Source organism: Aythya ferina (assembly GCF_964211825.1).
Source record: "Aythya ferina genome assembly, chromosome: Z".
NCBI lineage: Eukaryota > Metazoa > Chordata > Aves > Anseriformes > Anatidae > Aythya > Aythya ferina.
Genome location: NC_140299.1, coordinates 15062886 through 15351243, shown reverse-complemented (window position 1 = coordinate 15351243; position 288358 = coordinate 15062886). Strand labels below are relative to the sequence as shown.

At 40.0% G+C, this 288358-nt stretch overlaps 3 protein-coding genes across 7 annotated transcripts; 1 reads left to right on the top strand and 2 right to left on the bottom strand.

Annotated features, from left to right (window-relative positions):
* The first annotated feature begins 7907 nt into the window (after positions 1–7907).
* On the top strand, positions 7908–17907 carry SELENOP (selenoprotein P). The gene is made up of 5 exons (XM_084505406.1): positions 7908–8064; positions 10199–10402; positions 12293–12505; positions 14276–14393; positions 16128–17907. The coding sequence occupies exons 2-5, from the start codon at positions 10212–10214 to the stop codon at positions 16722–16724; spliced, it is 1119 nt and encodes a 372-aa protein (XP_084361532.1). The 5' UTR covers positions 7908–8064; positions 10199–10211; the 3' UTR covers positions 16725–17907.
* Positions 17129–36647, bottom strand: CCDC152 (coiled-coil domain containing 152). Its single transcript, XM_084505407.1, has 10 exons — positions 36627–36647; positions 36390–36420; positions 35520–35645; positions 33154–33259; positions 23261–23329; positions 21968–22032; positions 20706–20808; positions 19473–19600; positions 18647–18733; positions 17129–18124 (listed from the first exon to the last, which is right to left on the bottom strand). Exons 3-10 carry the CDS (start codon positions 35580–35582, stop codon positions 18002–18004), a joined length of 744 nt encoding a protein of 247 aa, XP_084361533.1. The 5' UTR covers positions 35583–35645; positions 36390–36420; positions 36627–36647; the 3' UTR covers positions 17129–18001.
* Positions 36648–54567: 17920 nt separating this feature from the next.
* Positions 54568–192433, bottom strand: GHR (growth hormone receptor). 5 transcript variants are annotated; one of them, XM_084505394.1, is made up of 10 exons: positions 192414–192433; positions 141696–141780; positions 125759–125838; positions 71125–71254; positions 68544–68704; positions 67301–67479; positions 62600–62771; positions 60350–60440; positions 57657–57726; positions 54568–57386 (listed from the first exon to the last, which is right to left on the bottom strand). In XM_084505394.1, exons 3-10 carry the CDS (start codon positions 125826–125828, stop codon positions 56424–56426), a joined length of 1836 nt encoding a protein of 611 aa, XP_084361520.1. In that variant the 5' UTR covers positions 125829–125838; positions 141696–141780; positions 192414–192433; the 3' UTR covers positions 54568–56423. The 5 variants fall into 5 exon arrangements, with proteins under 5 accessions (XP_084361520.1, XP_084361518.1, XP_084361521.1 ...); XM_084505392.1 differs by lacking the exon at positions 192414–192433 and adding an exon at positions 192126–192376; XM_084505395.1 differs by lacking the exon at positions 192414–192433 and adding an exon at positions 186222–186517.
* Between the last annotated feature and the right edge of the window lie 95925 nt (positions 192434–288358).

The following is a 288358-nucleotide window of genomic DNA, read 5'->3' as shown; positions in this document are numbered from 1 at the left end:
ATTAAGATGGATAATACTCAGTGCAATAAAAAATGAGAAAGCAGACAACCTAGAAATAATTCTTCCTGGTATCTAGGGGAGAATCTTCAATAACGTTTTTCTTTCCAGCACAGCATTCCACCCATCCATGCGAGACCAGGTGTGCTACGTGTCACGTTGACTGTAACTGTGCCATCTACAACAGCAGCTTAAGTACTCCATTTGCAGGCGCACAGATGGAGCAGACATCAAACTACATGTGCTGCTGAAAAAGCACCCGTTCTGTCATTTTAGTTCCTAATATCAGCTTCATGTACAATCCACACTGCAAGCCTCGAGCAGTGCCACAATGATTTGCCTGAATGGTGGAGACTGAAGCCCTATATTCAGTTTCAGGAGAACTAGATGTCTGAAATCCTGCCTGATCCCTTAAACAGGTATTTCGTAACTTACCTCAAGCACAGATCTGTGTTAAACAATCAACAGAAATTTCATCATTAACCTAAAGCATTTGCAAGCATCACGAACTCGTTGCAATGAAAAAGGGAATGCAACTAAAAATCATTTATTGTTAATTATTACTATTATTGCAGTCATAGGATCACTTATGCATTTAGCTTTCTGGTCTGCCTCTCCTTCTGAATGCCTTCTAGCTGTGTTGGAGAGAATGGTCTACAGTAAAAATCTACATGATTTTTAAAGTGCAGCAAGTGTTTTTCACTTCACATTCTTATTTTGTTTCCTCTTCATGAGTTCTTACAGGAAGTCTGGCAAAGACTGTGATGCAGGATCAGCACAAAACCCTGCTTTGTTTTTCTGCTTTTTGTTGTTGTTGCTGACAAGCAAATGTTCAGAGAAATGCAGTTTACAGTCTAGAAGGCTGGATTAAACCATTGGTCAAAGATGGGTGTGGGAGCTGCTAAACTGTTACACCAAGAAACACTGATTCTGGGCTCTACTGGGAATACAATCACCTCTTTAACTTTAATCCCTGTAAAACTACCTTTGAGACTGTTATGTGCCTCATATTTAAATAATAGTTAGTAAATAATATCAGGGCTATGAGATTAGTATTTCTGAACAAGTCTTGCTGCCAAGAGACAGCCAGAAAAAAGAGAAAGCAATCCAAAAACCTGAACATCAGCTAAGGGCAGCTAGAGATGAGGACTTAACAAAATAAAATTGGGACACATCTCTCCTTGTAGTGCTGCAAGAGTCCTTACAGATCTGGGGCCACAAACGAACAGCCATGCAAACCTCTACTGACTGGAGAGATGTTGAGGCATGCTGTGATGACTACTTCTAGTCAGATCAAGGACTCGGTTACTTTTCAAGTTCCACAAGTTGAGCCAATGATTTTGGAACTGGATAGTGAGGAGACTCAAAAGTGAGTAATGTTGTTGCTGCCTGTAGTTAGATGTACGATATGAAGCCTGTTCAGTGTGAATTCTTAGACAAGTCAAAAAACTCATCCAAGCATGTGTGAACATTTGAAATAGAGACAATTCCACTGAAGCAACCCAGAGGGGCTGCTAGTGAATTTTGCAGGGCAGATTTTTTTTTTATGTCTTTTTGATTCTGAGTGATGTGGCATAGTCTGATTGCTTGTGCAGGTACTTCCAAAGGTGGTGTCCTCGGGCAAGATGTCATTGTATCTTCTTTGGTACTCTCCCTTCTGTTCCTTTCAAACACTGTTATTTCCTCTGTGCTGTGCTGCATACTGTGGCCTTTATGCTGGAATGCCATTGCAGTTCTCTTTTTCTAACTCTTCCCACAACAGCCCAAAACATAGGAAACCAAAGCCATAGGAAAAATAGTAAGACTGCCAATGTAGGGATAAAATGTTTGTAAGGTGTAATAGCCCCCAATGTTTGCAGGAGGCCCATTGCCAATATACTACAGAAATAGCATTCTGTAGGCAGAATTTTACTTTGCCTTCATGGTTAGATTCAAGAACTGTACCTGTGAGAAGTAAATTATAGGACTGTAATGTCACAAGTTTGGGGACTTCAGGTATATACGAGTTTCATCCAAAATATGCACAAGATAAGTGTATGGTACTTAATTATAATTTTCAGAACAAATGTGAAATCTTCAAGAGAATAGTTGTGGATGCTGCATCCCTGGAGGTGTTCAAGGCCAGGCTGAATGGGGCCTTGGGCAACCTGGTCTGGTGGGAGGTGTCCCTGCCCATGGCAGGGGGTTGGAACTGGGTGGTCCTTAAGGTCCCTTCCAACCAAACCATTCTGTGATTCTGTGATAATAGGAAATACATGCAAATCTAAAGCTGGTGGTAGTATTACTATCTGATTTATTTATTTATTTATTTTTTCCTCACCATTTTATATGAATTTATGAAGCTATTCCAGTCTATTAAATAGAATGGCATTTAACACTTCTATGCAGCATTCTCATTACATTCTGAGTGTGGGATGCAAATACCAAATAACTATATATCAGTAAATGGTAATGTAGCTGCTGAAATACTATTTGCTGAATGCAAAACTTGTAAAGCCAGTATAATTTTCTTATCAGAAATTAAATCTAGGCAGGGACTGAGTTTTAGTCACTATGGCTTTCTCTCAATAATAGCACTGGAAAGGTGTTACCTTAAGAGAGTTGATACAAGTCCTCTCATATTCACTGGTGTTTACTGATCTAAATTGAAGATTTGGCTCTTCCAGATTTCCATCAGCTTTCAGAAACAGAGGCAGGTGTTTAGTCTGTTCAGAATTTGATTGCTGCAAGCAGATGCAGCTCTCCCTCTACTTCCATATAACATTTGTTCAATAAAACAGTTCAGACCTTCCACCAGGCTTTAGAAGGTCAGCATTGCTTTACAGTATTTATTTATGTACAGAGACCAATAGAACTATTACATTTGGAGCTTATTGTGGTTCTAGGAAACCCTCTTTTTGTGAAAATAGTTTTTACTCATGGTGGGAGTAGAATAGTAGATGGCTATCAATTTCAGCTCCTTGAATGCTGTAGCTGTAAAGTGTACTCTGTTAAGTGAAGACTCACTTAGATGTATCCATTTTTATATTTCATCTTCAAATTGCTTCAGCAGTTCACAGACAACAAGCTACTGAGAGTGCTTTGATGCTGAAATTGCAGCTGCTTTTGAATTTCCAAGATGGACAGGATAGGAATAAGTGGTTGGTTCAGTCAGTTATGCCTTCAGTACTGGTGCTACTGGCACACTCGCATACTCTTGCCCTAGGAAGGGCACACAAGATTTTTTCACAGTTCAGCATATAATATCTGAGAAGAATTATCATCAGCAATCAATCTGCTATATCATGTATTTGAAGCCATAATTATTTCTTTTAGTTTGTCAAACTCCATTTTATGTATAATGATCTCCATCTTACACTCAGCTATCTGAACCTACCCCTAGGCTCTCTTAACATCTGTTGCAGATCATGATGTTGGCAGCCACTGCTATATATCAGGAAAATAAGGCAACACAGAGCCACAAAAAGGAATTTGACTGAAAATACGTCATCATTTTTTTCATCACAATTCAACAGATCTTGAAAAAAAACTTTTGCATACAAAATCCCCCTCATTCATTGGCTGGACTCAGTTTTCACTTCAGTTTTCATGTATTTTACAACAGGTTAGCAAAAAGCAGCTTTGAATTTCCTGTAAGGTTCACAGTATGTTGTCACTGAAGCCTATGCACTGTGCTGTTATAGTTTCCATTCTGCAGCTAAGGTTCAGTGCAGTGAGCTATGCTTGGGTGACCTGTTATAAATCATTAACAAGAACTTGTTTTTATGGGTATTTCTGGTGAGAGACCTTTACGGTCACCTGGAATGAACTGCTGTGAATTTAGCAGATGAATCATTTTCTTCCACATCTCCTGAGGAGAGTTATTGGGTATAAAGACATTAATAGGAGTTGTCTGTATTGCTGATCTTCTAAAGTTATAATTACAGCTACACCCTCTTTAAGGCCTGCTCTGTTAATGTGAAAAGAACTGTCTGAATACAGCAAAATCAGAAGGGTTGTTTAATGTGTTGAACTCGTGAACTCATATTCATTAGTCTAGATCTTTAATCGCTTTAGTTCTGCACAGACTCAGTGCCCAGTACTGGAAAGCCTAAAGCTGCCTGCTGAATCCCAGGTGCAAGTGCGTCATCCCTGTGGAAATCACTGTGGGATCACAGGGATCACTCTGTGGGATATGAGATCCATGTAGGAGATCTGTACAGCCAGCTTCGGGCACTGTGTGATTATGTTTGTTTTTTGTGGTTTACTGTCTACCACACCAGGAGCCTAAGCAGAACCAAACCAGTTTTCTTCTGTAGATCACAAGACTGCTAAGAATTACTAAATATGCTAAAGCACTCAACAGTGTAGAAGATTTCCTATACCTATGATCTCAACCACTTCTTCTTAATGACTTCTTAGGTACGTACTGTTAGGTAATTTTTTCATCCTCAGACAATATGATGACCACTGGTCTTAGGCCCACTGAGGTGGTGTGGAACTTGTAGGCTGACACAGTTATTGCAGGATAAATGCAGAAAGGAAACAGAGCCAACAAGGAATTGAGAATATACGTAGGTTTCAGCCATAGGGTCAGTTTGCACTTGTAATGTGTGCAATGATTATAACTGAGGACATGTCTGATGGAAAAAATGATTTTCCTTGTTAATTGCAGTGTGAGATGGGTTAAAGTAGAGAAAGAGACTGCATTATTAAAATGGAATTTCCAAGAAGGAAAACAAAAACATCTATTTAAAAAATTGGAGCTTCTTTTAGACCCATTGTGTTTTTAAACAGACAGCTGCATTTATCAGCTGTTCCTTAGTTCACTGAAGCAAACTCCAGGACTATGTGTCTGAAGCAACATCTTTTGTTGCTTCCTTTGAATTCTGTCAAGTATGCATTTGGCTATCTTGCACTGCTCTGGCAGAAGACCAATATTGCACTGCCATCCCTCTTTCCGGAGTTACTTTAACTAATGAGCTTGTGGTTCCAATTATTTTGCTGAATCTATTTTATTGTAACATATATTCTTAATTTTCACTTATATTAACCTTTATTTACATAATTTAAACAAAGTTTAAGGTTAAGCATTAAGTCAATGGCTTGTCTTTGTTGTAATTTATTCCTCTATAAAGTATGAGTAAGTTCACTGACTTGACGTATTTACAATGTTATAAAATGAGACTACATACAAGAATAATCAGTGGAGACTTAACAATCTGCCAATGGACTTTGAATTCCCTGTTTGTGACATCCTTCAGTCCCAAGAGCAAAGACACTGAAGTCTTGAGGTCTTGTGACAGAATTTGTGCTGGATCCACGTTCTGCCTCTGTTCTCTCGTTATTTGCACACGTTGCAAATCACTGCAGCAGACTTTACCAGAGTGTCGTTGCCAACAGCCTCATAATTACATGTCCATCTGAGATTTTTTTTTTTCAGAAATATGTACGATACCAATTACCAGTCTAGATGACAGAAATCATAAATATCAGTTAATTTCCAAATTTCCTTCACATTGGCATTTTGGTGCTGTGATGCTTTGAGAAGTTTGATACATGTCAAAAAGTGTACTGTTTGTGCTCAACATGAAGGGAAGAGGGCTGTTATTTCCACCAGAACCATTTTTCCCCCCTGCTAGGAAAGAAAGTGAGTAGTAAAAGGATGATAATTATAAAAATTATTTTTGAAACTGAAGACTTGTCCAAATTAGAGCTGATAGACTCTCACTGCCTCCTGCAGTGATACTGGAACATTCTCAACAACTAAGAAAATACTTGTAGAGGAAATGAAAATTAAGATTTAGGACAATTATTTCATTAGAAGCTATGTGTAAAGGGCTACAGGAGCCTTCCAATTCAAGGGGGCAGGCTGTAAGAAACTGAATGTTTAGAATTTTATACTGTAAATTTTACAATTATTTATTTAAAAAATGTGGAAGTGGAATTTTTTTTTCCCCACTCAGAAAGGGTAATGCTTCAGACAGATGTTTAAACATATTTAGGAAGTCATTTATTTCTAAAACAACTGAATTAGAACCACCTATACCCACAGCCAACATAATGTTAGTTACCACTTGCTTTAAGATGGACAAGCTTTCTTGCTCAGGAAATCTTGAAGCAGAGCACCAGTCTTAGGTAGGGTGAATGCTGTAGGGCAAGATGCTTTATGGCTTATGACTATGAATGTGGTTAAGGCCTTCTTCTCAATATTACAAGGGTTGTAATAGCTATCACATAATGTAATACTAAATAATGTAATAAACAGTAATCATCAGCACAGTAATAGTTGGTATCAGAACTGCTGCTTCTCATCTCTCTGTAAGGGAACTGAGGGTCTGCAGGTGTCTCTGCATACTATTTGGGAGCAAATACTAACTTTTCAGCAGTGACCACTGTGGATTTCCATCCTCAGCAGGAAGTCGGCTGATTTATAAGCCAGCTGTTTCAGTTCACTGTGTCTGGACCTTTTATTCCTCAGCAGTCCTGAGCTGTGAGTCTCAGCAGTGCTCAGTGGTATAACATATAGCTTGTAGGCTCAGCACTGGTTAATTAAGCATTGTGCACGTCCCTCTGCATAGCTGCAGAAGAAACGGGAATGGAATACTGCTCTTTATTTCTGCCTGTGTTGCAGTAACTGGTAAGACACCAATTATCAGTTACTACTGAGCTGTATCTTACTCCCCTTCCAGTCAGTAGAGCCTTTCTTTTTAGCTGCTTCAGTGCTCATTTAGGAATTGACAGACCTGATGCATACCAAATAACTTCCAGCAAACCCTGTAGGGCTTTATTAGCACTGAAAATCGACAACTTATCTTGAGGCAGCAGGCCCAGCAAATAAACTGTTGCTTGCAACAGCACAGGACATCGTCACAGCTCTGGGGGCTTGATTCCAGCTATGAGGCCTGGCAGAGTACACAGAGATTCACTTCACCAACAACATAAGCAACATGAGCACGTCCCATTTCAAACAAGCAAACAAACCAGTCCCTGTCAGACATCTGTTTCTGCTTTCTTCACTGTGTCCTCAGAGACTATGGAATAAAACTTCACATCTTTGTCCTTCTTTCCACTGGCTTGAGTGCAGCACATCTTGGTGATAAACCCCAAGGTCAGCAGTTCTGTTCCTTGTACCCAACGAGACTTTCGACCAGAAGCACGAAGCTTGTCTGTGCAAGGGACAGAGTCCCAGCCACAGAGCTAAGCAGTGTGAATCTCACCACCTTAAACTCTGCAGGCACACTACTTTTAAACACCAATTTATCCATAAACATCCATAAACATGTACTTTGAAGGAAATCCATCCCAAGCAAATTGCTGTCAAAGTAAAACACCTCATGCATAAACAGTTCCCTCCCTGGGGAAGGGAAAACATCTTCACACAAATGTCCTCAGGCACCTCAGTGATGACAATGCGGAAAGCAAACCTAGCAGAGATGTGGCTGCCACCACATAGAGCTTCATGGCTTTCGTGCATCTACATTGCTTTAAATGTCTGGAGATCTGGACTTTAACCTCTGGCATAAGCTGACGAACGGGCAGATTCTCCCCAAGTTTTAGTGCCAGCTGACGTAACCCAGAGCAGCTGTGCCAGAGGAGCTCTGCAGCGCACAGGCGCTCAGCCTTGGCACACCACCCTCTAAGCAACCACGAGATAAAGCATAAGTGCAAAAACCTGCTAGCTCAGCATTTTTGTGAATGGAGAAGTACCTTCCCCCTCTGGCTGTGTTCACAAAATAAGGACTCGTTGGCCCACCCCTCCCTTCTGGCTGTACCACTGCCTCCAGCTCTGGGGTGACCGGTGCTTGGCACGACCCGAAATTCAGCCCTCGCGCCTGGCACTCCTTGCCATTCTGCCTGACAAAACGCTTCTGTTCGCAACTAGTTAACCCAGAAATATTTTGGCCACTTTTGCTGGAGGGGTTTGCTTCGCTTGCAAGGTCGCTCAGAGTGAGCTCCCTGAACTTTGAACTGTGTCTGCACAGCGAGATAAACAAGAGCAGTATAAATACTGCAGCCCTGCTCCCCACCACGCTTTCCTCCGCGGCGCAGCGGAGCGGCGCTGCCAAGGCGAGTGGGGAGGAAGGGGTAAGTCTGTTTTCGCTTCGACTAGAGTGCCGGGACTTCAGATTTGGCAGGGTGTCCGCTTGTTTCCCCGGCTGAAAAGGCCGGCTGTGGAAATTTCCATTGGAAAAAGAAAAGTGAAGGAAAGTGTTAAGTGGGAGCGCAGCTCCTGTCTGGAGGCTGCAGAGGCAGAGCAGCATCGCCAGATGCCCCAGGAGCTTCGCGCTCTCCTAGCAGAGCCCTGTCAAGGTGGACAGTGTCCCAGATGTGTGGGAAGATGAAACAGCTGGCTCTGCTGATGCTTCTTGGGCCAGTATCTCATCCTCAAAGTGCTGTACCCCAAAACGATTTTGGTACAACTGCAGGCAGGGAATGTGGGGACAGCGGGATTTCTCAACATGATGCTGGCACTGCAGCAGCTGGCTCTTGTTTGAAAAGATCAGTAATTAAAAGTTTGGTGTTATTTATTTATTTCTGAATATGACAAGATTGGTGAAAAGCCTACCCTTTATCAGAATTTACTGTGTCCAAAACATCCTGTATTTACTATCAAACTCTGATGTGAGTGCTGGAATCACAATATTCCACAGCCTCGGATGTGTTTGGGAGCAGTTTTAAAACTTTATTTGGGACTTTTCTGCACACATTAACCCCAAATTATTATGTTATTGGAATAGAAGGATAACTACAGAATTTCTTGTATGTTTTGATTCTCATAAACATTAAATGGACGTAGTGTGGGCAGGAGTTTTTGTAAGATAGGGCAAATCTGAAACTTGAGTTTTCATTTCCTGCTTTTGCAAAATTGTTTCTATTCCTGTATCCTTTAGAGATTTTTCAACGGGATCCAAATGCTACAAGCTGACTTTTAAAAAACTTTGTCTTTTTTCTTTTCTTTTCTTTTCTTTTCTTTTCTTTTCTTTTCTTTTCTTTTCTTTTCTTTTCTTTTCTTTTCTTTTCTTTTCTTTTCTTTTCTTTTCTTTTCTTTTCTTTTCTTCTCTTCTCTTCTCTTCTCTTCTCTTCTCTTCTCTTCTCTTCTCTTCTCTTCTCTTCTCTTCTCTTCTCTTCTCTTCTCTTCTCTTCTCTTCTCTTCTCTTCTCTTCTCTTTTCTTTTCCTCTTCTCTTCTCTTTTCTTTGCTTTTCTTTGCTCTTCTTTGCTTTTCTTTGCTTTTCTTCTTTGCTTTTCTTTTTTCTTTTCTTTTCTTTTCTTTTCTTTTCTTTTCTTTTCTTTTCTTTTCTTTTCTTTTCTTTTCTTTTCTTTTCTTTTCTTTGCTTTGCTTTGCTTTGCTTTGCTTTGCTTTGCTTTGCTTTGCTTTGCTTTGCTTTGCTTTGCTTTGCTTTGCTTTTCTTCTTTGCTTTTCTTTGCTTTCCCTTTCCTTTTCCTTTTCCTTTTCCTTTTCCTTTTCCTTTTCCTTTTCCTTTTCCTTTTCCTTTTCCTTTTCCTTTTCCTTTTCCTTTTCCTTTTCCTTTTCCTTTTCCTTTTCCTTTTCCTTTTCCTTTTTTCCTTTTCCTTTTCCTTTTTTCCTTTTCCTTTTCCTTTTCCTTTTCCTTTTCCTTTTCCTTTTCCTTTTCCTTTTCCTTTTCCTTTTCCTTTTCCTTTTCCTTTTCCTTTTCCTTTTCCTTTTCCTTTTCCTTTTCCTTTTCCTTTTCCTTTTTTTCCTTTTCCTTTTCCTTTTTTCCTGCCAGGAACTGTAATGCTTGCTATGTATCAAAATACTCTGGTGGTGCAATTTCTTTTAAGTCAGTGGACTTGCTGTTGAGTAGGTTGGATTCACACCCAAATCTGGAGTAAACTGGTCTGGATTTTTACTGGTGTAAACTGGCTCAGCACCACTGATTTCAAAAAACAGGAAATGAGGCTGTTCAGTAGCATTAAAATAAATTGCAGTTATTCTGAACAATTTTTCAACAACAACAAAAAATTACTTACTTAATTACTTAAAAAAATACTTAATATAGGAGAACTCAATTGCAAAACAAAAGAAATATGATTAAGGAGTCAACAGTAGTTCAATTTTATGCCCTTTTACTTTATTTATTTATTTATTTTAACTAAACTGAATGCAATGAGTATCCTGCTGTGTTCTGTTGTGGGAATTTCAGTGTCTGAACTTCGTTTAGGCATTGATCTCATTTTGTTTATTTTCTCTCTTTTCAGATAAAGCCCAGCCATGTGGGCAGGGCTGGGGCTAGTTCTGGTTCTCTGTCTCCTCCCAGGAGGAGGGACAGAGACCCAGAACTGCCAGGAGCCCCCTGAATGGCGGGTCGGGGGGGAGAACCCGATGCTGAACTCTAGGGGCTCGGTGACGGTGGTGGCTCTCCTCCAGGCTAGCTGATACCTGTGCCTGCTGCAGGCTTCCAGGTGAGCGTAAATCTCTTTCCCATCTTTTGTTAAAACATGAGTGGTAGATTTTTTAAAGCCATCTGAGGATAATGCATGTGCCCAACTACAGATGCACTCAGTGAACACTAGCTTCCTCAGAAGCCCCGGCAATCCCAGCTGGTGTGTGTGCCCTGGTGTAGGAGCGCTCTGCACCGGTGGCAAAGATTCTTCAGCTCTTAGCGTCATCCTGACTAACAGATCGTGTTCTCCAGATGGTATTTACAGCATCAGATCAGATCAATTTGACATCAGTGAAACCCAAAACACACAGAAAGCCAATAGAAACAGTTCCTCAAGAGAGATGCTTCAGCTAGGAGCAGATAATTAATATAGTAGGATGCTGAAGCCAAGAAACATAATTCTCTGACTTGGCTAGAACATCTGAAACAGTCCAGTTATCACTCATTTTTTATGTAAAATCTGTAGGGGGAATGGCAAATCAAAATGCACGTTTTTAATGTTCTTTCACAGCCTCTGTTCAGAGGTTCTAGATACAAAAAATAAAACATAAAAAAGAAAAATCCAGAAGATACAGTAAGAACTGGCCTTGCAAAAAATGATGAAGCATTTAAGGGAATCTGTTATATTTTCATACAAGTCCTGAGATGTTGGTGTGTGCTGGTTTCTTGAACCTACCTCAGTAGAAATAACTAGGTAGCATGACAGTAACAGGAGCAAGGAAATAACTTTAAGTTGACCCAAACAGGAATTACATAGAACCCTTGTCTTGGATTCATTTAGTGGTTGTGAAATCAGTTTGGCTTAAAAATTCATACTTCTGGTTTCACGGCTTGATTTTGATCACTGTAATAACATATGCGTTTTCCCCTATAGGCTGCTTAAGTTCATATTATGATAGTCTTTGCAAATTTTTCAAGAGCTGGATTTTTAAACTGAGAAATTTCTACCTCCATCGAAGTCAAAAATGAGCTTTGTGGTTGGCTTTCAAGGTAGCTGGACTTGATTCCATGCATTTTAGAAAAGCTGTATTCTTTCAAGTTCTAGAGTACCTCCTGGAAATGAAAAAATTAAAATGTTTTATATATATATATGGAGTGATCCTGATCGAATGAACAAAAACACTGTACAGCAAGAAAGCAGCTTTCTGTACTAGGTAGCAAGGCAGAAGGGGTTTGTGATGGAACAGAAAAAGAGGAAGACTGATTCCTGCCAGACAGGCTTTAAACACACTCTATAGAGCCATTTTTTCAATCCTGTTATTGTAACATCCCTTTTCTGACTATCACATCTGGCTGCTGTACAAACCTATTTTATTATAAAGGTTTGCTTTCTTGATTTTTCATCTTCCTGATATATTCACTTTGTGCATTCTTTAACCACCTATGTGACCCAAAGCTCAGCGTTTGAATACAGACATCTCGTAAGCTATCTTTGTTAGACCATGAAGAGTGTGAAAGAGCTGCAATAAAAATATCACTGAATTCATCTGAAAACAGATGTCGCCTTTCTTAGCTTTCTAAGCTCTTATAGAGTCTGGCTTGGTGATAGCATAGAGTCATACTGTCATTTAGATTGGAAAAGACCTTCAGGATCATTAAGTCCAAAGACATAGTGGATAGCTGTGGCAAATAGCAGGGATGTTTTAATGATGTTCGATTGTTGCCATTAAAGCTCAGAGGAAAAAACATTTGCTGTAATGCAAGGAACATGGAGGACATTAACTTTTGTTGATGTGGCAAATAACTTATGTCTGGAAGCATGCATACATTTGAGAATAATCTTTTTGCATTGCAAAGCAAAATAAAACAAAACAAAACAAACAAACAAATAAATAAATAAAACAACCAACCAAACAGAAAAACCCAATACAATTGATTTATGGTCTTGCTTCTTCACATTCTCCTCTAGACTGGAGGACCTGCGAGTGAAGCTAGAGAATGAAGGACTTGTCAATATCTCGTATGTGGTTGTCAACCATCAAGGAGCTTATTCCCAGAAGAAATTTCACCTACTGAAAGAAAGTGTTTCAGAGTATATTGCTGTCTACCAACAAGATGAACATCAAGCTGATGTGTGGACCACCTTAAATGGAAACAAAGATGATTTTCTCATCTATGACAGGTCTGTGTTTAAAAGGAAAAACAGGAAAATATTTGCACATATTTAGATTAATGCTTTGTAAATCTCTATATTAATTCATTAAAATAATCTCCTAACAAAAATGTTATAATCTAAGTTGCACTGAGTAAAGCACTTGAACTTTTGCTGGGAAAAGGAAGCTATGAAAGAAAAGTCTGCTTTTGCCTAAGTGAGTTTGGGATAAGTACATTCTTCTTCATAATTATTCTTCATAATTAATTGCATAAAATTAATCACTATTAATTTTAGATTAATATAGTTGAGTGCAGAATTTGATGATTCTGATGTTAAGCTGTTTTTATTCTCTGACAACTTCATTACATCCATATATTTGAAACTAGAATCAAGCCAGAAAAGCTACTTGAGCTACCTGACTTCTCACAAAAACATTGTGACTGAAGTTGCTGAAGGCGTCACAGGGACATGTATCTTTTGGCAGAACTAGTAATAATTATTTAATTGAAGTCCTGATTTTCCAGTTTTGAAGTGATGGAAATTATTTGAAAAGTCCTGCAGTTAAGATGTCCATCTCAGTTACTATTATGCTAGTGTAAAGAACATTCTCAGTTCATACTGAAGCATAATGAAGTTTGTTAGGGAAATAGAAAGTTATTTCACCTTTTTTTTGGTCCTTCTTGTTCTTGGGTAACATGATGAAATTAGGCATCAAATGCAAATTAGGGAGCAAATAAACCCCAGTATGGAAGGTTGATGTTGTATGACAGACAAACAGAATGTCATCCGTGGAGGGTCCCCAAAGCTGATACCTGGCCCACGTTTAAAGGTTGAACAATTCTGTACTGTCAACATGTAGGATACACCTACACTGGCACTTCTAATTGATTTGGCAATAGTTTGTCTGTGATCCATTTTGGTTCTAGGAATTTTTGTCCTGCCAATCTGTCGTCCTAGATGTGTACTGCAAACATGTAGGGAGCTCAGGCTGGAGGAACTGCTGTTGACATTGCAGGTGGGGCGCATAAGAAGGTGCCCTTGTGTACAGCTTGCACATTTATTCCAGCTGGTCAAGGACATACCAGAACATTACAGTACAGACATGGGGCAAACACGCACTGTAAAAATTCCCTCATGCACACCAGATCACTAATGGAGATAGATCACAATGCTCATTCCCATAAAAAACAAACAAACAAACAAACAAAACGTTAAGTTGCATTAGGGAAAGGTTCTGCACCCAGAGGGTGGTCGGGCACTGGGACAGGCTCCCCAGGACAGTGATCAGAGCACTGAGCTGCTGGAGTTCAAGGAGTGTTTGGACAACACTCTCAGACATTTGGTTTGTTTTTTGGGTGGTCCTGTATGGAGCCAGGAGTGGGACTTGATGAGATGTGTGGGTCCCTGCCAACTCTGATATTCTGTGGTTCTTTGTACACAATAACCTTGTGGTGATCTGTACCAGTATGCAAACAGGCCTCCTCGTTAGTAAAACAGGTCTTGCTAACGTGTACCTTTGGTAACCTGGGTGCAGCTGAAGCCGAGTTTTCTGCCCGTGGAGTTGTTATGTCAGTCAGAAATCAGGCTTCACACTACAACTGATGCGGCTGAGCAGACAGGTATTTGTAAGGCAGATGCTGGTTTTTACTGTAAGTTTCTTGGAGGAAATTGCTCTCTGTTGGTCTGTACATTGTGGGTGGACTGACATGAATAAAATAAGGTATGTTAAAAAAAAATATTTAATTTTATTTGTGTATGTTTCTGCATACGTAACCATGAAGTTCTTTCTCTTCTTAGATGCGGCCGCCTAGTGTACCACCTGGGTCTTCCCTATTCCTTCCTGTCTTTCAACTACGTAGAAGAAGCTATTAAGATTGCGTACTGTGAAAACAAGTGTGGAAACTGCTCTTACACGGTATTTTCTAGTTTAATTCTTCATATACTAAGAAAGGAAACTGGATTTGAGCAGTACTTACATTTTTTTTTTCAGTGTGATTAATCCCAAAAGACATCATTTTGAATCTAGATATTTCGTGGGTCTAACAGAGAACATTTACATATTTTTGAAAATGAATTAGATGTAATTTAGAATAGACTGATTATTTAAATTCCTGCCCTTGACCTAAATGCAAATCATTTTCAGAAATCTAAATACAACTTTGTGTGGTAATCCTGTTTCTGGAGCTAGTGAGCATTTAGATACTATTTTTGGGGACAGGTAGGTAATTAAATAGTATTTTGGGGGGAAACATGACAGCCAAATCTGAGCTGGTGTAAGTTACTATTCCTTTTAGTTTATATTTGAATGTATACAACATACAATAATATATTGTATAGAAGTAAATGTATGCAGTATACAATAGTTAATTTTAAAAACTGGTAATACAATGTGACAATTATTACTATTATGAAAGAAAAAGGGTAGCTTTGTTTTACATGTAACTAGGGATCAGAAATACTTCAAGGATTACCAAGAAACGTGCATACATAGTCATGAACGTTGGACAAGAATCATTGTTTTGGTTTCTATCATACAGCTTTCCAGCTGAATGTAGGCCTCAGGCAGGTTGGATGTGGGAATATTTTTATTAGCAATTATGTAAACCATATTTTCTAAAATTTAATGTTAAGAGGCCTGTCCAGCTTTCAGTGTTGTAAAACAAGGTTTTTTTTGATACATTCACATATTTTTTTTTTCTTTTTTTTTTTTTATCCCTCTTGGTTAGCCTTAGGGGGGACAATTGAAAGTTTTAAAATGCTAAACACCACATATGGTGTTCAGAAGGCACACAGCACCTTTGTGCCTGGCTCACGTTCAGCCCCTAGTGCTTACACAAATAATCACAGTTGGAATCATGCAGTCTGATAAACACAACAATTTGGGAATTGAAATAGGACACAAAAAGTATGTGACAGAAAATCTTCCCTGCCCTATTACACTGAGTTACAGCCAACCAGGCAGCAGTGACACATGAATGTGCTTTAATCTTCAGATGGAGAAACCATTTTGAACAACTTTGCCAGCTGCAATGTTCTTATTTAAAGAAAGCTTTCATGTTCAGCAACTGGACATATATTGCTGACTGGTTTATCTATTTTTATGGAAACATCTTTCACAACCCCACTCTCAGTGGTATGAGATTGGTTTTCATAGCTGCTCCACTGGCGTGCTTACCTGTGCCTGAGGTGTCCAACCACAGAACCACAGTGGCAGTTAAGCTAGGGATGTGGGTGATACGGGGGATTTTTGTGCCTCCAACAAATCTTGGAGGCAGATGTTTCTTTCCAGTTTTTCTTTTGTAATTGCATCACGGAGGGTGTGGTAGACTCTGCTCTTGAAGCCAACATGTTTGGATTTCCCCTCCCCACCCACCTCCAGAGGTTACAGAGAGAACTTTTTTGGATAGTCTTTGTATTTTCTTGATTTTGTTGGAAGCTGGAATGTTAAATGCATTGTTCTTTTCTGCAAGGAAATATAGATGGTAGCTCACCCCTTACATTACTCCATGAGTTTTTCAAAACTACTTATAAACAGCAGTTTAAAATATCTCATTGGTTGGGTTCTAAGTACTGCAAAAATACTTATATGATTAATATTTACAAGTAGTTTAATTAAATACAATGCTTTGTTTAAACTTATGTTTTGCAGGAACCTGATACTGATGCAACATGCGAAAACATCACGAAAAAAGCAGATGAAAAGCTAGCAGAGGTAGAGCCCAAACCAAGTGGTCAACACTCAAATCACAACCACCAACTGCACAGGCACAGACACCACCACCACCGCCATTCCAAAAATCAGAACCATCAGGCTCCTTCTGAAACTCAAAGACATCACCCTCACAGCGGTCGGCGTCACAGAGTTTTTGACCATAACATACATGATCAGACAGGTAGCCATGAACAGGTAGAAATTGTTCCTCCAGGAGAAGGTGTGGAAATTCTTAGACAAGATACAAAACTATGAAAAAAAGGGAAAACCAGCTGTAAAAACCAGTTAACCTGAAATTGGCAGACAGCATCGTCAGACTCAACATCTAGTAGCTGATGTTGTCATTGTCGACACCTTTTGTTTGAAGAGCTAGGAAATTCTGTCACTTGACAGTGTCGCGGAGCACTTCCAAATTCTTGCAGGTGACACGGCCAGCTGTTAGCAGAGGACATCACTGAATCCTGACAGTGACGTCTGCTCACTGCTGCCTGAGAGTCACCAGCAGCAGGAGCAAGTGAAACTAGCGACACCTGACAGTGACAGGAAAGGGCAGGAAACTGAGCATGAAAAACAAACTAAGCACCTTAAAAATGCAAGGAAGTCCTATTGCCTAAATTTATTTAATTGCAGCAGTGGAAAAAAATAATAGATTAATAGAGAAGTATTTCCATTACTCCCAAATGAAAATTAGACCACGACAGGTGACAGGAGTGTAGAGTTAAGGTTTTGCAAAGAGCAGTGCTCTTGGAATTACATAATACCTGTCAAACTCCATCAACAAAAAATTCATTAATATAAAGGAATTTAATTAACCCAGAGTTTGTTTTTCAGTTGCATGTGGGAGGTGTCGGCATTCTCGATTAATTTGTCTTCCTTGTTTCTCTTCTAACATTCTGCTTGCATTTGTGAGGACAGGAACATAAACTATGACCTAGGGGTTCCTGTCTGATGTTTTGCAATCAAGAATAGAAGAAAAGCAAAACAGACACTTTAATCTTTTTTTTTTCCTTTTTTTTTTTTTTTTTAATTAAGATAGAATATACTCAAAAGCTTTTTCTGACCTGGGGATACAAATTATGTACAAGAAAAGCTTATTTCTAAACAGTGTGCCAAAATAACTTTTTATCTCAAGTGTAAGATACGAGCAACAACTGAATTATTTTAAAATCACAAAATCACATGTATGCTTTACGTTTGTGGGTTAGGTGCAGTATCAGGATCCACCGATGCATTCTACTACAGTTTGTAAAATCCCACTGAATGATTAATAAGGTCATGTCTGAAGTGAGAAGTGTTAACAATTCTTTGTGTGGAATCAATATTTTTAACAGAAAGGGACAGAACAAACTCAGTCTTGGTTTAATGTTTATCTTTGTTTATGACAGTACTGAATTTGTTAAATCTGTATTGATTAGCAAGGTAATATACCACTGACATTTGTGTAATTTCTCTGTTTGTAGCTTAGCTTTCTCTAATTTTGATTAACCAAGTTGAATTACAGATACAGTTGTGTAAAGGATTCCTGGATGAAGAAAGGAAAGCTGCTTTGAAAGCATACACCATAACTAATGATGATTTAATAGGAAAACTCTTACTCCTACGAAACCTGAATCTTTTTATGGTGAATGCTAATTAGCAAGAAAGTAGTATGGATATAAACTGAATGCCTACTTTTGGAATATATGGAAAGAGAATTTTCAATAAAAAGTATTCAGTATTTCTTCATGTGTTGTTTTTACTTTCACTTTACTTTTTTGGTTTGAAATCATTTTCTCATCATTTGTACTACTGAAGTGCCTCATGCTATTTATTCAAAACCGCCTCCGTTTGAAGTGCAAGTCCTGGCCTTTATTAAGACGTTGCTCTAAGTCTCTTATGGTGTTTCGGAGAATTTCAATTTCCTTGTTTTTCTCCTCCTGGAGATGCTGCAACTTCTGCAAAAATGCAAGAAAAGTCTTTGTTCATAAACATCAGGTGGGATTATTACCTGCAATATGCTATTGCTAATACAAAATACTAGAATATCTTTCTCAGTATTTCTTATCACAACATTACAAAGATGACTTCCCCAAAATCCTGTTTCTGTGACATCACAAAATTCCCAGCCTACAAAGACAATAATGCATATATAATTTGTATCAGTTATTGATGTCATTACTACCTTAAGTTCCAAAGTTAAAAATTCTGTATTAAAACCACTTCACGTGTAGGCTTTTGTTGTTGTTCATGTCAAAGGTATTAAGGTAAACTCTATCTATACCAACATCAGCGCAAAAGACATGAAATTAGTTGTCTAGAGGTGGGAGAGATGTGTTGGAGAGAGTGAAGATGGGCCCTGTAAGACATGGAACTCTTTTTTTCCCAAATAAAGATGTATTGTGGAACAAACAGAACACAGTAACACCCCAGAGAACGACTGTTTGAATATGCAGATTAGAGGCTATTAAAGCACATACCCTTCGATAGATACTTTGTGGCAAGACAGAAGCATCTGAAAATGACTTTGTTGTTTTATTCTGGACTCTTGCCAATTTAGCATTGAACTGAAAGAATCAGGACATTATAAACATTAACAACCCAGCAAAAGGGGAAAAAAAAGCATGTTAATACAAGGATATATATATATATATGTATATATATGCAGGAGGAGAAAATGAACGGATGCTAAAAAATTCTGAAACCATCCCCCTTCCCTCATGTTCCAAGGATAACTCAGCCCAAACACTTTCACACCTTGCTTTTTTTTTTTTTTTTTTTTTTTTTTTTTAAATATGTGAAAGGTTTAAAGTATTTACATAATTTTTCTGCAGTGAGGACAGTGTCTTAAAACTTGAGCCATGAAATACATGTTGAATTCCATTACTCAAACCTCTGCAGGATTAGAAGTTTTAAAACTCTTGGACATTTATTTTAAAAATAAAATTAAAATAATTAATAAAATAATAAACCACCTTCCAAGCATTTAGAAATATAAAAGATTAAGAATAAATATAAAGTATTAATTTTTATAGCTCAAAAAAATAGCAAAATTTTCAAGTAATTTAAACCAAGAACACCTCGAACTTCACTCTCCATGTGTATCAGGCAGGACTAGGTTTCAGAGCAGAAATCACTCAGATACCATTACAGAAGAGAACATGTGCCACTGATCTTTGTAAAGATGATCACAAGTTTCATAGGTTCCGTCACGTTAGTTTATGTACTAACTATGAGATTTTTCACTACACAGTCTTCTAAGTTTACCCAATGCATAACTGATCTTTAACTCAGAATAAAACATACCTCTATCTGCAGTTTAATTATTTCATTCTGCTTCTCTTCATCTTGGGTTTTCAGCTGCCTAGTTAGCTCTAGTATTTCCAGTTCTTTTTTCTCTATTTGTTCTCTAAACTCCACCTCTTGTGCTTCAGCTAATAACACAGTAACACCAAATATGATGACTAAATTATAGAATATGATTAGATGTAAAAAATAAAAACAGCATTTCCAAATATTAGAACTTCGTATTTCACAGGAAAACAATTTCAGTCAAACAAAATACACATCAAAGCTATGTGGAAGCCATCGTGTCCCATGAAAGTGAGACGAAGTCTCCTTAAAGAAGCATTCTGTAGATCACATTCTACAAAGACTTTACTTACCTTTTTTTAAGCTAAGTGGATAACCAAAAAATCCTACTTTTTCAAGGCTATGTCAGTAATGAAAAGAATATTAATACTGCAATCAGGTGTTTCTTTTTGCAGAATTATTTATCTGCAAAAAAAGGTATGATGTCATGCTCTTATTGAGCTGGAACACCCCCTCACAACAGTCTAGCTCACACTTCAGTAATTTTCCACATAGCACTTAACCCAAAATTTCATGCCTTCAGATATTCAGTCAAAGTTCACAGTGTCTGTTCTACTTTTTTTGGAATTTCTGTTCATCTTACATTGCTGTAGTATTACCGTACTGCCATTCTCTAAGGGGAGACCTTGTACCCTGATTACCTTAAAGGAGGTTGTAACAAGGTGGGGATCAGGCTCTTCTCCCAGGCACAAAGTGATAAGATGAGGTGAAATGGCCTGAAGTTGCACCAGGGGAGGTTTAGGTTGTGTATTAGGGGAAATTTCTGAAAGGGTTGTGCAGCACTGGAACAGGCTGCCCAGGGAAATGGTTGAGTAATAGAGGTAGAACTTAGTAGCGTGGTTTAGAGGTGGACTTGCCAGTACTAGAATAAAGGTCGGACTAGGTGATTTTAGAGGTCTTTTCCAGCCTGAATGATTCTATGATTCTATGATTCTGTTCTCCTGAGCCAAGATCAAATTCAGTTCAACACTATCCTTTTCTAGCTTTCAGGTGTCATTGTTTTGTCAGTATGACATCTGTACTCTAAGTAGAAACTGTTTTCCAGTGTTTTCCATGAAGAAGTTGAATTCTTGCATTTGTGCTAGAAGGAGTATAGCTCTTTATGGTTCTTACAGGTTACAACATGGTTTACCCAACTATATAGCATTTAGTCTTGAGAGAACTTACATTTTTTTCTTATGTTGCAGTTCAACTGTGTTATTTCTAATTTGTGGGCTTCTTCTTTGTTTTGAATTTCTACCATAAGTTTCTCAATCTGATCTTTATATTCCTGTGAATGTAAAAAGCTTCATAAAAATCTTCAGGTTTCTGTGCTTGCTTAGAAAGCCTTCTGCAAAGCACAACATTCACATCAAAATGCACAGTACTCTATAATTCAGTACTTGTTTTATGTTGCACCTGTTCAATTCTAAAATTCCATTTACTTCTTAAAGAACCTGGTGGAAGTCTACAGATGAAAGATGCAGCAATTTTCATTTTATTACAGCTACCAGTTAAAATAAAATTATAAATTTCACTTATGAGGAGAAAAGGCAAATGCAGAGGTGGTATTCCTTTCCCCAGTCTAGGATATGAGGTGGTGCTGCAGTTAGTTAAGTGACTACATTTTTACCTTACTGGATTTTTGAATGTAGGACTATATAACAGAAATGGTATTTAAAGTATGCAAGGTTGTTAATATTGCTTATTCCAAGGATTTTAGGATTGTAGGACTTTACACTGGTAGCAGTGGAAACATCAGTGGTATGAGTGGTCGTGATGTTGGTAGCACTGATACTCAAGTAAACAGTTTGAGCACGCCTGTTTTAAGTTTGCTCTAATGAGAAATACTCTGTAACTGGAAAGGAATTGATTGTATTTGTAGAGGCGCTTACTCCAAAGCTCTTGTCAAAGCCTTCAGCACGGTAGGTAGACACTGACCAAAGCAATTCTTTAAGTCACTTACAAAGGCAGTTACTATTTGGTGGTAACAGCATATACAGGGTGGTCAAGTAAGTGACTTCAGAACATCACTAGGTGTGCATTTATACATAAAAGACATGTATAATCATAGTTTGCTTGTGTCTTTTTGAAAGCATTATTTATTCTCAAATTGTCACGATAACAGCTCTATTGGTGTAAAAGTTTAATATACATTTATGACTAGTGTAAACACAGGCAAAGAAAACTGGCAATAAGATCATTAATCCTATACAGATAAGAGATACACAATCATAGCATAGAGATAGCACACAGCATGTGGTTAGCCCTGCTTATGTTACCTCCTTTCTAAACCAGAGAGGGAAAGATAAAAGTACTTGTATTTATTATGAGGTAACTTGTATTTATTATGAGGGACCTATTCTTTTTACAGCATTTACTCCCAAAGAAACAGAGAAAGAGAGATTACTATTCCTCTGACTGAATTCCTCTGATCATTTGTAACAAACCTGTTCACAAGCTTTTAATTTCTCTTCCAAAATGTGAATGTTTTCCTTCAGTCTATCATTTTCATCTAAACAATAAATAAACAAATAAGAATAATATACTAAAAGGTACATTTTGACAGTTATTAGCATGAAAGCAGAATAAATAAATTAATTGAATTTTTTTTTAGTTGCCTGAACTTTACAAAAATTTACATATTCTAGACTTGATAATTTTAATTTACAGAGCTACATAATCTCAGCCTCCACTTTTTTTTTGAATAAGAAAATTCATAATTTAACCATAATATTTGTTTGGTATTTGAACTGTAATTTCTCTTCTGATTCTGCAGTCAAGAAAACCTACATGTATATGCAAAGTTAACTGGCTCACAAAACAAATTACTATAAGGTCCACAGCACTTTCAAGTTAGGAGATGTAACTTTTTAAGGACTTGTTTCTCAAAGCAACAACTCAGTTAATGTGTGTAAGCTCTTATAAAGACTGTCTGCAATGACAATAATTATGCACACTGGAAAGCAGCATCTCAAAAACAGAATTCAGAAAAAGCAGTTACTGCTTTCTGGATACGTACAATCCATTTTGAGTATTAAAAACAGCCATATACTTCTAAATCTTAGAAGTTTACTAATACTTACGCTAAATTTCCTTGAACACACAATGGGTATAAAATAGAGTATAGGCTGTAGAATTAAACTGTGATATAAAGATACTTTAATATATGATGTGTATAAAAATATAACAAATATTTCTCTATTTACCTTTAAAACAACAGTGAGTAATTGTTGAGTATTTCTGGATAACAGCCTGATTTTAATGACATTAAGTTGAGGATTAAGACTGGTTTTACAAAGCACATTGGTAGAAAAAACAAAAAACACATAAATGCTTAAAGGAACTATAGTTTAGTGATCAAATAATACTTTCTCAAATTTTCTAAAATTTTCTGTGCTGTGCTGAAAAAAAAAATTAAATCCTAATAAAATTAATTAAATTAATTAAAGATCTCACTGAAACAGAACTTCTTTTATGGGTGGATTCTAAGTAGAATAATAGCAGTAGACATGTATTAAGTACATAGACCACCAAAATCTGCACAGGATTGATTTTAGATACACTTTGTTTCATCCCTGAAATGAAACACAGCCAGTGAATTTCTCTCTCTGAAAAAGAGAAAAGATGCCTCTGAACTTCTCTCTCTGAAAAAAAAACCACCACGTGAATATAAAAAAACTGTAAATGTTTACTTATTTTAATTTACTGCACAGAATATATAAGAACATTTTTGCTTTTACCTTTCACGTTACAGTGGTTTTCAAGAGTTTGTGTTAGACCCTTGATCACATTCTGTAAGGTAGTACATTCTAGAAGAAATGAGAAATCCAGTAGTTTTAAATAACTTCCTCACCACTTTAATTTTGGAATTCATTATAGCAATTGTAAAAGAATAATAAACAGCAGGTTTAGGTAACATTTTAAAAACACTATAAAAATGTAAGAGAAAAACATACATTTTTAGTAACAGACTTTTTAAGCATAAATCCTTCTGTTTGGTCTTCTGAGAATATTCAATTCACTTTTTTTTTTTTTTTTGAATAGTAGGAAAAATATACTGCTTTACCCACTGTAATGGTGATTTAAACTCTTCTTAAATAATCAGTGTTGTCTTTCTGTTTGTGAGTTAACCTTGTTTAATTCATACGACTTTTAAGAAGGACATTTTTGCACAAGTAACTTACAGGATGTAATATTTCAAAGCTTACTTGCACTATATAAATCAGTTTAGAAATTCATAGCCTTCTGTTAACAGACCACAAGAATTCAGAAAAAGTAAAGAAGCTATACACAGATTGGGCATTTAAAATAATAATTTAAATGCAAATTACTTCATAGTTGAGATTTTGCTTATTTAGCAATCTTGTCATCCCATGTATCTGCTGTCTTAGGTGAACTTCAGCCAAAACAATGGTATGCTAAAGGAAAGCCTGTTGAGCATTTTGTAGGCAGCTGCTTAAACAGCAAACATTGGGAATGTATAGGAATTACTGTACATTTGGGGAAAAAAATACAGTGAACACAGTGTATAGGATAGGGGTTTGAGAAATTATAATAAGCCAGTTATTATTGGATAGATGTGTGAATTTCCAAATACTGTATCAAGCACTCTGATAATCTCCATTAAATTCCACAATCTATAAAGGGGGAAAGAGAACACTGGAGAACTCTGATACACAACATTATCTGCAAATAAATGTTTTAATAAAGGAAGTTTAAAAGCAAAATAAATTGCTTTTCTACATTGAATTAGTTTTGTCTGCTGCAGTGTTTTAGTTCTTAAATGTTGCTGAAGATACAGTTCCAGGGTGTCTAATGTTTAATTGCTTAACAGTTAATGACATTTATTAAACATTTTCCTATCTTAATACGACAAGGAAGACACCATTTAGCTTATAGAAGCTGGCTAAATAGTAATTTTAAGGCTGTTAATTATGTTTTACATACAATGAGCATTACAAATTGATAAAAAGTACATAAAGGTATGAAAACTAACAGCAAGCTTACAAAAAATGAGTTGCATACTTAACAGCAGTAAAAATGAACATGAAAAAATCCATTGTGGGCTCTGAGAGATGGTGCTTTCCTAAAATGTCCTTTGTAATTATTTTTCTTGCATTTGTCCTCCTATCACATGAATAGTCATTATTGCTAAAATATATATTCTTCAGAACAGGAACATTTAACTGTCAATGGAGGAGACCTAGCCTCTATCAAACATTTTTCTGACCTCCACTCTGAAAATGTGGCCATTTCAAATTCAGTCAAGCTGTTGACTTCAGAAAATCTCTTTGTATGTGCTCCCTATGAGACCATTTACAACTTGGTACTAAATTTTCAAGACTCAAATCGACACCCCCAAAAGTGAACAAGATGTCTCCTATTATACCTCCTAAGAGGTAACTGCTGCTCTGTAATAAAAGCTGATGTCAGCCTCTCCGTTCTGTAACCATGTTGTTTCCTTCTGTTGGTAATTAAAGATGCTTTACTGTAATGAAGAAGGCAGAGACTGGGTAAGACATTGTGAAAGAAACAGATGCAGATGGGAGGAGCAGGACACAGCAGTGCTAGGTGTGCCTTGGAAGACAGATAACAGAACTGTGAGTCAAGAAGCAACTAATGGTGAAGAGGAGTGGCAGCTGCCAAGAGAAGAAGGGCAGTAGTGGTAAGATGACAAACACACAATGAAACACACAGTAAAGTGAGGTGGATAAACAGGAAACTCAGCACAGGATAAAGGCAGGACAAAAGAAATCAGGCTTAAAGGATAATGTGAGTCCAACCACTCACATCAACCTTTCTTAGTTCTATCATATCTGAACTATGAATGCTCGTAATCACAATTGGTCTTGAATGCATGTGTAGGCATACAGTTGCTTCCCAGAAAGAGGAGGTGGAGAGAATAGGGAGTGATATAGTGATCTGGGGATAAAACACTACCATCATCTTTTTAGCTATAGAAAATCAAAATCTTATCATGAATGAAACAGGATGCTGTAGGAAAAGGAAGGACCATATGCACTACCTGTAACATAACATTAATTTTCATTAAATACAATTTTTATCTCTTCTGTTCCTCGTAACCTTATCAGTAAAACGCCAAAACTTTCAAAGACTGGGAACACAAAAACTGAGGTTGCTTAGTCGTGAAACTTTGCTTCCCGTTTTCAGAGTACCACTGCATTTCTGAAGTTGCTTTTAATTCCCGCAGCTGATAATGTGTGCTAAGTAACAGTTCCTTGTCTCACCAAGCCAAAGGTCTGTTGACAATTGTACATCCTATAGTTAAAGAATATGTCACAAATAATGGACTAAAGATGATGAATTATGATTCCAGCTCCAAGATTCAATTTTCCACTCAGACCTTTTGACCTTCTAACCTACTCCCCCATCGCGTGCTTTTCGCTCAGCCGAGTGACAGCCGCCGCCATTCTCCTGTTCAATTCCTCCAGCAAGGCAGTAGAGGGAGCAGGAGCAGCACAGAAACATTGCCTGCTCTCAGTTCCTGCGCTAGGTAACACCGTACCAACAGCATTTGCAGAAAAATCCTATTCAAAATCTGAAGCTCTAGGTCATCATGCCCATTTGTACCGACACACTCTATCACAAATTTTCTCCCCTTTGAAAATGCAGGAGATAAACTCAAATGCTTGTAATTCTTACACAAATTGTAAACATCTATGCATTTGTGTAAACAAGGGTACAGCAGGTAGTCTTACAATGAAGCACAGGCATTCACGTGCAAGCCACTCTTTTGTCTAGTCCCAAGAATATTTCCTTATCTTTATTATTTTTAAAAGATAAATATTGACAAATTCCTTCTGTCATTATAGTTGTGACTGGACAGAATTAGTGGGCACCTGGTTTTGCTTGCCTGCATTAAGGAAGGAAAAACAAAATTTGGCTAAATGGTTGCAGCTTTGTCGATCACTGGTATTAGCATCTGTTATGGATTCTGCGTGGCTCCTTCACTGTAAAGAACACTCCCTACATTCAGAAAGACTACAGACCAAAGGTTAAAGAAACCTAACAGATCTTTTTCCAAGTTTAATTTATAATTCATTGCACTGGCTTCCATCTGAACTTAGAACTGAATAGAATATTTGCTTTTTTTCTTATAGAGCAAATGCATCAATTACTTTTTTTTTTTTTTTTTTTTTTTTTTTCCCCCCTTTAACACCTTCAAAACACTAGTCAACGAATATTTAATCCCACAGATGCTAAGAAAATATGTCATCCCTGTTACTTGGAAGCAATATCTACAGCTACTGAGCAAGTCCTGCAAGAAATATTTGAAAAAAGTGAAGTAATCAGTGGCCAAACTAAACAAAAACAAACTCAAAACACTGTTTCAGTCAAAATAGAACCACCTTAAGTTTTCTGTGGAAACAATGTGATTGCTTTCTTTTAAAAACTATGATATATTTTTGTTCAGAACTGTAGTCTGCACCACAGGACTCCATTTAGTCAGCACTGAAAACACTTTGGAGGAGAAAACAAAGATGTCTTTAGTGTATCTGGAAGGATTTACACTACACAAAAACTGTAGTCCTGAATCTCACTTATGCTGAATCTAGCAAAGAGCACATTAAGACAAAGCAAAGCCTATTTATTATCTTTCAGACAATGTATATACTTGCCAAGTTGCTCATCTTTTTGTACCTTATATTTCGTTAGTGTCCCCCTTGCCTTCAGTAGCACTCGTCTCCCCCTTGAGTTTTGTACATTTTCTTTCTTCCTTTGCATATCCCACTCTTCTTGTACCTTAAGGATTTCCAAAGAGACTTCTGGTAATCAAGTATTTCATGGAGCCCTCAGGCTCTCACTGATACTTGTTGGAGATTTCTTGGGGCATGAAATGTGATTCTCATTTCTGTTTCTCATACTAACAAAGGGTTCTTCAGCAAGAATAAAATTCCACTTCCTGCACCCCACCAGCACTAGCAGCCACAACTCCTTGAGGGTAGGCAGAACAAGAGCCTTCCCTTCCACGCTGCTCTTGCTCTCTGCTCCTTTGCTGAAAGCAGCATGTTTATTTGGAATCATATGTGAACCATTCACCAGCATGTGGTCTCTCATGTTTTTCCTTAGCTGTTCTGTGAATTGCTTTGTGGTCTACTGTTAAGCCTTATAGTCTAAGGCTGAGTTGTTTATCTGTCCTACAAGTTCATTTGCTCTTGCGTTACATTTGTAGTAAGATGAACGTAAGAATGTTATTCAACTTGAGAATGTACATGCATTAAGAATGCATGTTGACGTTGTTCATTAAAAAATTGATGCAGCTGTCCAGACCCAGCTATTTCAGCTTTTGGACCAACTCTTCCACAGATACTCTTGGGAGATGTGGCTAAGCTGGGTTCTGGGAAGTGGCTTAGGACATGAGGCTAGAAGAAATCTTTTTTTCCATGCCACAGCTGGCCCTATCATTATATAAAAGCCATTCTCACAGCGAGGCTTTGTTAGGATAACTCTTGCCAGAGTAAGAATGGAAGTATCAATGCTGCTTTTGGTCTCATGCATCTTCTTCAGTGCTGCACAGGACTCCTTTATATCTCCATGAATAATAACAAATGGTTTTTAATGCCACAGTGCTTTGACTTTCAAAAAGGTTCTGCAAAGAATCAAACTATTTGACACAGCACTTTCAGTGTTCTGATTCTGATTATACAGTATGATACTAATTTAATCATAAATCTGTCTTCTGAAGGTTGAATGTTGCAGGTGAATTTGATAAAGGTACAAAGCTTATTACAATCATTTTCTTTTTTTTTTAAAAAAAAAAAAAGCAAAATGCCTTGGAAATATTTTATAATTATTCTAATTTTTAATTACTAAAAAAGCTGTAATGACCTTTTGAAATACTTTTAACATTACAATCACTGCTGATCTCCATTAACACGGCAGCTGTTGTTTGTCTGTGAAACTGTTTCCTGATCACCTTTAACGAATGCAGTTCGAAAATGTTACTTATATAAATTCTTCAAGTATTGTGGTGTGCTAGAGTTCTATCGGAATACCTTATTAACCTAAAAAATTGGCTATATTAATTACATTAATTTCTATATATATATTTGCCCTTGGCATCTTTCATTTATCTTATCACCAAGTAACTTTCAGAAATACTTCTTGGATGTCCCATTTTGTTCCAAGTTCCCCCTTTTGATTTTTCCTTTACTGCTGCTAGTAGTTTTGTAATCTTTTACTTTTAGACAAGAATTCTCGGCTTCCAGAAATTCTGTTCCTTCAGAATTCAATATCCTACAACTTGTTGTAGTACAACTACTACAACATGAGTATCATTGAGATGTGTTGTTGTTGCCTTTTTTTTGCTCTTCCATCTGCTGCTAAACAGCTCGAGGTCACACTCCTCAGTTTTTTTGGGCATAACTATCTCCTCAAATCATTTAACTCAGTGAAATATCTCAGTGATGTGAGGCACCACTATTTAAGAAGCCCAAATCTCTCTTCTGAATTCCGTCTGTTTTCAGTCAACTCTGCTTACAGTGTCCTTGCTGCAGTCTTCACAGCTGCTCTGACTTCATGCATTGTCTCTTGTGCATTCTCTGCTATCTTTCATACCACAGGTTTATGGAAAGACTAAATTGTTTTTATCAACATTTTCCTTCCCCTCTTTAAAATCTCTTTTGTGTAAAAAAATCTTTTGTGTAAAAACTCAGCTCTTTGTTTTCATCAATAATGAAGCTTCTTGGTCTGTTTCTGAATGATTATCCTTCGTTGTCTTTTGTGATTAACAGAAAAACAAATGAGTCTAATGAGTCAGACCAAAGTTCCACTATCCTCTTTCTTAGTACCCAGTAGAAGACACTTCAGGTAAGAATAAAAAGCTGGACAGACACTACCAAAATGTATCCTCTCATCTTCCAAGAAACATAAATAAGGAAGACCAGAGTGAGAGGTACTGTCTTTGTGTTAAATACTTTGGGAGTCTTGGGGAGGTTCTTGCTGGCTGGAAGCTAGCTAATGTTATACCCATCTACAAAAAGAGGTGATTCTCCTGCTATATTTAGTGCTGGTGCAACTTCACCTTGAATATGGGGTGCAGTTCTGGTCTCTGCAATATATAAATGATGTTAAGGTCCTTGAAAGGCATCCAGAGGAGGGCAACAAAGCTGCTAACAGGGCTGAGGAGAGGCTGAGGACACTTGGGTTGTCTAGTTTAGTGAAAAGGAGGCTCAGAGGTGACCTTGTTGCTTTCAGCAGAGGAGATGAAAAGAGAGTGTTGGTCTCTTCTCTGATTATAGGATGAGTGGGAATGGCATGAAGCTGCACCAGGGAGGTTCAGACTGGACATGAGAAACAAATACTTTACCCTGAGGGTGGTCAGGCACTGAACAGCTTTCCTAGAAAGGTGGTTGGTGCCCCACACCTGTCAGTGTTCAACTGACATTTCAATAATACCCTCACCAATATGTTTTAACTTCAGTTAGCCCTGAAGTGGTTAGGCAGTTTGATCTTTGAAGGTCCCTTCCAACTGAACTATTCTATTCTGTTCTATTATATACTAATAAACATGATAAAGTTTTTTTTTACATTATTTTTTGTAATCTTTTTGGACTAACATATGCTTCTGATATCCACAAGCTTCTATGGGAATTCAACAACATAATTTTGTAATGTGTGGATTTTTTGTAATTCTGTTTGCTTTAAATCAATCAACCAGTTTGATTTCCATCAAGTTCTTATCACAATCATTACCTAGTCTTTTTCTCTACGTCATGATTTTACAGCTATCAGTCATACCAGATGTATTTTTTTTCACTTCAGGGTGGGAAGATATCAATGAACTTGCGTTTTTCTTCAGATGTTCCCTAAGTGTGGCCATGCGTGTGTGGGCCCCAAAAACATCCTTCCCCAACTCTCTCCTTGGTGTTTGGTTGGGCTCAGGGCCAGCTCACTGACCCTGATAAAAGCTGTTTCAAGAAAGTTAGAAGATAACTTGGAAATAGCCACCCCTCCTTCACTTGGAGCTGCTTTTAAGCTATGGCTCTTGCCCTTTGTTAAACTTGAGCTAAGTCACAGCTGTGTTGCAGATGTGCCTGTGCCTGTACCACATACCCCATTGACCTCTGCGCTGGGCGCAGTCTGCTTTGATTTCAGACCTGCCTCATCACCATGAATCCACTGGGGATGATAAGAACGTATTTGGCCCCTTTTATGGGTTTTGGATCTGATCCTGACTTGCCCTCTTACCTTGACCTTGGACCTGTACCATCACTATGTACTTTTTTCGGTACTGTGGAATTTTGTCTGACCTTGGCAGCCAGCATCATGCCAGCTGGCCTGCCCTGCATGGGTATGATGGGACTGCGTCCCTGCTGTTGAGAATCCTGTCTCTGTGAGTCTTGATACATGATTGGTTCCCAGCTCCCTGTCCCTTGCTCCTCCCTGACAATAAAAAACCTTTCTGACTTCTCTGTTATTTTTTCTAGTTCTGATATATCCATTTTAACACGTGGGGATGTGAACATTATATGAAAATCGCGGACTTTAAAGGGACACAGTGTTACTTCCATAATCATGCCTACCACTACTTTTGCTTATGTGACTGCGGATATTTTCAGAGAACTGTCCACAAGTACACCAAGATCTTTTTCCTGAGAAGCAGTCAGCTAGAGCCAGCTGCTGTTTATATATGAAGCCTCCCATATGCACTGCTACTGATTTTCACCTCCTCATTTTATCACCTTGTCATTCTTTATCACGAGAGTCTCATTGTAAATGAACAGATTAGTATCACCATCAAACTTCACTTACTCACTCAAAAGTTTTTCCAATTCATTTGTGAATACGCTGAATTACTTGCGTCCCAGCAAAAGTCTGAGTGAACCTACTGGCAACCTCACTTCGGTGCTCAACTAAGTTTACTTCTACCCTGTTTCCTAAGTTTTATCAAGTTAATCTGTCAGATACCAAAGCTCTACAAAAAAATGCACCTTTCAGCAACTCTATGAACTACAGAAGAAACCACAAAGCCTTCACAGCATAAAATCAGTGCTGAATACTAAATATTATTTCTCTTTTTGTCAAATACCCATCTAAAAAGATATACTTCTAGAAAAGAAGTATTCAAAAAATCTTAATTTAATAGTTTTCACTTTAATTACTCCTTTATTTGACAGCTGTTTTATTGTGACATAGATGCTCAAAATTTCCACATGTAAAACAGTAAAAAGCCATTTCATTAATTAGCTTCAATGGAACAGTTTGAATCTTTTTAATATTGATATAAAATTTTATTATCATTCTTAACTTTTAGCACCATAATGATATCTGCTATATAAAGTAAAAGAAATACAACCAAAACTCTGATCACAATAAAGGTGAAACACAAGTGAAGCCTATAAAATAAACTTACAACAGCAGTACTGGCTTAATTGAACTCAAGCTTGAAGAATTACATGGTATTCTTAACACCTGGTAACTGAGTTGGAAATGCCATTGTGATAGAAACTTCACAGTGACATTATAAACTGAAAATGGGCTGTCACATTGTTTAATTCTGACCTCTTCAGAGATTAAATTTCACACAAAGTCTAATCACTTTGGACAGATCTTCAGTCTTTGGGAAGTCAAATAAATGTCTAGGTAAAACAAACACTCATATACCACCGATGCTGAAGGTCCTTAAAACAGCCCAGAATTAATTTAAGTGAGCAATAGTCAAAGAGGAATACTAAACTTTAATAACCATGTCAGGATGGTAGAAAATGTATTCCAGCCCCCAAACTGGGTTATCCTAAACAAACCAAATCACAGAAACAACCAAGAAAAATAATTCCTCATGTTATCTCAGAGGCCCACCAGTCTGACATCCCATCTCTAATTACAAGCAAACTGACATTTCAGAAGACAGTGGAACAAGCTTTCAAGAACACATCTGGCTCATTTTTCAGTTGGCAGAACACTTCTGTCAACCAGGTGAAACAAGACATTTGCCATATTGAAAACAATGGAACAGCTCAGACAGACACATGGTAATGTCAATGATGATCTTACTTTTCCCAAATGTTGACCCTATTGTTCTACACAGATATTCGAGCTGCTCGTGGATTAACACAAGTCGCAGTTCTAACACTTTAAGTAGGACTGCTGGTGTTAGTTTGCTTAGGAATGCTGGCAATTGTAAACTGCAGCTGTTCATAAGAAGCTCTAAAGACCTGTATGGAAGTAAAAGGTAAGCATTTGGGATCAATAACATCATCAGGTGTCTCAAGTTCAGGTGACCCTTTTCCTCCTTCCCTGTTTCTTTGGAAAAAGGAGTAACACAATCAACAGAAAAAAATATCATACCTATTTCATAGGTATTGCATTTGCTTAAAAATCCAATAAAGTGGGTGGATACTAAAATCAAGCAGAAAACAGTTACTTTAATGCAGTTCTCAAAAGATATTTGTGAATTAAATTTATCTGTTTTGAGAAAATGAGGTGGATTCCATTATGTTACACAAGATTAAGCATTACTATTTTTCATGCAGTATCTTAGATCCGTGCAACTATATTTTTGTATTTCATATACCTGAAAATAACAGAAATATTTATCAGAACTTCCTGAATACAAGCAAAAACAGACTTCTTAAAAAACAAACAAACAAAAATCAACCCAGAAACTTACCTTCTTTTACCGATTCCTCCTTTGATTGGCTTAATGATAGCAACCTGTTAGATTTTTCCAGCTGAAGAACCAGTAGATTGTTTGCTTCATTAATTTCTGATATTTTCTAGAAAATTGGAAAAAGACTAATGTTACATTAATATCTTTTGATATAAGTTTTTAATTTTGAGTTTTAAGCAGATATAAAAATTAACATTGACACAGTACTGCAGTCAAAAGCCTGTGTTATTTGACTTTCTGGAAATTTCATCATGGAATGTAATGGCTTGGGTTGAACTGGGCCTTTGAAGATCAGCCAGTCCAACTCTCTTGCAATGGGCAGGGACATCTTTTACTAAATTAGGTTGCTTTGAGACTTGCAATGATGGAGCATACACAACCTCTTTGGGCAACTTGTTCCAATGTCTTATGCTTCTCATTGTAAAAAAAATTGTCCTTAAATCCAACCTAACTTTACCCTCTTTCAGTTTAAAACTGTTGCCCCTTGTATTGTCACTACAGGCTCAGGTACATGTAAAAAGTCTTTCTCCATCTTTCTGATAAGCTTCCTTTATATACTGAAAGGCCACTGTAAGGTCTCCCTGGCACTTTCTCTTTTCCAGGCTGAACAATCCCAACTCCCTCAGCCTGTCCTCATTGGAGAGGTGCTGCAGCCTTCTGATTGTCCTTGTGGACCTCCTCTGGAATTGGTCCAACAGGTCCGTGTCCTTCTTCTGCTAGGAACCCCAGAGCTGAACACAAGACTCCAGATGGGGTCTCATGAGAGCAGAGCAGAGGGCAACAATCACCACTCTTGCCCTCGTGGTCATGCTGCTTTTGATGCAGCCCAGGATACAGCTGGCTTTCCGGGCTGCAAGTGCACATTGCTGGCTCAGTTTTTTATCCACCAGTATCCCCAGTTCCTTCTCGATGGGACTGCTCACAATCAATTAATCACACAGTCACCCAGGTGCAGGACCTTGCTCCTGGCATTGTTGAACTTCATGGCATTCACGTTTTAGACTTGAAAGACCATGCAGTTGATTCTGCTGAACTAAGAACACTACCTACTTCACTACTTATAAGCTAGTTCTTTCTTCTGAATTCTGTAGTCCATATTCTACATTATTCATCAGTAAGTTTCTGTCTACTGTTTTGCATAAGAGACTGCTGATGCCTTCACTGAGCACCAAAGTGAGTAATGTGTGTGAATGGGAATTGGTATAATATATTTTTTCTATGAGAAAAATATTTCAGGTGCCCAATCTATATTATCTCTAGTATGGACTTGCTGAACAGGATCAATTACTGGAGAGCTGGTCAATGTGGGTCTAACAAGAATTACAGTACCAATTTTTCTCAGTGGATCAATCTCCTAAAAACTGACAAATAGAGAGCTCAATGCATACGGAATACAAGAACAGATGTTCCTGTTATAGTAATGATATTTTTCTAGAAAAAAAAAGAACAATTTCTGAAAGGAAAGTCCAGCAAAGCTCTGTAATACTGGTATCACCAATAGATGTTTTTGTTACAAAAAGATATTCTGCATTTCTCCTGAGAAGCCAAAGTTGGCCTCGGCACCATTAGAAAAGGAGGCTTCTCAGATTTGGCAGACTTTGCAGAGAGATCTCTCAAACCAGAGAGCTGAGCAATGACCAGCTGCATGAATCTGAACGAGACCAACTGCTGAATTCTGCACCTAGGATGGGGCAACCCTGGCTGTATGTACAGACTGGAGAAAAAGTTTGGAGAGCAGCGCCACTGAAACAGATCTGGGGATTGTGGTTGAGGATGAGTTGGTTTGTTCCTCCTAGAGAAGAGGAGACTAAGGGGAGGCCTCATGGCAGCCTGCAGCTCCCTCACGAGGGGAGCGGAGGGGCAGGCGCTGAGCTCTGCTCTCTGGGGACAGCGAAAGGACCCAAGGGAACGGCATGGAGCTGGGACAGGGGAGGGTCAGGCTGGGGGTTAGGGAAAGGCTCTGCACGCAGAGGGTGGTCAGGCACTGGGACAGGCTCCCCAGGGCAGTGGGCACAGCAGTGAGCTGCTGGAGGTCAAGAAACATCTGGATAATACTCTCAGACACATGGTCTGATTTCTAGTTTGTGCTGTGTGGAGCAAGAAGTGGGACTCCATGATTCTTGTGGGTCCCTTCCAACTCAGGATATTCTGTCATTCTATGATTCTATTAAATCACTCATATCACTCTGGGATACTGTCCATCCAAACACCTTCCAAACAGAAGTATTGGTATTAGTTATTAGGCATATTAGTTAGCTGAAACCACTTTAAGGAAACTTTCAAATGATAAGCTTATTAAAACATCACAAAATATTTGTAAATAGGGATTTCATTTTCTAAAATTATTTTTTAATTTTCTCACTTACCTTTTCTATCTCTGAGAAGTTGTCTACAAGTTTATCAAGATTCACCACACTGATTTTCTTCATGGCTGTGATTCATTTATATCTGGAAGACTTCATCCAGTGATCAATGTACATATAAAAATAGATCTATGAATGTATATATTTCCTATTTACACTATATCAAATGATTTCATATGCACAAAGGTAAGGAGAAGAGAGAATACCTTTTTAAAATTAAAACTATTTTTCCGTATTAATCAAAACTTCAACTAACCTGAGCTGAGGCATTTCTAAGAAATTAAATGAATACCAGAAAACCCAAGGCAAATCTATCAAACTGTTAGATGACATCATAGAATTTGGATTTTTTTTTGCTGTGATTCAGAAATAAATCTGAATCTGCTCCAGAGACATGATGACACTGTTTTACCTAAAAATATCAGCAATCTGCACATAGGATGCTTTTAAAACATATGACCTACTTTTTTTTTATATATACTGCTAAAACAGATTGGTTATCCTATTCTCACTTTAAAGAGCAGGAAACTGAATCAATTGAAACAATTACTCATTCTCCACTATGGGTAATTTAGAGGCAACAGCTGAATTTCTGTTAATGTTGTTTAACTTAAAAAATGTTTCTTAAGTAAATGAGCTTTTATGAGGCTCACATTGATGCAAGATACAGACCTTTTAACTGTGTACATGTTCTAACTATTGAGGCTTCAAGTTACATACATCTTTTCTTATAAAAAATTGCATGAATACCAGTGATGAGACACTGCTGCAAATACACCTTACTGTATGAATAAAAATACAATCTTTTGAGGCACATCCATGTAATCCCAGATTCTTAACACAATTCCTATTTTTGCTAGCAACTCTACTTACAGAATCTTCAGCATGCATTTGCAAGATGAATCTGAAAGAGAAAATATGAGCATTTCAAAAAATATTTAAAATATCTTTGAACATCAGGCTTCATCAGATAATGATTCCAATACCAGATACAGCATGTATTCTGGACAAAACAATCAATTCTGTGTGGAAGGGTAAAAAATGTCTTTTTACAAATAGTAAAAAAATCAAATGAGGGAGCTGAACTAGAAGACAGAATGTGTGCATTACCCAGAAACTGAAGAGATTTCCAGACAGATGTACTTACAATGAAGTTATGCTGAAATATACATGTAAACGAACAAGTGCTGACCAAGAACCAAATGGAATTTTCTCATTCATTCAATATTTACAGTTCTTTATCTAAATGCAGCTTTAGCAAACAGTACAATAAAGACATGAGCTTTGTATGTTTAATAATTTTGTCTTGTATCCATCATTTCCTTTACTTAGCATTAGAAGGACCAATGCTAATTTGTCAGGTGAAGATAATGAGCTTTTCAAAAAATCAATGTTTTTTAAGAATATGCCTAATATTAAAGAACTAAGTTAAATAAATAATTTTCTTCAAAGTTAGCAATCTTAATGACCTGTAGCTGTTATTATAATGCAATGAATTGTTAAAATGGAGCTTGAAATATTTATTTAAGATATTCAATTCTGTAAAGCAATTAAGTATGTAAATAATTTATTAGTTGATAATCTAAATGTAGACTATGAAAACCCCGATCTTTCGAGTCCTTATCATGGACAGTATCTTAAATGATTTTCTGTTTCACTGTCCCATCTCATCATGTTCTTAAAGCTCTATTTTGCCCTCTAAATTTTGACTGAGGATGGAAGCTCAGGGAGCTGCCACATTGCATGCTGTTTTGTTTGTGTGTTTCCCTATTCCATGGCATCATTTGTTTATGTAGAAGGCAGGATGTGCTCAGCACTCAGCAATGTTAGGCAACAGTGCCACTGGGAATACAACTCCTGCTGAACAAAAACAATAAATTAAAAATAATATGATGTATTATTAATGTTTTATTTTTCCAGCAGGAAAATTCATCACTTTTTGCATAATTATTGCTACATATGTTATGTTCTCTAAAATAACTTTTGTGAATTCCCTATTTTTATTTTACTATATGGAGAACTAAAGCATTAACATGTATTTTCAGCAGTCATAAAAACGATGCCTATTTTTAATCTCCACCCCCTCATCTCTCACTGTCGTTTTTTAAGTATTGCTTCTGACAGTTTTGGAGGTTTCATTTTTGTTTTGTGTAACAGTGAAACCTGTATTTGTAACTGAAAAACCCCGAGAAACTTTGATTTTTTCACAGCACACCTCAGCTGAATGTGATAGTTACCCAGTAGATCGCCTCACCATTTTCCTGACCGCCACCCAACCCTTCTTTAGGGTAGGCACCTGACATTCCCATGCTTTATTACTCACTCTTTGGGGACCCTCTGGGGATGTACAACACAGTAGGCAGACCAAAGTGACTGGTACCCAGGTAGCCCCCAGAAGCAGGGCAAATCCCACCGTCCCAAATGATTTCACAGAGCCCTTACCATGAGTTGGAGGTAAGGGCCCCTGTGCCCCACCGGCCCTGCCTGTCCCCCCCAGCAACCCCACAGCCTGTGGGCAGCCTGTGCCCCGAGTCTGAGTGAGGTCCTTTGAGGGGGCTCAGGTCCTAATCAAAAGACACCAGTAGCTTCTTCCAGCGTGCCCTGCCACCACACCTCACCCCATGTCCCCTCACGGCTGCCTGCAGCTTTTCCCTCAGCAGGCTGAGGTGAGGAGCATGGCGGCCTGTGGCCCTGTGGGCGTGAGGCTGGCTCTGGGAGCAGGGCTGCTTCCACCCCCCTCAGCCGTGTGGTGGCTGGGGGAGCGGGGCAAGGGGGGTGCCTTTGTCATGACAGCACCCCAGGGGCAGTGACTCTACCCCTCTGTTTCCCCCCCAAAATAAACGTAACCCGAACACCTCAGCAGAGCACCTGTCAAGGCCCTGATTTTGCTGCCTGGGCAGTGCATGAGTTATCTCATCAAATGGCTCCTGACATCAACATTAACGGTAGGTGAGGGGGGATTCCACGTCTGAATATTCCTATGAACAGAGGTGAATAGACTTTCGATGGAAGCAGGTCTGTGAGTGACAGAGAGATCGATTGATTCCCGTTATCTCCAGTTTCCAAGTATTTACACTGTGCCTGTAGCTATGGTTACCAAGCAGTGATATTCTCCTTGCAGATCACTCCTTTTTCTGAGGTAAAGGGCTTCTGAGTAAAGTTTCCATGATAGCCATGTTAGTGGAGAACCATGCCACAGGGCCCATGGAGGTCGAGCTGGAGCTCACTGCAGCAGTCAGGACATTATCTGCTCTGTAGGAAGGCTGCTATTTGGGGCCATGGTGTGTAGGTGCTGCTGCCATGCTCGTAGTGATGGAAGGTTGTGCTGCTGCTTTGGGTAGGCCGGGAAACTGCAGGATCTGCTTACAACTGAGACAGAGCAAGTTACTCTTTTATTTATTTATTTGTTCGTTTGTTTCTGTGATGGATATTGATAACAAATCCAGTTAGGATTACCCTGTCCTAGCATGATTTCTATTCTGACAAGATGTTTTTGTTTGTTTTTTTTTTTTTTGTTTGAAAGTAGACACATAGGAATGAAAGAGACCCACCGGGTTACTGAAGACCATCCCTGTGAAATCAAGAGGCAACCAAGCCCTGTAGTTACACAGGAAAACCGAACAACTCCCCCTCCAGCTTCTTCTCACCTTATTAGGTATAAAATGCTTATTTTCCAGGCTAATGTTCAGTTGATGACTGAGACATACCAACATCTCTATAATTCCTGTAGGAGCATCTGTATATTCTTCTTTGTATCTTGCCTTACCATGGAAACAAACTGTGCTGAGGCAGTGGGGACTCTTCAGCAGGGGGGCTCATAGCAGTAAATGTTGTAACTGTAGAACAGGCTCATTAGCTAGAGACCTTTACTGAAAGCATCACAGGAAAGCATTAACTATCTTGTCATTAAAATGATCACAACTAGGTTTCAGGGTTAGTAGTGCTGGGTGACTATTTGTCTTCACAGAATAATTTAGTTTGGAAGGGACTTCTAGATCTTGCCTGGTTCGAAATCCTTCTCTGAGCAGGGCCAGCTTCAAAGCCAGACGGAATTGCTGATGACTTATCAAGTTCAGTTTGGAATATCTTCAAGGAGGAGATTATTTTATGATTTAAGCTTCTTGAAGATAAATTGTTTTAGAAGCTTGGACTTAGAAGTAATTGTTAATTTACTTAACTGGCTTTGATTTTTTCAGCATCATGCTGTAAAATTAAGTACCTATATACATTTGCATACCAGAATAAGTGGACTTGCTCTCAGAAATGCTAAATAAGTCTCAGGTGGTATGGTTTTATTTGTATCAGAGAAGAAAGACATTACATCTTCGGTGCCTGTTGATGCTGTCCTCAAGACCAGAACTGCTTGTCTGTGTAACTCAGATAGCTCTGGGAGCGTGCAGAATCCTTTATGTCTGAAAACATCCAGAGAGGTAACAGCCTACCAGTCATGGTCACAAGTACTATCTGTAGGCAACAACATGATCAGAGTGCGTGAGGGTTGCTGTCCACTGGCGTATACACACAGTCAAAATGATGAAAATCATTTTTGTGCATAGAAGATCTGTGGCTGAGGTAGATACAAGACGGTAAAGCGCAGTGCCCTCAAAGTCATAGACTAGACTTGGAACTCTAGGTGCGTCATGATGACAAGTATTGATACTGAAAGGGGAACTCCTGTCATTTCCCGGTAAATTTCTGTGATGTTTGTGCTTTCTAGCTCACCTTTCCTGCTTCACCGACCAATTTCCACGAAATCTGTTATACGCCTCCCATTGTACTTGAAAACTGCAGCACCCTCAAAAGCCTGTTCTAAAGGGTAGGCACTTAAAGAAAAAAAAACAAAACAAGTTTAATAAAGTTATATGTTTGAGAAGACTAGATCAATGCTTTAATCAAAGTGAAATGTCACAAGCCATAAGTGCTCTTCTCAGACCTGCAAAAAGGTGCAGAATCACTGTTGATTGCTCTAAAGATTTTTAAAAAAACAACCCACAGTCCTAAGTGTTGAGGATTTTAAAGCACAGTAAACCACGAAGTATTGCACAGTCTGTTTTTAGAGTTAATTATTTAGTGGTGGTTTTATTTTATTGATCACATTCAAAGGAAGACAGGAAATGAAGACTGAAATCCAACTCTCATTAGAAGGCAAAAATGTTACACTGTGGTCATTTCCAATAACGTGACTCTGTATGTCCATACATGAAAACATCATAGAATCATAGATTAGGACATTCCAAGTTGGAAGAGACCCACAAGGATCATTGTGTCCCACTCCTAGCTCCACACAACACAAACTAGAAATCAGAAATCAAACTAGAAACCGCTGCCTGACCTCCAGCAGCTCAGTGCTGTGCCCACTGCCCTGGGGAGCCTGTCCCAGTGCCTGACCACCCTCTGCGTGCAGAGCCTTTCCCTAAGCCCCAGCCTGACCCTCCCCTGTCCCAGCTCCATGCCGTTCCCTCGGGTCCTGTTGCTGTCCCCAGAGAGCAGAGCTCAGCGCCTGCCCCTCCGCTCCCCTCGTGAGGGAGCTGCAGGCCGCCATGAGGCCTCCCCTCAGCCTGCTCTGCTCTGGGCTGAGCAAACCAAGGGACCTCAGCTGCTCCTCAAGCATCTTGTCCTTCAGATCCTTCACCTTCTCCATAGCCCTTGTTTGGATGCTTTCTAATAGTTTTCTGTCCTTCTTATATTGTGGTGTCCCAAACCACACGCAGTTCTGGAGGCAGCACAGAGCAGGACAATCCCTTCCCTTGACCAGCTAGCAGTGCTGTGTTTGATGCATCCCAGGGTACAGCTGGCCCTTTTGTCTGCCAGGGCATCCTGTTGAGTCTTATTTAATTTGCCATCAAACAGAATCCCTGGGAAGATGATTACTGGATAGAAAAGCAGAAAACAGACTCAGGGAAAAAAGATGACGAAGTCTGACACAGAAATACACAAAACAACAACAAAAAAATAAGTTGGAGGGGAAACATGTAAGTTTTAATAAGTTTAGAAGACAGCAAATATTCTTTTGTTTTAGCTTTTAAAATAGTGCTGTTAAACTAGTAAGTAGTTTAATATTGCAAACATCCAAAATATGAGTTTGTCTAGAATTCATTCTGCTTTTTGCCTTTTCATAGGGTAGTAACTTTGCTAGCAAGAAAGTTCAAGAGTCTGGTGGTCACTGAAAAATGTGTAACATCTACTGCCTATTAGGCAGGTAGGGAGATTTTTTTTTTTTTTTTTTTTTTTTTTTTTTTTTTTTGTGACAGAAATTATCATGTAGCTGGGCCATGCTATATTAATACAGTGCAGTCTACAAACAGTTTCTAATAGTGGTAAACACAAATGCATTTTGCTGCAATCATGAGCATCCCCATAGGAGAAACTTTTCTGTGTCAAAGACCCAAGACATGTCAGTCCCATCCATGTTTCCTATTCAGTTTCTCAGCAACAGCAGCATCTGTATACATTTAAAATGCCATTAGCAGGTTTAGGCCTACATGATTTTTTTTACTGTTCTTTATGCTATTATTACATGTTTTTTTAACACCCAACCCTATTACCTCAGCCATACCAGAGGAATGTGCCACCTGCAGTTAAAATAACAACAGTGACAGCACTTACCAGAATTAAGCTTTGCAATATTCCCCTTATGCTGAAGAAAGAGCACGTGGAAGAGCAGGTTCTACAACATCAAGCTGCAGAGTAGCTTAATAAGACAGAAGAGGAAATTTTACTACCATGTATCTTGGCCAGCAGGATACTGTTTGCTATGTTGTTTTACTCTTGAAATAAGGATTTATTTTTCCAGTTTAGGTGAAAGCTGTCTGTCAAGCTTCATTTTTAGTACAGAATCACCCAATTCTGTTTTGTCCTCCCAAATATTCTATGTTTCTCCAAAGGATGAAAACATGCAAATATGGACAAATATATATTTATTTAGTGCATTAAGGTACTAGAACTCATTTAAATATGGATAACTCAATGTACAGGAATGCCAGTGAATAAGTCCATTTCAGTAGGGGACCAAACTAAATGCCTCTACACCAATGCACCTACCATGGGAAATAAGCAAGAGGAACAGGAGTCTTTAGCCCAGTCTCAGGGCTACTGTATCATGAGCCTCAGATGTGGTGGGGTGGCTTTCATGATCAGAGTGAAATGGATGGCTACAGGCTCATCAGAAGACATAGGCAGGGAAGGAGAGGAGGTGGGGTAGCCTTCTACAGTAGGAAATATCTTGATTGCTTGGAACTTAGTTATGGTGATGAAAAGGTTGAGTGTTCCTGGGTAAGGCTCAAGGGAAAGGCCAACAAAGAGATATAGTTGTAAGATTATGCTATAGACCACCCATGATGAAGAAGCAGATGAAATATTTTGTAAGCAGCCAGGAGAAGTGTCACGATCCCTAGCCCTTCTTTTAATCAGAGACTTCAATTTCCCAGACATCTGCTGGAAATACAATACAGTGGAGAAAAAGCAGACTAGGAGATTTCTGGAATGTGTGGATGATAACTTCTTGATGCAGGTGGTGAGGGAACCAACTAGGCAAGGTACACCACTTGGCCTACTTGACCTATATTTTGTTAACAGGGTATGTATTGTGGGAGATGATGTGATGGTTGGAAGCTGTTGTGGGCACAGCAATCACAATATGGTGGAGTTCTTTATCCTTGGAGAAGCAAGGAGGGCAGTCAGCAGACCTGCTACTTTGGATTTTTGGAGGACAGATTCTGTCTTGTTGACAAAGTCCTTTGGGAGACGGTTCTAAAGAGCAAAATAGTGCAGGAAAGCTGAAAGTTTTGCAAGAATGAAATCTTGAGGGTGCAGGAGCAGGCCATCCCTATGTGCCAAAAAACATGCTCGTGGGGAAGAAGACCAGGCTGGCTGAACAGAGAGCTTCTTCTGAAACTCAGGAAGAAAAGGAGAGGTTAAGACCTTTGGAAGAAGGGGCAGACAACTCAGGAGGACTGCAGAGATGTTGTGAAGTTATGCAGGGAGAAAATTAGAAGGGCCAAAGCCCAGCTAGATCTTAATTTGGCTACTACAGAAAAAGACAGTGAAAAATGTTTTTATAAATACATAAAGAACAAAAGGAGGACCAAGATGAATCTCCATTCTTTATTGGAAATGGAGAAACTTGGTGATTAGAGATGAGGAAAAGGCTGAGGTACTTAATGCCTTCTTTGCCTCAGTCTTTATTAGGGAGGCCCAGTCAGTGTGGGTTTATTAAAGTCGAGTCCTGCTCAGCTGACCTGATCCCCTTCTGTGGTAAGACAACATGTTTAGAGGATGAGGGAAAGTCTGTGGCTGTTACTGGTACTTTAGCAAGGTATTTGATGATGTTTCTCACAGCACTCTCTTGGAGAACCTGACTGCTCATGGCTTGGATGAATGTATTGTTTGCTGGGTAAAAACCTGGCTGGGTGGTGGGCCAAAAAGGTTGTTGTAAATGAAGTTAAATCTGTTTGACAGCAAAACTGGTGTTCCCCAGGCTCAGTATCAGGGGCAGTTCTGTTTGATGTTTTTATCAGTGATCTTGATGAGGCAATTGAGTGCACTCTCATTAAGTTTGTAGACAACATCAAGTTAGGCAGGAGTGTTGACTTGCTTGAAGGTAGGAAGGCTCTGCAAGGGGACCTGTATGGGCTGGATTGATGGGCTATATCCAGTTGTATGACATTCAACAAGGCTAAGTGCCCAGTGCTGCAGTATGCTGGGGAAGAGTGGCTGGAAAGCTGCCCAGCAGAAAAGGATCTGGGGGTGTTGGCTGATATCCAGCTGAACATGAGCCAGCAGTGTGCTCAGGTGGCCAAGAAAGCAAAAGGCATCCTGTCCTGCATCAGAAACAGTGTGGCCAGCAGGGCTAGGGAAGTGATTGTCCCCCTGTACGTGGCACTGGTGAGACCACACCTCCAGTTTTGAGCCTCTAACCACAGGAAGGACACTGAATTGCTGGAATGCATTCTGAGAAGAACAATGACGCTGGTGAAAGGACTAGAAAACAAGACGTGAGGAGTGGCTGGGGGAACTGAAACTGTTTAGCCTGGAGAAAAGGATGCTGAGGAGAGACCTCATGGCTCTCTACTGATACCTGAAAGGGGGCTGTAGCAAGGTGGGTGTCAGTCTTTTTTCTCAGGTGACAAGTGATAGGATGTGATGAAACAATCTCAAGTTGTGTTAGGCTTATATTAGATGTCAGTAAGGATTTCTTCATGGCAAGGGTGGTTAGGCATTGGAATAGGCTGCCTGAGGCGGTGGTTGAGTCACCATCCCTGGAGATATTTCAGAGATGTGTGGATGTGGCGCTATGGGACAAGGTTAGGACTTGGTAGGTCAGAATGGTAGTTGGACTAGATGATCTTGAAGGTCTTTTCCAACCTAAATGATTCTCTGTTTCTATGATTCTATGTTACCATCACTCATGCATGTTTGCTACTTAAGTCCTGAATGGGACTTATTAGGAAAGAGAAAAAAGATTATGTATGCGACCTTATCTTTCCTCATAATTGGAGACATCAAATAACATAAAAGGCCACTTAGTTTCAGCATGTTCTGGAGCTATTATTTTGTTCAGAAGCAGATAAAATAAGGTACTATGTTCTTCCACAAAGTGTTTTTTTTTTTCCTCCGTACTTGTGTCTTTTCACTTGGCAACAGATGACCTAATCCTTCCTTTATAACTTCATTGAAAAAATAATGGTAATGCATGAAAAAAAAAGAGAGACAGAGAAAAAGGTAAACACTAGGTGAACTGGAAATGAAATCTCCTAAGATGTATGTCATTCTGTGCCTCTGTAAAAACCTTTGTTTTTGTAGCCTCCAGAAGGAGTCATTAGGGTCAGATATAAAATCATGCAATCTTTTTTATTAGCGGTATCGCATGCTTGACTTTAAAAGGTTTTAGTCTGCCTTCTGAAATAACTTTCTAAGCAATTGTGACTGTGGATGGAAATCCAGCTCACTGTATCATGCTGTCTGCAAATCTTAGTCTGGAATAGCCAGTGTTTGTCTGCAGCATAACTTTTAATAAAATATTTAGCCATATGGTATTGAAGATAGACAACATGTTCCAGCACTTTGCTGCACAGACAGACTGGTACGTGCTGTTTCCAAGGGGAAAAAGCCCCTCACATGTCATTAGAGCCTAAGAGACTACAGTCATTTAGCTTGTCAGAACAATATTTTTGTTTTAAAAGTCTCAACCATCACCCAAGCAGGACTGAAAACATTACTGTGTAGCACAGCGTATTTGGTCTTTGTCTGACACAGATGCTCATTTATGCTGATTCCGTTTAAATTCTCTCAAATACATAAGTACATACCAAAACCCAAAGAGAAAGGACATACCGAGACTGAATGACTGAATATACTAATACAAAATTTTAATTGCTGTTACAGGGAAGAAAATGTCTATCTGTACACAGGTTCAAATTCTTTTGAACTGAGCTTAAAAGTTGCTCTTCAGTAATCAAATGTTCTTCATTATTGTGTCAATACCATCAGCTTTGAGCCAATTTCTGATAGAACATAATCAGCAGAAACACATTTTTTACTGAATATTTTTTTAAATAAAACTTGAAGTCACTAAAACAATTGCTTTACTTTTTATTTATTTATCTATCTGTTTATTCATTTATGTATTTATTTATTTATTTTTGGGTCTAGAGATCTTTACTTTTGATAGAGCAGCCATGTCAGCATTCCAACCACGCCAAAGCTCTCTCCTGCAAGCTGCTGTGCAAGCTTAGAAAAAGACAGTTTTTGCTTGGAAGCATTTAACAGATAGATATTCTATCCAGTTTGAATAGGATATGACAAAGAAGACTGATGAACTTTAGGGTTGAACAGCAACAGAGAACAGCAAGAGAGAAAGAAGGATGAATTCAAGAAAAATATTTTTTTTTTCCACTGAAACCCTAACCTAGTCTGCATTTCTTTGCTTTCTCATTTACATAAGATTGATCTTTCTGTTGACGTACCAATGAGCCAAACTGTTACAATTTTAAACACATTCATAGCAATTATTTTATAATTTATTTGTGATTCTAGGTCTCTTTTAAAGTAATACTGAACTTCTCCTGGCCTAATTTTCGTATACTCCTAAAAAATAAAGGTGGTAGTGAGTGTTCGAACCACATGGATGTGTTTGTATAGGTCAGATTGGCAAGGAGAATAATTTCTTAAATACATGTAAAACACCATTTTCCAAGATGATTAAATCTGGTCTAATTAATCCTATCCAAAGGAGTCCAATTAGAGAGTATTCTTGTTCAAGCCTGCTTTGTTTCTTCCCAACAACCCTCCTCCTCCCCCCACTATTAGCCTTTCTTCTGTTGAAATTAAACACTGGGGGAAGTCCTGTGAGAAAAAAATGCATGTGCATGAAGCATCATTTACTACACCGTGGAAGTAGGAAGACAACTTGTATTGACACCTATGCATCTGTTTTGTTGTATTTGTGTTTGTGACAGTGCTCGGCTATCAATACCAGGCTAAAAGCATTCATTGTGCATCTGAGCAGTAATTTAATACTCACTGAGGAAATTCAGAACATTGTTGTAATTGATTGATTGGTGGAGATCAACTAATTAATTGTAATCATACTCCAGAAATAAATCGCGAAGTTGTTATTTACACTATAGAAGCAACAGACTTTGTGTCCCTGGAACTTTTCATAAAATACATCACTCTTTGGCTGGCCTGATGTTGGAATCTGACTACTATGACAAACTCTATGAACTACACTTAAGCAAAATTTTGCATTTTTAAATTCTCTGTGTTTACAAATCTAATTGCAGTTCACACAGATTCTTCTCCAGAGTTGCACATTCTTCCATTAAAATCCCTTGTCTGTGGCTCAGGAAATTTCACTTAGAAGTTTTCATGGCATTTTCAAGGCACTAGCAAATCTTTCTGATAAAAAAGTAAAAAAAAAAAAAAAAAAGTAAAAAAAAAAAAAGTGTGGGGAGCCATGAAAGAATTCCAAAACATAAGCAAAAATTTAACTTAAGGAATTCCACACTGCTAGGCTACAGAGCGAGGGCAGAGTGATGATAATGATCTTAACTCTGGGTATCAAACTTACGGTCCATTGTTGGGTTGGACCCACTTATTTAGTAGCACACTTTTGCTAGGAATCATGTTGGTAGCTTTCCAGGCTTGTGCCTTACTCTTCCAAGTAAAGTACATTTAGCTGGCTCACAGAATTAGTTCCTGAAGAAGTTTTCCATTCAGAAGGGCAAGGTTGCTATTTCCTTTGTTTGTAATTCAAGATTGTAGCAGTGTATGTGCTACAGGGATAGCTGCTGTGAAATAGATCAGGAGATTTAATTTCTTTCTTAGTATGAGAAAGTGACCCAACACTGTATGATTCTGCACTTAATATCTTTCTGGTATAATACCATAAGGGTTCATACGCAATACAAGTGAAAAAATATGCAAAATATATATTCTCTTAATTTTAGTACTGAAAAAAAAAAAGAGTATGAGGAAGCAGTTGCCTGGCATGTGTAGGCCTCAGGTGTCTCTTAGTGAACAGATTTTATTTTCTTGAGCTCAAAAGCAGAACAAAGATGGTAGTGGAAGTGTCGTTTATAGCATCTGTGACTGGAGGCTAAAGAAAGTTGTCAGCTCTTCAACTTCACTTTTACTCCCACTCCCTAAGGATGAGCCTCTGCAGACTTCTTTCCTTCCAGTTGGAAGGAGGGGAGTTCATCTATGTTCTCTCACAATTTGAAACATGCTGTGGAAGGATTCTCTGAATTCCCTATTTCAGGAAGCTGATATATAATCAATCTGCTAAATTTCATGTATTAGGATTAAGAAGCTTTTATTATGAAAAAGAAATACTGAAGCCTGTAGGAAAAAAATTAAACCTGTAAAAAATTGTGTCAATTTACCAGATGCATTGATTTTTATAGTTGCATCTGCTTTTCATTTCAACTACTGACTACAGTTGTCATCCACACCACTCCTACAGCTCCACCTACAACTAATTACCCTTGCATTGCTGACTCCTTTTGGCTGCTGCTCTGTTGGATGTGATTCTTAAACACCACTGTTATTGTGTTTCCTCCCTTCTATCTGCTTCTGAACTTTCTCTAGTACATTTTCTAGTAGTCCTGATTAGAGAAGGTGAGGAAATATTTACTCAACACAGTTATTCCAGAGTTCTTGAGCAACATACAAATCATAGAAATTGATTTGGGCTACTTTTTGGGTGGGGAGTGAATGCTGAGCACAAGGAACAGGGAATGAACAGAGAGGAGTGGCGGAGTAAGATCAGAGTTCAGCAGGCAGAACTGCAGCACTTAGGTGCATCAGAAAGCATGACTGGGAGCCTGTTGGTGGAGGAAACACTCAGAGCTTAGATATGAGTCCAGAGAGGTGCGGGATGAGGTCACGAGGTGAGGAGGAAACAAACTAGGTGAGGTATAATAAATAAGCACCTAGGAACAAGGATGGTGAAATTGTTAGCATGAGACAAAACAGGTAAGGTGAGTCTTGAATAGTTGCCACTAAGTAGTAAATTGTGTGTAGTCGTGGCCGAGTGGTTAAGGCGATGGACTAGAAATCCATTGGGGTCTCCCCGCGCAGGTTCGAATCCTGCCGACTACGGCTGGAGCTGAAGAGCTCTGTGCAATTTTATGGATCACTGGAAGTAAGGCACCAATATTAGAAAGAACTTAACTTCTTCACGGTGAGGGTGACGGAGCAGTGGGACAGGCTGCCCAGGGGAGGTTGTGGAGTCTCCTTCTCTGGACATATTCAAGGCCCATCTGGACGCCTACCTGGGCAACCTGCTCTGAGGAACCTGCTTTGGCAGGGGGGTTGGACCCGATGATCTCTCAAGGTCCCTTCCAACCCCTACAATTCTGTGATACTTGGATCTTGCTTCTGTTTGACCTAAGGGCATGGTTTCTATACTAGTTCAAGCACTGGCTATGCATCCAATTAATGATTAGCCGGAAATCAGAATTTGTACAAGGAAATTAGATTTTAACAGAGGGAACTCTAGCATAAAAATACATCCAGTGTTCTCTCCTAAACCTCAATTGCATATAAAAGCTGGTTATTACCAATTCCTCCATTTTGGTGAACTAGGATGTTCTGAATTACAACTGGAAAATGTGTAATATGATAGGAATCTTCTGTAGCACTGACCTCTCCAACAAAATCTACATTGTTTCTTTAATTAAACAAACAAACAAAAACAACATGCTTTATTTTTTATTCTCTCTTTTCCTCTCAAAATAGTTAATCTGGCACCCTGTGTCAGACACTCCTTGTTGCAGACTGTGTGGTAATAAGCCCTGGTGATAACACCTCAGTGCAGGGAAATAAAGGTTGCCTCTGGCTACATTTCAGATGGATTTACAACTTGCAACTGCGCTGATACATACATTGTTGTATCAGCTAATCACAGAACCACAGAATATCCTGAGTTGGAAGGGACCCACAAGGATCGTTGAGTCCTACTCCTAGATCCACACAGCACAAACCAGAAACCAGACCCTATGTCTGAGAGCATTGTCCAAAGGCTTCTTGAACTCCAGCAGTCTCAGTGCCATGACCACTGACTGCCCTGGGGAGCCCGTCCCAGTGCCCGACCACCCTCTGGGTGCAGAGCCTTTCCCTAACCCCCAGCCTGACCCTCCCCTGTCCCAGCTCCATGCCGTTCCCTCGGGTCCTGTCGCTGTCCCCAGAGAGCAGAGCTCAGCACCTGCCCCTCCGCTCCCCTCGTGAGGGAGCTGCAGGCTGCCATGAGGCCTCCCCTCAGCCTGCTCTGCTCTGGGCTGAACAAACCAAGGGACCTCAGCTGCTCCTCATATGTCTTCTCCTCTAGACCCTTTGCCATCTTCACAGACCTCCTTTGGACACCTTCTAATAGTTTTCATTTTGAAGTATCCAAACCTGCACATAGTACTGGAGGTGAGGCCACACCAGCGCAGAGCAGAGCAGGACATTGACCTTGACAAAGGACTTCCCTTGACCAGCTAGCGGTGCTGTGCCTGATGCACGCCAGCATATGGTCGGCTCTTTTGGCTGCCAGGGCACACTGCTGGCTTGTGTTCAACTTGCTGTCAACCAAAGCCCCCAGATCCATTTCCATGTGGCTGCTCTCCAGCATTTTGTCCCCCAGCCTGTCCCAAGTGATGAATCCGTCATTTGCTTTTGTAAAACTTCATATTGTTGGTGATTGCCCAGCACTCTCGTTTTTCACGATCTCTCTACAAGGCCTCTCTACCCCCAAGGGAGTCAATAGCTCCTACCAGTTTAGTGTTGTCCTTAAACTTGGTCAGTATACCTTCAAGTCCTACATCCAAGTCATTTATGAAAACATTATACAGAACTGGCCCTAAAATGGAGCCCTGTGGAACCCCATAGATGACCAGATGCGAGCCTGACGTAACCCCATTTACCACAATCCTTTGAGCTTGACCCATCAGCCAACTGTTCTCCCATCACATTATGTATTTGTCCTGTTATATGCTAGACATTTTGTCCAGAAGGATTTTGTGAGAAACAGTATTGAAAGCTTTGCTGAAATCCAGAAAGATTACATCAACTGGTTTCCCTTGGTCAACAGGATGGGTAACCTTGTCATAAAATTAAATTAAGTTCATTAAAGAGGATTCCACCTCATGATCCCATGTTGGGTGTGACCAAAAACTGCATTGTCCTTCAGGTTTTCAATAACTCCCAGAATAATATTCTCCATAAATTCACCAGGCACTGAACTGAGACTGACAGGTCTGTAATTACCAGGGTCTTCTTTCTTGCCCTTCTTGAAAACTGGAACAAGCTTCCAATTGACTGGGACCTCTCCGGATTCCCAAGACCATTGAAAAATAATTAACAGAAGTCACAATGACATCAGCCAGCTATTTGAGTACCCTGGGATGAATCCTTTTGGGCCCCATACACTTATATGCATCCAGCTGGAGCAGCAATTTCCACTTAAGTTTGGGGTCAGCTGGGAGTTTATCATTACTGCAGTCATAGTCCTTCAACTCAGGTCTCCAGGAGACCCAGAGCTCATCACTGGTGTTGAAGACAGGCAAAAAAGGCATTAAATGTCTCTGCTTTGTCTACATCTCTGTTTGTGAGGTGACCACCCTCACCAAGTAACAGACCAATGCTATCTCTGGTTCTCCTTTTGCTGTTAACATACTAAAAAGCAAATGAACAAACAAATGTTTAAACAACTTTTTATTATCCCCACAGTTCTGGCCAGCTTCAACTCTAATTGAGCTTTGTCTGCTCAAATTTTCTCCCTACAATGGCAAAACAGCGTTGCTGCAGTCCTCCTACCTTGCCCAGCCTCACTTCCAGTACCCATACACTTGCTTTGTCCACCTAAGCTCTAGAAGATCACCACTCAGCCCAGCTGGCCTTCTTTCTCACCCACTAGACCTTTGACATTTTGGAATTTTCTGTTCCTCTGGTCTTCTTAAGTGGTGGTACTAAGCCGTGAAGGACAGTAGAGTGCTCCCAGCATTGACTGCCATCATAAACTTGAAGCATTAACAAAAACAGAAGTCTATAGAACACCTTCCTCTTCTTCTTTAGTATGCTTACTATTTTGAAAAAACAGAATATACCTTTGATAATGTTAAATTTCATTCAGAAAGACTGAACAACTGTCATAACCTGCTGATCTCATCTACTGTATAACAAGTCAGGAAAACAATATTTCAACTCAAGTAGTAAAGAACAGAAATGTAAGTTATTTTGTTTCACAAAATGATTTATCTCTGCGGAAACTGGTACAGATGGTGATGTCTCTTTTTTCAGTAATTTGGAAACCTGGGAAATGCACATTGTCCTTGATGGAGAAAAATGGCTAAAAATCAGACTAAGGTGTGCTTCTCGATGATGACAAAAGGCAGTCAGCAAAGAAAATTAAGTCCTTTTTGCTTTTTGAGAACCAACATGGTTACCGAATATAGATATCCATACAGACCAGCCTCTGCCCGACAATATACAACCACAAAAAGTCACTCCAAGAATGGGAAAAATTAAGGCCCATTTACATGCCAAAAGCTTTAGATGCAGTAAAAATTACTGTATTTACGATCAAAATACACCTTGTTTACAGTGTCCCTATGAAATGTGCTTCTTTTCACCCTGAACTTTTAGCCATTGATTAAACTTATTAAGTATAAATTTAGTCAGCATTTCTAAGAGTGAATGCTGTCACTTTTACATTCACTTATACATCCAGCATTTGTACAATATGTATCATTACTTCTCAGTATAAGAGAGACAATAACAAATTACTGGCCCAGAGGCTCTTTCTGTACAGCACAGGTGTATTTTTTCCTCCATTTCAAAGAAAAGGTGAAAGTAAATAAATAAGCTGCTTTGCAGCAGTGTAATAAAAGCTTTTCTGTATCTGAAAAGTGCATCATACCTTGAAATAATAGGTTGCTCTGTTCCACAAGAAAACAGCGAATTGCCAGTATAAAATGCAAAGTTCAGATAGCTGGAAGCTTGACACTTGGATTTGTCTTCTGAACAAGTGAATTGTACGCACAGTGTACCAACACTAGGCATGTAAATACTTGAGCTACACTACAGATGGAGACAGGCAGGAACTCAAGTGGGCTTTCCTCAGTCCTTTTAAATTGGTTGGAGATAGTTACCACCAAACAAGGCTACACTACCTCCCTGCAAACATACACCTATGTTGAGCCATTCACTCCTTCTGTCTCTTACTTATATGAGTGAGCTGCACACAGAAGATGTTTTGGCCAAAAAGGATATTCCTGTAGGAAGATCACTGTAGCTCCTACCTCCTTTGCTCTTGGCCATGTAGTCCTGCCTTTCTTCCTTGGTGCTCATCAAGGATTTTGCTCAATGAGTTTATCTCATTAATTAACAGAAGATAACTTCTGGTATTTTGCTTCCATGAAACCCCCACTGGAGCTCAAGTAGGCCTGCAGCCTTAAAAGAGGCACAAGCCTTCTGAAGCTTACCTCTTCAAGCAGGAGCTATAAGCAGCCACATTTACTCAGCATGATAGTTCATTTGCATTGGGTTTTGTAGCTGAAGCTTTTACTCAGAGCATAAAACATAAGAGAACAGCAATAGCCCTCCTTTGCTTATCTTTCAGCAAATCATTAAGACATCTTAATTAACAAATATATTTTTGTGTCTGGGTGCGAACAAAATGTCAATGGTACCCTTGAGGTATGAAGACTGGAGAGCTCTCACCAGCTCACCTAAAGCAGACAGCTGTATCTGGTCAGCTAGGTAGCTTGTTAGGCTCTTATCTAAAATGGTAATTTAGGCCCACCTGACACAAATATGTTTACTTTCCTTGAGCCGTTTCTGTCCACTGAGGATCAATTCAGCTGGTAAGTCTACCATCTTTTTGGCTTTTAGATGAGACAGAATCTACATCAGACCTGTGCTGTTCGGATCAGCACCTGGAAGCCTGATTATATACCTCACATGCCACTGGACTTCTGTGTAGAAGGAACTGAATCATACAGTGATTCCCTGGGGTTTACCCGTGTCCAGTTGGATTCCAACAGCTCCCTCTCTACTCCTGGATAGAGAAGACCGGCAGTAGTAAATTACTACATTACACACTGGGAAGCATTCAAAATATGGCATTTTTCATAGAGACAGACTATCTGGCATTTCTGACTTTTCAGAGTTCAAGTACTGGTAGGTTTTGGGTATAACTGTAAATAACTATCGAGGTCTGTCAGAATATCTGATTTGTAGATTGAACTGTAGGTGTAAATCTTGAGCTAATGCAGTTTATTTATTTGCAACCACAGGCTGTTCCAGCTAAAGGTAAACTGGCCTGCTAAATTAGTAACACGTCTGGGCCAATTCTGGGTACAGCATGTCCAATCTCTATCTATAAATTTAGGTCTGTACTTCTATTTTTAACTAAATACATATCAGCCAGTGAAAACACTGAATCCAGCAGGTATTGCCTCTCTTCTAAGGAAAGATGCCTTCTACTTTACTCAGTAAGAAATACGTGATCCTGACAGAACCTCTCTTCTCCATAAGCATTGAATTATCTGAAATAAAACACAGTGTGTCAGGACAGATCAAAGACAATACATTTATTAAACTTTGAGGAAAACAAACAAAACACTGACATAAGGAAAGTTAAATAGAAACTGAAAGACACATCTTCTGACCGGCTTATAATGGCTTGTGTGACCAGTAAAGTACCAAAATGACATTCTGAGTTTGATTGAGGTATTTAACTATTTTTGGCAATAGAAACAGAGTAAGAAACTTCTTCCAAACACACACATAGGCATTACTTGCATTAGTGTCTATCATCTATGAAATTTTATATGAAACTAAATAATGTAGCTGTTAGAAAAATATAGCAGCAAATTAGCAGAATATCTAATGCACATTTACCATAAAGTACGTGCTAAACGTAAAAATCCCACTGAATAGTTGGGCCCAGTCCTGTAGCCCTTGGTCACAAAGAGAGCATCAGTGAGTTCAGTGGGAGACATCATGAGCAAGACCTGCATTCACTGCACTTCACACGCTGTTCAGGTCAGACCATGGCAATGAACATCCCCATTTGCTTTCTCAGAAGAACCCTGTCATGACGGAACTACAGCCTAGCAAGGTAACTTCTGAAGCAATAACATTTCATTGCAAAGCCCTATCAAGCTCTTAGTATACTTAATAACAAAGAGAGCATTCCCACTGAGTTTTGGTTTTCTTGCCTTTCCTAAGAAAGTCTGCCTAACGCAGTCACAGGAGATGCTGTTAGGCTGCAAAGAAGATAAACTCATTTGAACAATACTGTATTCAATTTGCTTGTTCCATTGAAGCCTTTCAAACCAGTTTTAGCTTTAAAAATCAACTGCTGGCCAAATCCTGAAGTCCTTGTTTTATTTTCTTAATCAATACTTCATGTGGCACAAACAATAACTGTAGCGGTAGCTTTGGCTGTTGGAGGGCTTCAGAAGTTGGTCAAAAGCAAAAAGATTATGCTGTTAAGTCACCAGAGCTTATTCATGTGTTTTCAAAATCTTTCAATTAAAGTGTAGTTTCATGCTATTTAATATTGTGGTCAACAAAATCTTGCTTATAAAAAAGCGTATTATTATCATTAACCAGAACTCGACGAAGAACAGAATCTTTTGTTGAAATAATTTGTATAGTTTAAAGTTTTCTATAAAACTTTAAATTTTCTATATATTTCTATATTAGTCACCATAAGAAAGTAATAGGATCAGTTGCTCTAAGTTCCTACAATATTTCAAAATTTCTCTACAGATTCCTCTGGAGGTATAAAATGGCTCTGTAAAAAACTATTTTTAATTTTTGCTGCAAACAAAAATTTTATAAAACAGAAAACTCCTTTTTAAGATTGCAGCAATTACGCTCCTTGGATGGGTCATCATAATTAAACTACAGTGTGTAGTATAATATAAAACATCTATGCTTTTTTGACTAAAATATTAAAATACATTTTATTAATTTATATAGATCAAAATAAATGTTTTATTCAAATTACTTTTTTTTTTTTAACCTATGCTCAGTTCCCAATTATTGATATAAAGATCTCTGTCAACAGCATTTGATTTTTACTAAATTCTTAGACTTTAGACCACCTGATTTTTAGCTTTATCAAAAAGCATGATTTACTGTACATTAAACATAGTCATTTCAATGTTTAGTATCACAAAAATCAACACCCACGAGAACAAGACAGTCACGGCTAGTAAAACAGTCTCAAGACAAATTCATAGATAATATTTACAGAACAATAGGAATATTTTGATGAATATTTTATGCTTCAACACTTGAGATAAAATTATAAGAACCACGAGAAACGTTTAGACTTCATTTTGGTTTCACCATACAAGCCCAAGCTGACTCTCTGCTGTGAAATACTGCACACACCTAGTCAAAGGAGAGCTACGGCATGATTTTGTTCAGCTGATCTGTGCTCACATAGCCACAAGACATGTTGAATTCTTTCTCTGGCACAGGCAGTGCAGTTGCATTGAGCACAAGGCCTTGTGGAGAGTGAACTATATGGATAGAAGTATAGTCTGGGACAGGCATCTCCAGACTTGGGGTTTCTGCCATCGAAGCCCCAAGACTGATACCAGTAGTGGTAAGGCTCTCTGTGGTGAAGTAAGCGTCCTCATTACAGCTTTGCTCCTGCACACGCGGCTCATCCTCTTCCTGGGAAGTCACAGCAATACATTTTTTCACATCTGCCTCGCAGAAATAGGCACTGTCCATGGCGAAGCTTTGTTCTGTGCAGCCTTCACACTGTGCTCTCCCCACCTTGGATTTCTGCCCTGGTGAAAGCACAACACTGCCTGCTGGAGTAATATCACTCACTTGCGCATAGAAGTCAGTGTTTGTCAAGGAATTCTGGTTACTGAGCTGGGTATGGACTGATGGACTAGCTGAGCCGCTGCTGTCTGCAAAAGGTGGCCACGACTCGCTGCGTTCAGACTGCGTATTGGTATGCGGCTGCTGGGCGTCTGCGTCAGCAAGAGTTGGAAGGGAATCGTCATCATCTTTCCTGTCAAGGCACAAGAGATCTTCTTCTTTATCAGTTACCTTTTTGAACTGATCGATATCAGAGATGGCATCACACGTGTCGCTTGCACTGAAGTCTGTCTCCGGAATATCTGGTTCGCAGCAACTGGCCCGTCCAGAATCATCATCTTTTGCTCCCAAGCAGCTGTGTGATTTCAGACGATCATCACTCAGGAGCCTGTCGGTGTCTGAGACTCTGTTCTTTTCATCGGAGTCGTCTATGTCCAGCTCAATAAACTCGACCCACAAGTCATCATTGTATAGCTGTGTCTTGTAGCTGTCATGGCTGGCTAAGATGGAGTTCACTTCATCTAGCTTTCCTTTCTATAAAACAAGAAAAAAGGGATGTTGCAAAGAAAAGAATAACGATGTTTGTGCTTTTTATGATGTCAATTTAAGCAAAAGTAACTGCAGCTGATCTAATAACTGCAAGGTACCATTTTTTTTTTCTGTATTTTTGAAAACTAATTTGTCGAAACTCCCCCATGTTGCCATAAAATGTAGCAGTTTTTTCATACAGATTTGTTCTGCTAGGGACAACAATCGTTACCTGTTACTGGGATTCCCATTGTAGATTTTAAAGCACAACATTACCTTCAGGAGATCTGGGTCAATCCCTTTAATCTTTGGAACTGGCACAGGAGGAAAAATCAGCATTTTTAACCTGGAAAAAATAAATGTTAGTTTTTAATTTACAGCAGTCCTTTCTGAGGAAGGTTGAAAGAAAAGAGCTTTACATTGTGTTTAGACTTACTTAAAAATTGAAATGCTTGAAAATTCAATTTAAAGTAGTGCTTAGGAAAAGAATGATTGTTATTTTTCTCTCATTCCAAATAATAAAAAAGCTTTCTGCAGCCTGCCTTGCTGAAATCATATACACTTATGCTGGACTCCATTCTGACAACATTCTGTTATTTTAACACTCATAGAAGGAGAGTAAATTCCTAGAGCATTGTCAATACTTTCCCTTTTTATGTAATTTCCCAAAGTTTTTTTTGAGGGATAAAGTAGTCTTGCATAAGCCCAATAAATTTAAAGAGGGGAACAGAAAAAGGGAGTTGGTGAAAAGAATGAATTACTTTAGAACTAATAAATAAAACAGAAACACAACAGCATAAATGCAGGCCAGTATTTTATCTCTATGACTGTTTTGTTTTCTGAATTATTAATGCAAAAAGTAATATATAATAACAGCAGAGTTTTATCCTTGTAGACAAAGACTGAGTAAGTTGCTTATGCATGTACACACTGTGAAAACAGCTATTTTTCTAACCCTTCATAAAAAGAATTTCAAATTATTTGGGAAATAACATTGATAAAAATCCAGCATCAGTGGGTGATGCCTATCCTCCATTATACCTCCCTGCTTCTTTTGCAAACAGATTTCCTGTACTCCCCAAAAGAGAAATTCAGTGTTGTCTTTATACTGGACTACTTGCCTATTTTAGAAGGTAGATGGTGAGAATGGCAGAAACAAATCCAATTATTAATTTTGCTGTAATGTTAGTGACCTCAGCAAGGTCCAGGGATTATCAGAGGAGTCTGAAGAAGTGCTAGAGAGAAATTTAGGCACCTTCTGCTTAACTACAGAAGGCCCACATTCCCCAGCTGTTTTTGTTTTTTGGCAGACCCTCAAATGTTCTGCCCAGTAAAGCCTCAATGAGAGCCAGAAATCCTGTAATTTTCCACTTAATCCCTGGAGGGGTTGTGCTAGCTGTGCTGTCAGTGTACTAGTTTAAGATCTGCATTTCCAGTTGAATCCACAAATCAGATATTCTGGCAGGATTGGGCACTGCATCTAACAAAACAGCTGACAGAGTTTACCACTCTCTGCCTCGAGAAATAATCAAGGAGAGAAAACTACACTCAGTGCCTTTCTCAGCCTTAAAGTAGTTTAAGCCTGCATCTCTCAACTCTCAAAGAAAATGGCCTAAACCTGGGGCATCTGTCCTAGAGAGCCTAGTTCAGAACTTGTCAGATCAGACTGAAGAAGTAGGAATTTGGATCTTTTCAGATACAGGAAGAAACAACCTGGATATTTTGCATTGCTGGAAATCTGTGCAGCCTCTGTCTCCTCTGCAGGAGGTATTGCCACTCCCAGCACAACATTCATATGCACAAGATTGAAGGAATGGGAGGCGTATAGGTCCAGAAGTACATCCTGGATAAAGGGTACTCAGTGGAGAAAAGCTTTCTCCAGTAATCATGATTAGCACTGAAGAAAATGAGCTGTAATCAGAGACGTGCTTCAGCCCTTGGGATTTTTGTGACCAAGCCTCTCCTTGCTCAGTGTGTTGAGTGGTAAACTTCTGGTCCTGTGTGTGAGATCTCCTTGCACCAATCTGACATGTCTAGCTCTTGCCATTCGTTGTGTTGGGAACCTTGACCTTAACTCCAGGATCAGGATGCTATTGTAGGGAGTGGCTTACTGGAAGTTGAACACTGCTAAAGCATAGAGCTGCTTGCCTAAATTATTTTTTTAGAGGTAGCTCCAACTGCACCATCTTGTTTTCATTTCAGTGACTTGTCCTTACACTGGTACAATGCAAAACACTTCAGTGTTCATTTTTCACGTGTATATATAACACCACTAACAACATGCCTGCATGCACTGGGGCTGGACCATGGTGCTGCTCCATAGTCTAGGACAGTACTGTAATGACATCTAAGGTGAATTAGTTCTGCCAAAACCCATCCCTGAACACACGTTTTAGGGGATGAGTTCACTGTGAGACCATTCTGTCATTCTTATAAATGTGCCATCGTGTCATTTTTATAAATGACACAATCCTGAGTTTTGTCTTATTTTGTTCCTGTTATTTATAGGAGCGGCAGTCTATCCACAGATACCAAATACTGCCCTATGACTCAAGTTCTTTTCCTTGGCTCAGTAAAGAACTAGTCAGATTACTGGAATAGTCCAAGAACAAAAACAAATATAAAGCCATATGTTTGAGTGAAACTTTTGAACAGGAAGTGTGTAAAGACAGCATTTACAAAATTTGAATGGACAAAAAAAAAATCCCCTTCAAAGCCTAAGTAAATTAACTAAGTAAATACTGTATTATAAAATGTTCTGCAATCTAAAATGAATGGAAGCCGTCAAAATAATCAGATTACTCCTGCTCAAGGACCAGTATGTACATGTACATATACCAGCATCCATGTAACTTAAGAGGATGGACAGCAACAGTCAAAATAGTTTCTACTCCCCCAAATTTGAAAAAGTTGAAGCATCCTTTTTTTAAACTACAAGTAAATAAAATCTGATGGACAAAGATCCCTACCTTGGTTGTTTTGACAACAGGATTAAGATCACTGTTACAGCCAGCCCACATGCTCCGAAGATAACAACTAGGAACCATGGAAACTCAATTTCTGAAAACACAGAGCAAAAACATATTAGCAGGAATCTGCATCTCTGTTGCATCTTTAACTTCCACCTTCTCTGCCACAAGAATTCCAAAGTCCTACAAACTTATAGAAGAATTTTTGGTTATATAAATGTTAAAGTTCTGTAGCAAGAAGAAATAAAAATACCCTTTGGTATCAACAGATTCCATATTGCATTCATGACTCTACCAAGACTCCTTGCAAAGACAGAGTGAGCTTTTTGATATGAATGGGATCTTGGCACTGACAATGTATGTAACGAAAGAAGACAAGAAAATTCTGCCTGCTTGGGACACACTACCAGTAGTTGCAGAGCATGCGATGGGTTCTGTTTGCCTAAGCTGAGAGAACATCATTAATAGCATGTAACTCCATTAAATCATAGACAAAGTATTCCTCTCTCTTAGAAACTAAAATATGGTGGCATCAAAAGCCATAATATTACTCTTTTCAAAGGCAGAACATCACTCTTTCTAAAGGCAGAACATTAATTATGTCATGGGCTGTATCAATCAGTGCAAAAAAAAAAAAAAAAGAAGAAAAGGTCATTAATTGAAGTGATGTGATAGGAACAAAGAAAATGTTGGTAAATGTAATGCTTTAGCTTTTAAATACTGTCAATTCCATCATACTTACACCAACACTGCAGAATACAAAGTATAGAAAACTTTATTCTGGCTGTAGCCTTAGTTACTTTTAATTTATTCCCAAATTTAAGTTTACCAACTTCACTCATTTTTTGGGCCAAGAAATACTGGACAGGGAGCTTTAGAATTCTATATGTGAACATAAATATATGGCCTTTTGGGGAAAAAAAATATGTTTTTAGGCACCAGTTTTAGGTATCTGCTCCCAGCTTAAAGTTTTGACTGCATGTTTTCAAATCTGAGTATTTAAGGTTCTATCTAGAAGTGTCTGTGTTAGACAGGTCCCTGTTTTAATGGAGAACCAGTAACTTCTTCTCATGTCAGTAAGACCAGAGTCTACCTTCTTCAAAAAATTAGCATACTATATTTCAGTTTAGATACATAACTTTTAACACAGAAAATTTCAAGTCTGTGTTCCTAAAGGTGAAATACAAAACATGGAAGAATACATTTTGCCAGACCCATCTTATGCTTTCTCAGTTTTCCCTTGTCTACTTCCAACTTGTGTCCTGATTCAGCAGTGCTGTACATGTAAGAGAACTGATCCAGCAAATAAGATCACTTCTGCTATGTGAGATGTACAGAAATGAATCAATTTGATGAATTTGGATTGTAGTGACTGAGGAAAACTGTGCTAGTATGATGGGCTTCGATTTTCACAGTATTTTAATTTTGTTCATATGAAAACCTTGGTAATGCAGATTGATTTGGGGTAACAAAACAATGTGGATGGAACATGAGCTATTCATATAAATGAGGAATGAAAATTAGTAATGCAAAGTGTTAAAAAGGGGGCTATGTCAAGACTTAGAAAGATAAGAGTTATGAGTGGTTTGATTTAACTCCTAAACTAATACTTTGGAAAAAGAGGCAAAGCAGTTTGTTAAAACAATTTGCTGATGACTTCATATTTTTAAGAGTTAATTTAGTAGCTCAGACCTGAGAATGCTTTATGAAAAAGCACTGTCTCATTCCTTTCACAGAAAAAATGTGGTGCTCAATGGTTGCTTCTTCTTCTGTTTTTAACAGCACTTTAAAAAACAACTACAAGCACAAAAGAAAGAATATGAAAAACACTGTCCTTGATTGAACTAGGCAGATCAGGAAAGCACATCATTCTGATAACAAAGTCAGCAAATATTAAAACACCTTATTAGTAAAAATTCTCCTCTTCATTGCTGGAGTGCTCAGCTTAAACAATGAAGGATGAGATTTAACTGTCTTTATTTTGGGCTCTATAGCATTTGCAAAAGCTGTTATTATTTCTTAAAACTATCTGTACTTTTGTTCTCTGATGAGCTGGGAAACAGTCTTGCTGAATGTAATTCTGAATCTGTGTATGGAACTTGCACATACTCAATCTCACCAAATGATTTTCATGTGGTAGGCTGAATCATCAATCCGTTTAAGTATACCACATCAAAGGGAAGGAGAAAAAAAAAAGGCATGAAGACAGCAATGGTTATAAAAACACTTCATTGCACCTCACTTATTTACCTTCAGCGCAATGAACAAATTCAACGCCTGCTTGAGAAAAAGATACATAGAGGATTTCACTGAACTCCCCAAATTTTTCGGAGGTACGTTGTCTTGATCGGACTCGTATCTCATAATCTCGTCCCATCTTCAGAGAGTACAGTGGAACCATTGTTGAGAGCCTGGGTTCTAACTGTAAAGACAGAATGACTGTGATTTATTTGTTTGAGTTTAACCTGCAGTTTAACACTACTTCTTGATTTCAGAAATAACCATTTAAAGGCATTTTTGCTACCTGGAACTTCAAGAATACATTGAAGAGTTCAGAGAAAATTCACATCATTCACTTCAGACTTACTAGCTACTGGGCCTTGTTGTGATTCAGAGGACCAAACAGAAGAGAATCCAAAGTCTCTAAATCAACAGTGAAAAAAGGCAGCTGCCCCCACTTATATGCTCTAAGTGGGTAGTGTGAGTATCTCCCACTGATTTTACCAAGTTGAAAATCCTTCTTACTGTTGACACAATATTACTGACTTCATAGTGCCAAAAACCTTGCTAAAGTAAAATGGATATCTTAAAACTATGGAATTAATTGTAAAACGAAAAAATATTTAAAGATCATCTAACCAAATTTATTATATCTTACAAATATAAGTATTTAGGCAAGGCTGCATAACTCTCCAAATCTTCAACTACATATAAAATGGGATAATGTATGGAGACTTTGGTAGAACTGTTATGACATTGTATGTCTTGAGACTTCTATATTAAGTATTAATTACAACATTCTTACTTACTGCTGCATATCAAACTATGCTGGAAGTCACACTGTAAGTCTTAATATGTGAAATCTCTCTTCTACTGCTTCTCTCAGAGTATGTATTTGAGCTCCAACAGCCCAACACAAGTAAAAACAAAAAAACAAAAAACAAAACAAAACAAAAAAAAACACAAGGAAAATATGCACAAAATATAAATCAATGTGGCAGATGTTTTATACTCTACTTTTACTTCAGAAGGATGATACTGGCAAAATTCACAGTGGGCTAAGAATTAAAACACCTGAAAAATAATACCTATTGGGGATTTCAAAAAAGAACGAACAATCCAACCCAATAATCACTATGGCTGCATAATCTAAATTTGAAACAAATTCTATTGTTAGCTGTGATCTGTGGAGTACTTGTGATCCTTGATGCCTCTACACCAAGTGTTCTGACAGGTAAGTGGTCAGATTTTGGACAAGGCAGTGATCAGGTAGACTGCTTTTCTCTGTTAGTGGATGAGCACAAGATCCTGAAGAACCATTGCTCTATGCATCACAGAGGTTTATAATATGGTAAACCCGTCCAGTTTCAAAGTGTTGGGAAGGGAATCTGATCTATGTTAATCTAGTTTACTAATTTTGTGTGATGAAGCCACAAAACAGAGCACACTGCAATTTTACAGCATGTAACAATGCGTGTTTTTTTTTTTTTTTTTTTTTTCTAGAGCAACTAATAGAGATACTTAGGAGATGGGTGCTGGCCACACAAAATTTTATGCATCACAGATAACAGCAGCACTTGGAAAAGGCAGTATGCAGGCCAAAATGGAGTGCTGAAGGATGTGAAGTAGAGTTGCTGCAGCTGTATAACTGCAATGACCTGAAATTGGAAAGGGTTGCTACAGAACAGGTAACTGGTTAATGTGCAGGATGCCCCCAGACCATCTGTGGACTAACAAAACTGCACATGAGAACAGAGAAGTTAGCGTATGAACTGGAGAGATGAATAGCATTTCTCATCTGGATGAAATTAATTAAAAGCCATATGGGAGAGATGAGATAACAAACAAAAATGCACGCAGCATACAACAAGCATTTAGTGTCTGAAGGGGAGCTTCAGATGCAGACTGCTGGGTTGCTGGGGCTACGATCTGACTGCCATACTCTGCTGAGTGAAAATCAATGGCCATGCTGGGCTGTGACGGTGCTGCCTGTCTGCAAGGTGGCGTTAAAACAGGCCACGGAGCAGCCCTGTCCCTGGTGGCTGGGAGGCACTGGTAGCAGAGGCTGGCCCAGGCCTGACAGGCCCTGTGGTGGTGGCTGCTGCTGACCCTGCGGTGAGGCCTGGGAGATGCATGGCCAGGGAGAGGTTTGGGGCTACCCTTAGGGCAGGCACAGTGTGAAGTGGGACACCCACACCACACGCAGGTAGTAGGTTGCACACCTAAGGCAGTGTAGGGGGATGAGTTTAGTTAGCACCCTGCAGACTAGCAAGCCCAGCTCTCAGGAGGGTTAGTTAACCAGCTCAGACACAGTGCTGTGGGGATGCAGCAATGGAGGTAGCATGCCATGCTTCCAGGCCCTAAGCACACTGCACTGCACTAAGAAATTGACTTTCCGATCTGAAATCCAACAACTTAGCAGAGCCAGCAGAGCCCTCGCTGGTCTAGCCCTCTTCAGTTTTAGTCTAGTGACTGTAGCGGACAACACTTCATCATAAAAGAGTAGAATTTTAAAACGATACCCAGGACCTAGTACCAACAATGAATGTTTTTCAAATTGTGAACCAGATGAAATTTGGCTTTGTCTCAAAACCAGCCACTCTGTAAGGGTGGGGATTGTATTGTTGTTAGCAAGGTTCTCAAAATATTTTTGATCCTCTTATCACTGCAATTTACTGTTATAATAGTTTACCAATTAATGTCTTAGTCCTCTTTCAATACATACATTATCTATTTTCATTTAGAAAATTGATTGAAAAAATGTATGATGTATGAAGTATCAAACAAGTTCATCCCCAAACCTCTAAAAAAATTAGATGTAAATCTCAGCAAGGGTGTGACTTAGAATTTAAGCACTATGAATTCATTTCTATATCGTTTTTTGGATCAGTTATATGTGCAAACCATTATTATATATTTATGCAGTGTGAGATTATCCTTTGTGCATAAAACTAGTAATTTAGTAACAGTTTAACACATATCCCTCTCTTTACTGCTTCAACACTTACTTTAGAAGGTGTTTGCGAATGCAATGAATGCAGAATGAAACTGCTGCTACACTACTAACAAATCTGCCACTGTCTTTGTCCAGACCAAGTTGTTGTTCAAAAATTTCTTTTTTGTGTTCTAACTGATAGGTTCTCAATGTCATGTTTGTGCTTTTAAAATGAAAGATACAATAACAATACAATATGTACAGCTCCATTACAATATAATCTACAGTACTGTTTTTCTTGAGGTAAGTACAGTATTCAGCAGTATCTGTTTTCTGCAAGAAGAAATACCGAACTTCAAGGTTTGCTCTCCTGAGGAGAACCATTCTTAAGGCATACTGGAATTATTGATGATACTGGAGCAAGAACAATGGTTTAGTTGAGGATTTATATCATTGATATCTAATGGCTTATAAAAAAATCAAAATGTGCATTTTTAAAGAAGTACCTGTATTGCCACCTGCTTTTGTAAATCTCATAAACACTCTGCAGATTTTCAGGTTCTTAAGGAGTACTGATTTACTCCCTAAAGTTAAGTCAATTCACTTAAAATATAGAGGCAATACAGTAGATACAGAATCATGGAATCACAGAATGTTTTGGGTTGGAAGGGACCTTAAAGGTCATCTAATTTCAACCCCATATATAGCTTAAACATGTATATAGAGAAATTCAGAAAATTATTAGGAAAAAGATATAGACAATATAAGTCCTGTTTGGCTTTAGACTTACTAACAAGGATGAGGATAAACAGAAAAAAATAACATTGAAAAGGATCAGAGGTGAGAAGGGCTCCAAGGTCTTTCATGGATGAAGGCCAACAAACCAACTTGACCATGTTTCAGCTGCTAAACTTGCTTTTTGTAGATTTAGACAAGTTCTTAAAAGTACTATCTGCTTTCCTTCTGCCATTTAACTCAGTTCATATTAATAAGAAAACAAAGGAAGGGTTCTGCTCTGAAAAGATGTTCTGACTTCATTGAGCATGTATTCAGAGAGAAGTCTCCATATGCAAATATTCTGTGACATACTGGCAGTTAGCCTATACATTTAGGTAAGCTGGGAACAACTTTTACCTGTAACAGGAAAACTAACTACATGATAAATCCATGATTTTCAAATGAAAACTTAAAAAATTTGAGGCATAAACACTTCATAGTGTACATTTTCATTTATTACCCCTACAGTCACAAATTTCACTTTGCTGTCTTGCATTAAATCTATATGTCTTACCTGTGCTGCATTGATTTTGTTTATTGTATCAAATTTTAAATTATAATTCAATCTTTTACTTATTTTTTAATCCACTGAAACAATATTTATAAACACCAGAACTTTGTAAGTACCCTGAAGAATTTGGACCAACATGGTGACGTTTTCCAAGGAAAAAATTCCTGTTATAACTACTAAAATACCATGCACTTTTTCAAATAAATGAGGTTTACGAAAACAATAGAGAAATATTCTATTCTCGTGTATATATTTGACTACTGCTATACTTTCTTATCTAACTCCGGGATTTCATGGTCTTACTGTCATCCTGTGTGCCAGCTATCTTGACATATAATGTTACAACGTTTGTGAGAAAACTTGAAAAGAATATGGGTATATTGTTTAAGACTTAAGATATTGTCTAATTAGCATTTACAAACCTGTTGCTTTTCAAAAGAGCATAAAAGAGGATAGAACAAGCCTGCACTGTACTATGACTATTGTATAATAAATATTTGCTCCATACCTCCTTCCATTTTGTCTCATTAACTTCTTTGTACTGCAACTCATACTCCAGAGTAATCCATCCCTTCTGAACATCTGCTGTTGGTGGTGGATCCCATCTTACTTGGATATCCCCATGGATCCCAGTTTGACTAGTATTTAGCAGAGTCCAGTTAAGGTGGACAGGGGGATCAGGTAGTACTGTTTAAACAGAGTATTTGGAATGAAACAGCCAGTTTTCAATGCAAAATGACCATTCTTACTACACACTTGTAAATGATTCCAGGATTAAAAAAACATATTAATCACATATCTGCTGATTAAAGTCAAAACCTATGAGTCAATGACAAAGTCACTGGAAGCCTGATAACAAGAAGGCACCCTGCTACCAACATGCTTTCCATAAATTTTACCTGAACAGTTAATAACTAAGAACAGACTAAGACTAAGAACAAGCTACCTATTAAAATATATTTTCCAATAGCAGCTTATGAAACACTGAGGCATAAGTAACTCTCCATAAAAATTTATATTTAGAGTTCTCTCGGTAAATAAAAACTATAATTGAAGTAACACAGAACTATAAATATTCAGTAACGACTTCCAAAGTAATGCAGAAATACACTGAAAAATGATCGTATCTGAAAAGTGATTTGTATTTTACTGCACTGAAGAAAAGGGTACAGTGAATATTCTAGTCACTTGCAGGAATAAAGTGTTAACTGCATGTCCATATATCACTGATCTGGACAAGCAATAATGTCTGGAAAGTCCAGACAGTCACAGTTCATATTGCAATAAATATAAAGTGTAGCTTGGAAATGCTAAATGTCCTGATTCTGCACATTTGTTGACTGAGGAACAAAAACCTACTCGGTTCCAGAATTTTGCAGAAACAAGATATTAACACCATCCTTGCTCAAACTGACCAAGGCTACACAGCATCCATTTGAAAGGGCTCAGAGTGACAGCAAAAGCAAAAACATCTCCACATGTTTGAGAGAGCACTGGTCTTCATAAAGAAAAAAAAACACACACTTGCTTTTATCCTTTTAGCTTGCTTTCAACAGTGGCACTATTTTCTAAGTGTAGATCACATTACATATTTTTCAAACCCAAATCCCCTCCCATGTATTGTATTTTTTTTACAAAGTAAATTTTCTGAGGGGGGGAATTTAAATACAGTATGAATTATGTGAAAGCTTATAGAATCACATCTATTGCAGTATAAAAATACAGAGGTAAAATGCATAATAGAAGCATACCTATTTCATCAACACTGAAACATTTTTCATCAAATACTTCATCTTTATTGGCAAGCTTAACACAGTATGGTATCCATATAGAGGTGTAGGATGTGTTGAAATAACAGCTATTTTCTCCTGCAGTGATATAATCAGGACATTCTTTCCAGTCTTCATCATTCCTAGAATGACAACAAAAGTATAAGATACGTGTGAGAGAGATTTATGGATTTTACAAAGTAGAAATTATAGATGTTACAAGACACAATGTTGATAAGTCACATCTTCTATGGAAATGAGAAATACATGCCAATATTTTCTGTGATTTACAGTACTGTGATAATACTGTGATTAGAAGACAAATAACCACCCAAACAAGCTACATAGATGTATTTAGGTTCTCAGAGGTACTGTTAGTGACATTTCTATGCTTTGCATGGCATTTCTGTAAGACCAGTCAGAGGCCACATGTTGTTACGTTAATGACTGCCAGCAAGCATGAACTTTAGTCAATTTAATATGTATTTAAGCAACTTTTCTTCAGGCAAAATTAAATTGCAGTAAGAAGCCCATCTAAATGATGAGATCTGAAACACTGAAAGCCAGTCCTTAAGGCAGTCTGTGCTGTAACACTTGCAAGGCTAAGGAGAGGGAACCTCTGCAGGGGAACCGAAAGGGAATGTAGGCACTGGGGGACTGACTACTCCCACGGAGGGGACCTGGCACAAAATAATCCAGAACTGCGGGATGTGAAAGAAGGGAAGAGAAATACAGTGCTGGGAGTGAGGAAGGACTAAATTTCTTGGGATACGGAACTTCTAAAACACAGGGTTGGAAGTACTAGCATTGAAAGCACTTGTTTTTCCATTCTGACTTCAAACATTTAAAAATGTTTTCTGCAGAAAATGTAACATTTGCATATTTCATTTAATCTCTTAAACAAAGAGGAAACAGCAGAGCTATATAGAGTGGGATGAATTCTCAGACTGCAAAACACAGATCCTTGTGTAGGGTCATACAACCAAACTGAAAGAAACCAGCAGGTCCAAACTCCCAAAATTATTTATTTAAAGAAAAACGGGAACAACCATACTATTAGAAATATTCTACACAAAAAGCATCAGATATTCAGCATTTCTGAAGTATTCAGATAGTCAGTATTTCTGAAGTCATTTTAGGAAAACAAATCTCATAGTGAACATATCTTCTGTTCTGAGTAGGGATCTTTTCAGAAATTACAGTCTTGGTTTGCTAAAAATATCATGTAAATGCCTTTTCTTACTAAGAGCTGTTCAAACTACAGAGAAGAGGGATTAGGCTAAAACAATTATTCCAAGTGCATCCTTCAATGCTGGAGTGGGTGCTTAAGAAGTAAAAACGGCAGATGCTACATAAGTGGAACGAGGAGCATTTCTGCCAATAGGCAAGGGTCTTGTATTTAGCTGATGAGACCAGACACGTTTCTAAAGGAAATGCTCCTGGCAAAGTCAGGACTTAATAAAGGTGTATGAGGTCAGATACTATGACTTGTGTTAAGCAGGAGACTGTGTTAGCTGATGTAGTTCAATCTTGAGCCTTAAATATTGCTTGCACATTGAAACAGAACTAATTTTTATGTGGTTGTTCAGTTCACATCTGTTATTACAGTATACTGATTTTTCCTAGACCAAGATGAAATATATGATCTGTTCAATGTATGTGGTACTTTGTTGTACGTTTAATTTTTGAAGTTTGTACTCTTGGTGCATGCCACTAACAACTGTCAGCTCAACAGTCGCTTTAACTTGGATCCCTGTATTTCTGAGCACTCTGGGAAAAGTGGTTGGAAAACACGCCTAGCCATTAAGCTTGTTTCCTAAGCAAATGTATCATCACCTGTAGGAAGTGTCTGTAGATCAAAAAGGTTGAAAACCAGTACATTAGATGTAACAGGCACGCACATTCTCCTCCTATTCCTGTGAACAAAAGGCTTTTGTTTCCTAAATAGCCATTACTGGGTAACATGGTAATGTGCATGTTCTCTTTTCATCTAATCATTCTAACAACCTGAAAATTACAAAAGCTTAAGTGAAATATGAAACTGAATTCAGCAGGTCTCAATGAAACATAATCCCCAGCCTCTGAGCAGGCTTTTTATCTGGACCTGCACATTCAGCCTTCAACCTAGCAATTGATCAATTACTGTTTCACGTAACTTTAATAACAATTCAAAGGGGCTTGTATTCAAACTCTTCTTCTGTACACACACATAATGAATCTCACAGCTGCTATTAAATTGATAAGGAATAAACCGAAGTTCTCCATTAAAAACCCCTTTCCAAAGCCCTACAGTGTTCAACTTCAGAGTCTGAAATCTGGACCTATATTTGGCAGGAATGTGTTATAAATTTTGTCTCCCAAGTAATGCTTGTGACTGCGTAATGCTTGATAATTAGCAAACAAATGTGACATTGAAAAATATGCACTTACAACACAGTTTTATGCCCTTAAAAATATTCTGGTTCATATCACATATCACATCTCAGCAATGAGGTAACAGGAATACAAGAGTATATGACTTCTCTATCTTTTCCTCTTTCTTCCATTGTTTCCACAGTATTACCTTTTCATGTACAACAGTTGTATTGTTCCTGGAGCAGTGAGGTTATACAAATTTCCATCAGTCCAATAACACGAAAATGTCTCCAGTTCAGGTGATCTGCACTTGCTGATTTGTGGCCACCGTAGAAGATCTGTCAAGAAAAATCGCAGGAGACAGAATGAGACAAAATAAAGAAATCCACAAGCCAGACTAACATACTGTTAAAATGAAATTCAGCATTTTTTCATATGTAATTAACTTTTCTTTCAATTGCCAACGTACAATGAGGCAAGATTTAAATTCCTCTTCCATGCATATATCCAGGTGACTACACCTGTAAAAAGCCAAATTTGAAAGATGGGTCAAGTTCACTTTTCTATGTGTGAAGATGTTATTTCCACAGCCTGACACCCGGAGTGGGGACATGCCAATGCTGGAGCTGTAGTTCAGTGCAGATACACCTGAATTAGCCCTGCGCTTTTTTAAGGAAACTGTGGTACTGCAGACCTCAGTATTAGACTAACCGCAGCTCTGTATTTACCCAGCTGAGCAGTTTTGCAATGTGTCAGGGCCCGTAGCGCTAACATTAGAATTGCTACCTTGAACTGAGTTAAGGTTTGTGTATGTTACGTTGTGTTTATACAACCTTGGCCTGACAGAGATAAGGGCAGCTCTAAGCATGTGCCTGTTCTGCCACATGCTGTTTTGATACTCATCATTTCTATTCTTTGTCAAAACTGAAGTGATGAAGATCCATGAAATGACCAGTGCAATTAGTCAGCCTTGTCAGCCCCATGAAAAAAATAAAAACAGAAGTTGTGGGTATGATTCGCTGCTTTAACTTCTTTCCTGATTTTTCAGGGTCTAATCAAGCTGTCACTCTAAAATGCCAGCATTTCCTACTTGGCCTGCAGAGCTTTCCAGAGGGAGATGCATATGGAGATGTCTACCTCTCTTCACTTACTATCTGGGAAATATGATAATCTATTTGAGAAAATTTCTCCACTGTGCACCTAAAATTTGGGTGTTTATGGTATTTATTATATGGTATATATTCAGGTATTTATGACCGGTGAAATGACCCCTGGCCAGGGAACAACGTGATGCTGCTGGAGCCTGCATGGGAAGCTCTGCAGAAATATTTTTGCAGCATCACAGCTGTAAATATTTGGTACAAAAGATTTATACTCAAAGTTGAGAAAGCACTAAGGTACAGATATCCAGCAGATGCATCCTCCTACGCACGGGGATTTTGTAGCCTTCTTGAACGTTAGCTCCTTTATTTACAGCTCAGATAGATGCAGACACTGAATGCCAAAGTAATTTGTATTTCTTTGGCTTATTGGTTTAAATCATGTCCTCTACATTCTGCACTGATGAGCATCCATATCAGGCAGTAACTAATACATGAATATTACGCATTTCTGTTTTCCTCACCCCATATCATTGCCTCATTTCACACTTTGGACATTGAACAAGGCCTGAACTCATGAATGTAAATAAGAGGTTTCATAAGTCTATATTGACCTATCCTCCCCCTTTCCCCCCCAATTTGAAATTCTTCTTGCCAACCTAAAATAACTGCTGTTTGATTCAAGAGATTTAAATAGAAATGTTTTTTCCTTAGTCAGCATGTTCCATTTTAGTGAATTTCAAAGAAATTTAATTTTTTAAGTTGAAAGACATTTTCAAATGAAACGTTGCAGCAAAAGGAAAAAAATCAAACACTTTTCAGAAAATATTGAAATTAAACATTCAGGCATGGCACCTGGTTTTTCATGGTATGGCATTCTGTACTTGATGGCTTTGGCATATATCCCAAAATGCTTTTGTCTAACCTTGATCTGAATTTTTAGACAGTTTCACATCATTCACCAAACAATCTTCACCTGGCGGAAATCCTCGTTAACCCATGACCATGACATTGCAAACTATTATAACATAGATCTAAAATAAAATAGAATTAGAGATTCAAGAAAACTACTGTATTTATATTTTCTTTAACTCATCATAGTTTCAACTTTTGAACTTTAACTTAACTTACATTAAATTTGGTATTTTTTCTGTAACTTAGTGAAAACTCAAGTCACTGTTTAAAAAAAAAAACAAAGAAAAATAAATGAAATTTTGTGCGTCTGCTTCAGAGACACGAGTAAAATTGCCTCAGTTGCATAATGCCTATAATCAACAAGACACGTCTCTCCCTCTTTCTATAAACAGTGTGCAAGGAAGTACATGCTATGGCTTTTCCTGTTTCTATCCTCAGCTATGTGAATTAAGAACAAATATAGCTAGTTTCACTGAAACAGGTGAAAGAATTTAAGAAAATGATATACTGGAAAACCCTCCTAAGTTAGAATATTTCTGTTGATGCCTGCACATATTTATAACTAGAACTTAACCATATTTAAAGCTCATGCAGACCATGTTCTCATCTCCAGGACAGGGGTAAAAAAAGTCACACAGTAACTTCCTAACATGACCAAATAATTTAACGGAGTCAAAACATTTTGAGATGTCCACCAGGATCTTACATATAGGTGCTAGTATATCTTAATACTGAATTCTGTTCTATTTACCACCTTTACAGAGAAGCTAAATCAAAGACTACAAGGCATACAAACTCTTCTAGGAAAATGGGTAATAATGCAGCTAGAAGTGCTGTTGGTTATGATGGACAGGAGTAGCAATGCACACAGAATTCAGATTAAGACTTGGTCTCTTATACCCTAAATTCAGAGGAATGAATTCTTAAGGCCCCACTTTCTATTCCACTCCCTTGTGACAGGATTTGATACTTTATCTTGCAAGTGTTCCTTCAACATGCACAAGAATTTGTGAGCGCTGAACAGGTTTGTCTAGGATTCATATACTACTGGTTTACTGGACTGTAATTCCTATTTTTGTTCCCTTATGGCCAGTTTCATTTGTAACAAAAATGATCTTCTGATTGATCATTTCCAATTTCTGTGTCGAGTTTCCATCCTTCAAAGCCACATTTTTTCATCAGCCTGACTGATGAAAACCTTTTAATACTTTCTTGTGTAATGCTTGGCACTCTTGGGGTACATCTCCTGAATTTCTTGTTTTTATGATCAACATTGTACAGGACCCTGTGTGAGCTCCATCTCCTGAACAAACTGTACCAGACTGTGATAAATGAACACAATAGCTCAGCTGAATGCATTTAGGCATAAAGGCAGCAGGCTACTGAAAGTAAAGGATGTCAAACTGAGACTTAAAATAGACTAGGAAAGCAAAATGTAACATGGGAACATACTTGCTCTTTTCATACCTGCTCCAAAAAGTTATGGTCAAATTGTCATGAAAAAAAACACTCACCTCATTCAAGATAATGACTTGACTAAATACATATGCTCAGCAGCAGAAAACATGGAAAAAAGCTAGTAAATCTGTGGCTTCCACTGTGACTACAAAGGAAGTTTGGTACAAAAGTTCCTAGTCCCGCCCCAGGGTTTAGCTGAAATGTTCAGCTACCAGAGCTGAGCTGTGGAAGAGTAAAATCTCTTTGCATTCTGCTTGCACTGTTATGACCACAGATTAGCCATGGTATAAACTCTGGCTCAGCTAGAAGAAACTGTGCCAAAACAGAAGCTGAAACAGTAGTGTGGTTTATGGAAAGAATCAGGAATGCAGATGTGCCATCTCTTCTACTTACATTTCTTTATAGGTCACCAGATGGCATTTTTACGTTTAGTGTAGTTCCAATGCTATGTACACTTTAATGATTTAAAAGGGAGTGTGATACAGGAACAGCTTACTGAGAGTTACATATGGAAAGGCCTCAAAACAAAAGAAGCCTTAAAGACAATCTAGAGCTGTCAGAAGGCTAATTCCTGTAGAAATTAAATTTCCTTGTGTGTTTTCTTTCTTTCTTTCTTTTTTTTTTTTAATTTCCTTTTTTTTTTTTTTTTTGTCTAGAAGTCCTTCTAATAAAATTTAATTTTAAAGGGAGCTGGCCTTGAGTGCAGAACAGTTGTCACTGAATACCAATAGGAGCTGAAGTTTACAACTGAGGTCTAGCAAAGCAACTTATCCTCACCTGAGGGACAGTCCTGCTGCCACCAGAGCTCTAGCAGCTGTGCAGGTGGAGCATTGTGTGAGCTGTACAGAAACAACATGTCTTACTAGCACGTGCTTAGGCAGGTGAAATAACCACGAGGATGTGACCGTCACATGAAAATCAAGCTAACTAAGCAGTAAATGGAAAAGGAGGGCATATTTTTGCTGAACAAGCTGAAGTACTTCTTGTGGTAATTTTAAAAGGTTCATGCAGAATTATCAGTTATCAGAACATCTGATACCTATCAAACCTAGAGCAAATGCACTCCTACCTGTAAACTGACGACAGAACGAACCTTATGAAACAGTACCTATCTTCATATAACCCAGTCTTGAAGCATACACACTGTGTTATTGCTAAAGCATAGAAGAAAACGATGGAGACAAACAGGGGAATTAAATATATTCAAAATTGGAAACAGTTATGAAGACCTGGAGTTTTATTTACTGTAGCTCAACTTTGAACATTGAAAGTGAATGCTCTATCAATTAGGCTCTGTTCCTGAATCCACCGAGCTCAACAAATGTTGGGCAATTTACTTTAACAGAGGTAGGGTGATTTCTCTGGTACCAGGAAATTCTGATTCTTTCAAATTGCACAGCAAAATGATCAACATTTGCAGACAGTGGATGATATTTTAAATAGTACTGTCTAGTACTAATAAATTAACAGACACCACATATATGGAAAGTGGGATGCAGAAAGCAGAGACAACAACAAGGTCACTTCCTAATAATCAGGTTGCTTGCCAGTCTGACTCAGCCTTTGCTCTAGGTACAACTTATCCATGAAGGGCCAGGAACAAAGTTCTGGAACAACATCTTGGGGAAAAGAAGGTAATTTCTTTCATATCAGCATTGAATGAGATCCTTTCCATGAAGTACTCAGCAGAAAGAAAGCCAAGTTTAACAACACTAGAATGGATAAAACATTGCAGTGAAGAATGAAGGGAAATGCTGCACGAGAGAGATTTTTGCCCATGGAGTAAGTGTAAATATTGTAACAGTAAATAACAAAGTTTTGCTGAGGATCAGGGGATGGAAATATATTTTCAGCCTTACATTGAAGACTAATTTGGTGACCACTGCTTTGAGCAATTATATGCAGGCATTCCTGCTAACAGATGGGAGACATGCACAGTGTCTTGGGGAATGCCAGAAGGAATTTTTAGCAAGTTTGCAACATAGTCAACGAGCAAAAAAAATCAAAGACCAGTTCCGAAGTTTTAAAACACAGAATGAAGAGGTATTGGATGCCTCTTCGGGACAGACTTCTGCCTCTTTTTGTCAAGTGAGATAGATATGGTTAAAAGAAGCAGAGCTTTTCCATAGCATCACAGCCCAATGAGTGTATCTTCCCACGCTCTCTGTGCTGCTCAACCTCCACAGCACAGGAGCTGACGTGGCTCACAGATGTGTTGTCCACGCTGTGCTACTTGGGTACAGCAGAAAATTAAGTAAATAAAGCCCAGCACTGTGGGCAGAACAATCACGCAGCATTACTCAGTACTATGGGCCATGAGACACTACAGAGATGAGCGAGGATGTGGATGTGTGCCATGTTCCATGTGTTTTGGCATGCGCTTTCCACATCACACCCTCCTACGTGCAGTGGTGGAACCACAATTTCTGCTACAGGCAAGCCACATAAACTTGCATGCCTACGTGTGTAAAATATAAAGGGAAGTAGAGACAGAGGGCACAGTATTTGTAAATGAAAGGCAGTTAATGTAACAAAACCAATTTCCAATTATCTCATAATTGCTCATATAGTTGTAACTCAAATTGAAATTACATTTTCAAGTAAGCATCCATAAGAATAATGATGAACAATGGTTTCATCTGTTCCTGCCATTGCTGTAGATGTTCAGCAATGACTAACGTGACGTGGTAGGGCATATGAGACAAGGTGCATTCTCCCTGGAAGCACAGATGAGCTGGCACCAGCAAACATCAGTGCAGCAAACAAATATCCTGAGAGGTTTCCATGCCCTTCTTAAAGCAAGCAACCTCTACGCTGCCGACAGCCACCTCCAACATCCTTCCTTCTCCTGCTGCTGCACTAGCTGCCACCCTCCTGCCACAAATGAGTGCTCAGAGCCAGGACCATTATTTTCCCAGGAAGACCAGCTGAAGTATAATCTGACATTCACAGACTGGGTTCCAGGCTGACCAAAACTCTTTTGTCTCCCCAAACCCTACGAGGAAAATACTCGCAGGGTCTGGGGAGTGAAGCTGTTAGATTGTGATCCCAAGTCAAGAGCTGCAACTTCACAATTACCTCCACGTAAAAGTCATGCAAGGGTACATCATGACGAATCTGACAACTTATTTTCCTTGTTTCAACACCTGCTCGTTTCCAACGAACAGGATGTGCTGTGTGGAAGGGAGAACTTCAGCAGGCGTGCAGCGAGTACTCACACACACATGCTAAGGACGTCCTGGTCTGACCTCAGGACGCGGGGTGGGTGACAGCACCACGAGCAGCAGCAGAGGGTCAGGCAGGAGCACCCAGTGCGTGAGCAGAGCCCCGCAGCCAGGCACGGCGGATGCAGTGCTCGCATGGCTGCGTGAGGTGGCAGCAAACGGTTGCACAGTTGCGTTAGAAAAGCAAACAACACATGTGCCAATGCGAGAACAACACGGGGAGTGTTTTCATGAAGCAGAAGTCACGGCATAGCTCACATCTGTGGTGGGAGTGGATTACGGGAGCAAACGCTGGGGATATGAGATAAAGACGGACAAAGACACAGGAGGCAGAAAGGATGAGAGAAGAAGATATATTTGGAAAGAAAAGCACGAGAGAACACGAATGAGATGTGTGTTTTAATAGTAAAGATGAGAATTTCTTGGTCTGGCATGCATGTATCCTGACAGTGCAGAGAAGAACTTATTGGAGATCACCCAGAAAAGATACTAGGAGAGAGGAGAAGAAAGCAGGCAGCTCTAAGGACAGTGTGGGTGGTAAGGCTGAGGAACGAAGAAATGTCACAGTGCAGCTCTGTTTAAGAACATCCGGTAAGGACAACTCGGCAAACAACTGAAGTCTTCCTCTCAGATCAAATAAGTTTTCAGTCTTTAGGCTCACCACAATCAGTGCTCCATAAAAGCAGGGGCACGGATTTGCCAGGTTTCATTAGACACACAGCTGTGTATTATCAATTACAAATGACACTATGTCCTAAACTTGGTGTTTCATCACTGCAGCAGTACTTGTTATATACAAGTTCATCCTGATGTTTCTTGTTATTTATTCCCTCTCCCCACCCTCGTTACTTTTGAATGAAGTAGCTCAGGAAGATACCATCCCTCAGCCTGTCCTTGCTCTTGACGTTTGCTCCTTTTAATTCACATTGCTTTTGGAAGACTGGATTCAAGTTGTAAATTCTTGAACCTGCCATTGTTGAACTTCCAAGCTACTTCTGGCTTCTGCAGATTTTAGCCAGTCTTCAAGATAATTACTGATATGATTTATGTGTGATAACGCTTGTACATATTAGACAGAAAAATCCTTCATTGTACTCCACAGAGATTTTCATGTGGTACAAAAGAACAACCACATACATTTGAAATAGCAGAATTTGGTGTGTTTTTTAAGTGAAGTAAATGAAGGAAAAATGACACTTTTTATCCACAGAACAACTATCTGAATGTATTTGAAGGAAAGCCCCGTAAGTGTTGTTTTTCAGTACAGAGATAAGCTCCGTGTTACAGTCCACATATATCAATACAAAAATTAAGGAGTTGGTACTAAGAGAATTATTTGTTACCTTCCACACCTGGAGTGAAACTCCAAGAGAGATCACTGAGCTGTCATTTAGCAGTTCCCCTGAGAAGTCCTACAAGATCCACATCACACAACAGGGACACATGCCCCAAACAACGGACAAGGTCTCCAAGCAACCCGAGGAACTACTTTTTGCACTCTGATCACTGACAACTGAAAATTACATATTGCTTTGAGTATCTTAAGACTGAAAGTCATGCTGATTCTTCACAATTCTTCGTGATGAAAACTACCCAATTTAATCTTTACAGAGACTGAGAAGAATACAAGGGCTTAATATGATAGTCTTACTCTTTTTGCACATGTGGACCATGACATCTTTTCTTGGGCAATAAAGATGACTGAATCAATGTATTTTAAAACTTTCTGGCATGCAGTATTACTCCTGTGCTTTTTGGAGTGTCTGTTTTATTACTGTAGCCAGGATGTTTACTTGTTCAGTAATTCAGAGCTTTATTATTGCAATGAATCACGAACTATGAGTTACTAACGTCAAAGAAGATCCAATGAAATTTTAAAAACAAATTAGAGAAGAATAAAAGCATTTTCTGCTTAGTTTATTTTCAAACTTAGTAAGAACCTGAATCTTTGAAGTTTTGCAGTTTTCTTGTAAGAACATCCATTTTAGTAGACTTCAAAAGGAAAATTACTGTGATGAGAGTTTTGTCCCTCATTTATGTGGAGTTCTTGTTGACCTACGAGCACTGTCCTTTTAAAGGCATTTATAAAACAACAATCTGCACTCTTAGTGGACAGTAATGAAGCCAATGTGTCATGTACAAATACCAATAAATTAACAAACAAGTTTTCTTTAAAAAAGAATAACAAAACAACCAGACTATCAAGTAGTTCTCAAGGCCATGCCCAGATACATGGGCTTTGGATCCCAGCTGAACCCTTGCACATGAAAGGAAATCCATGTGACACATTTAAATTTATAAGCATGGAGTATCTGAAGTTCTTCCCAAAATGGAAAAGTTGCTGAGCTGGATACATTTTAACTTATTCTGAAATTCAGGATGATGTAAACACCAGAAGAGAGAAAAAAACATGCCAATAATATTAGACTGATGGAATTAAATTAACAGTGGAAAAACAACAACTCCCCAACCTCCCAAGGTATTTGAGATTCAACATTAGGCTGAACAATGCACTAGAGAAAACACAAGTGGGTAATATTCATGACTCGGATGAGAACTGAATGTTAACAGAATAATACATATTTTCCTTCAGCTTTTACTTCTGTGATATGGCTATGAGCCTAAAAGAATCTGATCATCTGTGTAGTGTTGAGTGGCCTGAAGTAAGCCTCCAGATTCACCCTGATTTTACTATTGCATTTAGTGATTCATGTGCAGAACAGATTTGGACAAAACAATCACATTCAAAAGCACAGTGGACATATTTATAAAGGAAATCTCTCTCTCTCTCTCTTTTTTTTTTTTTTTTTTTTCCTTTCTTTCTGATAGACTGCCAAAAATGATTGAAGTTTTATGTATCCTCTGTTAAACTTTCTCTACCATTCACACCCTCTTTGTAAGGACCCATTGCTGTCAGTCCTGTGCTTCAGAGCTTAGCTGGGTAAAAATCACAGGGAGAGGTGTTGGGGCTTTCTCTTATTAGTATTTGAAATACAGGTTCCACAGATCTACTTGTCATAGAACCAAAGTCATGGAACTAAAGACCACTGGGCTTACAAGAGGTGAAGACTGACCACTATTGAAAAACAGGCCATTTGTGCTTGGCTTGTTTCCCATCTTCCTCCAACATCTTTTCATAAACTAGTCTTTTCAGATAAACACAGGAGGACATTAAAGGGAAGCCATGATTTTTTATTTATTTATTTTTATTATTTTTTAATTTGAAAACAGAGCCTTTTCCTGACTGGACAAAACACACAGCAAGCATTAAAGTTAACTGAAGACCAAACTAAATCTCTAGAATTGCTGCTGTATTAGCCTTTAGCTTGCCTAAGAAGACTTCACTTCTGACAAAATCATGGACTTTTAGTATACTATGCCAAGGAGTTATTAATTCCCCTGAATGACATTAATATATAAGCAATACAGTTTTCACGATTGGCTTAGATTAATGAAAAATTAATAGGCAATATCAATAAGTGAATACCGAGTGAATCTTTAAAACAATCAAAGAACATGTGAAGTCAGTCAAAAAATGCTCTTACGATTCATCTACAGTGGTACTCACTATTCCTATAGTGGCTTTCCAACAGGCACTTAAAGTCAGCAGGCTCTGGACATTAAACACACGACACATTAAGTGCTTTGGACATCAGCTCATTCAAGTTGTCATCCAAGCAAAGGCACATAATCCCCCTAAATGACTGTGACATATGCATTTCTCTGCTGTTTGCTTTAAGAAAATGGGATGAAGAAAGGTTCAGTACATGAACCCCAAATGATCCTGAGAAGTGGGAAGGGGGAACAGCTGTCAAATTAAAATGATTGCTCAGAAAACCCTGGCATCAAGAACTTGCTTTAATGTGTCCGATGCTGTATTGCCAGTTAAGAAGTTCCACTGACACTTATGTTTCTAAATGCATGTATTAATCACTGATGTACATGCTAGGTATTACCGTGAGACACACCTTCCCTGTTCTGAAGACCCTCTAACTGTAGAACTCATCTCCAACAGCGATCATTTGTCTCCTTGCTTCTGGCCCAGCTTTTCTCGTTCTCTCCATTTTTATCCCATTATCATTCGGCTATTTTGTACGAATCAACAAATACAAAATTTAAGCCAGCAATCATTCTGTTGATTTTGCCCTATTGTTTTAGCAATGGAAAACAGCATAGAAGAGCCCAAAGATCAATTGATTGCATTTAGCTAAACTTATATATCTTGACCACAGCCTCAGCAACTGTGATTCCATCTATACCCCTGCACAAAGAGAGAGTCTTCTACTCACACAGGTCTCAAGAATAATGTTATAATTACACCATTTTCTGAGGAACAACCGTAAAATGCAATTATACAGAATGACCAAAACTACATTTATGGAACACTAAAGCTCATGGAATTAAGTGATTCATTCATTGCCTCTACAGGTGAGCAGAAAAACAGGATGAATGCAGGAAGCTTAATCTTTGGAGGTACTTTCTTAATAATAAATAGAAATAGCAACAAGAATAGAAATTAACATGAGGACATCCCTGAGTCACAGGTTGATTGTAAGTTTTACTTCAGGAAATCATTCCACTTCAGTGAAAAACTAATCTCTAACTGATGCTGTTTTTACTATGAATCAACATCACCAGGAAAAGTGGATTTAAACAAGTTTAAGAGAGAACTAAGATGCAGTTTAGCTTTGGGAAGAGTATTATTCCCTTATTTCCTGTATGCATATAATTTTGGCAGCTTTGTATCACATCCTATGCGGTTTTAAGAATTTGGCTCAGAATATTTAAATCTATCTAAGAAATTGACCCAAGAATATGTCTTTAAGGATGTATTATGGGTGTAATCATGATGACACATAGCTACTGGTATTTTGCATTAGTCCTAATGCACTGGACCTCCAAAAACAACGATGTTATTTTCTTTTTTATCAGCAATATTTTATGATTTTAAAGGGGCAAAATTTTAGTAAACTACAGTAAGTTTATGTTCATTTTTATCAGGCCATTTCTGAAGGACCTTTGGATTTTTAAAATTATATTTAAGTAGTTTTATGATAAAAGGATAATCATAGCACAGTGCTAGTCTAAATGTTCATTTAATTTCTGCATACTTACAGTACAGATACATTATCAGTGTCTTCAGTCTTACTGGGTACATAAAACACTCATTGTTTCTAGAACAGCAGTTTATTTGGAAATTTAAACTCCTGCATTGCTGCAGTGCAGGCTTTTACCATCATACCAAATGTGGAGTTTCCCATGACACAAATGGTCACATCCTAATACCTACGGACAGATATCAACCGTAAATTTTTGTGTTGCTCATGGAAGCCCCAGCAGTAATATGTAGAAATAGTTTATTAGATTTAGATAGTTGTGATTTTTTTGGGGGTATAAAATATGCTCATTGACAGCTCTCTTAAGTTTAAAATGTTATGGCTATTATTTTCTCAGCCATGCCAATTAAGAAACTATGAGATAGAGACTGTATGGTAAAACTAGAATTAGAACACATAAGGGCATAAAATAAATGCAATCACCAGATTTAAAGCAGCCAGTGTACAACATACATATGATGAAAAGAAAATGCTATGAAAACTAACCGGCTTTGATGTACTTAACTGAATCAGCTAAAATAAAAGACAAATTATTTGTTTGATCACATTTCAATGACAAAGTAATGTCTGAAGAGAGAAAAACCAACATTCAAGACAACTAATCTAGCATATTTCCTCTAGTATACGATGTTTCTTAATTACAATTCTAATTGGGTTCAGAAAGTCTTCTTAATTATTGCCATTCTTTTGCAGTATAGACAGCTGCTTTTGTTACATGAACATGAGCGACCTTGTGAAATGTCACCCTTTTACTTAGATCTAATTCTTGATTATACACTAAATCATATTGTCTCCGTTTATTTAGGCAAATGCTAAATCATGATGGCCCTTCAGCGCCAGTGAGAATTTGGAAAAGTGAGATGAATTATACATTGCAGTCTGCGTTTCAACAGGAGTTGTCAGACAGGGTATCAAACTCTCTACCTGGAGACTTAGAGTGCTGAACTACGCACTAACCTTTAAATATGCCTGTATTTTCAGACACTTCAGATGTTATGCTGACCAATATGCAGCCCAGAATGAGTAGGGGGAAACAGGCAGAAGAAAAAAAAAAGCAAAAAAAGGCACCCAGAAAGAAAAGAAAAGAAAAGAAAAGAAAAGAAAAGAAAAGAAAAGAAAAGAAAAGAAAAGAAAAGAAAAGAAAAGAAAAGAAAAGAAAAGAAAAGAAAAAAGAAAAGAAAAAAGAAAAGAAAAAACAGAAGACAAACAAAAGAAACTAAGCCAGTGATTCTGTGATATATATATTTGTATATAAATTTTAATTACACTTGGATGGAGCTTCTTTTTAAACTCATGCTATAGGAAGCAGCTACTACTAAAAGGACACTAAAACTAAACTTAAATTTTTGATCCTCTGTATACCACAGAGCTTTATTTACAATGAGAGGCTGAGAAACCTAGCTGTAAATAGCAAATGGAGAATGGACAGTAGTGATTTACCGGGGACAGGAGATTTGAGACATGTCTCTAAATTGGAGACGTGGATTTAATGGATGGACCACTCAGTGGTAAGTAATAGGCCGGATGGTCACACTCAAAGAGTTGCGGTCAACAGCTCAATGTCCAAGTGGAGATCAGTGACGAGTGGCTCTCCTCAGGGGTCAGTACTGGGACTGGCACTATTTAATATCTTTGTCAGTGACATGGACAGTGGGGCCTGCTTCTCTGGGCAACCTGTTGCAGTGCCTCACCACCCTCTGAGTGAAGAATTTCCTTCTGACAATGAATCTAAATCTCCCCTCTTTTAGTTTAAAACCTTTCTCCCTTCTCCTATCATTATCTGCCAGAGTAAAAAGTTGCTCTCCATCTTTTTTATAAGCACCCTTTAAGTACTGAAAAGCTGCAATGACGTCTGCCTGGAGCCTTCTCTTCTCCGGGCAACATCCCCAGCTCTCTCAGCCTTTCTTCATAGGAGAGGTGCTCCAGCCTCTTGATCATCTTTGTGGCTCTCCTCTGGACCCGTTCTAGCAGATCAACATCCTTCCTGTGTTGGTTGCCCCATCCCAGGACGCAGCACTCCCGGTTGGGCTTCACAAGGCAGAGCAGAGGGGCACAATCCCCTCCCTCCACCTGCTGCCCACCCCTCTGTTGGTGCAGCCCAGGATGCAGTTGGCCTTCTGGGCTGCAGGCACACACTGCTGGCTCGTGTCGAGCTTTTTGTCCACCAGAGCCCCCAGGTCCTTCTCCTTTTCTTTCTCTCAGGTACAATCCCAAGCACCAATACAGGCTGTGCCATGTGTCGATGGAGAGCAGCCCTGAGGAGAAGGACCAGGGGGTGTTGGCTGATGAGGCGCTCAACATGAACCAGAAATGTGCATTACCCAGTAGGGGTAATGGTTTTAAACTGAAAGGGGTAGATTTGAACATATGTGTTGTTTTTAAGTCACAGTTTTAGGTGTCAACAATATTTTGATTATTTTCCAAGACAAACGGGTTGGATCTGTATCTGAATGCCTCCATCCTGTTGATTTTTGAGCAATGTCTGGCCCAGTGTCACTCGTCCCTGCACTGGACATGTGTTGGATGTCTGACACAGGCTGAGGTGCCCCTGCACCATCCATCTGCTTGTCAGACAGGGGCTGCTGCCCCGTGCTCCACTCCAGCCACCGCAGTGGGGGACACCCTGCAAAAGCTTCTGCAGTGTTTTTTTATTGTCATCTCATACCAAACAAAGAAGCAGAGCGAGACTGGGAGCTGTTTCCAAGCCAGTGAGGAATCGCTGCTCAGTGCCAAGCTGATCTCAAGTGTCGGAGATTCAAAGCTGCTTCCAAGTCTGGACTGAGAGACGGCCTCACAGCTCACAGCAGAGCGCACACACAAAATAGACTGAACGAGGGATGCCAGCTGGTACCACTGCCTTACTTGGTGAAATGAGCACTTGAGCAATTGTGAGAGAGGCCAGAAGGTATAGAAGGAGACTGACCAAACATTTGTAAATGGGAAGGTAAGATTTTGGCAGTAAATGCCTGTCTATGAACAGACAGCCTATGCTATAGGCACAATGAGACCCGTGTTATTGAACTGAAATATGTTATACCAATCCTTTTGTGTTAGAGCCATGTGTAGTATTTATTCTGGTTTTCAAAGAAGCCAGAAAGTAAAACCTACACAAATTGGCACTTGCCTTAAGAATCAGCCTAGGATCGTGCACAAGCTGTGAATAACACACAAAAAATTAATCTGAAACAAATGCTGGTTCTTTCAGAAGATTCCTTACTTGTGATTCTGGGGAGCTACAAAATTATGTAATTATGAAAACAGATAAAGAACATTTTTTTTCTGTGGAGGCTTGACATTCAAGAAGCACAACAGAAAAGCAAAAGCTAAGGCAAAAGATGTCAGTAAGCTCATGAAAAAGGAAAGAAGACTGGTTGTGAAAAGCAAACAAACAGTCTGCAGAGTATGTTGCAACATTTCAGACTTACTTGCACTCACTGGAATGTCTAAGAAGCAAATTCATCAATAAAGGCCCATAGTATTTGCCTTTCATCACTGATCTCAAGACCAGAACTATCCTCAATAGCTTGACAGGTCTACATAAACTGCTGAAGTTTAACCTTTTTAACCTTGCAGACTGCAAAAACACATGGCTTAGAATCCTAAAATGTTTTCAGAAAAGACTGTATCAAAACAACACTATTTCCACCAAAAAGCATCTCCTCAGCAGACATTTATTAGCGCTGAATACTGGTAACAGGACTGGACTGGCCTCAGGATATCTGAAAGCTTAGTTCAGCACTTCAAGCTTGGATGCTTGTTTGCATCTCTAGAGACAAATTCTTCTTCAACTTGCAATCATGCTGGCTTTAGCAAGGCAAGTATTGTGTTGTGAAGAACAGAACATGACCTATGGCCTGCAAATCTGACTGGGAAGTCTCTCAGCACGCCCTCTCCTGTGACTTTCAGCACCCTCCTTTTATAGCCAGGCTAAAAGTCATGCTACAATGGTCTCATAATGGTTTTCATTTATTTCACATTCTCCAGTAAAGATTTTGCTTAAACTGAAAATTAAGAGGGAAAATCTGTTGAGCATTCCTCTGTTCCCTATGGTCTCTGTAGGAGGAACAGCTTACAGATAGCAGGGTACCACACAGAAAGTGTGAGAGTCCAGTGGGTTGTAACATCAGAAGAGAGTGACCCATCTCTCCTTGAACTGGCCAAGCTATATTTAATGGTCATCACCATCCAGCACATCCTGTTACTTGCTGGCTGGTTAGATTTGGCTTGTAGCTATTCCCATGTTTTGGTTAGTACACAAGCTGTCTCATCCCAGAGACCGCAGATTTGACTAACTCACATAAGCCAAACAGACAGTAAGGCTTATCTGGCAGAAGGCAGAAGGGCTGACAGTCTGAAGTGCCATATTATTAATCGTACTGTGCTTTGGGGAAAACAATTATGCCTGAGGAGGTTATCTCACTCGCTTCCATCTAACTTTGAAACACTCAACACTGCGTTGCCATACCAAGCACATCGATCTGCAGGGGGAACAGGCAGACTGCACGGGGGTCATCTCATGCTCAGACCAGCAGTGGAGCTTCAGCCAAGTGCAGAGCTTGTGGTGAACTTCACTGTTTCTGTCACCTGGTTTGTGTCAGTGACCAAGACACATTATGTGGAATGACACACATCATCATATTCTCATGGTTACTGCAGGAGTAAAATGAATGTAACTTCTGCTATGCTTGCACAGGATATGGTGTTAGGATGTATTTATGATTAGCTATTAAGGGTATACCTAGCACAGCACAGAGTCAGGCCCAAGACAATAAACAATCAAATAATGCTGACCGTTTTATTTCAAAATAGCAAAACTGACCATAGTTTAAGAAACATGAAGATCTTGCTTCTCTCCAGGAGCTCCTAGAACTGTTTTCTGTGAAAAGGTGGGCAAAACGTGGATCGCACCTGGCAGTGGACAGGCAATCACATGGCTCTCCTGCTCTCTTTAACAATTTAATCTTCACAGAAACAACAGAGAGCTGAAATACCTATCAGCTTAGTTAAAAAAATGAATAAATCACCTAATTTATGTATCCAGGAAAGGTCCTGGATATAAAGTTTGCAATATCTAAACTCATCCTTCTTCCCTGAGATAGAAGAGTCATATAAAAAATGAGCGACTGCTGCAAAGACAGAGGCCCCGCTGCTGACACAGAAAATTCCCTCTGTATTTTACAACTTCTCTCCCTTCTTTCTGTCTCACCAGTCAGCCAAAAGATACTATGACTTATGGACTTGGAGGAAAGAGAAGACACACTCTTCATATGCTTTGTCTTGGTAAAAGTCTCCAGATGTTACAGTGAAAGATGAATGGGAACAATTGTGAGAATAGAGGACACCCAACCATCTCGTGCTGGGAAATACCTCGGTCCTGTTCCCAGTGCTGCAGTGCACTGCGGTGAGGAACAGCTCTGCAAGGGCTTTCTCAGCAAACACTGCTGCTCTCAGGGAACGCAAACAGAAAATCGATGGCGCAAGTACATTCCACAGCTTGCAGAACCCTTATTCATGCTTACAACACCAGCAATGAGTTTTGTTACAAGCACCTGATGCAGTTTTATTGTATGTCAGGCTCCCAAGAACATCATTTACATTGACCTTACCCAGGAGTTTTGGTCCCTTCGTTGCCCATGAAGGATCCAATGCTATCTCACATTTCAGTTTTCCTTGAACATATCAAGATAGAGCTAAGAAACCAAAACAGTAAATGAAACCATGTGCTAAAATGATGTATTTGCATTAAACAGGACACACGGTAGCTACAGGTTGGGTATTCTTTGTGCATTCTCTTCTAATATCAAAACACGGGAGCACACGAAATCCTTCCTGTTTTGTCTAATCTCTACAAGTAAACTTGGCATGTGTTCTCCAACAACCCCAACACAGTGTTGTCAAAGCTCCCCCAGCGAGTGTTTCCCAGGCTGCTATGGACACGTGCCACATTGCCCTGAAGCCTTCCTTGTTCGGGGTGGGCTCTCCCACTTTTCTTTTCCCTGGGCTCCCTGGCATGCTGTATGGGCATAAGGCTGTGGATTCTTGCCTTACGACTTAGAGAGCTTTAATGATGCCCCTACGGAAGGAGCAAAGGTGCTCCCAAGGGCTGCCTGGAGACACTGATCTCACCTTGCTGACTGCAGTCCAGGGAGCTCAGCTCCTTTGGGTGGTGCTCCAGCGGCACTGCTGCTGCAAGAAGCAGGCTCCCAGTCTACTTGCTCCCTTCTGCACCAGTATGATCATGCAGCGTGCTGGGCTGGGGAAGGGAGGCAGCTGCAAGCTAACACTGGTGAAAAAAAACAGGATTACTTTCCAGCCACATCAGCTCCTCAAACCAGTTTCATGCGTGACAGCAGATAGGCTTGTGCCAGCCCGCATGAGAAACAGGGAAGGTCTGGGGATGAGCATGAGGCACGATGAGCCTCATTATTTCCATTGCAATAAAGCGTTTATTTAATGAAAAAAACTTTCCCCTTACAAGGTGCCTGAAATTGAGTGCCTGTGATTCTGCAAGCATAAAAATGATGTGGGGACACAGCACAGAGTAAGAGGCTCAAGAAGAAGTCCCAAACCAGTCCCTTGTCATGACTTGTGATGCGACTCTTGCAGCAGGGACAAGGATAAAAGACAACACAAACTAGCTTCTAGGATTTGCACCTGTCACACGTGGATTTACAAAGAGGAGTTTATACTGATAAAATGAATCTGAAATTTTGAATAGCATCTCTGTGCCGACAATATAACCATCTCCAACTATGAGATATGCATGCTTTAGTGAGGAACACGCAAGCCAGTTTAGGAAATAAGAACAGTGTGAAGTTTTATACAACCTTAGCACCCAGCTTCGCTTTGTTCAAAATTTGAACAATTGAAGACATTTTTTTTCACTCCCATATTTTACTTATTCTTTCTCTAACCTTTTCAGTGCTACCAGGAAGAAGAAATGGAAATGTCAAATTATCATTAAAAAGATGAGTTTCAAACTATGTATTGTGCCCAAAAAACAGTAACTAAGGAATACAGAAAATACTGCTGTACACCTTGTAAAATTTTCATGTTAATTTCTGGTTGATTAAGCTTGAGTTAATCATCCAACTTAAATCACCACATCTTAAAGGAGAAAGAAGAAAAGTTACAGTGTTAAGTGAGAAAGCAAACTCAAAATCTTCAGTAGTTTCTGGGACATTATCTTAGCATAAGAGCAAAAAAACTGTTGGAAAGAGGAGTGAGAGCGGGTAGACAAGAGTGTTAGCATGACGAACAGAGATAAAAGATGCCAGAAACATGTCAAAATAAACCATACATCAGTAGCAGAACTAACAATGCCATCTGCTAAGCCTTCCTTTAGAGAGCCCACTACAAAACCTGGTATTCACTTGCATGATGCTTTGCTATAATTTATTCATTCGGGGTGAATATCTCAGTGTTAGGTGCCGGCCTCTCATGGAAAGCACCAGCCAAAACAGCTCGGCTATTCACAGAAGGTTGGTGAAAAAAAGTTTGCTCATGCTAAGGACTCTGCTGATCTTCATTTCAAAAACAGATTTTCAATTAAGAACACGTCATTTTCTGGTGGTCATCTGCCCTAATTGCATTATGCACCACACTGTCGGCAAAATTGTGCCTCATTTTTTTTATGCCCCCCTTGCATTGGGCAAAATTTTATCACATGGTGCACAGATAGACCTACCACTTCTATTAAAGTGACTGCTTATATAATGCCATTGTAGGTCAGAGTAGGTCTTGGTCTCTTGGCAAAACGTTCGTGCTGCTATCTGAGCTGGGAAACCAAAACCAGTTGTGATCCCTTTTGAATCCTGCGGGCACGTAACATGGTGGCACATGTTGGAAATTCCTATGACAGTGGCAAAATGCTGACAGATTAATCTACACCTGGCCCCGGAAAGTGCCTGCTATGTCTCACCAAACCATAAATCAAATATGTTTTTACAAGTTTTCTTCTTTTAGAAATCACTCAGCAAATATTTTGAACTCAAATCAGGATCCTTTTTCTCATAAAACTGCCAAGCCCTTTTCAAACTGGTGTTAACTGAGGAGCAGATTAAAGTATCAGTTGCTTCTGAAACACAGGACCTTTGAAGTGCTCAGAGGAGCAGAGGAGCATTTCTAATGCTACCTTGCAGAAGGTAAGGCACAGAGGCATTACCCACTAACAGTGAAGAAAGCCTGGAAAACTTTTTTCAAACAGCTGCTGTCACATTTGGCAGCAGCAGATTTACATGGTGGGGCTCCCTGTGCCCTGCTCTGCCCTCACCCAGCTGCACGGTGCAAGCCGTGCAGCAGAGTTAACCTCCAAGGCTGAAATCAGCACGGTGCAGAGGGCAGGAGCCTATGTACACATCATGCACACACATACACGTCTCCTCTTCCCCCTTCAGTGGAGTTGGAAAGGAAGCAGATTTCCTATCATAAATTGTTTTCAGGCAAGGCTATTGAGAGAGCTAACGAACAGATTTTTTGTGATTAAATAAGCTAGAACTTTCCAGCCTGGAAAAGAGACAGCTTAGTAGAGAGATCTACAAAATCAGAAAGGACAGAAAAGATAAACTGTGACTGGTTATTCACTGTCTCTGGCAATACAGAAACAAGGGGGGCAGCTAATGCAGCTAGCAAGTAGCAGGTTCAGAGGAACAACCTGTATCAGAGTTGTGAGCATCCCTATTACACAGCATTTAGGATCCTAAACTTTTGCACATATGTATGCTCAAGAGGACAGTTGTCAATTTTACAGGAAAAAAAATATTCAAAAGTAACAAATATCAAGGCACTGCCTCTGGCTTCAACCACCCCCCCCCGCATTGCTGAAGGAAGGCAGAATATTTAGTGCTCACTGTTTCTTTGCTTTTTACCACAATTTTGGTAAACAAACATTTCTGAGATAGGATGCCAGGCTAAAGGAATTTTAGGTCTTCCTTGGCACAATTATTACTGTTTTACAATGCTTTTGAAATGAGAAGCCTGCAAGGGAGATAGATATGAATATCAAACAATGGTGTTTTAAAATACTTTTTCTACTTCACTTTATTTTATCTGCCCAGTTTTGTCGATGGTCAGTAAGTGACAAACTTAATAAGACTTGCTATGCAACACAAATATGAAACAAACTTTCTCTTCTACTTTTAGTCAAAAGATACTTGGTGAGCTCATTCCAGTTCCTAGCTCTGTGCCAGTAATTGCTATTCCATTTAACTGCTGCAAGGAAACCTGAGCTGTGTGCACTGTACATATGGAGAGCTCAGAAAGAGGAGTATAGCAAGAATAGCATTAAACTCATGGTTTACAAAGCTGTGAAGTCCTGTGCTCTTCCCTGAAGTTGACACTAAGTCTGTAAATGACACCCTCTCAGGCTCACCTGCATGTCACTATATGACACTGAGAGCATAGCCAAGAAGAATGGGATAATCTCACTTACATTACCTGTTTGGTGTATCAGTAAAGTGATTTTTTTTTTTTTTGGAAAGAAGGCAGAAATGCTGTAAGGGAGGATACACCAAACTGCTAGGAAAGGCAGCTTAATTACATCCTTCAACATGTACTCATTTAGTATCAATAAAACCAATATGCCTGATCTTGTGTACAGAATGCCTCTACTTATTTCTCAGTTACCAGAACGCATTCAGCATTCATGATGACTTTTAGCTTGCTTCCCAGGCATAGCTGGGAAAGGCAACAGTGACTTGAAGAACTGAAAGGACAGAATATTCCCTGAACTTTTGCCATGTACTTATTCTGTTGCTGAGATTGTACCCGGGGACAGATAGAAAAAGATTTATTTGTTGAGAGACCTCCTACAGACACTCACACGTTACGGTCTTTTTTTCCTCCCTTGTAAATTTTGCGGAGCATTCATGCAGCATTAACTCTCTGTGTGACTTCTACACCACCCATGAAAATAAGGCAGAAGATGCATACATTTTGGGAATGAGCTGCTGATAACACAATCGGCTTGCAAGCAGAAATTGAGGGCTCCTCAAAGGGAAGTGACAATGGTGGCACTTACAGGTCTGTAAGAGACCAAAGACCAAGAGCCATAGGCATCTCTCATTTTCAAGCTCTGGTTAGTGAAATAATCGACTCCAAGAGCACAATCAACTTACACACGTTTGTTCCAGTGGGAACGGAGAACATGTGGTGCTATGCTCCTAGGAGAGCAGGAGTCGAAAAAAAAAAGAAAAAAGGCAACATTGGGATTTTAAATCTGCTTTGCCAAAAGAGAATTCATGTGATGGGAAGACCAGAGAACAAATTCCCTTTCAAGTTCTGTGAGATCACTGAGGATCTCAGATTTTATCACTTAAGCTAGTGACAGAAATCTGAACTTCAGTTTTACTTCTTCTTCCCCTGTAACATCATCCTCTTTGTTCCCACTGATGAGTTCTCTGCCTTCCTTTCTCTTTTCTCAAGGTACTTGCCCCCTACACTTGTTGTCTTTCCTTTTGCCTTTGACACCTCACCCTTCGTTGCTGCAGCTCTGAGCTCTGCTGTTCTGAGATGATTTTCAACACCCCTGAGGAGCAAAGGCGGGGTGTGCGGCATGCGGCTGCTGAATGCCCATGAGAGGCGGCTGCTTGCTGGGGCTGCTGCAGTGACAGATCCAAACACGGCCCTAGGACGCAGCTTTGTTTGCTGTTTTAGGCCAGAAGTTCCCAGTTAACCTTGTGAGGCAGGAGGGGGGAAAACAGCTCCTTCAGTTCAACCCAGAAAAAAAAAAAAGTTTGCTAAGGGATCTACACTGGCATCTTGTAGTAGTATAATTAGGGCTCATCCGACAATTGTGCTGCCTGCTCCGTAGGGAATACTAAGCTTTTGCTATCGAGACAACAGAACTTGACTACCTAAAAGGCCAGAAAGCACATTTTGGCAAACATTTGTATGAATTTTGTTTCACAACTTGAAATCCAAAAAGGCTCATGAGAATTACAACTACATTGTGTGACCCTGAGCATTACTGAAGCATGTTTAGGGACTGCAACAAAAACACAGCAAATGCACTTTGCAAGTCTTACAGATGAGAAGGTATTAAGTTCTTAAACATGACAAAGCTCTCTCTAAACTGCTGCCACAGAATCCTCCTCAACCTTTTTAAAAGCCTTGTATATTGAAGCCACTGCAGCATTTAGCCATTTGTTACACAGTTTATAAATGGATTTACTTTCTGTCACAGACATCCTGGTGAGAAACCTCTTGTTGACACAGACAATGGCAATTTCTTCTATGAAAAACATGTTTTAAGTTCACATCAAAGATGCACTGAATAGACATTAACATTTCAACAGCTTTTTGGAAAGCTGGGATATAAATTAAAAATGTCAGGATCACCGTGTCTCCTGAGCAATTTAAGTCCTATCACTCTCACTGAAAAGACACAAATTCATTATGAAATGAACAGAGGGTGGGACTGGATCTACCACGCTTACTCATTCTGAACAGGGTGTACCTAGCTAAGGCACCCATGGGACCTTTCTGCAATATGTACTACAGGCCCTTTCAGATTAAACTGAGAAAAGAAATGCAATAAAATGTTCCCTTTTTAACATACTAAAATGCTAATATGCTGCATCTAATGAGACCAAACTTTGGAGCACTTCTTGCACAATGCCTAGGTGACTCTTGGTCAGCAGCAGATTTATGTTTTCTTTCTGCAGCTCTGGTGCCCAGTAGGAAAAAATAAATAAATAAAAAAGACATGTATAGAGGAAGAAAATATGTAATAAATATGGGCCAAACTGACTGAATGCCAACTCCAGCAACACTGCCTGGGTGGGAAAGGCTCATCTGCTGGCACTCAGCAGCTGGCTTGGACGTGCACATTGCCAGTGAGATCTGCATCTAGCCAGTACGAAGCAGCAGACCAATGAGGGTAAGGAATCCAGTTCTAATTCAGGCTCTGGAGGAGAGTAGGCTGTAGAGTTTACACAAGGCTTTTCTGCACATTTCTTTGCCATTGCGATCCCTTGTGTCTTAGTACTGTGAACCTGTTCTTAATTTGCTTCTGACTTCTTGTTATTACCACTGGATCATCTTCTGTGCTCAGTCCTGCTTTTTCCATTCAGGCAACCCTGATCTTTTCTTTGCTTGCCTCAGCAGTCCTTAAATGAGGAGCAAGCTGCTGTACGGTTTCCTTATCTTCCATCCAGTCCAAACCAGCCTGACACAGCTCCTCGTGCTGCACATCCATCGCACGTGGGGCCCTGCGCCACAGCACGCCCCAGGGCTGCAGACCTCCTACCATCAGCTGAACACCAACTCTGGCCACTCCTTACCTCATCAGCCTGGGTGTCACACCATGCCAGACCACCTTTAGGCATTACCTGCACCCTGTTACCAAAACAGCAGCAGGTAACACAGGCAGAGGCTGCACAGGGAGCTGGACCCCTCCGCACCACAGGGGAGCTCATTCTGGAGGGCTATCCAAGCAAAGTTTTGATACTTCTGGGAAGTTTCTCCTGGAATGTGGAGAGGTTCGCTCCAGGAAGGAGCCCCAAAGTGGCATATAAGCAGGTAAGTGATGTAGATAGGCACCAAGCAGATTAGTGATGTAGATAGGCAGCTACTGGGCCACTGAGGCTACTTCAGGTTTGGCCCACACGGCAGCATAAATGCAACCCTTGCCCATACCCCTTTCCCCCAGTTCAGTTCTTGTCCCCACTGAATTTGAACCTATTCCCTCCTCCACACTGTCTTGGCACCAACAAGGGGGTCACTGAATGCACACAAGAGACAGGCTTCCTGCTCTCATTTCCAGGGCTTGGCCACATCCCAGCCCGCAGCAGCTGGCTGTGGCCGCTGAGAGAAACTCAGCTTTGTCTCTGCAGCCCTGGGACAGAGCACAATCAGAGACCCTCCAAAGGCAACACATCAGGCTCATCAGTGCTAATAGCTAGGAGAGCCTAAGCAAGGCGTGATGTCAGAGGCTTTGGAAATTTTAGTTACTAAGTGCAAGGAAATTTCTACTTAGTGCATGCACACAAAATTAAGAATTCTCACAGGACCATCATAGCCTGATCTCATAGACACAATAAAAGACAATTCCCCAGTGAGCCAGAAGCAACTGAGAACATTTTAGTAGGAAGAGTTAGGCAATCTCAGTCACATAAAATGTTAGCAGCACTTCCTATATCCCTCCTAGCATCAGCAAGCTTGGAAATGCCAAGCAGCATGCAAAGTTGGTCTTTGGGTGCAAGAACAACCAGTCCAGAGCACAGTTCTCTTAACTCTGCAAGCTCCACCATCAATACATTCTGCATAGAAACCCTGTTACACATGAAGCCTCCATGTCTATGTCACAGAGAACATGAAAAATCTATGGATCTGCCCATTTCTTTCAAGTGGTAATTATTTAAGAACAGAGTCCCAGATCCTGAGAGAGAAGAATTGACCTGACCATTTTATCAAGGGTGGCACAAACATCATGCCATTATGTATACAATTACTTCTCATGTCTGACAACCTTTGTAAAGGAAAATACTAGCCAATTTTTCTATTTATTATTAATCTTAAACAAAACCAGGGATTTGTCCAGCACCATATGTTTAGACATCAGAAGAGACCACAACTGGACAAATCTAGAGGAGCAGGTGAATGAAGAAAACTGGTTATCTTGTGATTGCTACACCAGCTGTTGCAAATGTGATCGTACTACACTTGGTGTAATTCTTAGAGAATTTCTTAGAAGAACAAAGATAATTTCCTTGTTAGAAGTGTATAGACAGTAAGGCCTGAAAATATGTTTAGCAAGATTTCTATCTCATTGGAACACACTGTCAAATAATTAGAAAGCATGGCCACAGGAAAAGTTCAGACTGTACATGACTGCAATAAGCACTTCAGGATCCCTAACACCGTCAAAAAAGAATGTTCAGTATCCCGTTACTTCTGGAAGAAGTGATCTAATTGCATTGTCAGACATCATAAATGAACGTTACCAGTTCTAAAATAGAAATATATATATATGTTTAAAAGGTAGATATGGCTTCTGTCCTATAAATCATCAAATATAGAAGAACAGGAACTAAAGAAGGGCAAAGTAAAAGGAACTAGGTGTTTTTTTGTTGTTTGTTTGTTTGTTTTTTGTTTTTTGTTTTTTTCCAGTCTGCTTTCACCCATCCTTTCCCCCAGCACAGCAAGGGAAGGTTTGAGAGGCAGGGCATGGGGCTGAGGCCAGTGCAGGAAGGCTTCCCAGCTACAAAGGGCATTTGTACATGACATTTGGGTTTCAGGCTTGAAACACAAAAACAATGCAGAAAGATTTATTTATGAAAATATCAGAGTAACTTAGGTTAGGAGGGACCTGTGGGTGTTATCTAGTCCAGACTCAGTCCAAGTTGAGCCATCTCTGAAGTTAGATAAGTCTGCCGAGGACCTTGCCCTGTCCTGTTTTGAGTTATCAGTAATGGTAGATATCCTGTGGCCACTCCACCTGCCCATTGTCACTTGGTCTTTTGCACATACCTCTGAGAAGGAACAGGCGTATCCATAAATATTCCTGCAGGTAATGGAAAACAGACCCATTTTTTTTCAGCTCCTCCTTGTATACCATTGCTCCCACCCTCTAACCAGCCTAGTGGCCCCCTGCTGGATGGCCTCCAGGTTGTCAACAATATTTGTAATTATTTTTAAAACTCTTTAGATTACACAATCCCAAAAGAACACACTGACTTAACAACAGTAAAATAAATATTATGAATACATTTTACTGATCCTTCATGATTCATTAAAGATGACTGCTAGCAAAGTGGTAGATCTGGGCAGTAATTACAGCAGAGTACACGACAGTTTCTGCAGGCATGTTCTGCAATAAGGTTAAAAAATAAAGCTTATATAAGAATATAAATATTGGGTAGAAAATGTCCCGAGGAGCTTGATAACTCTAAAAAAAGAAGTAACTGAAAGCATGTTTGGTGTGAATACAGGCTACAAATTTTCATTTGAAATTCCTTTCTGTTAGAATATTTCACTTATATCAAAGCCACATTTTTCTGTGAACTGAGATCATTTTGATGAGCTTCTGAAAAATATTTTAGGGGAAAAAAAAAAAGTCTTATTAATCATTTTCTACACTACAGAATTAGCAACACTCCTTGTGACTGAATGCTGGTCCATTTGTCTGAGCTTGTGTCCACCGAGAAGCTCTCTGAATTATCCAGAACCCCCTCTGGAAACAGCAACTGAAGAGAGATCCTCCCACACAGTGCGGGCTGCTATGTTTTCTTATGGCTTTATTTTGTAACCCTCATGGAGGGTTTTGTGGATTTGCTAGGCTACAGTTGAGTTCTCCTTGCCCTCGTGAAGGCTGCCTCCTCTCTCTTTATTATGCAGCAAAACAATGGGGAAAGCAGGGACCATATGGGAGCAGTTATGATCTTCCCAAATGAAAACTGATGTGTTCCTGACAATGCTAGCAACTGCAAGTAGCAGAGCTGCCAACCTCATTCCCACATTCCTAACACCAAAAACTGTGTTAGTGGCTTTGGGAAATGTAACACAAGGTTTCCTGGAAGCATCCTTCCTCCACAGAGCATTTCAGAACAGGAATGAGCAGAAGAACCATGTCTGAAAGTGTGCTATGTGGAGAGGAACACTGCTGAAGGACTGACCGTAACTGGAACTACAGAAAGCTGAAGGCATCACTTTGCTACAGTAGATAGTTTCATCAGGTAACGCTGAGAGGAGAAACTTCCACACCACACGCAGGAGAAAATGAGATCAGACAAAAGAATGGAAAAAAAGTAAAGGTAGAATTTTTCACAACACTTCAATACCATCTGATGCTACTTGACGAGTGCTACTCTATCTGCCTGGTCATGCCATTGTGGATCGAGTGCCTGCTCACAGCTCTGCACTCCTATGTTCATTCATGAGCCAGAAAAAGGGATTTTTAATCTCATTTTTTTTGATAATAAAATTAAACTAATTTGCATTAGTTTACAAAGGCTGGTAAAAAAAAACAAAACACAATGCACTGAAAGCTTTAATATTTGTATATCATAATCTACCAGGTAGATAAAGGAATGTAGGCATCGTGTGGAGTGAGACTGAAAGAAAGCTTGCAATGTTAATTCCAAATATTTATCAGCAGTACTGTTTGTTTTAAAATAATAAACAAAACATATTTTGGGATTTAGCATTATCGTGTACGTTAAATTGAAGGGATAAGTGTGTTGAGACCGGGGCAAGTACATTTGGATTCCCAGTAATAACTCTAAACTTACATTTCATCATATACTACCCATCAGTGTATTTTAATATCATTACAAGTAATAAAAATAATAACATTATAGTAGCAGCATTGCTAAATGCAGTGACAGAAGAGTATTTTCATTTTAATTTTCTCTGTCTCTTTCTGTTCTTTTTAGGAAGCAGTTTTGCTGTCTTGGTATACAGTCAATTAATGGCTTCTGCAGTTGGTTTGGCCCTTTTACACAGCAACATGATAGCAAGATTAAAAAATGGAAAATGAAAATGTGTACATTATGCTGCTGAAAAGCTTATGGATTTGGGGACAGGAGAAAGAATATGTAAATGTTTTAAATAGATTTTTGAAGATCAATTATGGAGGTGTCTCTTTTAATTGATGTGTTCTGACACATCTAAATAATTGATGAAGACCTCCGCTGAAGAGCAGCAAGGGTCATGTGCTTGACTTGTAGTCTCACCTAAAACCCAGTAACATCTGTCCCCTGTGCCTCCCTATCTTTATAAAACAACTGTTGAACTCTCCTAACAACTCCCTGCTACAGCTTCACATGTTCCTTTCCTATCTGGCACCGTACCTTCTGCTCTGATTTCCAAATGTCCTCTTGACACATGCTTGTGCACGTACTGCTGCATCTGCTACTAATTAGGGAGGGATATTTAGCTTGGTTTGAGAATGAGGCTTTTCAGCAGGGAAAGGAAGGCTGCAAGTTAAAAACACCTTCTTCCTCCACTTCTATTAATTTGTATACACGCTGAAACAGAAGGAAAATAACCTCTGAATATTCTCCAGAATGCCAGCGTATCTGTGCAAACATATTCAGGTGTCTTTCCAAGATGCTGGAAAGCTAATTTTTGTTTTGTTTTTTTCCTTTGAACTCTCAGTCAGGCTGGCATTTTTCCACATACCTGTCCATAACAGACCTTTTCTACCAAGTTGTTAAAACTGTCTAGGCTTGCAGAGACTGAACAATAAATTCATGCTACCTAATACAGCCAAACACTGTGATATATCACTGTGGAATAAAAACAGCAGAAAAAGTTATCAACACTCAGCATATGTGCACAACAAATGAAAAGGCTTTATGTTAGAGATTGCAAATGTTTTGGAGCAAATGAGTAAGATATTCAGTGCCAATAAAATTTTACTCTAAATTAAACTACATTCTTGTTGGTAAATATGTTGCTGTTAATACCACAATTCTCCTAAAGCATAGGTACTACAAAATATAGCATATATAACATTCACTAAGTTTGTACTCTGATTTACAGAATGGATTCCCATATCCACAAGCAACAGGAAGACCTGGTCATATATGTAAGAGTTTGCAAAGGTGAGATTCAGTACACAGCAGAGTCAGCAGCCTAATATTCACCGGAGAGAAAGAGGTACAATTCATAAAATGCTTTTGGAACATCTACTTATAATAAAACAAATCATGGTTAAACAGCACCTGCTATTCTTGTGTTATTGTCATCTAATCTTCCAAAGCATCTCTAGCTACAGGTGCACAGAAACGTTATATAAGAAATAATAACTTTCCAAACTTAAGAGATTTGAGACCCTCAGTGATTTTTTTTTTCTGCAGACACTGGACAGGCCAACTGAGGGAAATGTTCTGCAGCACCTGCACTTCAGGAAGAGCTGGTAGAGAACTGCAGTCCACTAACTAGTGGATTACCTCTGAGTTCAATACTGGGTTCAGTCCTGTATAGCATCTTCATTACCAATCTGGACAAATTTGTAAATTTGCAGATGGCACAAAACCGAGGGAAGGCAAAACTGAGGGAATTTACTCATGTCCCTCCAATTTACTGGAGGGACATGCTGCCATCCTGACGGACCTTGATAGGCTGGAGAAATGGGCTGATATCAGTCTCATGAAGTAAAACAAGAAGTGAAAGGTGCTGCACCTGGAGTGGAACAGCCATATAGATGGAAAGCAGGATTTCAGAAAAGGACCTGGAAATCCTAGTGGACACCAAGTTGAAGGTGAGTCAGCAATGTGCCTTTTCTGCTAAGAAGGCTAGTGGTGTTCTTGGCTGCAACAGGCAAAATATTGTCATCAGGTTAGCAGAGGCGATCCTTCCCCTCTGCTTTGTGTTGCTGAGGCTGCACCTGGAGTCTTGTGTCCACTTCTGGGCTCCCCAGTACAAGAGAGACATGGAAATACCAGGGAGAGTCCACAGGAGGGCTACCATGATGATCAGGGACTGGAGCACCTCTCCTGTAAGGAGAGGTTGAGAGCTCGGACTGTTCAGCCTGGAGATGAGGAGACTTAGGAGGACCTTATCAGTACCTATAAATGGCAGAAGGGAGGGTGCAAAGAAGATGGAGTCAGGCTCTTTTCAGTGGAGCCCAGTGCCTGAACAAGAGACGACGGCCACAACTGTAACACAGGAGGCTCTGAACATCAGGAAGCACTTCTGTGCTATGTGGGTGATGGAACCTTTGCACAGGTTGCCCAGAGTGGTTATGGAGTCTCTCTCCTTGGAGATCTTCAAAAGGTGCCTAGGTGCAGTCCTGGGCAACCAGTCCTTTGTGGCCCTGCTTGAGCAGGGGGTTGGAACAGAAGACCTCCAGAAGTCCCTTCCAAGCATTCTTGGATTCTCTAAATAAGAAGATCTACAACAGCTTTGGTTGTGGTGTCCACGAGGGCTGAAAAACTGGTGGAGGCAACATTGTGCAGTCTTGGGCACCATGGTATAAAAAGGATATAAAACCATTAGAGAGTGTCCAAAGGAGGGCTATGGAGAAGGTGAAGGGTCTGAAGGACACGATGCCTGAGGAGCGGCTGAGGCCCCTTGGTCTGTTCAGCCCAGAGCAGAGCAGGCTGAGGGGAGGCCTCATGGCGGCCTGCAGCTCCCTCAGGAGGGGAGCGGAGGGGCAGGCGCTGAGCTCTGCTCTCTGGGGACAGCGACAGGACCTGAGGGAACGGCATGGAGCTGGGACAGGGGAGGGTCAGGCTGGGGGTTAGGGAAAGGCTCTGCACCCAGAGCATAGTTGGGCACTGAGACAGGCTTCCCAGGGCAGTGGGCATGGCACTGAGCCTGCCAGAGTTCAGGAAGCATTTGGACAATACTCTCAGACACTTGGTCTGATTTTTGGGTGCTCCAATTTGGGATATTTCATGATTCTATGAAATTCTGGTGTGACCTAAAGGATCATTTTTTTTTTTCCACAGTAAGGAAACAGGTGTGCCAGAGAATTTGTGGGACCTCCAGTGCTGGGGACATTCAAAACTTAAAGCCCTGAGCAACCTAATATAACTTCAAAATCAGCTCTGCTTCCAGCAGGAGGTTGGATGAGGTCTGAAGAGTTTTCTTCTAACTGAAATTATTCTGTGAGTGACTGATTCCATAATTCGGTAGAGATCATGCAGAATAGTTGCTTAAATGCTAACTAAGCAGACTGTGATTATTCATTTAAATTATATGAGACTCAGAGACTCAACTTTGGATAAAATCTAATATTTGGAGATGTAGTGAGAACTTCTAAGGCCTTTCAAAAGCAACTTTTCCTCACAGAAAATAAGCTTCAGCCCAGAAAATAACCTTCCACCTTCAAAGTCTCAAGATGATTTCTTCCCTGTTGCTGCAATGGAACAAAAAGTGGTAATGTCTAACAACACATGATTAAAAATAATAATAATAAAAAAAGAGAGAGACAAGATACTCTTATAGGCTTTGCACCTCTTGAAGAGCCAGCATCATATTGCTGTCCTGGTTCCCAGCATTTTTTAAAGCTTCCACAAGTTTGATTTCCTTTGTTTTGGTATTCTTACCCTTCTCCTTTTTACTTCATGTCTCTTTTATGCATTTTTAATCCACTCCAACCACACCCAGCTGTCCAGTTCATTCTTGACTCCAACTTTAATATTAAAAATTATTTTATTTACTCTCCCTGTATTCATGTGAAGATAAGATATTAACATATTCAGGTAAATATGGAAAAACATATAGTTAACATCCACGTATACGCACTTGTAACTTCTGTTTACATTTAGTGGCCAAATGATGTTTATTTTTTCCTAATCTTTTTCCCTACACGAGGGTCTTGTTTTTGTCCTCTTCCAAAGAGAAGCTCAAAACAGAGCTAGAAGATGGTTATTTGTAGAACAATGTATGAAATTCTGCTGATTCACTGCAGGTTTGTCACCATAATAACATTTGGAAACAGTCTTCTTGGACATTTGGCAGCAAGACTAGGAAAATGATAGTTCCACATCTCTAAACCCACCAAGAGTATTTCCAACAATAAATCTTAATGTCTCCCTGGAACCTCTTACTAGTCCTCACAAAAGAAAACAAATCTGAAAAACATTATTTTAAACTCTAGTGGTTGTCAGTAAAAAATAGTGCTAGTCATTAAGTAGGAAAGAGATTGTGAGAACTCTAAGTCCTGTTAACATATGGAACAGCTTATCACATCCAGGATGAATGTCATAAATCAACAATTAGTTATGACAGGAAGAGATTTAGGGCTCACTATTCTGACACAGAAACAAACATCTCAAACTTCCATGACAATACTGTAGGTAGATTCCAGTTTTGTCTGTCTGTAAGATACTACATGAGCTTGATGGACGTAGGTAATTATTTGTTTCCAGGGTGGTACTTATCTACTTTTTAGAGAATCACCTCAATAAAGATCCTTAATCATTATTGAAAGCATAAACAAGGCTGACCAGCTTGTGACAGCAGGCAGGAAGGTCAAACTACTCACTCAGATTGGTGAGGCTCTTACCATTTCCTAAACATAAACTAAGTTTCTGGAGCCAGTCTAACTCAAAGCATTAATACATTTTGTGTCTTGCAACCCAGATTTTAGAAGCACAGAAATATGTTTCTACTGAATTCTGTGGATGACTGTGGTATGTATACAGCTCACACATAGAGCATTGGATTTTCATCAGCTAAAAATACTGCTTGCCTATGCTGTTTTATGCTAAGAGTATGGAATTGTTACAAATCCTTTTTTTTTTCTCCAGAGAAGTAAAAACTAGAATACATTTTTGCTGGAACTCATTCTGCATGTATATTCAGGTAAAAGCAGTATCAGCCTTCTTCATTTATCCTTTTCCAGAAACTCTCATACTCAGTTCACCTTTCTTAATTGCTCTGATCTTCCTGTGCTTTTATCATTTGCAATTCCATGTTTTGCTCAGTGACCACTCAGAGCCATGGATACTGCAGAACCGACATCCTTCAGCACAGTTTACAACAATTTGCTAGTGTTAGCTTCCCCAAATCATTTAACAATTCCGGCAAATTTCCCCCAAAGGGGTAAAATAAATCCAGGAAGAACCTTTAATTTCGAGTGTTGTTGGGTACAAAGGGTTCTCAGCTCCTTACAGAATTAAATTAGGGACCAACAGCCGTATTTAATCTTTTGAAAGCTGAATGTTCAGACAGAGATTAATAAATTATCTTTATAGGACTATAAACTGTAATACAGAGCACTTCTGAAAATTTGCTCCTAGCAGTATTTAAATACTAATGCAACTTGAAATCAATGAAATCTGTGTGTTGTTCATTCAGAATGTAGACACGCTGTTCCTACCTTTGAGTTTAATAAGTATTGAAGTGATATAATTGTAATTAACCCTTACTAAAAGAGTATTGCATGTGTGGACATATCTACATACAACTCCCATTTTGGAGAGGGTTTGCTCTCCATTTTGCAAGTACTTGGGTGTCAGGTCCTCTATACAGGCACGTCTGACTAGCCACTATCTCAGCCCATTAGGGATCACAGAATTACAAAGTAATATAAACTTGAAATCTCTTTGGTGATTATCTAGTTCTGCTTCAAAGCAAGGCCAACTTCAAAGCTAGACGAAAGGCCCATGGTGAGTATCTCTGAAGATAGATTCTGCAGCTTCTCTGGCAAAAACTTCTCCAGTATTTAAATGCTTGCAGTGGAAAAAAAAATGTCTTTATGTCCAAGTGGATGGTTGTTGTTGCAGCTTGTGACCATTGCCCCTTGTTCTTTTTTTGTGTACCTCTGAGAAGAAACCGGCTCTATCTGACACGTAACTGCCCTTGCTGTGCTAATGGTCATAGGAAATCAGACACCCTTTCTTCAGGTTAAAAAAGCCTAGTTTATTTATCTTCTTGTGTGCTCAGCCCTCCATCCATATAGTGGTATTGTCTTCTGTTGATAGTCTTCTGCTGGGAAGTTCCACACAGTAAGAAAACAGGACACAAGACACCGGTGCTGAACAGTGGGAATGGTCCTTTCCCCTGATCTGCTTGCTACACTTTCCACAACACAGTCCTCTACGTGGTTAACCTTAATTTCACGCATTCAACTCTTCTCTCCTCTTTCACGTGGCATTGAACAATCTTTCAAAAAGGACCCCAGTGGGAAGGATTTGTAAGGAGCACACCTTCATAAGTTCACTGTTGTCAAACAGCATGGGAAGTACCATAACACTGTTTTCTTTGCACATTTTGCATTTTTTTTCAGGTTTTGGACATCATTGCATAAACAAATCTCTGTTTCAGAAAGCCAAAGTATTCTTGTAAATGATATACGGTAAGTAAGTGAAACTATCAAGATATTACTTGCCAAGAATTTTTTTTATATCAGCAGACTAAGAGCTAGTAGAACCCAAAGAGTTATACAGGCATTATAAACAAAATCTCTCTACTTCAAGCCTTCAGTGAGGGGTATAGTATCTGAAGAAAAAAAAAAGTACAAAATAAAAATAAGCAAAAGAGTTATTTTCTTTCACCCTCTTCCCAAACACCAGATTTGACCTGTGCACTAAAGGTACACAAAGGTCTATTAGTCTTCTGTTTTAGTAAATTAAAGTAAAAAAAATTATTCATTGTATTACTGATTCATAATCTATCAGTACAGTTCAATACTTAAAAACATCACCTTTATTACTAACGTAAGAGAAAAACGTGAAGCCCATTAAAATGAGAAACCTGACTCTCTATTATAAATTTTTTCTCTGTCAAGCCATGACACACTCAACCATTGCATTCCCCTTAAGATTTCTGGAAAATTATTATTTCTCTGTATCTCTGTTTCCCTCATTTGCTAAGCAAAAATAATATTTGGGAAACATGTTATTGTGTTCCTGTATTAAATCTCTATTAATTTACTAACTATTTTGATAGTCACAAGTGCAAGGTCCTTTACAAGTGTAAATTTTGGTCTATGTATATGGTTCTGCTGCAAAATCTGCACTTTATATAAGGACATCGACTGCTTTTAAAGATAATGTATCAAAATATGCTATGCTAGTTATAATAATAATATATTTCACTTATTTCAAATTGAATTCTAACACCACAGTAGGCTAGGGATTTATTGATTCTAAATTACATTGCATCTTACCTTTGATGGGTCGTAATCCTCCCACAGCTGTTGCTGGTGAGATTGTTTTAAATTAACAGGCACTATAAACAGTTATTTGAAAGCAGCACACCCTGTTAAAACAGTGAGCTGATACAAGAACAACTCTTTTTTTTTTTTTTTTTTTTAAATCCTTTTTCACCAAATGCACTAAGGTTTTATTGGTAACTATTTACCCAACATAATGGATAGCAGCACAACTTTGCCTTTAACACAAATGATGAAATTGGAAAATAAACCAAACTGCACTTACGAAAGAGTATAAAACAAAGACAGAATATTGATTTCAGTCACTAAATTTTTTCCACATCATTTAAAAAGGCGGAGAGAGAATTCTGATTACACAAGTGAAAGGAGGTTTAACACACTTCACTATGTCCTGTATTATCTTTGTGCGCAAACTGCTTAGCTGATGATTTTTGAGAGGAAAGCAAAAAAAAAGAATTCCAAACCCTCCAATTCTCTTATCACCCAAAATATACTAAAACCAAACAACATTAGATAACTGAAGTCTTTTACGTCTAAAGTTTTTCCCTTAGAACAGTTATTTTCAGTTCCCCAGCTACATCAGACAGCAGCAGTCTGCTGCCAAGAGCATGTGTTCTTGGACATAGCTGCAGATCCTGGGGAGGGATAAAGCCTCCTCAGCTGAAAAACTCTGGCTGCAGAAGGCATTTCCAAAAGAGACTCTGAGTACTGCCCATCCTTGTTCTGAAATGTTCTTAAGTTTTTCTTCTGATGTTTTTTTCCCCCCTCTTTTTTTTTTTTTAAGAAAAAGAAAAAAAAAAAACAAAAACAAAACACTATAACTGGAATGACACTTCATACCAAAAGCAGAGAAGGAGCCAAGGACTCCCTGAAGCTGACTAGTGACTTCACTATTTCTAGTATTTGCTGTGGAAATACCACAACTACCAAGATGAAGGACACACCAACACAGGAACTGCACAGATCCTGCGCTATTTCTACTCCTTCTGAGCAGTAACACAGTTTTCCCTCAGACATAATGTCTTTAAACTCTAGCATAAGGTTGGCAGAAAAGGGAAACTTCTGTGGAAAAGCAAATGGACTTTAGAGACCCTTACTCTTCTACTGCTTTTAATCCCAGAACCACAGCATGGTTTGCGTTGGAAGGGACCTTAAAGCTCATCTCATTCTAACCCCGCTGCCATGGGCAGGGACACCTCCCACCAGACCAGGTTGCCCAAAGCCCCATCCAGCCTGGCCTTGAACACCTCCAGGGATGGGGCACCCACAGCTTCTCTGGGCAACCTTTTGCAGTCTAAATACTGTCTGTGAAGTATTTGTCTCAATTAACAGTATTTTTTTGACACATTACTCCAAAAGCAGTATCAGCCACAGTAATTAGTGTGGACTAGACCCAATAAGCATTACTTTCATTTTCCTGCACGCACTGAAACACAGTGTAAAATAAGCCACACCCAGAGGTGTAAACTGACCTGCATTAAAGATCCATGGCTCTGGAGAGTGACAGCCTAACCATGGATTACATGAAAAACCAACTTTTAAAATGTTCTGTGTGTCCCTTCTCCTAGTTTGGTAACTCCTCTGTTTTTTTTTTTTTTTTTTTTTTTTTTTTTTTCTACTAGGGCAGACAGCGATCCTCACACTACTCCCTCTGTCATTTATCACTTTTATAGACACTTAGATTTCTTTCTCCCTCCTTTCTAAACTGAAGAGTATGACCATAGCTGTTCTCGGCACTGAGTCTGTTCCATAGTGTTGTCCATCCCTGGTGCCCTTCTCTGCATTTTTCCAGCTCTGCCTTACATTGTTTTGGTTGGGAAGAGTGGAACTGCACATGATGAGCAGTGAGCTGGCCTCAGGGAGCAATCACAGCTGCAAAATCCCATGGCTGAGTCATACAGATTGGAGCTCCTGAATTTATATGCAAAACGAGGACTGCATCTTGCTTACATGCATCACTTCACATTTATCTACACTGACTTTAATTTGCTGATTCACTACCTGGACGCTTGCCCTGTAAGGTCTCTCTGCAGCTCTTTGGCTGACCCACTGATTTACAGTTCTAAGTAACCTCGCAGAGCATCAGCAAACTTCTACCTCAGTGTTTCCCTCCTTTTCTGAGTTGGTTATGAGCATGTAGACAAGAACAGGTCTCAACACAGACACTTGAGCAACTTCACGAGTCACCTCCCTTCCCTGACTCAAGCTCTCTGGTTCCCATCCTTGCAAAAGCTGCTGCCCTCGTATGTCCAAACGGTTGGCTTTTCCTTACACAGACTGAGACGAGCTCCTTCCTACTGTATTCCCTTCTTAAATACCTGCTGTTTTATGTCAGTGCACTAATGATAATGCAAGATGGAAAAAAGATAATCCTGAACAGTTTTACTCTCCCACATGGCTTTGTTGGTTTGGCACACTGTGCCTGCTGGATTTAAGGATGAGCTGTCAGCCTCAGTCCAGAGACAGCAGCATCACAGTATCTGGCCCAAGAAATGTCATCTTTCAGGCTTTTACATTTTTTAAAAAACATTTGTTCACTGATTCTGCAAGCTGTGTGCAATTAAGCTGGAGGTCTTGGGAAATAACAGAAAGAGGTAAGAATCTGATTCACCAGGATGACTGAATTTGGTTTATTGAAATGGTTGTGATCTAGTGCTATCCTAGAAACATAAACTTCCTATACTGTTTCATTTTTAAGGACAAAAAAAAAAAAAAAAAGGATTTCAGTTTCCACAACTTTTGAAACACACACCATTCCAAGTACACCAACAATAACTTAAAATAAAGATTGAACTACCCAAATGGAAAAAAAACTAGCCCCTTCCCGTAAGAAACCTCCCACAGTACCAAACTGAAATGCCCACTATGGATTTCTGCCTCCTCTAAAGAGATTTCATTTGCTCTATTTTGCTGTGTTTTATGAACAACAAACTATTTTAAGCATCTAAATTGCGATATGATTCACACTGATGATAAAAGCCAGCAGAACACATTTGAACTTTGAACACATTTATCTCCTCTTGTTTTTAATGGTTTAGAACTATCCTAATGTATTTACACAGGTTGGGTACCTTAAAAAGCTGGAACACAGGAAACCTTTGGGCTAAGCTCAAAAAAAAAAAGTTCACAGTAATGGATGAAAAAAAAAACAGAAGAAAATACAATAAAAAAATTCAAAACAGTTTTGCAGCCCTTTTAAATAACAGAATTTCGTTGTTGAAAATGCAACTAAGTGCAATTTTTCCCTGAGTTATTTAAAATAATACCGGTCTATTACAATTTTTTCTTCATGTTTCAAAAGATTACTTTGGCAACGGAATTAAATATGACATCTAGAATATGTTCTTAGGTACTACACTTTACACTTTAAAGTAAAGCATTCTCCTAGGAATCCATCCCCTTCAGTAAGGTATTTTAGAAAGTGAAAGAAAAATGCAGTCAATTAGAAACTCCCATTGTTCCTACTGTTCTACAATCACAACTATCATATGACAAATATCTGGATACTTTTATGTAATTTGAAAGAATTGAAACCAGCAATGTATCTACTAAGGGATCTATAAAAACAAAAATGTTTTAAATGGCCAACATAGCACTTACAAAATATTAAGGTAACTCATCAAAAATACAGATAAACAGCTAGACTCTCAGGGCAGAAAAACAATTAAAAATATTCTTCTTTAAATTTGCAATATTTATATTTCACTGAGAAAGATATTTTCTCAGATCATTAAAATCTGTTGCAGCTTGAACCATGCTCTACCTGTATTTAAGCAATTTCATTTAGCTAATTCTTAAAATTCTGAGAATAAGTAAAAGAGTAAAACTTTAATAATACAGGTTTTATATTCGCATGCTTTTAGTCATGTCTCTTCTCTAGTAGGGAATTGCTCAGAACAGGAACACTAGGTACTGCACAACAGTATGCTTCTGGAGATGTTTATTTGCTACTTTCACTTTCAACATTTTTAGTTGTTAATTTCGCAAGTGGTAAAAGATTTTAGTTTGATATGAGATCTCTTTGTTTAAAGTTGTAACTTAAGGAAATAAGAGGAAACAAACAATATGGCAATTAGATGCCTATTGTTTTTCCAGCTCCCATCAAGAATCTAGGTGTCTGCAGTCATCTCATCCTTGAAATTCCAAGGCTACACAGTAGCATTTCTATCATAATCAAAGTAGATTAATAATATCCACAGTGCCTATCTTTTCAGATTAGACATACCCCAAAAACAAAAAAGGGAGGAGAGCAGGGAACCAACGTGACAGAAGACACAGAGTTAAAAGATCACTAAGGTCCATGCTTGTGTGACATATGCAGCCCGGTCCCTTATTTAGGACGGGACCTGCTGGTGCTAAAGGTGCTCACACACACCACTGAAACGTCAGGAAGGAACAAGTGTTTACTTGCTGTCCCAAACGATGTTATAATTGACATTGATATTAATCCAGTCAGTATTTTGTACACACAAGAATTTGGCAGATCAGGCTGTTTTGAAGACAGGGAGGAAGCCACGCATTGTACTCTAGTGCTGGTGGTTCTTTCGTCTCACAGAACACTGCCAAATCCACAGTCCAAAGCAAACGTGCAGTTCAGCCAGTGACAATGCAGCCTTTTCCACAACATTTCAATATGTTTTAACCTGCTTCACAGCGATCCTCTCTACAGTCACAGAAGCCCTTGGTCTGCTCTGCTGACACACAAATAGAGAAACAATTACATCTCTTGACCCTAATGATTTTCCAATGCCGCTTGCTAGCAAGCAGCCTGCCTTCAATAGCACATCTAAAAGCTTTCAAAAACTAAGCAGCTTGAAAACAGTCAATTCTAACCTGTTAAAGGTTAAATCTAGATGTTGATACAAGCACCTGCTTGTACGTGCTTCCTCCTCAAGCAGCTGCTGGCTAGGAGAAGCCATAGGCCAGCAGCACCCCCAGCTCCTGTCCTAGCAGAGACCCCTTGGTCGCTGCCTGCCACCGTGCTGTTTGGGTCACTCAGGACATCTCCCAGCTCCACTCACTCAAGTGGAGATCTTCTAATCAGATACACGTCTCATGACAGTTTTACAAAACTTCACACAGGGTAATTCAGCCTTTCCAGTGAACAGGCAAAAGAGAAAAATAGGTTCATAATTTTAGTCAAAATGCTGTCTACTTTGAAAAGCTCCATTTCAGTTTTTATTTTTGGATCATGTTATTCAGTGGGGAGAAGGGCTGGAGGGTCACACTGGGCTACAAGTAAAAGCAAGAAAAGGGAAAATTTCATGCAAGTGGCTGTCTTGCTGTATGCTCTGAGTATGTCAATGAATTGAAGCAACACTGAGCAGCACTCTGGGTACCTTTCCTACCTGAGCACCTCCACAGACAAAGTGTTCCAGGTGTTGCTGATGCTGCCAAAATCTTCTACATTAAAAGTAACCTTTTGTATTTCAACTTCCCCATGCTACATGGAGAAGAAACACACATATACACTGTGTACATCTCCACACACTGATTGAAGAGTGTGTCTGAACACAAGTTCTATTCAGATACAAAAGTGTGGGTGGCCATTTCATAGTTTCCCATGGTAACAATTAGTTATGGGCTCACAGTAGTACAAGTCCTTGCCTGTTGGAAGAAAAGCAGAGTTCCTACAAGTATGCAGATTTATGCAGAAATCAAATATGCAGTGGGAGAAACGTCAGCGTTTTCTCTGCTTGATAGTGCTGTCCCCTACCTACTGAGAAACAGACAGCTGCCTTCTCCTGCCTTGGCAGAGGAGGCAGCCTGCCAGCTTTGTCAGTGTTGGAAGACTACATGTATTTTTCAGTTGTTTTCCTCTGCACAATAAATGCAATGCTGTTGACAGGCAGTATTGCATAACTCCAGCAATTTCATCACCAAAATATCTGATCAACTCGAGCAGATTAAGGAATTTATTCTCCAAGCGCCTTCTTACTTTATAGCTGGGGAGCTGGGACACAGATATTAATCAATTTGCAACGGACACAGAAGAATTTCTGTGGCAAAGCCAGATGTTGAAAGCTTGTTTCAGACCAATGTCTCTATTACAAAGCTATTACTCTTCCTAGAGTCACAGGGATTTTGTCTACTATTGGATAAATAAGTGGCTTAGGAAGATCATCCATTCCTGTAAATACGCCCCAGCCTCATCCGTAGGGTTCAGGTTATTGCAACCCTTTTGTCTTTCTGCTGACACTGATGACAGGTACGGTTGATAGGGACAACTCAGGTAGTTGGGGTATATTCCCTCCAGAAGGCAGTTACAACGAAAATGGTAATTTCACACATCGTGTATAAGCTAAATACTAATTATAAACAAAAATAAAAACAAACAAACAAAAGACTTAATCGGTAAAACAAATCTCACTCATGCCTTAGCACTGAACTAAACTCCACTTGAGAACTCACGATAGCCTCAGTGCTCTGCACAGAGTCTTTCTGGAAATCTCCCACATGCTGGGCTGCAAGGATTTGATTAGGCCAGCTCTGTTCTTACAAGGGACACATCTGTGCTGCAGACATCCCAGATATGGAGTTAGGAATTTTTATTCCTTACCTAAGAACAGGTCTTGCTCTGATTTAAAGGAAAGAGAACTTCGTATGCGTTCTTCTAAAATTCACGTCTTTCTAACATTCAGCAATTAAAAAGCTATGGTGTACTAAGCTAACAATAAGGAAATGCTGTGGGACCTCCTCACCCATTTAAGAAGACAGGGAAGGTTAACTCTAGTAAATGAGAAATATCCAGGGATCTTGTAAGAGTAATTTGTTAGGAGATTAATAGTGGCTTTTCGTAAATATAATTAACTGCACAATGGGATTTCCATAGGCAACTAGAATAACAGAGACCATCTCTGTTTAAAACCACAAGCTCTATCAATGTAACATTTTTTTTTTTTTTTTTTTGGTCCCCACTTATTTTCTTAAAGGGGGTTAACAAACACATCAAACACATCCTAAATCTATTACTTACTTTTTTTTTTTTTTTTTTTTTTTTTTAAAGGGATAGCTATGACTTTGCAAAAAATAGTGCTCTTTTTCTAGGAAGCCAGTGTGTATACATAGGCATCTTTGAGATCTTAATTGTATTTCACACATCTTTGCAAGTTGTTGAGACGTAAAACACATGGAAGGGCAAAGTTTTGTCATGGTCATAATATCGTGTTTCTTAAGGGATTTCAAGGGAATATAACGGAGTTAAAAGGCAAGACATTAACTGCTGACACTTCTCTAAACAGGAAGAAAACAGAGCCTAACTCTCTTAAGACAAACTGCACTTTTGGCTGAACAAATGGAAAGAAAAAGCATGTTTAACTCCAACAGTAACAAGATACCGTAACTGAAAAACAGCATTTAACAATAACTTACAATCAAGCCTTCTGTTACAATATGTTGGACAACACAGACCAAACAGTAACCCTGATAGATGTAATCCTTGCACAGTTCTTTCCTGTAACTAGAACTGCTCTGCAAGTCTACCGGCTAGATAAAAAGGTGCAGCAGGCTGTCAAGGCTGCTGTTCTGGGGGGATAAGATAATACGTCAGGTTGAGACCTCTGCAAGGAGGATGTAGTTATGCTGAGGTGGTCAGCACTTTTGGAAAGAAGCCCTCCCCTCCTGCCGAACACTAACTGGAAGCTGTCACCCACTTATCTCAACAAAACACACAAGATTGCGCCACAGGCAAACGTGCCCAGGAGGCCAGATTCTGTAAAGTGTGCTCCTCCGGGTAAAAAACAAACGCTTCTCAACTTGTGGGGCAAAGAAAGAGCAACCCAGAGAAAAACCTGCTTCGAACAACGAGCAGTGTTCATGGAGCGGGGAAAGCTGACATATAACAGCTCTTTGATATTTGGGGCAACTGCAGTGAATTCCACCATTTTGGTGTTTGCTACCTCTCTTAAGGTGTAAGTCTCATTCTGGAGGGTTCTGAAATTCTCGTGCAAGTATCTCTGTAGAAATGCATGTAACCATTTAATTAGCTGGGCCGGGAATGGGCAGTTGAACAGTCTCAGCTGTGACAGCTGGATTCCCCAGAGGGCTGCAAAGTCTTCTTGCCTTCTACCTCTACAAAGCATGACACAGTCCAGCCAAGACTTTAATTTAATTCTGAAAGGCTCTAGGTGTGTTGAAAAGCATGTGTCATGAGTAACAGGAGATACCCTGGGTTTTTCTGATTATCTCTACAGCTTCCTATTGTGCTAATGCTACGGATTGGGAAAAGAAAGATAGTAAGTTATTGACCTCATATTCATTTCATTACTTGTGGAGTAGAAGTAGATGTAAGTGTTTCTCCTGTGAAGTGGTTTAATAGATCTTCACAGTGGGAAGTGCTGGGCTCTGGAGCCAAGTGGAGGCATCCTTGGATAACAGGGCAGTTTCTGACTAAAACAGATGAGGCAGTTACGTTCAAAGCTAACTAAGCTAGTTAGCATGAACAACCATCCACTACAAATCCAATGAAGAATAAATGAGGGAATGAAACAGTTTGCTGGAGGATAAATTATGTTGTCTATGTATATACCAGCATATTTCCATGTTGTTGACCAGTATCACATACCTTCTTTGTAATACATTACTCATATTTCCCTTGCCCTATGAAATAAATGGGTTTAGTTAAGTGGTGTAGAAGTCAGACCAGTGACTTCTACCTCCTAACACCTTACTCAGACCAACCCCAAATATCAATGCATAGCCTATGGCAGAAAACACTTCTGCATTATGTTCTGCCCTCAACCATTTCTGTTGCAGAAGCCCTTGAATATAGACACTAGGAACTTCAAAAAGCTTTTCCTTGCCAAGCCATGAACCATTAATAATTTCCATTCCCTTAATAATCACTTTTAACTTCCAGAAAAACACTTCACTGCAAGCAAGGATATATACAAGTGGATGAAAACAGATGGTTTGAATTAAATCCTATACAACAGTAACTACAGTTGTCATCAGCATTTTCATTGAAATAATTATGAGTATTAACTATTTAATCATAACCAGTAAATAATAAATAGACAGTGTTAGCATTTACAATTATTACCTACATTCACTTCGCTAACACTTGCAAATTCCTGTTCAAAGTCAAATTATTACACTAGTCTTCGTGTTGTGCTTCAGTGCTGAAAAGACAGAAAAGAAATTCAAAGGGTATAATGATGTTATTCTACTTTGTATACATGTATGTTGTTGTTTAAAATTTAGCATTTTTTAAATGATAATATAGTTCTTCCTGTTTTACTGTGGGCATACGTGGCAAGCAGTGCCTTTTAAAAGAAACATGACGCACATGGGGTTTGCCAGCCAGGCATGTTATTGTTCTGGTTATTTTGTCTTTACAGAGCAATAAACACGGGGTTCTAGCTTATATGGATTCAAATACAAACTCTTGATCCAAGTGAGTTCAGATTTGCTTCTAAATTTTCTGCGTCAGCCCTGCCTCTAATGCCAAGACTACACATTGCTAGGGGAATGATAAACAAACACAATCCCAGACCAGAGGAAGAATAAATATATTTCTTTTCATTATGGTTCCCTGAATATATTCCAGGTGATAGCCAGGGACAGCCCAGAGAAGACATGCTTCTCAGGCTGGGTGGATCTCTCTGCCTTTCCCCAGCCCAACTGCAGTCCATCACCTTGGCAGTGCAGCTCTGCAGTGTTTGCACAGGCACGTGCAGGAATCCAGGAGGCCCCTGATGGCTGCTGCACGCTCACACCCTTCCCTTTCACTCCCTTGGTGCCACGCAGGATCGCACAGATTTCTGTCACGTCCCACCGCGGAGCTTTCCAAGCGGAAAAGTTCTTGTCTATTTAATTTCTCTTTGTATTAACTGTGGAAGAGAAACATCCTTAGATGTTTCTGCTGTGGGAGCTGATAATGTATTCCTTTATTTCCCCTTCTGATTAATTTTTAATCCATGGACACCCTTCGGTTTTATCCCCTGACAATTTTCAAAGAAAGAACCTTTGCTAGAGTCTTGCACAAAGGCTCTCTGAACATCACTACTATAGGGACTGAACAACCACTTTCAGTGTGCTTGTTGAAATCTTTGAGTCAGTAGCTATGGGTGCAAACACTAAGTGCTTTTTGAAAGAAACAGGGCTTATACCAACTCCAAAATATATAACATTTTTCCTGTATTTACCAATCTATGCTTTTTTTCAAATGTCTTCAAATTTGCCTTTCTCTGAAGACAAGCTTTCTGGTGTGCAACTTCCTTGAGTCTTTTTAAAATTGGTGTCAGGTTTGCTACATAACATTTCTTTGGTGCCAAGGCTGATATAAGTGATAAATACATAAATTCCCAATCACACTTAATATTTAATAGTTTCCTATCGCATTCCTTGGAACTCCCAGGGAACTAACCAATTTAGTGAGGATAAATGGTAGGAGCAAACAGAAATTACACATGGCTCTGCAGATGATATACCAACACTATTAGCCTATCTTACAGCAATTCTACGTTCCTTAGCATGGAATTACTTTGTAAAATAACCTGTTAAAAAGAAACAAACACAAATGCCATCACTTCGTGCTTCAGGAAAAAAAAAAAAGTTCACTGCATTATGCTAGGAGAATTCAAAATCTCTATCAGGGGGTTCAAAGTTCTGCAGAAAACTAACCAGTGCTGTCACTACTTCATTTTACAGCATGTTCCTGTAATGACCAAGAAGAAGAAAAAGCAAAGTAATGAAGTTCTGTCTTGTTAAATACCAAAACTTCCTCCAGAATCAGAAGCTATGAAGAGTCCATACCCATAGTCTGTAGCTCTGCCTGCCACGTACAGCACCATTCTTGGGCTATTCTTCTTAGCTCCTTTCCAGTAACAGGGAAGGGAAACAGCCCAGGCCTGGTATTTTGATTCCTCAAGGAGAACCTTGCTAGGGCACGGTATTATCAAAATCCCCTTTTCCCTTTCCATCATCCAGTAACCAGTAATACTGCTACAGAGAGTAACATGGAAGACTGGTGGAACGGCCAACGCTTGCAACAAACATCCGAGGGACTGTTGCAGTCAATTTTTCCAAGAATTTGACTGCTAGGCTGGACCAAGCCATCCTCCAAATGGCAGCGCCAGTTCATGAAGTACCTAATGATGGTGGAAGTGCTGCTGCAGCCCTGAAAGTTGTTGTCCTGCTGAGGGTGGTTACCTGCACGAAGCTTTCAGTCATTCCATGCAACTCAGGGACTGCATCTTGCGAACGAACTCCTGATCTCAATTGTTCCTCTGTTGCTTCTGTCCTTTCGAAGAGAGAGCACAGACGTGCCAAAATACTGCTGAGGTGCCAAACAATGCTCCCTCGCATACAATGGTATGAACCAGTTCAGTGTAAGGATGCTTCTCCAGTTACCAGTCATGCTTTTATTCTGTTTCCAGCTGGATCTTATCACTTCTGAAGCCCACAGCATGGAACAAAAAGGTGCAACACTGCAGACAGTCTCTTGGTTCTGAAAGTCCATTGTATTTTGAATCAGGCAGTGTACATTACTACATGATGATAATGGTATTATTGCTTGCATTCATGAAAAAAATTTACAGTTTCCCATGGTCATTTCATTATATGTAGTGAATGTGCAGTGACAACAATTTCTTTTTCTGGTTACAGATGAGTAACACTGAAAGAATTTGCTCTGTATATACCTCTGCATGGGATGATTCATCATAACTCATGCAATATGCTTCCATAATATGGTTTAGTGATTACTTGCCTGAACTCCTTTTCCTTTCCCTTATGCAGTTTATTAAGTGAGTTGCATTTGGCTAGTACAGTGCAAACCATTCTAGTAATTCACATGAAATATACAATTACATTTCAAATACCAAAAGAGAAGTTAAAAGCTAACTATGAATTTTCATACTTATCTTCTTAGATAACTGTACAAAGTGCTGTGAATGTTTTTTACTGTCTCCATTGTCTGATCTTCCTCCTTAAATTCATACACTTCAATGCATGTACAGGCAGAAGTTCTTGTTTCAGACTAGCCGCACTGCTTGTCAAAAGTGAGCCACAAGTGACCACTGCAAGCGAGCAGTTTTGGGTGCAGCTCATCCCTGGTAAAGGAGAAACAATTCCAGTTCATAGGAGGACCAGTGTGTATGCTGGCGGCTTGGCAGCTTGGGAAAGAGATGTACATTGGCATTACAAGCCTTGCAGCTGACAGCTTAACTTTTCCCTCTCACTATACCTGACATCACCTACAGATGTGCAGCTCCTTTGTGCAAATGATCTCAAAACCCAGCAATCAGAGGACAGCAGATTGGTGAGGTTGTGTTTGAAAGAGAAGAAAATGTGATGGCAACTAAGGAACAATGAAGGAAATCTACACAACAGCTACATATAACTCAGATAACTGCATAGGAAAACTGGCATGTACGTTACTCTGCAGGGTGTCTGAGTGAAGCTGATTGTTCATGATGTGTTTTTTTTTGGCAGGCTTGTGAGTGAAGATATGCAAAGGCTCTTCACTAAATCTTCACTGGAGTCACTGATGTGGTTTGGAGGAAGGGACAAAAGAGACAAGCCTCTTGCAGTCCCGGTTAACATCTGAACTATTGGATGTACTCAGTTACAAGCCTAAATATGGATTTTAGGGGCGTAATTTAAGGCTACCATCCCTCAAAATTCCAGGACTATGGTTTTGTTTTCTGTTTTCTTATAAAGAATATGCCTGTCTACAATTCATTTCCAGAATGTATCTTCCACTCTTAGAAATCCCAAATCCCTTCCTGTTAAAATACCATGTATGCTACCTGTTACAGAAAAAAGGGAAGGTAAAATCCTTTCTTCTCCATGGGACAGCATAGATACTGTCATATGGTCACAGAAAAATGGCTTATCTGAAATACACACTACTTGCCAGGAAGCAGGAGCAGTGAAAGTAACTCCAAGTGCACAGACTCAAGGCCTTCCTTCAAAATTTTCTGCTAGCCATCAAAGCCATGCCTAATCACAATGGAAAGTGATGATGGAAATACTACTTTGCTCTCTGCCAAAATGAATGTTCCCTCCAGCAAGAATGGCTTAGCAGGATCAGAGTGGTGTAACTTAACGTTCACTTGTGCCAAGCTTCCTGATCTTGGCTCCTGGAATGGCTTCTGTGGCAATTTCTACTACATAATGGAACATTTTTCTTGCTCAGAGATACTTAAATTTCTGGAAATGAGGCAATTATTCTAAAGACTTTGTCTGCTTTAAGTCTGTTTTAAAACTTGTAATTTTTAAATATGTTTTCTTAACTATTCTGCTGCTGTCTGTGTAAAATAGGATTCACCAAGCTGGTAGCAATGTTGAACTTTCCAGTTTTCACTGCCAGCTCTGCTTTGGTTTGTATCCCCTAATTATATGCCTGCAGATAATTGAAAAAGTAGGTAACACAGAGAAAAAAATACAAGCAAAAATAAACCAGCTGAAAGAATTAGTGAAAAGAAAATGAACACAATGAACAGATGACTACCAAACATATTATGGTACTATTATTCACCAAGAGGAAGAAAGAGAGTTTGCAGCTTAAGTTAGGGAAAGACTTTGCCCTTTCTTATTATCTTTTGCCACTCCTAACAAGCTTAGGATAGTTATTCATGCAAATATTCCAAATCACCAAAAAAGTCATTAAAATAAAAGACTGCTCCTCATGTATGAGAAATAGTTTGTCACTGCACTGACTGCAACCTATAACATTTGAGTTTGTCTAAATCACAAAACGTGTTTTCAGCCAAAACTCTATAATGCCATTGATCTTTCCTTTTCTGAGTATTTCAAACCAGACAACAAAGTCTCTGCTACCTTCCACCTCCAGAAACAAATGGACAAATTTCCTTTCCTCAGCAGAAAATATGCTGCAATTCAACAGCACCTCACTGCTTAGACTAAGAATTCTTCTATTTGTCACAAAAGTCAAATCTATGGCTTTAGACAACATCGGTCTTCTACCTAACTTCACGCTGACAGTAAGAAGCCCTTTGTTATTCTTTCAAACCCCTCACCTTGGCTGGCAATGTGGTTGAGCAGCTACACCACTGCCCAGCAGAAAGCACACAGAATTATGCATACCCAAACAAGACAGCTGTAGCTGTACGGCTGAGACTCAGTTCAAAACACAGACACCTATATTCAACTCTCTTTGTGCAAGGTAGGGCAAAAACCAGTAGCCTAACATCTGTAGCTGTCTCAAGCTGCCTGCCTTCCAGCCTCTGATTCAAAATGCACAGAGCTCCTACTGGTTTTATGTTTTATCTATAAGTCTCATGCTGTTATTTCGGGTACCTAGTGATTTTCCACGATTCATACATGGATGAGCATCATCCTGAGGTGTCCAAGGTCCCATGAAACCAGTGGAAAGAGACTCAGTACAGTCCCTGGAATAAAGAACAACTGATGGAGTTGATTCAGTTGCCTGAAAACAGATGTACAGGGACATTTGAGCTGCCTGGCCTCCAGCTTTTTTATAGAGCTCAAAAAGCTTCTGGCCATTCCAAGAGGATGCAGACATCCTACATGTTCTGTGCCATCTCTGAGTCTTGTGCCGGTACCTGAGGTGCTTTAGTGTCTAATGACACTAAAACCCTATTCACGGCTGATGGATTCAAACCCTAGATCTGTAATTGGCAGACTTGACACCTACTGCACACCCAAACTTAGATGGTTTAATCTGGATATGGAATGCACACAAAACATCCAAGTACAGCAAGGGAACACATACCAGCACAACAGAGGGACATTTTGATGCAAGTCAAAACTGGACTTGATGTATCTCAGAAGGGAAAATAATTAATCATACTTTTATAAAAATGAAGAAAATTGAGCATTTGAACATAGGTTTCACACAATAATGTAAAAAAAAACAACCACACACAAAAACTTATGATTCAATTATTTTCTGAAATCAGATAAGATAAAAAGCACAGTAAATTCAGACTTGTAGCTCCTAAAGTTATTGTACAAAAACAGTTCATTCGAAAATATTTTCACTGTTGTGTCATTAAATACAAATATCTCCCTAAACCTGCTTCACAGAATGAATTAACATAGCTGTAATGTTCTAAAATAAATGTTGATTTAGTATCAAAAATGATAAAAGACATTTCCTACTTCTTTCGCTGGGAAGAAATTAGTTTTGGAACTGCTTGAGCTTAAGTATTGTTTTATTAACTGGGTCTAATTCCCTGTTTATTCCTCTGTGTCCTTACGTGACCTACACTGATCGCTTGTAAAGAAGGAAAAAGTAGACAAAACTTACTTTGCTTCCTAAACATTTTGCAACCTATGCCTGGAGTTATTCAGCCACTTTTGATGTCAGCTGGTATATTAAAACATAATACCCACATATATGCTTAGATACATATTTGAAACACCATGGTTACATTACTCTCAAACACAAATTGTTTATATGCATTTGAAGGTAAGTTCTTATTTTTCCTTGAAACACGATTACTATTGCACTGAAGTAGGTGAGATACTCATGAATCACTCCTGCCTCTTGTTCACGTGCCACATTACCTATAAACAAAGCTGTGTGATTTTCAAAAGCACATAATCCCTCATCTTCAAAGCAACTGAAATTCTCAGGAGCCTTAGTTCTGCTGAGTTGACAAAAATACCTTCAGAGCTGTGAAAACGGGCCTTCTGCTTTTAAATTTCTGTGGCACAAGGCCCATCCACCTATGCCAGTTACACACCTCTCAGAAATTACTTTCCCACTGCGGTGGCCTTTACGTTTTCTTTCTGCCACTGGCTCTGCCGTGCCGGGTACTCCCTGCTGTGCAGCACCTCTGGGACGCGGGCAGCGTGTGGCTCAGCATCCAGCTGGCAGGAGGCTGCACGTCCCAGACCTGCGTGGCTCCAAGCTCCCTGCCAAGCCCAATGCAGCAGACATAACTTGGTCCCATTCAGCTCCCCCATCTCAGCGATGGTGGGCAGCCCGGTGACTTCACACTCCAGCTAAAGCCTCTGTTTGAGGAGCTGGCAAGCCGGGCTCTTAGCAAAAGCAGAGCACAAAAACTAAATCAGTGGAAAGCCTCCAGCAGAACGAGCAGACAGCAAACATGTGACTAAATGTCCAAGATCTGGTCTTGAATGCTGTGCAGTTCTCCGGCCAGCTGCTGGCCTCACACCCTTTTCCCTGCCAGGAGGAAACACGTATGGGATTTAACTGTGTGCCAAGGGTGGATCTGACCCCACTGCTCAGAGCCAGCTCGAAGCACAGGCGCTTGTACAGCTGAATATAAGCTTTACTTTCAAGACGTAAAAAACATGCTGTTCTTCTGTGAATCACTCTACATACCAGTCAATATTACACTGTGTCAGCAGTGTGATTTGGTGTAAGACTAGCAAATCTGTGTCCTTTTTTTGTTGTGCTACGATGAAAATTACAATTACTGCAGTGGATTTCTTCAGGAGCTCTGACACCGCAGATCAACCCCTGTAGCAACATATCGGGTATGGAGTATATCTAATTAAGTTTATAGGAAGGCCTCAGCAAGACTGTGCTGGGCAGAGCTCTCTGTAAGATTTTCAGGATTCATCACCTAGCAATAAGCTAAGAGAGGGGCCGTATGCTCATGAGAAGCATTTTCAGATGCAGGCACACTCACATGGAAAAACAAAAAAGTAGAACAAAACAGCACTGGCTGGCTAAAAACTGTATTATTATTACTTCATCTGTATTACTCAAGAATGACACATGGATGTTCTCCCATGTTATCTCAAAGATTATTGTTCAAGTTTTATTTCCTTGTTAGACTTCCTCAGTTGACCATCTCCCCCACCCTCAAAACAGAAGTGCTACAACCTTAAAAGTAGTTTAGTGATTCAAAATTTATTTTGGGGATGACAAAGCTCTGTTTATTTCATATACACAATCCTGTAGTAGTAATACTGCAAATCAGGACACGTATAGGTTTATAGCATTGTGTCCTAGCTTTAAGCATAGGACCACAACTAAAATACTTCTCCTTTTTTGATTCTGGAGGTTAATTAATAGAGGTTACTATTTCATCAGCATAGATAAAGTCACCAGATAAAAGGTGACACTGCAGCTAAGTTTTATTTGTATCATGATTTTTACGTAGGACATGTGGACTACACCTCATCTGGAAGGGATTTAAAAATCATTATGTGCCCTTAAACACTGAGAGGGAAATCAGATGGTCCAGTAGACTGCAGCATCTGAGCAGGGATTATTTTTGTCCATTTAATGAATTTACTGTAACATGCAGACACAGTGCGGAAAGGATCAAATCAGGACACATTCATTTCTGTTCTACTGGCCATTTTGAAAGAGACAGTGAATAGAAGCTGGTACATGTATCAGATTTCACTGAGAAACACTGACTTTCCACATTTCAGCAGAACCAAGGAGGAGTTTCCAAATTTTATTTCAGTTCATACGTCTAATGAAAGGGAGCGGTATGCAACAGGGAAAAACAGTGTACAGCTTTACCGAGCAGATTCCTATCATAAACTTATCTATACTTTTAACCAAATCAGAAAACAGAGAAGGATGCAGAATAGATTATATAAAAGCCCCACATTGTTTCAGCCCCACAATTTTAATATGAAAACAAACACTTCACTACACCATACTTCCTTATGCATTTCTTAAACAGGCAAACTCTTTTCCCATGGGACATGCATGTAGCAGAATGAAAGTATTGCTCTAAGAAGGAAACAAAAGCAGGGAACAAAAGTGAAAACTGGACTCATGCATTGCCGTCAACAGCCAGATACATCAGGAACTCAGATGAAATTTGGTAAATGTTACAGAAAATACCTGAATTAGCAAGGGAGAAGAGAATCTCACAGATGATCCGTGGCCTGATAATGCTGAGGACAAGAATCTCAACCACAAACATAGAAGTAAATAAAGACACTGGTGTTCTTTTTAATAAATAAAACGAACCTTATGGAAGAACTCTCTGAAAACTAATCATCTGAGTTCTAATTATATCTTATTTCAACCTAATGTTTTCGTTAACAACAAGGTAATAGCCCTTGTATTTCTCCATTCATTTTGCAAATATGGGTGTCTAAACTCCATCAGGGAGATGGAGGATTACTACACTGTTAAACTGTAGGATAGTTATGATTACAGGTAACTACGTCATAGACCTTTGATTTAGCATCATATTCCAAAGTTAACAGCAGAAGGGCTCACAAAGTATGGCTTGCAACTCTGTATGTATTTAATTTGCATTTTGTAACACTTAGGTAGGATTGGAGCCACTGAGTGAAGAAAAAAAATAAACTGAGAAATGTGAGAAATTTTCACTGAAAATTTTATCAGCCTGTTTACAGCATTCTGTGGAAGCTGTTTCCACCCCACTTTTTTCCAAATTACTCAGCCAGCTGCCCTCTGTGACTTTCCCTGCTTGCATTGGTTTTGGTCAGAAGGTCAGGAGGGTCACCTGCTTCAGGAACCACTCTAGTGATGCTGCTCTGCAGTCCTGGGAGAAGAGGCAACATGTTTGTGTAAGATTAGTAATTATGGAAAACTCACTGTTCTTTCCAAAAGCCAGAATAAGACTGAGCAGACTAGGTTTTGTATTTGTTTACAGGAGCAGATCATAATCCATGTAAGCGGATCTGTCTGACACAACATAAAACTCCCAATGAAGTTAACAGGAACTTTTTGTTCTAAATGAGTAAAAGACCCATCCCAAAGGACCAAACAGGGTCAAGGCAGGCCTCTGGGTGACACAGAAATGTCTCTGGATCATTGCTGGTTGCAGAAACAGAAAGCATCAGAGAAAGCTCAGCTAGAGGGAGTAATTTCCAGCCCTACATTTAATTTACAAGTGGAAAAACTGAGGTGAATTAGGATGAGAAGGGGATGAACTGTGGAAAGCCAAAGGCACATTCAGTGGATGCAAACCCTGAACAGAGCTTCGCCTAGCTAAGAGGTTTTCTGCTGGCTACCCACAGCCATCTGGCTGTCTGAGGTTACATGTTCTTTTCAAATCCCTTTTATAACCTCTACTTAAGAATTTCTAAGTGTATTTCTTATGAAACTTATTCATACTGGCCTCAGACCAAGTATGTGAAGCCTTAAAGTCCTTCCTTTATACTTCCAAATAGTCCTACATTTACCATAGAAATATACTAAATAGACTCATTAAGGAAAGGAAAAGTTTCCACAAAAAATTAACCTCATGCAATTCTTTCATAACTTTGGTACCTTAGAGGAGTGAATCTCAACATTTAACATCAGCATTGATCTGTTCTGATTACATACCACGCACACAATGCAGTCTACAAAATTCACGTTTATTCTGCAACATATAGTCTCAACATTATCCACTCTCTTCACAGTAAGATTAGCTGACGTATTTTTCACATTTTGCACCTATCTTACCACAATCAAGGACCTTCCAACAGTCCTGACGCGTATAATATAAAAATACTCCTTATATAAAGCTATACACATACAAAGGCACAGAAAGGTTACCATCAAACTTACCATCACTTGAAGAAAGTGAGTCATTTGCACAGACCAGCGCCAAAGTAAACAGCAGATGCCGAAGATCCATAACTCTAATTCTGTAATAATAAAGGACAACAAGAGACTTTATTTATAAACTAACATTATTACAGGTACATGACACAAACCAGTATCTATTTTTATTGAACTTCTGATTAAATTTAAACTAGAAGCATATTTAGTTTACGGTTTATTGCCTCATATAGTCACATCATCATTCTGCTGCCTGGGACAGATAGCATGTAGTATTTTTATACGAAGACTAGCTCATGGGTCTCTAGTTCATTTAATACATAGGAAAAAAATCAGTATTGTCAATTTCTAGCTTGCTTCCAGGAAGTAACCAAAGTAACCACACTCCCCTCCAAAGCAGCCTTTGGGGAGTGGATCCCGATGACTAGCCTAGGTTAAATGTGGAAGTAGGAAAGAAAAACCTCTCTCTTAGGGAACAAACACATGATGATTGCCTTTCCAGCTTGCATACCCCTGAAGCTGTGCTCATCTTTGCAGGACATGTACAATGCTTTCTGAGTCCAGAACTACATGCAGTAAAAACTGGAGGAGTGAGCAGAGAACAAATGTTGCAGCAGCTGTAGGCAACAAGTAACCCAGGCTAATTCTCTGGTCTGTTCCTCCTGGCTTCCCACAGAGCTGCAAGCACGTGCCTCGGTGCCCTGTTCTGCTGCGCTGCGCTTAGGCATCTGTCAGTGTTTCACTGCTGAGAAGTCAGTGAAAATCTGTCAGTGTTTCACTGCTGAGAAGGCACCTTCAGGCATGTCCACGCAGCACACCACACAGACAGTCCTCAACCCAACAAGCCTTTGCAACCTCCCCAGAAAGCACGTTCCTCCTTCTCCCTAATTTATCTGTGCCACACAGAGATCACAACCAAACCTCCCTAATTTATCTGTGCCACAACCTCATCACAACCTGCAACCCTGTGTGAGGGATGCTATGTTGCTTGTGCTGTTATCACCAGCATCTGGAGACAATGGGGAAGGGCAGGACCTGGGATACATGCTAGGCTAGCACTTTTATACATGACCATAAAGGGGTACAGCAAACCTTGATTCTACACTGAAGTGCTTTCAGCTGGACATTTTCTGTCTCCATCTGACAGAATATATCAGCAGTGTCCAAGCCACCGAACCTACTACAGAGCAACAATCTCTTAAGTGGGTGCTACCGATTAACATGACCAATGCTGGCAAATCTGGCTATTGAAACAGTCCTACTTGAGCGAGCAAAAGAATTTACGTTTCTTGTGAATTTTGTGAATAAATTCACAAAAAAGTGTGAATTTAGTCAGCAACTGTAAAACACAAGCAGGCTGAATATGGAAAACTATGTTAACATCGAACTTAAAAGATATTTCCCTCTTCTTAATTTTCTCACCAAGAAAACAGATTGACTCGCTTCAAAAAAAAACCACACCACAATTATTACAAACTCCAGATTCCTCATTCATGCAGTTTAGAATAAAACTTGAAAATCTGAAGATATTTCTCACATCCTCATTAACACAACCGCTCAGTAATTCTCCAGTTTCATGCCCAGCACAGGGAGGATGTATCCGGACCACCCTGCGGAGCCTAACCCAGGATGCTTCCCACTGGAGAGGGGCTGCTGCAGGGCTGCCCGGTTGCAGCACTCGCCCTGTGCGAGCAGACGTGGCTCTGCCCGAAGCAGCAGCCTGTCCTCCTGTGGGCAGGGAGGAAGGGAGCTGTATGGCAGGGCTGGATGTGTGCTCGTGAAGGATTAGGGCTGGTGTGGGAGCCTGCGGAGCAGCGAAAGGCTGCAGCTGCTGGAGAGCAGCACAGGGCTGGGAAGAAGTTTACAAAGCAACTACAGGGCAGTGATCCTGTTTGTAGAGAGGAGCTACACTGGCACAGCTTGAGGTTCATCCCAGAACAGCAATGTTTTCAGCTTGCTCAATTGTTCCCCCAACTCTGTCTGTACTTATGTTTAGAGGATTCTTATTGTTTCTTATTAATAAATCTTCTACAGAAATGCTTCACTGTACTTGCCAGTTCCCCTCCTCTTAGACAGCTCGTGCCCTATCAGACATCCCCCACCCCTTACAGCCTCTCCACTTTCTCCCTAAAGTTTTGTTCTCTCTTTCACAGCCCTGAGCACGTCACTCTATTTACAACCCTGCTCTGCCCTCCGCGCTGTAACACCCAGACATCCCATGCTTGCCTCTGATCACACCTGCCTGCTCTCTCCTGTCCACCAACCTCTGCTCATTTTGCTCTTCTCCAAACTTTCCTACCTCTTCCTGCTTAATGACAGGACATGAAAAAAAATAACACAACCCTCCTGGGAGTTCTCCATGCAAAATGATCAGCACAGTCGGTCATTCACAGCACATCTGTGAGCAGAGGTTGTTACAACCACACCGTGCCGAGCAGCACCGTGCTGAGAACGGGATCATCTCCCAGGCGCAGCCACCACAGGCAGGGCTGTCCCCTTCGTTTGCTGGGACGAGCACTTATCTGAGCTTCCTGCAAGGAGGAGTGGTTTGACAGATAGAGCACTAACCCAGGAGTCTGGAAATGTATCCCAGAGGTCAACTATCACGTTAAACCTCAGTAAGGCCTTGCTGCTGCAGATAAAAACAATCCTGCTCCAGCACTGCTCTTCCTCGTGTGCTAGCGGTCTTGTTTACATACCTGCTGCAGCGAACGCCATCAGGAAATTGTTCCAGTTAAAATCAATGCATAAACATTTATTTTAACAACTAATTGTAATAAATTGTAACAGAAAAAGCCAACAGGTGTAGTCTGAACATACCCAGTACAGACAAGACTGACGTCAAACATGGTGGCTGCTCTCATGTGAAAATACAGAAGGGCCACACTCCCCACTTTGTACAACAGGACCTGGAAAAGGCAAACTGTGCTTCTTCCCTTGGAGCTCAAACCCAGAGCTCGTGGGACAGGGCTCGTGCTCAAGGTTCCCCCACCCCCCACCCCCAGGCAGAAGGAGCTCTGCATGCTGTGTGAAGCAGCAGGGTCTGTGTCGCCTCTCTGCACCCAGCACGTCTACAAAGAGCTCCCACAGCTGTAGGCTCGTGGGAGAAAATCTGCAGCACAACAGGAGCTGCCCCACCACGATACTGATTTTGGCGGTACAGAATAAAATTTCAGACAGAAGACTCCTCTGGAGCACCATCTGCTTCACCATTAGACGACCACCTTGCACAAGGTTCTCATGTGTGGTTTGCAACAGCCTGCTCTTGTTCCTCTATAACACTTGTGCAAGCTCACAAGAACAGCATTGTTCAGAGGCTGCAGTGTTAACCTAGTGAGAGACAGCTTTTCTCCTCTGATCTGCTTTAGGATAAACCTGACCTTTCACAATCTAGTAATCTCTGCCTCCTTGCATCTGTATGAAAGACAAATACCACTAATAAAGTCCCTGTTATCGAGCAGAACAAGACATTTCAGTGTCTTTAATACCTGCTATTCTAAAGAATAATAGTCTACGTCTTGCCCAACTCCTGCAGTTCGTAAGAACGAAGAGAGCTAAAACCAGAAAAATAATTACAACAGCTGACTGTCCTCAAGGCAGCTGAAACTTGACCACAGGAACATTTGGCTAGAGGTCAGCTCAGGCTAATTGCTTCAGTGGAGAAAGGGAGCCAGGAGTTATAAAAGGATAGAAAAATTCCTGGCCCTTTTCTATAGCAGTGTTGGAGTAAGGTCAATCACAAGTGAATTTAAACACATCTCTCCAGTGGGACGTGAACAGAGTCAGCACAGACAGGGGAAACCAGGCTAAGAAAACCCATGAAAAAATAAATTGTTTAGTTATAGCCTACTGAGTGGTTTGCATCTACTCTGGACAAACAACTATGTTGACACTCGGAGCAAATCATAAAGAGTTTTGCTTATAAACAAAACTGTTGTTTGAAGCGAGATCTTTACATTTAGATGGGTCCTGAACCTGAAAGGACCTGAAGGAAAGAGAAGGATATTACACTTCATTAAATTATGCCTAAGAAGGAATTCTTGCTTTTGCCATCTCCATTAACTCACTGGACTCCAAGTACTCCAAACATGGGATTTTTTTTTTCCCCTGTAACCTCCTTCAGTTTCACTTTGCTTGCCAAATAACACATGTGCAACTATTCCAGAACCAAAGGTGGCTTCTCTGCTGCAAACTGAACAACATTACTGAGTGAAGGACTAATCCGAGAAGATGTAATATTTTTTTTCTTTATATTTCTACCTTTCATCATTCCATCAATCACAAACAGACAAGGACACAAGAGCTTGCAGCGCATGCAAACACACATAAATACAGCCATCATCAAGTAGGAATGAGGGCTGAGGAGAAGGGCATGCAAGTCCAGCCTCTCAAGCTCTGCACCACTCTAAAGCACGTTTAATCAAATACAAAATATGTATGTACATACCCTTGCAGAATTTTTTGGGGGAAGAACCTTTCTTTTTTTGCAGCGTGTACATTCCTTACAAGCTATCTCATGGCAAGATCAGTGACACAAAGAGAAAATCTTTCTGTGCTTGCATAACGTATTTCACACAGGTTTGGCTCAATATGCATAGCTGAAATCACTTTGCCTGCTTACCCTCATTTCACTAAATGCCAACAGGACAGAGTCATTCTGCAGATGAAATGAGTTATAGCCTTTCAAATCAGCACAATCTAAAGCTGCCACAGACCTAAAGACTTCTTTGCTTGCTTGCTGATATTACAGCTTGATTGAGTCATCAGCAGCACTTGGATGAATGCCTGTTTTTATAGAGTCCTTGTCAGTGCTATATACTCGTCCATGTTAACAAACAGAAATAACGAACTGTCTCTGCTGGGATGAACAACACACCGTTCACCCAGCGTGTGTGGTAAGCCAGGATATGAAAAGGACATGGAATAACACCACAGAAACAGAAATTATGAACTGCAGATAATAATAATTAAAAAATCCCATAAGGGGTGCATTTCTAAGGAAATAAACAGAAGGCTGGGAAAGAATGAGGGACTGGAACACGGCTACAATTACTATGCATGGCTTCATGCAAATTTGATGAATATTAAGAGGTGAATCTCCTTAAAAAAGTAAAAGAATGGAAAAGATTTGGAATGGAAAAGATAATTGTGTTATTAATTAGAGCTCTACATAAGTCAAATCATTTATAAGATTTTGAAGTATTCAAGTTGGAAGTGGAATCTATGAAAAAAACTGCTCACATTTCCAAAATCCTTTTTTTTTTTTTTTTTCACCTAAACAAACTTCGTTTTGGAATACAGACTATATGAGAACTCCATTTCAAGACCACATTTGATATATTTCAACAAGTCCTGATTTAATTTACTTATATCTCTATTGTAATGGACAACTTCAATACTTTGATCAGAGCTGATTTCTTTTTCTCATGGACACATGTGTCAGATAATTACTCTGATTTAAACCAAATTTAAACTGGTAACAGGCCAAATGATAATCAATTCTTACATGTTGTTAAGGAGACCTTCAGTGAATCTGCAGTTTTGCCATTGTGCTGGGATTGCACTGAAAGCTCTTTTAGGTTAAAGCAGCTCTAAAGGGATACTCTAAGAACCAGGCTACGAAGTCCCAGGATGGCTGTGGTATATGGCATATCAATTCTTTATTTACAACACAGCCTGTTATGCTTTGACAACAGTAACCTGATGGACCAGGGAGGATATTAACGTGAAGCCTAGTAGGTCACCTCCTTTGGAAGACATCTGCTAAAAGAGAACCAATACAATTAAGTTTCTGTCTACCACACATAAAGAAACTTTTCAATTTGGACAAGTCTAAGCTGCTTTGTTTGCTTTTCATCCCCCAAAAGAAAACAAAGCAGCAAAGTAGATGCATATCAGCTGAATGAAATGACATTTAGCTGCTCTCATGCTGATGTGAATTCTTGAGTTGATATCTAGCTTTACACGCTCTTGTATCACTAAGAAAGAGCACCCCAGCCTGTGTATGAGGGTGGTAGTTTTTTCAGGCTATATAAACACTCTCCTCCACAACAGCAGTAATTTTCCTGTGGCTTTGTTTTTTTATTATTATTTATTAAGATAGCAGACAACCAAAACACATAATTCAGTTTTTTTTTTTTCTTTTTTTAAAATATATATGTTTGTACAATTGCAAAAGGAAGTAAAAGATTTTTTCTGAGCAAAAAGTATATTGTTTGTTTAAAGAAATGTATCACATCAACTTAATGTCAAATATTGTAACAAGAAAGGAAAAGAAATGTCTGAATCTGCATCTAGAACCAACCTCCTAGAAATCTGTGCTAAAAAATTGCTTCTTCTGAAAGAAAAACACTTGACTAAGGTAATTATTCTCAATTTACATAAAGAAATTAAATGATATTCCCAGTGCTGTAAAACAATTTTGTGCTAGTGTACAAAAAAGAGTAGCTTTTCAGTGTCAGCTATGAGCTTTTCAGATATCAGTAAAGTTTAAATCCCAGCAGGGCGCAGTAGTCTAGACCCAATCCAGCAAAGCAGTTATAGACATCTGATTTTAAGCAGGTAAATTTATATATTTAACACAAGAACATGGCTAAGTGATTTCCCTAACAAAACCAGAGCTCTTAGAACCTTGCAGAAATTATGAAGACTGTGAACATGGGAATGATGCTGGCAAGCAACCCATGTGGCATTACTGGGAGTTTGGGTTGGAATTGACAGGATTATTTACACGCTTAATATTAAAGCACCTTCTTATATGTGCTACTGATTGTCACCATACAGCAGGCCAATTACACTGTTCTAGCCTGTATTTTCTTGCAAGCCCTCTTCTGCATGCTAGTATTTGCATTAAACGATAAGCGTAGTAGCTAACATTTGGGCAATTACAGCCAGTTACTAAAGCCAGCTTCAGCACACTTGTTAGAAATACATATCTCATCTCTTGCACTTTTCTGTAACAGGATCAACTGATCATGGACAGAGATGGGTGCTGCAAGAGAAGCTGATATACACAATGCAGCTCCTGCTGACCTCAGGTGAAATGGGGTTTGGTTATAGCCAAGCAAGCATCCTCAGTTTGTGTTAATCATCTTGAACCCAAACTTGCCTTTCAGATGTCAAAGAGTAATTTCAGGACATCTGGGAGCAACGAGTTCAATTTTAATTGTATTTATACAAAAATGTTTCTCATCCAAGGAAAACATTTTCAAAAAGTTGTAAAATTTAAGTTAAAGACTTTGGTATTTATCCTAGACTAATGGAACTACTTAACAGTTCATTACTATGGGACAAATGAATTACATGGTTCAGTTGCATGCTAAATTATTCATGTACTGCTAATCAGATTAAAGACTACATAACAAAGCCTGTAAGGCATTAAGGAAGTCTTTGATTTAAATACTGGATTAAATGGAAGCTGGTAAAAGACAGACAAAGGACATGAACAGGATTTCTGTGTGACCACTCATGATGCAAAAGTACTCACATATTCACATTGGTCATCTGCTGAAAGGAGCAGGAGAACTTTCACACCTCACACACTGCCAACAACTTTCTCTACAAATCAGTGGTGAACATGTAAAGATTAATAAACTCGACTGAAGGCATAGCTATAAGCAGTGCATTTAAACTGATGCAGCTTTGTGTGTCCTGAAGTTCGTATCAGTTTAAAGTATAGTTTATATTGATTTAATTTACATTTACTTTAACTATGGTTTAAGCTGACGTTGAGTTAGAAAATCAATTTGCATCTTTTCAACAAAACTATTATCCAGAACAATATAAAGTAAAATTCTCTGTTTAAGAAGTTTTCTTGTAATGAGAACCACCATGACTGCAACTGCTTTCCATGTCTAATGTCTAAGATCATACCAATACCGTTGCGCGACCCTATTCTCCACAGATGTGGTGCTTCAGGGGCACACAAATCTGAACACATAACCTGTGTGTATTCACCAAAAAGCAGCTTACTGCATTGAACACACACACACACATACACACAGAACACTTTGCATAGCCGTATAGAAAATCTTGAGCTAGATCCTTAATTCTTAATTGTCTATGTCAACGCATAGTTATGAGAGACTAAATGATACCAGCATGGGGAAAAGACTATTTTGTATTTTTACATGCAGCATTGTCAAACAGATTTTAATTAGGTAAGTAATACTGGTGAATAAAAGCTGATTGCTGTCCAAACCTTTTATAAAGTTTTAAAAAGCCAATTAAATTCTCCCTCCAATTCCAGTGGTAAGATCTGGAAATTATAAAATCTGACTGTAAAGTTTAAAGTATGCTTTGATGAAGCATCTCACATACCAAAACAGACCATGTCCACCACCAATGGTTTACAAACACATCCGTTTTTATTTACAACCAAACATACATCCAAACAGGATGTCTAGAACTTTTATAACAAATCAAACACTTCTGATACACATTTTTATGATACAGCTATCAAAGACACCTTTTAAACCAAGAGCTTAGGATGTATGCTGTTAAATCACTGTATACTTAATTGGAGATTTTTCCAAGATTAGTGCATCCAGTATTTCAAAACAAAGAGTGAAATCAGCTCATTTCATTACCTGAATTTACTCAAGTCAGTGTACAGTATGTACTGGGTCCTCTAATCTTCTAAGAACTTCAACCAACTTTTATTCTAGATCGTATTTTCAATTTTATCACTGGCATTATTTGAGGCATTTTCATTAGCACAGGACATGAAATAATTCCTTATAAGGAACAGAAGAGTTTGTATGTGTGTGTATGTGGTTTTGTGTCTACGTGTGCACTTGCATACACTGAATATACACATATACACAGACATGCATTTTGCTCAGCTGAAATTTGAAAATGTTTTTTCAGCTGATTACTTGCCACCTCATGAAGAGGGGAGGTTCCACTGCAGGAAGAAGGTGAGTGGAAGACAAAAAGACTGGATGAGAAAGAAGTATGGGAAGCCTTGAAGAAAATCTTTTGTCCCCCTCCTTTGGAGAAGTCAGAGGATATGTGACCAGGGACCAGCACAGGTTGGAGAGTGAGTTTGGGATGACAGTATTATTAAGAAAGTGGAGACAAGTGGATTGCAGAGGCAGGGAGCGTGTCAGCATGACATTTAAGGGCAATAAACTGAACAGCCATGCCTGATAATCTCTATTTAGCAACCCACTTAACAGTCACTGGTTTAGTGAATGGAATTCATTCAGTTAATCTTCTAAGTGGCAACCTGCAGCTAGCACAGTGCTACATGGAAGGCGAATACGACAGAAGTGGATGATGGCAGCTTGCAACTAAAAATTCACATTTGAAAGTGAAAGAGCTCAGTCAGAGCCAATGCCCAACATTTTCTCTAAGAAAACGCAACTAATAAAAAATTTAAGGCATGTCTGCAAATAAGCAATAGAAATAGGGATACCAATTTTAAAGCTAATTTACTGTATCTGTTTGCAAAGAGATCTTTCAGTGCTTTCAGACAGTATTCTCCATACACAGTCTACAGTGGGGGTCAGGGTCATGATGCGTCTATAGACAGGGAAATGGAGACACTGGGAGAAGTGGCTTGCCTGCATCTACACCACAGTCCTGCAGCAGAGTAAGGCATGGACTGCAGCCGTGTGCAATGATTTACCTGCCAGAGTGCATTGAAGAGTGCAGTAGATGTAAAACTCCCCCTCCGTGTTTACCACTTCTCAAATGTCAGAGATTAATAGTCAGCTCTGCACTGTAACCTTTGTTTTTGGACATCACAGATAAAAGAGATGAACTCTGCACTCATCAGCTAAAAAGGGATACTCTGCAAGGCAAGCTGGCTGGCACATGAGAGCATGTCTGTTTCCACTGACGTGAAGACTCCCTACCTCCCCTGCAGAAAGACCAACACGGTACAAATTGTCATTAAGAAAGTGAAACTTAACTGGAGCAGATACAATTTTTTTTTAAATTATTTTTTCTTAAGGAAAACAGAGAAGAGTATTCACCTTTCTGCATTCCAGTTATTGTTATTTTACACAGGACCAGAAAGAAATAGGTGTTCACAGACAGGCTTTGGAAGATACCTGCCTCGAGGGGCTACTGAGAGCCAGATCCTTCATCCGGAACTACCAGAACTACTGCTCATGCTCATACCTATTTCATGAGGGCTATCCACAAAAATAAATCCCACACCAAGCTAGATCTCTGGACTCACGTTACACACTTAGTACAATAAAAATGAGCAGATTACGGGTGACGACATTGCACTGTATCCACAGAGAGCTTTGTACAATCCTACTGGGCACCCTCCTGGTCTAAGATGGCAATTAACTCATCTGAAGTCTGAACAGCAGCCATGCCTCTGTAGCCACTGCCATGCTGAAACAGGCAGTGAGGGTGCATTCACATGAGATGGTCAACAGAAGTCCAAGCAACTGGGCCTCCCTTTTAATCAGTGTATCAAGAACCACCCTACTCAACTGCTGGCCCTGCAGACTAAGCTGCAGCTTTTAGTCTCACCAGCATGATCATGTGTGGAAACCTCCTGCACGGAAGGGAAAGAGTTTGACGGTCCCTTTTGTGGTTCTTGATATCACAGAGAACTTAATTATGAGCAATAAAAGGCTTCCATTTTAGAAACACCTTACCATGTAAGTTCATAGATCCTTTCTGTTTGTTTAGAAATCATTAAAGATAGCATCTGCTCCCAAAGTACGTATGACACTTAGCAATCACACCTGAATCACATGGAAGCAACAGCAATCACAACGAGCATTATGAGTCTGACTGACTGCTCATAGGTACTACTACACACTACAGCGTGGCCTTAGGTAAGTCACATTTCCATAGATTATCATTTTGCCAACATTACTAATACTGAAGAATACTGCAGTAGATGGAGCTTCAAGTTTTGAATTGCCATGATGTATAAATTAGTGCTGATTTTTCGTTCACTTACTGCACACTAGTTTCTCTTCAGCAACCAGAACTGCTAACAGGTGACTAGACTTATCCTATAAAGAATAATGACTCAGTATAGTTCATTCAAATAAGATATTTTCCTGCTGCTGCTTTCACAGATTGTATAAGCGATAGCCTGCAAAGATTTTGGAGAGCTTATCAACTGTATTCTCAGCCAGCTCTGAATATAAATTGGTACTGGGTGCTTTAACCACATGTTGAAGTCCCAAGCCCCTCAAATTCTGTGGTCCTTTCAGAGCTTAGGAAGTGAATCCAGATGTCAGCTGTTCTATGGGTTACAGAGAACAATTAATTGCAGGATTACTCGGTGGTCTATAAATTAGTTTCTTGGCTAAGAAGGGCCTGCTTTTGGCTGGCTTGGAACTGAGTTTATTTTTCCCTTGGCAAGCAGGCTTTCCTCCTATCTCAGACAAATCTCACAGAAAAGCGCACACTGTGGGTCAGCCAGGTTTCTCCTGAATAGTTCAGCTCGTAGGGAGGTATCCAACAGCTGTACCCTTACAGAATAGGAATGTCCTCAGAATGTAGAAGTTGTGAAGAGCTTGTAATTGTGTTTAAATTTCTCTGTGTCTTTTTTTCTCCATATTAGAGAAAACAGTTTTGTTAGATTTCAAGTCTCAAATAATTGAAATATGCATAGGGCTCACATTCAGTGATACAGATACTTATTCTACATCTTGCTATCAATGGTGCTAGGTATACTTGTAAGCATATTTGATAAAAGATCTAAAGAACAGATTTGAGACTGAAATGTTGAAGTATCATACCACTGAAGCGGTAGGAAACTTGTAACGTGGTGTGTGATTTTTTAAGCAACTAGCTTATTTGAAACAACCTGAAAGCTATTTTTCTTTTTCCAAGAAGAATTTGTCCTGATGGGAATAGCACATTTAATTTACTGGTGTGACTGAAAGTCATCTGATATGGTAACAAGCAGATGTTACTAGACTGTAGCACAAATTAATGGAGATGGTGGTACAGCTTTACAGAGAAACATCTGAAAACGAGGACTAGCTTTTCTTTCTTTATGGAAAATTGGATTCTCTAAGTAGGTTTTTATTTATGATGTGTAGTTAATAAAGCAGGTCTTGCCCAAGTAAAGATGCTATTCAGCCTTTGCCACCTGTGCCTGGAAGAGATGAGAAATGTTTTTTAAAGCCATGAAGGCTGCACCAACCCCCCAGTTTTTTCTGTCATAGCTGCAGGAAGATACCAGGAGCTGCTGCTTTTCCAGGAGCAGCTCCCCTCCTTTCCTTTATCCTATTTCTTGACCTCTGCTGGGAATGGAAAAAGAAGGACAACTGCCTTCATTAAGGAAAAACATGGAAGGAGGAGAATTGCTTAAAAGTGTGGTGAAAGGGAATAGTTGCCTCCTGTGGGAGCAGGGCACAGAAGGTGGATGGGGCAGAACAGCCTGCTGCTGCTCAGCTAACAGGGGGCCAGCTGCAGCTAAAAGGCAATGAGACTAGCCTTTCCAAAATCCATGCTTACAAAATGCTTCACCAAAGATTGGACCATACTGATGTATTTTTACTAGTCACACATAATAAACCCTAGAGCGGTATCTAAAGGGTAAGACCCAATTTGCTGGTGTGTATTTTTAAAGCACACAAAGTAGTGTCTGGGAGGATAGGTTTCCACAGATTTACCTGATTCTTCTCACTGGTTCAGTGTAGCACATTTAGCCTGGAAAATCTGCTTTTCACAAATAATTCCTAAATGGCGTATTTATGAGATACTGTACCCAGAATTCAATCTGAGCAGCAAGGAGTCAGAATAAAAGTGGCTACCAAGGAGCGCAGAGTATTCTCTTTACAAAAACAACAACAACAAGTAAATATTTTGTGCAGTATATTTTCATACTTACATTCTTACTTTCCTTTCTATTTTAGGCATATTAGTCAATGAAATATGACTGCCTGTAGCCATTTGCCAGGACATAATGCTTGACTTTGCCAGACTTATTCAAACTGAATCTTAACTTTGATTTCAGATCTGCAGTACCACATGACTCAACAGCAGCAGAACTTAATTCAATTTATTTAACATCAAATTAAATTGTCCTACTGATGACTGTATCACTAACTGGTAAAAAGCAAACACTTCAGATTGTACGATGAACTGATAAAGCGAAGGTATGAAGAATAACCATAAAGCTAAACAATAATATTGTTTTCCTTTTCTATAATTAAGCATGTATGTATTTTTTGTCTACTATTAACACTTCTGATCTGGGTTTGATCCCAGTCACAAACTAGCAGACATGATCCACACATGGTGGCTAGTTTGTGGCAGCCTAACATCACCAGATAAGTTGCCTGATTAGCAAAGTATTACATCTTGTTGGTATTAAACTGCTGGATACACTTGTTGTCAACATAACATGCACATACTGACATTCTCAGCTTAGGCAAGCTCTTCCCTGCAGTTAAAAGGCCATTGACAAGGAGAAGCCCTGTATGTCTGTAAGTTTTTCCAGACTGTGGAGGCACAGAACAGCCAATTTTATTTCCATACCCTTAGCTTTTCTCAGGCACTCATGGCACCATGAACGGTTTCCTACTCCCTAAGTTGTATGCAAGCAACTTAGCAGAGCTTTGTTTAAAAGACAGAGAAGTGTGCTGACCTGGTTGCTGGTAAGTGTTAATAGCTAAAGAAATGCCACTTACTGGAATATTTTAGAGCAGTTATTTTACAAACATCTCTGCTACCTTTGGCCAGATATTAAAATTTTTTCCAGCATATTCAGCAGAACTACCAGCACTCTCAAAATCTATTTAAAGCTGCGCCTCGTGTTATCTTCCATTGGGGCTCTAAATGTCAATGAGGCACAAATTACTCTTGCCACATCCATGGGTCACTTTCAGTACCCCAGACTTGAAATAACAAGGCATCTGTTTAATTTTTAAGTTTTAGGAAAGAATGCAACACATTCATTTAGGATAAACAAAATCCTTATTCAGAGCAGAACACTTTATTAATCTCAGGCTAGAAAATGTGCAGATGAACATTTCCCACTGTGCATAATGCATTAAATGTCTCAATTTCACCAAGAGTTGAGAAGTAAACTTGCCTCCAGATAATTGAGCTGGTACTGCCAAATCCGTATTACAAAGTAAATATATAAAGATTTGGCTCTTATTTGATCTACATGAGAACAGCTATCACATTTCAATTCTTAATCTAAAACTAACTTGGCATAGATAGTATAAATTACAGGTATGCAATTTTCAAGATATCTGGCCAGCATAATCTTCCCTCCCTTATCCTTGGAGTAAGCTAGTTCCCGTTCCCTGTGCCAAAATGTTTTCTGTCTAGTTAGACTAGACTAGTTAGTGGAAAATACCAAGCGAGAAAGCACCACAGAAATGATTTTTACCACCCAAGGATCCACTATAAATTTCCAAGCGCACGGTCACACTTAAATGCAAATGGTTTGAACTCTCCCTTGGTAACGTGGTGTTAATATTGGATCAAATGTGATACATGCTGTGTGAGTAACAGCATTTCCTGAGGATCAGTGTGCTTTGGTCCTTCCTGAAAGTTAAGGCTTATTAGCCTCCATTTACAAATAGGAAACAGAAACACAACGAGGTTAAACAAGGTGGCAGAACCACAGAGTGAGCCAGTGGTGGTGCTCAGAAGTGAGTCCAGAGACTGTGTCCAAGCTGGGCACTCCAAGAGCGAGACACACTCCTTGTACTGCTGCTTGTAGAGGAACAAAGACCAGGCAGCTTAGCTAGGGAACAACCAGCTTGCTCAGCACAAAAAGCCAGAAAAAGAGCAGAGAGCAGCTTTCTGTATGGTTGTATTGCCATGCTTCAGCTGTAAAATGAGAGAAGTCATTCATAAATGACTTTCAAGGGTGCTCATCTTAATAGGAGAAGGCACAGTAACCACCACAAGGAAGGTTTTGTTTGAGGAGGTTCCTTATGATGGTAAATTATGCCCATGTTACAAACATTTTTACAAACAACTTTTCACTATTCTGACCTTTTTACTTTTTTAGTGGAATTGGTATATCCTTAGAAAAGTCTCTTAAGCACAGATTCATGGTACAATGAAGGCAGCTAGAGTTCAACCATCTAATTTTAGAAACATTAAAAATATGGACATAGTGTGGCAAGTTCTACCTAGTGTATCACAGCCAAAGAATTTTTATTCTTTTTAGTAACATTACATCTGTGTACACTTACACAGGAATAACCAATTAAGCCTCATAAAACTGTTATTGCACACAGATAGCAGCAGTAAAGCAGTATGTAATCATTTAACTCTAGATAACAGCTTTCCAATTCCACAGCCTAAGCAATCATGAGCCTGGAACCTGTACCCCACAGTGTATTTTTATGACATGTTTGATTCAGATTTACCCCTACTGTAATTTGATCAAATTTCCAGACATGCACTCCAGATATGAACCGGAATCACTACTTGAATTCATTCTGGATCCCATTTAAGAGTCATTTAAACTAAGACTTTCTATCTACTATATTCCCATATGCATTTCCAAGCTCACTCTCCCTGGAAAAACACAAAATGTTACCCATTAGTTTTAATATTCTGCATTCAAAAAACTAAGCAACTAATATTTTAGTTAACTTCATGAATGAGAAATGTCTCATGAAAACACAGTAAAATAATTTTTCTCTGACATGGAAAAATGGTTTTGAAGTGCTTCTATCAGTTACTGGGCCCTTTGTCTCAAATGCTGGCCACTGGAGCTCAGCAAAAAATGAAGCCATCAGCTTACAGCTGGATGGAATTTGATAGCCTTAATTCAAATATTTCTGTTTTGGGGGGTATGCCATAAGATAATGATTGGAATCTCATTCAGAATTCTTATAGCATTATCGTCCTCTGTAAGAATGAAATAGAGAAATTGTGAGGATTGCCTGCAGAGCACTACAGGGCTCTATTGATCACTCTGCTTACCCAACATTCACCATGAAGTCTCCTGCAGTTAAGATAAAAGTTAGCACACTACCTCAAATGTCAGCAGGGGATGGATGATGCTTCACGCCTCCCTCAGCTCAGCTGCGAAGTGCGACCTTCTCCAGCCATCCCAGCACCTATGCAAAATAAGGGGAAACAGAGAAACCATGAGCTCTGGAACGATGAAGGTCACAGTGGTGGGAAGATGACATAACAAAATTTTAAGTACAGTTGCCTTGGCACTGTCCTTCTTTATGGAAGGCGGTCTTGGGAAAGGCCACCAGCTGGGCAGCCTCCACAATGGCACTGCAAGGTGCACCTGGGCTTCTCACTCAAACAGCGACGGCTGCCTGAAACCCCCTTTGTCACTGGGGGCTTGCCAAGCAGCAGCACCCTATGCTAACCTTGACATTAAAGCAGATGAACACAGATTCAAATGGCAAAAGGAAGTCAGGAAGACTGATCAAGACTCATTTTCAATGTACATTTCAAGGCAAATCAGCCAGCCTTGAAGGAAAATCAGAATTATCACAAACAGGGTTTGGATGAGTAGTATCTCACTCCTAATATATTATAGAATAAATTACAGTGTAGAAACTCATAAACTGCTAGTTTTAAGAAAGTAACACAGCCTTTTTCATTAAAAGGACAGTGCAACGTGTAAAAGGCTGACACCTCTGTAACTATGTTAAAAAAAAGCAACAATATCAAAAAACTACCAGAAGAGAAAATCCTTAAACTGAATATAGAGCAAAATTAAACTAACATTTGACAATAAATGAAGGAATTTTCCTTGTAAAACAAGAATTACATGCAACACTAATTAGGCTTAAAAAATCCTTCTATATATTGTTAGCTGAAGTGAAATCTTCAATTAGTTCCATTGATATATACCATGGAACAAGATGAGTGGAGAGGTTCATACATGGTAAGGCTTTACTTTTTACCCCATAATATACACAATCAAGTTCTAATAACCCACTTTTCAGAAACAGCCTCCTCACATTTTATGAGGTTACATTTTTATGTAATTTGGTAAGGAGTCCTAAGGTGATTTAATTGTGAATTTTCAAAAGATCTCTTAATTTCACAGAGACTAATTGACCTGTGAGCCACAATCGTGTTTTTCAAAAATAAAGTGACAGCTTAGACTGAAACAAAGCTGTAAAGTCTAAGGCAGCTGTTGACTGAAATGAGCTAACAAGGACGACTGACAAATTCCTCTTTCCCAACACTTGGTAGGATATTAGCAAGTGGAAATGATCTCCATGTGACAAAATCAGAATCCTACTACAAAAGCAAAGGGGAAATTATTCCAGTAGTCTTTCCAAAATATTTTGAAATCCTGCTCAACAGTAGAAAAGATCTCAGCTACTTTATGGGCAACACGAGGGAAATGTCCTAATTTCTGATTACCTAATTGTACTCAGAACATTTTGTTTCACTCTTGGTAGCAAGTGCTGATAGCACAGACTCCATGCAGCGACACTGTTTATCTGCAACGCTGTAGTTGAGAACAAGCCACACAAGCACGAAGCCAGTTATCTCTGCACTTGGCTCTGACGCTTCATTACGTGTGAAAAAGAGGCAGTACCACACACAAGGTAACGAGCTGGACATTGAAATGGCAAGCAGCCACATTTGCAATGATTCTTGGAAACATGCCAACTTCAGCAAAAGAAGAACATAGATTCACAGGAATAAACTGTACAGGTGAGGCTTTTTTTTTTTTTTTTTCAGAGATAAGTTCTTTTCAGAAACAAACTTGTTTACTCTAACCTATGTGGCAAATGAAAGGATTGCAACGCTGAATTGTAAGATAGAGCCTGTCCAAGACTTCTTTGCTTCCAAACTAAGATCAGATGCAACTCTTAATTGGGATGTCAGGATCTGTGTCCATTTCACCTCCACAGTACCTCCCCCACAAACATAATAAAAAGTAAAAAAACTGAAGAGGATGAGATGGACCCAAACATGTCAAAAGGTCTACAAAACAGTATTCAAATGATGACCTAGTGCTGGGAAAAAGTCCCATCTTCGTAAAACTATTCATTGTGTTTTCAGATAGTATCTGAAAGGCAGGCCTCAAGGCAGGCAGGACGAGGTGCTGCACTGGGTATGCAGGCAGGAACCTCTTCCCCAGGGAGAGAACCACGGAATCACAGAATATCCCAACTTGGAAGGGACACACAAGGATCATCGAATCCAACTCCTGGCACCACACAGGTCTACCCAAAAAATTCAGACCATGTGACTAAGCACACAGTGCAAATGCACTCCAACAGGCATGGTGCAGTGACTGTGTCCCTGGGGAGCCTGTTCCAGTGTGCGACCACACTCTCAGTGAAGAACCTCTTCCTGATGTCCAGCCTGAACCTCCCCTGTTGCAGCTTGACTCCATTCCCTTGGGTCCTATCACTGGCAACTAAAGAGAATAGGTCGGCCCCTCCACTCCCCGTTGTGAGGAAGCTGTAGGCTGCAACGAAGTCTCCCCTCAGCCTCCTCTTTTCCAGGCTGAACAGGCCCATTGACCTCAGCTGCTCCTCATACGTCTTCCCCTTTAGGCCCTTCAGCATCTTAGTAGCTCTTCACTGGACCATCTTAGTAGCACTTCTCTGGACACCCTCCAGTAGTTTCATGTCCTTTTTGTACTGTGGTGCCCAGAACTGCATACTGAACTGCACACTGAGAGAGAGAGCTAGACGAAATTAAGTTAGTGCTTGAAGAGAATGCCTGGGAAGTGTATGAGATCTCCCAGGAGATCTCAGCCACTATCTGGAAGGAAGGTAGACATTTTACTGTGTATACAGCTTGATATTTACCTTGTAACTCAAGTGAGTTGCTCCAATGCTACGCTGCTGAGATGGCATTAACTCTACATTATGACTTGGAAGTCATTGGACAGAAGCGAAATGCTGCAGCAGGGCAGGCTCAAACTTTCCCATTAGTCGTTGACTTGATCAAGGCTGTTTCATCTTCAGAAACCGAATGGCTAAGCTACATACAGTAACATACAAGCATGTAATATTATGTTCACTGCAATTGCCTTTCTCCACTGTGCGTGATCTCCCAACAAAGGAAATGGAAAGGACAGTGGCCTGGGACTAGACAAATACCAAGCATTGTCACTTCATTTCTATATGCACCACAAGGTGACATACCTGCTTTTTACAGATATGGGCATATATACATGCTTATACAATCGTGCTGACAATATGTTACAGTATTCATTTAAATTAAACATCCTAAGGCTATAACTCAGGTGGACACTTCACACATCCACCAAAATTAAGTCTAAAAAGTAAGACGAATGATCTTCTAGTGACTCTGGGCTGAAAATGCACACAGTTACTGTGGCTGTAGCCCAGCATTAACTTGTGGTCACTTGAATTCTCCAGAGCACTTGACAAATATTTTCAGAGTGACTTAGGTACAGCACACTTACATACATATGCACATAAAACCTTGAAAAAGCAAAACCAGCTTATTGCTCAGATTCAGAGAAGGCATGTGTATACGCCTCCTCTTTAGTTAGAAAAACTACATCTGAATCCTTGTAATGAGCCACAAATACATATATGTGTATGGGACCTAAAGGGATGCACATATGAGCACTGAGGAACATGATCAATATCACTGTAAGGACATTTTTTTTGTGAGCCATCTGTAGCAAATATTCTGTTCAAAGAAACTTTCATACACTATTAAGTCATTCTGTCCTTAATTTCAAACTTCTTACTGCTTCAAATTATTTCTCTAATACAGTACGGTTTCACACCCCCAGATGTACAACCTTTTTACCACTGAACCCAACTCCCTAAATTCTCTCATCAACTTTTTCTCTGCGTGGGGATTCCCTAAATTCTTTCACAGAAACACTAACAAAATACATCAGAATCTTCCACCATCTTTCCCTTATAACCATCTGTACAGACAGCCAGTGGTTTGTTTGTTGTTTTTTTTTTTTAAACCTTCTTTCCTCCTTTAACCCTTCCACTTGTCCCATCAGCATTCCCTTTATGAGGGATCACATTCTTGTTCCAAACAGAGCCTTTATTCCCCGCTCCCTTCAACCCCTTAGGGCTCTAGGAATAAATCTTGTCCTTCATATTTTACATACTTCACTGAACCACATTTCTGTTCTTACAGATTTGGCAGCCTTTGTCTCTTTGACATAACAATAACCGGAACATCTTCTTAGCAGCACTAAGCTAAGTAACAATTGATATTTGTTTTGGCACTCACAGTAGGGATGAAAGGCGAATATATATTTTATACTGCATTACACTTACACAAGTATAGCTTGTGCACAGGAGAGCTCACGAGTTTAGCACTGCAGCCCAGGGACAAGTAATAGGAATTAGTACACCTCTTTGGGATGTAAAAGAAGCCATCAGGGTTGTAAAGTATGTAAACAGACAAGAGGTCTAAACTTCTTAAGTAGGTATTAAAATTTCACTTGACACACAAGATAGATGTTGTGCTGCCTTATGAAAGCAGAATTCAGGCTGTCTTCCATGAGTGAAGCATGTCATTCCCAGCGACAGTTAATTGTGAAGTTGAACTTGAGGAATTTTATGAAGAACTGTTCAGTCAATGTTTATGCAAAGTATTTTGAGATCGGGGCAGCTTGAAATACAGAACTCTACTAGATGAAACTGTTGCTGATGTATCAGTAACTTAAAAGAGAAACTTCCATGATAAATTAACCGGGACATACCAAGTACAAGCTGAGAAGAAAGCTGTATTATGGTAGCCAGTTCTCATGTCCACACTTAAGAGACTAACAAACTTAAACAGATACTGAGGAATCAAGAACACATATATAGAAAAAATATTTTACAAGGCTGAAATGAAGTGAAAACTGGAATTTACCACAAACTGAATTTAAAAAAAATCTCCATTACTGCAGCTTACTTTTCAAGCCTGAATATCACAGAATCACAGAATGATTTGGGTTGGAAGGGATCTTAAGGCTCATCTAGTTCCAACCCCCCTGCCAAGGGCAGGGACACCAGCCCAGGTTGCCCACAGCCCCATCCAGCCTGGCCTTGAACACCTCCAGGGATGGGGATTCTCAGCTTCTCTGGGCAATCTGTATCTGTGCCTCACCACCCTCTGAGAAAAGAATTTCTTCCTTATATCTAACTGGAATCTCCCCTCTTTTAGTTTATAGCCATTACTCTATGTTCTATTACTCCACTCCCTAACAAAGATTCCCTCCCCAGCAGGCTCCCTTCAGGTACTGTAAGGCCACTGTAAGGTCTGCCCAGCACCTTCTCTTCTCCAGGCTGAATGACCCCTCAGTTGGCTGAGCCAATTCTCTCAGCCTGTCTCCATAGGAGAGGTGCTGCAGCCCTCTGATCATCCTCATGGCCCTCCTCTGCACTCTAATAGATCCATGTACTTCTTATGCCGGGGGCCCCAAAACTGGGTGCAGCACCCCGGGTGGGGTCTCACAAGAGCAGAGCAGAGGGGGACAAGCACCTCCCCTGTCCTGCTGGCCACACTGCTTTTGATGTATCCCAGGATTTGGTTGGATTTGAACAAATTACTTTAAAACAAATTTAGAAAGAATGACTGTAGGTATAACAGACCTACAGAAGATAGCATTGGAAAAGACTGCCAGACATCAGCTAGTCTATTCCCATTCTTCACAGCCAGATCAATTAATTCTTTCTTTACTCTCAAGTCTGTCTACTAGATTTTTCAAAAGACTGACAAAGGCATGCATTTTTCAAAGGACTTGATAAGATTTTGCAACGTCCCCAAGGAATCCATGCTAGTGCATGAGTATCCATGCTACTAGGAAGGGCACTGCAAGTCTTTCTTTAAGTATTTCAGTCCCTCTACTTTTTTTTACTTGTCATCATAGTCCTTTGCCTACCTGAGGACCATTACACTTCTCTCCTTCTCTCCCTCCCTGGATAAAACAAAACCATTTCTTTCAAACAAGTTTTCCGGACTGCTGGTTGTTCCCAGAGCTTTCCTCTATACTCTCTCCAGCTAACCAAAGTCTGAAATAGCAGCCTATCTGATATTTTACCAAAGACAAACTGAAAGGATTACCTCATGTAGTTCTCTTTTAGCTTTATACATCTTACTATATCTATGTTTTTGTAACAGAATGGCACTGTTGACTCATGATCAGCCAGCTCCAGATAATTTTTTGCAAAACTGGAAAGCTTGTCTTTTGAATAATATGATTCCCTGTCCTCTAATCATCTCCCACTCCTTTTTGATTAAACATTTCTAAATATGCAAATAGAATATAAAAAGATATAGGAAAACAAAGTTGTTAATTTTAACTGAAGACTAAAACTAATGCAAGGATAAAAAGCAGTGGTTTAGGGACTGTAAAACTGTAAGGGACTGTAGGACTGTAAGAAGGTACAAGAAAACATTTTTCCAAAAGGAAATATAAAATATTAAGAAAATCACCTATTAAATGCATGATGCCAAAGTCATCACTGCCCTATGAAAAAACATAGCATATGGGAACATTTGGCAAACTGTTAATACAGAAACAAACAAAATTTACAGGATCAAAAATGCTCATGACTTAATCAGCAAAGGTGGTGAACAGTTTAGTGCTTAAAACTACAGGACTTAAAATGGAGAAATACAAATTTTATTTTAAGCTTATTGGTGTCTCTGTATGTAACTTGGGCAAAGTTAAAACCTCTGTGGCTCTCATTTCCTTTCTACTTTTGGAAGTTGGGTAATCCACACTTTAGGAGAGTGTTCTTGAGGATAAAGGAAGGAGATGAGGTAAATTTGTTGACACAACCTAAACTGAATTTAATTCAACTTACATTTGAATTTAATTTGGTCATGAAGTGTTGCAGCTGCTATTCTAAGTACTATTATATATCTTCATTTACAAATGACTGGCTTTATGAGTTCCTCAGATGGCTGTAATTCAAATGAAGTGTTACCCATGAACTAAGATGGTGGCCATTTTGTTTCAACCTTCTCTCAACAAAAAATTCAGAGTCCACATTGTTATTTCAAAACAGCTATTTCATTTTCTGCCTCAGAGCCCCGCTGACTGCCCAGTTTCTGCTCCATTGCTTTTTCTTCCAGAAAAACTAACATTTATCATTGTATAGGTTCACTTTCAGCTCAGCAGGGATCAGGTTTCCTCAATACAAGAAGAAAAGAACTTTTGATGAGCACTCAAAATTATGAAGCAAGAGATTGAGCTTCTCATCTCTCCGTAATTTTCTTAAGACATGCATTTCCAAGCTTTGGAGTCCTGAACTGTACTTCTTCAGCCCTTTTGTAAAGTCAAGAAATCAGGACTTTGCTGGGCTGTGCAAAGTAATGCCTAGAACCAATGGAGTTATATGCAATTCCAACTGTACAGCTCCAAGGTCAACATCACTGGTGCCAACAACGGAAAGTAAGTGAATAGATAAAGCATTAAAGAAAGGATTTGCAGAAGTCAGTTGCTATGCAGAAAGAAGCTGAAGTCAGCCAGGAGTGAAAAGTGCAGCTGGGAGGTACCTATGTACGTAGGGCTGAAGCCCTAAAACTGGCCCTTTTATCCACTCTACACCCTCAGCCATGGGCTCTTCCTTTAGATAGGATCCTAAAGTCCTCAGCTGTTCCTGCAATGTGCTAAGGTACCTGTGGCTTCAAATAGTGCCAGAATAATTGTAATAATCACTCTAAAAATAAACATTTTACTAATACCAGGCACTTTTGTTCATCAACAATCACTACTTTCATAAAAATAAGCAAAAAAAAGGCATGGTGTCTAACTGGATTTACATTTTAGTTGTGGTTTTTACTATTGCCTGCCATTTTCTGGATGATTTATTTACAAGCTTGTAGTGGGTTTACATGGCAAGGTTTTGGTAGCAGGGAGCCATAGGGGTGGTTTCTGTGAGAAAGATCTAGAAGCTGCCCCATGTTTGGGAAGGGCCCCATTGTTTTCCAGAGCTGAGCCAATAAGCGATGTTGTTTTGCGCCTCTGTGAGAGCATATTTAAGACAGGGAAAAAAACGCTGTGCCACACAGCAGCTCGGAGAGTGAAAGGAGTGAGGAACAGCCTTGCAGGTGCCAAGGTCAGTGTAGAAGGAGGGGGAGAGGTGCTCCAGGCGCCGGAGCAGAAGTCCCCTGTGGCCTGTGGTGAGGCCCATGGTGAAGCAGGATGTCCCCCTGCAGCCCATGGAGTGCCACGGTGGAGCAGGGTTCCACGCTGCAGCCCGTGGAGGAGACCACGGTGGAGCAGGTGGCCCTGCACTGATGGAGGCTGCCGCCTGTGGAAGACCCCTGCCGGAGCAGATTCCGGGCCGGACCTGTAGCCCTTGGAGAGGAGCCCACGCAGGAGCAGGTGACCTGGCAGGAGCTGCTGCCCGTAGGGGAGCCAGGTTGGAGCAGTTTTCTCCTGAGGGATGGACCCCGTGGTACGGACCCATATCTGGAGCAGTTCTGGAAGAGCTGCTGCCTGTGGGAAGCCCACGCCGGATCAGTTCATCAGGGACTGCATCCCGTGGGTGGGACCCCACAGCACAGGGGACAAGAGTGACTGAGAAGGAGCGGCAGAGAAGAAGTGCTGTAGACTGACCATAACCCCCATTCCACCGTTCCCCTGCGCCGCTCGGGGGGAGGAGGTGGAAGAGGGTGGATGGGGGGGAAGGTGCTTTTGGTTTGCTTTTTCCTTTGTTTTCTCACTTCTCTCGCTTGTTAGTAATAGGCAATAAATCTTACTATCTCCTTATGCTGAGTCTGTTTTGCCCGTTACAATAATTATTGCGTGATTTTCTTGTCCTTATCTCAACCCTTGAGCCCCTTTTCACATATTTTCTCCCCATTCATCTTTGAGGAGGGGGAGTGAGAGAGCGGCTGTGGTGGAGCTCGGCTGCCCACTCGAGCGGAACCACGACAAAGCTATACGTACTTTGTTTATTTTCATACTCTAAACGTACTTTTCTTCTGCCTTCCTCCATAATTTCAGATAACAAAGAGGCCTCATATTAAAGAGCTGTCTGCTTAGCAAAGCCGTGGGAGCTGTATGCAAGTCCAAATAACTCTTACCAGTGTTTTTCCAAACACTATAGATTACTCAAGAAGAAACATTTCTCATTGATTTTATGCTCCTTTTGTTCACACTTCCAAATATTTCCAGTTTCTAAGAGCTGAATATAGAGGACGACCCAGTAAGAAAAATCCTACTACATCAGCAAACACACCCTCTTCTAAAGTTCCCAGCTGAAGGCACTCAGCATTTTATTTCAGAGTCAAATATTTCATTTGGGAATATCTCAAATTCAGCCCATACTCTCAATTAAGATTATACACAGAATTATGGGCTTGTAATATTCACAGTGACAGAGAACCAGAAGAGATTTCTGGTGTCACAAACTTTGGCCCCTATACGGCAATGATACTGTACATATTTCTTCAGCTCTACTTTAAAAGTAGTCCTCGTTTGTTTTTTGTTAATCTTAAATCATTAACAGAAGGACACGCCTCTAGAATACCTCCTTACAAATCAACCACTGTGAAGCATCTGGGGAATCTGAGTCCGTACCCATTCATCCATCTTCTGTGATACTGCACAGGTTTGTATACGTGTATATATTTAAATTATATGATTTTTGCATATGATAGGTTTACATCACACATCGTTTTTTGTCATGAGTTCTTGTCTCAGATTTTACTTACTCTTAAATGTTCACTGTAAGTCCTACACCTAATTTTAATGTATATTCTTCATTATTCAGTTTTAATAGATAACCTAAGGCACAGGAATGTCATCTAATAAACCAAAGCAGCACACCACATTAGTGACCAAACTACAGCAGATCACAGAAATTACCTTACTCTAAGCAGTGAATTTTGATGGTTTTATGATACTCCACCATTTTCTGTCTCTAAAAACGTGGGTAGTTTTAGTTAAAATCACAAAGCAAACCTGCACCTGAGACAGTCTAGCTCAGTTGTGTGGACTCACTGTGGATTCACCAGATACCTCAGTAAAAGCTCAGTAAATGCCTCTTTAGTTTTGGTCTTTTTGGTACATCTCAGCAGAGATGCAAACAATGTGCTCCCTATCTGACGCAAAGCAAAGTCCAACTATAAGAGCATCCCTATCTCAAATTAAGGTTTCTTTACGTGTGGCTAACTAGGGAACAGAAAGTATCTGCAGTGGGATGTTTTGGGTGTTTCTCTGTGTGTCACAACACAGGAGACTGGTGTGGAGAATTCCTTCAAAGAGTGTTTTCTCTGAGGCACCAAGTGAGAACATGAATCTTGTGCAATTCACATATTCAGCCAATTATTTCTCCACTGATTTAGGCTTGTTTTCTCTTCTAAAAATATTAAATCAACAATCTTAAATCAGACTCAGGAATTCAAAGAGGCCTATTTTCAGGGCTTGGCAGGCGCACCATTGATGGCAGTATTCAGACAGCTTCCAGCCTGTAGCCAGTATGAGACTATATTAGGAATACAAATGTACTTATGTATTTACATATACACGCTTTTGTAACATAGGTACATTTCAGTGGTTCTCTCAGATTTGGTTATACACTACATGACAAAAATACTGAGTAATGGCAAAATTCCCTTAGCACTTTCAATGAAAAGACATGAAGAGTGCTTCTTCCTCCCATTTCAGTGTGCAGATATCAAAAGGGATCCCTGAAGACACCACTGTGTGCCAAATCAGATAATCCTTAATAACTTCCTCATGAAACACTTACAACTTGTTGGTAAATGACGTCATTAAAAAGTGAATGTGACTTGCAATTTTCTTGCATTTCTGAGGTATGTTTACCAGTGTGTTTGTAAATTTAATTACCCCTGCATAAAGGAGAACTCAAAGTTATCAATGCCTCGAAACTTTTTAAAACAGGAGAAAAACTAAAGCAAAGAGATTTGATTTTTTTAATTATTATTATTTTTCTTTAACCTCAGATCATTTCAGAAATTTTCATCATAATGGAATAATTGAAGCTGACAGTAGCTGAGTGGGAGACGTTACAGAGAATGCTCCTGGGCATAATAATTACTGTCTCCCCACAGAAAGCATGTGCATTTATACAGATGCAATTTATGATTCATTGTTCTTTCATTTAATGGTAACTTTAATGCAGAGTTCATTTATACTTTATCCATTTTTCTAAGCCATTCCTCTGAATCGTCCTTTTTAATTATTGAATCATTAATTTAATGAAGCTCTAATTTATCTTGTCAGTGTTTAAGAAGCTCAACTAAGGGATCAAGGGTTTCATTTTGTTATACTGTAAGTTTCTGAAAAGATTACTGACAAGTAGTTATTTCTAAGCAGTTCTATACTGAGAGCATAAAGAAAAACATAGTCAGTTTTCCAGAAACAAAACCACAACACAACTTTCATAAATAAAATACCAAACTTGAAATGATCTTTACAGAAAAAAGCACCATATTGAAAAGAAACATTGCTTAAAGAAAAAAAAAAACAAACAAATTTCAGTTGAACTTGTTCTCCGTAACTCTGATGGACGTTACTTTGCTTTCACAAGAAGAGTGTATCAGAACAGTGGACAGCAGTTAGACTGCCAGAGCAGCACAAATTATACATTATGTATCATCTTCAGACTGAAAAATACAACGGCTATATAAATAAGAGACAAGTATCTTTTTAGTATTTGTTCACAAATCTGTAAAAAATAAAACAAAATTGTGCAGGTAAGATTTATGCAATGTGCATCATGCTTTGTTTCCTTCTACAACCAGGTAACAGTTAGTCCTTAGATGATTTGCTAATGTTGGATTGTTTTGATGATTTTATGACCTGTAACTTTTGGGCTTCTCTAAGTGGTCCATGATTTGGCCCTTTTATGAAATACTTCTTACTTTGGTAGCTGATTACTCAGAGACCTAAAAAAGAAAGAAACTGTTCCCAGTGACTCAGGTTGCAATAGAGATGTGAGAAATAGAGTGCTTCTCACCGCGTAAGTGCTTTTCTCCAAACACCTCATGCATTTTGTATGAAAATTATCACATAGAGTCAGACTCAAAGACCAAAGCAAGCTATAGTTACTGTGTCATGAATCTATTGTACTTCTCCTGCACAAGCTTTTCCTGCTACTAGCAATCCATTTCTGTAGCCAAGGCTTAGAAGAGGACCACTGGGAGAAATCAGAAGAGTTTCACCCCAACAAAGAACTGAATTCCTTTTGATAATTTACATAGGCAAGCAGTTTTCAAGTACCCGTCTAAAAGCCCATCATCTTTTTACTGAATCAGATGCAGATACCCTACTTCGATATGTCCTAGCTGCCACAATGATTATCTGATACGTCAGGTATAGCTGAATGTCATGCCCTTCAGCCCTATCTTCAAGAGGAGTTCACACTGCTGATGAATGGCTCCTGATCATCTTTCAGCTGCTGGATAAATATGACTTTTGCGGGTTGGGACCTATCGTATTTCCAAGAAATACACCTGTCGCTAAGAAAGCGGTGCATTAAAAAAGACATACTTGGCTGAGCACAGATACATACTGAATTGTGACAGTGAAAGAATGAGCTCACTATGCTTTAGAAAAAAATGAAAGTGGAGGTCTAAAACAGCTCAGGAAGAGGCTGAAATGAAACAAGAAATGAGAAATTAAGAGATTAATAAAGCATTAGTCACTACGTACATCTAGTTCAAAGAGACAAGAACAACTGTGCAGTCAGGGCAAGAAGGAAGACAAGAAAAGCCTGGTAGGGTAGAAACAATGATGAGAAGGCTGTATCTCAGTTACCCACATCTCATTCACCACAAGCCAGGAGACAGTCTGAGGCAAAATTTCAAACTAACAAAAAAGGCCCAAAGCAGAGCAGAAAAGCTCCCAGGACAGCACATCCTATGCCGACCAACAACCTGCCTCCGCACCCACCCACAGGTTGGCTCTGCTGATAAAAGCAATGACTAACGGGTGGCATCATTCAGATAGAATGGGTAGCATTGCTTTGCCAAAAAGCATGGAAACCTCCTTTGCCAGGCCAGCCTGTAAGAGGCCCAGCTGCTTTTCCAGGTATCCAAAATGTGCTTAGGGAACATTAGGCAGATAACACTGAGATTACATCGAGAACTGAATTAACTTCATTTTCACTTTTATGTCCAAACATTCAAGCTATTCCAAGGCATGAATCCAGGAAAAGAGGTAATTACAGGCCTAATCAATCTTCTGTTAACCCAGAGATCTCCAAGGAGCATGCATAACAGGTATTAGGCAGTTGCCTATCAAGTTCTCAGTAACAGCAACTGCCTGGACACAGCCACAAGATCCCCAGACAGAGGGATTCTTGTGTGACTTTTCCCCTTTGCTTACTTTTATTTTTTAGTACGGAAGAAAGGGGTGAATTAATGCTGAGACAATCTGAAGACTGCTCCCCAGTGAGCATCAATTTTGTTTTTTTTTGCCTACTCTAACTCCTCTGGCTTTCTCCTCTTGCACTCTGTCCTACTGTTCCTCTCTTCCTCTCCTTCAAGCTTTCCTCTAACTTTTCACTATATCCCACCTCTCCCATGTTAGAATGGTATTCAGTATTTCTAATCTTTAAAAAACCAAACAAACACAAAACAAACAACAACAACAACAACACAACAACCCTCTGCCTCCTTAAACTAGAAGCATTGTGTGTCTTTCCACCCTTTTTTTGTCTCAAACTAAACCACAGTTCTTTCAGTCACTGTCTGGAGGACTCATCTTCCACTCTGGGCTTCAAACTCTCCACTTTGAGTTTCAAACTCTCAAGTCCACATTCTTCTACACAGCATCCCAAGATCTGTTTTTGAACAAAAGTCAGAATCTGATCCCACCATCAGTCTCCTTCATATATTCTTCTGACCATACTACTGATATCTAATCCTGCCTCACTTGATGGCTTCTATAGAGCTTCTCATTCCTCCATTCACCGTGCTCTCTCCTTCCCCTGTATCTTCAGGAAACCTCAAACCAAAACAAACACTTAAATGACACATAAAATCCTCTGAGAATACTCCTTCTACCTTTTGCTCCAAGTCCATTTCTCTTGTCCCAGTGAAAAACACAGTCTGGGATAACTTGTAAACAGCTGTAAATTCAAACTGAATTTCACAAAATGAGATGCAAAATTTTCAAAAGCTTTTCTTTCCTTAAGTTAGTACCCAATTCAGTGTTATACAAGAAAATGTTTTGTTGAAAGAGCATTTTATCTTTAAAATCTCACCTGAATCTAAATTTAAAAGGTAGAAGGTTCAAAAAGTTAGGTGAGACAACTTGTAAAGACTAAAGAAAATATTAATCAAACCTTTTTTTCAAACCTTTTTTTCTTTTGTATTTCTTTCATGCAATTCAGCCATTTTGTTCATGCAATTCTGTTTTAAAATTCTCACTAGATTGATAAGTAAATTACTGGAACAGTTCTTGAAGCTATTCAAAGCAAACAGCCTTCAGATATAAGAGTTCATAATCCACCGATTATTTTAGCAAAAGATTTCATAAACTTGAAGCAAATAAGTGTTGTTGTTTTTTTTTTATTACCATGCCAACACAAAAGAACACCAAGGCAAATTTGGTTGGCATCGTATCACAGACACTATCAATTTGAAAAGTCTCTATCTGAAATCAAGAATACTATATTGAAAGTATCATGTTACTTTTATTTGATGCCAAAATAATTGTAAGCAAAGTCAATTGGAAGTGATTCCACCACCACTACTTATCTTTTGATTGAGCATAAATAGCTAATGCTTTTAAATATTAGCCTTGCCCACATTAAGAACAAAATCACACTGACTTCTGATTAATTAAAATACATCAGTCTCTGTTTTGCTTAGTGAACTGAGTTATAGTTTATTTGGATGTAATTTCCAAATACACATTTATGAATATGATCACAATTGTCTTGTTTTAGTAATAATTTACATTTACTTTAAGAATAACTGTCATTATTTCTTCTCTGATAGAGATGGACATATTCCTATATTATGTACTCAAGTAGACAACAGTTTCTGTAGAGTACTATCTTAACCTGGATTTTCTTCTTTTTTTTAATTATTATTATTTTAGGAAAAAAATACGTGTGGCATGAAGTGACCGTAAAGTGTGGCAGGCAGAAACAAGAGACTAGGAACTCATGGACTTTCCACATATTTGCAACAGATGTGAATACTTGCATCTCAGAAATATCGACGCTCATACACGCATCATGGCCATATGATATGCACTTACAGTACAACGTCACCAGAAGGATCAGGCAGAGCTAAGCGTTAGGTATGTCTCATAACTGGCAAGAGACACTAACCCAAATACCATGCCCTCAGGCCACACGAATAGTGATTTTGTCATTGCTCCTGTACGTTTCACTCATTTTTGGCAGGGGGGTTGGACCCAACGATCTTTCAAGGTCCCTTCCAACCCCTACAGTTCTGTGATTCTGTGATTTTTGGATAGGGAAAACAATATAGTAGGGCTATACGTTGAGCAAACAACACACTCATTTACCAGCTAAATTCCTCCCTTTTCTGAGTTCACAACTCATTAATCAAGAACTAATTGTCTTTTAGTGCCGCTCTGTTAAACACCATGGGGAAAAAAATGAGCCCTGAGAGGCAGTGTGAACCCCCATTGTTGCTGCAGACCAAGCGCAGAATATCCACAGCTGGACCAGGGCTCAGAGTCAAGAGCCTGCATCCCGGTCCCAGTCCCATGGGTAAAATCAAATGAAGATTCTGAAGACATAAGACAAAAAGTTTGAGTGTATTAAAGCTTCAGTTTTAAATTAACAATTATTTCCCCCTACGTGAGCATTTGTACTTACAAATGGGTGGAGAATACATTAGTTGACGTATGTTGGAATTGGATTCTGTTTTTTAAATGCAAAAAGGAGAAACTTTCCTCATACAGAAGAGAAAAGCGTATATAAAATACAACTCATTCCTGGTGCTGACTAGCTATTTTTATGCTAAAAAATGCCAGAAGCATCACATGGCCTTTGTAACATTTTGACTATGTTTTTACTAGTAAACTGAAAAGGACCAGGGAATGGGCCCATTTCTTGGCAACTATCATCCTTACACAATGGTCAATAACCAGCAAAGCCCCAGCCACTGCCCATGCCCTGGCATGGGGCTCCACAGCTGCTGTCAATAGAGGGTGTGAACGTGGCCACCCCAGGGCAGAGAGTGCCCATAGGGACGCAAGCTGTGCCTCACCACTCCATCCTCCAGCCCAAACAGCACCTCAGCTGTGTCAGCCTAGATGTCACCTCTGAGCCTTGGGGAATCTGCACTGTTAGTGCTAGAAGATGGTAAAGATTAAGGAGGCAAAAGATAGGGCTGAAACAAATCTCACATAGTAGACATCCTCCAAGCTTTAGCAGGACATGGAGTCATTATTAGTGGCAATGTGGATATATCATCTGAGTCTGTCTGGTCAAACTGTCATCCATGTTGAGTACAATAAAGGCCCAATGGTATGAAAATGAACCTCATAGTTTGATAAAACAGGGGGAATGGCAGCCCATTTATATCAGTCTGCCTCTTCTGCTGGCTTAACTTCAGAAGGAAAGGCCAAGAAGCCTTCTGGCCCAAATCCTTTTACCAAGGTCTTCTTTACCCTTTCAGCCTGACCTTAGCCAATCTTCAACTGTATGGGTATCTGAAGTGATTTTAAATCACAGTGACATGCACTTCTACCAGCTTTAATGAATTTTTATTTAGGATTTGCCCAACTGTTCCTATTAGTAACCTATATGAACTGTTCAGCTATCTGTTGTTACAGGCTTTTGAGAAATAGGCCTGCTAAAGAAACTGTCCATGACAGCATTTATATTTGCCAGGCAAATTTTTCACTATCTCAGAAATAACCATATTATTATTTATAATTTGCAACATAATAAATATGCACATTTCCTAGTAATTCCTATTCATCCCCCACATTTTCTGAATTGTGGTTGTTTAACATATGCACAGTCTGACGTGGAAACCTGCCAGGGCCCCCCTGTACAGCAGTTGTATAGACACTCAATTCTTTGCTATGAATCTGCAGAGCAAGAAGCACTGTGATCATAAGGATACTACATTATTCACGCATGTTGCCTCTTCCCACTCTCATTCCCCCAGAGCACTGAGAGTAATGGTCTGTAAAGTGCCACTGCAGCCTATTAGACAGATGGCTGAGCGCTGTTCCCCCTCAGATCACTGGACAGAAAATGGGGGATTTGTAATGAAAAGCTGAAAGCTCTATTTCCCACAATCCTCTTGTATGATTTATAACAATCATGGTAATTTAATGCTGGCAACCACAGACCAGAATGCTTCACTACTATTGTTTTAGTAGCACAATCAAATTATCCATTCTGAGCTTTTACAATTAACTTGTTACATGCATATGTTATCACTTCCTAAGTAGTAACATTACCAGATGGAGAAATTCAGCAGGGAATCACAACAGGAACAATATTCTGAATATAATTCCTAATCTGAGCATCAGTGATAAGCCTTTTATCATAATACATATTTAATGCAGAAATAGACTTCAGAAACTTTTATGGCATTCTGATCTTTCTCATCCAACTACTGGAATCAAAATGAAGGAGGGATGGTCTTTAAAAACAAACATATAAAATTCCTGAACACTAAGATAATCACATGGATGTTTAAATAATCCCTAGGGCCCTCAGAACTTTAATTAATACTCTAGGCTACAAAGACACCTATTGCCAAAACTAATACCAGCCAGCTACACGCACACTTGTTTCCCAAGTTAGGCTTGTGAATTATGGTAGGAGTCCTTTATAGGCAAGTGTGACACACCAGCCAGAACTATAAAAGGTCATTCTTTTTGTACACCTATCTTACATTCACTTTTGTGGAGAGATTTGTCACCAACATTAACAAGTTAGCTCCACATGACTAACATGCAGCTGTGAAGTATACAGAACATAATGACAAACATCACTTGACTTCTGTGCACTGTGATATTACAGCAAGAGGGATGAAAAAAGCTTTCTTTATACACAACCTTGAGATAAAAGATGAATCACACCAAGCGGGCAGCCTAGCTGTATTTACTCTTCAAACAACTGAATGAAAAAAAAAAAGAAAAAAAACAGCTTTCTCTGGTATTTTTACTAAGGAATTTGGATGTTTAATGAAACACAGATTTAAGAATTTCAAATAGCCAGTGAATTATGTTAATACTTCAGTGAAACCCTATCTACGTGAGGGGAACCCTAAATGAAATGACAACACCGGCAGGTATCAGCTGTGTTCACATTCTGTTCTGTGCTGCTGTGGATGAAAAATTAGCTGGATGTTTGTTATATCTAGATCCTCCCTCACTGTTCTCAGATCTTAGCTTCACAATCAGGTTAGTCCTGACCTTGGAGAGGTACCGACTCCTCACAGGTATATTTGCTACTCATTTAATCTGGGCTTGAGATTTTATCCAGTGATCCCTGTGGCTAGCTCTCCTTACTCCCAAGTTAGGTCTGCCTAAAGTGGTAAGGAGACAGCCCAAGATAACCAGTCTGTAGGCAACTGCAGTTGCTGAAGCGTGTCTTGCAGTAAGGAAGCAGTGTCACTATTAGCTACCACCTAAATGCAACTGCTACTGTAATTCTTAAAAATTTGCCTTCTAGTTAGACTACAAGCACTTATGACCAGTTACCTTGCTGCCATGAGAAGGTAACAACATGCCTCCCCAGTGCTAATCACAGTGTGAACACAGAAAGAGCATCAGCTAGTGGTGTGAAGCCTACCTACTCCTGCTCATGCCTGTGCCTGCCATATACAAAAATGGAGGAACTGAACAGAAATGGTAAAGGAGTTCATCTAAAGAGCCAATGAAATAATCACATTCAATACTGGTGTGCATGGGCAGCCTAACACGCCTTTAGCTGAATAATAAGAACAGGAATGAGACTGTATGTAGAGTAAGAGCAAATACTGATAACAGGTGGGGGACTCAACAGGTTGAACTAAAAGCTACAGTAAATAATAAAACTATTTCAAATACGTTTAGCAGGGAATGAAATAATGCTGTTTCTAAGCAATGAGCAGGTGATTTATTAACAAAGGAGATGTTCAACAGAGACGAAGGCTCTTGCCTTCCAAGTTCTTAAGAGGACAGCAAGAAAAGGCCCAGAAAAACTCTGGAAAAATGATAGAACACAGTGTGAAGAAATAAAATCTTTTAATTAATTTTAAGTTCAGTACTTAATGCACAGAGACCTGTGAACACCCCAGGGTTCACCCCGTATCAGCCCCCTAAGCCATCAGCCCCCCCTACCCCAGCATGGCTGCAGCAGGGCCTGCCGCCCGCTCCCTACAGCCCGGCCCTGGTGAGCTGGGCTCACGCATGGGCCTGTGTCCCATCCTGTCCCCAGAGAGGTGCCCAATGCCCGGGCTGGGGCAGCCCCTGGCTGGGTGGTGGTAGGAATTCTCCTCGGAATTATTCCTGATGGTTTTATAATTCCTCTGTCTTTGCCACTGGTTACGTGAGGCCTCATCCAAACGATGAATCAGCAGAAAGGCCCCACCGATCTTCATGGGCTCCAAGCTGGGCACCAACAGAAAAAATCCTACAGCTTATTCATCAAGATCCAGTGGTTTGACAATTATTACTGTGTGTAAAAAGACACAGGCTACTTACAAACTGATGAATGCTGAAGGCCGGCCGTGTTTCACTCCAACCAGAGCATCCATTAATCTACAGGAAATATGAACCTCAGCAGCAATTATGAAAAAGTAACCTGTGAGGACAATAAAGATGAGACAAAGCCTTTCTCATCCCTCCAACTACATACAAAGGACAATCAGCTCACCCTGGTATGCAATACACTGCTTGCCAACCATTAAAAAGCCCCAACCTGCAGATGTACAAGCTATATGTGCTCGTGTAGATGCTAGTGTGTTTTTAGTATCTCATGACTGACTAATAGGGACATCCCTGAATTGTACCTCAGGCTGCATCTTAGCCTCTTGCAGTCCCTATATAAAGACAACACTAGACTACTCTAATCCTGGATCATGCTGATTCTGTAAAACACATAGAAAAGCATTCTGCTCAACAAAGAAAACCAAAGAAAAAAACCATCCAGACTTCAAACAATCACATCTGATGGAAAATAACACCTTCAGACTTCAAAAGCTATTTCTGGAGATGGTCTCCCCAGATCATCCTAACTCCAAGTGTACGGTGTTAAGTGTACATGAAATAATACAATGCAGCATCACATTATTTATACTAAAGTACAAACCACCTAGGATTTGACAAAAATATAATAATATTTTAAAATATAAAAAAATATATACATTTGTATCTTTCAAAGCATCAACAGATACTGAATCTGGTCTTAACTTCACTAGCAGCCTGGGAGTGTTCTGGCTAAGCTAGAGGACAAATGTGCTGTGACCAGATCTGTACTCACTTGAGTTTATAATAGAGTCATACATCATCATAAAAACCTAGCTGGCTTTACTATGTAAAAGAAATGAAGTGAATTCCCTTAATTTCTCTAAAGTTGAAATATATAACAGAAGATGAACATACACCTTACACTTCTGCTTCAGAAAAGAAATGCCAGGATGGTCACTTGGCCATGGATACACATGGCTTTTCTTTCCATTATCACAAATGAGTTTAATTGCTCATTGCTCCAGAGAAGTACAAATTCTAACGTAGGAAGTTATCAGAACTAGCATGTAATAAGAAAAGCCTTAATTCAGTCATGATACCTTCTTTTTACTACAAATACCTCGGAACATATTTCAGTTTTCATAGATTCTTGTAATATTGCTACATTCTATTTTTCCAGCTATTAATCAAACAGGAAAATTACCTGTGGAAATAAATGGCACATTGTGTCTACCTAGTAACTTTGACAAATTTCACAATACTGAGTCCTATTACAGCAGGAGTACTGCAATAGACCTGAAACCAGTATTTGAGTCCTTGGACTCAGTAGTCCTACTACAACACTTTTTGTTTGCTACTACCCTTACTAGAGGAGAAAAGGCAATAAAATGACAACACACAAGATTTAAACTCTAACCAACTCTCAGTTCATAGCTCATGTCAGTCCTCTGAGAAGCTATCTGTCCTCAAAGCAATTAAAAAAATTAAGTATGAGGACAGTTTTGAGCCTATTACCACCCTTTGTTTCCCAGATTAACCTGACTCAAAGTTTAATCTTCACATTACTGGAAGCTTGTCATTCTAATTATTTTTTTCCCATTAAAACTATATGGTGGCTCTGCAGTATTCTAAAATAAGCAGTCTAGCAGTGGGTTAGATACAAAGCTACATGAAAAAAGGTTAGCTTCGCAGTCAGACTCTATTTATATCAGTATGTAATTACCTGGAGCCATAACTATGGGATGACTACAAAAAGTTACAGAAAATGGAGACATATCTATAAATGCTGGTACTAAACGAAAAAAGATAGCTGCAGGACAACTCAATTATAGATTAATGGTATTTAAAATTGAACAATATAGTGATACAATTTTCTAATAAATTAAATAAAAACACAATTACTATGGACAAGTCATTAAAAACACAAAAAAACTCATCAGTTTCTTATAAAATGTCTGTACCTGCAGAAATTGTTAAATATTGTCATCAGTCAATGCAACGGTGAAAAAAAATTGATGATATCAAGACATGGATTTTGAGACGTGCCTGAATGACTCCAATAGTTAATAATAAGTTATTAGACACACATTATGCCTTTGGTTACTGACTAAAATATCAAGGATACTTTTACAATGAGAAAAATGACTAGCCGCATTTCACTACACTTTAATGGAAGAACCTTAATCTTAGACACTGCAGAGAACCGTATAGCTTTTATATATGCATTTGCCTTGGGTAAGGAACACGTTAAAAACTGACTTACACTACAAAGCCATATCACATCTCCACTAAGAACCAGATCTAGAGGGCCAAGGAAGTAACTACTCCCACTGTAGTGCTTAGTCCAGAAGACTGGTGGGCAAAAAGCTTGGAAGAGGGGGGAACTTTGGTCTGTCGGCACCAAAGACAAGGTTGTGGTACTCCCATCACTCAAAGGCAGGCTTATATGTGGCAAGAGACACAACCTTCCTCAAAGTGTATCATCATTGCTTGCAGGTGGGAAATATTTTCAAAGGATTTGTCTCAATAGTACCTTTGATTACTTTCACTGACCTCAGCAGAAGCTGAGGTAAGTCACAGAAAGTCATGGTAGTTACAAGCATGCCAGATGTTTTACAGAACACAGAAAAATTGTTCATGCCTGCAGAAATTATGTCCAAACCCAGTATAAAAACCAAACAAGCAAAAGGGTGCACTCGAAAATGAACATTTATTTCAATATAATAGCAGAAAGTGAAATGTAAGTGAAGTAGCCCATGAGCTATGGCCTTCCCCTCCGTATTCAAAAAAGACCACCTGTATTATTGCACAGATAGACATTTTTTTCTTGCTTTCCTTTCCAGAAGTGCTTCATTGGTTCTAGAAGTCTAATCCCATGGTAGACACCATTATTCTCACCGAAAAGTAAAATATTTTTAAAGAAAAAAAAATCAATAAAAATTCAATTCCTAAAAACCAGAAAAATCTGAGTAGAATCCTGCAGAACCATTATTTGTCACATAAATTTACCTCTCTATTTTTATAATGAATGTTAAACTTGAAATCAAATATCACATACATTTTAAAAACACATTGAAACTAAATGTCACTGAGTTGGGATTTGGTTTTACACATGCCAAGCTACTGTGTGACACACAACCAAATTAAATATGATCCCAAGAAAAATATTAATACTAACACAAGACACTTGTTTCTTGGTTGTGGATGTTTTTGTCTAGGAGGGGTGAAGTCTGAAAAATTATACAATAAAACTGTTCTACATTAATGAGAAAACAATACAGACTAATAGTTAATTTGAGTATCATAAGTGGTCAGCATCTTATCAGAAATTCATTTCAGTCCCAAAATGTTCAATGTTTGCCTTCAGCAGTGTACCATACTGACTGTTCACCAGACCAGGCATCAGCTCATCTGTGCACTAAATCCGCCTTTATCTGTTGTGTGATACTGAGTTATCACTCCCCTCATCTGCACCTCGTCCTCCTCCTATGTCTGGTCTGTCCTATTTGGACCAAGTGTGCTGGGGCTTGCTGTCTCTGACTCTGCATGTGCAGTGCATAACACACTGCAGCTGTAACACATCAATATCACGATGCGAATGCCCCAGGGTTAAGTTTCTCTAGCCCGTGCTTTGAAGGGGGGTCAGAGTGCATTGCAATAATTCCAGATTCAAAAGGTCTAGCACAACCATGAAAAACATCCCTCGTTATACAGTGCCATTAATTCAAACTCTTCTGCATAACCATAGCAGCTTCTAAGACTTGTCAGCATAGGCATAGACAGAAGATTATGCACTGGAAGCAAATCAGATAACATGAATGAGCACAAATTTTACATTATGTTTTTGCATTAATAGATAAGCAATTCCATCATTGTAATGAACTTTCAATGAGGTTGAGGTAATCTATAATCCCACTGTTGAATCATCACTGTCCCCTTATTAGCTAGAAAATGGAGTTTGTTTTTCTGTTAATGAGACATGTGGAAGGCTGAAGCTCAGAGTCACAGTGGTTTAAGATAAAGGAAACAACAGAATTTCCATTGGCTTAAAAGGAACAGCATCAGGCCATAAGGTGCACAATTTGAGTTACTCTTTTCTTATTCTTGTATAACCATTATATATTTAAAAATATAAAAATATATTTAAAAATATTTAAAATCTGACTGAGAGCACTGGAGATCCACAATCTCCTTAGACAGTATTTAAATAAAAATAATAGCATATAATATTGAGAACGAGAATGTCTCACAACTGTTATGCATTATATAATTTAGGTACGTCTCTGAAGAGCCTGACAAGTAAAAACCAAACCTCTCACTCCACAGAAGTATGGCCAGGAAGGACCCTTTTTAGTGTTCTGGAGGCAAAGGTTTCACATTCATGGAACTATGAGTGGTTTTCTAAAACAATACTTAAAATTCTTGGAGCATTTTTTGGGCTAGTTATTTCTAGCACCAGAACTACTCTAGTTCCACAGAGGTGCAAATGGTTATCCTCTGGTTTAATAACAGCCACAATTATTTTCAGGTGTATTCTGTTCCCTCAAAAATCCTGGTATTTCAGGATTACATTAATGTAAATTGGCTTGTTTTATTTAGACAGTCCTTTTCAGGTCGGCCAACCTGCTTTGAAAGTGATTTACATGCCAGTTGCCAGCTTAAGAAAGGTTTGCTGCTTACAGCAAATTGCCTATTAATTTACAATTCAACAGAGCTAAACAATGACAAAAGCCCTTTCTATTTAAACTGAGAATTGTTCTTTAAGTATGGGTCTTTAGCATGAATACATTCAAGACTTCCTTATCTTGTGTTTATCTTTTGCAAAACTTGAACTGGTTTAGTGAAAGCCAGAGATTTATCACCAAATTATAATTACTGGTCTTGAATGAACTTGAATGAACTGAACTGCACAATTTCTTTATTTTTGCTCCATCCTCCAAATTATTTAGGATCAAAATTTGGTAGCTGCACTGTCTCTTTCCTCTGGGTGCAAGGATAGCACTTGCATCAAGTGCCAGAAGACATCAAGAGTGTAGCAAATTCCACAGTAAGTGGCCTACAAACAGCATATAAGAATGTAAGTCGCAGTAAGTTTTCTTCCCAATTTTCCAGTGAGTTTTGATACGTCTGCTTCCAAAACTTGATTTCAGGTATTTTTCCTTTCTACATTCAGGCTGCTGAATACAACTCACACTTAATGTAGCCATGATGTTTTAAGGAGCATCCTGTTAAATTCAACATACATAAAAGTTTCTACATATAAATGCTACACAAATCTCTTCTACTACTAGTAACTGATATGACATGCAAGCAACCAATTATAGACACAAAAGCTCACACACTGAAATTGCAGAATGATTTGGCTTGGAAGGGATCTTAAAGATCATCTAATTCCAATCCCCCTGCCATGGACAGGGACACCTCCCACCAGATCAGGTTGCCCAAAGCCCAATCCAGCCTGGCTTTGTGTATCCACAGCTTCTCTGGCAGCCTGTTCCAGTGCCCCACTTCCCTCAAAGGAAAGAATTTCTTCCTAATATCTAAACTATATCTTTTTTTTTTTTTTTTAATTTAAAAAAAAAAAAACACATCTCAGTAATGTTTAGATGCTACTTAATCATTAATATAAGTTGGACCACCACAAATCTTCCAAGGAAGCTCCTATGTACCTATATAAGCTTTTGGGTACAGTTATGATACGTAACTCTACATGTAAATACTGTCCAATGACACAGTGCTGAAAGCCAAAATGAAAGTGATGCAAGCACTACACATTCCAATTTGAACCCATCACTGGGATCCACCCAAGGGTACTGCAGGAGCTGTTGGAAGTGCTCACCAAGCTGCTTTCCATCAGTTATCCCAGTTTACTGGCCAGTAGCAAATGTGACATCCATCTACAAGAAAGGGGGCTCATGGCAATACAGGTCTGTCAGTCTGACCTCAGTGCCAGGCAAGTTTATGGAGCAGATCATCTTGAGTGCCATTGTGTGGCACATATAGGACAAACAGGTGATCAGGCCCAGTCTGCATTGGGTTTATGAAATGCAGGGCCTGCTTGATTGACCTGATCCCCTTCTACAAAAAAGGTGACCCTCTTAGTGGATGAGGGAAAGGCTATGGATGTTGTCTATCTAGACATTAGTAAACTTTCGACAGTGTTTCCCACAGCATTCTCCTGGATAAACTGGCTGCTCCAGGCTTGGCGGGGTGTACACTACCCTTGGTAAAAAACTGGCTGGGTGGCTGAGCCCAAAGAGCTGCAGTGAATGGAATTAAATCCAGTTGGAGGTTGGTCACAAGTAGTGTCTCCCTGTGCTCAGTACTGAGGACAGTGCTCTTTAGTATTTTTCTCAGTGATCTAGACAAGGGGAGCAAGTACACACTCAGTAAGTTTGCAGATGACACCAAATTAGGCACGAGTGTTGATCTGCTTGAGGGTAGGAAGGCTCTAGAGAGGGATCTGGATGGGCTGGACTGATGGGCCAAGGCCAACTGTACGAGGTTCAATAAGACTCAGTGCCGGGTCCTGCACTTTGGGCACAACGACCCCATGCAATGCTACAGCCTAGGAGAAGAGTGGCTGGAAAGCTGCCCGGTGGAAACGGATCTGAGGGTATTGGTCAATAGTTGGCTCAATATGAGCCAGCAGTGTGATCACAAGGCCAAGAAGGCCAAGAGCACCCTGGTTTGGATCAGAAATAGTACGGTCAGCAGCACTAGGGAAGTGATTGTCCCCCTGTACTCAGCTCTGGTGAGGCCGCACCTCAAGTACTGTGTTCAGTTTTGGGCCCGTCACTACAAGAAGGACATTGAGGCCCTGGTGCGTGTCCAGAGAAGGGCAACAAAGCTGATGAAGGGTCTGGAGAACAAGTCTTATGACGGACAGCTGAGGTAGCTGGGGTTGTTTAGGCTGGAGAAGAGCAGGCTCAGGGGAGACCTTATTAGTCTCTACAGCTGCCTGAAAGGAAGGTGTGGGGAGCTGGGGGTTGGTCTCTTCTCCCAAGCACTAAGTGGTAAGACAAGGGGAAATGGCCTCAAGTTGTGTGAGGGGAGGTTTAGGTTGAATATTAGAAAAAATGTCTCCACCGAAAGAGTTATGAGGCATTGGGACAGGCTGCCCAGGGAAGTGCTTGAGTCACCATTCCTGGAGGTACTCAGAAGCCATATAGATGTGGTGCCTAGGGACATGGTTTAGTGGTAAACTTGTCAGTGCCAGGGTAAGAGTTGGACTTGATCTTAGAGATCTTATCCAACCTAAATGATTCTGTGATTCTGCTGCACTGAGTGGCAAAACTACAGCACATTACCAAGGAGAGCACACAATTCACAGCATACTGTTTTTACGTATGAGGTTCAATAAAAGCTGATCTTGCTAAACTTGAATTGTAACATTTAAGGATTAATTATGTTACTGTTACGTTATACTTTTGACTGGCTTGATACTGCCAGAAACCAATTACACAGTATAATACGCACCAAAATAAATAAATAAATAAATGAATAAATAAAATCTTTGGTGATCTCTCTATTGGAAAGCCATTAAAAAGAGTAGTTTTGTGTGATTAGGAAATTGTTGTATAACAACTGACTTAAAAAAATGCAGGTACTCAGGTACTTCTACTCAAAAAAGAGAACTTCTTGGGTCATAATCACATTCTTTATGATCTCCTTGCAAATGGAAATATATTTTAAAAGTACACTGAACTATGCTGTCTTTCATTAAAGAAAAATATGTTTGTTGTGCAGGGTATTGGAGGTTGCTGCAGAATAAATCTGGGCAGGATTTTAAAACTTCAAATTTTTAACTTGATCAACAGGAATAGTGTAGATGAGATTGAAGGCACACTGTCCTTTTTTTTTGTTTGTTTGGTTTTAAGACTTTTTTTTTTTTACTTTCACCAAGAAAAAGAATTGCAAAAATAGAGAGAAAATTAGGTATTAGTTGAAAATGCCCAGATGATCACTGGCTATAATAACAGCAGCTAACTCCTTATTCTTAATTAAACAGCCCTCTCATTAATCTAACCTTAATGTTAAGTACATGAGCAAGATACACCAAGCAGCAATCCAGATGACATTGCAGGACACCTTACACAACACTTCTTAGCCATGCCAACCTCCAGGGCCAGGTTTTAGAAAAAATAATTACAAGCCAAATTATACATAATGGAAGTGAGAGGAGAAAAAAAAAAAAAGGAAAGAAAAAAAAAAAAGTACACTATCTCTAGCACGCTGTCTATTTGAACAGGGGATTCAAACTTTTTTCTGGGACAACTGGGTCCAGGTTTCACACAGAAAAAGTTCTCAGAGCAAGCCTTTGAAAACCAATGTTAAATAAACTAAGTAAAGGGAGAGCCATATGCAGAATTAGCAACAATATTAGGCAAGTGTACTTCAGTTACTCAGTTGCTAATTATAGCCCCCCTCCCTGTTTCTTCAGTGTTGATCTGGTGAGATCAGCAGGTACAAATCGGCATCACCACCCCCATGTGTCTCCATTCCACGCCCCTCCCCACAGATTAAATCACAGGTGACTGACGATTCAGAAGAGATTTAGAGAAAAAAAATCGCAGTAATAAATTGTGTGTGTTGTCAAGAGGACTAACCATACCCGGTCCCAGCTGGGACCAGCGTATCACCAACAGCACGAGTTTTGACTGTATGTCCCCAGGCTTTCTTGCTGATACTCGTTTTCATTAGGAATTGAGCAGGAACCCTAAAAAATTGGCACAGAAACGTAGCGGAACATTTGCTCAGTAAAACAAACTGAATTTAAAATTCTGTCTTCTGCTCTTCACACTAGATCTCCAGTGAAGGCTTTCCTCCTGTTCAAAATCCTTGGCCAATCTGGCCATAGCATCTGTGCGCATATTCCCTCCCCCACTAATGGGACTCATGATGATTGTCCCTTTTCACCCATGATGACACAAACCTGAAAAGGTTTTGACGAACTGCTTGCTGAAGCCACACTGATCTCTGTATTCAGTGGCACAGGAGAAGCAAAAGGACTGGTACATCTCACAAGACGGACTGGCTCTACAACAACTCAGTGCTCAGAAAAAGCACTTGTTGGAAATATTCCTGGCCAGAGAGGATGCATGTTTGCACTAGGGGAGCACATGGCTGGCCAGCACTGCCTGGCCCTGCTTAACATTGGGACAATCCCATGTTGCTGTCAAGAGGCAATCCTAATGAAGTGCTGCTGAAAGGCACTATGGAAATGACAAAATCATTCCTGACACATTGAGAAAAATGCAAGTTTCCATATCAGTTTTGAAAACTGTTGACCACACTAGCAACTGAGCCCTTTTCAGCAGAGATAAAGTCTCAAACGGAAACTATTTATGAAGATCAAAACTATGTGGAGGTCCATAATAGGATGTTGTGGGATAAACAATCTGCAGAACTTGAAAATGTTGAGAAGGAAAAAAAACAAAACACAGGCCTTTTAACAGTCTATAAAATCCGTAAGTCCATGGCATGTTCAAATTTGTACAAAATGTTATAATTTTCTATTGTATCTGAAGTATTTTTCTACAAAGTAGGGTACTTTTTATTAATCATATTTCTCCCCACAAGCTGGGACTAAAATACTAGTCTGTAACAACAGCTAGGAAAGAAGTGCTTAATAATTGTTATTATTTGTACCAAGTAATGGCAAAATAAGAGGGGGTTGTGTAATTTGTCCTGCATGTTTTATGACGGCCTCCACCACGACAAGGCTTCTATAGCATACTGCAATAATGCTTAATTTTTTATGGACCTGCTGTAGGTTGAATTGCTTTATTGCATTCCATGTCCCTTGAAACATTTACAATTGCATCCTCTTTCCACTGTGCAGATCAGTCACCAGTAAAGCACATGTAGAGCTATAAATCTTGAACCACTCTAACTCTGTTTCCTTTAAGATCAAGAACAGGAAGATTGTCCAACAACCTGATAAACTTGTAACCAGAAGTTCAGAGTACAACTGTCAAGCCAAAAGAAAGCAGGGATGCATGGAGTGAATGAGGGAACAAACTACTAGAGTTTAAAGGGGCATAGTAATATCATGACCTAGTTCACCAAAAACCGTTGCTTACACTTTATTTCACTGCCACCACAACTAAAATCTCCTGCTAAATTTTTTATATATATTCTTTTCTGTTTTCCCACAGCATATCATCTCCCCTGTTGGTACAGCATAAAGAAGACACTGCCATACATTCTAAAAATGACTCAAAATCAATCAGAAGCACAAAGCAAACAACACTAGGCAATAAAGAATAATAATTATCTATTAACTAAATCTTTACTAAGAATCATTGTTTAATTCTTTTTTCACTTATCCTTTCAGGGACTCTAATTTTTCAGCTTATTTATAACAAATCATATCTTCCACTGAGCATTCGTAGAGTGCCCAGTACAAGGTGTATCAATTCATAACAGTGTCATTTTTGAAGTAAACGTATAAAAAGACAGAATAAAAACATGTTTCCCTTTAAAAGCTTTTTACTTGCCAACAGTTAAGTAATTCAGTATGCAGAATTATATACCAAAATGTATACAAAGAGAGAGGAAACAGAAAAAAACATGAGATGGATGTCACCACTAGATGATTTATGTTTAGCATTATCCATTCTCTGATAACAGCAATCACATCAATCCTCTGACTTCCAAGGGAATGCTATGGGTATCCCTGTGGATCCCTGCAAATCAAAGCACAACTCCCATCACTTCTGGACACAGCAGGAAAGCTGGCTAAGGTCAGCACCATGGGGCAAACATTCAGTACTTGATCTCTGTACAGCAGCATGCAAGGGGAAAGTATCAGTGACTCTCAGCACGCAGAGGGGAATGCTTTCCTCTAATGCATTAACATATTGTTCACATGGAGAGAAACATCTCAGCCTTGTAACTAAACTCCATTTTCTGCACAGGTAAATAGCCAAGAATTAGTTTTTGAAGAACTGATGACATGGAGAGATAGGCATCTTTTATGCCTCTATTTCTGGGTAGCCATTGGTCAACCTGTACAGAAAATTACATTTATTTAATATTCATATAATAGTAATTCCCAGGGCTATAATCACATGTAAAGTCAAAATCACCAAGTACTTCACAAACAAAAACGTAGGCAAGGTCTTTGAGACTTTAACCTCACTCACCCCATCAACTAAAGAAAAACTGAGGCCAAATTAATGGTTGTTTGTTGTTTGGGGGAGGGGGGACAGACACGGACTAAATTGATTGCATCAATCAATAAATAAGTTTCAAAGAACTCTTTTAGCAAAGGCCAGGCCTAGCCAGCAGGTATTACATTAACTGTCATTATCAATTGGGACTCTCTGGGAACAGACTTTATTTACAAAGCAAGAGTTCTGGGAATTCACTTGCGTGTTAAAAGAACCTCTGTATTGCTCCAGCGCAACATTAGCGAAGCTAAGTGCTGCTTCATTAGGTGCAGCACTGCACATTTCTTAATGGAGAGCAGCTCTAATATTTCCAGGGAGTTCATTGTCATCATCTAGCGTGGGATATACGCATTCATGCTAACAATTTCAGAAATGAGATAAAATACTATTTGTTCATTTTTCCTCCTTCTTGCTTAATAAAGGCAGTGTATCGTAAATGAAACATTAGCGTAAACTAGACAAACATCCTTCACAGTTATTAAACTTTGCCAGCCTTTAGCATGTTTAAAGCTGGCAACTCGAAATGGAGCAAAGGAAGGACGGTAAAAACTGCAAAATATTCTGGCTTCTGAGACCTATCTCACATCCTCAGTCCTATTCAGACAGGCATTGACCACTCCACGGTTTATGATGAAAATAATCGAAGATGAGAAAGAGAAGAGGACCGGTATTTCTGATGAGTCATTTTTCTCTCTAATATACAATTTCTATATCTGTAAATCATTTTGCTGATGGGCTGAAAAGATGTAGAGAAAGATTCTGTTTCTACTCTCCTTGTTTAAGTATGTGAGGCATTCATATACCAAATACAGTGAATGGGACTGCTTTAAGAAGTTACTTGATTTGTCAAGCATACCACAGGCATTCAAAATTCACTGGGTTGGCTTAAAACTGTGCTTAAAAAAATCAGTTTCTTTTTTCTTTTTTTTCTCTGTGGGGCTTCAACCTTCAGGATTTGCAAAATTCTGGAGGCAACAAGTAAGGCTATAAACGTGCATCATAAGCAAGATAAAGGCTTGCTGCAACTCTGAATATAAAATGCCTCCAGGCATTTTATAGTGACATGTATGATCAAGTGTCTAGAAAGGTGCTAAATAGATACGGAAGAATACAGGGCGTAAAACACAGTGAGTCTTACCAGATGCATTCATCTCCTCTCAGCTCCCTGAACCCTCTGAAGATAGAACTATCAAGAAATAAACAGGACCAATCAGGAAAGGGAGGCTTTACTCACACGAAGCATTTTTTAACATAACTGAGTTTCACAACATGCAAGTGTACAGTGTCCATTTTAAAAAGCAACCCAATTTTTACAGTCAACTGACTGTAGCAGAAGCTTATACTCATCATCCCTCACAAAGACAACAGGCTTCCCTCAATTAGCTTGAACGTAAAGGCTAACATTACTTTTGTGTACACTCTCCCCTCATGCCCAGTTTGCAAATGTATAATTAAATATAAATAGCATTAATTTTCTCTCTGTGATTCATTTAGGAGGTTAAAAAGTTCAATTGAATATACAGTACTCATCCAAGTAGCCCATGGTAAGGATTAATTGTATCTGAGCTGTTATGGTGAAAATGGAATGCAAATTGATTCGTGTTGTACAAACAAAGCATTACTCCTCAAGACAGAGCAGCTCCACCTTCAAAGTCTCCGTAAATCAGCCTTTATAATCTGACACTGCCTTCTGTCCTTCCCGTCCCCACAAAGCCAAGAAAATAACAATTAAAAAGATGAAATAATCCAGCACCTGGGTTGGGAATCCAGCCAAGACAAAGAACCAGGCTGTTCAGTGGGAGCTCACCTTTCAGCACATGTGCAGTCAAGGTCAACTTTAAAGGAAGAAAGAAGCTGTGATGTCCTGGGGAAGGAGACAGGCTGGAGGGCAGGGGGGCAAGCTGTGCCAAGGAGAATGGGTGAAGGTCAGTAGATCACCACTGGCAAGTGTTCTCCAACACAGCCCCTCCCAGCCACCACCCCCCACCACTTGCCCTACAGGCAGAATCTCCTTGCTAAACCCTGCTCCCACTTCCTACCTGCCAATCTTCCTCTTTGGGTATATATCCCATTCACTCATCCTTGCTGGTAATCCAAATATGCCCATCTCCAGTGATACAAACTCAGTGCAAACGTGCAAAACGTCCACAATCCATCCCATCAAGAGCTCTTATAGCAAAAGTGAATGATCACCCTCAGCACAGTTTGGAAACCGTGCTCGCATTGGGTTTTCCAGGAAAGAGCTCTCTGACAGAAAAGGGAATAAACAAGAAAATGTGTACAGGGATCATCCGGAAGTTTAAAGGCAAAACTGTGCTGAGTGAGAGCAATGGCCCTATGTACCCAAAAGTCAACAAGTAGATTCCAAGTATTTTGGAATATGAACTCAATATTTCTTTGGTTAACAAAGTTTACAAACCTGAAGTCATGCCAGAGACAAAGAGAACATTTTCATTTTGCAATAAAACCTCAGGGAGAGCAAAAGCTCTTAGAAAGGCTCAACATGTAGCTGAAGAAAACTGCCTGCCAGTTTAGTAGTTATATTTGCAAAGTTTTATAAGTAGCAGTTAAGGCCAAAGGGGAAACTATACTGTCAGAAGCTTAGTTTGGCCACCACAGTTATCACCTTAATCCATGAAAAAAGCAGTGTTGGGATCTTTACTGACCACAAAGCAAACAGGACTTCGAACATTTGCTCTGACACAGGACAGTGCCAGAGGCAGAACTCCAATGTCATGCTAATGCAGGAGGTGGAAGCTGTCCAGATCCTCAGCAAAATCTGCTCTGACCACCCCTAACATGGAAATAAAGATGGATTTTGTCTACTTCAGTAAAGCATTTTTCAGGCTGAAGCTTCTTCTAAAACACCTTTGGTTTGGAGCATAAGGAAAAAAAAAAAAAAAAAAAGAGTAAGATCTCTCAAATCACAAGGGTTTAAGTGATTGTATCTGGGGAATTCCATGATGCAAGACAGTTTTTATCACTGTTTTATTATAAGATTAAATGTTAGACTGCAGTATGCTACCACCAACAAATGTTTTTTTTTTTTTTTTTTTTTTTTTAAATTGCCCTATAATGGAAGAGGAGTTTGGAGTAAACCACAAACTGAATGTGAGTCAACAACACGATGTCATCGTCTCAAAGGCAAGAGTAATTCTGTAACGCATTAACGGGACAGGAGATTAATTGTTCCTCTCCCGGGTACTACTGAACACCACGTCACGTTTGGGCAGCTTCCCCATGCAGAGGTCACTGACAAACCAAAGAGCGTGCAGAAGACAGCAATACAGATACGAAAAACTGACCAATGGAGAAAACTGAAAGAATGGTATCTGGCTTACGAAAGAAGCAAGACACACGGGGGAGCAGAGGAAGAAAGAGAAACATAAAGTGTCCGCTCAGTACCTACCACTTAATCATTAGTGGTACCATTACCAACATCCTAAACCTCATCTGACATTATTATCTTATCATTATTATCTTGCATAATCAGTCTCCATCATCAGTAAATACTCATTTAGTAAAATTTTATCTGCATAAAGGCATCTTAATACCTTTGTAAACATCATAAAAACACTAGCTTCTCTATAAAAGAGAACTGGCAGAAGACAGCATAACAGCAAAAAACAGTTCAACAACAGATCATTCTGGCACAGTGAAAAAAATTCACTTGGCTCCATTTGTACTGGAAGGTATTTTTAAAGGAGGACTGAAATTTTTATTTTTAGTCAATCCATAACCCTTTATGCAAAACAAAATAAAATCCATTTTAAATTGTTTGAATGCACTTGAAAATATTTAAACTTACTACTTGAACTTATTTGAAATTACTTATGTTTAACTATTTTTTTTCATTTGACTCCATTAAAATGAAGCTTCAGAATTAATCATTTTATTTAAAATATTTGAGTTAAATAGTCACAGCTACTTGTAAGAGATGACACTGTTAGCCTACTTCAACTCAAAATTATAAACTGGCTTGGTTTCTTGGAAACTTTTTTTTTTTTTTTTAAATTACTGCTTTATCTTATCCAGTCAAGGGCAAGCTCATAATGAAAAGCTTATATAATTTGCTGCACGGAAAATACTAATTGCTTGCAATCTAAACTCAATATTCAAAGATTCCTTTACTGTTCAATTCCTTTGCTGATATCATCAGGCTTCATTCAAAACTGACTTAAAACCAGAGATTTCAGGAAAAAAAAATTTCCTTCAGCTATTTTAGCAAGGCATAAACATTCAATTAATATCAGGGAGCATCAGATTCGAACAGGCATACATAGAGTGTGCCAACAAAAAAATAATGTGTTAAAAGCACAAGTAATAAGCATGTGATTACATTTGTTTTATTATGTACTGTAAATCATCCTGCTGTTCCTGAGTGCAGTCGAATGCAACCAGCCAGTCCTCCAGAGCAGGTATCTTTATATTTCTCTGTCATAGTTTAGTGAACTGCTAGCCATGGTTATGACACTGTATGAGTGATAAATTATTGTCACCTGAGGCAAGAGTTTTTGCTCCTGTTTATCACAGCAGGCAGTGCACACTAAGGAAATTCTGTGTGTACCGCTGAGGTTCAAGTACTAAACTCGGCTGAATTAAGGTCTTAGGTTTTATCACAGCCAATACAGTCTTCGGAGAAGGCTAATAACTGAGGTATTTAAAGCAGATGTTTAATATTTGACCATATAAGTACCCTTCAGCAACTGAAGTCTTGGCCTAATGACACTTGGTATTTTGAGAAAGCGTATGATTCTGGTGGATACCTACCCAACACCAGTCCAATCAGGTGTCCAACATGCACTTGCTCGCCTCACAGAAGAAATTAAGCTGCACAATGGTTAACCGTACTAACCTCCAAGTCTTTGCACTATTCTTTTGAGTGATTAACATCCTCAGAGGCACGGAGCATGTGAAAGGTGCTTACTGTATCCCTTCTGTTCTGTTGTGAGCTAAGTTGTCTCCGGCAAGTTATCATCACAGGTGGTACCAGATCCGTTTATAATTAACAAAACAAACAAACTGGTATCAACTCACACTCTTAGGTTAAGTTCTGCTGTTTTTTTGTAATGGTTCATAGGAATGGAAACCACCTCAGTGCTAAAATTACGTAGATGTGTGACAATATTGTGGATTAAATAGAAAATCTTGATTTCTTAATTAGAAACACCAAAATACAAAAATAGCAAAGTTATGACATCACCCAGACACAGCAGGCATTATTAGGCCACATTCCCATTTGTTGCTGCATCTGCCCATCCCTGCTTAATTAAAGTTTGTTATTGATGGCAATGCCCTGCTTGCAGAGCTCTCAAATCCCCTGGCTGTGGATACATGACCCTTTGGGTCACTCGATGGTTGCAAGCAGGATCTTGGGCCGCCTTGCAGTTTCCTGCAGTAGCTGATAGGAGAATAAAGCCCAGCATCTCTCTTTGAGCAGCACATGGAGCCCAACCACTAGAAGTCTGCCTCTGACCCTGGCTCTGCAGCAAGATTGGCGGCACCTGGTATGTGGGGCTGTCAAAAAGCATCCCCATGCCTAACCAAAACCAACATGGCTATGGTCTGCTGCCAGAACGAGCTGACACCCCTCCTGGTGACAAGGCAGCCCATCGCCACAGATGCCCAATCCCTCCTGCTATCAAGAGTCGAGGGAGATGTTGCATCAGCTCAATGACCTGGATGAAAAAGGTCACGGTTGTTGTTGTCCTCCTATATGGGTATATGAGTTTGTTGATTCAAAATGCAAGTTGATCCACCTGACATTTGCACAATGGTTTGTGCTGACATTGGCAAAGACTGGGAAGCAGGATTCTACGTGGGAGAGGGCGCAGCCACCTTTCCCAGGGGGAGAAGAGTCTTGGCTTGGCTTGACCCAGGTGAGAAATGCTCCCAAGCAGCAGAGCAGCTCAGGCACTCTGGGCAGCAGCACACATTGCTGCCTACATAACACAGTAATGTCAGCCCCTTGAACAAATTAATCCTACACAGAATACGTGTGTTTAATCTTCATCCACTGTCTTTGGGTGTATTCCGTTTCTGAAACTATCCTAGGCAGATTGCATATTGGAACAAGCTCAGCAAAGCTGCATCTCTCTTAACTGTGGCAGTTCTGAAGAGTGAGCTTTGGATTCAGAAACTGCAGCTCTTTCGAGAAATAATAGGCTCCTTATACTCCAGCAAATCATCGGGGCAGTCAAGTTGCCAATTGACAGTCAAGAGAATAAAATCCGATGAAGCAAAGGCAAGCACAGCTGGGAAATTGTCAGTTTTTCACTGATGGAGTTTCTATTTACCAATAGCTTCAGGAGAGTTACTGTAGCTCGCTGAATGTGTATCAAGAGTCAGAACTGTATATCTGTTTCTGCATACACGTACGCTTATGAATTTGTGTGTACATAATGTGGAATGTGAAGATCACATTTTCCTGCTATATAGAAATCAAAAAAAATCACAAGCTGCAGTATACAAAATACCTACATGGAAAAATCATACATTTATATGCTCTGAATAACCAAATGTGCTTGATAACCAATTTCCAAAAATGAAATTTATCAGTCTCAATCCTCCAGAGCAAAGTGATTACTGATAATAAGAGACAAAGCACTAAGAAGTTAGTATGTCCACACATTTATTTTTTCCCTATAGTTCTCAGCCTCACAGAATATTTTTTTTTAGCCTACAGTTATGGAAGCATTTCAGCTGTGTGTTTAAAAAAAGTCAAATATATTTTCCTGTCTACAAAACACCCAAGAACATGCCAGAAAGTAATTAAGAATGACAGGCATATAATGACATGTGAACTGAAAGTATTCAGCTTTTAGTCCGGAAAATAAAACACTTAACAACGGATATGCAGTGCTTTTGCTCTAGCTCCTTTATGCATAGCTGACATGACTAATTTGAAAAATAAGAGAACCTGTGCCAATCTACTTTTCAGGAAGAATTCAAGTGATGGAGAAATTCAAACAGGAGAAGAAAGAAGATCGAAACAACCTTACCAGGAGCTTATATTAATTTTGCAACGGGAGAACCAGCATCTCTAAGAGCCTATGGGTAATCCTCCAGAAAAAGACTGGTTTGCACTTGGAGTCTACCAGATTCCCGTCTTTCCCAAAAGGATAATTTTAGCCTTTCTGAGTATGGTGAAGAAGTGATCGTTTCATGCAGATAGTTCATCACCTGGCAGAGACTGCAGTTAGAAATTATCTATATAATCATGTATCTACTGGCATCGTTTGGTTAACTTTTTCTGAGTTTATAAAAATCACTGTTTGATTAAACTTGACATCATAATCTGAATTTTCAGACAACAATGCAGGATTTTGAGCAAATGCTTAAGAGCTCTAGTACAGCATGGAGCAAGCAGATTTGTTAGTGAGCAAAAGGACAAGCTTATCTTCACCTTTGACTAGAAACTCTCCCTGAAATCCTACCAGAAGCAGGGTTCCTCAATCTCGGCTTGCTGATGAACAGTGCAGGAAAGTTTTATGATGGAAAAAAGAATTCTTTTTATCATGCAACTTGGCAGCAATGGCTTATCCAATACATATCTGTCCCAAATAATACTGGCAGTGTATTCCAATTACTTAGCAAAGTAGCTGTGAAGGATATTATTGTCCTGTGCCTCACAAGGCAGGCTTGCTGCCAACTGGGTCATACAATAATCAACAAACCAGACTTCAGACAGGATGCTAGATTCCTCCTAGCTGCACCTACCATTGAAACAATTAAATACATTTACTCCATATAGTGCTGGATTGTCACTTCTTTATTAAGAAACTGCTTAAAGGGGTCTGATCAGCAGCGAGATAACTTTAATGGCTTGTCTTCATACTCTGCCACACATCTTTAATTCATGTAAAGCTTTCATCTCACGCAACTGCCAGATAATGGCTTGAACAAAAGGAATAGCCTGTTTTTAGATCCCTGGAATCTTGGGTTGGGTACATTATCCTTAAAACACAAGCAGAACCTGGCTTAATACTAATCCAACCCTGCACAGAGAGCACAATGCATTCAAAACAACGCTGAAAACACTCATCAAGTATTCCCCTCTTCCAAAGAAGCAAAGAAGAAAATCAAAACCCAACAGGATTCCTGTAGTGGTTCTGCCACAGTTTGGAAATCAGTGCCACGAGCACAGCACTCGAAGCATCCTCTGAACGTTCACGTCTGGCTGAGGTCTTTCTGAGCTTGCTGCTGAGCCTGCTATGCAGGCACGGCCAGGAATATGGCTGTGTTCCTAGCCACAAGAAGCATACTGCTTCCAGGAGCTACTGCTTGGGAAATACAGACCGAATCTTTCACTCCAGTCCTACAGCCTATTCTACAACTTCTTTCTCAAAGCCACATTAAATTTCCCAATTAAGGGTGCTGCAGGAATTCCCACAGCTATCAGGATAGATGAGAAACACTTTGCTCATAAGCATCTCCACTACCTGCTTGCTTGTCATTCAAACTGTCGGGTAGTCTGCAAACTATTAATAAACTCCTAGAACAACTGGATTGGTATCGACTTTGAGTAATTTTAGAAAACAAATTCCCCCAGTGGTGGCTGCTGTTCCCTCTCAATCAGCATCAGCATCTGGCAACAAGCAATTTCACTGAGTAATCTTGGCAAAACTTATTTTGAATTTCCTTCACAACCTCTCAATGCCAGACTGTACTAAGAACTGAAGATGAAAGAACATTTGTTGTGGGTCTTCCTGGTCCCAAGATAATTATTTCCAATGGCTCACATGGCATTTATTTACTTTTTCAACATTTTCTTAAACTTAGCAAAATGAAGTGACTTTTCTACCCAGTGAATTGCTGGTAGCAAGGGCTAGAAAAGCAGCCAACCTTTGATGTCCATGGATAGACCTATGAGACAAACAATGGCACAAAATACTAATGCCATGTAAAACATAACCTAAGTTTGTAATGCTATCAGCAGAGAGTTCCCTACCAGTTAGGCCCTGCTTTGCTCTTCAGAAAGGAGTTACCAACACAGTTTTGAAACCATCATCCCTCACCCACCAGAGGCACACAGGTCTTAAGAAAAAGTGGAGAGAACATGAGTAATCTGTTTGTTTTTACTGTTGGGAGTGACAAAACAACATAGTAAGTGGCACTAGTCCTTTTCTGTACTAGCTGAAGCACTCTGCAAAGAAAAAAAACAAAGGAATGAATAGTTAAGAGCAGTAGGGGTCAAAAGTCAAGGCCCAAGGCCAAAGCTGCCAAAAAGCAGCTATTTATAATGTAGAACATCCAAAAACATTTGTGCTGTTCACTCAGCAGTACACACACTCCGTCCGTGATTTACAGTACTAGAAGAACTTTAAACTGTACGCATCTCTGTCCCTTAACATATCCCACAAAGCTTATACAAATTAAAGAATCAATGCTAACCTGGAAGCACAGTTAAAATTCAATGTACTTTTGGCTCTTTTTTTTATTTTACTGTTGCTTTTCAGATGTCTGAATTTCTCTTTTTAAGTTATTAACTGCTTGCGTTGTTATAGCACCTACAAGTGATTGCCAGCCAGTTGTGCTACAGACTGTACAAACAGAACAAGATGCAGATTAACACCCATCTTTCCTCAGAAGATGCATTACTTTTGTCCAATAACTGCTGTAACGAATCTGGTTGCTTGCTCAGGCTTCCTGCTATTCTCCATTAGCTGGTTTCCAACTCCACCAGTGCCACACCTCCACCACCTTCTGCAGCTCCACTCTCTTAAGGTCCCCTATCGTGTGGCCTTTATCATGCGCTGCTTCTTCTCTGCAGGCATCACAGGGAAGCATGTGCTGAATTCATATACAATTCCACAAACTCTAAGGCAGATTTCAATTTCTGCTCAGCAAGCCAGCAAGCGAGCAGCAGGGAAGGAACACAAGGCAGCTATGCCTGCAGACTGCTGAATGGGCAATTGAAGCCACGGCTGCCTTTTCCTTTGGCGGTGCACAGCTCAGCACTTTCCCAGAACTGGCTTCTCTGTGCATTGTCTGGACGTGCTCCACAAGCCACAGTTTGCGAACAACTGCACTGCTTCTGTCTGGGAATTTTAATAACGTTTTTTAAAAGCACCTATTTGTATTGTTACAGGAGTAATCAAAGCACAAAAACATTCAGAAAATACCAATCAACTGGAATATTAAGTAACATCACAAACACAGCATTCTGACACTGCCCTCCAGAGCCACCCTTCCAAAACACAATGATGTGGCAAGAGCTAGAGATCGTTTGCTCGTCCTCTAAAAGAACCTTCTGTCAGTCCTTCCACATATTTTCTAAGCCATGCATTGACTTTGTGTTCAGTAAGCAGTGGATCACCATTCTGATATTTGGCTGTGTCCACTATTTAATGTGACTGCTTAATAACATTCAGAAGATGACACAAAAACCAGCTGTGGAAGCCTCTGTAAATAATCTGCCCTCTTCCTCACAGTCAATATTGACACTGACAGAGCAAAGTTTGAATGCAGTACTTCCTCCCCTCTCTGGCCAACTCATAGTAGTTTTTCCACAGAATACTCAATAGGTCTAATGACTTCCATCATGGTAGACTACACAAGGGTGAAACTTGCACATGTTGCCCAGAGAAGCTGTGGATGCCCCATCCCTGGAAATGCACAAGGCCAGGCTGAATGGGGCTTTGGGCAACCTGGTCTGGTGGGAGGTGTCCCTGCCCATGGCAGGGGGTTGCAACTAGGTGGTCTTTAAAGTCTCTTCCAACCTAAGGCATTCCATGATTGTGTAAAACTGGCTGCACCCAGTTGGGTGGACCATTCAGTGGATAAGGAATTGGCTTGAAGGCCACACCCAGAGAGCAGAGGTCAGTGGTTCTATGTGCAGGTGGAGGCTGGTAACAAGTGGTGTCCCTCAGGGGTCTCTTCTGGGACAGGTGCTGTTTAGTGTCTTTATCAATGACATAGACAGTGGGATCGAGTTCATGCTCAGCAAGTTTGCAGATGACACAAAGCTGAGTGGTGCAGTCGATACAACAGAAGGAAGGGATGCCATCCAGAGGGACCTGGACAAGCTGGAGAAGTGGGCCCGTGTGAACCTGATGAGGTTCAACAAGTCCAAGAGCAAGGTGCTGCACCTGGGTCGGGGCAATACCAGACATGAGCACAGACTGGGAGAAGAACCCAGTGAGAGCAGCCCTGCAGAGAAGGACTTGGGGGCTCTGGTGGACAAAAAGCTCAACACGAGCCAGCAGTGTGTGCCTGCAGCCCAGAAGGCCAACTGTGTCCTGGGCTGCACCAACAGAGGGGTGGGCAGCAGGTGGAGGGAGGGGATTGTGCCCCTCTGCTCTGCCCTGGTGAGGCCCCACCTGGAGTGCTGCGTCCTGGGCTGGGGCCCCCAGCACGAGAAGGACGTGGTGGGTCCAGAGGAGCGCCACAAGGATGATCAGAGGGCTGGAGCACTTCTCTGATGAAGACAGGCTGAGAGATCTGGGGTTGTTCAGCCTGAAAAGGCGGCTCTGGGCAGACCTCATTTCAGCCTTCCAAAAGCTAAAGGGGGCCTACAGGAAAGCTGCGGAAGGACTCTGTCAGGGAGTGTAGTGACAGGATAAGGGGTAACGGTTTTAAACTGAAAGAGGGGAGATTTAGATCAGATATTAGGAAGAAAATCTTCACAGTGAAGGTGGTGAGGCACTGGAACAGGTTGCCCAGAGAAGCTGTGGATGCCCCATCCCTGGAGGTGCTCAAGGCCAGGCTGGATGGGGCTTTGGGCAACCTGGTCTGGTGGGAGGTGTCCCTGCCCATGGCAGGGGGTCAGAATTAGGTAGTCTTTAAGGTCCCTTCCAACCCAAACCTTTCTGTGATTCTATACAGGCTTTGAACCTATGGTGCCCATGAAAATTGACAATATGAAGTATGTTTAAATATGCTGTGGTATAAAAGAGTTCACACCCCTGTTAAAAGTGTTTAAGGTTTCAAAATTAACTAACAATTTATGTGACATAGCATATTCAGCTCTCAGTCTCAGGCTTTGGTCTGTGGCTCCAGGGGCCCAGGAGCCTGGCCACTCCTAACGGAGCAAGCAAAAAGCAAGAGGAACAGGCAGCTGGTCGACCCAGAAGCCACAGCCAAGGCTGCATGAATGGGAATGCATGTACATCTCAGACTAATTTTCAAGACACCTGGTCCATTCATGTGTTTGAGACCTGATTGCTGGGAGGGATGATGATTTTTTTGCCAGTAAGGGTACACTTCTGCTTCATATGGACAGTATTACCACATCATAGCCTTGTGTCAGATCTGTTACCTTGGCAAGAACCTTTTAAATTCAGTTTTAAAAAATCTGTGAAGTAATAACTAACTGGTAAGAGAAACCTGGTTCAGCCTTAAGAACAAATGGTGGCAGTCATTCATGTTTATTGTCATCTTCAGTTTCTTCACGCTTCAGTATCAGGAAATGAAATGAAAGCTGCAATATGAACAAACTGTGTGTACCAACTGCTCACATATAAAATGAGTTGGTGAAAGACATCAGTTGTTTGATGCATAAATACCATTGTTCCTTTCCCTGTGTTTGGTTACAAGATGCTGCATTGACAGGCTCCTGCACAACACTGCAACCAATATGCTTTCCATTTGGAAAGCACAACAGTGCAAGCCTCTGGCAAAACAAACATTTCTACTCTTACCACAGATCTACCAGGAAAGTGTCACAGTCTTTTCAGTAAGAAAAAATAAGAATCAGTAAGAAAATATACTTCTGGATGTCATTCAAGTTACAATCAAGTTTTTAAATCACCTTGGGGTGTTTTGTTTGTTGTTTTTTCTTTTCTTTTTTTTTTTTTGGTGTGTTTCAAGCCATCTCAAACACCCTTAAACAAATCGTTACATTTAGTCTTAAACATGGCTTTCTAATTATTGGTCCTGTGCTGTTTAGCCTTCACCTTAAGGTAGTACAACAGGAGTTCAGAGTATATAACTTCAGTACTTCCAGTACCATCTACCAACACCCCAGGCTTTCATGTCCTGTTTTTTCTACTTACTCATATTCCCCTTTATTTCACAAATTATCCACAATCTATATTCAGCACCTGGCTTTTGATCCTTCATACTATAACTGCCTTTCCTTCTCTGCATGATTTAGCAAACTGAAACACCTTTAGGACATGCTCATCCGTTGTGGAAAACTTCTTCCCTCTTCAGCTCTACGATCTTCCGTTGTTAACGAGGCACACAGCTACCTTAGGCCTGAAATAACATTCAAGCAATAGCACAGAATTCTTCGAAAACTGAATTACATCTGAAATTCATACCTCAGCATACAAAACAGTACAACTGCTTCTGTATGAAGGTTTTTGTTCTGTTGTTCAACGTTAAAGTGAACAATTAATGCACAGCATGAAAGTCACGAGGAGAGACTTTCTTCCTAAATCATACTTTATTTCTTTCTGATAGATGTACTTTTTATTTTCACTGGATCCATAAAGAACTCCCTTGGGTTCTTACAGAGAAAGTCCTCGGTATACAGTAGTAGAAGAGAAGAAATGGGTCCTGCAATCATTTTCACAATCTATTTTGTTACTCTAGTAAAACATTAGCTTATTTATAATTGTGAAAAAAATATATAGAATAGGCTAAAACAAATGCACAGGCACAACAGTAAACAGCATCGCTTTTCCCATCCTGGCATTATATGCATTCACCTATGTCACAAGCTGTATCAAAAACATGAGTGCACAATGTATGGCTTATTTCCCTTGCACGTCCACACATGACAGATGTGATCTACAGATACACACAACAAGCCTGAAAAAATCAATGGTGTATAAAGATTCCTCACGCAAATGCTGCAGTCCCTGTTGCTCCGATGCAAGTTAGGCAGGTTGCTCGCACCACTTGGACTCAAGCAGGTAAATGCCACTTCCCTTGATGCCACCAGCTGCTGTGCCTGTGGTCAGCCGAAGCCTTAAGAGCGATCGGGCAGTATCCTCTGCAGTTAGCACACTTGTGCACGCTTCGTGGTGGAGAAATTACATGTCACTGAAAAAAGCGCGCCTGAACCCTGCGCAATCAAAGAAATCCATTCTCTTAAAGCTACCTATTATGTCAAGTAAAGTAGCTATTCAAGCAAAATACTTCACTAGAAACCAGCAGTAGGGAGGTGCAGGCTGCTTCTAGGGAAGCGAGTGCTTTTTCTGAAATGGCTTCTGAACTGATATGGCCACCCGCGCTGAACGCACCTTGGTGCTGGAAGATACCGGAGCTCATCACATGTGCCCACAAAAATAGCCCTCCTCTCCGGCAGGCTGTGGGGACATTTCTCCCTGTCCCAGGCTACGGTTCCCCCGCGCAGTACAAGCTGTCCTGCACCCGCAGAGCTGGCCTGCTTACAGAGAGCTGGCAGGGACCGTATCACGTAACAGGCGCCTGCTGAGCAGTGCCACCACCACCCAGCTCGAACGAGCCCTGAGACTCACGGCCGCTCTCCAGAGGCCGGACACGGACACAAGCGCAGGATGCCGCCTCTCACAATCCCTCTCCCATCCTGCTGCAGGAGCGTTGCAGCCGCGGGTGCGAAGAGTTCGCTGACGCGTGCTGGACGAGCAGATTAGCACCGTCTGGAACAAGCGCAAGAAAAGCCTGAGAAGTTTTGGCTGCCTGTGGTTTGGTTACAGGTGTTGATGAGCCAAGAAGCTCTGCACAGGAATTTGGGAATAAAAGGCAGGATTTCCCAAAGCGTGCTGCGAATCGTTCCTTATAGTGGCTCCACTCACTGAAGCAAGCATGGAGCTACAAAGTGCCCTACTAACACAGAAAATCAACCAGGAAGGCTGAAACCTCAGCGAAAGCACAGCTGACAAGGCTTGATCTGCCCGGAGGTGCAGATGGGCGTGCAGAGCCTCGCAGTCCTGACCATGCTGTGCTCTGTGCTGTTTACTTAACATTTGGCTTAGCCCTTAGAGCTGCTCTGTGCTTGAGTTCACACTGTCGCAGTCACAGAATCACAGAATCACAGAATTTCTAGGTTGGAAGAGGCCTCAAGATCATCAAGTGAGTTCAAAAGCCGTAGTTTTCTTGATTTTATTTTATTTTTTGGTAAGTACAAGTTCCCTAGCATTCCCCAGACGTACGTTTTGCTCTAACTAAGATATTGATATCTTCTTCCTACGACTACTCTCAGTAATCATGTGCAAAGATACGCCAGCTCATCACTTCTAATTGCTCTCCTCCTCTCAATCACTATGCCAGACCTTCCATCCTACAGGCAAAACAGATGAAGCTTGGCCCCACATGTCATCACATTCAGGCACCTTCAACTTGTCCAAAGCGAGGGACAAGAACCATAATCTAGAAGGAATCTCAGATTTTTACACTCCTTCATTCCCTTTTTGCAGCGTTACGTGAAGTGACAAGCAATCTCTTGAACAGTCAAAACACCAAACAGTTTGAGCTCTTCTGGATGAACACAATATACTAGACATCACTCAAAATAATTACAAGTGATAAAGGAGGTTCATAGCATTGTTCGAGAGCAAACACAATTTAATATGCATTCAGTACCAAATTCAAACAATATTTGCAGTCACGCAGTAAAGGAAAGCCCACTGCACCAATTCCTTCTCAAGGTAACACTGACAAACTCCTATATGTGAATGAAAAAGGCAGGAAACAAAAAAACAACTATGAAATATAGCAGAAATCTGGCTGCTACCTGAACATTAGGGAACAGCTAGGAATTCCAATTAGGCACGCAGTTTGTGAAGTGAAGCAAAAACTGACAAGCACACTCATATAATTGAGACAGCTCAAACAAAACGCGTTGGTTCTTTCCCTGTGTTTCTTACAGCCCACAAACTCTACAGTCAGACCATCTCCATCCACTCCCCACACTCCAATAGACACAAAAGGAGTTGTTCAGGTGTATCAATAAGGTTGTAGAGATGAGCTATGCACAGAACAAAACACAAAACTGTTGCACCCTGGAGTACCTAGGCATCTGTTCACAGAAGTGATCAATGCACCTACGATTTCTATTTACAGCTTGCCAACAATGCATCCATCCTGAAGACATACGGACATATAGAGCCAGCCCACGTGGATCTAAACAAAAACATTATTTCACAGATGCAGTGGATTTCCAAGACTGGAAACAGCTGTTCAACGTTTCTACCTGGGAAAAAACAGGTAAAAGTACTTCTGTCCTCCCCAAATTGTAGGCTCATCACACCTGAACTGCTGTTGCCACTGTAAAAGCTGCGGTACTGAGTGCATGCATCAGGCTGCACAGGGCTGCAAAGCCAGAAAAACCTGGGTACAAGCAAATCAACCCTTAGTGCTGTGCTTGATCAACTCCTGACAACAGGTCAGAATATGTTTTTTCTCCTACTGAAGGGCCATGTTTTACCAATCTCATTTTCTCCTGAAGGAGGCAAACTTCAAGCTCAATTTAAACACTTGAATGAGGCAACATGATGGCGAGGAGACCGAGCTGTTATTAATAAACCAGCTCTTTCCAACTAACCCACAGAGTTATGTGTTAGCTGCTGACAAACCTGTATTGCACAAAATTACCCTGTGGAGCATCTGAAATATTACTTTATGTTTGGACTGACTACTTACAAACTGAGTTTGAAGACTGCAATGGACTTTTAGTATTCAAACAGCTTTTCGACTTCTAAATGTTAATTATCTCCCTGTTATTATCCAATGTTTAAATGGTATCCAAAAGGAATTGATTATTCATATTTATATATCATCTTTGTTCTGGGATTAAAAGCATAAGCTTATTAAGCAATCACAGACAGAAATCTTTCTCCTTAATGAGTGTAAAGCTGGTGAAGCATCTTCACACACTCTAAGTTTGACTTCTCACACTGTGTACTCTACACAGTGCTCAGTGCTTGATCCACAGGCTTAGCAGGTCCAGCACTATCATACCCTAACACGGTGCATTTCTCCAAATGACTACAGAGGAGGTGAGACAGGAGAGCATAACTCCCTCCACACCAGAGCAACGAGCACTGTGCTTATTCTCTCAATGCAGAGAGGTTTAGATTTTCTCCAAAATTTACCGGAGCTCCATCTCTTCCCATCCACACTCCCCACGCAGAGTTTGTTGTCTCCACCACATCTCCAGAGCTTTCCATACAGTCCCGTTCCCTCTCCTTCGCCCTTATCACCACGTTCACACACTGCGGTTCCCTTCCACAAAACATCACCACTACTTCTTCCATGCAGCAGGACAGAAGGCTGTGCTGCAGAGCACACTGCAGTGAGCAACATTACCTTGTTCAGGTAAAACACCAAGTCCACCCCAACTGCAAAACACCCTGCTACTGCAGAGTGTTTCTGAAGTCTGTGTTAGCTTGTTAAGAAAAGCCCAAAGTTTCCGGTGATGACTACCTTTTCCAACAAAAACCTGCTTTCTAAATAGACATTCAATAAAATATCATGCTTAGATGTATTTTGATTTCATAATCTGCAGCATATATGATATGGAAAACATCTGCCTCTGTCTGGAAACAGCCTTTATAATTTACTAGTAAAATGCACATCTCCTACACTGAGAACCAGCTCTGGTAAAACGACGCTTGCTACACCTCTCATGAATTGAAATGATGTGTAAAATAAACAACCACCTCACATCAAGAACTTAACTTGGGATTTGTATACAGTAAAGAAAGATTTCCCTTGTGATTACAATTGGAGCACAAAGTGTTCCTTCAAGCCCTGACATAAATCTTTTCCTGCCAAGCTGGTATCTCGTTGCGTCAGCCTTTTGCCTTCACCACTATTGTGGTGCCTGCTCTCTGCCTGCTTTCCTCACGCTGCCCTCTTCCTGCAATTACCACCCCAACTCTGCTGGGCCAAAGATTCATCCTTCCATTAAATCAATAGGTGATGAAAAAATCAGCAAGATCCTTTTAGTTAAGAGGAACCTGACTCTTTAGCAAAACCGTTGTTCAGGGACTCCTGTGTGGACTTGTTACTGCGCTGCTGTTATCCTTGCCTTGCCTTTCCCCAACCACTTTATCCCCTCTTTTTGTTACTAATATTTTTATTTATTTGCAAAGCTTTGAAATTGTTCTGACACCTATCTTAAGATGGAAGTTGCTTCACCTGGCTTGAGTGCAGGTGCTATTGTGTTTGATAAACTATTTTTTTTTAATTATTTTATTTTATATAGTTTTTATTTTATTATTGTGCTTAGTGACAAGTATTCCCAGCCTCTATTTTGTCCATGAGAGTCTAGTATTTCAAATAAGATACAAAATATTACATTTATTCATCTCGATGTTCCCTTTAGCAGTGCAAAGTCAATGCTCAGTTTGATTAAAAAACAAAACAAAACAAAACACACGATTTCTGAAGCAAAAGGCATCTTTCTTTTAGCGAAGTAAGGCCTATCTTTAATGTATATACAAGAACAGAAACACACGTACAGTCAAGGGAAAAAAAGCCCCGTAAGTGATAGGGGCTAAAGGGACCGATACAGACCATGGAACACAGAGGTACCAACCCAGAAATAAGTGAATTTCCAGCAAAGATTTCTTTCAGCCTTCCCTGCTGGGATCGGGCGCGGGAGTTCACCCGCAGTGCCACACTCCCGTTCGGCCAGCAAGGACGGGCAGAGCCCAGCTCCGTGCACCCAGTGCTGGGTGCAGGGTGCTGCAGGCAATGGTGGCTGCGGGGCCCCCGGGTTTATAGGGCTGCACGGTGCTGCTCGGTGCAGCGTGAGCGTACTGGCACCGGGAGACAGTGTGACGGATCGCAGGCACGGAAACAAAGCGGGACCGACCGTACGGCGAGAATTTGGCTCCAGAATATCCAGCCGTGAGGTATCCGGGACTTCTGCGTGCGTTAGAGTAAGTTTCAGCAGTTGTCTTCGTGAATGTAATTAAAGTACCACTCACGGGCAATTTTCAAGATGACTCCTGGGAGAAGCCATGCAAACCATCTCGTCTGTAAATCCCTCGTAATTATTAAAACACGCTCACGTCCTGAATTAACAAGCGAGCAGCAACTCCGGCGCTGCCCGGCTGCGATGCAGCGGCGATGCAAGGCGCTGCATTCCTGCTTGAACACTTCGAGCTGCCCGAAAAACTTTTCAGTAACACTCGTTTTTATCGCTGGGAACCACAAAACATCTCACTGGCAGCCCTCTGCAACCTCGGCGTGGCAAACAGCAGCCCCCAAACGCGCACGGCATTAAACTCACCCAAACCCCTTCGCACCGCTCCCTGCCCGGCACTTTCAGCACCGGTGCGAGCAGCCCAGCCTGTGCTGCCCCCGGGAGCCCTCGTTTCAGGGGTGATTCTGCATTACCTGCTCCTCCGGGGGGGGCGATTTCAGTTTTTCCTGCCCAAACGCTCGCTGAGAGGTGCACGGGATTTACAGCCCGGGATGCGGTTCGGGCGGCAGTTCTTTTTTAGCTGCTTCACCCTCGCTCCTGCTGCATCCGAAAGCATAAAACATCTCCTACTGCCCCCCCCTCCAGCACCTTTCTGCACCGCGTGTTTACGCCTGCTTTTATCAACATCCCCCCCGGTTCTCTCCCCGAGGACCACACACACCGACACGCATAACCGGGCGGAAAAAAGTTGGGTTTGGGTCGCTGCCGGGCTTTTTCTTTTTTTTTTTTTCTTTTTTTTTTGGGGGGTGGAGGGGAGGCAAATTGGCGCTGCCCGCTCCCCGCGGGGAGCAGCCCCCCCCCGGGGCAGCCCCCTGCCCGCTCGCTACTCACCGGCCGCTCACAAACTTCCCCCGGCTCGCCCCGCTGCCGCTGCCGCTGCCGCCGCCGCCTCCGCCGCCTCGGCCGCCGCCCGCCCCGCCTCGGGCGCCATCGGCCCCACCGGGGCACGGCGGCGCCGGCGGGCACGGCGCTGCCTCGGCCGGGCCGGTGCCGACTCGCGGGCAGGGAGCGGAGCCGCCGCGCCGAGCGCCGCCGCCCTCGTCCTTCCCCCCTCCACCTCCCCGGAGGGCGGGCGGGCAGAGCGGGGCCGCCCCTCACCGCCGCCGGGCCAGGACTCACTTTGCTGCACCCCCCCCTCCGCCTGCACTCAGCGGCTTCTTCCTCCTCCTCCTCCTCCTCCTCCTCCTCCTCCTGCTCCTCGTCGCCCTCCCCCTGCCATGGCCGCGGCAGCCCGCCGTCAGCAGCGGGGGGGACGGGGCGAGGGAGCGGGGCCGGCGGCGGGAGGGGGGGGCATGGCCGCGGGGAGGGGCCGGCGGCGGGGCCCCGGCAGCGGCGATGGCCGCCGGGGCGGTGAGGCGAGGCCAGGCCAGGCGAGGAGCGGGGCCGTGCGGCTCCGTCTAGGGGAGGAGGCGGCGCACTGCAGCGCGTCCTGGCGGAGGGCACGGCGGGAGGGTGGACGGGGACCCTCACCGCTGCCACCGCCGCCACCAGCACTGCCCACAGCCACCTCAGGCTGCCCCGCGGTCTGAACCCGGCCGTCTCCCGGGTTTGGGCTGAGGAATCACAGAATCACAGAGTTTCTAGGTTGGAAGAGACCTCGAGATCATCGAGTCCAACCTCTGACCTAACACTAACAAGTCCTCCACTAAACCATATCACTAAGCTCTACATCTAAAAGTCTTTTAAAGACCTCCAGGGATGGTGACTCCACCACTTCCCTGGGCAGCCCGTTCCAATGCCTAACACTTTCAGTAAAGAAGCTCTTCCTAACATCCAACATATGAAGGAAGGCGGAAAATCCCTCAGTGCACCCCTCAGGGGTGCTGCAGTGCCCTCCAGCACCCATCATGCGGCACAGGATGGGAGCTGTAGGGACATCGTAGCTCACCCTTGTTCCCTGCTGTGGTGTGTTGTCCACGAACACTCGTGTCTCCACATGGAAGTTGTGGGGTTACAGGTGCCAGGTGTGGTGCTGCTCCTGGCAGCCCACGCTGCCCGAGTCAGCACTGCCCTTATTCTTGCACCGGTGCTCATGTGTGTGGTACTGCTTGGCTTTGGGAATCTAGTGCATCTCAAAATATGAGCTGCAAATGAGAAGTGTCCAGGTGGCCAAGAAAGCCAATGTCACCCTGGCTTGGATCAGGAATAGTGCAGCCAGCAGGACCAGGGAGGTGATTGTCCCCCTGTACTCAGCTCTGGTGAGATTACACCTCAAGTACTGTGTTCAGTTTTGGGCCCCTCACTACAAGAAGGACGTTGAGGCCCTGGAACGTGTCCAGAGAAGGGCAACGAAGCTGATGAAGGGTCTGGAGCACAACTCCTGTGAGGAACGGCTGAGGGGACTGGGGTTGTTTAGTCTGGGGAAGAGGAGGCTCAGGGGAGACATTATTGCTCTCTACAGCTACCTGAAAGGAAGGTGTGGGGAGCTGGGGGTCAGCCTCTTCTCACAGATAACTAGTGATAGGACTAGAGGGAATGGCCTCAAGCTGCACCAGGGGAGGTTCAGGTTGGAAATGAGGAGATGTTTATTCTCAGAAAGAGCAGTCAGGCATCAAAATAGGTTGCCCAAGGAGGTGGTGGTGTCACCGTCCCTGGGGGTGTTTAAGGAAAGGTTGGACGTGGTGCTTAGGAACATGGTTCAGTGGGTGACATTGGTGGTAGGGGAATGGTTGGACCAGACCATCTGGGAGGTCTATTCCAACCTTAATGATTCTATGATTCTGTGATAAATGATCAGGCAGGCTCTCCCTTCAGGCTGTCTCTCTGTTCACTCATATAAGTACCAGACCAAATGAGAGGGCAAAAATACACAAATGGGGCAGAATGGGCAGTGAGGCGTGACCTCATTGATTGTGGATGGGCTTAAGGAAATTGAAATCTAGTATGTCAATAACTGCCAGAAGTCTCACAGAGGCTTCAAACTAAGTGCTTTCAGGGCATGAAGACACATCTTCCTTATTCCTACATCAGAGACATCTCCTGCCTTTCCCTCACTTCAAAAATCATGGAAACAGAACTCTGTATTTTCTTGAGAGTGTCAACTGATAGAATAGCTCGTCCATTAACACACATGCAATGGACACAGTTTCAACTCTTACCACTGGTTAGGGGATTCGCATCAGCATCTCCCAGGAGATGCCTGTGCTGCCAAGCCCGTGGTTGTTCCAGAGGCCTTTCATTCTTATTTCCTGCTGCTGGAGCTATGGGAGAACATAATTAGTAACTCATGGGGTTAGAAACTGCAATCACAAACCTGATCCTGCCCCTGTAGTTTTGTGGTTTGGAGCACTCTGTTAGAAAAGGCAGAGTTGTATTCCAGCTCTAGAGATGTTTATGGTGTTTAGCACAACATTCCTGTACCATAATGAGAACATATCTCAGATTATTGCAAACTATGTCAGCCCAGTAGCAGTGATAGTCAAATATCTAAAACAGCAGACAGACGATCCAGGGAAACTACTTTACTGCTCTCTCCTTGTATGTACAAATAAGCATAGATAATTATAAGTCAGTAGACTTGTATATTACTGATTTATGCCTTCCTGCAGTTACTTTGTACTAGATAATGTTTTTTAATGCTTCATGTGGCAAGTGGTTTAGTTTCACAGGGATTTACGTCAAACACAGTTCACTGCCAGCCAGACCAGATTTAGGCAAAAGCAGCCTAAGTAATTTTCAGTCAGTGGGCTTGTTGGGCTGTGGGTAGGACTGGGAGGTCAGGAGACACATAAGTGTAGGTAAGTGCTGGTTTGGGGTCCTGGCTTGTGGTAGCAAAGGGGCTTTGCAGGGTTGGAGGTCATCAGTACACAGGTAGGAGAGGTTTGAACATTTGTGAAATAAATTAGCTAAAGATGGAAGACAAGAGAATTTTACTTTTTTTTTTTTTTTTAATTTATTTATTTTTTTAAATAATTAAGACTTTGCCTGTAAATTAAGCTTCTAGTCTCTACAGTGTCTACAGCTAGTCCTGAAGCTGCAAAAGCACAATGGTGTGTGTATTACATGTCTGTAGGATAAACATCTTGAATTTTCTTCATTGCTTCAGTAAAACAAAGTAGTATAATGCATGGTCAGTGATCTTATTGAAAAAAGTCCAATGTTAGTTTAATTATTTTTTAATAACTTTTATACTCAGTTTCAGTGAAGGATTTAGGGGGATTCTGTGATTCAAGTACTCTGTTCTGCTAGTTTGTGGTTGTATTTAATCATTACCAGAAATTAGTTTCAGAACATGTACCTTACAGAGCACAAATCTTAAGTTTAGCTCTGCAACAATGTAGGATTTGATAATGTTCTTTATATATCCATTAGGAAACATGTGCCTCTTTAATTACATATAATTTCACATATGCCTATGAATATCACTGTTTTTTCCCCCCCTTCATTTATGGTGTATTATCACTCATCCAGATGCTCTCCAAATCCCTTAGAAAGCCTGGAAAATTAAGTCTGACTAGCATACACTTGATAAAAGATACCTGAATGTTGACCATTTATTCTGACATTTTGATTTTCTGCAAAACATCTAACAGTACCAACGTCAGGTAACATAAGTATTCTCTTCTCTATACACTCAGTGTCCACTTCAGTCCTTTCCAAAGAGTAGTGTTGAATGTCATCTCCATTCTGAACATGATGCTATGGAACCAGGCACAGCAGAAAAAAAAAAAAAAAAAATGATTGAATCTGGTTGTGCTTTCTACTTATGCTAGTGTATAATGCAATGTTTATCAACAGGATGTTAAATGGGATTCTAACAACTCAGCTCATAGTTATTCATCTGGAAGTGGTTCCTTCACTTTGAAGTGACTACAGCCAGTACTCCTAGTGCTTCCCAGATGAAGATTGGCAGTAGTTCTGCAAGACTAGCTGTGAATGCCAATTTTAAGTGCTGGCTTAAGTCTGTGCTTGTACAGTGTAAGAGTAGCTATGTCATTAAAGTCTGTCACAGGTGGAGTTACACTGGTCAAACTCTGGCTGCTTGGTTTAAGATAACATCCTATGGATAGCAAAAGCTTCATTAATACATTTCTAGATCAGTGTAACGGGCTCCACATGATGGGTCTATGCTAGAAAAAGGGGTTTCTTTAGCTGGGGTAGTTTATCCTGGAAGGAAATAGTGACTTTTTTGCTGCTGGGCATTTTGCCAATAGGCTATTGCAAAACGCACTCTTAATTGATATTTCTCTGCTTGCTGAGAGGCTCTGAGGACTTGTGTGAATAGTTCTAAATTCCATTCTGCATGCAGTTTAAGTGACTATGAATGTGTTTCTCTTGAGTGAGGAACTACTTATATTAATGAGAAAAACAGTTTTTATTTTTTCACAACTGCATGAAAAACTGCAGGAGGCTGAAATTAAATACAGACATTGTTCATATTCCACATTCTTACCCGCAGCTTGAGTCTGTGTTTTTATCTATCTTCTTTGCTCTGACAGCAAAGAAGATCTTGGAGGATCTCAGGAGGTCCCCTGTCACACCTCCGCCCAAGGCAGGGTCAGTGTAGAGGTCAGACCTGGTTGCTCTGGGCTTTACCCAGTTGAGTTTCCAAGGATGGACCGTGCTCAACATCTTGGGGCAACCTGTTCCACTGCTGCTCTGCCCTCACCTTTTCCTTTTCCCTCCAGTCTGAACTTTTCCATATCAACTTATGCCCACCACCTCTTGTCCTGCTGCCTTGCATAGCTGTGAAGAGCCCGGCTCCATCTTCTCAGTGACCTGCTCACTGAGGTAGGGGTGAGCGGCTTTGAGGTGCCCCCAAAACCGTTGCTTCTTCAGGTTGAAGCAGCCCCATCCATCAGGCTACCCTTGCAAGGTGGTTGCCCCAGCCCCTTGGCATCCTGGTGGCTCTCTGCTAGGCTCACTTTATTTTGACAATGTCTCTCTTGTATGGATGGGTGGCAAAGCTGTATGCAGTTCTTGTGATGTCTTCTCATGGGTGCCAAATGAAGGGGGATAATCATTTCTTTCTGGCTGTGCTCACCTTCTCACAGCTTATGGTGCTGTTGGTCTTAACTGCTGCCACAGCAGCTGCTGGGACACTTGGACGGACCATCAAGTCCACCAGGTCCCTTTCAGCAGGACTGCTCCCAATGCAGTCAGTCCTCAGCTTCTACCACTGTGTGGGCTTCCTTCTTCCCAGGCAGCATTTTTGCATTTGTCCAGGCAGAATTTCACCTGGTTCCCATCAGGCCATTCCTCCAGCCTGTCTAGGTCCTGCAGCTGGAAGACAGCCCTGCACTTGAGCACATGGACTGGCCTCTCCATTTAGGTGTTATCTGCAGGCTTGATGAGAGCGCACATTACCTCCTCCAGGTCATTGACATAGATATTAAACAGGAAAGGTACCAGAGATCCTGTGAGACGCCACTGTTACTGGCCTCCAGGCACAAGGACTATGGATCTGTATTTTTTTTCGGTAATATAACATCTTTCTCCACTTAATTTCCACTGATCTTATTTGGATGGTATGGGAAAAATGGGGCACATAAGAGGAACAGGTTAGTATCGTAGAGTGAGATAGAGACTGGTTCACCTAAATGTTTGTTTACCCAACCACCCATTATATATTAACTTCAGAGAAAAAAAAAAAATTAAAAAAAAAAAAGACTACTGGTGCTGTGTGAAACTTAACTGATAATCTCAGTATGGAGTAAATCAATCTCTTAAGCACACATTGTGTGTTCCATGGAGCTTCCTGTTCACAGGATAGGGGCAAGTCAAATTTCTGTTCAGTAGGTAGGTTAGGGCCTCCTCTCCTTACTTCACTGTCTTCATGTTCTCTATGAATCCAAGATATAAGAGTAACTGAAATAAGAGAAGCATACTTTTAATATAAACCTACATCATAAATGGAATTGCAGAAGAAGTTTTGTTACGGCACACTACCGCTTACCACAAAAAGGAAACCACACTAATAAGAGGCATATCCCAGCCATGATCAGACTTGTACCAAGAGCGGTACCAAAAGCACAGTGCTAGCTGTATGCAAAAATAAAAACAATGTTTAATAGCAGCTCTGCTCTCAGCCTCTGGATATGTGGAAAATTTTAGGTTGTGGGTTGTCTGGGTTACTTCCGTTAAAGCTACAGAGCAAAGCTCCCCCGAGTACTTTGCATTAAAACAGAATAATTACATAGCCAACAAATATCTGTGGAAAGAGAATTTTCTTAAAAAACAAACAAACAAACAAAAAAAACTGACCTCCAAGGAATCAATATGAACATGCATGCAGGAGAGAAAGGCACAGGCGAAGTGAGAAAGGAAAATGAAGGAACACCCTGCTGCAGCATGCAGTCTCTTGCTCTCTCTTTCTGCTGTTTCTAAGGCACCTATCATGCCATTATCTACAGCTAATATAAACTGGAGACCTAGCAGACTCTGTAATGAATATATTGACTTTCTGGTACTCTGTGAAAAGAAAAGTGACGATGTAAGTATTTTGCTTTTGTTTGTGAAGAAGGGAGATGGAGGAGAGTAGAAGTGAAGGTTTTGCTTCAGCCAGTATAATCACAGCCCTTTTTGGAAGGCAAGGAATTTCACACCTGGTGTCCTAGCTCACTTTCAGCACTAAGCAGCCTATCCTGTGCCCTATCTGTGCATTAGCCAGAAGAATTGCTGCAAGTGAACAATGACAAACATTAATTATTTTTAAGAGAAATAATGTCTAAATCACAAACATGCTGACGGTTATGCTCCTGAATACAGTGGGTGTCCAGAGACACCTTTTTGTTCAGGGATGGCTATCTCAGCTTTGGTGAACAAAATGCATTTTGGATCTAACTACACAACCTACTTCAATGTGCAGGGGCTCTAGGCATATCACTCTGGGACCTGCTTACCTTGATCGCCCAAGACAGGTGTTCACCAAAGTGCTAAAGGGGATCTGATCTGTTGAGTCTGAGGTACTATCTCGTATCTTCTACCACCCTCTGTGTCTCTGAGATACTCTATGGTACCTAAAATAACCCAAAATGTCTACTGCAGGTGCCTGAATCCCATCCTTATCCTTTTCATTGCTTACTGAATGTTGTGAACCAGGCACATATGCAAAACTGGAATCCAGAGCCTGAGACCACTTCCTACATCTATGCGCCTACATTGGCTTCCATTTCCTTCTGCTAATAGCACAAGTTTAGGCATCCAATGAAGCTTCTGCCTAAAATACTTGTCTCTAAAGTGTCTCAAAAGTTTAAGCACATTAAACAAGATTGTCTTGGAGTGTTTTCCTGTACTTAGCTTACTAAATTCTGGCATGTTAAAGTCCTGTCTGGTTTGCTTTTCAAAGGATTTTACATTTTATTGCTCAGAGCATGCACTCATTGTCTGCCCACATTTTATGAGCATTTTCCTATAACTCTTGCTACATATTCCACTCCTTCCACAAGTTCTTTTGTCAGGTTTAGGTGGAAATGAGAGAATTTTTAGCAGAGACTGTGTCTAATTGATCGGGATACTCAAATTCACTTTAAGCTAAACAGTAGCATTACCATGCAAAAAGCAACAGACAAGAATTTGACCAAGGTCACAGTGTATAAAGCAGGAAATTTAAATTTCCTGGGGTAGTTGAAGAATGAGAATGAAACCACAGAAAACATTGTTTGTTGTTTTCATAAGGCTGTTAGTTCCTGGAACAGTAGCACCCTTCAATTTAAAATGCAGCTTAAAGTCCATAATTGACAGCTCTTAAGTGTATGTGATGACAAGGAATTCAAGTCGGTCTGAAAGAGTATGCATTGTTGTCTTTTGTGCAGAACTGATAGGCTTACTATTGAGGATGACACGAACCTTTTTCTGAACAGCATGTGTTTTCTGTTTGTTTGTTTTTCTTTTTTACATCAAGTGACCATTCTGAGAAAAATCTAACATCAGTAGAGGAAAATCTTGTTGATATTATTCTGCTCAAGTATCATTTAAATGCTCTACAAATAATTGTCTTTGAAAACAGAATCTTGTTTGTATACACAAAGTTCATAATAATCAGTGAGATAGCACTTTGATTCTTCCAAAAGGCAACATTCATTCATGTGCTTCCCACCCCTATCCTGTAGTATGAACTTCACCATCTAATCAGGTGTAAAACCTGGACCCATCGGTCTTCAGTCCTTGGGATCATCCCCAAAATCCTTCTTTTGCAGATGGGATTACACTTATTTCTTCAGAAATCTTAATTGCATCATAACTACCTTGCAATCAAAATGCAGATCTCTGGACTGCATCTTTTTTTGCTTGAAAAATATCTCTGTCCTACTTCTTTAAGGTCCTCCCATGCACTTCAATTCAACTTGTAGGGAACAGTTTGGCTGTTCATCCACAGCATCTAATGTCCTTCAGCCCTCAACCACTGCCCGGGTGAAATTGTTGCATAAGATTATTTTAAACTTGTTTCATATTGCATGCTTGCACTTTGATGATTCTCAGCACAAATAACTGCACTGAAGGGCAGTGAGGGCAAGAATCAGCTGATAAAGGAATGACCTCAGGAATCATCCAGTTCAGATGTCCAGCCTTTCTGATTAATGGATCTGCATAACAATGTTTTGGTTTGGACAGAAGCCATGGGATGCATACTGTGTGCCTTGGAGAGGCCAAGGACCAGGAGTCATATGAACTACAATATTCTTATGGGACTACAGAGTTCCATCATGGGATGAGGCCAAGCTGAATATAAAGCAGGGTTCCAGGAAAATAGGTGATTTCAGTCGAAATAAGATCTGATGACTACTATTTTTCATAGATGGAGACTCAGATCCAGCCGTAGCTCCCATACCAGAGCAGACTATCTGCTCATCATGTTCTTGGAATGCTTCACATTTCATCACTTTGACACGATAACATTTGGATTGTTGTTGAGCCAAGTGCAGTTGAAACCTACAGGTGACCTACTCCTGATGTGCAAGATTAATTGTCCCTACCTAATTCTTCATACTTGCTTGACTAACTTTTCTAACAAGTCTCAGTGGTAAAGACCTCCCTACCTACCAAAGCCACCTATATCAGACCTCCACATACTTATGATTAGAATGTTTTACTTCATGCCTAACCCTTTTTCTTACTACAGTTTAAATTCCTGAATTATTATATCCACAGTAGAAAGTGTGGGCATTATTTCCAAGCTCTTCTTTACACCCTCCCTCTTTTTTTTTTTTTTTTTTTTTTTTTTTAAAGACACCTATTTTTGTCCTTTTCCAGTCTTAGACATCCATCTTTCATGAATTTGCAAGTTATAGATAATCTGATTACTTCACCTAATTCTTAAAATATACCAGGTCGTGGTCTATCTGGTCAGGCTGACTTGAGAACATTTTGTAACACCCTCTCATTCTCTTTTTACCCTGTTTTAGATTGAATTCTTAACCCTTTGTCATGAATGTTAATTATGCTAGTCATGTGAATGCAGCTCACATGCAAAAGAGGTTTTAAATACTCCAACCATCTTTGGATCATAAATTTATATGTCATCGCCTTACACCCTTTCCTCTGAGAGACAGGAAAAATAACCAATGTTTTTCTTGCTGTTCCTCATTATTAACACACCTTAACTTTTGAAGATTTTTGTAATTGTATATGGGTTTTGTGCCTGTTTTTCTGATTAGTTTTTATACACATGCTGTTATTTTATATGCTTTAGAATTTGATCTGATTTCCACTTTACACATGCAACGTTGTGAACTTGAGGTTAGTTAAAAGTTACCTGAATTCATCTCCCATTACTTTTCCCCTTTGATAGGGATAGCTTGTGCTTCCTGACACAAGAACTGATTTACATTTTTCTTTCACTTTGTTATTGACTTGAGTGGATAGAAGTTTGCCTGCTTGAAGTCCATGGTTTTCTTGTTTTCCGTATTTTCCTTTCTGAGGACTGTGAACTCTGTAATTTCATAGGCACTGTCTCCAAGTTGCCTTTCATTGTCAAATTCTCAAACAATTACCCTTTACTGGTAAGAACCACATCTAGAAGAGCCTCTCCTCTGTGTGTTTTTTCTACTGCCCCAGAAATGGTGACCAGTGCTTTTCCATTTAGATGTTTTCCATTCCCAACAGTTCTTCGGACAGCTAAACTCTCTGACTCTCTAGCCCCATGCATTGAATAATTTGCTATACAGTTCACAAAAAAAGGCTTCCACAGCAGACATTTTCAGATGAGGTGTTTGGACTAGCAATGTTAGCAGTCATGTTCTTCTGCTCCTCTGCTGTTACACAGATCCTTTCTCTGAGTCTGACTTTTTCTCACCTCTGGAATTCAGGACCAGTGCAGAGCTGTATCCTTTAATAGTAAAGAGCCCTATTATGTGAGTTATCATGCTTATAAGCCTATGCTTTGCCAACAAGGTCTTTTTTTTTTTTTTTTTTTTTTTTTTTTTTTTTTCTTTTCCCCCCTGTGGTTGTGGCTTAGGTTTCCCTGGTCCTTGTATTACTTCCCACATTTCCTCATACTTTTTACTTGGCTTGTCACAATCCTCCTACCTCCATGCATACTTTTTTTTAAAGTATTTTAAAATCTGCTTTATGCAGTTGAGATGATCACATACATACAGAGTGATGAAGAAGAACACATACAGAATAACAGGTATATAAAATTAAATCTAGGCATGTTACTTTCTGTTCTTTCCTGATTTTTTTTTTTTTTAAGGATTTGTATTTTTTTATCAAATGAACAAAAATGATATAAAAAACAAACAAACAAACAGGGTAATCAGCTTTAGTAATCCAACTTCTATGCCAGTTGCATGTTTCTGTTCTCTGTGGTGGTGATGTAGTCTTTTTTGTTTGTTTGTTTTGTTTTTTATATCGTTATTGACTTGAGACCAATACACTTTATATATTAGCCCTCAAGTCATTTGCAAATACCATTTAAATGGCTTCAACACAGTGGCAGTGATGTTTACCTAGTGTGAGTTTTATTTGTTTCTTTTGAAACGGAACAGCTCTAACACCTATATGAAGCACCAGCAGACGTCCTTTCCAGTTCCCTTTAACAGCACTCGATAACATTCCATCGATCCTGACACTTGTAAACAGATGCTTAGATATCCAGCCAGCCGAAACCTCTGACACAGGCCACATCTAGAAATAGCTTGTACAGAAATAATCCCGTAAGTCAGTTGACACAGCCAAGAGGAGAGCCTTGTAGCACTGAGAGACTTGTGCTCCTTGCATATGCACTGTGTAGTAAGAATCCCACCTACTTCCACCCCAGCGACCACGTTCATGACTCCATGTTTACTATTACACACTCACTACGCGACTTGTTTGCATGCACTTCCTTTCATAAGAAACTGTCACAGAACTGCTGTTTTCCATTTTCATAAATTTGTTTACTTTGATAAAGCAGTTTTTCAGCTGTTACCCCCCCCACACCAGACAACGTGAGGAGGAGGCCAGCAGCTGTGTCTCTGTCCCACACCGAGGGCACAGGGTTAAAGTTCTGTTTGTCTCTGTCTTCCCTCGCAGATCAATCCATGCCTGGCTAAAGTGCCTGTACAGATGTGCCGCTGGAATATTTCATTTGGGTTCTTGAAGCTTAATTTAAAACATGAAAGAAGCCACTAATATTCCCAAAGGCAGAGAACTTTGCAGGAAGTTTGTAGTTCTGGAAGCCAAATGAGAAAGCATAGCTTCTGTAATCTGCAGAACACAGACACAGTTTCGTACACCATACAGAAGAAATGGAAAGTCAGTACCAAGGTTTCATAGCTGCCTGAAGGACTGGGACCTCCAACTTCTCTCCATTTATCTGTTGTGGAGAAAGCACAAGTAGCATACAGCTGAGCAGGATGAGTTGGGGCAGGCAGGACAAGAATTACAACAGTAAGATTACTGTCTGTTCATATGTACATGTTTCAGTGGTTCCAACAAAATACTGTTGTAGCTGAAAATCTACTCACATGTTGGGACTGACTCATTTTTTCCCCCAGATGCGCCAATTTTAGTGAAGTTTATAGAGACAGCAAGAACAGAGATGGAAGGAAAGTTTTGAATAATTGTCAAAAAGTGAAACAGACACATTTCTCAACCCACAGAATGAGGTAAGTAGCCTACATACACCCTGACAGATGGGTAACATGAGATGCAAGTATACAGCATTGACTCTCAACTGCTTAGTCCCATGGGAAAAGAGGGAAGGATGCAGTTAATGTGCAGGGGTCAGTCCACTATTTCCAGCTACCGTGTCATCCAAACATCTTGAACTTTTTCAAACTCCATATTAAGCAGCATGGGGTTGAGTTTTGGGGCATCAGAACTTGGGTTCTCTAGTAGTTACACATATTCTTCTCATTTCAACCTTAAGATGTTCATGGCCTGCAAAAGTCCACGCCTTGTGTATGAAAATTGTCCTTTACCTGAAATTACTGACCTTCTCCCTAGTGTTTCCCCCAGGCATATTAATAGTTAGCTTATTGCCTTTCTTCTCAGCTTTCACTTTGTTTTTCATGAAACTTGTTTAGTCCCCTCTCAGGGAAGAGGCTGCTGCAACAGCTGATTGTAGCAGGAGATTTCCCTGTTTGGGCTTTGAACTTCATTTTTCTAATAATCCAGTTGTTGAGCTGACCAAACACTTTGAAACTTCTGAGAATTCTCTGAATTTCCAAGAATGTCATTCAAAATCTGTCCATGTGAACATCAATTGTCATCTCAGTTTTGCTGCTCAGGCCCCAAGCCTAACGCTATTTTTTAATTTTTATTTATTTTTATTTTTATTTTTATTTTTTTTTTTTGGGGGGGGAACCCCAGATGTTTTGCTCCCATATATTGGATTTGGCTGCTCTGGAATCACGAAACCCAAAATCCCAGCTGCAGAATGTCAGCCCTTGGCATGGTCAGTCTGCTGAACCTTGTGTGTATGGGGAAAGCACTTGCCCGCTCAGGGAGGCTCCCAGCAATTCAGCTGAGTTCTGCTGAAGCATTGCGGAGATATCACATGTTCCAGGGTTCAGTGAATTGTTCCTTTTGTCCTCTTAATACTTCTAATCTCTGTACAAAATCCTTTATCTGATCCATCTTTCTGCCAATTTTGGACCTTTAGAGCAGGCCACAGTCACTGCAATGCCAGATGGAGCTAGCAGTTGTTGGAAGAGAGGCCACACCACACAGCACACAAAACAGGCCTTGGAGGCCCTAACAGGAGGACAGGGATGGATGCACTGTGATTCCCTGAGCAGCACTGACAAAGCTGTGTGCAGTCATCAGTTCTATACTCCCTTTTTCATCTTGTTCTTGATCCCATCCTCTCTGCTTTAACAAAAATATTCTTACCATATTGCTAAACAAAACAGGGTGGAGTGATGAGTTCACTTACTGGGCCCTAAATCACCCACATCATTTAACGTATTCCTTGGCATAGTTTTGGCCTGAGTCAATAAATCCAAAAAAAAAACACCAGGGAGAAACACTTGCTAGAAACTGGTCCCAGCAGACAACATGGAGCTGACTAAGCCACCAGGGCTGGCTCCTTTCTCTTTCGCTGTCCTCCAGCACTATCCCAGCAGATGAATCCCCAGGTATGCAGCATAATACATGTCTGGGGTATGCAACAAATGCCCTCACTTTCTTGTAATGAAAACACTGGTCTGGCAGACCGAAACTTGAGCCTTCACACAATTTTAACCACCACACAGAAAGAGTCATTATGCTATACAAATGCTGGACAGGGGCCCAGAGGAAACCCATGACCAAAAGCTATGTCGTGTGGGCATTGCCCATCTGCGACCAGTTCTGTTTCACTTGGTTGTACAGATATAGCTACGGTCATCTGCCTCCTTGGGCTGTCTTTAACTAATTTCCATAGTTTAAAACTCAGAGTGAAAACAAGTTTTTGCTTGTTCATTCGCTTTTTAATTATGATACTGTATCCAAACATCTACCAGTTTCCTGTCTCCGTAACCCAACCAAAAGCTTGCTTTGAGCCAGTGCACTCAGCATTTAAATGGTGCTTCGTGTAAAGTTCTGACAGTTCTCCCAGATGGTGTCCTCCAGCCACAACCCTCCTACCCCCACTCCAGACACAGATTTTGGAAATCACAGTTCAGAAGTACACAGTTGGAATTAAAAATACTAGAGCAGCTGTCCTCATTGTCTTCAATTACCCCTTTCAGCTGCTGCATCCTATATCAAGCCTAGCTTTCTGGAAGTCTGCTCCATGTAAAAGGAAAACATTAACATTTTTTTTATATTAATATTATTTGCAAATCTTTGCCAGCATTCTCAGATCCCACCTCTCATTCCTTACTTTCAGCTGCACAGCTCTGCTCCACTTCAGCTTAATATTCTCAGAGAGGCTGAGGCTCCTTATGATAGTTCCCAGAACCCTCTTGTAATCAAACTATAAATTCCAAAGACTTGTTGGAGAAATGTCTCTTATCTGGTCACTGATCTGATTATTTGTCTCTGCACCCATGACTGCAATACCTTGTACTCCTCTTGCTGTTTTATCAGAAGCCAGTTAAGTTCTTCCCTATTGCATGGGAGGTGGAGGGAGAGGAATTATCTTCCTTTCCCATTTTTCAAGGATATATTTTTTTAAAATTTATTTTTCTTTTTCTCAAACTTCTTAAAGATACAGGATTGAAAGATTCATTTGAATAAGTATGTTAGAGGAGAAGAGACAGTGAATATATTAGAAGCAAAGATTTAAGGCTATTTTGAATTGTCTTTTTTCATTTATATCATTGAAATAAAACCTGTGAATTCTTAAAGTGAGGAGATAGATAGTGCTCTGAACTGTGCTGTTTAATATATTTACTGCTTATTATCTGACTAGCTTAAATAAGGGACACAGCACAGGGCCTGACCATTCACATACTAATGAGATCTTTGCTAACCACAGCAACTGCAGGAAGAAACGCAACACCTGAATTCAAGCAGAAAGGTCACTGCATGAAGGTGTAACGCAGAGCACTGAGACACTTATTTAATGAGGTAGATAATTGCAGGGGTCATTGTTTGTCAATGTTTTCCCTTTCTACAGTCTACTGGGCTCTCTTCTGAGCACCAAGTCAAACACAGGACCCAGTGTCTGATAATCAAAGCAGGGCTGAGAGCTGTAGCTAACAACAGAATCACATAGCAATGGGGCTAGAGGAAAAAGAAATAAAAACTTTTGTGCCAATTTCATTCATGTAATAGCTGTCAAGTTTCCTCAGCAAACTTAGTCATGAAGTATCAAACAGAAGAGCTAGGTTTACGAATATACAATATTGTATACAGTTGAGTTTAATCCCCATCTGTTCCCATGGAGTGGTAGTCATCACACTCCCTTTTCCAGCAAAATGAAGACCATGATTGTTATTACAGAAGTAAAAGTTGATGCTACTGGGAACATTTATCATTACAATAAACTATAAATAAATAAATATTGCTGTTAAACAGTGCTTTGATTAATAGCAAAATGAGCTAATGAGTGCTGTTAGTTACAGTTTCACTGTTTGTTTCCTCTTGCTGTTTTATTCATAGACCTTGTGTTTTTGCTAAAAAGGGAATGATAAACAGCTGCAGAGTGTCCTGGGTCACAAACTGAAATGGCCTCTTTCAAGGCATGTGAAGCTGATAAAACTGCAGAACCAAGTCTAAATCAAAATCCAGTGTTGGCAGGCTAAATCTGAAGTATATTCACATGCTCATTTTTGACCTAATTACATTTGATTACAACAGATGAGAATGATTTGGTTCTTACTGATAGCAGTAGAGCAGATGTACTGAATCACTTAGTCCTTTCTCCTGCTATAATAACCTCGATCATCTTCATGTTGCTCAGAGAAGAGGGTCAATTTGCCTGCGGATAAGAATGATCACTTTTCCTCCCTATATAATTCCTAGACTCTTAGCAGCATTCAAAAGTGTTCCACTCATCCTTTAAGTGTTATATCACTACACTCCAAAGTACAAGTTTGGTGTGATCATTATATTTCTTCACATGTTTAATGTTAAGTTCTCATTTGTCTTCTCTACAGAAGTCTTGGTTTCTTCTGCCTCCAAATGCTGCCAGCTCAGGTCATGGTTACTACCTCCACCAAATACTTAGGTATCTGCAAATATCATGGAAGTCCTTCTGGACATCAGGATTTAAAGTTTCCTTTCTTATATGTTTATTTCTCTCTTACTGCTTTTCAACTCCTAATGTGTCCAACTGTTTTTCTCTCCATCCCTAAATTGTCTCTCATATTTCCTTATTAAAAAAGATTTCCTCCAAGTTCCCATAACCTAGCATAACAGCACATTTTTAATGCCTTAAACTATTCAGAGAGATGTTTTATTTATTTGTGCAAATGTTAGCTATTTATTTAAGAGTGTTCTGGGCATTTGTAGGCAGCCAAGAATGCAGAGCAGCTTACTTCCATCTATTACCATGGAGTTTTCATTATCTGTTTTTAAACTACACTAGCATCCTTCTGAAGGATAAAGCTCCCCTCTTCTGCTTCAAAGACAGAACCCAAGAATTTTTTATTGAAAATGTAATGTAGCTCAGAAGAACATAAGTGAAATGTTAATCTAACCACGAGAGTAATCATTCTTTTCCCTGCTCTATTTTGTAAGCAACAGGAATTGACCCTACTGGTAGGTCGAAGCAAACTGAGGTCTTACAACTGGTTAAACAAGGAGTTCAGAGCAGTTACACACCTGTAAGTTTTGGAAGCAGGGAGTAGCAGGACTTGCTAAAGTTATGCCATGACCTGAGAATCCTGCGTGTGGGGACAAAGGGGACGTTGGTTCTCTCCTGATAATCTGTGCTATTCCATAATATTCTGTTTATTTCACAATAAGCTAATGAGTCTCATGTGTTGCAACTTTATCCCAGAGCTACTTAATTCATTGGTCTGGCAAGTATACTGTTTGCTGGAATAGTAAATACCAGCAGAGCTCCAAATTCAGCAGAGTTCATGGCATGACCTCTGATTATGGTCACAGCAGAGACTGGGAGTAGCATGAGGACATCTCTGCCAGACTCTGCCTTGTGATCAGCGTAACCGAAGGTCATTTAAATAAGGGCCTTGTCCCTCCAACTAGTCTCTTGTTGATTATCTCCCTGTTTTTCCCTACCAGAAGCTATTACACATGATGGGTCTACAGCAGCTCTGACAGTTACTGTAAGGGAATGGTGACAAAAACAGTGCTTTCCCCTGGCAAGGCAGAATGCCTCAGAAGGAGCACTACACAATCTTAACATAAACTTTGGATTTGGCTATCAGCTCTGGTGGCTCAGTTCACCCTTCATCCTTTCCCAAGGGTTAAGTAACCAGGGAGATGTGTTCTATGACATACAGGCCCCACATTGCCACTAACAGCATTTTTCTGTGGCCGGTTATAGTTCATCAGCATCTGAGCTCCAGGAGAATTACAGGGTTTCATGGCAAGATGCTGCCATTCAGAGCCCCATTGCTCTGCCATTACAGAATAGGTTTCCTTCCTCTCTGACAAAATAGAGCTTTGAAGCCCCCATGGTGAGGAAAAGCCCTGGATCAAGATTCATTGCCCATTCTGCTTTAGCTCCTCAAAATTAACACAAGGGTCTATAGTAGAAATCCTATACTCAGCTTGAAAAAACAGCAAGAGAACAATCCAAAGCAAAACCCACAATCCACCAAAGAAGCCTACACCAGCATAAAAGTGATGGTTTTCTGATGGAAATTTTGGTATAAAAACACCCATCTCTGGTAAATATACAGAATACCCTTCTCTTCAATTCCCAGAGATAAAATACATTATTGGGGGTAGGAGGTAGGAGTTACTATGTGACTTGCTTTGATTAAGCTTCTAAGCTTTGAGCACTTATTTCTTAGGAAATACTCAAAGGCCACATTCCCTCCAGATTCCTCTAAGAGGGCTCTTTGCTGTCAGGCTGTTATGCTGGGATGTGCTTGTTGTGGTAGTGAAGAGCTGTTGTTTGCTCTACAGTAATGCGTGCTTTCTACTCAGCTCGCTTACTCATTGCTCATTGTTGTAAACTCTCATTAGTGCTTAAGATCAGCTGGCACCTCTGTTTGCTTTCCTTTTTAGCATGCTGCTTGAATCCATCTTCCTTTCAGAGCTCTGCTCATCCCTGAGCAGAAATATGATCTCAGTTCTTCTCTAGCTGAAGGAATTAATTACTGTCCATCCAGCAAGTATCTTCAATCATCACAAATGCCTAAAGAAATTCTAGAAGCACAGGCCAAGGCAAACTCCATTTCCTATCACACAGTTACCCTGACACAGTAAGTTTCCTGACCATTTTTATTGCGAAGTCTCCATAATGTGGTCTGTCTCCAGCACTGACACAGCTGTAGTGTCAAAGTGCAAATGCCTTACATTCTTCAATGCATTTATCCTTGGAATACATTTCTGATACAGCAAAGTGCTTTATCTCTCTTTGTAGATGGGGAGTTGAGGACTCCAGAGTGTGAATCTCAAAGAGGTTTACTTTCTGGACATGCTTATCTATCCCCACCGCCTGTGGGGACACCCTTTTAATAACTACAGAGACTAGAATATCTAAACATGAGTTAGATCCTATCCTCAATTTGCCACTGAAGATTACAGAGGAAGTAGTTAGCAATTCAGGAAATTGAACATAAGTATTTTGAAGCTCAAGATATCACCATAAGTGTTGAATAACTTTTCCTATTAGTATTTGCACCTTCTTTTTGTGGGGGAAGAAAAAAAAATAGCAAAATTGAGGGGATAAAAACATAACAGGGAGGGGGGAAAAAGTACTTGGTTTCAAGAAGCAGCTGTCACTTTCATAATCCGAAGTAAAATGTCTTTTCCCTTCCATGTGTTTGTAAGAGACTGGGGAGCTGCATCTAACTCCAAAATAAGTTAGAGGGACAATCAATGAATCATTTGAGGAAGGGAAAAAAGGCAAAATTAGAATCCTCTTTTTTTTTTTTTCCCTTCTCCCTTTTTTTAATTGGTTGGGCTCCAAGCTAACAAGAAGCACTTGGTAATGACGGGCAGTTACTCCCACTGCACTGCCATTATAAAAATCAATGACTAACTGGAAATAGAGAAATAAATATATATAGACAAAATTTGTAAAGACAAACTGACCCTCTAACTTCAGACAGGGACTGTATGTTAAAGTCACATCCCCTGGAGCACCTTGACAACTGATCACATTTATCATCAACAAGAGACAATATTTGTCATTCAGATAATACCACACTGTAAGTTGAAACTAGACCATAAGCCATTTTGGGGTACAGCAGTAATTTTCAAGATTTAACCATTTTTTCCTGAGATGAACAGGACAGAGGGAAGCAGATGTTCTCAGGCTCTTCTGCAAATACCATCAATCCAAAATACAGCGGTACACTGATATTTCTCCTTTGCAGGTGCTCATGTTGAGTACTGCTACTCAAACTGTAGAGTTCAAAGCACAGAATACAACTATCTTTTCTCAATACATTCAGTATATAAACCTCATCTGGAACAGACAAAGTTGTTTGCAAGAGAAAGCACTTGGCTGAGTGTTGCAATGTTTGGCATTTGGGTTTCTATTGGATGGTACACACAAGAAAGGTCTTTATAATTGGTTAAAAACATGACAGCTTGTTAAATTTGTTTTAGGACATCAATCCCATGGGCTTTTGACAGAAAGAAAAAAAAATACCCACGCTCTGGATAAGTTAGAAGTTCATTTCAAGTCATATTCAGATGCCATGTATATTGAAGCTGCAGGAAAATAAAATTTAGATTGTTCCTATAATTGAAGCCTATAAAGTTTTGAGTACCTTGTTTTCTAGTCAGTGAAATTCTTCTTCACTTAACAACTATGGAACTTTCCCCCTTCCCCACCATTTGAAGATCTTTTAGCAGAAAGTTTTCTGCTTACAACTAGTTGCTAGAAAGATTCTATCTGAGGACAACCATTTATATATATTTAAAGGTCTTTATTTATTTATTTACTTATTTATTTTTGCAGAGGAAGGGCAGCAGGCACATCACTTCTGCCACCTTAAAAGTTCAGATGGCCATACTTCAGTGTCCTGTGCAGACAGAGTTTCCTGTAAGGGTGTCAAGTACAAAAGGGTCACTAAGAGCATGTGTGAAAAACCCTGAAGAAACGAAGATATTTTTTCATCTAATGTTTGCCTCAGCTAGCTGAGAAGACCCCAAGGGGGTGCAGTTTGAAGGAGATATTTTTTGAGGATGTTAGTTTTGTTATTTGTGTATTCTTGTGGTGGTTAGAAGGATTACCTGCCTCTAGCAGATGAAAGAAAGTTGATCTGCTAGAGCCACCCAAGAGGTGGAGGAAAGCTGGTCCATGCTGTCCTGGTTATGAAACTGCAGGAAGTTTTTGCATGGTGCTGCAGGGACCCATAATTGCAGCTTCCCACTACAATCCATACAGGACTAGGTCTACCACACATCTGCCTCTTGATGGCAAATCACACCTCTCCCTTCCCCCATCCCCTTCTAATGATCCACCTTCTAATCAGCTTAATAAGGCATGCCATTTATCATTGTAGCATTTGGATGCTTAGAGCTGGATGAAATATAGCTCAAGTGGCTGGGCTGACAGCTTCTGAGCCCAGTAGAGTCAGGTGCCAGGAGTACTCAACAAGGATGTAGTCCCCTCCAATTACCTTCCAAGAGGAGAAAACCTGTTTGGAAAGAAGTGTTTTGCTAGGAAAGATGGCATTTAGATCAAAGTGAGAGAATGCCAGTAACATTCTCCTGTTAGGGCTCCTTGGCCATGAAGGGCCTGTTAGGAGAAACCCATTATTCCCGTGCCATTCTGTCATTGTAACGTCAACCCACCTGTGCACTCCTCCACCATTTCTTTATGAAATGCATATGTTCCGGCCTGCATATGGCTTACTTTACCAACTGCTCCTCTGCATCTTGGCTCTTGGTGCTCTTATTCATCCCTGTGCCATCCCCCTCTGACATGATAACCAACCATCTCCTGTCAGCCTGGTTCCCACTACTGCCAACTTCTCTGTTCATAAAGCCTCATAATTCCTTATAGCCTGTACATCTACAGCTCACACTAGATTCGCACATCATTGGGCTCCTGGTACTCCCATTTGCAATTTTAGAAGATGCCTTTTTCCTCCCCAGATGAACACAGCATTGCAAGAACAGAAACTTTTCCTGCAGGCAGTGAGCTTTCTCTCTTGCTCTCATGTAATTCTAGATCTAGCTATTCCTGGAACAGAAAATGCATGTTCTTGAGTTTTGAAACACACTCACAGATGCTTACTTTCAGATACTTATCTCCCCTTATACTGATGCTACTGTGGAATATAGAGTGGAAGTAAACTGCTGCAAGAAGCATATCCAGGCAGACACATTCATACTACCAGATTAACATGATGTAAGAACCCCCTTCCATGATCTTGAGCTAAATTGGCTTTTATCCTGCAGGAATTCCCATTGCCCTCCATCAACACTGGTAGGGTGGCAGGAATAAGCCTTGTGCACCTCCTACCAGGAACACAAATAGGAAGGATTTGTCACAAATGAGGAGATGAACAGTCATTCCCAGTGCTGCCTTTTGTTATCTTCACACACATGCTCCAAGGAGTGTTCACTAAAAACACTGTTCATTTACATCAGTTTTAATCTTGACCACCGTTACTACTACACCCCACATTGCTTTCTTATTTCAAAACTTCATTCCCACCTTCCCAACAGGCTTCTGCAGCTTTCCAGTTGGGTATGCAAGTGAGGTGCATTTACCATCAAACTCACCCATAGTGGTCTGGACCTACTTGTATAAATAATGATCCTGTGAACCAGGAAAGCTTGTAGAGGTGTGATAGCAAAAAATCCCCATAAAAAGCCATGAACTAGTATTTCAAAAGAATTATTTAACCATTCTATTAAAGATAAATTTATTTCCCTGTCAAATTAGTTCAGCTATGGGTCAATTTAGTAGGCATTATGCATTTATTTCAAAATACCTCTGAATTTTTCATGAACATTTGACTAACTGGTTTCCAGACTGTAAGATAAGATCTAGTTCCCACCAGCCATAAAACCTTTACACCGATTTCAGCGTAGCTGGATCCAGCCACAAAACCACGCGGCCAGGAAAGCACTTAAAAACACAGGGGAAAATACTGCAGAGTCATATACAGCTCATCCCAATGCTATATGCTGCAACTGCACAGATCTTCTCTAAGAATAAGTGCAAAGGGAGAAAAATTCTGTTCAAGTACAATACAGTAAGAGTTTCTAAAAATGTAGAATAATAGTTCAGCATGGGAGGTGTTGCACTGCTCACGTAGTCACTCAGGTTTAGATCTTTTTATGAAAGATAAAGATGAGTTTGAAGTTCATGGCTGCCTAGACAGTAGCAATGACAACCTGATTATGTTAATTAATGCCTTAAATAAGTAATTACAAGTTCTACCACTTTCTTCTTCAAAGTTAGAATTACCCGTGATTTAAGCCACCCTTACAGAAACCTAGGAAATAAAGGCACGAGGCTATGAGGAGTCCCTTCACAGGACAAAGAGCTTTGAATAAACAGGACTTTAATAAAAGGACAAAGAAATGCTATTAAACAATAAATCATTAAAAAATAATAAAAAAATCTGCATAAGGAGCTAGGAGCCAGAAAGATTACTAACATCACAAGTCCAGGAACGCAGTCCAAATGTAGGCTAGCCTCCTTAGCGAATCTAAAAAGCACAAGGCAGCTTTTGTTATTTGTATGGCTGCTCTTCAGCTCCACCACGGCTCTTGCTGCATCCCAACCCATGGCTGTCATTACCACAGCACTTCCCCAGCTGTTGAAAATCCTCAGAACGTGAGCTCATTTAGGCCCTCCAAGAGGTTACTCTAGTGCTTCACTCTTACAGAGGACACAAACTTACAGAGAACTCTTCAAAAAAAAAAAGGAAAGCACTGACCATGATTTTTTCTTCTCTCAAGCTCTTTCACCTTAGCATTGCTGCCTGCAGCCAGGGTAGCGTTTGCCTGTGAGAATATTTGTGAAAGCTTTAATTTATGTAAATTTCCAGAGATGTTGCAGTTCCACAGCTACTTCAGCTTCACCATTTATTTGTTCTCTAATAAAAATATCCTGAGGTACTACATGTTGGGCACTAGCTGTTGTTTGATGCCTCTGCTCACTTTTCTTCCTTGTTCGCAGATGCTGACAGAAGGTTCTTCTCTGAGGTCCCCGACCCCGTCATATACTTTGGTAGCTCTGAAATAATTGTGCTTCTGTTTACTTTGAACTGAACAAAAGCTCAAGCAGGGAGAACAGTGAGAACAGTGAAATGGTCAAGCTTTGTTTCAACGTTTCATTTTGTTCCAACATTAACTTTCAGGCAATTATTTCTGAAGTAATTTTCTTGGTAATAGAATAGGAGGACAACACTGTGATTTGATCTCCATTCCTCTAGATACCAAAGAACACATACAGCATCTATTCTCAACTAGTTTGCTTGATTAACAGCACCTATATTCAAGAGCCCAGATTGTCCATAACAGCCTGCAGAAAAATGTGGGATGGTGATTTGTAGCACCACCTAAACTAGGTACCTAAATTTGGATTATGTAGCCACACCTACAGAATGATCTACTGATCAAAGAGGTACGGCTGCAGCATGCCCTGTGTGCATGGAGTATGGCTACTTGGAGAGAATGTGGTGCAAAGAAGCACCCGTGTCTTTTCCAGGAAACAAGTAGTCTTTATTAACTCTAGTTTACCAAAAATTCTCCTTGACCTTGTCTGGCTTGCACAGAGCCACTACAGTTCTTTTCTGTACCATCCCTGGTGCTCTGGGTGGGCGTGCTGCCTCCACCACAGCACAATTCAGGACCCAGCATGTTCCCAGGTGTGCATTCAAGGAAGTACATCCCCCTAAAAGCCCCAAAGTACTAAGAATCAGGTAATGAATCACATCATGAATATTCAAAGGAAAAAGGACATGGAAGCAGATGCTCTCTGCAGGAGCCAGTCCTGTCCCTTGAGATCAGGTTCAGTATTACCTTTGAAATGCACCTCGAAGTGCATTCACATCGCTCTCCTTGCTTCCTGGATTTGCTGAACTCAACACAGGACCGAGTACAGGCAGGTCCCGGCATTCCTATGGGCTTGCACCACACCTTGCAAGCTTCTGGGACTCAGGAGGTCTTGTAAGAGAGGGGTGAGGAGGTCTTGTAAGAGAGGGGTGAGGTGGGTTATGTTTCTGCACTATACTCCCCAGCAGTTCTGATCTCCAAAGTAAGAACCATAGGCACCTGAACAATAGGCTTGCTGGAAAACAGACTCTATCTCCCAGGGCTTTTTTTTTTTTTTTTTCTTTTTTTTCTTTTTTTTTTTTTTTCCTTCATGATGGTGAAAAAGAAAAAGGAGGAAGGACATGAAAGTTGAAGTACTGTATCTATCAGATGTGTCCCATGAGAAAAGTTTCATTTATAATCAAGCGTTTATAACCTCTTACGGTTGAGTGCATTTTCCTATGGAAGTGATATATCCTACAGCAACCTAATTAATCCTCTAAGAGAAAATGCAAATGTTATGACTCTTTGCATTGGTTTAGTGCAGAGAAAATAATTTAAAAAATATGTTTGTTGATTTCTGTTTGCACAGTTTAAGCAAATAGGTGATAATCACAGAAGTTCCATGCAGTTTTCTGGGAGTGTTCTTGGTGTTACCCATGAGGAGACTGACATACTGACATTTATTAGGGCATATATGCAAGGAATTCAACATGACTGGCACACCCTGTCCCTTGGAAGGGATTGCCCTACTATTTTCACTGTGCAGCTCATGTATATAAAAAAGAAAGAACCGCATGCATTATTTCAAAGGATGAGGTTAACAATAAGAATTTAAACAGATAGCTATAAACTTAGTTAAGTCAGGATTAGTGCAGACTGCGGTGGAAGTTGATTCCAGACTGCAACTTTGTGGATTTTCGTTTTATACTAAGAAAACAACCACACTGGACCACTAATAATATATTCCCTGTTTTCCAGGTCCCCAGCCTGAGGCAGCCAGGGTCTGATTTCATAGATGCTGACAAGTCTGTACAGCTGAAGCCAGCAGAAGCCGCGAGCAGTTGTTAGCTTCTAAGACATGTCCTGAGCACCTCAGGTGAAGTATGCAGGTAACGAAACAGTCAGTTTAGAGGTAGCTTCTGTAAATACTGACTAAATATTCATGGAGTTTACAAAATACGGTGTCAGGGAGCTGAAGCAAGCTCATCTGTGTTTGTAAGCTGCACAGAGACTATGGTAACAAGCATCAGAGAGAAACCAAAGATAAAATAACTCACTTCATTGTGGATAAAAGGTTCAGATAGCATGCAGTAAAACACTATTTCATCTACTCTGCACTCTCCATTCACAGCACAGAAGGACCTTTTCTGAGGGAATAGCTTTCTTTCTATCAAAGAAGGAGAAAGTTCAAGTGGGTTCCTCTGAGCATCCAAGTGACTTGCTCAGCTGAACAACAAAGGTGCTTGTGCTCTGCCAAATCCCATTCTGCATCACTGTACTACGAACACCAGGCAACAGAAAGGTTATATAGACACATTTCATTCTGGGATTTCTGATGTTTTCCAGCTTTTAAAATTCAGAGTAGTAAGTTCAGAGCAAAATTCAGAGCAAGTATATTACCAACAAATAAGGGAACCGGAGCCTTACATGGAATGTATTACCCCAAAATGCTGCACAGATAACACAAACTGTCCAATTCAGATACTAAGTATTAATATAGCCATTCCAATTACCTTTAAGTATATATCTAGTTAATTTATATAAAGAATATATAATATACACTATATTGCATATTAAACATTCAATGTAATTTTAATTGTATAGAAATAATATTTTTAGTCATAATTGAGTACAAAATAATAATTTATGTGTTCCAGTTTCCTTAATAACATTTTCCTCCTGGAATACACACTTTACAGGACTAGAGACACTTATGTTTGATTCACATTACTGCTCTGCTTACACCAGTCATTACCTGAGGGCATTAAAAGGACCGTCACTGAAAGACAGAAAAAGTATCCGTATAGTTGTTAGTGATAAAAAAAAGGAATTGTGGCAAAGAGAAAAGCTCATTGTGTGAGATCTGAAAGATTCACATAATTGGATGAAACTAGCAAGAGAAAAACAGTAGTCTTACTGAGGCCAAAATGAGCATAAACCAAGTCTATACAACCATTTTAAGCCATTCATATATACATCTTATGCACTAAAACCATTTCATCTTATCTATGCTACTGTATTACTTCAGTGAGAGTGCATTTTGTTGGGGTGGGGGCCAAAAAAAAAATTTGTTTTACATACATTTTTACCAGCCCAGGTTCTTTAACAAATATTGCCCCTGCACGTACTTGCAGAGTGAGCATGCACGTTTTCAGTCATTCAAACTAGAGTCGTCTTGACCCTGTCAGCACCCAGCGGCTGCTCCTCCAGGCCCTTTCTTGCTCTCTAACCTCATCTTTGGGCTTAATCCATATAATTCTCCATTACAACTTGTTCAAAATTCAGCTCTTAAGACAAATTTCTCCCTCTGCTGGGTAGATAGACTGTTACTTTTCAGTGAAATAGAGTAACTCATTTTAAAGTATATGCTAAATGCATAGCTTTTATGAAAAAAGTTGGAAGGAGATTAAAAGAGTGGCAGAGGATGGAGGCACAATGCCTGCCTCTACATTTTTTTTAGCTGGAAAAACAGGTGATGCAATCTCTATTAGAGTATCTACTACTAATGCCAGAAAGAGTTTCTTTTCAAATGACTCGTGTCTGTAGTAGTAAATGAAAATTTTGCTGCTTCACAAGTCTCTTGGCTGCCATAATTAATGTGTATAATGTATATTTTTTGAATACATGCTGATAGCTTTTTCACTGATTAGCAAACTAACTTGGTACACCTTGTATGGAAGATGTCATCCCAAATTAAACACAGACTGGCATAGATAGTCATATTTTCTGAGCCAAATGTATGTTACATTTCTAACAATGAAAGATTTGTAACTTTCCCTTTAATTGTTCTTGCACAGTGTTTAATTATAATGTAGCAATTAATAATGTAGAAATTTGTCTTAATCTGCAGAGGTTACAGCCTAGTGCCCAGGGTAAAGCATACTTCAGAAGCAAAACATGAGGTTAGCGTTGCAGATTAACAAGAGTCTAGTGATGAGATTAATTACCTTATTAATCTAATAGCCTCTGTTTCATGATGATACCTGAAGTCAGCCATGGTGCTTTTTAGGAGTGAGTAGCAGCAGACAGCTGGAAGGGATGGTAGCTATAAGAAGTGCAATGTATCAGGAAATTTTTCATTTCCTCAGTCTTTACAGGAAAAGAGCTTTTGTTTGTTTGTTTGTTTGAAAGCTTTGGTTTTCATTAAAAACTAAATCACTCATTTTTCAACATCTGGCAGTCAAATGGCTTTTATCTGCATTTTTCATTCTAAACATAAAGATTTCTTCAGAAGAAAGTTTTGTCAAAAATAATTTTTATTGAAAAAGTCTCCTCCACCATCCCTGACACAGTGAGAAATTACAGAAGTTATTATAAGTTTTCCAAATTTGTCAGTTTTCTTAGTACTAAAGTTCATTTCCAAGTGCTAGTCAGGATACCAAATAAGAGATGTTTCCTCTGTTTTCATGGACATAAATCCAGCATACAGTTATTGATGTCATTCAAGTTGTTTTAGATTTGAAATTGACTTTCAGTGTCTATGGCAGTTTCATACTTCGTGACTCTGTTACTGTGAACAGTTACTGCCCATTTACACTAAAACCACAAGTCTAGCCCAAATTTTGCAGACCTTACAATGAAGGTGAATTCTGGCCTTGCAATATCCAAATTAATTCTTATCTGAATATACAACTGTACATATAACTGTAGCCATGGAAAATATTATCCCTCAAATCTAATTTTGAACGTGCAATGTTTCTGAAGAAAACAAAATGAGGATGTGAAAACAGAAGAAGGTATTTCAATAAAAATAAATAAATAAATAAAAAGTACTTCAGCTTCAAAGATTAAATTATTTTTCAAATTACTGAAAATATCAAAGTATGGATTATGGTATGTGACAGAGTTTTTTCACTGCCTTTTTTTTTTTTTTCTATATCAGAAAGGATGTGTACTTTTTTTTTTTTCTTCTTCTTTTTAATATATTTTGAAACCAAATGCTAGAAGATTAGTGGCATTGAATGACACTCCCTAGATGACTAGGATTTTTGACAGAGGAGCCTATTTTTTCATAAGAGTTTGCACGTGCTTAAGTGGCACGCCTATTCATGTAATAAAAGTAGTGCAAGCTCAGCCAAGGCATGTGTATTTCTCCACTACAAATGCTCTCTATTCAATTGTAGCAGTAAATATTGCCATAACAATTCTCAAGACAGTGGAACAACTGCCGTGCTAATTAAAAGAGGGCTCCTGAAAGGTTCTTGCAAGCAATAGAAATGATTGCTACAGTTAGTTATTTAAACCTACACTTGTCAGTCCTTTGGCTTTACTCCTATTACATGGGAAAAGAGTTGATTTCTGACAAATTATTATTTTGACGTGTTGTTGGAAGAAGAAAAATTTCAAGCTAATAACAAGGCAGAGGACTAAGTGTATTGCTAGGCAATGGCATCATTAGGATTTTATGTATATGTTATAACACTCAGCCTGGCATCTCTCCTCTCTCATCTTGATGACAGCAATATTACAGAAGATTCTTCATGTATAGCAGCTAATAAATGTCTGCAAACAATAAAACAAATGCTGGAAGAAAGGATGATAGTTACTATCACTATATTTTCTGCATAACCTACGCAGTACCCAGCATAGCTTTGTGCAATAAACAATTGATGTGTTTTAGATATGAGATAATACAGAGAGCAGAAAGTTATTTTTTTTCCTATAAGCACTGACTACTCTGAAATCTCTATTTTCTGTGCTAAAATGGTGTGATTTGCATATAATATTGGAAGATAATATTTGTTGTAATCTGTGATGTGATAACTTGCTGATTGTTCTGGAGCTACATGCTTTTGGTGCACTGTCATGTGTGATATGGTCACTGCTGTACAGCATATACCAGGGGTGATTCATTGCATGTTAATACTGCAAGTGAGATTAAGTACAAGATTTTGTTTTCCTCCTGGTTAAGAGGGGGGAAAAAGAAAAAGACATCTAAAATTTTAGTAGAGAAAATTTAAAAGTCAGGCATTGGTTCACGTTCCAATAGCAGTCAATAGAAACAGACACAAGAATTATGACAGAATAAAATCTGAATAAAATGCTTGCCTAAGGACTTCCCCCATCATATAATCAGCCTTTTCGCTGTTAGGGAGGTATAAAAATGCTGACTTTGGATCACCTCTCTGGAGAGGTGGATGTCACATAAAGAGTCAGAACAGTACACCATGGCTGTGAAACACTAACATAGCTAGTGGGCTCAAAAATACATTTGTGGTATTTTGATAGTTGCCCTTTATTGTGGCATATGGACCTCCCTCTCAAAGGCAGAATAGCTGTGCTTGTGGCCATGTACCCATGGGGGCAATTTCACTTACTGTGGGGAATAGAAACCCTTGCACAGACTTGAAGCACTTGAATAAGTGCCTTATTCATCATGTAATCAGTGCTATATAATGAGCACCAACATATTTTCTTAACTACTCTTTCAGGAACAATAAATGACAATGAAACTGCAGAATGAAATGTTCTCCATTAAGAGAACTATTTTAGAAATTCTTCTTAATGTCCTTTACAGATGCTGCAAATCCACATTGCACATCAGATTTTTATTTTTATTTTTACTTTTTTTTTTTTTTTTAAGAGCTCAAGATAATGTTTTGTATGGACTTATACTGAAGTTGTCTTGAACTCTTTCAAAATACCATGAGCTTCAAATAACATATTTTTAGTTTTCTGAAAGTTTGAAACATTAAGATATGTTGTTTTTTTTTTTTTTTCTTTTTTTTTTTTTCTATAATATTTCTCTTCATATCCATAGATGTTAAAGTTCAAAGAAATGTTCAAAGTTATTTCGAGGAGTATAGTTTTCTTTTACCATCTATACTGCTTGAATATTTCATATTATTTTGTGTTATAGCTTATGTAGGGAGAATATGTATACCTGAACCTTGTATATGACTTCTCAGTTAAACAACTACACTGGAGCCAATTACTCCAATTATCTTAGTGAGACTGAGTATTGCATATTCATAGTCCTGGGAAGAACAGGAGGTCAGAAGGATGAAAATGTTTCTTGTTATGAAAACAGACAATATTTAAACCGATGACAGCATTGCACACATACAAACGAACTAATCCATTGTTCTAAGTGAAAGCTGCAATTGTAGCTGGATAGACTTTTGTGTTAGAAAAAAAAAAGGAAGACAACATTAATTTATACTGCTGGCATAGATCTGTCATGTTTAAACTTGTTGAAAGTATATGGATACATGATAGACCTGGTTCTTTGTATCTTCTATTTACATTTAAAGAACAAATCCCATTTCATACATAAAATCAAAGAGGATATTTGCCCCGGATTGTAATACTTCCCAGCAATGTGACCACTGTAGCAAGTCACAGATCCCATTGTGAAACACAGCCAGGCATTAGTCTGAAGTTCCTTTTCTGAATCCTGCAATATTCCTAAACTTTTCTCAGCACAATAATTCACATTACTGCTTCATCTCATTCTGACTACGTGCACAAACACATACCTAAACATGCTGAAGCCTCCAAATATTAAACATCCTAACCTGTTTAGGAATGGCAAACAATTTTCCGTTGTAGACCTTAGTGATGTGCTCTATCAGTCAAACAAGCATATAGTCATACAAGCAGCTTCCAGCTGTGCTTGAACAGGAATAGAACTGGAGATGGGCAAAAGAGGTACAACTGAAGAAACCTCCTCCAGGTGTGTTTTATAGGCATTTGTCTCCAAGCAACAGAAAGGGCCTTATAAATGGTAATCAATTTATTACCGCAGAGGCTTGAAACCATAAAGTGCCTGGCTGATGGAATAACAGAACTGTATAAAAATACATTAGGAAGGTAAAATAATGCTAGGCTAGTATGTATATTTATGAATAGAGTCCAGGACCTTGAATGTACTTGCTTTGTGACTCACACAGGTAAGCATAAAATGGAAATGAGATTGGTACCTGTTGAGGTACACAAAGGGATACCAGAGAATCACTTATTGCAGTATTGTATGCTCAGGAGGAGCCCATGGCACACAAATAAGGGCTGCTTTGCTGACAGTTATGCTGTGGTTGCTCCCAGCCTACCAACTGCATTCACATGTAATAATAAGGGACATTATTGAAATAATCTTAAAACCGGGGAATTAATCATAAAAAATATGAGCCTGCAAGTCATGTATAAATCACCTCTAGTGAGCTTTTCTACTTCTAAAAATGTACCTCACTTTGTAGTTTTGTAAATAACTGTAACATGTTCTGGGCATGAAGTACAATGAGAAGAACCTGTGCTTGATGTACAATACATAAGATAACGGTACTGGGTTGTGTTGTGTTGTGTTGGGTTGGGTTGGGTTGGGTTGGGTTGGAGTGGGTTGGCAGGCCATCATTTTGACATAGCATGGCTGTTCTACTGGAAGGTTTCCACAAAGAAGATCCCTGAAGCTCAGAAGCTGCCAAATTCCTTGAAGTTTTGAACCTGAGCTTGTGTTGCTGCACAGGACCAGGACAAGTCACCAAGGGGAAGGCAGGGGACAGGGACAGCCCTCTGTGAGGCCACGGTTCGGCTGGTCAGCCCCGCAGGCCAGGCTCAGTGAGTTCGTGCCATCTTATCCCATGGGCTGGAAACCCACTGAGAACCTGGTGCAGCAGAGGAGCTGGGAGGCCACTCTGCCATGGGCAGCCCCACATGAGACCATGCCGAGAGGGGCCATGCTCCGAGGGTGGCCTGACAGCTCAGCTGTCACCCTGGGGGTCCTTCTGTCTTTATACACCTCCTTCTGAACTATGCTCTAGGAAAGAAACATTCAGAGAGTGCATTGCTAATTCCGCAGCACCTTCAAGAAGCAAGTTCCAGGAGACACTCAGCATTCCACAGGCTGTTGTGCTGGCTGTAGCAACTCGTTAATAACCCACTGCTCCATGAATGTACACTAAGCCATAGTCACAAATATAAAATTTCAGGGGAAAAAATATCTATATATCCATGTAGATTTCTGTCATGGAGAATAAACATTCTCAAGCATTTTGAAGTGACAGTTTTCACTACACTGAGATGGTACATGCTGACAATGGGCAAAGTTTCAGATCTCAGACTTGCTCCGTTAGTATTAATGAAAAGCACAAATTTAGTAATTCTGAATATATTCTTTCTTTTGGAGAACTTCTCACACTAAGTTTAGTGAAAGTATTTTTTTCTTAAGGCATGGAATTATACTATGTCCCTCAGAAGACTTGAATACCTGCAAACTCAGAGGCATTATCAAATGTATATATGTGTATATATGAACAAATCACGTATGAAAATGTCATCAAGATTCTGCCTACTATTTCCACCAGGTCCCATCATCTGTAGGTAGTGAAAAATATATCTTTAGGTCAGAGTGACTGATTTCCTCATGGAGTGCACATACTGTCAGAGTAGCAGACATTTGTTGAAAGCCATAAGTACTACAAATCTATTAATTACACTGACACATAAATATACTGCTACCAATTTTGTTTTTTTTTTCCAAGAGTAAGCACAGATGAGTATAACACAATTTCCTGAATATTCAGACAAAATTAGAAGGTGAATTGCATTTTTTTCCTCTAAAATTAGGAAGGTAGTGTATTTAAATGGGGTTGACTAATTCATATAAAGTGACAAAATTGTTATTTCTATGAAAAGCTAACAATACAACAGGTGTCTTTGACACTCATCACAGAATCACAGAATTTTCTAGGTTGGAAGAGACCTCAAGGTCATCGAGTCCAACCTCCAACCTAACGCTAACAGCCCTCCACTAAACCATATCCCTAAGCTCTACATCTAAGCGTCTTTTGAAGACTTCCAGGGATGGTGACTCCACCACTTCCCTGGGCAGCCTGTTCCAATGCCTCACAACCCTTTCAGTGAAGAAGTTCTTCCTAACATCTAACCTAAAACTCCCCTGGCTCAACTTAAACCCATTCCCCCTCGTCCTGTCACCAGGCACGTGGGAGAACAGGCCAACCCCCACCTCGCTACAGCCTCCCTTGAGGTACCTATAGAGAGCGATAAGGTCGCCCCTGAGCCTCCTCTTCTCCAGGCTGAACAAGCCCAGCTCCCTCAGCCGCTCCTCGTAGGACTTGTTCTCCAGGCCCCTCACCAGCTTCGTCGCCCTTCTCTGCACCCGCTCAAGCACCTCCATGTCCTCCTTGTAGCGAGGGGCCCAAAACTGAACACAGTACTCGAGGTGTGGCCTCACCAGAGCTGAGTACAGGGGGACGATCACCTCCCTAGCCCTGCTGGTCACACTGTTCCTGATACAAGCCAGGATGCCGTTGGCCTTCTTGGCCACCTGAGCACACTGCTGGCTCATATTCAGCCGACAACAGATCAACTACATCAACTACAGATTATTGTAACCTGAAACATGAAACCTGTGATAAAAAAACAAACAAACAAACAAACAACAACAACAACAACAACAAAACCCTCATTTATTCATAAGGCTAATACTGCATATTTGAAATATCCTGCCACTGTTACTGTATTTTCTTGAACACTGCAAGCAGTTATAAATATTCTTGTCCAGAAATGACAAAAACATCTATTTCTCTATTCAGTCTACTCCACTCTTTTCTCTAATTATCTCATTGTAATGTCCCTATATTCTTTCTTATCTCTTGATTCATCGCAATTAGGGCAATGACTGTCTTCTACATCGGATTACTGATTCTTCCTAGTCATGCTGGATGCACTAAGGAAATAATTTTGAATTTTAGATAAATGTGATACCAGCTTGCTAAACATCACAAGTAGTCTTCTAACTGTATGGCATTACTTGGGCATTTATTAAGATAAAACAGGATTTATCATTTTAATCCAGATTATTTTGCTCTTGGAAAACTAACCTTATTTCTGTTTTATAAGGCAATAACCAAAATAAATGTAGGTGTTTGAACTCTTATTTTAGCCTCTTAATAATCTAATTATTGCTTCACAAAGTAACCTGAGTACCATCATCTGATATAACTACCTAGTTGTTCAAGTGGTTAGTAAGCTGTGGGACAATTCTCAATAGTCATTCCAAGCTTCAGCCTAAGAAAACTGTGCGTTTAAAATAAAGGGTTCACAGCTGAGTGTCTCTCAGACCCTGGTGTATTGAAAGCATATTCCAATTACTAAAATTTGTAACAAATTTTAAGGCCAAATTCATGAAGTCCAGTAAAATGCAGACTAGTGGCTTTCAGGAACTCCGTCAGGAGTTGTACAAACTGCAGTGTCAGGACTGGAAGTGCTAAAAGTCGTTTTCACCAGTTTGGCCTCATTGGATACAAGAGTATAAATAAAGGCAACATATCACTTTAGTCAGATTTAGAATCATAGAATATCCTGAGCTGGAAAGGACCCACAAGAATCACTGAGTCCCAATCCTGGTTCCACACAAAACCACCCAAAAACCAAACCAAGTGCCTGAGAGCATTGTCCAAACGCATCCTGAATTCTGGCAGGCTCAGTGCCGTGACCACTGCCCTGGGGAGCCTGTCCCAGTGCCCAACCACCCTCTGGGTGCAGAACCTTTCCCTAACCCCCAGCCTGACCCTCCCCTGTCCCAGCTCCATGCCGTTCCCTCGGGTCCTGTCACTGTCCCCAGAGAGCAGAGCTCAGCACCTGCCCCTCCGCTCCCCTCGTGAGGGAGCTGCAGGCTGCCATGAGGCCTCCTCTCAGCCTGCTCTGCTCTGGGCTGAACAAACCAAGGGACCTCAGCTGCTCCTCAAACATCTTGCCCTCTTGACCCTTCACCATCTTTGTAGCCCTCCTTTGGACGCTCTCTAACAGTTTTATATCTTACAACATGGGGCCCAAAACTGCACACAGTACTTGAGGGTAGAGCTTATGAAATTTTCAACAGGTTTGATGATTACAAAATCAATAATCTGACATCACTTTTGGTATACTTGTGTAAGGTGTGAACATTCCCCAAGAATTCACTTTTATTTTTACACAGATGCCTTTCAAAGAGATTCTATTGTATAACACAAGAAACTATAAATAGAGCTACGGTTAGAGCTCTGATAGAATGAAGTTCTTTGGGGCTGAACAATTCTAAGTATATCAGACTTTTCAACACTTGGAAAAATAACAAGCTCTGAGGTAAACACAACTTAACTGACATCCCACCCGACATAGTTTGAATGCCTACAGGGATCAAGGTTCATTCGTAGCTACAGGTGAATCATTTTAATTCTTTTTCTAATAATGAATTAAGCAAAAATGGAATGGAATATTGTGAAAATAAGATTAATTCAATAAAATTTGGTTTAGAAGAAGAGACATTGAGAAAATTTTGAAAATGCTGCAAATGAAATATCTGACTACAACGTCTTCAAAAAGCATTTTCTTCTTCTTCTTCTTCTTCTTTTTTTTTTTTTTTTTTTAAATTTGAAATGACATGTTTACAAACTGATCAATTTTTTAAATGAAAAAACTTTTTTTTTTTTTTAATAAAAGTGTAAGTATTCAAGAGAGTAAATGAAATATTATGTTTGTGATGTGGATTTTGAATCCTTTTGTGTTGATTCAGAATGAAATTTTGAGTTTTCCTTGAATTTGGTAGAAACCAGAAGAGCTCCTTTTTTACTTTCTCATAAATAAAATTTCCCTTTTCCCTTTTTCTACTTCTACACAGTTTCTTTCTAACACAGAAAGGAGCCCAAAGGGATTAATTAACTCGGATTCTAAATGCTGAAGAAAACAGTTTTGAAAATGGGAAATTCAGATCTAAAATAAATAAATAAATAAACAAACAAGCAAAGAAATAAATAATGTAGTTGAAGTATTAGGTTGAACAGACCGACCACAGCACTGCCATGAAACCCAGGTACTCCCTTGCTCCGTGTGTGGAGAGACTGCAGTTTTGGTATACTTCAGATGAACTGTAGATAGACTACCAGTGTTAGTTTAAAAATTTCTATAGAGCAGAGCAGCCAGGGTTTTACACAGAGCTGTTGGTTTGACTGAGCAAAGAAATGTGTAGTATTCCCAAACACATTTGATGTTTCAACACTGACCCTTCCTGGAAGCACTGGGTTACCTCCATCAAACAAATCACATCTGTGCAGCCCCATCATGGACCTGAATACAGACAGCAAAATTTCCGGTGTGTTATTGGGTTAGTTAAAAATTGGTTAAGTCTTGGAAAGAACACTGATCTGATGCATCTCCAGAAACTGATTTAGAGAAAATCATTTACCATGATGTGATTAGCAGGTAGAATACCCAATTTATTTCTTCATATGCAATATCATCATACCATCTATTTAAACACAGTTAACTCTGTGGAAAGCAGAGTGCCATTAAGAGATAGCTAAAAGGTTGCTTATGCTGTTTATCTAGCAGGCTAATGCTGTTGTATCTAGTCTACATTTCATTTAGGTTTCTTTTCCAAGTAGTAAGTACCACATCACATTTGCTTTTGCATTTTTTGCTGCTGATCTATTTTGCACAAAAATAAATCTAAAATGATTTTTCCAAAAGAAAATTTTCAGTGAAGAAAGGGAAAAATGATATTATAATCTATTCTAAATGCTGGATTTATAGGCATATCATAGAATGGCCTTGAGAAAGAATTTAAAGGCCTGCCTTGCCAGCTTCCTCTATCATTTTGGATGACTTATGAAAAAAGTACATTTTGATTGCACAGATACTTTGTGTTTTGCAGGTTTGTTAAAACTTCCTCCCTCTGACCTCTCTCCTATAACTGCCTGCAGTGCAGAAGAGAATGAAAAAGAGCATTTTAGAATGGAAGATAGGAACGACAGATATAGGCAGTCACCATGTGTGCTGCTCAGAGTAGCACATCAGATGGGGCACAGCGGTTTAGCTTTGGTTGTCGCAAGCAGTGCAAGAAATGTTTGTCCCTCCTATTCCACTGGCCAAGCCAGTAAGATGAAGTTTTCTGGTGGATCCACTGCTCTAGAAATGCCAGCTTCATATTTCTTGTGCTTTCCTCTGTAGCCTCCAGTGCTGACCACTGTTAGGTTCATGTTTTTTAGCCTGAGCCTGTATAGAAAGTTCTGTCCTCCTACCTCAACTGTGTATTGCCATCTGGGACCCATGGCCTGTCTCCAGCAGCAGCTGCAGAGCCGTGTGTCTGCTCACTCAGGGTCTGACAGATGCACGCTGGCTCATGTTCAGCAGTTGTGCTAGAGCACTGCTGAACCTAAACTAAAAGTCTTGAAAGGGACAAAGTATATTGCCACCAAGCCTTGGGCTTGGTGGCATAATTATGGGAGTTCAAGGTTTCCCGCCCAAAACCAGTATGTGTCTGCCTGGCTGGAGGGGGGTGAGGGAGATATGCCCTATCTGCACCCACCTATGTCAACAAGCCTTCACGTGGCCTTGGCGAGGGGATCAGTTCCAGAGTGTGACACAAGGCTGTGGGTTCATCTACGGGAGTGCTTTCTTTGGTTGTTTCTATTTTGTTTTGAGGAGTTAGGAAAAGAAGTTGTTTCACTCACAGAATTTGCAGACCCAGTCAGCTTTGCAATCAGAGTTTGAATACTCTCAGAATGACATCAGGATTTTATCTCTTGTGAGCGGAGGTGTTGTCAATGCAGAGACTGGCCCAGAGGCCCTGGCCAAAAATATGTTATTTGGGAAGGGTTCTTAATAGAAAGAATCTATTTGTTTTGGTAAGTTTTCCACTCCAGATAAAACCTTCAGTGGCCTGTTGAGATAGAGACGTTGCCTTGCCAAGTTTAATATTTCCACACCTTTGAGAAATCTGAGATGCTGTGACTCTGGTAGTGAAGTAAATGGCTTGTGTGAATGAACATGCATACAGATCACTGGTTGTAGGGAGACATACTGTCTTTATGGTCAATACTTGTCAATTTTTCACGATGTTGTCATCTACTTTCAAGTGCCACCTGCTTTGTTGCCTTAACAGACAATGCAGCTGTTTCAGATGATAAGCTCTTCTGCAGGACCTTAAATGTGTGTTAAAACACTGGAAAAATCCTTTTGAAGTAAATGGTATATGGGCGTATTAACCTTTTGTTCTGACAAGAGAAGGCTCATTCTCTTGGAGAAGTCCAATCATTTTTATACTTATGCTTCTCTTTCACAAAATGTTAATATTTTAAAAGAAGTAAGAGTATGTATCTCCCTAACACTTGGATTGGAAAGAAAAAAGAAAGGCTAAAGCAATATTCCTTAAAACAAAATACATCAGGCAGAAAAATTTCCAGAAGATGGATTTTCTCAAGGGTACTGACCAAGCAGGGGTGAGAGGTTCAGGTAACGCAAATTGTTATAAAGTGTGAACAGCAGCTGGGAATTTACTTCTGATCACTTCCGAGTTGCTGATACAATAGTGTTAATTCACACATGATTTTTGGCTTTCGGACAACGAATAAAGAATCATAAGGCTATAAAAACGTAACTTAGAATTTCAGGGTTTCGGTAGCAATTTTAAATATTTTTTCTGCTCCTTGGCATTTTCTGTTATTAATTGTTTGATTGAATCCATTCTGCTCTGGATGCTGCAACATTAGAAGTTTATCTGCTTTCAGACATGAGTTGAACTTTGAGGGAGAAGGTCTGTGAGTATATCTGAGATGACATATCTTGAACATAGGAAAAAAAAATATTTTTCTACCTTTAAATGAGGGTTTATACAGGTACCCATTCACCACTATGGGTACATCACAAGACGAGACTCTTACCTGAGAGAGATCTCAGGGGCTGAAAGACAGGATTCCTGGCAGGACAGAAAACCTACCTGTATAACAAAGATAAAGAAAGAATTTTGAATCAAGTTTTGTTTTGCTTAGTGAACACTGTCACAGCTGAATTATAACCAGATTTTGAAAACAAAACAAAACAAGCCAGTGATTCATGTTTCCAACCTAGAGCAGAAAGGTTTCTTAACATCCATTTTTTTTTCAAAGGGGGAAAAATCTGTAGCGTAACCATTCATTGAAAATATTCTCTGCTATTATTTATTACTCCATTTGAGCATGGCCTTCACTGAACATTACTGGGTTGTTGCTAAGAGACACTGATATATGATAGCCAATTATATTACTGACATTGAATTTTTCCTCCTTATCATGTTATAGCTTGCTTGAAAACAGCTGCAATTATGCTATGAAAACAGCCTCTATTCAGTACCTTTTGTATTTTAGATACAGACTGAAGTCCATATCTTTTTATTGCATGCTTGTAACAGTTCTATACTATTACAGTTCAAAGGTAATACTGTATGATATTGATGGTCTGCACCTGCATCTCCTACTCAGCCATCTTGACAATATACAAATATTTTCTTTGATTTTTCACCCAACATATACCAAATTTCAAGAACACCATTGTTAGGGTTTCTCTATTTTCCATCTTAATGTGACAGCCCATTTTGACCTGCAGGTAAAAAAATAAAAAGCACTCAAACTCATAGGTAATGTTTTGGAAGCACTTCATATTTCACATGTTTTGATCTCCACAATTGACCATTTGAAAGCTAAAATAAAAGGATGTTTTTTAATGTGATGTTCTTTAATGTGTATTTTTTAGGTCCCCTGTTCTTTCTATGGTTAAGAATATTTTTTTCTTCAAAATGATCTCTTGTCTCATAATTGGTATATATCAAGTATACACAACTTCCAGTAGGAAAAGAAGTATCTTCATACATATATACATAATGGATTACAAACATAAATAAATAAATAAAACTTGAAAGTGTATATAAATGTACTGTTACTTTCTATATAACATCAGAGCCCAGACACCCCATGGATGATACCAGGATATATCTCAATGTGGTCAGTATTCCGGGTATACCGAAGTGGAGACAGCACTCCTTCTCCATAGAGTTTGTAATCCAAATAGCCCCAAAAGACAAATGATGAGTAATGCTAGATGCATAAAGATTTTGCAAAAGGACTTAGTGTCTTAAGCATCTTTGCATGTATGACCTCTAAGCAACTTTTCCATAATTTCAGTACCAGTCAGTTGCAGAAATTGAGATAATACTTTGAGGTATTAATGATGTTAGAATGTCAGACTATTTACCATCAGAATAACTAAAAGAAAAAACAGAACCTCAGAGAGAGCCTATTATGATATCCAGATCCTGTATTTATCTTATACATATCAAGAGCCTATTTCTATACAGCTTTTAGGCTTCACAGAGCAATCTAAGTCATGCATTTCATTTTGAAATTAATGGAGATCAAAGTTATCACATCACTGTACTGAAAAAAAAAAATATTTTGCAGAACAGAAAAGAACTGAGATATACACATATAAAGCTCAAAGATCAATGCAAAGCAACAAACAAACAAACAAACAAAATAAAGGGAGAAGAAGGATGTTTGGTGCCTGAGAAAAAATGCAATAAACACAGATGACTGTCACTTTGCAGATATCTCTCAGCACTTGGCATGGACTCCAAGAGGAGGACACGGCTCCAACCACCCAGAGGGTCTGCAAGGAAAAATGGACCACCTTGCTGTGAAAAATTGATAATCAGGATGAAAACAGTATGGTAATTAAAATGGTATCTTGCTGCAAACTTACTTGAAGAAAAGGTCATAGGAACTTAATCAGAAATAAGTAAAACTTGCTTTCCAGTGACAGGGTTAATCTCCCTTAAAACCATAGCTAAAAGGCAAATGGATAAAGGTGAGTAAATGTAGAGTCTAAAAATTCAGTCTCATAAAAAGAATCAAAACCAAAAGGAGGAGTTCCTGGATCTCTTTTAGGAACACAGGTAAACACTTAGCAGAGCAGAAAATAAAACTGGAGAAATTTAACTCCTCCGCTATTACTTTCTGGGAATTTCTCCAGAAGTAGGAGACACTTGTGTTTTCAACCAAAGAGCAAATAGATCCAGAATACTCTAATGAAACAAAAAGGCGAGTCATTATAGAGCCAAAATACCATCATCAGGTCCCATACCACACCATGTGGTACTCCTGGGCTGTAAAGTATTATGTCACTCTGTCTCCATTTCCAAATGAACCACAATGTCCCTTACCTCCTCCTGCTTGTCATCTTGTTTCCCTTTTTTCTTCTGCTACCTATTGCAAACTTCCCTACATAACACAGTCGTTCCCATCTCTGGCTTTGTTGACCTGAGTGTTGAAAGGCAGCACAAAATGCACAAAAAAGGCAGCCTTCCTCGCAGGCTGAGATATCCAGTCTGCCCCTCAGCTGGCTGACTGGTTAATGAGTGTAAATACATCTTCTGGCTTGTAACATCACCAGTGAATCCATGAGTGCCTTCTGAAAAGGAGTTGCTTGTATTGTGATTGCCAGGTACCCAACGGGAAAGTAATAAACCTCTGAGCTTAATTTATTTGTTTTGCCTATAAAATTACAACAACAACAACAATATATAATATAATAATAATAAATAATAATGTATATAAGTATTATATATAAAATATTAAAATAATATAGAAATAATATATAAATGTATTAAGTAAATATATATATTTATATATAAATAATCATGTGTTTATATATTATAATATATAAATATAAATAAAATATAATACATAAAATACAAATAAAATATAATATGTAAAATTTAATATATATAATATAATATAAATATACTTATATATTAATATATATAAATATACTTATATATTAATATAAATAATATTAATATTTTTATATTATGTGTATGATATATATTATATGTATGTTTATATATATTTACATATAAATATATATATTTATTTACATATAAATATATATAAGTATGAATATAATAATAAATAGTAATAGTAGTGAATATATATATATAATAAGACAATACAGAATTAAATACTCTATTTGTTTTTGTCTTTTGTTTTGTTTTGATTTTGGTTGGGTTTTGTCCCCTTTTATTGTTACATCCCTGACTTTGATTATTCATCCTTAGAAATTTCTTCTAAAACATAGTAAAAAGTTGATATTACAGGTAGGTATGAGTTTTTGTCTTCCTTTGACATAAACACAACATTTTTCACACAGCAAATAATATCTTGGTTGTGATAAATGTTTAAAACCCCTTTCTTCTGGCATTTGGGATACCACTGGAAATGAAAATAAGTTTAGCAGTAGGTTGAGTTTAAGATTTGAAATGCAAAAATGTACAGAACAGCTTTTTATTGCTCCTTGTTTTTGCAGGAAAAAAAATATACTTTCTGCTTTTTTTCAGTGTGTGTTCTCTCCGCTTTCTATTAGACTGCATGGTGTTTTCAGTAGCAGGCAAAGAAGCTGTCAAATTTTTGTTTGTTTGTTTTCCAGAAAATCTGTTTATTTTGAATAAAGAAAAGTCCTTTCAAGACCTTCTTTACAGGCACATATGTGGGTACTAGAGCTTCAGAAGGATTTTCACTCTCTCGCAAGTGAAGTATGGCATTGCATATTAATAACCATTAAACAGATCTATGATTACTTTGGAGCCTGGACAAGAAGATTCCTGTCTTATTCACACCTATCCTGAAGAGTCCTGAATTGGAGCTATTTTTATCCCTATTTAATTTAATAAAATCAGTAGGTTTACTCTTAATAGATACATGAAAACACACGAAAGTTTCTTTTCTTCTGAGAAAAACAGGAGTTTCATTTTTGGTCAAAAATAAAACCTGATCATTTGTATAATCAAGTACCACTTAACTGCAATTCCTCCTGTATGCCTCCCTATTAATTCAAGTTGTATTTTCTGATGAAACAGAAGCAAGATGTCCATCGGTTACCACTGAATAATTTGCCAGAGATTGAAAGCCTTGTTATTATTTGTATAATTACCATATAATCTGACAAAAGAATTAGATCATTACATGCATTTTTCATAAATCACAGAATCACAGAATCACAGAATTTTCTAGGTTGGAAGAGACCTCAAGGTCATCGAGTCCAACCTCCAACCTAACGCTAACAGCCCTCCACTAAACCATATCCCTAAGCTCTACATCTAAGCGTCTTTTGAAGACTTCCAGGGATGGTGACTCCACCACTTCCCTGGGCAGCCTGTTCCAATGCCTCACAACCCTTTCAGTGAAGAAGTTCTTCCTAACATCTAACCTAAAACTCCCCTGGCGCAACTTAAACCCATTCCCCCTCGTCCTGTCACCAGGCACGTGGGAGAACAGGCCAACCCCCACCTCGCTACAGCCTCCCTTGAGGTACCCATAGAGAGCGATAAGGTTGCCCCTGAGCCTCCTCTTCTCCAGGCTGAACAAGCCCAGCTCCCTCAGCCGCTCCTCGTAGGACTTGTTCTCCAGGCCCCTCACCAGCTTCGTCGCCCTTCTCTGCACCCGCTCAAGCACCTCGATGTCCTTCTTGTAGCGAGGGGCCCAAAACTGAACACAGTACTCGAGGTGTGGCCTCACCAGAGCTGAGTACAGGGGGACGATCACCTCCCTAGCCCTGCTGGTCACGCTGTTCCTGATACAAGCCAGGATGCCGTTGGCCTTCTTGGCCACCTGAGCACACTGCTGGCTCATATTCAGCCGACTATCCACCATCACTCCCAGGTCCTTCTCTGCCTGGCAGCTTTCCAACCATTCCTCTCCCAGCCTGTAGCTCTGCTTGGGGTTATTGCGCCCCAGGTGCAGGACCCGGCACTTGGCCTTGTTAAACTTCATGCAGTTGACCTCAGCCCATCGGTGCAGCCTATCCAGATCCTCCTGCAGAGCCTTCCTACCCTCAAGCAGATCGACACACGCACCTAACTTGGTGTCATCTGCGAACTTACTGAGGGTGCACTCGATGCCCTCGTCCAGATCATCGATGAAGATATTAAAGAGGACCGGCCCCAGCACCGAGCCCTGGGGGACGCCACTAGTGACTGGCCTCCAACTGGACTTGGCTCCATTCACCACGACTCTTTGGGCCCGGCTATCCAGCCAGTTTCTAACCCAATGAAGCGTGCGCCAGTCCAAGCCAAGAGCAGCCAGTTTCTTGAGGAGAATGCTGTGGGAGACGGTGTCAAAAGCCTTGCTGAAGTCAAGGTAGACCACATCCACAGCCTTTCCCTCATCCACCCAGCGCGTCACTCTGTCATAGAAGGAGATCAGGTTCGTCAGGCATGACCTGCCTTTCATAAAGCCATGCTGACTGGGCCTGATCGCCTGGTTGCCCTGCAAGTGCTGCGTGATGACTCTCAGGAGGATCTGCTCCATGAGCTTTCCTGGCACTGAGGTCAAACTGACAGGCCTGTAGTTTCCCGGGTCTGCCCTCCGGCCCTCCTTGTAGATGGGCGTCACATTTGCTAGCCGCCAGTCAACTGGGACCTCCCCCGATAGCCAGGACTGTTGATAAATGATGGACAGTGGCTTGGCCAGTTCCTCTGCCAGTTCCCTCAGTACCCTTGGGTGGATCCCATCCGGCCCCATCGACTTGTGCACATCTAAGTGCCGTAGCAGGTCACCAACCAGTTCTTCATGGATAGTGAGGGCCACATCCTGCTCCCCATCCCCTTCCACCAGCTCAGGGTACTGGGTATCCAGAGCACAACCAGTATTGCTGCTAAAGACTGAGGCAAAGAAGGCATTGAGCACCTCCGCCTTTTCCTCATCTCTTGTAACTAAGTTTCCCCCCGCATCCAGTAAAGGATGGAGATTCTCCTTAGTCCTCCTTTTTGTGTTGATGTATTTATAGAAACGTTTTTTGTTATCTTTAACGGCAGTAGCCAGATTGAGCTCCAGATGAGCTTTGGCCTTCCTAATTTTATCCCTGCACAGCCTCGCTACTTCTTTAAAGTCCTCCTTAGTGGCCTGCCCACTTTTCCAAAGATTATAAACCCTCTTTTTCCTCCTAAGATCAAGCCACAATTCTCTGTTGAGCCAGGCCGGTCTTCTTCCCCGCCAGCTCGTCTTTGGGCACGTGGGGACAGACCGTTCCTGCGCCATTAAGATTTCCCTCTTGAAGAGCGCCCAGCCTTCCTGGACCCCTCTGCCCTTCAGAACCACCTCCCAAGGGACTCCACCAACTAGTGTCCTGAGCAGCTCAAAGTCAGCCCTCCGAAAGTCCAATACAGCGGTTTTACTGGTCCCCTTCCTGGCCTCGCCAAGAATAGTGAACTCCACCATTGCGTGGTCACTCTGCCCAAGACAGCTCCCGACGATCACGTCCTCCACCAGTCCTTCTCTGTTTGTGAAGAGAAGGTCTAGCGGGGCACCACCCCTGGTAGGTTCACTAACCAAATAATAATAATTGGTTTCCTTCTCACCTACCAAGAATATTAACTCTTTGTAGCTCTCAGCAATGGGAATATCACTATTTCTTTTAATATCCACTACCACAGCAGGTGGTAGAGGTTCTCTTGATAGTCTACATTGTTTTCTACTTCCCTAATATATTCATCTAAAAACAAGTATATAGAATTAGGCACTAGCCTTGTTTGGGATGAAATCTGAAATTTCTTCAAGTCAATATAAAATTGTGATTAACTTCAGTGAATTTTGCCCTTGTTCTTTATGGCTCAAAGTAGTATAGGCAGCTGTCAAGGTGCCAGAAGTTGCTACCTAGTTATAAGGAGAGAGAACGAATCTTCACAACTGGTTATTCTGCTGTGCATTCTGGATTCTTCCCTTGAAAAATCTTCAGATGGGGCCAGGGTCAGGGATGTTGCCAGAAAGCTTCCTAACCTGGTTCACCCCTTGGAGTACTATCCTCTTTTGATAGTCCAGGCTGGCAGAGATGATATTGAAGAGAAAAGCCTAAAGGCTATCAAACGGGACTTTAGGGGACTGGGATGGTTAGTGGATGGAGCGGGAGTACAGGCAGTGCTTTCCTCCATCCCTACAGTGGCAGGGAGGGTTACAGAGAAGACTCAGAAAGCCCACCTGATAAACGCATGGCTCAGAGACTGATGCTAACACGGAAATTTTGAGGTTTTGACCATGAGGAGCTTTACTCGGCACCTGGCCTGCTAACTGCAGATGGGTCCCACCTGTCTCAAAGGGGAAAACAGACACTAGTGCAGGAGCTGGCAGGGCTCATTGAGAGGGCTTTAAACTAGGTAGGAAGGGGGACAGGGACCAGGATGGGGAGGGAATAAGGCTCGTTAGAGGTGTGCCAGAGAGAACAATGTCAGGGCCGGGGGAGCAGGCAATGGCCCAGCTGAAGTGCATCTACACTAATGCACACAGCATGGGTAACAAACAGGAGGAGCTGGAAGCCATCATGTAGCAGTCAGGCTATGACTTGGTTGTTATCACTGACATGTGGTGGGAACACTCCTGTGACTGGAGTGCTTCAATGACTGGCTATAGGCTCTTCAGAAGGGACAGGCAGCACAGAAGGGGTGGTGGTGTGGCTCTCTATACTATAGAGTGTTTTGGTATTGTGGAACTTGAGGCTGAGACTGGGAATGATAAGGTTGAGTACCTATGGGTTAGGATCAGTGGGAAGGCCAACAAGGCAGACATCCTGATGGGGGTCTGTTACAGACTGCCAAACCAGGATGAGGAGATGGATGAGGAATTCTACAGGCAGCTGGCAAAAGTTGTGAAATCATCAGCTCTTGTCCTCGTGGGGGACTTCAACTTCCCAGACATATCCTGGACATGCAATACAGCTCAGAGGAAGCAGTCTAGGAGGTTTCTGGAGAGTGTGGAAGATAGTTTCCTGATGCAGCTGGTTAATGAGCCTACGAGGGGAGGTGCCCCACTGAACCTTCTGTTCACAAACAGAGAAGGACTGGTGGGAGCTGTCTTGGGCAGAGTGACCAAGAAATGGTAGAGTTCTCTATTCTTGGTGAAGTCAGAGGGGGACCAGTAATACTGCTGCCTTGGACTTCTGGGGGGCAGACTTTGAGCTGTTCACGACACTGGCTGGCAGAGTCCCTTGGGAGGCAGTCCTGAAGGGCAGAGGAGTCCAGGAAGTCTGGGCACTCCTCTAAGAAGGAAATCTTAAAGGCTCAGGAGCGGTCTGTCCCCACGTGCCCAAAGACGAGCTGGTGTGGAAGAAGACAGGCCTGGCTGAACAGAGAGCTGTGGCTTGAGCTTAGGAGAAAAAACAGGGTTTATGATCTTTAGAAGAGAGGGCAGGCCATTCAGAAGGATTATAAGGATGTTGTAAGGATGTGTAGGGACAAAATTAGAAAAGCCAAAGCTCATCTGGAGCTCAATCTGGCTACTGCTGTTAAAGATAACAGAAAAAGTTTTTATAAATACATTAACATGAAAGGGAGGACTAAGGAGAATCTCCATTTTCTACTGAATGGAGGGGGAAACTTAGTGATGAGAGACGAGGAAAAGGCTGAAGTGCTTGATGCCTTCTTTGCCTCAGTCTTTACCATCAAGACCAGTTGCTCTCTGGATACCCAGTACCCTGAGCTGGTGGAAGGGGTTGGGGAGCAGGATGTGGCTCTCACAATGCATGAAGAAATGGTTGGCGACCAGCTATGGCACTTGGATGTATGCAAGTTGATGGGGCCAGATGGGATCCACCCAAGGGTAGTACAAGAACTGGTGGAAGAGCTGGTGAAGCTGCTTTTCATCATTTATCAGCAGTCCTGGCTATCAGGGGAGGTCCCAGTCAACTGGCAGCTAGCAAATGTGACATCCACCTACAAGAAGGGCCAGAGGGTAGACCTGGGGAACTATAGGCCTGTCAGTTTGACCTCAGTGCCAGGGAAGCTCATGGAGCAGATCCTCCTGAGAGTCATCACACAGCACTTGCAGGGCAACCAGGCGATCAGGCCCAGTCAGCATGGGTTTATGAAAGGCAGGTCCTGCTTGACGAACCTGATCTCCTTCTATGACAAAGTGACGCGCTGGGTGGATGAGGGAAAGGCTGTGGATGTGGTCTACCTTGACTTCAGCAAGGCTTTTGACACTGTTTCCCACAGCATTCTCCTCAAGAAACTGGCTGCTCTTGGCTTGGACTGGTGTATGCTTCATTACGTTAAAAACTGGCTGGATAGCCGGGCCCAAAGAGTTATGGTGAATGGAGCCAAGTCCAGTTGGAGGCCAGTCACTAGTGGCGTCCTCTGGGGCTCAGTACTGGGGTCAATTCTCTTTAATATCTTTATAGATGATCTGGATGAGGGGATCGAGTACACCCTCAGTAAGTTTGCAGATGACACCAAGTTAGGTGAGTGTGTTGATCTGCTTGAGGGTAGGAAGGCTCTGCAGGAGGATCTGGATAGGCTGCACCGATGGGCTGAGGCCAACTGTATGAAGTTCAACAAGGCCAAGTGCCGGGTCCTTGTGGTGGTTTTACCGTGCTGGGCAGCTAAACCCCACAACCGCTCTCTCACTCCCCCTCCTTTAGATAAGGAGGGGGAGAAGTAAAGCAAAGAACAACTCACGGGTTGAGATAAGGATAATTTAATTAAAGGGAAATAATTATAATAATTAAATAAAGACTACCATGAACTAAACAATTTAACTAAGGGGAAAATAAAAGGGAAAGGGGAAAAAGGGAGGAAAACAAACAAACAAAATAAATGAAAGCTATATGGAAGTGCAGAGGAAAGAAATTACTCTCTACTTCCCACAAATGAGCGATGATTGACCACGTCCTTGAAGCAAGGCCTCAACGCACGCAGCCGGTGTTCGAGAGGAGGACCGACGTCTTCTCAACGAGAGCCCACCCCTCCCCTCTTCTTCCTGTTTCCACCTTTTATTGCTGAGTGTGACACCACATGGTATGGAATATCCCTTTGATTGGTTTAGGTCAGCTGCCCTAGTGATGTTTCTCTCCTCACTTTTTTGCCCACCTCCTAGGAGGGTTAGAGAAAGGCCCAATGCTGTGCCACTGCTGCTCAGCAGTAGACACAACACTGGTGTGATAACACTGCTGTTCCAGCTACAAGTATAGAGTACGGCACTGAATGGGCTGCTGCCGGGAAAGTTAACATTCCAGCCAGACCCAGTACAGTCCTGCACCTGGGGCGCAACAACCCCAAGCAGTGCTACAGGCTTGGAGAGGAGTGGTTATAAAGCTGCATGGCAGAGAAGGACCTGGGAGTATTGGTTGATAGTTGGCTGAATATGAGCCAGCAGTGTGCTCAGGTGGCCAAGAAGGCCAACAGCATCCTGGCTGAAACAGTGTGGCCAGCAGGTCTAGGGAAATGATTGTCCCCCTGTACTCGGCTCTGGTGAGGCTGCATCTCAAGTACTGTGTTCAGTTTTGGGTCCCTCGCTACAAGAAGGACATGGAGGTGCTCAAGAGAGTCCAGAGAAGGGCAATGAAGCTGGTGAGGGGTCTGGAGAACAAGTCCTGTGAGGAGCGGCTGAGGGAGCTGGGATTGTTCAACCTGGAGAAAAGGAGGCTCAGGGGCGACCTTATCGCTCTTTCTAAGTACATTAAAGGAGGCTGTAGAGAGGTGGGGGGTTAATCTGTTCTCCCACATGCCTGGTGACAGGATGAGGGTGAATGGGCTAAAGTTGTGCCAGGGGTGTTTTAGGTTGGATATTAGAAAGAACTTCTTTACTGAGAGGGTTGTTAGGCATTGGAATGGGCTGCCCAGGGAAGTGGTTGAGTCACCATTCCTGGAGGTCTTTAAAAGATGTTTAGATGTTGAACTTATTGATATGGTTTATTGGAAGACTCGTTAGTGATAGGTCAGAGGTTGGACTCAATGATCTTGAGGTCTCTTCCAACCTACATGATTTTGTGATTCTGTATTTTAGAAACTTGGGTTGCCTCCTGATAAGCTTCAATATTGTTTTGGTATTGTTTCAGTATTATGTTTAGATACTACGGAATGTTTATACATGGAATTACATTCTTAGGGCTTCTTGAGTTTGTGCTTTAGGTGATTCTGCTCAGCAGGGGGGTTGGACTAGATGATCTCCAGAGGTCCCTTCCAACCTTAGCCATTCTGTGATTCTACTGGTTATCAGATTTCTCAAATCTATACAAATGACTAAACACCAAAATATGAGCATGAAGGAACATCTTAACAGATCAGAAATTAAGTATTCTTGCCTTAAACACTTAGAATTTCTAAATGTAACAAAACTGCATCTATTTAAAGAGGATGAAAAAATCAGCTGCGAGTAAATCATAAATCTTAGAAAAATAAGAACACAGTGTAGTGATGGAGAGAAATGTTAGGTACTTGATACTAACTTCTCAAATAGTAGAACAGATGCTTTGAGAACAATGCAGTGATATCAGCGAGGTTTACATTAGCTCCCCCAAAAAACTGATTTATAAAAATATGTTTCATTGTTTTTTTTGATTCTCTTGGTTTGCACAGTAGACATCTAATACTGGTGTGAATCAGTATCATTTTGCAGCCTGCAAGGATATTGCAGTAATAAATCCGAAGGAAGCAGGAACTATAGAGTTTATCTCCTGGTATTTACTTTTGCTATTTGGAGGCAATGGAAGTTGCAGTCCTTACAATTTCTACACAACATGGCCCAGGAAACAGCATGATTAGAAGATGCTGCTCATCTTAGCCAATATCTAAGTTAATATTAAGCTTCTTAGAATTGTATGCAAAATATACCTCATTTTTATTTATTTATTTTTGCTTAAAACTTTCCCCAGAATTAGTCATAACTATGATTCTTCCAAAAGAGGTTTCTGTACCTTGTTTTTTTTTCCTAAGGTTTGATAATGTGTGCCTGTTAGACTGGCAAAATGTGGCTAAAGCAATGTGTAGCCTTTTCACTTTGCTCAAAGTTCAGACCAACATCGAGAAGGTAGGAGATACAGATTCATTTGTGTCTCTTCCAGGATGGATACAAACATGCCTGTTTTACCTCCTGATAAAAAGTCCCATGTTGTAGGTACCAGAATAGAAGTCTGTTTTATGATCCCAGAGCTATTTCACTTAGTATGCCATTATTAAATATTATTAAATATTCATTGGGAATGGTAAGTTTTTTTCATGTCTTTATCATCTAGTGGCTAGAGCACTTTTCTGAGAGAAGGGAGAGCTGGAGTTCTATTCTCGTTCTAATTAATGTTTTATTGTCTCTATTAAATGCTTAGTAGCATACAGATAGGAAAGTCTACTCTCCAGATTCAGGAAGAGAAACCAAATGTCTCTCACAACCAATTCATGCCACTCCAATACTGCTCAAAACAGAAATGTCACAGTGCTTTGCTTGTAATCTGGGTGAAGAAAGCATCATCACCCCTTTTGGGAAGAAAAAAAAATAAAAGACAATGTTCTACTCACTTAGCAAGAGAGTAGATGTAGAAACAAGACTGGAGGAAGGCTCAGGCTGTGATTAATTGCTTAGTTTGTGGTCTTCTCCTCCAAGAAGGTCAGGGCAAAGTGTCTGTGTACCAGAAAGCATAAAACTTAATAAATGGTCTTTTTTTTTTTTTTTTTTTTTTTTTTTTCCCTTTCTTTAAAGACTTTATTAGTTGACTACTTACCCAGATGTGCTTGCTCTTTTGGATCCCTTTTGTGAGCATCTTCATCTTTTTACATGCTGTTTACAGACACTAGAAGCCCAACAGAGAAATGTGGAGTGCTCTTGAGAAGAGATACTTGCAGTATTTCAATATTCTGCAATATAATGACTGGAACTCTTTTTGATAATATACCTTAAATAAATCACAGATAGTTGAAAATAGAGCAGCAATTTTTAAAGATAAGAAGCCTGAACATGGTATTTCAATTTTGATCATCAATAGTAGCTTAGAGCTGGGAAGGAAAAAGTAATTTTAGGAGAATAGAAAGGTTGTGAAGATGATATGAAAACCAGAGATCTTGGAGGCAGAAAGAGAAACAAACATATTTTTGGGGAGGTACTGTTTCTCTAAAATTTGAAGTTAGGAAGAAGGAGTTACAAAAGCAAAATCAAATTTATTTATTTTTATTGCTTTTTGTATCACATTGAAGAAGCATACCTAGCCTCACAAAATGCTAGGTATCAGCTCTGTAAACTGTCATTTTCCTTTTTAGTTGATATTTCACTTTCTATCAGTTGTCTTCTGCGCTAAAGTAGGTAGAAATAGGTCATGAAGAAGAATACCTTAGGATGCACTCTTCTGGCCTTATTAGCATCAAAGATGGTTTGTCAAACAAGGAGGAAATTTAAATAGAAAGCTCAAAATATATAAACACGTAAGTATGCAAGGAAATAAAATAGGCTAAATAAAATATAAATAAACATTGAAAGTTTTGCCTAGAATGTATTTGGTTACAAAAGAAAGGCATGGCACATTTTTCTTAAGAAAAAAAATATTGAAATAAAACCACAAAATGGTGTGGGGAAGTGAAGGGCTGAAACACTGCATGTGCATATGATTTGCACATGAAAACAACACCCTGCATAGCATGTGCCAGACCTACTGAGATTGTACAATACACCTGGGAAGTTGCTTAGGGTTGCCAGGATAAAGTGAAACCTTTCGTTGGTTGTTTGAAAGTTTTAACTTCATTGGTCATGTTTATTTAGGTTTTATTAATTCACTTGTTTCTAAATGTCTCAGAGAGGGTAGTACAGAAGACCAGTCCAAGGGGCTGCTGCGTTCCTAGTTGATCTGGGGCAGTGAAATGCCTGTGTGCTCTGTGCAGCTGGAAATGCAGTTGTCCTTGGCTTTGAGGTGGCCAGTATGAAGCCTTGTTTTCTGGAAGCTCTGGCTCCTCAGGTACCACCAGCTTCCTGGCTACCAACTAGCAAATCTGACAGGTGAGTTTTCCTGGGAACCCAGGTTATACTTCAGCAACAGTTATTAAAAGTAGAATTTATCTGTAGAGCATTTGACCTTTAAGAGAGAGTTAAGCACATGACATTCAGCTTCAACAAAAACCCAGTGCAACAAAACTGCAAGCAACACTAATTAGTGGGGAGGGGGGGGGGGGGGGGGGGGGGAGTAATTCACTCCCTCTCAACTGGTCTTTAAGCTGCTTCAGTACCAAAATCTCATGTTGGCATATTTTAGAATCTGTATATTTCTGATGTGTCATCCCAGTACAGAAAAACTAATTCCAGAAAGAAAGAGTCTTTCGTTGGCAATATCTTGTTGGGAGATTTGCTGTTTTCCTCTTATGAAGCCTACCACCTTTCACTGCCTTATTTGATTCCAAATTATAGAATTGTTCAGAAAAAGAACCACAGTCATGGGAGTCAGGCATTCAAATACTCTAAAGCCCACATTTCCAATAATTTGGTATTTAAAACAAGTCCTTCTTACTAAAGGAGCACAGTTCCTATTCGGGCAATTCCATAAAATGAAAGTTGCATGAGAACTCAACACTGTGGATGTCATCAGGAAATTATTTCTCTGTCTGTAGAGGTGAACTATAGCACAAAGTTGAGCCATAAAGCTGTGAAGTCAAAATCAGCACTTCTGAAGTCTAAAACTGTAGCAACAATAAAGTAGCCTAGTCACAGTGTTTTAAAACATCATGGCAATTTGGGCTACATATAATGAAAATGCTCATTACAGTGGTTAAAAAGACACAGATGAATGAGTTCGGTCTTATTCCACCCTTGGAGCTTCAGAGCAGTCAGCAAAATGCATCATGATTAATGTGGTGCTTCCAACATTTGAAAATAGGTTAAGTGGATTTAAAAGCTTTGGGATGTTAACGTGACACTTGAAAGCATAACAGTGCACAGCACTTGCCTGAGGAAGATAGAGCATCATAGCAGTTTTACAGAAATTGCACATAACAAAAATCAAAGTTGATTTTGAGTTTTCACTGAATTTTCATCAGATACAACAGGGTAATGCCACTGCAAAATGAAATTCTACAATCTGGGAGCACCTAGAGAAGAGAACCCTAAAGATGATAATCATCCCTTTTTTTAAAGGGTGAAAATTTGTTGCAGAGGTTTAGGCATCCAAACATCTAAGACACACAAATGTCTTCAGACTCCCATTTTCCTGCCACTGAACCATGAAAGTGCCTAAAATTTTCAGCTGCACATCTCGGACATTCAAAGTGCCACTTGTCTAAGGTACACTTGCAGACATCCCTAAAGGCATTCTTAACTGGAGAAGCACTATTAGGTACTAGAAGCTATCTCAGTAGATGTTAGCTATGTGTTTTATTCAATCCATCTTCATATAAACTACACAAATACCTAATGGGATGTGGAGAACTGTCCATGCCTCTGCCAGCTGAAAACGCACTATGAGGGGAGCAAGTCATGTTGGTATCCTATCTGCATTTTTCTTTCCTCTACCAATTGTTTTGCAACTGTTTTTCTGCAAAGACAAACAGCTTTAACAGGAAGAATATGCCATCCTCTCCTGCTCAGAGGCTTGAGTAATTTCTGGAGCTGTGTGTCTGGGTTTCTGAAGGCTGAAGTGATCACAGAAAATAGACGTATTCTCACTGAGTACTATTTGTGCACAGTGCTTCGGTTTTGCCTGTGGCAGGGTGTTTGTAACATATGGCATGTTACTTTGGGGTAATTCTTTCAAAGTCTGTTCTGTTGTTGAGTAAAGATTAGCAACGTATTTATTTAGGGACTAATTTATCTCCTTTTGGACTTTGAGAGCTTTTCATGAACTACTGTGTTCAACTCTTTTCCTATTTTGGACTTTCTCATTGTGAAGTTGGATGTTCTAATTATCACATTTTTTAAAAACAAAAATCTATACAGTAATGTTCAGGACATTGTTTAGACTGTTCTGTTGAAAGACTACATTCATTTAGTAACAGTTTTAGAAACTTGTGCTAGTCCTGACATCATGGTTTCAATGACAGTCTAAATGCCAAATTCTGTTTAATAAGTCTATCAAACTTTAAGATATTTCTATAAAGGAATGTATTTCAATAAAGGAATGAATTGAAGATTTATATATGGCAGTCCACATTGCAGGTATAACACAGAACAGAATGTCTTATTATTCCTATCATAACAGCCTTGTCATATTTTCCTTTGAGAAATTATAATTCCAGATTTTACTGAAAAGCAGAATATACAGTTCTTTAAAAAAACTCATATAGAAAAGTTTTGTTTGTTTGTTTGTTTGTTTGTTTTCTTTTTTTTTTTTTAAATTAAAACAATTACTGGCAATTGTTATTGATGTTACAAGGCTAAAAGTTTCTTATGGTAGAGTCCTCACTACAGAATTCTATTATCTGTTGTGTCTTAAAAGAACAATTTTTCTCTCAGATAAACCATTTTGTAGTTTTATGCTCCAGAAGCTCAGTGTCACCAAACGAGACAGCAGGAGCTGGCAAGAGAAGGCAGCTGTAACCTTGTGGAAGCCAAGTAGAATGCAGGCAGCTCAGAAGATCCTAGCTGTGTAAACATTAAGGGTAGGGCCAGACTGTCTGTAAATACATCCAAGTGTTCCCAATTAAATCCCTGCCTTAGATGGAAGAATATGCTACCAACCATTGTTTACTGGTAAACAGAACCATTTACAGAACCATTGTTTACTGGTAAAATCTGCTTGCCACCTTTTCAGGACTCAGGGTTAATATATTAACCTTTGCTGCTATAGGGTATTTACAGACTTACAGGAAATGTATTCCTTTAGAAGAAAAACTCTTAACAGCTCCAAATACCCAAAAATCTCTTTAAAGCATAAAGGTAAGTTTATTTCTGTAATTTCTATCATTCTTTACACAATTGCAATAATGACAATGTTCTTCCATGACAGACGTGGTCTGTCAACAGAACAATTTTTCGTACTTTTTTTTTTTTTTTTGGGTGGGGGGGTTGGTGAGGGATTTTTTTTTTTTTGTCAGTTGCTCACAGGACAGGTGTTTTAAAAACAATCACAGAACATTACTGACATTTAGGAGCTAACTAATTTATAGCTGTATTTATCTTATGTGAAACATAAGCACAGCTGCTGTGCTGCTGACTGCTTACTTCCTAATTCAAAAATCATCAGTCAAATAAAATGTAGCAAAACAAATCAAATAAACCTTCTTGAAAGCATGAGACATACAGAAAACATGAGGTTTGGGATTATATTTAGTATTTTTATTTGTTTGTCAAATTTAAAGTTCCCTGAAGTATTTTTTTTTGTCTCTCAGATTTTCTCTATCTCCAATAAACAATGATCTACAGCAAAAAATGCATGTTTCCTTCTCTTATGCCAAATTTTTCTTTAAACATTAAACTGCATGAACTGTCAGTTCTACCTGCTATTTGAAAGCTTCTTCTCTAATGAAGAACTTTGGGAGACATCTTTCCACCTGCAAATGATAAATAAGAAGATGGCACCATCCAAATGCTGAGACAATTTGCTTCATCAAAGGTTTAATACACTATGTCTATATTCCCTTACTCCTAGGAAGAAAACAATTCATACAAATTTACAAATATATATATATATATATATATATATATATATATATATATATATAGCGCTTATACAGAAGTTAGAAAGTTTTCAGAAAGAAGTCTCTACTCCTACAGCTACTTGAAGGGAGGGTGTCGGTCTGTTTCCTCATGTAACAAGTTACAGGACAAGAGGAAATGGGCTCAAGTTGAGCCAAGGGGAGGTTTAGATTAGGCATTAGGGAGAATTTCTCCATGGAGAGGGTGGTCAACAGCTGGATCAGGCTGCCCAGGGAAGTGGTGGGGTCCCCATCCTTAAAGGTATTTAAGGGACATGTGGATGTGTCACTAAGGGACAAGGCTTAGTGATGGGATTTGATTCGTAAGGTTGATGATAGGACTTGATGATTCTGAAGGTCTTTTCCAACCTAGATGATAGTATAATTCTATGGATTTTGCAATATTATTCTTTGATATTAGTGATATGAATATTAGTAATATTAATAGAGGTGATTGTAGTCATTTGGAGGGTACTGCCTTTCCTCCCTCAACTCTTTCGTTTTCAGTCCTGCTTGTAATGAATTCTCCACACCAAGTCCTAAATCAGTTAAAGCCTGCAGTCTTCTCACCAGTTCAACCTATGTATTCTGTGGTCTTCTACAACTGTCCATTCCATCAGCCCCCCACTGATTTTGCTCCTAGGCTAGGTCTGACCTCCCAGCCTCTCCTGGTTCACACCCAGGCCCTGGAGCCCTGCTCCTCACCACCCTGTCCCTGGGATGAGCACAGGACAAAGCTGGCGAAGGGCACAGAACAGTTTTGTTGATCTGTGTATGGGCACTACCAGTATGTTATGCAGATATCACGAGGTCCATAACACATTTCATAAGGTGAGAATCTTTGTATCTGCTTTTGTGTTATTAAGTTTATAATTTTTATGATATAGTACTGAAGCATAAAGCATAACAATCTGACCCATATGCACCAGAAAGCAAATGAAATCAATCCCAGCTGCATTAAACTTCTGAAGATTTTCTGAGGCTCAACAGATGACTTTTTAAATGCTTAGTACTGGCAGTGGTGGATGCATATGGCTGGTTGGATTTTTTTTTTTTTTTTTTTTATTTTTATTTTTTTTTGTGTGTGTGTGTGTGAAACATTTTCATTGGAAATGTTGATTCATCTAAACCAAAATATTTTGTGGGAAAAGGTCGTTTTCAAAAAGCTCCTTGAACATTTTTAAACATGTTCTGTTAACCCTTTCAAGCTCAAACATTTCATTTTCTGATCAAAAACAACTCTGTTAGAAACTGAAACTAATACACAGAATAAGTTGATGTACACCATTTGTTTAATTTGGTGGAAACCAAGACTGATTGACTGTCCAAACTATACCTTACCAATACTATTTTTTTCAAGGCTTTCCAGGTCTTCCTTAAGAAGTACCACTTCACTTCTTAAAAAAATAAGAGGAGGACTAAATAAATTTTATTTCCCTCATAAATGAATTTCATTTCCTTGCAATACACAGTGCCGTCTGTCTATTGGTGGTCCAGTCTAGGTTTTGTACTGTGCCTGTAATACTGAGCTGTGGGGGAAAAAATAAGAAGGCCCCTGAATTTCTAATAGTACAGCCAGGGGAGGAAAGAAGAAATCAAAGAGAGAGAGAGAGAGAGAGAGAGAGAGAAAGATACCCAGTATTTGCTAATAGCTATGTCAAAAATCTATGATTCTTCCCACCCCTTTATAAAACGCTTCAGAATGTTTTAAACAAACAAACAAACCAACAACAACAACAAAAACAAGTATCTAAAGTATTAACAGGTACAGCCTGGTGAGGTAGATGAAGATGGCTTTATGCCCTGCAATTACTGGTATTTGGAGAACATCATCATTTCAGTAATTCAGCTTTTCATTCTATCAATTATTGAGCAGCTCACATTTTTGATGAAATCCTACAAACACAAGGACTGGAAATGTCTCATTTTGAGTATAGTATTGAACTAGACCTGCTGGTACGGATTGGAAAATAAAAATCTGGGGAGAAAATTAGGAGTCCTGGTGATGTGAAATCTCCTGTTTAAAATTCTCCTCATATTCCAAACACAGGTTTCTGTGAAATGTATTGAAGAAGAAGCAAAGAGAAAGGTTGTAAACTACTGAGATATAAAACCTAGTTTTGGGGGTCTGGGAGAGATAAGATTGAGGTGATATTGCATGATTTCATTTTTAAAGATTCTCTAGAGATAATGTTTCTGAAGTAAGGTGTAACCTGCTTTCATTTCTACTTCTTGACCATTGTTTCTCTGAAAAACAATGTCATTAGGTAGAAGCCCTGATGTTACTCAGTTCAATAATAAAATGCCAGGTGACTCAAGAAGAGAAATTTGTATGTTCTAGTAAAGTAGCAGAATGTATCACAAAATTCTAGATAATTAACAAGTCTATTTGTTGCAATATAAATACATAAATTAGCTTAGAATTATATTGACAAATATTGCTTAAACATCTGGCATTTCCCATAGCAGATGTCTGTTAACTGTGCCATTCTTTTAAGTGTATTAGTAAGTGAGAGCTAAGGATATATGGGAACGAAGAGCAACCAACCTTTTCCAAAAGACTGCCCCCTAAATGCTAGCAGTGATAGTAGAACCAAATTTAAACTTCTGAACTTCCCTTTTGGTTAGGTAAAATGAGGGAACTGCCAAGCAAGCCAAATACAAAAAGAAACCATGAAAGAATTTGGGAGCCAATACAAATTTAGCTTTTGAGAGTCAGAGAACAATTTTGTTTATTTATTTATTTATTTATTGCTTGCACACACCCACAACAACACATAGATAAAAAATAAATCCTAGTGAAAGGAAGGAGAATGACATTTGAACTATGAGCCGCCATGACAGTTTTCAGGGCACTCTTCAAACCATTGCTGTTTTCCCCCCCACCCTCATTCATGGAAGAACTTACAAAGTAACACACTGGAATAGTCAAAATTACCTAAGATGGCTTCTCTGCCATCTCCGTTTCTGAGTTGTTAGAAGTTGCATTTTTCAGAGACAGATTTTTCAATAGAGGAACACATGCACTGGAAGCAGAGCCCCAAAGAATGTTTGGGATGAAAAAAGGTGACAATAAAGCGCTATCTTAAGCGGATGTGCAGGAACAGAGCGAGATGTTACACTCCTAGCTCATATCAGCATTCCTAAGTTTTACGGAAATATCAAGCTGGAGAATCGGACAGGAGAAGAATAACCTAAGAGCTGTGACCAAACATACCCAGGCAAGTTGTGAATTAGGTGGTCTGCTGCTCTAGCAGTGAAGCCATGGTAAAGTTAAGATTAGCACAATCCAGATCCAAACATCCGTCCATATTTTTTGGACAAATGTTCAGTTACTGCAGGTATTCAACCATGCTGCCTTAGCTGTGCTGCTGATTGTCTCAGCTGGGAATTTTAAGGGTAGTGCAAATATACCAACACAAAAAATTAACAAACAAAACCAAAATACTAAAAGGTCATGTTAGAACTGAGGAAAAAATAATAGAATCATTAAGGTTGGAAAAGACCTCCAAGATAATCTGGTCCAACCATCCCCCAACCTCCAATGTCACCCACTAAACCATGTCCCTAAGCACCACATCCAAACTTTCCTTGAACACCCTCAGGAACAGTGATTCCACCACCTCCCTGGGCAACCCGTTCCAATTCCCAACTACTCTTAGCTCTCCACTCTTTCCTTTCAGGTAGTTGTAGAGAGCAATAAGGTCTCCCCTGAGCCTCCTCTTCCCCGGACGAACCAACCCCAGTTCCCTCAGCCGCTCCTCACAGGACTTGTGCTCCAGGCCCTTCATCAGCTTTGTACCCCTTCTCTGGACATGTTCCAGGACCTCAATGTCCTTCTTGTACTGAGGGGCCCAAAACTGAACACAGTACTCGAGGTGTAGCCTCACTAGAACTGAGTACATGTCAGGATTTATCTGCCTCTGCTTTGCTTGTTTCTAGAGATGACCAGCTTCTTGAAATTTCTATCTTAGGGCTGCATTTCAGATGGCAAGAGTTTATTTAGTATGTGAGGAGTAAAGAGCACTACACCAATGTTTTCATAACACGATCTCAGCTCACAAGTGATACCAGCTGACCTCCACCTACTCCCTGCCATCCAAGCATTCGTATTCACACAGCACAACAGTCTCTTTTTAGCTTTGTTTGTATTTTCCTGCTGTCTTTAGTCATAATTCTGTCAGGGTATTGAGGCAAATATGTCCTTCAGACTTTTCCTTGTATTAGGTGTTTCTCACCTATATATTTCAGACATGAATATATATATATATATATATATATATATATATATGCAATAATGTGACCTTGTTTTTTCTACTTTCATGGCTTTGGCTTGTGGTTATATACTAAATTTTAAACGTTGGTTTTAAGACACTGGAACATCTTGTACTATTGGGGTCTTTCATCTAAGAAGCAGATTGCTCTGTCAAAACTATTTATTAGTAAATTTTCAAAGATGCTTAAATGAAGTCAGGGGTGATAGCTTAGATTTCCTGCATAGCAAAGCAAAATATTGGTGCTCACCCTTCTGGATTTCACATTCAAAACTTTCTGTACTACCTGTCAGAACAGCTGAAGAGAAGTAGTCAGAAAAACATCTTTTAAATATCAGAGACAAAGATCATGCAATGAATTCTTCTTAGTATGAAAATAGCTGTTAAAGTCATGGTGGTCTTTCGGTATGCATAAGGTAAGGTTTGTAAGGAGAGAGAATATGTTACTAGATTATTTGATAAAGGAGGTAAATACAAATTTCTGTGTACACAAGTGCTTAAGAGACATTCTTTGAGTATATATTAATATGACCAAGGACAAAGTCCTTGTCTCTGTATAAGCACTGATGAGCAACAACTAAAATATTCCCGGGTTATCACCACTATTTTCATCAAAAATACAAACTGCAGCATCATTCAGGCCTCTAGGAAGAAAACTCTGTCCCAGCCAGAACCAGGATAAGTCTAGTTAGACATCATGCTGCAGCTGCTGCATGCAAGGAGAGACTGGTTGAATTGTATGTTAAATATTTTCTCTTTAAAATCATAGGATGGTTAAGCCTGGAAAAGACCTTCAAGATTATCTAGTTCAACTGTCCTGCTACCACCAATGTCACCCACTAAACCATGTCCCTAAGCACCACGTCCAACCTTTCCTTAAACATCCCCAGGGACGGTGATACCACCAACTCCCTGGGCAACCCATTCCGATGGCTGACCGCTCTTTCTGAGAAGAAATGTCTCCTCATTCCTAACCTGAACCTCCCCTGGAACAACTTGAGGCCATTCCCTCTTGTCCTATCACTAGTTATCTGTGAGAAGAGGCTGAACCCCAGTCCCCCACATCTTCCATTCAGGGAGTTGTAGAGAGCAATAAAGTCTCCCCTCAGACTCCTCCAGACTGAACAACCCCAGTTCCCTCAGCCACTCCTCACAGGATTTGTGGTCCAGGCCCTTCATCAGCTTTGTAGCCCTTTTCTGGACATGCTCCAGGGCCTCAATGTCCTTCTTATACTGAGGCATCCAAGACTGAACACAGTACTCGAGGTGCGGAATCACCAGAGCTGAGATGATCACTGCCCTGGTCCTGTTGGTTGCACTATTCCTGATGCAAGCCAGTATAGCATTGGCCTTCCTGGCCACCTGGGCACACTGCCAGCTCATGTTCAGGTGAGCATTGACCAACACCTCCAGATCATTTTCCTCTGCACAGCTTTCCAGACACTCTGCCCCAAGCCTGTAGAGCTGCATGGGCTTGTTGCGGCCAAAGTGCAGGACCCGACACTTAGCCATGTTGAACCTCAGCCCAGTGGCCTCTGCCCATTGATCCATCCTGTCCAGGTCCCTCTGCAGGGCCTTCCTACCCTCCAGCAGATCAACACTCCCCCACAACTTGGTGTCATCTGCAAACTTACTGAGGGTGCTCTCAATTCCCTCATCCAAATCATCAATAAAGATATTAAAGAGGATGGGCTCCAACACCAACCCATTGGGAACACCACTGGTGACTGTTCACCAGCTGGATTTCACTCCATTTGTTCTCTGGGTCCAGACTCCCAGCCAATTTTTAACCCAGCCAAGAGTGTACCTGTCCAGGCCATGGGCTGCCAGCTTCTCCAGGAGAATACTGGGGGAGACTTTGTCAAAGGCCTTGCAGAAGTCTAGGTAGACTACATGAACAGCCTTTCCCTCATCCACCAGGTGGGTCACCCGGTCATAGAAGGAGATGAGGTTGGTCAGGCAGGACTTGCTTTTCATGAACCCATGGTGACTGGGCCTGATCCCCTGATTGTCCTGTATATACTGTGTGATTGCATTCACAATGACCTGTTCCATCACCTGTCCTGGCACCGAGGTCAGGCTGACAGGCCTGTAATTCCCTGGATCCTCCTTGCGACCCTTCTTATAGATGGATGTCACCTTAGCAAGTCTCCAGTCATCTGGGACCTCTCCAGTTGACTATGACAGCAGATAGACGTTGGAAAACGGCTCAGCAATTACATTTGCCAGCTCCCTCAACACCCTTGGGAGAATGCTAGTATTTCTGGAATCAAGACTACAACATAGCTCCCTGTAAACAAGAAAATCAGCCCAGGCTTAGCTGGCATAAAGAAGAGAGTAATAAATAAAAAACACAACTTCTCACTAGAAGGGGTGGAAGGAGTGATTACCTAGATGTTAGCAATAAAGTTATCCATCATCTCAAGTGTTGCACTTGTAAAACGCATATTTTACTTCTTGTGTTCTGCTTGATATATTCTAGTTTCCAAGGATTTGATTAAAATGTGATTAGAGACACAACAGTGTGATAGGCTTGGTGTTTAATTTCATGGCTTTGGAGTAGAGAAAATTGAACTTTAAGTTCCGTGTTTATGTCAGCTGCCTGGGCAAATGAAATGAAAGTTTTGTTTGGCACATTTGTTGTGTGCGTAAACTGCATATAACCATTTTACATACTGTGTTGGAGGAGATGGAAAAATCTTGACATGAATTCAGCATATGAAGAGGCAAAATAGTTATATTTACATTAAGGCTCCTAGTTAGTTCCTATTTCTGACATCTGTGATCTGACTTTATAGTACAATTTTTGCTAGCTTCCCAGAAATTCTTACCTCTAATTTCAGGTTTCAAGGTTGTCCGTCTGTCCGTCCGTTCTTCCTTCCTTTCTCTCTCTTGATCTCTCTTTCTCTCTCTCTTTCTCTCTTCAGTTGATTTCTAATTAGGTTTAGAAATCAAATGTCAACAGATTCAGAATTACATCCTCATTTTAGAGTCTATATCTAAAGGACATTATATATTAACTTTTCATGACAACTTTAAGGAGTGTAGAAGTAGTACACTGCATCTTATCTAGAAGGATATAAAACAGGAAATATATGACACAATATACCATGGTTACATTACCACTTTTAAAAAATACATTATAAATAGTTTTAAAGAGATATCATCTAAATTTTGTGAAACAGGAGTTAAGACTAAATTAAAGTAGGGAGTCCATCTTTCTTTTGAGTCTTCCACCTACTTCCCCTAAAGTAATTTGCTCTGCACTTGAGATCTGTCTCTGATAAATTCACACAGCGGAGGCACTTTTTCATTTCACATCATTCACAGAATGGCTGATGTTGGAAGCGACATCTGGAGGCTATCTGGTCCAACATCCACTCAAGCAGGGACTCCTAGAGTTGCCCAGGACAAAGAGGAGACTCCACAGCCATTCTGGCCAGCTTGTGCCAGGGCACCATCACCTACACAGCACAGAAGTGCTTCCCGATGTTCAGAGAGAACCTTCTGCATTCCAGTTTGTGCCCATCACTCCTTGTCCTGAACCACTGAAATGAGCCTGCCTCTATCTTCATTGCACACTCCATTCGGTTATTTGTTGTCATTGATAGGATCCCCACTGAACCTCCTCTTCTCCAAGAAGAAAAGTCCCATCTCAGCTTGTCCTCACAGGAGTTCATAGAATCATAGAATAGATCCTGTTGGAAGGAACCATAAAGATCATCTAGTTCCAACCCCCTTGCCATGGGTAGGGATGCCACCCACTAGATTAGGTTGCCCAGCCTCATCCAAGCTGGCCTTGAACACCTCAAGGGATGGGGCATCCACAGATTCTCTAGGCAACCTGTTCGAGTGCCTCACCACCCTCTGACTAAAGAATTGCCTCCTAACCATTAATATAAATCTTCCTTCTTAGTTTAAAATCATTCCCCCTTGTCCTATCATTATATGCCCAGGAAAGAAGTTGCTCTTCATCTTTTTTTATAAGCCCCATTTAAGTACTGAAAAGCTGCAAGTGTCACCCCAGAGCCTTTTCTTCTTCATGTTGAACATCCCCAGCTCTCTCAGACTTTCTTCACAGGAGAGGTGCTCCAGCCCTCTGAGCATCTTTGTGGCCCTCCTCTGGGCTCACTCTGACAGCCCCACATCCTTCTTGTGCTGGGGGCCCCAGCCCAGGACGCAGCACTCCAGGTGGGGCCTCACAAGGGCAGAGCAGAGGAGCACAATCCCCTCCCTCCACCTGCTGCCCACCCCTCTGTTGCTGCAGCCCAGGACACAGTTGGCCTTCTGGGCTGCAGGCACACACTGCTGGCTCATGTCGAGCTTTTTGTCCACCAGAGCCCCCAAGTCCTCTGCAGGGCTGCTCTCACTGGTTTCTTCTCCCAGTCTGTGTTCATGTCTGGGACTACCCTGACCCAGGTGCAACACCTTGCACCTGGACTTGTTGAACTTCATCAGGTTCACATGGACTCACTTCTCAAGCTTGTTCAGGTAACGTGATACTCAGTCTGATACTGAAGGAGGTGTCATTAAGATGTTATACATTTCAACATACAAGCAAACTACTTGTGAAAAATTGGCTTATTGTAATACTTTCATCTCTATTTATGAAAAATAGTAAGTACCTTGAGTCAGTTTACCCCTTCATTAAAAAAAATAACCAAGAACCTAGAGTACACACCTGTACATGTGCTTTGCAACAGATGCAATAGTATAATTTATTACGCAACTATTGCAGCTATATGTTCATGAGTCTAAGCCCTGAGAACTGGGAAGGGGATGATGAGTTTTGATATCTTTTGGACTATATCGGGGGACACAGAGGGGGGTGAGAATGTGTAACAACATATTCATACACCTTTCTACAGTTGTTGTCCCAATACCCTTTGATCTGAATGCTGCTCAAATGAAAAAAGCCTCCCTATAAATAATTAATTACCATTGTTGCTGCTACCTCTCTTAAGTATATGAAGCAAAGAATATGAAGAGAAAAAGTACAGGACAAAACTACATCTGAGAGTAGAGGTGACTTTATGAAGCTGAGGTCTGCTATCCAATGCTATAACTTTTGGTTGCCGTCAGCAGCTAAAAGTAACAATTTCTGCAAGAGTTTCTGTCCCATTTACAACAGTCATTGCTCAATGCATTATTTAAGTACCTTTTATTGGTGCTGAGGAAACTCTGTCAGATTCATTTTTCCTGAAACTAAGTTCCTTTCAAAACCACAGAATCAAGCTTAAGCTTTACTACGCTTTCTATTCTATATCCAACAACTTGATATCTAGTCATATATGATAAACTTTGCAAATGAAAAAAAAATAAAACAAATATCTATTATATCCTACTTGAAACTACAAAGATTTTTTCTGTCTGTAAGTTTGTTTTCTCCTTAAATATTATGGACCTGTCTGCAACTCAGACATTACTATTTATTAGTACAGTATGTTCCTCTGCTTCAACTACTGTGGCAGAGGTATATGGCATTGACTTGGTGCTTTAGCAAACAAAAGAGTAAAAGAATAATCAGATGGTTGATAAAAAGACTGCTAGTTAGAGTAGACTCTGACCTTTAAAATACTTTGCAAATATCAGTTCATTTAAGGTTACCTTGCTCATGCAAAGTGAGAACTGCTTGTGATGAGGCTCCAAATCCAGCCTATTTGTTGACAGCATGGATCTCATTAGCAGTAGTTTTCCATCTAACTGAAATTATAAGAAACCTGCAATGCTGCAGTAGAGTGCTATTTAATCTTAAGCTTCTTCAACAACTTAACCCTCAGCATTTGACAAGGTACAAACTCAGAGTAGGCTAAAAGAGTCACTTCTATCACGGCTGCTATTTCTCTATGTTAAAGCTACTGTAGTAGCTTGTCCCCATTAAAATAGATCCAAAAACAAATTAATGGAGATCTACAGCTGCAAAGACATCCTTTTAATAGCAGCTGACCTTTATGAGCTGCAGATATGATTCAAGTTATCCCTAATCAGTGTCAAATCCTGGTCTTAGTACAGAATTGCTATTGGTCTGAGATAGCTTCAGCTTGAAACATGATTAGAGAGGATTTGGGGTCTCCTCTCTAAGTTAATCAATAGCACTGGACTACAGGCATGACACAGGTAATTTGCATACTGAAATATCAACTTAATCAAGCCTTGTGTGCTACAGGTGGAGGAAGTCAAGAAACCTAAACTGAAATATATTTCTGCTATGAAATGCTGAGGAAAATACAGTTCATCTGAACAGAAGCACAAAAGCACTGTTAAAAATATCCTTGGGAGGGTTCTTCAGCTTCACCAGTGGAGACAGAAACTTTTAGTAGGCCAGTGAGAGACCAGAAAGGTTCCGAGAAATACTAGAGAACAGCATGACTAGCCAGAGCAAGATAAAGATATACTGAAAGACAGATATCTTGATGAATATCAGGGTTAGAAGAATACTCTATGGGATCACAAGGCAGAAGAAGGTGATAAAAGCAGAGGAAGCAAGCAAGTACCACAGCAGAACCCTAGGGAACAGGATCACACACCATGAATGTGGGAACCAAGGCAGCAGCAGTGTCATGAATAACGTGGGGGTGATGAAAGGAGTAACTGAGACAGAGGAGCAGAAATCAGGTGCTGGCAAATATGTGGCTTGCCTACACCCAAAGACACACTGACCAGCAAAGACCAAGCTGTGCAATCCCATTGTACACTTTGTATTTGCAACAAACCATCGGTCAGCCTCCTGCACCACCCTGCAGCTGGTTACACAACCACGATAACAGGTTGTGGGCACGTACAGGACTGACACCCTTGGCAAACCTAAGCAGAGGCTTCCAATAAACAAAGGACTGGTTACAAATCACATCATAATCTTATGCCCAGAGGTTCATTTTTTCTCTCTCCACTTTCCTAAGACCACACATGGAGAAGGAAACCCAGGATCCTACTAGTAGCAGGTAAAGTATGTGCTGTGAAGAACCTGGTTTCCCAAGGATGGATTTATCTGGGGGGTCAGAGGGAGGGCTGAACAGTCATATCAGCATGGAAATACCTAATGTTGCCTAATTTAAAAAAAAAAAAAAAACAAACAAAAGAAAACAAAAATCTATAAGATAAGTCAAACTGGAAACAAATACTATTATACACTGACCCAGAGCTGCAAAGCATTTTGGAAGGATGTCCAACTGATTTTATGGAATTCTGTATCATAAGAGACACTTGGTATTGATGCACAGAAATATTCGTGAGTTTTTCCTTTAACACTGTTATTTACACAATCTGTATGGTTCAGAGTTGCAGAAATGTGTATGTTAGAAAAATAAGAAAAACAGAAAATATGATGTACAACACACACACAGAAAAATAGGTAGTGTCCCTGGTGTTGCAAGGTTTTGAAGGAATTAATTGAGAATAAGGGAGTGAAATGTTTAGTTCTCTGAAGAAATACCAGAGCTTACTGATTTCCAGACCACAGCTAAATCTTGGATGTCAGCAAGTTATACTTGCATTTAAAAATACAATTTAAAAATGGATGGCAGAAAGAAAGGTTGGCAGTTGATCCATCTAAAGAGCAGTGGGCTAACTGTCACTTTAAAATACACTGACATTTATAGAAATGTACATATTTCTAGCACCCAAAATAGCGCTTAACACTAAATTGTAAGTGGATAGATGTATAGACATATTTTTAGATGCAAATTCTTTCTTGAAAATTAAATCTTGAAAATTAATTTAAAATCTTTATATCAACTTATTACTTTAGTTATTGAGGCACAATTTCTTAATGATTTATATGTATTATTTAATAACTGAAAAGCTTATATTTCAGAAGTTCACCTAAACCCACATGTGCTCATCCAGACTGTTTCTGAAGCTTTTCAGCAAGTATTTAAGGCATCTAGTCTTTTCTAGGATGTAACCTGTGACAACAATTATTTCATCTTTATCAGTTCATCCTTGTTCGTACAGGATACACACCATGCCTGCTCTTCCCTCCAGGGCTTTGTCCCATGGTACTCTATGAAACAGATCCCTGAAGAATCTGTTCTTCTGAATCCCAGGGCAGTGAGCTTGCTGTGCTCCCGCTATGCTGCCCTAAGGATCCATCATTTCGTGATCACAACAGCCAAGGCTGCCCTTGAGCTTTGCATCCCCCACCAGCCCCTCCTTGTTGGTGAGAACATGGTACAGCACAACACCTCTTGTTTGCTCCTGTATCACTTGGAGAAGGAAGTTATCATTAATGCATTTCAGGAACCTTCTGGATTGCTCATGTCCTTCTGTGTTGTCCCTCCAACAGATAGTGGGATTTTCATTTTTTTCTGGCAAATGATGGTGTTTTCACAAATGCTGATTCATAATTTCATTAACAATAACACGTTATATTAGAAAAATAAAGCTTAAAACAAGGTTGTTGCACAACTTGGACAAACTTGAGTTAGCTCTCTGAGTGATCTGAAAACAGTAAGAGAACACAAACAGAACTTTCTGCCTGAGCAGTATTGCTTCCTGTACATGGCATTGCACTGTGACATGACCTTAACATTTGATTTAGTTTAAGATTCAGGCATTTTGGTTAACTGTATGAAGAAATCCTCATTTTCTGCCAAAAATGTACCCCTGGAGGTATCAAATACTAAAGTAAACAAAGCTACAGAAAGTTTTGCATAACATCAAGAAGTGGTACTGGGCAAAAGTAATTCTTGCCTATGAAAAGTAAATGAAGCTTTGATGCAGGACTCATGAAATCAATTCCAGCATTCATGCTGAGGAGTTGAACTGACCAGAATCATTAACCTGGTGTGTGGAATGACCAACTCCTGACAAGCCCCAGTAGACAGTACTCAAATGGGTAGGTGATAGAAAGCTAAGAAGATCTACACTTTATTAAGATCTTCCTAAAAAACATTACCTAATTTTATAATTGGCATGTAATAATTGACAATAGAAACATGTTGTTGGACATTAACATTTAAAATTTTTAATGAATTTAAGATAACAGCAGGAAAATTTGGAAAAGATGACAATAAAAAACGTGAACAGCCCCTTCTTAAAGTGGCTTGACAGAATCTCTTAAATGAAATGGCCAGGGTAGTTACTATTAATATTGGAGGATATTATTAATGTTCATGCATGCTACAAAAAATACATGAAAACTGACAGCTACAGAATTCAACAGATTTTGTTCTTCTTGCTTAAAAGCATGGCTATCATCAAAGCAATATTTCAAATGTTTATGAGGCCAGACCTGAATCCTTCTCTATGGGAGATGAACACACTTTAAAATAAATATTTTTTAATAACTTGAAGGCAGAAAAACTTACCAAGCCAATAAATTAAAAAATTATAAGATTAACAAATTATAAGAGTAATGAAAATAATAAAACAGAAACAATGCTTCCTCCAGGAGTTACATAGGTATGGACCTGCATTTTAAAAAAAATAACTCCAGCGTGCCTCAGTTTCTGGATTTTGAGCTGGGTGTGCTCTGAAGATCTCTAACCTTCCCAAAGTATTACAGTAGACATTTAGAAATACTCAGGAAGGCTCAAATTCCCCATTCAAAGAACAATGGCCTCGACAATCAGTTTTGTGTCCTTTGTCTCATCAATGTGAGATGCAAAATTGTGTTTTTGCAGTAGAATGTTTTTGCAGTGGAAACTAAGCTTGCATTTTCAACAGTGATTGTGCAGGCATGACAGTGGCATAGCAGTGAGGAGTATGTGAAGCAGATAAGGGGAAGGTCCCACTGTCTCAAAAGAAGGATAGCTAAGAGAAACAGGATGAGCAGTGTGAAATCAGTTTAAAAAAATAATTAAAAAACAAAACAAAACAAAACAAAAAAACACTGACCCTCTAGTCATGAGAGAAGGAGAGAAAAAAAAAATGGAAAAGGATAAATTAACAGTTAGTTAAATGAATTTGTACATATATGGTATAGTAATAAGCATCGAGTCATTTGTGAACCTGTACTACTCAGCCAATGAGGAAATAGGGAAGAAATCAAGTGTTGGGTTATAGGGAACATAAGGTTGTTACATACTTTTGCTGGGCGCTCCTGCAAATAAAATAGCTTGACAGAAGAGCCTGTCTGAAAAAATTATTAATAATGTGAATTTCTCACAACAAGCACATGGCATTAAGCTCTGTGCAGCTGAAGTAACAAGCAAAATGATACTTCATCAATAGAGAGAGCTAAAGAGGCAAAAAGAGAATCTTGAATTCCTCTGAAAAGAAAGCCCTGTGATGTGCTGTTGATGTGCACACTGAGAAGGTGGCCCTGAGGGCAGGGAGTGCAGCAGAAAATCTCCTGTAAACATGAAACTGAACAGAAAACAATCTGAAGTGCAAATTACTATTCATTTCTGTTACTGTGATGAAAATACATGGCAGGACCTTTATCAGTCCCTTCATCAAGAACCTCAAATATTATGTTAATATATAACTGTATCCTTTAGGAACTGGACTTCTCAATGATTTTTCAGGAGAGATTAGCCCAGAGATTCTTCATACATTTCTCCTGATTAATTGGTTAAACAGTAATAGTTCGTTAATTTTATGTAAAACAAGGCCCAACACATAAATTAATTTGATGCATATGTAATTAAATTATATACCAAAATAATGCTGATGAAATAAAATTATTTATTCTTGGTATGAAAGAGAGAGCTCGTGGAAGCCTTTGCAGGAACAGAGAACACCAACACGTGTAAGTCTCACCCCACAGGATTTGCTAAGGCAGGTCACCTTTAAGTCTGTGTCTAAGAATGACCTGAATGCCAACCTGGTATGGCAAATTGATTGGAAAAAAAAAATGCTTCAAAGACCAGCTATCCATTTTTTTTTTTTTGGGTTCAAATATTTTTGAGAAATCTTATTAAAGCTACACTATAAACTCAATATGTGGGTTTTCTCTCTACCTGTTCTGCTAGGAACCATAGATAACAGGTCTGTACATTACTGAAACTTTTAAACTTCTCTCTCTCTCTCTCTCTCTCTCTCTCTTTCTCTTTCTCTCTCTTTTTCCTGAAAACAGTATAGAAATCACACCCTTGCAAAATATGAGTGACCAGATAGGGAAATGATAACAACACTTTATCTAAACAGATGTAGATTAAGTTGTGTATTTCGTAATGTTCATGCAGTTGACTTCTAGAATACATGAATATGAAACATGACTCAGAATTAGTAAAATGGACTAATTCATCAGCCACTGTGGTGGTATCCCTCACAACAGCAAAATGACTGCAAAAAAAGAACAAAACACTATTTGGAAGAAAGAACAAAATACTATTTGGAAGGACAAAATTAGAGTTGCGAAGAATTGTGGAAACTGGCCATTTTCCTTTTTCCTTCTGATGTATATCAGGACAAAAAGAACAATATATTTAACTACAGTAAGTTCAGTTGTGGTTTCTACAGAATGCTGACTTAACTAATGCCCTGAGTGACTTCTTGGAAAGGCTTTTGAAGAGCTGATGTGACAAATTGCACCAAATAATTTATTGACTTTAGAAAGTATAAATAACTTTAGCAGTAGCACCCTGGATTATAAAATTTAATTTATAAATCCAGTGCGCTTATTTTCATGTCACATCTCAACACACAAATTTACAAACCTTCCATATACTCAAAAAGGTTTCTTGTTTGTTTGTTTGTTTGTTTGTTTGTTTTGTTTCCATTAACCTGAAGAATACATGTAATGTAGGGTTTTTTCCCTTCTAGCTAGAGGCATTCTCATTTCTAGCCCACATTATACTCTTCCTGAATCTGGAGTTGCACTTGGTGATCTTTGTGGTCCTTGTGTGCCCCTTCCAACTCAGGATATTCTATTACTCAATGCATTTGTATATTCACCACTATATCCTTTTGATTTAAATGTCTTTTCTTTTCTTTCTTCTTGTCTTTCTTATGAAGGTTTTAGATTTATTCATGTATAGTTTATGGAAATATTTGTCTCATATTTGCTATTACTTTTGTTCTGTAATGGATAATCAAAGATTGCCAACAGACTGAAGGAGCAGACTATCCAAGGAAACAGTAGTGTATTTACAGAAATGCTATTAACTGATCAATACAAAAGCCTTCATATTTTCTTGATATACCTCTTTATTTGCAAAGGGATGAAAAGCACTCACAACAGTCAGGGAGCACAAGTTCCCACTGGCTTGCACCAGGGCAATTGAACGCGGATGCTATTTTCTCAATGATTTCCCAGTTAAAGTAATTTACCAGTTTCCTACTTGAACCAGAGGATTTCCACCTAGTTTTGTTAAGAAACATTTTTACCCTCTTCTCTTTTCTACTGTTATCCTGCATTAAATATAAGTATTAGGCACTATTAGTAGTTTACAGTGCTTTCTTGCTGCTCTCACTCTTAAAACTTGTACTACTGGTCTACAGCTTTTTGCTTTGACATACACACACTCTGAACTTGGGACTGTAAATATCAAGCTATTCAAATGTATCTGCTGCTAGTAAAAATGAATTATCAGTCAGCAACAAGTCAACTTCATCATGAAACAACCCCTTTAAACAACACACTACTTTACAGAAGGTCCTGACACTGAAGTCTAGGCAATATGTTGCCCTTTGACAGATAATATTTGTATGAATAGTGAGTAGGAAGACCCACAACAAGAAGCACCTTGCTGAGACTCCAGCAGTACATATGAAACAGTAAGTCCATAAATTTTTACCACGTTCAAGATTTCTTATTTTCTTCCTTCAACATGACCTGGATAAATTGACCAAAATAAAAAATAAAATCCTGAAAAAAAATCCTCTTTAGAAATGAAGGATTTTTTTTTCAATGTTAACTCTAATCTCATTTTACATCTCTTATTTTACCAGTAATACCTTTGACTAAGGATCCTGTTAACAGTTTTTTCTTTCTGTTTGTTTGTTTTGTTTTGTTTTGTTTTTCCTAAGGTTTGGAATAACTTTTATCTGAGTTTATTTAATGCACAATCCTTGGTCTTCCATTGCACCGGTAGTCCCCTGAGCTGACTCCTGAGTATGCATACCTTGAACTCAACACAATGCTATGGCCTTATCTGATGAAAAGTCACAGAATCACAGAACTGTAGGGGTTGGAAGGAACCTCGAAAGATCATCAGGTCCAACCCCCCTGCCAAAGCAGGTTCCCTAGAGCAGGCTGCCCAGTTAGGCGTCCAGACAGGCCTTGAATATCTCCAGAGAAGGAGACTCCACAATCTCCCTGGGCAGCCTGTTCCAATGCTCCGTCACCCTCACCGTGAAGAAGTTTTTTCTCATGTCAGTGCGGAACTTCCTGTGCTCTAACTTGCAGCCATTGCCCCTTGTCCTATCCCCACAAACCACTGAGAAGAGGTTGGCTACATCTTTCTGTCCCCCACCCCTCAGATATTTATATAAACTGAGGAGATCCTGTCTCAGTCTTCTCTTTTCCAGGCTGAACAGACCCAGGTCTCTCAGCCTTTCTTCATAGGGAAGATGCTCCAGGCCCCGAAATCAGCTTTCCTCTTTCAGTATTTGGCACAGTGGAGCATAAAGCAATTATTCTATTTAACTGTTAAGCCTTACTTGTTAGTTGAGACTGCAGACAGAGTCCATCTGGACTTCATGGATGTGGCATTGCACCAGCCCTGAGAGGAAAACACACAGGACATTGAATTCCATTAGCTTACCTTGCCTAACTGCGTGAGTGTTTGTGTGCTCGTCTTTTGAAAAAGTACTACTGAAATGCATAAAATTACTTTTTCTTTCTTTTTTTTTTTTTTTCGTATGGAAATTACCTCCACGTTAAAAGTAGTGCTCTTTTTTAATTGTTTGTTGATAAACCATAGGTAAATGTTATAGCTATTCAGACAGGGAATTACAACTAATTTTAAGATCTTTAACAATGTAGGGTTTATCTGTGTTAATAATACCCATTTAATAGCTGTTTTTGACACAGAAAACAAAACAAAACAAAACCAAACAAACCAAAACTCTGATTTTTATCCTATCACTGAAAAGTAAAAAGGTATGCTCCAAAACTATGTCCATTATGAAGCACTCACTGCCACTTTCTGCACCTTGGCTCTAAATCGAAAATGTCATACTCTCAGTTTACTACTTTCCATTTGGAAATGTATTTGGAAGCAAAAGTCACATTGTAAAAAGTTAACAGAATAAACAGGAAAAGAAAGAGAATTATTCTGTCTAAAATCCTTGAGAGTTCAGTAACCTGACTTGTAAATCTGAGGCAGCTACTTGGCTATTCCCTGAGCAGTACAAGCACATCTCTGCTAATCTCTGCTTAGTCACAATCAAAACCATGATATTCACATTATGTTATTATTTCCCCACCACTTAAAGTCTTACATAGTGAAATCCTAAAACCAAAAGATACAGGCTTCACAGAAATCTCATGTCCAAACTTTTTTTATTCTAGGAAGCTAGATAGAAAGTTACCAGGACCTTTTTTCAAGTTACACCAAATTATACAAATTTAGAAGAAACAAAAAAAAAAAAAAAAAAAAGGTGCTTCTGGTGGGCTGTGGCTCTCTGAGATTCTGCCAGCAACCTGTGAGGGAGTTGCTGAGGACCAGAGGCGCTTGCTACCCACTTGTCATCAGAGCATCGTCCTGCAGAGCACAAGCATCTCCACACCAGGACAGAGGCGGGCACCACCAGGAGCTGCCAGCAGAGGCAGCTGCCAGTGGAGGTATGAACTGCTCCATCATGGGCTGCTCTCCACAAAGAGTACTCCTGCTCAGCAGGGGCATTAGACTAGATGATCTTCAGAGGTCCCTTCCAACCCTGACTCTTCTGTGATTCTGTGATTTCAGTTCCTCAGTATTTAAGTAATGCATTTCTTCCTCTTCTTTTTTTCATTACTTATAGGCCATTAAATAATTTACCATTTATTTGTTCTTTCCAGGATCTCTATCTGGATTGCTAAATGCATATCTTGTATGACTGTTCTATTCATTTGAAGTTTCTTTTCTTTTCTTTTTTTTTTTTTTTTCCTAAATTTGTATAATTGGAACAGACCTCTGAAGATCATCTAGTCCAACCCCCCTGCCAAGCAGGACCACCTGGCATCCAGGCAGGTTTTCAATATTTCCAGAGGAGGAGACTCCACAACCTCTCTGTGCAACTGTTCCAGTGCTCTGTAAACCTTGAATTAAAGAAGTACCCCTCATATTCAGCCAGAACATCCTGTGCTTTGGTTTGTGCCCATTGTCTCTCGTCCTGTCACTGGGTACAACTGAAATGAGACTGGATCCATACTCTCAACACCCTCCCCTCAGATATTTATACACATTAATGAGGTCTCCCCTCAGTCTTCTCTTTTCCAGGCTAAACAGGGCCAGCTCTCTCAACCTGTCTCCATACGACTGTCCTCTCAACATCTTTGTAGCCCTCCTCTGGACTTAATCCAGGATTTCTGTGTCCCTCTTGTACTGGGGAGCCCAGAACTGGACACAGTACTCCAGGTGGGGCCTCACCAGGGCTGAGTAGAGGGGCAGGATCACCTCTGTTGAGCTGCTGGCAACACTCTTCTGAATGCTTCCCAGGATACTGTTGGCCTTCTTGGCTACAACGGCACGTTGCTGGCTCATGGTCAGCTTGCTGTCCACCAAAAGTCCCAGGAAAATGCAGAATGTCATCAGCCTGGATCCATGGTGTTAGTGACATCTCTACACTAAGGCAGCTACATGAATGCAGATCAACATATTTTGGAATATTAATATACATATCAAACTAAATTTCCCAAACACCTATTGCAGTGATAACTAGATGTTTCTCAGAGCTTAAAACCAGAGGATCATGAAAATATTCTTAGAGGTAAATAATTGAATTAATTTGAATTCCCTGAATCTTGTTTGACCAAACAGAGTGGCCATTTCTTGCTCGACAGAGGATCTTCATATATAACTCATTCTCCGTTAGAAGAAAATACCTTATTCTAATAAAGGAAGAATGTTTCATAGACTTCATTGTGCTTTGAATCAGGCTAAATAAAAACAATGTATCCCTGAAGGCAAATCTGTTTTATTGTTCTGGTCTGGGAAGTAGCTGGGAAGTTCAATACCCTTTAAGCACCATGGGACACCCCTGGGGGAAGGTGCTGGTGGTAAGATTTTGCAGTCAAATGTCAAAAAAGTAACATTTAAATTGGTACTCCAGAAATTACAGTGAAAGTTTATCCATAAGAAAGTGAGCAAATTTTTTTCTGTGATTTTCAAGAAGGCAGCAGCCTTAATCTTCACCTCATTTCAATTTCTTGTCACAGCTCTATCATTGGCACTATGTTAGGAAACACTTCTGCTGTTGCCTCATTGATGTCATTGGAACAAATCTCAATTAGCAGTGCTATGGCTGTGTAAGTTCCATTCATACCAGTCACTGCTTTTGCTTTAATCAGAAACAGAAAAAAAAAAAATTAATTCTGTAGTAAGGTGAAAAAACATTCTTAGAACAGAAAATTTAAAAAAAAAAAAAAAAGAAAAAAAGAAAAAAGAAAAAAAAAGTGACCTTAGAAACTACCGTATTAATTCCTTTTAGTGTTCTGTTTTCTTTATTTCTCTATACCGTCAAAAGAAAGCCTAGAAGAAAAACAGGTTGGTAGGGCTAATATCCCTGTGCCAAGAAGGCCTTTACATTTTTTTCTTTTGCAGTCTGTTAGGACATTGCTCCCAGATGGGCCAGTTTCAGTGTCTGTCTCAACACACCTTAAAGCATCTCTGTGACTGCTTTCTATACAAGCTCCATCTGGGAACAGAACACTTGATGTTGCTGATCTCTCTGGTTAACTCAAATAAAATGGGTTTTCAGGGTCTTTTAGTTTCTTGCTCATTAAGCCTGGGAATTTGGTTTGTTCCAAATATATAGCCTATGGCAGGAAAACAACCAAATCAGATTTCAGCTGGAGAAAGCACACTGCACAACTGTGACAATTTACAATTGAGTGGGTTAGGATTTGTTGCTAGCATATGGCTTAATTAAATAAAACCCTATTTTAAAAGGTTACTCTGTGTGCAGCTGTTAATATGTAAGCACTCAGTGCTAAATGTAGAGAAAAGCTCCAAGGTGATTTATTCATTGAAACATCAAAAAATAAGCACTGAAAGAGAAAACTGGAATTAATCTTTTGATTTTATTCTTCTAGTTTTACTAGTTGAAGCCAGCTCCCTATAGAGCAGCAGATCTGTAGGCAGGAAAGCCTGCAGTGAAGTCCACAAACTCAGAGCCACACTCAAGAACAGATGGAAACAGAGTATGAGAAATTATTTCTACACAACAAGAAAAACCTTAGTCTGCCAAAGATGACTACAGTTGCTGCTATATTACTGCCAGCAGTGCATATGTTTCTTATGGGCAACTGAATGCTTTCCATTCAGTGTGTAAGAATCCTGTTCTCTTGACCTATATTAGCTGGAAATGCTCTGAAGTTTTCTGAATCAGAGCCATACAGAAACCTCTCATAAATAATTATTCCCTGTTTTGTAAAATGTCTGAAGTATTTTACACGTGTATATATGGTCTAGGGCTCCCGATATCTCAATGAGGTGATTCACTTAAAATTTAGAGAAAACAACCACGTAAAAGTCATTCCAAATATGTGTAGATTGCAACTTAAGCAGGCTTTTTGGCAAGCCCAGACAATCCAGATGAGGTATACTGTGGGAACACTCTGGCCTACGTGCCCAGACTTTCTCCTTAGAAACAGAGTATACATTTGCGCGTGTGTATGAACGGAAAATGGCACAGACAGATTTTGTCCTACAGGGAGTCAACGTGCTCAGGGCAAGTGTCCAGGTCTGGAAACTGGGAAGGTTTCCCAGATCCCAAAGTACAGACACAGCCACAGAGAGCCAGGGTCTGGCTCCCCAGTTCTCTGGTTTTCATGCTCCAATTGTGCAAAAGGGTCTGAAAACAAGACTGAAAGGCTTCAACGTCATTTGATTTTTCATAAGACCTGTCTTCAAGGAAGGAGAAATGTGAATATTGACACGAAAGGGCTCACATCCCAGCTCTCACACCCTTATGGATCAGACTATTGAAAGAAATAAGGAGACAAATAAGGTGTGGGACTGAGGTAGAAGATAAAATCTCCATCAGTAAAGTTTAGCACTTGAAAACACACAGTTCTGAGGAAGTTCTGTATTACAGCTCTTGAACTACATCCTGTAAGCAGAACAAACAATACAGTCTCCCAGTCATTCTTTCTGTAGGCTGAGGGAAGAGAACATTCAAAAATAAAAACACATCCAAACAGAGAACCAAAATTGTGGAAAATCCACATCTTTGCTGGAAACCTATAGCCACTGTGTACCGAATTTCATCCTGTCCAATGGATTTGTGAACTGCACAGTCTACAATAAAATTCCAATTCCTGTAAATCACCATTTCTGAGTTTCATAGGCTTCGCAAGCAGTTGCCACAATGAAGATTAAATCACACCAAACATCAAATGGAGGAACTTCTGATCAAATATCTAACAGTGTGAGGAAGTAATACATAAACGTAAAGACTACCACATCTCACTGAAACACTAGAGAGGATTTTTTTCTTACAGACTTTTCCACATGAAACACTGACTCACTCAGCTTACTCTCTGGATCAGAAAACAAAACAATAAATGAAAATGATACAGTATTACAACACAATATTCTACCATTTTCTTGACTCCATATGATGCAAATATTTTAAAAAATAATTAGGTTGGACTACCTACACTTGGAGTGAGAGCAATCTAAATCCCCCACTAGATTGTACTTTTCTCTCTGTATTTCTGACAATCAAGAGATGCCTAATGTAGCTGATAGAAATAGAAATCTTATGTGTTGATCTCCTTCAGGCTACTAGTAACTTCATCTACTTCAGTGCCAGTTGCCAAGGGAACCAACAAATTGAGTCAGCGATAAACAGGGTAATCAATTTTAGTTATTTTCATCTGCCTCCTGTACTAAGCCAAAATGTCCTTTCATCTCAGTACACTGATCAAACACAGGTTTAGTCTCTCATCCTTTTCCCATACTTTTTCAATTAATACAGCTCATAAAAAACAGTAGTTTAGCTGCATCACCACAGCTTGACAGCTGGGTAGACTGAAAACTGGCCACATTCACAAATGCCAAATTGAAGCTTGCAAAAAATGTCACAACTCCTGGTAAGTGGTTGCTAAGAAATGTCTCATCTTTAATTTGCTTAGATAGCCCTGTGGATAACCACTTACAGTTCTTAAAAGAAGCAAAGGGAGTTTATGAGAGCCATTGGAGAACACAGTCAAACAAACAAACAAACAACAACAACAACAAAAAGCAGATACTGCTCAGTTCTGCACAGCTGCTCAGTTCTGCACAGGTGGGAGTGGATCAGATGTGTTCTTAAAGTCAGGCATCCAGACTGCAACCCATCTTTCACCTGACATATTCCCGAAGAAAGTGTGTTGAACTCTATGAGAGCTTTTATCATCAACTTTAATAAATTTTGCTTTGGTTGTCACCATTCAAATCTGCAATAGAATACACTAGCAATAAGCAATGTATTTAAGAGTAAGAGTGGAAAAAATTGAAATTATAAAAAATTACAAAAAGACCTTTTCATATAAAAAAACTTATATATTAATATATAATTCAGACTCAAATCACTGCTAACTTCTTAAAAGTGAAAAAAGAGTCTTAATTTAAATTATTTGAGAAAAGAGATGAGAAAATAGAAGACAAATTATTCCTGAGTAATGCTGAAAAATGAAATTCCCAGTATTACAGAGAAGTTCTTATTCCCTCCTTCCCACCTCCCCTTTTATTTATTTATTTTTAAATCTCACGACTCTGGATTTCTACCACCTTTCCATCCCAACTATAGTTTAATATACTTCAAAATTACAAGAAATATATCTGCCCAGTAAATTATAAAAATGCACAGGAATAGTTTTGAAGTAAGGGATTTGAAATCAAAGTAATCTCTACTGTCTTGAAAGGGTTTATATTTCCTCTTTTTATAGAAAAGAGATTCATTATACTTTGTTGAAGGATGGAAGAGAATGACTTCATGAAAGAACTCTTCTGTGAGAAGACTTATTTAGCAGTTTTGCAGTCAAACTTCTATGAGTTTCTAGGTGTTTTCAGGTAAGGATGCCACAAATGAGATTACATTTGATCTCCACAGTGGTGCATTGGAATCATGTTTGGCAACATCTTTATTTATATATTTATTTATTTTTATAGATGAGATATATTTATATTGAGATGTTAACTGGGCAAGAAGATGTGCTCACCCACCTCTTGCCATAGACTGTTAGTGGTGCTATGCTGGAGAGAATCTCTCCTTCCCTTTGCTACTTCTGTTGGTGCAGACCATCTAGAGACAAAGCGATGGTAAAATTCTAAGCTAGGAGCAGCAAGATATTATCTCTGAGAAATACAGAGCAAAAACCATCAACATGTAGAAGAGCTGGTTCTTCCAAATCCTCTGCGAGGAGCTCTGCTCCTCTTTGTGGTGCACCAACTGACAGTAGAAGCAAGTGTTGAGGTGCCTGTTTTTGAATTTGGTCCCTGCAAGCAAGTCTTCGGCTCTGTCATTGTTGCAAACTGACTGTTTCTTTTGAAACAGACTTGATTTCAGTTGTTAGGCAGCTGCACAGATTCCTTTCTCACTTTTAGTTAAAATTTGATAATGAACTGCACCATTAGAAACCCAATCCCAAAATTCTGGAATGCTTTGTTTTACGTATTTTCAAACTGGAAGCTAAAGTCAACATTTTGCTTATTATAAATAGTTTTCATTGCTTTATTAAAATACAGCTTATGTTGCCCATAGGTTCTACAGACACGGCAAAGTCCCAGCTTGGGACAACAGCAATACGTTTAATTTTGCTCTTCAGCAAAGCAATTAAAAACCAAATCAGTCTGAACTGATTGCATTAAAAATATAAACATACATATGTGAATGTAAACATCATGTACCTATAAAGATACTAGTCTTTGTAATAAATATGATGTGATCACCTGAATTTCCTTGGATGTTTCTGCTCCCCCTCTCCTGATGATGCTGTCAGTCTGGAAGGGCCTTTCAGAAGCTGCTGCCAATGACAAAGGTCACTTCAGCTGTTTCATTCATAACAACTAGATTTAAATGCAGCACTGAATAGCTATCTAGATTATTTGCTTCTGTGTCTCCCCAGAGTGCTTACTTTATAATAAATACTTTATAATAATACTTTATAATAAATACTTCTTGGATTTCTTCTGATAGACACAATTAGTATTTGGAAAAGAATAGGAATCCAAAACTATGTATGCAGATGTAAACACTGGTACTGATTAATTCTGTCTTTATATATATATAAAAAAAGATATTCATTTGTGTTATATGCAGAAAAATATACCAGATAAATAAATAATAAGGCTTTTGAAATGTTGATCTAAAATTTGCCCTGGATGAATATGTAGTGGAAAGAATTAGATTTGGAAGATCAAGTCTTACTAATTCTGGCTTGTTAAACTCTTACTTTTGCCAGGATGTTGCTATAGAGAACAGCTCTGAACAGTCCACCTCCTCCTCTCTGTGTCGCAGCTCTGCCAGTCTGGGATATCACATCACTAAGACCAAAGTGCTGGAAAGCAATTTGCTCAGAGCCCAGAGCACTCAGTCACTTTGTCACTTTGTGACATCAGTCACAAAGAAAGAAAAAAAAAAAAAAAAAAAAAAAAAAAAAAAAAAAAAGAAGAAAAAAACACACACACACAAAAAAACCACTCCAGTATTTAGAATCTAAATAATTTAGAGATTTGTTCTAAGTAATTATCCTCATAATCAAAGATCAAAAGGACTGCTTAGATGCTGCATTACCAGATTACCTTTTGTAACATTTCACTGGCTCTTAACCAAGAAAATTAAATATTAGCAGACATCCTGCAACCTTCCTGTACATTACAGTTCTACCAGTTCTAGCCAATAATAAGTTTTACTTGTTACTTGTCATAATTGTGTGTATATATATATTTTTTTATTCCGTTTTTACAAGCCATGAGACATGAGCTTCATTACTCTGTTAAGAGTTTTGTGCAGTTTTTGTCTGATCTCTCATTTTTAAGAGGGGGAAATAACCAATAATGTCAGAGTCTGCTTATAGGTCTATTTTTAAAGCACCATACAATGAAGCACGCTTAGTATCTAATGCTGCTCTCAGTTACTTTAAAAATATTTCTTAAATGCTAACATACCTTCAATAGTACAAGGCATTCAAAAGTCACAGATATTTAAGTATAATCTTTAGGTTTAGCATTACAATTAATCTATTCTTGTGTTAAAGGAGATAAGCTAATTTACACATGTAATTTCTATCTCAGTAGCAAAAATTCTTATTTGCAGCATGTGTTTTTGCCACATTCATGCATCAAAACTTCTTTTCTGGGGCAGCTTCAGTTTTCAGTCATTGACCTGTACTTAGTGGGTCTTGGTAATCATGGTCCCTTTGAAATCCTTTGGATTTAGCAATTCAGGTTGGACAGATAAAGGAGAGATGAAAAAAACCAGAAGATTAAATCTAAACATTGTAGTAATTGATGGGCTTGGATGACAGGTTCAGTAGATGACCCAACCTTTTAGTATTCAGCACGTTTGATTAAACTTTAGCAGTAATAGACAGAAACAAAATAAATTAAAACATAAGATGGATGTTCTGTCAGCACATTCAAATGCTTTAACCTGTTTCCTTCTGAATTTATTGTACACTGATTCTCTAGGTAGCAATGGCAACGAATTGCTGCAATTTTTTAATATTATTATTATTTTTATTTTTAATTAGTTTGTTTATTTGTTTGTTTGTTTTTACCTGAGGATAAAACATGTGAAACAGTAGCACTGAAAAGCAGCTAACTGGGTGGTCTGAGGAGGTCTTAGCTGCTGGGAGCTCTGGCCATGCACTTCAGAGTGACAGCAATTTAAGTCTCTCCAGTGGTTTCTGAACAGTACATCGTGCAAGGTGCTGACCACAAGTGTCATCAGAAAAGCTATCTTCAATTAGTATTTTAAGTCTTCAAAAGACGTTTAGGTGTAGAGCTTAGGGATATGGTTTAGTGGGGGCTGTTAGTGTTAGGTCAGAGGTTGGACTCGATGATCTTGAGGTCTCTTCCAACCTAGAAATTCTGTGATTCTGTGATTCTGCGATTTTACTTTGCTTTAGTAAATTTTAATGGTTACCACTTGCTATGCTTTGGTTTTACCATAAGGAGGACTAATAGTGTCCAACCTTGGGTGCTTTCAGGCAAAAACTAATCCAGGAGAGCTATTCCAGCTGCTAATAGGTGTTCTGGCCAGCTGGAAAGACAAGAGGTTGTCTGAGGTAAAACTCCTGCAACACGCATGTGGCAGCCACTGTGTACTCCTTGTCTGTGGTTCTGCTGTAGTTTCTCATCTCCTATTGCACAATTTACTCACACAACCACTATCAACCAAAACACCTCTCTGGGGCTTCTACCTCTTTCCTAAGCAGAACAGGTTCCAGAACTGGAGGCCTGCCCTCAAAACTCAGGAAGCTTCAGGTTTGAGGCAAGACTCATCTATACTTCCAAGTGGCAACCCCATTTTTTGGAGGAGCTGCTTCAGAGCTAAGAGGGGATGGGAGTACCATGACAAGACAGCCTACTGAGCATACAGAAGAGCAAGCTCTTTTGCAAAACAGGTGGCAGTGGAAAACAGGAATGGGAAGAAATGTAACTCATAATATTTCTTGTTTGGTTCAGGGCACTGCAGTTTTGTTTCATCCCTGGAAGTCTTCAAAAGACGCTTAGATGTACAGCTTAGGGATATGGTTTAGTGGAGGGCTGTTAGCGTTAGGTTGGAGGTTGGACTCGATGACCTTGAGGTCTCTTCCAACCTAGAAAATTCTGTGATCATTAAATGACTGTGATCATTTGTTTCACCCTTTCTTCTGGACATAATGCACCTCTTTCCTCTTCGTCAAAGGCTTGACATCCCCTGTTCTCTCTTCTAATTTGTGTTATTTATAAGGAGGAATTGGTCCTTCCAGAAACTGTTATCTTATCTGGTTTGTAGCCTAGCTAAGGAATGGCTAAGCTAAGTAAGGATGATGCAGCAAAGAAGGCTCTGGCTAAATGATTAAAAGCTTGCAAACTCCAGTCCACTGTGGGATAAATGAATATCCTCAGCAATTCTTCAACAAAGATTTGCACCAAAATTTAGATCCAGAACTAAGACTTCTTTTAAAAGCATTTCAAGGCTACCAAGTTAGGTATAATTTTTGTACCTCCTATGTACCCCAAACTGGATTTGTGTAACCATTTATTTTTTTTAAAAAAAGCAACTTTTTTATTCTTCATTCTTCATCCTTATTGCTCTCTTATATGACCACTGGTATGTAGCTAAACTGTTTTCAAAGAGTAAAGCTTTTCTCTGACAATAATGTCAACTTTCTTAAAAGCAGCAGACATGAGTATACTTTCTTTACTCTGGATTAGACTAAAAATCTATTTACAAGAATTGTCATGATCTTGATGAACCCTGGTGAGACTTTAAATTAAAGCTTTTATCTTCCTATAATAAGTCAGCAATTTAAGCTACTTAACTTAAATCATTTATGCTGCTGTTAGTGATTTAGTGTTTCCCAAACGTGTACAAATGAAAGAACTGAGCACATCATCAATTTTACCGTATTCAAGGTTTTAGAGCACTCTTTGTTTCTCAAATCATTTTTACTTTTGAATTTAATCTATGTAATATAATTCTTTCAATGTTCCATTATCATCTTCTTTATTAGTTGTCTGAAACAGAAATGCTACATGCCAAGGACAGAAAAACACCAGTGAAATAACTACAGATTATTAAACAAGAAACTGAGTATATATTTCTTTCACATCTCACCAGTTCACAAAGTACAGAGGCTGCCTTTTGTTGAGCTGTGTGATCTTCAAAGATAGCAATGTAATTACAAATGAAATTATCAACTAACAAACAGATCCATATTTTTTGTTTGCTTGTTTGTTTGTTTAAAACAACAGAAAACCTGAAACAGTACCACCAAAAAATCAGGACTACCATATTTATTTCACAAGAGTACTAGCCCTCGAATTTGTAAGTTACAGACATGATTTTTCAGAAGTGTTCACAAGGCTGTAATTTTGCTCAGTTTCACTTTTTTTTTTTTTTTTTTTTTTTTTATGGTACTTTTTAAATATATATATTTTAAAAGATGGAATTGTAAGTCTACCTTGGTTAAAGGAACATTTCTGTCTAGAATGGATTAGTATTGGCATCTTGTTTTGCATATGTTGGGGCAAATAACATCTACAGAATCCCTGTAGTTTTTTGTTTGTTTGTTTGTTTGTTTTAATTATTATTTATTTATCATCCCAGACTAGCCAAACTTAAAATAGGTAGGACTTTGCAGTTACACTGATTATGGTGAGATTATTTATGTGCTAAAACATTTGTCAGGATCAGGTCTGACATCAGTATGACTGTGAAAAAGCAGAAGTAATTCTTACAAGTTGTCTATACAATCAAAATGGCTTTTCATAAAGCTAAGCACATGTAAAAACCATGGAATCGAGATTTCACTCCAGTTTGAAAGCATTGAAAGCCATTAAGACAAACCACTTATTCCTTAATCCACTTTGTGCCAGTGCATGCTGAGACTTTCTAGCACGTGATGTGAACAGCTGCTTTCCTAGAGAAGTTAATGATACCTTACAGCATTCAAAGGGAGAGGAGAGGGGCAAAAGGAGGGAAATAGTCAGTAAGCAAAAAGAAGAAGAAGGTAATTGCTGTGTTTTAAGCTTGGACAACCATTTAGTCTCAAATTTTCAGTGTAATGTGCTACAATAAAATGGGGAAGAAATTCTATCTCCACAGGATTAGTTGATATATTCTGTTGTCAAGTGCCTGTTTTAGGATTCAAGTTAGTCTTTTAAAATAACTCCTACAGGCAAATAGTTTTGAGCTGTCTGGTGAGAGACAGTGAGCTCATTTGCATGGCGAGGTTTAGCTGAGGCTTGCGACAGTTTTACAACATTGTGTCTGACAGCTTGCAAAATAGAGCAGTCTCTGAGGCTTCTTGAGAATGATAATTACATAGCTCCATTTCATTTATTTAGGATACACAGACACAGTAATCTTTAAATGGTTGAAATTACCTGTGACTGAAAAATAACTCCACTCTACTTTATTTGTAATTCATCTGGTTGGAATAATTTTGTATTTCATGCCTCAGTGTCATCCGTTCCTGTAAATAACTGATCTGAATGACACTAAGTAATATAATCCAAAAGAGCAGCAAACTTTAAATGTTGAGGTTTCCACTACAGGAAAGGTTCTTCTTTGTGTTCTGTAATTAATAGAACACACTCATTAGCTGACAATCAAAAATGGTAAACAGATTGCTGCTGATGGGTAACTGTCAAACTACATGGCGTGAAGGCTGACAGTTTCCTACAACAGTCAGATACAAATCTTGCTGTCTGCACAGCAATACCCAAATCTCATCTAAGAAGCACAGCCAAGCCTGTACCGACAATGATTCCCACTGAGCAAACTTCCACCAGCTGCTAGTTTAAGGGAAGTGTTGTCAAGTTATTCACTTTCATTCTTAAACTGTCAGTTAAAGAAAATGATGTGAATGATCCAGTGATGAATTTTGCCCTGGGTCCTTCTAAAAGGCAGGTTCAGTGCCTCACAGAGCAGTGGGCTGGGGAAATACAGGAGCTAAGGAAATCCAGCTTGGTCTTGACTGGTATTCCTACAAGAGCAACAGAAACCAGCACATTTGTTATTGTTAAATTAAAGTTGTGGAAGTGATGCCAAAAGAATAAAGTCCATACTATTTAGGGACAACCAGGTCTTTGCTGTGCACTTGTTCCTCCAGGTCATCAATGAAAAAGTTGAATAAACCCTGACCATTACCAATCCTACAAGATCATCACTGCTGATTCATTTCCCCCTGAAAAAGTTATCATATCCTTTTCTTCCTCTTTCTTAACAAGCTTTCAGTCGTTAAAAGGATCTGTCCTCCAGACACATGGTAATTTACAATAATAATAATTAAAAAATCAACTCAACCCCATTTATAACAAAGAAACAGATACTCCCTCCCTCCCTCCCTCCCTCCCTCCCTCCCTCCCTCCCTCCCTCCCTCCCTCCCTCCCTCCCTCCCTCCCTCCCTCCCTCCCTCCCTCCCTCCTTCCCTCCCTCCCTCCCTCCCTCCCTCCCTCCCTCCCTCCCTCCCTCCCTCCCTTCCTTCCTTCCTTCCTTCCTTCCTTCCTTCCTCATTTTTTGTTTTTCATGAGTTATATATACCTGTGATTGCAAACTAAGAATCAATGCATCAAAGTGTTAATAGGATATGTCAGATGTAGGTGGGGGATGGAAGGAAGATCCTTGTTCATTGAATTTTATTTTGGTTCTGAGTATGCCAAAGATATCCTCTTGCTTATCAGGAATATTGCGTAACACAAAAACACAACAGGCAGTCTAGTGCTCATTGTATAGGCAGGAACACTCTATAGTATTTTGGAAGCACTTGAGTTAATCACCACACTCAAAAGGGAGTTATATAAGTAGCCAAAGAACAATTTGTTTGCAGCATTCTGGATCATAAAGGACACCAGAAAGGTATCTATAGTGAAAGAGCTCACAAACAAAAACAGGTAAGACACTACAGAAACTGTGATGTTAGAAAAAAAATGTCTAGAATAAACCAGTGGCATCTAGAAAACCAGGAAGAATTGAAGAATTTAGTTAGACCAACTAAAAAATTTGTTTTCTCCAGTTATAATGCTAGAACAGGGAAGCTGCAGGTCAGTACAAATGAATAAACCTTACTGAACTTCTAAGATGATTAAAGAAAACCACAGTTACACTACTGAAAAAATCTTCCCATTAGAAGTAGCCTGGGTGATAGGCATAGGTTTGCCCCAAAACTGATAGTGGTGATGACATTCATAAAGTTCCTGCATAGATATAGTATGAAGGCACACAGCGAGGATCTCTCAGAGAATAATCATGGCTTCTACTCAACTATATTTTGTAACCATGCCTGCAAAATGATAGATTATGGAATTATTTAACAATTTGGCCTAAAAAATAAAATTAAAAATAAAACAAAACATTTGCAGAGTCAGATACAGTGGTGACATGTAACCAGAGAAAGCATAAGGAAACCTCCAAAGAGCAAGAAAACAGGACTACCAGACTTTGAATTTTTGACGAATGGCATTGGATGTAATGGCATTGACATGTAAGACATGATGAACCCTATGTTTCTTTGATAGAAACATGACTTTAAAAATCTATTATCTACATGTATTATTAAGGTATTTTCTTCTGTTACATCCTCAGATGGTGCATGTATATTGCCTGTATAATTTTTATTTCTTATGCATGGCTGAAGCTAAATATTTCTTCATATTGAGCATGAGGAACTGTAATGAAAAGTATAAAATTACCACACTTTGAGACTTGCAGCATCTTTTAGATATACATGTATCTATACCTGAAATAGGAATCTTTGACAGAAATGTACTATAAGAAGACCGAAAACTGGTATTTTAAATAAACACATTTCCTTGTATTATACCCATTTAAACATATCAGGTTCTGTTCCCATTTAAACCAACTAAAAACTGAAGATCAAACAGAATTCTTTAAATGAGACTTGTTTGAAAAGAAGTTAAGAATGCAATGTGGCACTGCAGAGATTAATTGAACTACCATGTTCCGAGGTAGTGTGTAATGAAATTGCTAAAAGCTGCCCTGGAGTTTTCATTAGCACTAATACATTTGTGCTCAAGACAGAAATGATTGTGTTTTTCTTCATAGAGCATAATTTGGTTAGGAAAGAAATTTGATTACTGCTATAATCTTTCTGCATACTAATGATTTGAAAACAGCATCCAGCGTATTTGACACATTTATCTCACTGAACAGTGAAACATGATTGGCATGGCCCAGGTTAGAAGTAAGGAGGATCTTTTCAGTAATGAGATCTCAAACCAATCCAGTGGTCTTCTGTGATGGGGTGACTGCATCAGTCCACAAGGGAAGACTGACTGATGTCATCTACCTGGACTTCTGTAAGGCCTTTGACATGGTCCCATATGATATTCTGCTCTCTAAACTGGAGAGATACGGACTTGATGGGTGGACCATTCAGTAAATAAGGAATTGGCTTGACGGCCAAACCCAAAGAGTGGAGGTCAATGGCTCTATGTCCAGGTGGAGGCTGGTGATTAGTGTTGTCACTCAGGAGGCTGTCCTGGGACCACTGCTGTTTAATATCTTTATCAATGACACAGACAGTGGAATGATGTCCATCCTCAGAACGTTTGCAGAGGACACCAAGCTGAGTGGTGCAGTCGATACAACAGAAGGAAGGGAAGCCATCCAGAGGGACCTGGACAACCTTGAGAAACGGGCCCATGTGAACCTAATGAGGTTCAACAAGTCCAAGTGCAAGGTGCTGCACCTGGGCCGGGGCAATCCCAGACATGAGCACAGACTGGGAGAAGAACCCAGTGAGAGCAGCCCTGCAGAGAAGGACTTGCAGGTTCTGGTGGACAAAAAGCTCAAAATGAGCCAGCAGTGTGCACCAATGGTGTCCTGGGCTACATCAACAGAGGAGCGGCCAGCAGGTGGGAAGAAGGGATTGTGCCCATCTGCTCTGCCCTTGTGAGGCCCCACCTGGAGTGCTGCATCTAGATCTGGGGACCCCAGCATGAGAAGGGTGTGGGGCTGTTAGAGTGGGTCCAGAGGAGGGCCATGAAGATGATCAAAAGGCTGGAGAACCCCACCTGTGAAGATAAGCTGAGAGAGCTGGGGATATTCAGCCTGAAGAAGAGAAGGCTCTGGGGAGGCCTCACTGCAGCCTTCCAGTACCAAAAAAGATGGAGAGCAACTTCTCCTGGGCAGATACTGATAAGAGAAAGGGCAATGGTTTTAAACTAAAATTGGGAAGAATTGGTAGAATTAAAGCTTAGGAGGAAATTCTTCACTCAGAGGGTGGTGAGGCACTGGAACAGGTTGCCCAGAGAAGCTGTGGGTGTCCCTTCCCTGGAAGTGTTCAAGACCAGGTTGGACGAGGCCCTGTGCAACCTAATCTCGTGGGTAGCATCCCTGCCCATGACAGGGGGGTTGGAACTATGTGATCTTTTTGGTTCCTTCCAACACAAACCATTCTGTGATTCTATGATCTCAGAACTCACCCCTCCTTCTGTCTCTGTGTTTGGGCATAGAGGTCTCCATGGGCCATGGACACTGCTTGGTGACACTGCATATACCAGTCATCCCACCACGAACAGAAGTCATGCAACAAGGAGGGAATAGCCATACCTGTGTAGGTATGCTAGCTAGGTACTAATAGCATCAATAATTTTCCTGGTAAACTGCATGCACGTTTTGGTTCTATAGCTTAAAAAGATGGTGAACAGAAAAATGTTCAAAAAAGTCTATGAATGATCCTGAGATCTGTTCCTTATTTTCACCTGGACAAAATGAAGTTGTCTATGGGTCTATACATGTGGTGATTTCAGATACCAGACAGTTCCTTTAGCGAACAAAATAGACATAACGGAATTCAACAATCAGCAGCTGACACTAAAAGACATGATTATTTTCAAGTGCTGTAATAATCTACCTTTGTGCACAGTACATTTCTCTTAGCTGAGCTTTTTAAAAACATTGATTGGGTAGTTATCTTGCTAAACTATTGGTTATAACCATTTATTTTGTAGCAGATCAGGCTGATGCATTGTAAGAGTTGGCTCCTGCTTTTAAAATCTATGACTATGCTCTTTTTATATGAGAATATCACTTACTACAGATGCCTTCTTCTGGCATTCTAGGTGACTTTGAAAATACTTTTTTTGCCCTGAGTCATTCTTATGAAACAAATTTGGCACTATAAGTAGATTCTCAGTGACAGTGATGACAAAGGGAGTAAATAAGATGAATGAGAAGAAAAAACAAGCGAGACAGTCCCTTGAAGAAAAGAGCCTACCTAGCATTTATATAGTGCTTTTGCCTCAAAGTACTTTGCAAAGATTTGTAACATGATTATCATCAGTATTTGAAGTCTGGAGAGGTTCGGAAACAAATAAATAAATAACTTAGCAAAAGTTGTGTAGAAAATCTTTATAAGGGAGCCCAGATGTCCTTTCCAGTCCCAAGCCATGGGCAGAGGAACACAGTGCCTCCTTAGGAATATAACAGACATGTCTGAACTACTGACAAAGTTCTTGTAAAGTTTCTGAGCTCACAGTTGAATTGATGCATCATTGGTTTAAAAGTGTAATTGTGATATCCATGAATGACCAGCTGCAAAGTGAGAAGCACAGGACTAACACAGACTGTAAAATAAACATTAAAAAAAAAAAAAAAAAAAAAAAAAGCTTCAAATGGAAGTAGCATTCTCACATCAGAACTTCTTTTCACAAACATGGGGGATGTTTCAATCTGAAATCAAAATATGTGTCCTGAAACAGTCTATTCCTTTCTTGAACCATGACTTCATTATTGAAATAAGTATAATAAGCAATGTATTTTTTGCTGAATCAGGTCCAGTGACTGCAAAAAGGCAACATTCCTGTGAGTGTTTTTGTCATCATTCAGAGTGAATGGCAAGAGTAACTGGACATAACAAATATTACATTTGAACCAACGTTAATAAAAAAGAAAGAAACAAAGCAGTAATGGCTAGATTAGTGAAAACACTAAAAGACTTCCCATTGCTATAGATACCTTAATTAAACAAATAAAAATAAATAAAAAGAGTCCTGTGTACATGAAGATGTCTAGCAAACATTGGTGCTCAATTTCACAACCTTAGTGATTATTAAGATATGAAGGATATTAGCAAGATACAAAATTTTGAGTTTTGATAAAAGTAGGCAGCTTAACATCATCCTCATACTTTGATAATACCAAACAGGCACTTTGCCTCTCCCTTCTGCTGCACTCCTTGCACAGATTTTCAAAGCACACCTCAGAGGGCTCTACAAAGGGAAGCTAGAATGTCATCCTCATTTGTTTAGTAGTTGTGTGTGGAGAAGTGCATTCATATAAAACAGGGGTTGATATGATCTTAACTGCCACCTTTGTGTCTCCCAGAAATATGAACTAACAGGTGATTGAGAGTTTGCTGAATCCTTTCAGTTGAGGGATATAGCCAGTTAGCATGAGAGTATATCTTCAGCCATGTGAACAAAATTACTGTTGCTACCTGATACTAGCAGTTCCCATAATATAGGTACCTTAATCTTATTTCTTCAGTAGTATTACTTTTTAGAGTTTCTACATGAGAATTTTACAAGAATGTATATGAGACACATTTGTGTATACTTTTGTAGCTGTTGGACTGAAAACACTCCTCTGAGAAAGTCAGGCCTGACACTGAGAAAAATGTTTCCATGAGCTTTAGATTATCAAACGCTTTAACTGTTCATAAGAGAATAAATTTATTTCTGACATTTTAAAGTGAGTAATTGTATCCCTATAGTTTAACTCCAGCATTTGGCAATGGAAGTGTACCCTGAGACATTTGTTCTCACTATCTCTTCCCTTCACTAGAAGTGCTGGAAAAAAAAAAAAAAAGGAACTGAATGTAAGCTAAATTCAAAGGAATGATCTCTCAAGTCTGTCCAGAAAGGATTAAAGCCATTCTTTTAGAGTCCAGAACATGTTTACACTTTGCTTCTGCACCTGATGGTGTGAAGCATGTTGCAGAATAATGCAAGTAGAAAACTTTCCATTTATCCTTCATCCGTATTAAAACAAGATTTTCAGCCATGTTGCTTTTACTTGTTACCATAGAACAAGCATGGTTATCATTTTTGAACCTAGCTCTATTACATTATCCAGTGTGTACAAATATCTGAGTGGAGGGTGTCAAGAAGATGGAGCCGTTCTCCTTTCAGTGGTGCCCAATGAGAGGATGAGAGGCAACAGGCATCAATAGCTGATGACGTTCCTGATATTCTTTAAACAACTGTTGATTTCTCATGCATGTTCCCACTTTCTTGGGCCAATTTCCTCATGCCAAGGCTCTTTTTCACCTTCCCGTGTAATAAGCTGTTCCTCAGTTTCTTGTTGTGTCCTCCTCGATGGTCTCTTCAGGGCATTCCCCATGCTCATGTGTCCAGCTGCAAGTTAAGGACATCCCTGGCTCCCGGGCACAGTTCCCAGGTTGAAGACCAAGCTCCCGGCCCGGACCCCAGCCTGGCAGATGTTGCTCCTGTCAGCATGGAGCAGCCATTTCACATCAGCATTTTCTCACAACAGTCACATTTAATCCCTAAGTGCTGCTACCAGGGGCACCCCAAGAGCCTTGTGATGTACTAGAGTCACTGTCACCCTATGGCCCCACAAAAGGCAGCTGGCCGTAAGTGCCCTGAGCATCCAGCCTGTGTCCAGTCCAGCTGGTGGCACTCGAGAGGTGGAGATCCTAGTGCTGGAAAGTGAGATTTGGAGGTGTTGCTAGTGGAAGGCGTGATATCGTGGTCATTTCAGTGGCATGCGAGATGTCACGGTCCTTCCTGTGACACAAGAGACGTGAGGTACTTCTATGTGGCAGGTGAGGTAGCCCAGTCCTTCTGGTGAAACGTGAGTCGTCAACATCCTTCTGGTGGCACATAAGTTTTAGGCAAGGCATCAAGGTCTTCTTGGTGGAGCGCAAGGCCTCAAGGTGCTGCTGGTGGGCTGTGGCTGAGATTCTGCCAGCAATCTGCAAGGGAGGTGCTGAGGACTGGAGGCATTTGATACCTGCTTGTCATCAGAGCAGGGTCCCGCAGAGCACAAGCATCTCCCCAGCAGGACAGAGGCAAGCACCATGAGCCAGCCACACCAGGAGCTGCCAGCAGAGGTGCCCAGAGAAGAGTCGTGCACCATCTACCTGGGCCCGCTGGCTGATGCAGCTCGGCTGGACCCCTGCGGGCACTCCTTCACAGAGTGCGTCCAGCCATGGGCTGCCCACAGAGCCACCTGCCCGCTCTGTCGGCGGCCCATCCTGGCCATCGTGAGGCTGGTGCCGCACTCCGTGCGGGACGCCTCGGCTTGCCAGCCCAGGGGAAGGGCCCAACGCAACGCGGGGCCGGGGTGGCGACTGCAGCAGTGGCAGTGGAGCCCCTCCAGCTACCGGTCCTGCAGCGTCTCGCCCAGGGGCAGGGAGCGCAGCCCCTCCACGCCACGACAGCTTGTCCACAGCTTCTTGTGGCACTGGGAACAGGACAGGCGCAGATGGCCCTGATCCCTGCTGAACACCAACACCGGGGACACATCATGGCTGCGTAGGGCCTGGCAGGAGGAGCTGGGGGCTGGCGACCATGCAGGCTGCCAGGCTGAGCCCCACATTTAAGGCAAAAATAATAAAATCCTAAAAAGTAACCTAGATGGAAGTCATTTGGGGGATGAGAAATTATCATGGGATTGGGTAACTGCAGCATGGGATTGGGTGAGGGAGCAGCCCTAAAGGTGACCATGCCCTAACTGGAAAAAGGCTGACAGAAAAAGTCTCCTGAACCTGGGGCAGAAGAAAATGCCTGCCGGCCTGAGAACTGCCAGCCTGGGAGCCCTACCACAGGGAGCAGTCCTTCAGGAATGGACTGGTCCAGCATGGGCTGCTCTCCTCAGAGCAGCACAGGAAGCTTCTCAGACAAAGGGAGCTCCATCTGGGGTAAAAATCAGGAGTGTTTTATATCATTTATACCTCTTACCTGTAAGAAGGCATAGGACAAAGGGGAGTGGTCTTAAACCAGAGGAGGATAGACTAGGCATTAGGAGGAAATTCTTCACTGTAGAATGGTGGTGGGGCACTGGAACAGGTTGCCCAGAGAAGCTGTGGATGCCTCATACCTAGAGATGTTCTAGACCAGGCTGGATGGAGCCTTGGCCAACCTGCTCCAGTGGGTGGCATCCCTGCCTATGGCAGGGGGGTTGGACTTAGATGATCTATAAGTTCTCTTCCAACCCAACCCATTCTTGGAGGCCTGGAGCTAGGTAGCAATGTCCCCCAGGGGTCAGTACTGGGTCCAGTCCTATTCAACTTATTCCTCAACAATCTGGATGATGGAGTGGAGTGCACCTTCAGCAAGTTTGCTGACGATGCAAAGCTTGGAGGAGTGGCTGCTACCCCAGAGGGATCTCGACAGGCTGGAGGGTAAGACCGAGAGGAAACTCGTGAAGTTCAACAAAGACAAGTGCCGGGTCCTGCACCTCAGGAGGAATAACCCCAAGCACCAGTACAGGCTGGGGGCTGACATGCTGGAGAGCAGCTCTACATAGAGAGATCTGGGAGTTCTGGTGGACAGCAGGCTGACCATGAGCCAGCAATGTGCCCTTGTGGCCAGGAAGGCTAACATATCCAGGGATGCATTTGGAACAATGATGCCAGCAGATCAAGGGAGGTGATCCTGCCCCTCTACTCAGCCCTGGTGAGGCCCCACCTGGAGTATTGTGTCCAGTTCTGTGCTCCCCAGTATAAGAGGGACATAGAA

Bases quoted from the DNA above. Each gene is read 5' to 3' on its own strand.
- GHR (XM_084505394.1), bottom strand. From the start codon at position 125,828: ATGGATCTTCGGCATCTGCTGTTTACTTTGGCGCTGGTCTGTGCAAAT. The intron at 62,772-67,300 runs GTATGGAGCAAA...CTGTCTTTACAG, and splicing joins ATGAGACAAAATGGAAGGAG to TTAGAACCCAGGCTCTCAAC. The intron at 57,727-60,349 runs GTAGGGATCTTT...TATTTTTTCCAG, and splicing joins CTGTTGTCAAAACAACCAAG to GTTAAAAATGCTGATTTTTC.
- CCDC152 (XM_084505407.1), bottom strand. From the start codon at position 35,582: ATGAAGAAAATCAGTGTGGTGAATCTTGATAAACTTGTAGACAACTTC. The intron at 22,033-23,260 runs GTAAAAGCAAAA...TTTATTGTTTAG, and splicing joins AAACCACTGTAACGTGAAAG to ATGAAAATGATAGACTGAAG. The intron at 20,809-21,967 runs GTTTGTTACAAA...TTACATTCACAG, and splicing joins AATTAAAAGCTTGTGAACAG to GAATATAAAGATCAGATTGA.